At 39.4% G+C, this 284,835-nt stretch overlaps 5 protein-coding genes across 9 annotated transcripts; 1 reads left to right on the top strand and 4 right to left on the bottom strand.

Moving 5' to 3' along the window:
* Positions 1 to 3,720: 3,720 nt before the first annotated feature.
* chd2 (chromodomain helicase DNA binding protein 2) lies at positions 3,721 to 31,700 on the top strand. Of its 2 annotated transcripts, XM_085461762.1 has the most exons (42): positions 3,721 to 3,960; positions 5,387 to 5,453; positions 5,603 to 5,663; positions 7,740 to 7,798; positions 9,004 to 10,872; positions 14,399 to 14,633; positions 15,349 to 15,435; positions 16,652 to 16,713; positions 17,152 to 17,268; positions 17,629 to 17,802; positions 18,401 to 18,540; positions 18,632 to 18,857; positions 18,949 to 19,049; positions 19,279 to 19,320; positions 19,410 to 19,588; positions 20,674 to 20,798; positions 20,887 to 21,103; positions 21,188 to 21,277; positions 21,358 to 21,548; positions 21,653 to 21,841; positions 21,960 to 22,122; positions 22,267 to 22,419; positions 23,070 to 23,141; positions 23,483 to 23,632; positions 23,730 to 23,878; positions 23,964 to 24,060; positions 24,148 to 24,240; positions 24,356 to 24,529; positions 25,652 to 25,821; positions 25,937 to 25,978; positions 26,098 to 26,237; positions 26,331 to 26,469; positions 26,575 to 26,725; positions 26,998 to 27,120; positions 27,222 to 27,344; positions 27,481 to 27,621; positions 27,743 to 27,859; positions 27,963 to 28,141; positions 28,257 to 28,356; positions 28,436 to 28,625; positions 28,731 to 28,977; positions 29,843 to 31,700. In XM_085461762.1, the coding sequence occupies exons 5-42, from the start codon at positions 10,811 to 10,813 to the stop codon at positions 30,126 to 30,128; spliced, it is 5,436 nt and encodes a 1,811-aa protein (XP_085317888.1). In that variant the 5' UTR covers positions 3,721 to 3,960; positions 5,387 to 5,453; positions 5,603 to 5,663; positions 7,740 to 7,798; positions 9,004 to 10,810; the 3' UTR covers positions 30,129 to 31,700. The 2 variants fall into 2 exon arrangements, with proteins under 2 accessions (XP_085317888.1, XP_085317889.1); XM_085461763.1 differs by lacking the exon at positions 17,152 to 17,268 and having other exon boundaries at positions 3,722 to 3,960.
* Positions 31,701 to 33,828: 2,128 nt separating this feature from the next.
* LOC146704542 (uncharacterized) lies at positions 33,829 to 36,911 on the bottom strand. The gene is made up of 2 exons (XM_085461761.1): positions 34,387 to 36,911; positions 33,829 to 34,092 (listed from the first exon to the last, which is right to left on the bottom strand). Exon 1 carries the CDS (start codon positions 36,877 to 36,879, stop codon positions 34,744 to 34,746), a length of 2,136 nt encoding a protein of 711 aa, XP_085317887.1. The 5' UTR covers positions 36,880 to 36,911; the 3' UTR covers positions 33,829 to 34,092; positions 34,387 to 34,743.
* A 62-nt stretch (positions 36,912 to 36,973) lies between these two features.
* Positions 36,974 to 41,360, bottom strand: LOC146704541 (uncharacterized). Its single transcript, XM_085465285.1, has 3 exons — positions 40,967 to 41,360; positions 37,151 to 40,672; positions 36,974 to 37,022 (listed from the first exon to the last, which is right to left on the bottom strand). The coding sequence occupies exons 2-3, from the start codon at positions 40,471 to 40,473 to the stop codon at positions 36,974 to 36,976; spliced, it is 3,372 nt and encodes a 1,123-aa protein (XP_085321411.1). The 5' UTR covers positions 40,474 to 40,672; positions 40,967 to 41,360.
* Positions 41,361 to 43,108: 1,748 nt separating this feature from the next.
* rgma (repulsive guidance molecule BMP co-receptor a) lies at positions 43,109 to 55,439 on the bottom strand. The gene is made up of 4 exons (XM_085461760.1): positions 54,819 to 55,439; positions 51,060 to 51,175; positions 49,119 to 49,636; positions 43,109 to 46,077 (listed from the first exon to the last, which is right to left on the bottom strand). Exons 1-4 carry the CDS (start codon positions 54,830 to 54,832, stop codon positions 45,385 to 45,387), a joined length of 1,341 nt encoding a protein of 446 aa, XP_085317886.1. The 5' UTR covers positions 54,833 to 55,439; the 3' UTR covers positions 43,109 to 45,384.
* Positions 55,440 to 156,489: 101,050 nt separating this feature from the next.
* lysmd4 (LysM, putative peptidoglycan-binding, domain containing 4) lies at positions 156,490 to 281,784 on the bottom strand. 4 transcript variants are annotated; one of them, XM_085461756.1, is made up of 6 exons: positions 281,671 to 281,784; positions 280,262 to 280,327; positions 246,970 to 247,024; positions 230,527 to 230,655; positions 158,664 to 158,938; positions 156,490 to 158,573 (listed from the first exon to the last, which is right to left on the bottom strand). In XM_085461756.1, exons 1-6 carry the CDS (start codon positions 281,680 to 281,682, stop codon positions 158,091 to 158,093), a joined length of 1,020 nt encoding a protein of 339 aa, XP_085317882.1. In that variant the 5' UTR covers positions 281,683 to 281,784; the 3' UTR covers positions 156,490 to 158,090. The 4 variants fall into 4 exon arrangements, with proteins under 4 accessions (XP_085317882.1, XP_085317883.1, XP_085317884.1 ...); XM_085461757.1 differs by lacking the exons at positions 230,527 to 230,655; positions 246,970 to 247,024; positions 280,262 to 280,327; positions 281,671 to 281,784 and adding an exon at positions 160,400 to 160,459; XM_085461758.1 differs by lacking the exons at positions 230,527 to 230,655; positions 246,970 to 247,024; positions 280,262 to 280,327; positions 281,671 to 281,784 and adding an exon at positions 160,381 to 160,436.
* Positions 281,785 to 284,835: the final 3,051 nt, after the last annotated feature.

Raw genomic sequence — 284,835 nt, 5'->3', positions numbered from 1 at the left:
GGTATTTTACAGTGTTTTCATTTATTTATATGTGATTTTAGAACAACATATGAATTTCTGTTCATGTGCACACGTTTATGGCTCCATGAAATGTGGTTTTCATTGTTACCAGACCACCTGCACACAAACAGTTAAATAGGGTGGGGTAAACATTTATGTCCAAGTTTAAGCAAAAACACATACCATAATTTCTTCACAGTGAAATTTTCCTGATAGCTGTAATCAAAATTCAACATTATGTAAGTAGTATAAAAATTAATCTAAGAATAAATGCAATCTCAACTTGTCTGCAGGTATGTAGTCAACGTAAAGTCCTGGACAATTTTACTTTATCATTACTCTCTGACACGGTTCATAGGTGGAAGAGTATCCTGACTTCTTCAAGCACATTTAAAGGTCGATTGGTAGTTCCCAAATTTCCGACTGTACTGAAGGCAGCCCTTTTCCCTTCTAACGGTGGGCCGTAGCATACGCAATTTTACAAGGGCAGCAGACACCGGGTTCACGACCGCAAATTCCTGGGAATCTTGACCAGAAAATACCTAGAAGTCAGTGGGTCAGTGATAACCACTGACAACCACATCAGTAAGGATTAAAAAATGACTAAATCAGTGTCTTTGGGTCTGTCTTAAAATAGATGCAAATAATGATCCCCCTCCCCAAAAAATAAAAATAAATAAATAAAAAATTACGTCTTTAACCAGAATTATTGTAAGAAAAACAAAAAAACGAAGAAGCGATATTTACAAGTTATTTTTACAAGGGTTGCCTGTAACTGAGAGTAAGGAAGGAACTTAAAACTACAGTAGATGTAGACATCAGACCACAGACAAACCTGTGGGGACTCCCTGTGTATGAAAACAAAGACAAAAGCTAGTCTCATTTTGTGTGTGTGTGTGGTGTGTTTAATTATTTCTGTACTTTTGTACATTTCCCTTACTAGAACTCTTTAATCTGAACAAGGTCCACCAGATGGCAGCACCAAATAATAATAGAGCAAGCATTTTCTCCTCAGATGAGGTTTCAACATGCAGCACACTCTGTTTAGCGAAAACCTCGAGAATCAGAGGCATTTTGAAGCAAACAATCCATTTAGTGGTTGACTCTTTTTTCATATTTAAAGACGTATTTTATGACGTAAGATCTAACACGGATTTGTACGCAAATTACAATAATGTCAGAGGAGCTTAAGTGAACCACAAATACCAGACAGACACACAAAACAACCATTATAAACTGTCCAAAGGCTGGATGTATATTATATATAATCATTTTTGCTCAGATGTATTTGCTTTTTGTGGTTTTCCCCATGTGGGGCAAGAGTTTGTTTCAAAAGGGAGGATACAAATTTTTAGCTGACAAGGATATTGTCACATCCTGAGAACAGGGCTTGAACTTTGCACAGAAAAACAGCTCAGGTTATGACTGAGGCGATCATGTCATGCATTTCCTTAAACTAGATTGAAACACATCAATACTCTATAGGATCTATATTACCTGTGCTATGAAATATGCTCATTATAATCCATGGTATTTATTTTGAATCTTATTTCTCTTTACCTTCAAAGATGGTTTAAGCATTAATTTCCTTGTTTGACTGTCACATTTTGTGTGTATTCACATCTTTCGAAGTGAAAAATCAAACATAAGAACCTGTTCTTATGTTTGATTGTTGGGTCAGTCTTTGCTAGAACCAACATCCACACCTTTCTACAACAGTGCTGCATTTACAGGTTTCAATTCTGAGAACATGTGTTCCAAGATAAATGTTAACACTTTACACTTTACCTTTTTCATCTCCAAAGCTACCATTATAAGCCTAGTTTCCCCAAAACTACAAATGTTTTTAAAGAATTGTTAAGAACGGATGAAGAAAAGAAGTTGCAAGTCATACACATAAAAAACACCACAAATAACAGTATAAAAAAGGTAGGTCGGACACTCTATATATCATTTATCCATACATTTACTCACATATATAAACGGTAGTCCTTCATATGCTAACACATGTGTTTAAAGTATTCTAATCACACTATTTTCTATAGAAATGCGATTCTAGTGATTAATTTATAATTTCCTACCATTTTCCTACCAAACTACGCATAAATAGATCCTCCATTATCTTTGATTTACGGGTCATTTTGTCAATAAAATGTACTACATGTATCATACTTTTCTATATTTAAATTAAGGGGAGTGAGTTTTCCACTTGTTTACTGGCTCTATAGTTTAGTGTTGTTCATACATTTGCCCAGTAAGTGAAAGAGCCTCAGTATGGCCCCAGGAGGAGACACAAATCTCTTGTGAAGTTGTGTGTACAGGTTTTAAAACCCTCTTCTACACTCTATTTTCTTACCAAAATGCATTTATTAATTTCATTAAAACTGGAATCTATACATAAATATAAAATCTTACATGACTGTAACTACACCACATTAAGGACATTACAAAAAGCAACATTAAAATAAACACATTTAAGAACCAAATAGGAGTGGCACTTGTACAATTGGGGCACAGAGGCGAACCCTGTCAGTCTCTCAGAGCACAATATTTAGATTTCAGCATTCAGGAAGGACCATCCATCCAACCAGTCATTTAAAATAAGGCCATGGTCACTTCACTTGAGGCGTCTGAATTTGTAATACCTCAGCAGGGCACTCCTGTTGCTAGGCTGATGATCTTTTTATAGAAATTTTCCACTGGAAAGAGCATGCGCTGCTGTGTGGAGCATCTCATTGGCCCACGATGGGGGTGGAGTGCGTGCATACCAGAGTCTTCAACAAATAGTGTCCAACAAAGGCTGCATTCACTGAACAAGCCAAGCTTGCCATGTTTGGCTGTTCTCAATAGATTTCTCAATGCATCCATTACATTATTAGTTTGAGTTTTCCTTTCTATTTCCTTTTGTTTATTTGCAGTTAAGGTTAATAATGGGCTGAAATCAGTTGATTTTTGCCAGGTTGTCACAAGCAGTGTGGACCTCTGTTGTCTATTTCACACCTGTGCTTATATCCGGCTACATCCTCATGTATGTCTTAACCCTGAAGTAGATTTGGTCTTTCCAGTCCATTCAATTCATCTTTTTTTTTTTTTGAGGGGGGGATTATGCAGTTAAATATTTGAATTTTCTGTTCAAAACTAACAAATAAAAAGTTAATTTCATAGCACATCTAGCATGGCATCATCTTAGGCTAAGAAAGACTGTGTGCAAGGCCTCAATGAAGCTGAGTTCACATGGTAGCAAAAAAACATGTATTATAACTTAATAAAGTGTTATTAAGGTCCCCGGCAAGCCTTTAAGGCCATAAAAAGGAAGGGGGTCAAAGAAGGTCAGCATTATGGTAAAGAAAACCCCCCAACAACAACAAACTATTTCACATTTGATTTGTGAGAAAAGAAAAGAAAAAAGGGTCGCCTGAAAGCACACACTAGATTCAAGTGTTGGTATACCCTCAATAAGCTAACTGTAGCTTCGTGGCCAATATTCATAACAATATTCGTACAAAGTTTTCTCACTTGGACTTCTAGCTAGCGTCCTAATGTAGCTCTATCTGACAAATATACAGCTACACTTGGCCAACATAATGTTTTGTTAACTTCTTTCATTTACGACAATGTTTTAAATATGCTGTTTTTAACGTGGCATGAGCTCAGCCGAAGAAAGAAAAAAAAAGGAGGACATTTATGTTCAGTATGATGCTAGCGCTAGCTAGATGGGGCTGTAGAGGAAGTGGAGCTTGGCTTACGTTGAGAGCAAAAGTGGGCAGAGCCGCTGAAGGATATCAGCTCAGGCAGAGGCAGAGAGGAGGACACACGCAGCAGAGGAGCAAAGCGTCGACGACGGAGTGGAGGAAGGGCTCAGCGATGCGGCTGAAAGACCCACCAAAACGGCGAAAATCGCGCAAAAATGCGGCACTGACCGAGGCAGATGACGGGGGATAGACACGGCCCGTGAAATTGGTAAGAACTTAAGAGTAATCATACATTAATAGCTGAAAAATACGAGCCAGGCGTGTAAAGCAATATGGTGGAAAGAACGACAGATAGGCGCAGTGTTGGTAAAAATGGCTATGGTGTGCTGTTAGCGAAGAAAAAAAGAAAAGGGTCTGCAGAGTTTAAATTGCATGCATTTGTTTTTTAGTTTGTGGATTTTGTATGTTTGTAAGGGCAGTTTTGAGTTAGCTTAGTTTAGATTTTTGAAAGTGTATTTGTTCGCGACCTGTTTGGAGTTATTTCAACCTACGCATTTAAAATTTGCTTTGTCCTTGAAAGGGCAAATGCCCTTGTCTGAATTTGTTCGACAAAACCAGCAAAAATAAGCAAAAGTTTCGTTTTAAAAATGTTGTATCGGGAGCTGATTGATATTAACGCAACAACCTCAAGTACATTTTTGCTTATTTTCACAGTATTCGGTTTTTGAGGTTTTTCATCGAGTTTTAGATGAAAAAAATATTTAAAAATCGATGATTTCTTACATTTTATTAACACAGACCGCTCAGATATAGTTTGTAGCAAGATGTAACAAAGTATTATATACTCATTGCTTATTAATTAAAAATACTTTACATAAATTGTGATAAGTTGCTAAAATGTCCAAAATATGACTATTAACTAAAATCCTTTTATTTTAGACACCATACATAAACAGTACATAACTTGATTGTGAAAATGTAGGTTCTGTACATTATAAAAGCCAAGATATACTTAGAAATACAAAATAGGGTGTTGGCTTTTAACCCTTTGAGGTACTGAAGGGAGAAGTCATTTAAATATTCTCATAAATTTTCTTCTTCAAGTCACTTTACATCTGTAAATCATGTAAAGAAAAAGTTATGCTAGAAAGCTTCACCAAAAGTATGTGAATTTAAGGAAATTCTAAATTCTGTAATAAAATTAAATAAAGACATAAAATCATGTTAATATTTCAGTCTCATGGATGAGGTTGTTGATTTCTAAACATATAAAGGGAAATGCAACACATAATAAAAGCAGATGATATTTAGTCTTTTATGGCATAATACATCTAACTTTGACTATATCGTTAAATCCAACGGATTAGTACCACCCTACACATAACAAAATGTCCTCCTTAAGGTATTCTCTAGTGGATGTTACTGTTTAAGACAAATTTAGTCGTGTTTTGAGTCAACAAAGCACGCAAAGATAAAACAGTTTTACTAAGTAACAACTAAATATGTAAATACTTATTTAGGGTTTTTGTAATATGGTAATATGTTAATGAGGTCTTGGATAATCCTAAAATATTGCTTTAAAAAGGTATTAAAACAGATGGCTTGCTTATGACTGGCTTGTATGCCTATGTAAGTTCTGATTTTTTTTAATTGCGACTACTAGAATAATCAAAATAATGTTTTGTTTTTTGCAGGGATTCGGTGTGATGTTTCCCAAATGACGTCAAAGAAGAGCGGAGATTGCTTTGCCTTATCTAAATGGTATGTTTTATATTTGTACCAACCAGGGTATTTTGCGTAGTCTTACCATTCGTTAGTCTTTACTGTTGCATACCTGCAGCCAGTAGGGCGTGCTGTTGTCACAGTTCCTTTCTGAAAAAAGTTTTTTTTTGTTTTTTGTTATTTCAAAGGGTTGACATTTAGCCAACGTGAATGGAAGAATTTGAGTGATCCGTACTGCAAGTAGACACTGTAAGTATCATTTTAAGGCAGTTTGAGTGTCTTTAGAAGAATTCTTATAAGCAGTTTGAGCTTTGAACTCTTAAAAAAAGTGCTGAATTATTTAAAAAAAAATAAATCACAATAACAATTAAAAAACAATAACCTTACTAATTTGATTTAAAAAAAAGCAACGTTGTAAAGTCCACATTTATGTTTTTTGCTTGTACATCAGAATCATTATTAGGAAGTACCGCTACGTCTACGCTTCTGAACAAACACAGTTCTGCCCCCTAGTGTATGATGTAACACATAAATTCCAAATGTATAGAAGTGGGCTCACTTACTATGGATGGCAACGTTACGCGGTTATTTCGAAATAATTTTCCCGCCACTTAGAATAAAGTGTACTGCAGACACGTAAGATCACTTCGCACATTTTTATAGCTTACAGCACATTAATATTTAAATTGCTTAATATTAAACTGCTATTGTGTTGTTTTAAGAGAACATCTCTATTTGCAACACGTTGATGATAATTTTACAATTGACTAGCTAACCTGTGACTAATCTTAAGGATTGTTCTTTTCATAACTCTTGTGTCAGATTTTAAACGATGACACCAATTGTAGTACATGGGCAAGAAATGCGTTTCGTGTGTGATCGTAAATTATACTTGAGACAATGTTTTTGTAACAGATGTGTAAACGACAGGCTGTGGAAACTTTAGCACATCATCATTAACGTTTCTGCTTTTAATGCTTTACCACTTAAGAACTTTTGTTGCATCTCATTTGCAGGTGTACTAAAACTTAAAGTGTTAAAAACTGCAATTCAACTCCTCTGGGGCAGAATTGTTAATCATTTATACCTAAAGTGTCACTGAACCTTTTCTTTTCCTCTGAACTTTAGTGTCTGGAAGCAGTTGACAAATTTTGCAAATGCTCCACATTCAATTACATCTTACATTTTAAAATGTTTGATAAATTGGGAAGCAAAATTCAACTTGAAAGTCACTAACTATAACATAAAAATGGTTATAGTCCCTGGATTATTGGAATGAACGGGTCTCGTAGAAGTACTTGGAGCCAAGAATGTGACCATTTTGAATTTTAGAAAATTTCTTGCACAGATGGGTAACAAGTATAAGTAACTAAGAATTTTCTCAAAATGGAAAAAACAGATTATTTCCCATAAATGTTGCCAAACCAATTAAAGTGGCAACCACAATTTGTTCTCCGCACAGAAATTCAAGTCTTTCGGTGTCCTTTTCAGGTGTGATTTAAAAAAAAAAAAAAAAAAAAGCATTCATTTATTAATCTCGTCTTCTAATCGTAAGAAGTAACTGTAAAAATCCTAAAATAAATCCACAGGTTAGATACACCCACACACAGAACATAAAGGAAACACTCTCCAGTGAGCAATACAAAGTATTTCATTTGATAGAATAAATTTGAAAAGAAAGAACTGCAATAGTTTTAACTTGCGAAGCTACTTGAGTTACACAGCACATAAATGTACCATACACCAACACCTGAGTGTCTCGACAGTGACTTATAAATTGCCAAGTATTTTTTTTTATCTGCATTAGATAAATTATAAGTCTGCAAAACGACTAAGAAGATCCTGCCAGCTCTAATTGTCATTCAGTCCAGTACATCTACCATATAATATGTGCTTGTGTGTGTGTGTGTGTATCATAAATATATATATATATATATATATATATATATATATATATATATATATATATATATGATCTTTTAAAGCACAAAATACTGATTTTACATTAACAACAAAGGTTGAAGTCAGTATGAGTTTAAATATGACCATTTCTCCTCAACCTTTATGTTAAATAACATTATCTTTCAAGTCATTATTGCTATAAAAGTTGGTTTTGTTTTCTCAGAAATGCGTTCCTCACATTCAAATCATTCTCAACTGGAAACAACGAAAATGAGTGTTTGGAAGCCATCTTTGACAGTTAGAATTAGCATTTATAGATTAAAAGGTCCAAGCACTTAAAGCTCATTAAAGCCTGTAAAGCTGGAAATCTTTCTGTGAATATTTTAAATGGGTGTCATTCATTGTTCCTCATCTTTTCTATAGTGGAGACAGAAGACACTGCGGAGAAGATTTCAATTTGTGAAGAAAAAGAAGACAGCTCTGTAAGTTCCTTTTTTTTTTTTTTTTTTTTTTTTTTTTTTTTTTTTTTTGACCTGATTGCGTTTGTCATGTGCTTTTTGATTGGCAAATTTAAGTTTCAACAGAATATTTACATTTAGATCCAGTTCAACTAGGTTTGCTTTAAGTAGAGTTTGTCCATGTTTTATGACTGACGTTCACTTTTAGTTCTAAGAGGCTAGCAAAAAACAGCTGTGAAAATGAATTAACAAAGGGGAAGTTTGGGACGATAAATTTCATTGTAGGATACACACAACAATTTCATGCGGCTACACGCAATTTTTGGGGATGTTGCCTGTATTGCCTCCTGTAGGCATTTAATAAAAAAGCCATATTTACCTATATACTTAATTTTGCCAAATCTTATAGATTTTCATTGTGCTGAAAACCTGATAGAACAAGACCAATACCAAACCACAGTTACTTGTTGCTGAATAGTGGACAACTGAAAATGACCATAGTTTGAACTGTTGCTTTAACAGTTATTGGATGCTAATGTGTTGTTCATCTGTTGCTCATGTAATTGGTTAGTCTGGTAATTGATGAAGTGGATCATATTTTTCATATAGTAATATTTGCTTACAGACCTGTGTTGTGCTGTTTTACTCCTAATTTGTGTGAACATCAAAGCTGTTGCGTGAATAGATTGCATTCGTAACTGATTGATGTGACTTTAGGTGCAACTCTAGACTCATTTTACTCCTGGTGGTCAGTTGAGGAAATGCTTTTCGCAAATTGCTGGAAGACCTATTCAGCCCATATTTCATTGTGCTAATTACTTTAAAACCCACACAATTTTTTTTTTTAAAGCACTACAAAAAAGTACCACAGCCATTAAAGCTTGGGACCAACACAACATTGTCTTGGGTTTCATTGTAAACGTATCAAGAGTTACAAAGTTCAGTTGCGAACCCTATCGAATTTAAATTCGCATTCAGTACATCGCTATGCCATTTTATTACAGTTCACTTACTATTTGTATCCTTTTTAATCAATTCCGTGTTCATAGGAACACTTAACTCTCAAAAAACAAAATACACCTGCACAGTGATCGCTAGCGCAGCTGAAAGCTAGCTACGTATGTTGCTTGACTGGCATAATTGTAATCTAGTTTAGGATACCTGGTTTTAACTGCTGGACATTGCACTGTGGGCTTACAATTCTTCCTTCTTTTTTTTATCCTATCAAGACCCCATTCAACTGGATATTGCTGAAGTGGAGACTACGTTGTTTAACGTGAAGATGGCAAGTTATTTGGCGGTTAGCCAAATTTTGACAAGATGAAACCTTTTTCTGATTGGACTTTGACATTTGGATTTTTATTTTTTTTTATTTTTTACCTACAACATGGACTCTGGAACACCTTTGCTGGCTATGTAGTGGACTCGTTGAAAAGTTAACATTTGATTTTGGAAAGTCAGCCTTTTGTACATTTGATATTCAAATGTTGTTTTAAATAAAGTATGTGACCTCGTATATTTTTTCCTGGCTTTGTTTCATTAGCAGAGAAATATCAAGGGCACATTTGCAGAAAAAATTTGACAACGTTGAAGTACCTAAAGTCGGAAGTTCGTTTTTGTATTTGTGAATACATACAAAATATCACATTACTTTTCATTGGCTTTGTGTCAATAATTATCAAGGTATGGCCATAGAAATTGAGCTTCAGACTCGAGTTGGAATTTATCAAGTTGATTTATAAGATAAAAGAGAAAGGAGTGATTAAAATTCCCCTTTTTCCATTTAATTAGCCCCACTGGTGAAGCTTAACTAACCCTAAAACACCTGAAAATACACTTCACTTGAAAGCTTTCTGGTCAGAGCCCAAATGGTTTCCAAAGGCTCTCTAAAATGGCTACTGGTCGTCCTTCTTCCTGCCTGCGCAGGAAGTGATGTAATTGGTGCAAAATATATACTTTTACAGCCTCTCAGTATTGTTACCTTTTATCAAAGGGCAAGAAAGGTTTCACTTTGAGGCTTGTGTCCTGGGGCAGAAAATGTATGTAAGTTCATATAAACGAATTTTAAAAACATAATAAAAGGGGAGGGACTTAAACATCACCTGAGTGTGGGGTAAATGGAAATAACGTCAATCAAAGGCGAAGCTTTCAGAGCAGGGAAGGAGCTCTAGATGGCGGCTGAGCCTTGGGAAGGGTGCCATGGGCTTTCGTTAGATCGTTTCTTTTGCCTGTTTTTCGTCCGAGACTGCTCGATTTTTGATGAAATTTTGAGGGCAACGATCGTGCGCTCGTGTTTTTAACGAAAATCTACGCGATTTGTGCCGTTTTAGTGCTGTTTTTTCGAGCCGTAGGAGCCGTCTGCTCCGGCGAAGTGCTCGTCGTTGTTTTCCATACTGGTCTCTGGCAGCCATGGCGCGCCTCCATTTTTAGTGTGCTGCTGCCTCTCCTCTGTCGCTCTCTCAGTAGATGAAGAATGCAAGGGGCCTACGAGCTTTATAGAAACAAGGCTGTTTTTGTAATTTATTAAGTAATTATCTTTACATCTTTATTTTTATTCGAGTCGGAGGCATATTTAAAGTGTTATAGGGCGAACGAGATTCTAATAGTTCATTTATGGACTAGCACCTTTCTCCACGTTGAATTGACATGTTTACACTGTGTCAAGCTTAATTTACTGTTTTTCTTCATGTTTAAATATTATTTTCCTACCGCTTCGTCTGATGACGCAGTTAGAATTAACGGCATGCGGCTCGATCTGTGAACTATATTGAAAGACATTCAAAGGCATTAACTTATTGTGAGAGCACCTGTCGTTTTTGTGAGGTCTATTTAACCCAGCGATGTAAATAATGATCCTTACTTTCTTCGATTTGTTGCTTTTTTTTCCCTGCTCGTGTCGCACCGCCGAGGCTTTAGCTGCCACCTGAGCAAAAGCAATCTTGTGGGACTTGTATGATAGTTCATGCTTCCTCTTAACTTTTTGGCAGTAAATACCAGGACAAAAGCAACATCCATTCAGATTTTCAGGATACAACAATGATGAAGAGTAAAAGTAAAAAACAAGAGGATGAAGGATCGACTCAAAGCAATGCATCAAGGTATGAGCCTTATACTTTTTACCTTTTTTTCGTTTCTGCTTTGATTGTTTACGTTGTCAAGCATGGTTGATCACCTGTGTTAGATATGCGACGTGGTTTTGAAGACGTGCACTAGTGTCTTGAATGACCTTGCTATTGTTTAATAGCCACACCCTGATTTTTTTTTTTTCCCCCCTTACCATTTCTTACACTCAATACTGAGGTTTCAGGCCTGTGTTATGGATCTTTGCCCACAAGATGCATGTGTTAGACCACTGGGAAAGCCTTTCCTCCTGTATTATTCTGCAAAAAAACTTGTCACAGATGTCTTAATGTCCGTTCGCTATAATGTTATATGACCTTGTCTTGGAGTTAGTACTGCATTGCACCATTTTTTTTTTTTTTTAACTAACGTTGTTGATTTTGGGGTTTTGATTTATTTCTGAAATGGTGCACTGATTTGTCATTGGACACTAATATATACAGTGTTACAACTATTTTATATGTAACATACTTTACCAGACAGTTTCTGGACCTTGCAAGTGCCCACAACTCTCACTTTATGTCAGTCTCTACTTATTTTTATTTTATTCTGTATTTACATTTTTGGCCAAATATTTTAAAGTTTTACCACATCTACCTTTTAATACTGGATTATTTCTGTTTATTAAAAAGCCATTAAAGCTCAGTGGTTGTAAACAGTTTTTGTGTTGTTTTTTGTGTTTTGTTTTGTTTACAGCTGCTAAAAGTAAAAAAAGAGGTTATGTCAGTGTTCACATCCTTACATTATGTTACAGAATTTTAACATGTTTTTAAGGTGTTATTTTTACTTTCCTGCAAGAGCATTTTCAATTTGAAACTTTTTTCTCTTATCCTCATGTCCACTACATTTAAATGATTATGGGGCTCATTTTATTTTGGGTATATGGATGTAAATGTATTTTTTGAACATGTATATTTTGAATGTTTGAAGCTAAACAGTGGTAATTTTTACTTAAATCTAGCTTTTATTTGTATTTCCTGCTAGGTTGATTGTAAAGGCCTCTGGCCTGGAGTCTGAATACTTTAACACAGTGGCATTTTCTTGCCCTATTGTCCACTTTTATTATTGTGTTTTGTTGATGTCTGCAAGGCCCTGTGGTCCTCAGGTACACCAAATCTTCGTATCAAAATCAGTGGAAACATCTGTTGATCAATAAAGATGTCATCAAATAATCTTGCATGGTTTGAGGATAATGCTGGGGTGACTAGCTGCTCTTTTTCTTCAGGATCTGTTTGTTCTCAGTGCATAAATGCTGTTTTCTAACAGTATAAGAATAACTGCCATGTTGTCAAAGCAAATACTGCGACCTGACCTCAATAGACTGTTTAAAAAAAAAAAGACACATCAGTTTGCAAGCACCCTCACAGCATTACACTGGCTGTACACTGCAGTTAGGTTACATCACACTTGTAGTCTCTGTGTGTGATCCTGTGGCAGCCATTTTAGTATTTTCCTCTAGTGTGACTGAAACGTGTCCTCTGCAGGGTTGACAGCCTGACTTTGTTAGACAGAGAGCTGAGCACTATGAGCATTCAAACAAAGCAACCAAAATAACAACATGAGGGAAATCTATCCGGTTTGTGTAATTAAATGACATGAAAGTAGTATTTACATACTCTCCTGAGTCACAAAATGGCCCTTGCTTTGTGTACCCAGCTTGCTCACTTACCAGTATTAAAACTCAGCTCAGAACTACACAGAGGAGGAACAGGAAGACCTCAGATGCTAGGGAGACTGCTTGGAGGGCTGTGATAGGCTAGGTGGCCACCTAGCAACACGCCAGCCAGTAATAATTCGAGGACGTCTCTATGACCCGCCCACTCCTGACCTCACTTAAAGCGGAAGAAGCCATCTACTTCCGAGTTTGGTCTTTGAAGGAGCGCAACATGTGTATGCTGTAATAGCGTACTTTCAACCATTTTAATTTATTTTTGCCTTTAGCATAATTCCCATCGTCTAAAAAAGGGCACGAGATGGTTATTATAAGCACTTTCTCCATTTTCAAAATAAAAGTAATGATGCTCATTAGACGTAATGACACCAAATGTTTTTAATGAAAACATTTATGGGACACGATGCCGTTTTCATGGTTTAAAATGTGATCCATTGTAAAAGGCAGTGATTGCTTGAGATTTATGCCCAGCCATGCTGGGCTCTGGTGACGCCTTGTGTCCAAAAAGATAACTGCACACAGAAATCTATCCACTGATAACCCCTGTTTACTGAAACTTCCGGCCAAAACCTATATGTTTACGCACAAGGCTAGTTCATTTGCATCAAAGTTGAAAGCGTCAGAAAAAATATTAATCTGATGAGATGTTTAAAATTCTTATTGCTTTATGCATTAGTTTTATCTCCTTTTGGCTAACGAAATGTCTCTTCTTTTTTATTTTTATTTCATTGAATCCTTATACGTCTTCAGGCCTCTATAAAACTTTCATACAACATAGAAGAACGTAGCTTTATTAAACTGCTCACAGCCCAAGCTTCCCTTAAAACGTTTTAAACTGAAGAAATGTGCACTTGTGGTCAGAGCTTATAGTTTAGGATTTTTTGTAAACCATTTAAATGACTTTCCACAGTAATTTTGCTTGTTTCAGTTTAGCTTTGATTTGTTTCAGTTTTAGTTTCTCTTTTATTGTATGAAGGACCCATGCCACAGGAAAAAACAAGTAAGTGCATTACAATAAAAACTGACAACTTTCTGGAAGCAGTTGACTTTAAGTCTTGTAGACTTCCAAAGTATCAAAGCCTCATCAGCAATATCATGATAACATATTCTTACCAGATTAACTAGTAGTGGTAGTATTTTTGTTAGTTTCCCAACTATATTGACCTTCCTTGTGACCATTCATGTGGTTTTAAGGGATTGAGTTAAAAGATTAGGAGTGAGTGATCAATAAACACTGAACAGTGACCATTCTTACAGATGGCTGTGGTGCTTCTGTAAATTCTTTGGTTGTTTTTAATCTTTTCTACGGATGAAATTCACCTATTTATTGCATTTTCTAATTATATATTTCTTGTGGTAATTCATAGCTTTGCATTATGCCACAAGCATTTAGAGGATGGCAGAGTGGAAAAGACTGATCCTGCTAAATGTGTTTGACCCAGTTTTAATGTATTTTAGTTGTGAAACCAGGTCTGTTCACTGCAGGCCTGTTTAAAATGCCTGTAAGAGGATTTATGAGCCTTGGAGAGAAAGAGGTTATTATAAGATGGTTAGCTGAGTAAGGAACATGGAGCATGATGTAATGAGGCTTCTGCTTCCTCTCGGCCAAGTCACGAATTACTGATGCCATCCAGCTTTTGCAGTTTCGCTGTGCCCTTCATGTGGGGGTGTGCTCTGAAATTTAAGACTTTCTTTTTTATTTACATAAATATTTATTCTTTTTATTGCTGCCACCGACAACTCCTGTTACTGCCATGATGCTGCACATAGCTCTTTGAGCAATAGCCCATCATTGACGGCAAAGTCAAATGAACATATTCTTTTTCCTGTAGCATTTCGGCTTCAGAGGAATCCAACCGCTCTGCGTCGGAGTCGGGAAGTCAGTCAGAGAGCGAACATGGCAGTGAAAGGAGGAGATCGCACAACTCCGAGTCAAACAGCTCCTCAGAGTCAGAGAGTCACTCAGAGTCAGAGAGCGAATCTGCAGAGTCCAAGTCACAGCAAACCGCAGCAGAGGTCAAAGACAAGCCAGTTAGAAAGAAGGAGCGCCTGGCTGATGTGAAGAAGGTAAAGGCCATCGGAGACGTTCTGTGTTCAACCAGATTGTACTTCCTGCCCTCTCGCAGTGGTGATGGAAATGACTTAATTCATGAGCGTGGTAATCTGATCATGAAGGTGTGACATGCAGCAAACTTGGGCTTTAGCTCTTTGCAGTAAAAGCTTTTCTTTATCCAGACTGTCCTTCTATCTGTGTCAGGCTCTTGCTGTGTCCTAGGTCATCGTGATTATGCAATGTTCTCACATTACTCTCCCACAGACGTGATGCAGACACTCAGCCATAAAGATTATTTGAATTTTAGGTGGAGCTGGATAAAGGCTATTCTTTAATGATATAAATCCTTGATAAAGGCCATAAAAGGTTACAGTAACAATAAAGAGTCAACAGAACAATTGATGTTCTGAAAAATTCCAGTTAATGTTTAACTCGTGAGCGAAGATTTGCTGCTTTTCTTTTCTCAGCTAATCGTAAACTGAATATATGTGTACACTCGTCGTTCGTCTGACAGAACTATGCATTTTGACGTGTCACAGTGGCTTGTGGATGGTTTGCAGCAATGACGAAATGAGCTGAGGCAAAAATCGACACACTCATCGTTACTTTCAGCCCTGTAGTGCAAGCTTACAACAGCAGAGTAGAAAAGACGACATGTTACATTTACAAAAAGAAATACAGAAAACCCCGTGGCTTTTTTTTATAGCATCTGATTGTTTTCTTTCGAAGATGTGGGAAGAACATCCAGATGTGTACGGTGTCCGGCGGTCCAATCGGAGCAGGCAGGAGCCAGCTCGATTAAACATTGGAGCTGGGGTAAGCAGATGTGAATGAGCAGTACTGGTTTGCAGTTATCTGCATTGACATCAGCTGCTATAAACAAGCCATGCACGCCATCTAGTGGATGTTTTGTAGTGTTGGTCTGTTTGACACTTATTCTCTCTGCCAAGGTGGTTATTTTTGGTAGCATTTGCGTGCGTGTTTGCCTGTAGCTTTAAAGATTGCAATGAATTCTGATAAAATTTTATAGAGGTACAAAAGTGGCGTCATGTTAGCGGTACATACAGATTTGCCTTACAGCCACCAAGATCTTTAAGGTCAATTTAACCCTTTATTACCCAAGTTGCATGCAGGCCTAATGAAGTTATGTGGTCATTTTGGCTCATCTTTCAGGCAGCATTTGAATTACCTCTCTAGCCCAGAATGATTGAAAACTTACGGTAATCTGAAGAATGCTTGATAAGATCCATGGTTGAGTTGGGTCTTTTGGGTATTGTTGCCCAGCTGGGCAGGCGGACACCCAAGTTTGTGAATGCGACAACTCGAGAACAAGACAATGTTGGATTTTAAAATTCAAAATACAACAGGACGACCTGCTAAAAATCTTGGACGAGTTTGAATTTTAGTGACCTTGAACTTGAGGACAAAGTTGAAAATCTTGTGAATTTCATAACTCAAGAACGAAGAAAAATTCATACCACACACCTATCAGCTAGTAGGCTGATGGGTAGCACTAGCACAGCAGTGTGTGAATGCCTTGTGTTAGCGTGACACACCTGAATATCCCTGTAAAACTCGTCTTTCTGAAACCGTCCGTTCCCAATTTTCTCTCATTCCAATCAAAATGATTATGTCATATAGGCATATAGGATATGTTTTATGGGGATTGTAAATGTCATGTTGCTGTGGACCTTTGACCTCTTCTTTAAGGTCAAATAAGGTGAAACTTGCATAAAATGTCTTATCTTTAAAACGACGCTTAAAATTCTGCTGCCTTTGTTTGTATTGGCAACGTTTATGAAGTGATTCTGATAAATGAGGATTCTAAATATCACATTTCAAATTTTCATTTGACCTGTGATTTCACGTTTACATTTCACATCTGCTTTTCTTTCAAGTTGACCCCAGAATGCTTTATTTCTTCAAAGAAAGTATTGTTAAGGGAGGGAGAGAATAAGCTGCCTTGGTGGAGGGTTTGCGCTGTCGGGTGCTTCTTGTTATTGAAATGTTTTTCTGCTGGCTGTTCTTGCAGGGCAGCAGTGAGTCTGAGAGCGAAAGCCCCAAAAGGAAAACCTCCCGGGCTAAGAAAAAGGAGTAAGTATAGAGACTGTCAATACCTTATTGAGGACTATAATCTCACCATTATTTCATTTATTTATAATTTGTCAGTACAGCACAATATTGTTTTCAATATTTTTGAATTTTCATGACACGTGCACTGAACTCAACCCATGTTTTTAGAGTTCATGTCAGTTTGTGTCATTCTGCTGCCAGCCTGTGTTCATATTGTGAACCTTATCATTTAAAGCTTATTTTAAAATGGGTATCTGTTTGTCTCAGAATGGGCTCAGTTAGCTTTAGCCAGCCAGCCAGGTGCTGTTCGACATTAAAATCCAATTAGTGGCTTAACCCTGGTTTTAAAAAATTGGGCTGTGATGAACACCCTACGGCCATTATTTTTTCAATTAAAATCGGTAAAATGGCAAAGTCATGGGCGTGGAGGGTGAACTTGTGGCATTTCTTTGTTATAAGAAATATCTGGAAAGATGATGACTCAAATGATGAAGAGGAGGAGGAGGATGCTTCCGACAGTACAGACAGTGAGCAGGAAGAGAAAAAAGTTAGATCCAGACGACTTCCTGCTAGAAGGTAAGAGTGAAGTGAAGCCTGGCCATCAGACAGCTACCCACTGGGCATCTCTAAATCATTTCATATTGTGTGAGCGAGCTGATTGGTTTGACTTTTCTTTGGTTTGAGTAAAAACGTTTTAACACTCCAGCCTGATGAAACTGTGACATGTCCGAACATCTCATTTGTTTTTGCTCAAATTTGCTACAGCTGTGCTCTGTGTGAAATGCTATTGGCTGCTTCAAGCTTTTAGAATCACCTATGAAACAATCAGAAACCAAAAAAAAGTGTGACATGAACGAGCCAGGAATTTTGGTTTAGCGTGTCTAAGTGGATTTTGTCTTTCTTTCTTTTGTTTTTGTGTTTAACTCTGTTTTACAGGCCTCAGGGCAAATCGTCAACAGCCAAAAAGCAGCTCTCTCAGAAGGCGAAGAAGTCCCGGAAACAGGAGTCGTCGGCAGAAGAGGACGACGACAATGACGACGACGACGACGACGATGAGGAAGACACTCCAAAGAGGCAGACGCGACGAAGGGGTGCCACAAAAGTCAAAAGGTGAATTGCTGAACCTAAAGTTAAGGATATTTTCTTAAAAGTAATTTAGAGTTTTCACTATGACCAGTGTTATTAACCCTTTATGAGTGTCCGCACTCATTTCAATGGCAGTAAAATTTTAGCCAAATGAGATGGAGAAATGTATTTTTATTTTGCATATAAAGCCAGATGAGTTACACTTACATATCAGGAATTCAACATATCCCAGAATGCCTTTGCCTTTCATTAATGGGTTTGTAGAAATCAACAAAAAGTGCACACAACAAAATAAAATTATAATCCAGACGCAGGTGCTTTGTCAGCTGTTCATAGCACTTCCAAGAATGGAATATGTGTCGTCAGTCTTGCTGTATGAGCTATGAAGGAAGTGATATTATTTCCTGGGATTTTTTTCCCTCTTTCCTGTAAGTCCTACCGCAGCTATATATATGCATTTTATTTTTATTGATGTATAGCAAGTTTAAATGCTCCAAAACTGGCACTACAGCGTGCAAAAATGTAAAGATAAGTGCTGGTGTTAAAACGGGTTGAAGTCCAGTAACATTTTTACCTCGCATGCACCACCTAATCTTCATCACATCTTTCTGTTGTGCTCTAGTTATAAAGAGGACCAACATGACTTTGAAACGGACTCTGATGACCTGATCGAAATGACAGGTGACGCGTGTGAGGAGCAGCAGGACGACGACAGCGAAACCATCGAGAAAGTAATGGATGCCAGGACTGGCAAAAAAGGAGGTGATACTTTTTCACTCGTCTCATTATTTTTAAACCTATATTCACTCAAATGCTTTCTGTGGAGTCTAAAGGTCAGCGTTGTCTCTTGTAGCCACTGGGGCTTGCACTACTGTGTATGCCGTGGAGGAAAATGGGGACCCGTGCGAAGGCTTTGACCCCGAGAAGGATGAAGGGGAGTCTCATTACCTGATTAAGTGGAAGGGCTGGTCCTACATCCACAACACGTGGGAGAGCATGGACTCTCTGACACAGCAGAAAGTCAAGGGGATGAAGAAACTGGAGAACTTTAAGAAGAAAAATGATGAACTGAACTCATGGTGAAAATCCCGACCCTCGCATTTACACAGAATTTCTTTTCAAGTGTGCACCACCCCTGAAATTCACCATCAATTTTGTCCGTGTTTGTAGGTTGAGGAAGGCGTCCCCTGAGGACATTGAATTTCACAACTGCCAGCAAGAGCTCACCTCTGACTTGAACAAGCAGTTTCAGTTTGTGGAGCGTATCATCGGTAAGAAATCATTATGTTCTCGCTTTTGCAGAAAACACCGTTTCGATGTAAGTTGTGGGCAAACTATATTTTTGCGGCGACTGTGGCTCAGGAGGTAGTTAGGGGTTTAATCCCTGGCTGCTCCAGTCTTGGTGGTGCTTGTATGAAAGTGTTTGTGCATGGGTGGATGTATAAATATAAGAATAAGAACTAATTCATTTACCATTAAAATTATTTTTGTTATTAACAGCAACAAAAACAGGAAAGACACCGGGATCCTCTGACTTCCCCTGTAAGTTGCTAAACTTCTTCCCCACCATCTCTGCAACAAGAACAGTTTTAACAATCACCTTTCTAACATTTTTCTCATTCAATGAACAGCTCATAGTCATAAGACTCCATCCTCCAATGAACCAGAGTTCCTGTGCAAGTGGATGGGTCTGCCCTATTCCGAGTGCAGCTGGGAAGATGGAGCTTTGGTTAGAAAGAAGTTTCAGCACTGCATAGACAGCTTCATGAACCGAAACTCCAGCAAAACAGTTCCCTCTAAAGACTGCAAGGTAAGGCTGCAAGGAGTCCTATCAAAGCACAGTTTAATCCGACCCCATGCATTAGGGCGAAACAGTTCAAGGAAAGCATAGGATACTCACACTCATGTGACAAGCGACCAATAGATTTTCAAGCCACATTTGTGACTCCAAAACAGCTGTTCCTGTAACCACAATTAAAACCTTTTGGGAAGCAGCTAGCAGGAATCCTTCCTCAAGCACCTGATCAACAAACTCTGATGTGAAGGAAAGCGAACCTTGTTGTTGTTCAATCCACTCCTGTTTGTTTTACACAACAAAAGTCTGCACTAGGCCTCTAGAAGTTTTATTAAAACATGCAGATGATCTGTCAACATAGTCTGATACACGTTTAACTTATACAGAAAGCTGTATAAGTTAACTGTAAGTTAACGGCAGCCGTCCTATTTTACATGGATTCGATACCTGCAGCAAACAGGGGTGAGTCTAAAGGGGGAATGGGGTGTACTACATCTGATTAATTATAAGGCTTTCATAATATTTTCAGACTAAAAGTTAAATAATATAAAATATTGTATTAATTAAACTGTGTTAATATTTGAAAATATAAAAATAAAAGCTTTTTTTGTAAGCCAATAGAAATGTACTTGGGCTACTTTTTTATACACATCTGATTTTATTGACTTTGACCTTTTGATTGTACTTTAGATTATTTATATATTTTTGCATAAAAAATGTAGAAAAGAATGTTTTCTTTAAAAAATGCAATTTAATATTGCATCTCAATACAATTGAAAAAGGATTAATTTGTTTTATTTATTTATTTTTTGACAGATGTTTGCATTAAAACATTGCAATTTCTGAAATGGAAACCAATGAGAAAAGTATTTCCCATCCAATTAATCAATGGAATAATCAATAGATTACTCGATTACTAAAATAATCAATAGCTGCATACCAAGTGTGCACAGTAGAACGTGGATCCTACTGAGTGCTATGAGTAATTGTTTGTAAAAGCCCAGTAACTACAGGTCTGTCTCTTTGTTTTGTCTCTTTTTAGTTTTACGTGAGCATGTTTTGCTCCTCATAAATGAAGGAGTGTGTTTCTATCATTTCAGGTATTAAAGCAAAGACCAAGATTTGTTGCTCTGAAGAAGCAGCCGTCATATATTGGGGACTCCAACCTTGAACTGAGAGATTATCAGCTGGATGGGTTAAACTGGCTCGCTCACTCCTGGTGCAGGTAAATAAATATAACCAAGGCCGCCCCCTTCCCCTCCAAATAGGATTTTACAAAGCCTGCATAACTATCTTTTTGTCCCCCTCCGTAGGTGCAATAGCGTTATCCTCGCTGATGAGATGGGGCTGGGAAAAACCATCCAGACAATCTCCTTCCTGTCTTACCTGTTTCACCAGCATCAGCTCTATGGGCCCTTTTTACTGGTGGTGCCTCTGTCCACGCTCACTTCCTGGCAGCGGGAGTTCGACACCTGGGCCCCTGACATGAATGTGGTGGTCTACCTTGGCGACGTCATGAGCAGGAAAATAGTAGGTCGAATTCGAATACTTCTGTCCTCCTGCTGGCTCGACAAATAGTTGCATACTTTGAACTGGTGCTTCTGTGTTGTGCAGATCCGTGATTATGAGTGGGTGAACCATCAAACCAAAAGAATCCGTTTCAATGCACTACTAACCACTTATGAGATTCTACTTAAAGACAAGGTAGGCTTCTTCTTTTTTCTTTTTTTAAATGAATGTTTATACTTTGAGATAACTGACGGCATCTTAAAATTTGACTCTAGGGGGTGCTCGGAAACATCAACTGGGCGTTCCTGGGCGTTGATGAAGCTCACAGGCTGAAGAATGATGACTCCCTGCTCTACAAAACATTAATGGAGTTCAGGTCTAATCACAGGCTCCTCATTACCGGCACGCCGCTACAGAACTCGCTCAAAGAGCTCTGGTCACTCTTACACTTCCTCATGCCTGACAAGTACGTCCCGATTCACACTTGTGAGCATTCTACTGAACAAAAGCGGGGTAAATGGCATCCTGTGTGACACGAGTGGCATTTCCTATATCTGCTGTGCATCGTAGGTTTGACTCCTGGGAGGATTTTGAGGATGAGCATGGGAAGGGAAGGGAAAACGGCTATCAGAGTCTTCACAAAGTCCTTGAGCCTTTCCTGCTCCGGCGTGTCAAAAAAGATGTGGAAAAATCTCTCCCGGCCAAGGTGGAGCAAATCCTCCGTGTTGAAATGTCCGCACAGCAGAAACAATTTTACAAGTATGACTCTATTTCTTCCTTCTGTAACATTTATTGCTTCTGTCTTTCTTATAAATGCCATTTGTAGCGGCTGCATTTCTCTTCTTCATTAACTTGATTTGTTCCTGAATATTTCCAGGTGGATTTTAACAAGGAATTACAAAGCTCTTGCCAAAGGCACCAGAGGCAGCTCCAGCGGCTTCCTGAACATCGTAATGGAGCTTAAAAAGTGCTGCAACCATAGTTTCCTCATAAAACAGCCCGAGGATGGAGACGCTGAAACGCAACAGGAACACCTGCAGGTATATCTCAGTGTGAACCCGATTTAGCTCCGAGCGTCACCCCAGGATAGCTCTGCTAAAAGAGACTAGCTGCAGTTTAACACAGGAAGAAAACACGGCTCTTCCCGCTCACTGATATTTTGCTTTGACTTTTGTGCCTTCTAGGCTCTGGTGAGGGGCAGTGGGAAGCTGGTACTGTTGGACAAGCTGCTGACCAGGCTCAGAGAAAGAGGCAACAGGGTCCTAATCTTCTCCCAGATGGTCAGGATGTTGGACATTCTGGCTGAATACCTGTCTAAGAAACGATATCCGTTTCAGGTAAGATTTGAAAAAAAAAAAAATAGAAGGCTAATGTTAGATTTCACTAAGGATTGATTGGTGTGGTTATTCAGGCTGTGGTGTTCAGTTTTGTGATTTCTCCAGGGTTAGGAGGGCAGTGATGCACCTCCTGTGATGTGCAATTTCTTGTTTGATAAGTTGTTAGAGATCAGGAGGACCTGACGGAATATAAATAAGTATTTTCATAACCTTCACCATACATTTGGTGCTGTCGCCTTGCCTCCTGTTCATGATAACAACGCCACCATCAGTGGGAACATCAGTGAATAGAGGCCTCAGGCTTTGACTGTTGCTTTTATTGGTGTTTACAGCGAAAGCGCCTTTGGGGATGGCTGCACTGGGCAGATTAGACTCGGCATCAGATGTCAGTGTTGTTGCACGCATACTTCTCCCGGCCTTAGAGTTCATGTGTTTATTTATATCAACAAGTTATTTTCTACCGAAGACCAGACGGACTCCTGCAAGTCACTCGACTCGGGTTGTTTTTGCTTACAGTCTTAGTCTTAGGCTGCTGTGGTCAGTTTAAACATATAGATCAGTGCAATGCGTGGCATGTAAGGACGAGTAATGCAGTGGTTGGCGGGAAAATCTTCAAAGGGTAAATTTCTCTTTGCTTGTCTCCTCTTCAGCGGCTCGACGGCTCCATAAAGGGAGAAATCCGAAAACAAGCACTTGACCACTTTAACGCAGAAGGCTCAGAGGTATGTAAATAAAAGAGTTTCAGTTTTTATTCTAATCTTTTAACAACGTAGAATACACTTACAGCAATTTCTTTATTATTGGCTCAACTGCTGACCAAATCGATGACCAAATGTTTGGGGCATAAGGCACGTGGGCTCTAATGCCCTTAAGAGTCCTGGCCAGCTGGACCATTTCCTGCATGTCCTCACGTTTCCTGGGCTGCTCTTTATTGCACACACAGAATATGGCAAATTTGGTGAAGGGTATAGTTTATAAATTATACAGTAAGGCCCAAATAGCGCCATTAGTTAGTTTCCAGTTGCTCACATAATCGTTTCTGTTGTTTTTCTTTGTTTTGTAGGACTTCTGCTTCCTTTTATCCACCAGAGCTGGAGGTTTAGGTATTAACTTGGCCTCGGCAGACACCGTCGTCATCTTTGACTCTGACTGGAACCCTCAGAACGACCTGCAGGCGCAGGCGAGGGCTCACAGGATTGGTCAAAAGAAACAGGTAATCTTAACGCTCAGGTTCACGTCTGTAATCGTAGGTGTGCTTTGTAACTAGTGAGATTGTTGTATAAAAATGTATCTGCGCTCTTCCCTCGTAGGTGAATATATACAGACTTGTCACGAAGGGAACAGTGGAGGAGGACATTATCGAGAGGGCGAAGAAGAAGATGGTTTTGGACCATCTTGTCATTCAGAGAATGGACACGACTGGTCGAACTGTTCTGGACAGCAACTCAGGAAACACAAAGTAAGACTTTGAGAGTTTAGCAGTGAAGGTTTTAGGGGATGTGGACGTTCTTTGTGTGATTAACACTTTTAATTTGTTTTAACAGTTCAAACCCGTTCAATAAAGAAGAACTGACCGCTATTCTCAAGTTTGGTGCAGAAGATCTTTTCAAAGAGGCTGAAGGCGAGGAGTCTGAACCACAGGTATCAAAATGGGTGAATAAGCTCGTGTGTGCTTAAAATAGTTTTCACATATTTGGGAGTTAAAACAGACGATCTTTGTTTCTATAGGAAATGGACATTGATGAGATTTTGAGGTTGGCCGAAACCAGAGAAAGTGATCAAGGCTCAAGTGCTACAGATGAACTTCTGTCGCAGTTTAAGGTATCTGCAAGCTGTTACGGCATCCTCAAAGACCAACCCAATTTAATTAATTTTTTTATAAAATACTGATCAAAATTGTCTCTTTTCTTTCTCTCGCATCGATGTGTCAATGCAGGTGGCCAATTTCTCCAGTATGGAAGAGAGCACTCCAGAGTTTGAGGAGAAGCCCATTCCAGAATGGGATGACATAATTCCCGAGGAGCAACGTCGCAAAATTGAAGAGGAGGCGAAGCAGCGGGAGATGGAGGACATCTTCATGCTGCCTCGAAGCAGAAGCTCTAATAAGCGGGTAGGAAAGGTTATTTGTGAAAGCAGCACTGGTCTCTGTTTCATATTGCATACATATACAAGAAAGAGATGAATGACAGCATCTACCTAACAAGCTTAAGCCTTGAAAGCTTGCAAGACTATGAAATTGTTAACTTCCACAAGACAATTGAATCTCCCACACTGCATGGCCAAATGGAAGAGCCCTCTCATTACTCATCCAGCCTCCATGAGGGCCTATGAATAGTGAACATACAAAGTTAATCAGTTTGGTCTTATTAAAAGTTCAGCTGGAGTTTATTGAAGCAAGATGCCCCTCTCCTGGGTGTTGATGTGAGGTGGAGGTTAAGCTTTCAGGCTTTGCATAGTGCTTTTCCCACTGAGTACCTCCCAGCTGATGCAGTGTAGCATTGATCGAAAAGAAAAGCTGGAATTGATGTAATGTTCATTTGAGTGACTATAAGAGAGACAGGTGTGAAAATGCAAGGGGCATGGGGTATTGAAGGTGGATGAGTTTAAATACCTGGGGTCAGCCATCCAAAGCAGCAGACAGTGCTCGAGTGAGTTGAAGAAAATTGTTGAAGTTGAAGATTCCAGGCAGGGTGGAGATGAGTGATAGAAGGAAACCAGCAAGGCTATAAAGTGTGGTTTAGAGATGGTGGCACTGACAAAAAGCTGGAGAGGCAAAGAGTTCATTGTCCAGGACAGGATTAGGAACGAGTACATGAGAGGAAGCTGGAGCTGCCAAGCAGGAGTAACACAGGAAGACCTCAGAAAAGATTCAAGGATGTAGTGAAGGAGAACATGAAGGGGGTTGGTGTGACAGAAGAAGATGTTAGGGATAGGGTGAGATGGAGGCAGGTGATCTCCTGTGGTGATCCTTAAAGGGAGCAGCTGAAAGAGTAATAATGATGACAGTTTTCGATTGTCTGGTTTTAGACTTTGCGTTGGCTTTATGTCGACATTTTCTTTGCATTATGTTTTGCATTTCCATTATTTTTCCTGCATCACCCTTAATTGTATGAACCCATAGCCTCGTGACTGAGTATATATTATGGATTATGTCACTATTACACATAAGAGTTACAGAAAACTGGGGGGGAAAAAAGGCAGCTGCTCAATATGTGGCTCTTTTGGCTTTCAGGCTCAGGCCAATGACAGTGACAGTGATGTGGGCTCCAAACTGAAGCACCGTTCATCAGGCTCTGAAAGTGAGACCGATGACAGCGATGATGACAAGAAGCCAAAGAAGCGAGGAAGGCCAAGAGCTCGCAAAAACAACGTGGAGGGTTTCACTGACGCGGAGATTCGCAGGTAAAACTTGTCCCGTGTGTTGTTTTTTCTTATTGTTCTTAAAGTGACATTCGGTTTTCTTTGAAAGCATCTTTTCGTCAGCACAATAAAAACGTATTCATAATCTCATCATCAGGTTCATCAAGGCATACAAGAAGTTTGGATGTCCACTTGAAAGGTAAGCCTATTGTCACAGATGTTAAGGTAGCAGTGAGCAGAATTTTTTTTTTAAATTTATTTATTTATGTTTAAATTCTGCATATTTATTTATTTATTTATTTATTTTTGTGTGTCCAGGTTGGAAGCCATTGCCCGAGACTCTGAACTGGTGGACAAATCCATCGCAGACCTGAAGAGGCTCGGTGAACTGATTCATTCTAGCTGCGTGACTGCAGTGCAGGAGCACGAGGAGCACCTTAAAGAGAACCCAGTCGAAGGTATGTCGCTTTTAGTCATTTAGCTAATAAAGAAACCGGTTTTTGAGTGGCAAAAATGAGGAAGCAGCATCATTATTATTATTATTATTCCAGCTAAAGGTCCTGGGAAGCGACGAGGAATTAATATCAAGATCTCAGGAGTGCAAGTCAATGCAAAGTCCATCATTCAGCACGAGGAAGAGTTCGAGCCGCTGCACAAAGTTGTGCCCTCCAACCCAGCTGAGAGAAATAAGTAAGATATCACTGTAGAAATAAGAAGGAACACAGTGTCTTGTATCATGTTGAAGATTTGATGTTCTGTTGTGGATTAAAACTACCAACACTTTGCTTCTGCCAGGTTTAAGCTGACGTGCAGGGTGAAAGTGGCTCACTTTGATGTAGACTGGGATCTGCAGGATGACATTCAGCTCTTGCTCGGCATCTACGAGCACGGCTTTGGCAACTGGGATCTGATCAAGACTGATTCTGACCTTAAACTCGCCGATAAGGCAAGCGTTACATGCTTACTTTTACTGCTAAGCTGAAAAGTAGAGCTTCAGTGTAGAAGACAGCAAAAATTACACAAGCACACGATGTAAAATAGTTTTATTATAAGCATTTAAAGAAAAATGGCTTGATGGAGCTATTGTAAAAGCTTTCGAAAAAGCTGTTTTAAGTTCTTTCCAGTTTTATTTCTGTCTTCATATTCACTGCACTCCTTATGAATATATAAAATTGACAGATTAATTAAAGAGTCTAACAATAAAATCTGTCTGTACAGATTCTTCCAGATGATCCAAGCAAGAAGCCTCAGGCCAAGCAGCTGCAGGCGAGGGCAGAGTATCTTCTCAAGCTGCTTAAAAAAGAACAAGACAGCACAGATCAGGCTAAAACCGGGGAGGAGGTGTGCTACTATTAATCACTGAGTATCTCATTAAATTGGATTTGCATGTACACAAAGGGACTTTCGGTACCTCAGCCTCACTCGTTGTCTTTTCCTTCAAGGTCAAAGTGAAGAAGAGGAAGCCCCGGGTGAAGAAGGAGAACAAGATTCTTAAAGACGAGCAGGGAAACGACATCTCTTCCCCTCGCCTGTCAGACAACCCGTCAGAAGAGGGCGAGGTCAAGGTCGGTCAGACTGAATTCTACTTCTTTATGGATGTTAGAGGCTGCGTGTGGACGCAGGCCTGCCTGCAGTACATGTAATGGTAGTAAAAGTAAATAAATAATGACTAATGACCTGCTGTTATATGTTTTTAATCAGGAGGATGGAACAGAAAAGTCCACTGTGAAGAAGAGACAGAAGAAAAAGGACAACAAAGAGAACAAAGAAAAACAGGGAACTCCCAAAAAGGAAAAGGATGGGGACAAAGAAAAGAAGGGTGCCAAGCCCAGAAAAGAAAAGGTATTTCAGAGACGCTGATAACCTGAATTTAAGTGCCTTCCTCACATTTACACAGGCTAAATCGGACAGGATTTGTGCTTTAACGTGCAGCTGAAGAACGTTTTGATGTCTGCTCTTTCAGGCTAAAGGAGCCAAAGGGAAGAAGACTCAAGGTCCAGTTCATATTACAGCTGGATCTGAACCAATTCCCATTGAAGAAAAGGAGGACGATGAACTTGACCAGGAGACTTTCAGTATTGTGAGTTTCTTCTTAGCTCTTGTGAACAAATCACATTTCTGCATTTATTTTTTGAATGCCCGAGAACAAAGCATTGCATTAATCATTGTCTGTGTGTTTGTAGTGTAAGGAACGCATGAGGCCTGTGAAAAAGGCCCTAAAGCAACTCGACAAACCAGATGAGGGTCTAAGCGACCAGGAGCAGCTCCAGCACACACGCACATGCCTACTGAAGATTGGAGACCGCATCACAGAGTGCCTTAAAGCTTACAGTGATCCCGAACACGTCAAAATATGGCGAAGGTGAGAAATTAAAATGGGAATTTTCTGTGTGTAACTGAACATGACGATTGTCTCTTGAATTCTGCTGATCGTTTATTTATTTATTTATGTTATTTTTTGGGGGGGGGTTGGACAGAAATCTCTGGATTTTCGTGTCCAAGTTTACAGAGTTTGGTGCAAGGAAGCTACACAAGCTTTACAAAATGGCACAGAAGAAGCGATCGCATGAGGAAGAGGTGAGCAGCTGTTTGGGGTTAAACCTGACCTGTTATACTGTGGCTAAGCAGCGCTGAAATTATCCTGTGACATTTGCAGAAGGAGCAGAAGAAGAAGGAGGACGTTTCAGGGAGAGTAAAGTCATTCAGGCCAGAGCCGTCTGGTTCCAGTCGAGACTCCACGGGGACTCAGCCGTCCTCCAGATCTGCATCGCACTCCACTCAGCCAGGACCCCACGGACACCACAGAGAACCGTACAACGCTAACAAGCGGCACTTTAGCAACGATGGTACGTGTGTTTGATGATTATTCAAAGGGAGAAAAATCAGACATCGGTCAGTTAATGTCAGCTTGCTTGCGTTTTTTTTTTTCTTTTTTCTTTTTTTTTTTACAGATCGAGGAGACTGGCAAAGGGACCGTAAATACAGCTACCCAGGTAACAGCAACTCATCGTGGCAGGGAGATCGGCATCATCCCTATGACCCTCATCGCTATAAGGACCACTACGGTGATCGACGGCCGCACGGAGACCCCTACCGCAGCTCGGGCGGTTACCGCAACAACTCCTCTCCTCGAAAAAGACCATACGAGCAGTACAGCAACGACCGGGACCACAGGGGTCACCGACCCTACTATGACAGGTGAGTTTACGTGAATATGGTGACCTTCAGAGGCTAGTAGATTAGCCAGAAACTATACTCAAGTAAAAATGTTTTCACTTTGTTGAAAGGGCGACCGTGGCTCAGGGGGTTGGGAATCGCATCTGTAACCGGAAGGTCGCCGGTTTGATCCCTGGGCTCTCTGTCCTGGTCGTTGTGTCCTCGGGCAAGACACTTTACCCTACTTGCCTACTGGTGTTGGCCAGAGGGGCCGATGGCGCGATATGGCAGCCTCGCTTCTGTCAGTCTGCCCCAGGGCAGCTGTGGCTACAACTGTAGCTTGCCTCCACCAGTGTGTGAATGTGAGAGTGAATGAATAGTGGCATTGTAAAGCGCTTTGGGTGCCTTGAAAAGCGCTATATAAATCCAATCCATTATTATTATTATTATTATTACTTCAGGTTTTGAATACAAAAATGAGGTGGCACCAAATATTCCTCTATTCAGGAAAAACCAGAATAATTAACAAACAACAGGAGGAAATGGGAAAAGCGTCAGGCTCGATGGTAACACCAACATCTGTGAAGGGATGTCTAGTATCAGGTGACTTATTTAGGCTCATTAGGAGATAATGGGGTAACATTTTAGAGAGAGCTCTCTGTTTAATGCAGGCGTGTTCACTGTGCGTAATAAGCTCTTTTCTCACCTAAGTTACAGAGATGTTAGCTCCATTATTATTACTGGAACGAATTTATTTTTAGTGATAAATAAATTCGATTAATACTATACTAAATCACAACACAGTTGCCTCAAGGTGCTTAATATTTTAAGGTAAAGACCCTACAATACTACACTGTAAGGAGAACCATTGTTTCTTTAATTTAACGACCTTTCAACTATATTTCAGGCATCCAGACCCCAAAAGAAGACGTCCTGATGATTTCCGCCCTAACTACCACCAGGGAAGAGACGGTCCTCTTCAGGATTTCAGGAGGATGCCGGACCACAGGCCTGCAGGTCCTTCAGGGCCAGATCATTACAACAGGCCATTCCACCCTGAAAAACCTCCTCCACTTCTAGACCCTCGTTCCCCGCAGGCTCAGAAGTCGCCACAGGACTCCCGCTCTCCACTGGAGAGGCCCGGAGAGCTGAATGCCATGGCAGATCCGAACTGGAACAACAGGAAAACTTAAGTCTGCCCAGAGCAGGCTGAAAAAACTCATTTAAGCGTTTAGTCCAGGGTCAAAGCCACATGCTGCTGCTGATGGACAAGTCTGGACTGGCCAAAACATAAGCTCACAGTTGAAAAGGGAATCAACACGTACCCTCTTTACCAGCAAAACCAAACTATTTTTTGCTCTTCCCCGCCCCCGACAGTGACTGTGGCTCTGAATTTGTGCCGTGAAGGAAGAACTTTGTTTTCTGTCGTAAAGATGGAAAAACAAAGAACCTAAAACATGCAACTTTATTTAAACGAACTCATCAGTTAATCACGGAAAGACTGAGTGGCGCGCTCATGGATGCTTAGTCCCATGGACTATTATTATATAAAGAAAATTTAGGATACAAGAACTAAATCTCCATGATCTCCATCCTAAAAGTGCCTGAAGGTGTTTTGGCCTTTTTGAATGGTAAATGTATGGGATAATTCCCAAAGGAACCATGACATGAACTTTTATTTTTGCGTTTAGCTTTAAGTGCAAATGATGTCATAAGAAGGTTTCCGTACGATAGAATGTGTACCGTGTTCTCACCTGCACCTTCAAAATGTTTTGTGTCGAACATGTAGCCGAACAGAACCATGGGGGTTTCAACATGCAGGTTAAAATGAGATCTGTTGACACTTAAATGACGAAACAAGCCAAGTTGTTTCTTCTACAAGCGCAGCGATGGTTTTTAACAAAGTCACACTTCTCACGTGTTTAAAAAGGAAAAAAAAAATCATTGTGTAGTAGTATAAATCATTGAAATCCTCCTGCTCTGTTGACTTTAACCACTTTACTGTTAGTAGGTCCGATGAATCGAAAGCTTTGGAAGCAGTATTTATTGCAACAACTTGTACGAAAGTTTATAACACTACGACTTCAATCGATCCCTGATTATCAGTATTACGATGGTTAAATACTCAGTTATTTCTGGGGTGGGGGGGAATTAAGCGACATAAGCTTCTTCTTCTTTTTTCTCCTCTCTGTACTTAATCGTTTGGCAATATTTTTGTTCTTGAATTATAATTAGGAAGTTGCTGTTGAAATTTCTTTGTGTTTATTGTCTTTAGTCACTTTTCCTGTGCCAAATCTGACCCTGTCCACCCCCATTTTTCTTTTTTTTTTCCCTACCTTTTTCTTTGCTTCTCCGTTTGTGCCTTATTTACGTCTGTATTATCAAACTGTATATCAGCTCACGAACAATACGGAGGGCTCACGCAGGCACATTTTTAAGTACAAAATTGTAATTCTTTGCAAACTGGTGAAGGGACCCACTCTGGTAATTTGTGTGCTTTTTCCAAAAGAGTTAATGATTTGAGAAATATTTAAACAAGAATATAAAGGAAAATCAAGCGTCTTCTGTCCAGGGGTACTTAACCGATTTGTTACAGTGAGCAGCCAGCCCATGTTTTCTTCCACATCAAGCAAGCTACAGTTCCTGTATCATATGTTCTTTAAGAAAGTCTAAATAATTTATATTTGTGACAAAAAAACCACTCTTAGTGAGAAATGTGTTGTACATATGTTTGGACATATGTAATAAACTTTGTTACACAATGACTTTCATCTCTGCTGTCTTCATAAAACTATGCCTGATGAAACTGATCTATTAGAACTGCTTCATCTTTTGCTCTACAAACATGAGAAGTGCTCAAAATGCTCTGAAGTTTCTCTGCTCAAAGTGTAAAAGCACTGCAGGAGAGGCAGGAGCTAAAATGCTAATCATGCTTTCAGAGGTGTGAGAGGAATACAAAGTTTGTCCTAATACCTGACCTCGTCTCCAACATGACACGGTGGCTTCAGCATCAGTTCAACTAAATGTTCACAGGAACCACATCTACAGTGCAGCCGGACGCTTGTTACAAAGTACTTTTGGCAGCAATTGCAGCCTCAAATCTTTCTGAGTATGATGCTATAAGTTTGGCATTTTTGAGCAGTTTCTCCCATTTTTATTTGCGGAACCTATCGAGCTCCATCAGGTTGGATGGGGAGCGTCGATGTACAGCCATTTTCTGATAACCAGAGATCTGGTCTCTGTGTGATTATGGTTGTCATCCTGTTGGAAGATGAACCTTTGCCCCAGTCTAAGGATCGAGAGCGCTCTGGGGCAGGTTAACTTTAAGTACATTGCAGCATTCATCTGTCCTGCTGCTGAAAAACAGCATGATGCTGCCGCCACCATGCCTTACTGTAGGAATGATTTTGGCCAGGTGATTATTGGTGCCTGGTTTCCTGCATGAAATGTTTGGCATTCAGGCCAAAGAGTTCAATCTTTGTTTCACCACTCCTTTTGCATTTTGTTTCTCATGGTCTGAGAGTCTTTCAGGTGCCTTTCGGCAAACTCCAGGCGGGCCCTCGTGTGCGTTTTATTGAGGAGCGGTCACTGCATTTGGTCACTACCAAACCATGTAATTAGGCATACCTCACCCTTTTCCAGCAGATAGTTTTTAGGCCTGACACTTCTTCTTTCGACCTCCATTTATCCAGTTTCCTCAAACTTTTAAGGACACACTGCACACTATGCCAAGATGTGCCAAATTTATGGGTAATCGCTCTTACAGAATCACCTTCTTGATGCAATAATGCTTTTTTATGCCTGCCAAACTGTGTTATTATTGACATTTGTCATAGATTCAGCTAAAGAAATGGGAATAAATGTTTTTGCAACAGGCTGCTCATAACAAGCAGCTACATTCATTAACCTGCTCCAGACCCCAGATCCTATAGTGCCCATGTGTACTGCATCTGTAGTACTTTCTTCTTCTTTATTAATAACAAACATGTCTGCATTCATGGCCAACCCCAAATTAATTCATAAATTCATAAATAATTAATAAATTATTCACCCTGCTCACTCCCCCCCACCCCCAACAACAGCATCCAATACATACTCAACACAAGGCTCCAGCCTGTCTCTCTCAACCACCCAGGTTAGGAGGGAACTGAGGAGGATTAATGGCAAGAAGGCAGCGGGTCCAGGTGGCATCAGCTCGAGGGTCGTCAGGTCCTGCGCGGACCAACTGTGTGGGGTGATGGAGCACCTCTTCAACCTGAGCCTGAGGTTGGGAAGAGTCCCACAGCTCTGGAAAACCTCCTGTGTTGTACCAGTGCCAAAGACTTCACGCCCCAAGGACCTCAACAGCTACAGGCCGGTGGCTCTGACATCCCACCTGATGAAGACCCTGGAGCGGTTGGTCCTGGCTCAGCTTCGGCGCCTAATAAGCTCATCACTGGACCCACTTCAGTTTGCCTACCAGCCTAGCATTGGAGCGGATGATGCCGTCATTCACCTCCTACATCGTTCCCTCGCTCACCTGGAGACCGCTGGAAGCACTGTGAGAATCATGTTCTTTGATTTCTCCAGTGCCTTCAACACCATTCTTCCCTCGGTTCTAAAGGACAAGCTGGTGAACTCTGGAGTGGACCATCACCTCACTACCTGGATCCTGGACTACCTCACCGACCGACCACAGTATGTGAGGACTCAGGGCTGTGTGTCGGACAGGGTCGTCTGCAGTACGGGGGCCCCACAGGGAACGGTTCTGGCTCCGTTCCTCTTCACCATCTACACTGCAGACTTCTCCCACAATTCCACCCAGTGCTTCCTGCAGAAGTTCTCTGATGACTCTGCAATAGTCGGCCTCATCACTGATGGGGACGACAAGGAGTACAGAGGTCTGACCCAAGACTTTGTGGACTGGTGCCAGCTGAACTACCTCCAGATCAACGCCAGTAAAACCAAGGAACTGGTGGTAGACTTCCGCAGGCACAAGCATTCTCCACTGCAACCACTGAACATCCAAGGTATGGACATTGAGTCTTCTGCCCTCAGCTGAATGTCTCTATCCAGCTTATGCAGTGAGCTAAACATAAAATGGCTTCAGTAAACACTCAGGAGACCGCGTGCCATTCTTCGGAGCTTTACTGATCCTTATTTTCCTTTTTTGTAAAACTGTAATAACAGAAACAGAATACAGTGTATTCACTCTCCATACAAATACACAAAGATTACATTAAATATTGTTGACTTATGTAAACAGTCACTACACAATCAAGAGATACAGAGATGGTAAGAGATACAGCTAACACCACATGCTGGTATGCTTCATGTTAGCAGGCTAAACAAAGGGCTAACAGCTAGCTTGTGCTAGTAATGTAACAAACTCGCTAAACACACAAGAAGCTCATTACTTTGCTGAACAAGGTACTAATAAGTGGGAACAATAAACCGTTTTGCCACACTTACAGATTATGCCTTTTCAAGGGCGTCAGATGCAGGAATTTACAGAGACACAGCCAAATGGACCTTCCCTGTCGAGCGCTGGGAGAAAACCACTGCTTGCGCTCTAACATGGTGCTACCCTGTCAACCCACTAGATGGCAGGCTTTGCCCAGACAAGATCAGGAATAAACATATTTTCTGACATGTTGCAACAGTTAATTACAGAACGAATGATTATGACCCGCCATATAACAAACTTATAAAAAACATGCCTTAGAAATAACAGGAGGGACAGAATACTCCCCGCCTGACGTCTGCAGGACGTCACACCAACTAAAGCTGAATCCCACTATTACAAAGGATATTAAGAGTCTTTCAGACTTAGCTCTTAGGTACCAACAAGACGACTTCACTGATGGGTCTCAGGTACACTCTACATTCGCCACTGCGGATGATCTTGACTTCAATCTTCCTTACTCTGCCATCTTGACTGGGGAAGGTCTTTGTGACTAGCCCTAGTGGCCAGTCAATCCTGTTTTCTTGTCCCTCTTTGAGCAGGACCACATCTCCAATTTGTAGATTGGGCTTTGATGCCCTCCACTTGCGACGACCCTGTAGTCCGCTGAGGTACTCTCTCCTCCATCGTCCCCAGAAGATGTTGGCTAGGTACTGTACACGTCTCCATTGCGCTCTAAACAGGTCCTGATCGTGGAACTGACCTGGTGGTACTGGGGGCGCACCAACCTTTTGTGTGAGTAGCATGGCAGGAGTGAGAATCTCAGGATGCTCTGAGTCAGCAGAAACTGTGGTAAGTGGCCTTGAGTTGACTATTGCAGTGACCTCCGACATGAATGTCACTAACACCTCATGTGTGAGCTTTGCATTTCCGTGCTGCAGCAGCATTACGTCAAGGATCCGCCGACTGACGCCAATCATGCGCTCCCAAGATCCAGCCATGTGCGATGCATGTGGAGGGTTAAATTGCCACTCACAGCTTCTGTCTCCAAGATACTTGTTGATTTTGTCGTTATGACAACCCTTCTTGTCGATTTGGAGTTCTCTGCAAGCACTCACAAAGTTTGTGCCGCAGTCGGATCTGAGTAGTTTAACAGCACCTCGCATGGCAACGAAACGGCGCAGAGCATTAATGAAAGATGAAGTGTCCATTGCTTCTATCACTTCGATATGTATGGCACGAGTGCTCATACACGTAAAGATCACTGCCCATCTCTTGGCCTCTGCTTGACCTCCTCGTGTCTTTCTGACTGTAACAGGCCACGGACCAAAAACATCTAGGCCCACACACGTGAAAGGAGGGTCTGTACACATTCTGTCTTCTGGTAGATCTGACATGATCTGCTCTTGTTGCTTGCCCCTTAATCTGCGGCATATGACACAGTTGAAGATGACACTACTGACGGCTCTTTTCCCACCCACAATCCAAAAACCTGCAGCTCTGATTGCACCTTCGGTGAAGTGTCTGCCCTGATGACATACTTGTGCGTGAAAGTGTCTGATTATGAGCTGGGTTATGTGGTGTTTACTGGGAATGAGCATGGGGTGTGTCTCATCTGTTGACAGTTGAGCTCTTGCGAGCCGGCCACCGACCCTAAGGACTGCATCAGCGTCTATGTAAGGACTCAGCTTGCTAAGTGGACTTTGTGTGCGAATGGACTCACTCTGCTCCATGCGCTTGATGTCATCCGCATACACCTCTTTTTGAACTGCACGAATGATAGTAACCTTGGCCTGCTGGAGCTGTTCTTCTGTAGCATAGTTGTTGCACTTGTGCCATCCACGACATGTGCTCTCTGTTTCACCTTTAAACGACTCGGCAATGTGCAGCAGTCTGGCAATAGTTTTTAGCAGACGACTCCAATTTGAGAATCTCTCGAACCTTGTGGTCCCGAGCTCTTTTTTTGACAGAAAGGTGGCACAGGATACGATATCTGGGCGCAGCTCAGTGTCGTTTTCAGGGCAAACAAGGTCAAAAGGTTCTTTCTGTATTTGTCGTTGGCCTGAATCTGTAAGGAAGGCAGGTCCGCTAAGCCATGTAGAGTGAGACAGATGCTCAGCGGGCAGTGCTCGTGTGGCATGGTCAGCTGGGTTTAGCTGTGTGGGTACGTAATGCCATTGGTGGGTCTGGGTAGAACGCCTAATGCGCTCCACACGGTTATGCACATACACATAAAAGCGTCTTTTTTCATTGAAAATATATCCAAGGACCACCTTCGAGTCGGTGTAGAAGTTCACCTCATCGATAGTAGTGTGAAGCTCCTGCTGGACCATTTCCGCCACTTCTACAGCCAGCACAGCAGCACAAAGTTCCAGTCTTGGAATTGTGATGTCTGGTTTTGGAGCCAGCCTGGCCTTTCCAAGAAGAAACCCAACTTCACTGAGCCCATTGCCTGCTGTGAGTTTCAGGTAAGCGACGGCTCCAACAGCTTTTGTGGATGCATCACAAAAAACATGCATTTCTTTTCTCTGAGATTCAGATAGTGAGATGGATGTATACATGCGGGAGATCTTGAGCTGTTGTAAGTGCTTTAGGGAATCTTTCCATTGCTGCCACTTGCCCTGTTTCTCCCTCGGCAGCGGTGCATCCCATTCGCTAATGTCCATAGAGATCTCTCTCAGAATGGAGCGGCCTTCGATGCTGACTGGCACAGCGAAGCCGAGTGGGTCATACAAACTGTTGATGACTGACAATACACCACGTTTGGTGAAAGGCCTGTCATTGATTTCAACTTGAAATGACAATTGGTCTGTCGACAGGTCCCAGCCTAACCCAAGGCTGCGTTGCATGAGTGGGGCGTGTTGTCCACGTTGGAGTTCCTGCGGGCCTGTGGCTAGATCTTCACTTGGGAAGGCACTGACGACTACAGGGCTGTTGGATGAGATCTTGTGAAGGCGGATGTTAGACTGAGCCAGCATCCTTTGTGTTCTGTGAAGGACGTCAATCGCCTGGGTCTCAGAGGGAAATGACTTTAGCCCATCATCTACATAAAAATGGCGCTCAATAAATTCCCTTACATCACTGCCATATTCTTTCTCTCCTTCCACAGCAGTCTTCTTGAGTCCATAGATGGCAACTGAGGGGGACGGGCAATTCCCAAAAACATGGACTGTCATGTGAAACTCGTCCACTTCTCCATCGAGGTCGTGATCGCGGAACCACAGGAAACGCAGATAATTACGATGGTCCTCTCTGACCGTGAAGTTGTGAAACATCTGCTCCACGTCAGCCATCACAGCATGTGGGTCACCTCGGAATCTGAGAAGCACGCCCACAAGGCTGTTATTGAGATCTGGGCCTTTACACAGTACTTGATTCAGAGACACATTTTCGAACTGGGCGCTTGAATCGAAGACTATTCTGATTTTTGCTGGCTTTTGGGGGTGGTAAACACCAAAGTGTGGGAGATACCAGCATTCTTGGTGGGGTTTGAGAGGGGGTGCCCTTTCTGCATGACCTTTGTCGAAGATCCTTTTCATAAACTCCACATAATGATCTTTCATCTCCGTCTTTCTCTTTAATGTCTTCCGTAGGGACATGAGGCGGTTGAGAGCCTGCTCTCTGTTGTTGGGTAAGCGACGTCGGGGATGACGAAAGGGCAGGGGGGCGACCCAGTTATTTGCATCATCTTTAGCAAACTCTTTGTGCATAATGTTCAGAAACGTCTTATCTTCTGCAGAGAGTGCCATTTTGTCATCATCAGTAGTTTGTTGAAAGATGTGTTTGCCCAGTTCATCTTTGACCTGTGTGCTCTCAAAAAGGGGGCATTCTTCTGTGATCTTCACTTTTGTGTAGATTCTGTTGCCACAGGGAGAGAGAAAACTGGGGCGGCCATTATCCAGTATGTTAGTCTTGTAGGAGTTCAATGTGGGTCTGTGAGCTCCCGAGAGGCAAACATCCCCAACAATTACCCATCCAAGATCAAGCTTTTGGGCATAAGGTGCTTCATTGGGCCCATTTGCCTGGCGTCGAACCTTGTGAGCCTGAATTACATCACGGCCTAAGAGGAGGAGAATATCTGCCTCTGGATCAAGAGGGGGTATTTGTGCAGCTATGTGAGCTAGGTGATGATGAGCAGCTGCAGCTTCTGGGGTGGGTATCTCACTCCTGTTGTCAGGAATCTGATTACACTCTGTCAGTGTTGGTAGTGGTATGGACACTTTTCCGTCCACACCCTCAATGACAAAGCCGTGAGCTCTACGGCCTGTTTTGTTCGTTGTGCCAGAGCATGTTTTCATTGTGTATGGAAAGGCTTCACCATGTACATTAAACATGTCAAAAAAGGGAGAACGAGCCAGTGACACATTACTTTGGTCGTCTAAAATTGCGTACATTTTCGTTTTCATTTGAGGGGCTGTGCTGTGATATACTTTCACCATGCAAATTTTAGAACAAGACCGTCCTTGTTGTCCCTGTCCACATACCTCAGTGCAGTTAGATGTAGTCACTGTGGAGCTCGGGATGTCTGGCTCCCCGCCGTGTGCCTCTGGTGTAGAATCAAAGCTCCCACTTCTCCAAGGGGGTGGCCCGGCATGCATGGCGGAGATGTGGGTATCGCTTTTGCACTCCAGACAACGAATATCAGCTTTACAGTCTTTGGCCCTGTGTTCTGTTGATGAGAGACACTTGTAACAGATCGAAAGCCCTTTGAGCAGACTTTTCCGCTCATCCAGTGTTTTCATCCTAAACCCTCTACATTTTGCAAGTGAATGGGGCTTCATGTGTACTGGACACCGTTTGTCGGGATCAAGAGAGTGAGTGTTAGATTTGTTGCTGGGTGTGCCAACCTGTGTTTTGTTTGCTGTTAGCGGGGCTCTAAAATGTGATTGTCTCACCAGCGGCCTTTCTATCCTCATGTGCCCAGTGCTGTAATTTTGTAGGATAAAGCTGGGGTCAGTTTTCATTTCAGCATTGCTATTTACGAACTGGACAAAGTAGGAGAAAGGCGGATAGTGCACTCTGTGTTCTTTCTTATACTTGGACCCCTGTTTGATCCATGACTCTTGCAGGGTATGTGGGAGTTTTTCCACAATTGGGTTTATGCCTCTTGGAGTGTCAAGAAAGCTGAGGCCTGGCAGATATCCTTCGTTTTTTGCTGCTTCAAGTTCCAGGAGGAGATCTGCAAGTTCCTGTAGAAGGTGATTGTCTCTCGGAGTAACTCTGGGAAAGCTCTCTAGGCGTTTGAACAGAGAAGCTTCAATAACTTCTGATGAGCCATAAATCCTGTCTAGCCTTTGCCATAAACGCTGAAGACCTGTTTCTGGATTGTTAACATGGACAGCCCTGATTCTCAGAGCATGCTGGAGAGACTCCCCACTAAGCCACTTAGTGAGCAGATCGAGTTCTTCACTGCACTTTAGGTTTAAATCTTCAGTGGCATTGTGAAACGTAGATCTCCATGCTAGATAAGTCTCTGGCTTGTTATCAAACACTGTCAGTCCTGCTGTCAGTAGGTCACGACGCGAGAGGAGGGCAGCGAGGTCTGATACATCTGCTTGTCGTTGTGGTTTGGCTGCTCCAACATAGTTGGACCAATGGGGAGGTGGAAGTTTGGGCTGCCAAACAGGTGGAGAACTGGGGGGGTACCCACGCGCAGCTGCTGCTGATATGTCCGGCCCTGTAGTGTGGGTGTTGTCTAAGTCACATTTTTGCTCTCTACTGTGTTTTGACTCACCTTCCATATTAGTGTTATTGTGGAAGTGGGTATCTACATACTCTTGAGTGCGGCTGACAGCCGCAGCTATTGTGGCAGGAATGTCTGGTGGCTTCACAGACTCTGCTTGGTCCAGAACTGCAGCCTCTAGGACCCTTGCAGCTGCAAGTGCTGCTTCTGCTTCTCCCTCCTGCTTCAGAGCATTTAGCGCTGCCTCCATCCGGGCCTTTTCGACCTCCATGTCTATTTGGCATTTGGCATATTCTGCTCTTGCTCGAGCAGCTTCGGCTTCAGCTCGTGCTCGTGCTGCAGCAAGGCTTGCTGCTGAGCTGTTTGACCGGCGTGAAGCTGCTGAGCTGTTTGACCGGCGTGAAGCTGCTGATCTGCATTCCGACCTGACTTCCAGCTGTGAAAGCTGCGAGGTGTCCCCGTGGTTGGACATGATTGCTGTCGCTGGAGTGTCTCAGGATCCTGGCAGTGCACTTGATGCGTGGACAATCTTTTTACTCTTCTGCCCTCAGCTGAATGTCTCTATCCAGCTTATGCAGTGAGCTAAACATAAAATGGCTTCAGTAAACACTCAGGAGACCGCGTGCCATTCTTCGGAGCTTTACTGATCCTTATTTTCCTTTTTTGTAAAACTGTAATAACAGAAACAGAATACAGTGTATTCACGCTCCATACAAATACACAAAGATTACATTAAATATTGTTGACTTATGTAAACAGTCACTACACAATCAAGAGATACAGAGATGGTAAGAGATACAGCTAACACCACATGCTGGTATGCTTCATGTTAGCAGGCTAAACAAAGGGCTAACAGCTAGCTTGTGCTAGTAATGTAACAAACTCGCTAAACACACAAGAAGCTCATTACTTTGCTGAACAAGGTACTAATAAGTGGGAACAATAAACCGTTTTGCCACACTTACAGATTATGCCTTTTCAAGGGCGTCAGATGCAGGAATTTACAGAGACACAGCCAAATGGACCTTCCCTGTCGAGCGCTGGGAGAAAACCACTGCTTGCGCTCTAACATGGTGCTACCCTGTCAACCCACTAGATGGCAGGCTTTGCCCAGACAAGATCAGGAATAAACATATTTTCTGACATGTTGCAACAGTTAATTACAGAACGAATGATTATGACCCGCCATATAACAAACTTATAAAAAACATGCCTTAGAAATAACAGGAGGGACAGAATATTGAGGCTGTGGACAGCTACAGGTACCTTGGTGTTCATCTGAACAACAGACTGGACTGGACTCATAACTCAGACGCCCTCTACAGGAAAGGGCAGAGCAGGCTGTACCTGCTGCGGAGACTCAGGTCGTTTGGAGTGGAGGGCCCACTCCTGAAGAAATTCTATGACTCTGTTGTGGCTTCTGCTATCTTTTATGGCTTGGTCTGCTGGGGCGGCAGCATTTCTGCTGGGGACAGGAAGAGACTGAACAGGGTGATCCGAAGGGCCAGCTCTGTTCTAGGATGCCCTCTGGACCCAGTGGAGGTGGTGAGTGACAGGAGAACGGGGGCTAAGCTGTCATCCCTGATGGACAACATCTCCCACCCCATGCAGCAGACTGTGACAGCACTGAGCAGCTCCTTCAGTGGGAGACTGCGGCACCCACGGTGTGGGACGGAGAGATTTCGCAGGTCTTTCCTCCCCACTGCTGTCAGACTCCATAATAAAGACTTTAACTGATCAAGCACACACATCCACACATATGCAATAACACTAAGTGCAATAATCCTTTCTGTCATCGTTGTATTTTTACTCAGTTGTATATAGTATTTGTATTTGTATTCTATTTTTATCTTATTGTATATTTATTTTATTTTATTCTACTGTATATAGTATTTTATTTTATTCTATTCTGTACAGTTGTGTACTGTATTTATTCTTATTGTATTCTAATTTTTGCCTCATAACTTTTGCACTGTCCACTTCCTGCTGTGACAAAACAAATTTCCCACGTGTGGGACTAATAAAGGTTATCTTATCTTAATACGCCAATGATGGCCTGTAGTAGGAAAATGCAGCACGGACTAACAGAGTTTCTCCTCAGTTTCATGTTTTCTGTTGAAGTCATTAGAGGAGAATAAACTTCAACATACATAAACCACCATTCTCACATTACACACACACACTAATAAATCTTTGCTCTGTGTATATTTCTTCCTACCTGGCCTTCAAAGACACCACTCCACATAATATTCTAACATGGAAACCTTCCTCCTGCACGATTGAATTATCCGATGTTTAAATGAGGGCATCACGGCTACAACCGATTGCGGTTCTCCTTCCAGTGAGGTGAAGCAGTTTCATGCTCTGCGTTTCGTTTCCTGCAGATAAATGTGAACGGACTAATAAGACAGGAAGGCTGGATCAGGGTTCTTCAGTGCAACAGCAAACAGTAAACCTGAGTGTTATTTTAGATTCATTTGGCTCTTCCAAACAGGATAATAAAATTTCGGCATCACATTGATGTCCATACCTACTCAAATTCTGCCTGGAGCTTTCTGGTGACCACCGCAAGGACAAGATGATCTTTTGCAGAAAGAGGAGTTTGCTGTTCCTCCCTCCTCTGGGTCAGAAAGACATGTTTTATGGACATTTTGACCTCACATTTTATTTAATTTGCAGCAGACTGATTCTGGCCTTGAGACTTCTGTATGAAGTTTGGACGTTCCTCCTACTCGTTCCTCCTACTCTGTCTGCATAGGATGTTCAGTAAATTGTCAATTCTAGATTATTTATTATGCTTTTCTCTATAAATTGTCGATACACCTGAAACTTCACTTTTACATTTAACTGTGTTTACATTTTAACTATATAAAGCTCATAAATCCCATTTTTAATATCAATTTTTAACTCCAAAGTCAAAACTTAAAACTTCTTTAAAAACAAACAAACAAAAACAACAAAAAAAACAAAACAACATTTTAACATTTGCTCATATCTACAGCAGGGGGCAGTCAAGCACTGCAAAGTGTAGGCAGAAAACCCACACGGGGTGGTTTTCAAAAAATGCTTTCAAACTCACACCACACAGGACAAAAGGAGAGCTGATAAACGAGACATCTTCCTTTTATTTAATAAATAATTTACATTACAAACAGCTGGCATGTGGGATCACATTTACAACACAGTTTGATCTTTCTGGCATTTCCCCCCATTCAGCTTTTTTTGTATTTTTTAAACCCTTACAAGTCAAACAAAAGAGCTAAATGTCAAAGAAAACATAAAGTGCTTTAAACTCAAAAACATGAACGCCCCAAAAAAATACTTTGCAACAATCTCTTCTGTGGGTAAGGTGGGCAGTCTTGTTTGATACTAAACAACTAACGTTTATCACTGCTACACAGACCGATGTGTACGCTGTACTCAGTAAAGACTAATCTGTTCTATGGCGTTCATGTTTTTGCAAAAAGACAAAAGAAAAATCCCTTTTCAAATTAAAGAAAAACAAAAGTTCACATTCACTGAAACATCTTGTGTACAAAAAACTGGAGTGATAAATTCAAAACACAACAGGTAATATACAAATTTAAACTCAACAATACACAAAAACCATGTACAGTCTCACATTACACATGTAGAACCATTTACTGTGAAACACACAAACACAAATTACATCTATCAACACAAGATTCAACATTACAATCATCAGTTTTTTGTATGCGTTTTTTTTTTTTCCTTTTTTGTTGCCGTCAAACTGCACTGATACATATTCCAAATAGCAGTAGTAAGGCCTGCCAAATACTTCAGTGTAAAAAAGGATAAATGACCATTAAACTGCCCCAGCGGTAACGGGACCTACGGGGGAGGACTTGCACACTAACAGATACTGCAGCTGAGAGCCAAAGTTCAGCTGGAAACCTCGAAGCTTTATTGTGAAACAAGAAAAAGCAAAAAGTGAGACTGCAGTAACAGAAACCAATGCTGCCTTTACAGTACGTGTTACTGTAATTCACCCACAAACACGAGTTATATACACAGGAGTCGCAAACTGTTTTTAAAGGACTGAAAGATGAAAATTCAGCTGTTTGGAAAAATGTTGGCACAAGGGCTTGTTCTTTGGCAATGATTTAAGCCATGAAATCACGTCTACAGACATATGCTTATCGTTTACTCACTAAGCCACAGTCAGCTCAGCACGCTGGTAGTCTATAAAAATGCTCAACTGACTAGAGGTGATGTCTTTACAGCGAGTACTAACGGCATCTACACCACCGACGCTTAAACGGAGATTCAAATTCACAAAATGCTCTCGAGGAGGTGTCGGGCTTTGATTGGCTGCTCGACCTTCTGTAAACGCTTTAAGTGCCCTTAAACAAGTTTGCACTTCTAAACCTTCTTCGCTACATTCACATAACCGACCTAAAAGTACAAACGCTGTCTGATCCACACGTCAGCGTGTTGTGTGACGGCTCAAAAGGAGGGGAAAAGGTTGCATGACAGTGAAAAATGACGTGCAGATGACTATTTTTGAGTTCCCTTTTTGGAATTTGCTACTTGGCTGATAAAGAGTCCACTAGATGAACTCGAGCGCTTCATCTTTTTCTATTTCTGAAATTTTAGGTGCAACACAAAGACATGGGAATGGAGTTCTCCCGCTGGAGGTTTGTTGTCTGGAAACTGCTGCACGCACAAACACAAAATTAACCACAGATGCTGAATTCGGCACACATATTGTACTAACGCACACACACAACCTAACATATGACCCATTAATCTCCACAGCAGACAACTGGAGACGCTGCTCTGACATCCTTTTGGCTGAGTGTTTCTTCCAAAAGGCTCCGGCTTTTCCAAAGCTGGAAACTAATCAAACATAGAGCTGCTTCTGGCCTAAGGTTAACAAAAGCCCCTGTCAGGTCCTCTCGTTTTGCCACATGAGCCATAGAGCTTCACTGGCTTGGCACCAATGAAGGGGGGGGGGGTCAGAGGAGGGAGGAACAGCAAACTCCTCTTTCTGCAAAAGATCATCTTGTCCAGCTTCCCATAGGTATGCAGGCCCCATTGAGAATGTGGGATTTAATCCCAGGTGGATATCCTGAGCTCAGCAGTAGCTGGGCTCTCTCACCGCTGCCCTCTTCAAAGACCAATCCAATGAAGCAGCTGAATACGTGTGATGATAGGTGGGAGAACGCTGAGCTCGTCCTGTCATTAAGCTGACGTCAAGACACGACAATAGCACTAAAATGAGACTTGGGTCGGGGATGACCTACTTGCAAGCTACCTGTCAAGTCACAGAACCAGAGCAGAGAGGAGCCGATGTAGGACGCAGCGATGGTGCTCTAATGCTCCTTGACAGACACACCATGAGGACACTGTTGTAAAGACGCTATAGACAGACTGTCCACAATAACACAGCGAGGAGGTTGACGAGGAAGACTGAAAGTACATTTCTGCCCTTCTGTTCTGCACTATTCATTTCGGCAGCCTTTTCAAAGATGTGGTATCTTTTGCTATTTGAATGGAGCATTTTAACATCCTCAAAAGCGTAGTAGGCTGCCATGGTGAAGTTTATGTCTCCGGACGAGAGGAGGTCGAACACGCAAGAATGGAAATAGAGATCCTCCACTGGAAGCCGCTCTTTGCACTTGGTCTTTGCAGACTGGTAGGTAAAGCCGTTGGCACCGGTGCTGCTCCTGGTCCTGCTGACGCTTTGGGCCTCCGCCGCTCGAGCTCTGAAGTTCCTAAAGTCGATGCGCTGGTTGGCAGGACAACCGTGAAGACACAGGTACAAGTCCTGGTTGTCACCTTCCTCCACTGAGTTCACAACTTCTTCCGGCATCCGCACGGCAAAGGTTAGGTAGCGGCCTACCTGCCGGACTACGATGGTTGTTCCGATGTATCTCGCCTGAATCTCCACATGCTGCCCGGCAACCTTCTCCACCACACGCAGAGTGTTCGCTCCGTTGCGGTCGCCGCCGTTCTTTGAGCCGTCTGCAAACGCAGCCGGCAGCTCGTCTGTCTCTGCGTGGTACATCTTCTGGTCCACACATTCCTGGAAGTTCTTAAAGATGATCGTCAGCTGCAGAATGGATAAAGAAATTGCATCAATATTCAACATTCATTTTACGGTCAACTTTTACGATTCTCAGGAAGTTATCAGTGACCATTTCCCTACCTACTCACATACTAAATCCTAGTAAACTGCAGTAAATGTAAACATCGGAATGAAAATGGGAAGTGCTTATACTTTTGCATTAAGAACAAGTTTGTGCAATCTACCACAACGCCCCACTTAAGAGTCACATTTCAGGGCTGGCTCAACATGAGGGAGGCCAAGGCAAACGCCTTCAAAAAACACAAGTCTCGGCCATGTAAAAATCAGGCCTCAGTTTGCAGACACAAAGACGATCCATTCATAGTACTGAAAAACCTGCCTGTGAACCCCCAGAACTATGCTCCATGGAGTGGCGTCGGGCCAGGACACAGCGATATACTCTGCAGCTAATTAAGTGAGACTGGCCAGGACTCTGTAAGCTTGGTTTCATCAGGACACCAATGAGCCTTTGTGTGAACATGGACGGCCTAGGAACTGGGATGTCTGCTCGTTTGAGACAGGGGACACAGGGTGGGGGTCCACAGTATACTCTTTAAGCTTGACAATTTATCTGCTGCACCAGCTCTCTCTCTCTCCCTCTTTCAATTTCCTTTATCCGAGCCACAATAACTTCTGCTTTTTCCCAGTTTCCTTCTTAAATGTTTAATAAAAGCAAACAAAAGAAAAAGGCCTGCCTTATCTACTGGTATGAAGATGGAAATAACCAGACAGTTTTATTTGCTGTAGCGAGAGCTATGTACCAACACGGAGCTCTGCTAATGCAGATCTTTAACCAGAAGGGCCTTGTTTGCACAGGTGGCATTGGCTGCTGCTTTGTTTTCCCTTTGTCCAGAATCATGATCTTTAAAAAGCCGTCTCATTTGCTTCCAAGAATAGCAGTACAAAAATGCAATTACTTTAAAAGCTAAAACCCCCCACAAATGCTTAATAGAGTATGATTAGAAACCTTGATTACAGAAAATTATAGTTTCTAAAAATGTGATTAGGGACAAAGTCCTCTTATACCTCAGTCTGAGTACTTCAGCTATGATCCTCAGCAAACGACTCAGGTCCTCAACCAAATGGTGCTGGAGCATTGCCAAGTCTAGGCCAACTCCTATGTTATGGCCTCCAGTTTGACCATTTTAGGGGCGGCTATCCAAACTAACCAATTCACTATTCAACAAAATATCAATAATGACTTGTGCACTGCTGATAAATCTGAAAGAAAATATCTCATAATGTGGACAAAATAATCTGCAGTTCTGTGCTCACTGTGTGCTACAATAAGAAACCCAAACATCAGACTGAGCTCAACAGAGAATGAAGCTTCACATGCGACAAAGCACAGCTGTTTTAATACTAACATATGATTCATAAAGCTTATCAAGATCTATGAGATGAAGAAGCCCAGCCCAACAAATCTCAAAGATCTTGATAAGCTTTATCAAAGATCTTGATTTTAAGTATCAAAAGATTTTGATAAAGCTCATGGAGCCCTTTGAGATTTGCTGGATCGAGCTTCCTCATATCCTAATTTAGAACTCATCCAAATAAGCAGGATCCACAGTGTGACAGGAACACAGGCCCACAGCACCTTTCAGAACACATGGCATTTGCTATTACACCTGTATATGGCAATCTTATGTGCAATAATGTGTAGAGGGGGAAAAAAATAAAGATAAATAAATAAATAACCCATCTCTTCAAAAAGGACCTGCAGGTCTTCCTGTAATGCTGATCTAATGCACGTGTATGTAACATGTTCCCCAAGCAGATAAGAAAGCAGGGCAGTAAGAACATCTACACACCTGCGGTCTCTGCAGCTGCCCATGTATATGTCAACAAAAAGAAATCATCCCAGCTCTTCACACAGACACATATGTGCAGCTGGTTAATTTGTACTAACATTTATGAAACCCTACAAGCAATATTGCAAGGATCAACAAATTATTATCTTAAAACACCTTTTCAAGTCACCTACAGAGAATGCTACAAAACCCAGTTTTGCTTGACAGTCCAAATCCTTACATACCATATATTTATACAGAACCAGGCAATGCTTCCCATTTTAAAAGCTGTACCCAGCACATTTTTGCTACTTAATTGAGTCAATGATAATAGAAATTGTTGATTGCGCTCCCCCCCCTTTAATTACGGAGGTAACACAACACAGACAAGAGTCCTTTTCTTAACTGCGCATCAACCAAAAATTGTTCACCAAATTTTGAACAACTTCTTAGGAATGTGTAAATGGCCCTTTAATTGTTAACAGTGGCCCTAGCTGACTGACTGTTGGCTCATCCCAGCGATGCAACACACATAGCATCCTTTGAACTTCTTCAAAACACACTTTCAGCAGCACAGCATTTAGTCTGCACAGGGTCTTTTATTTTGAAAAGTGACTGGATGATTGTATACCATTCCTGTGTCAGACATCTTGCCCTCCTGTTCTCCTCTGTGTAGCTTTTAGTGTATTTTTAGTAACACAGAACAGAATCCCTTCTAGAATACTTAGTACAGCACATTTTGTGGAAAAATAAACATTAGCTTGATTAAGGATGATCAGTTCGGCATTAAGCCTCGATAACAATCCACTGCAGTTAGCTGTAGTGCATCCAGTGCAGTCTCTGTGGGGTACTCTGCACTGTCACAAAAAACTGGCACATGGACCCTCTTGGATAATGGAATTTACATCACTCAGATGCAAGCGGACTGACTGGATTCAGAAAGAAAAAACTAGCGCCACTGATGAATAATGCAATCATTGTTTGTCAGTGGTGCTAGTTTCAGTCATTATGCAAATGTGCTGTTTATAAGGTTGGGGAAACCTGCAGTCAGCTGAGACTGAAGAAGTCACTTGGATGAGTGACGAAATGTTTCTGCCACTGAAAACGCTACGTCCAGAACAAATTCAACTTTTTGGGATTTTCTTACCTGGATGAGCATGCATCAAGACATATATTCAAAGCCTTAGCCAATCAGCTAGTGCTGCAGTCATACACAGGAACAACAGAGGGTCTCACCTTGCTTGTGGCGGTGGCGAAAGAGCCTGGTACTACGGGAGTGTTGGTCACCTGGACGGACAAGTATTTGTTATGGATGAGCGGCCAGGCTCCTTCCACCTTACATGTCTGGAAGTCGTCGCCAAAGGTTCGGAGGTGTGGGTCTCCAAAAAAGCCACAGTGGGTATAGTTAGGTGGCGCCGTGTTGCGTGGAAGACTGCGCTCATAGTGGCACACTTCCGGGCCATCGGAGCGTTCTTGGCTGTCAGTCATAACCGGCGGGGGTGCTGGAGGAAGCGGCGTCCGGGTACGTGGATGGGAAGTCGGTCCTTCCTTGGAGCAGTTGTGCTGGCTCATTAGGTCCTCTATGCCATGCTGTGCAGAGTGATATGTCAAGTCACCCCTGCAGGTACGTGCAGTCCGACGTACACAGCTGTTGTACGCCCGCAGAGCCGTGCAAAACTCCTCCTCCGGTCCAGAGTTTGAGGTGGAGGCCCAAAATTCAGAGTTGCACTTGAGGATCTTGCACTGCAGGCTCACTGTCAGGGAGGAACAACATCCAGTTGGAGCAAAAGTAATAAAGTCATCTAGAAACATGACACTTTAAAGCACACTCTCTATCCAAAAGGCTACTGTTGTTCCTCCTTAAGTTAACCATTTTCTTTGTGCATACTATACTGTAAATGATAAAAAAAAAAACAATCTATAGAATTAATAACAATTACAATAACATTAGATGTAATTTTCATCCAATATATACATTTTATATGATGTAGCCACAAACAAAAGCGAAGCCTGGAAAGAAGGTAGCTTCGCTTCACTTCCCTTTCACATCCAGTTGTTTCCATTTCTCTTTCTTCATATGCACAGGTAAAAACTCGATTAGGGATACTAATCTACACGATAACCGATTAATAACACTACTCCTCTGGGGTCTCCAGCTTTGTTGCAATATCCGGCGAACTTTTGCACCAATGCTACTTTAACATTTCCCAGGATGAATCATTGCAACACCATGTTTGAATACTATCACCTTCGATTAATAAAGCATTTATTTATTTGAACTGGCTGTGAGAGGTTTCCGGGGGGTGGACTACCAGCACTTTGAAGTCAAACTTTAAACAACTCAAAGCGTCCACACCACCCATCCACTTATCAAGATGGCAATAAACTAATCTTGATCTCAGCTATCAGCGTATTATCACTTTGTTGTGTAACGACATGTGATCAAAGAAGAAAACCGATTAGGCTTTGCGCTAAGTGAGCTGAAAAAGTGACTGACTGCAGTCACACAAATATATAGTTAATAAGATACATTATTTGGCTTCTACGGTGCAGTTCTCGGCTTGAAAAAACACTTTGAAGGAGCCAAAACCCCGAGACCCGTCCCATCCCCCAACAAAACACTTTTGGAGAGCCGCATGCAGCTCCGGGAAGACCTTTCAGTGGTTTTTGTCTCAAAACTAATACCTGGCAAAATGTTATTTTTAAATGTCAAGATTTCTAACAATAAATAAATATGAAAAATTAATATTTTCAAATTAAAAACAATTATAAACGTACAAAGTAAACGCTTCGCTGCAATTCTCTAGATTTTAGTCACTTTTTGTATAGAGTTTGGTGGATTTTTAACTAAACGATAAGGACTATTATAAGCTTTCATACTAGTTTTCGGATTCCCGCTAACACGTCACTTTTTTTTGAAAAATAAAAACAAGTGGTTCAATAATAACAATGATACAAAATACAATATTTCGGCAAATTAAAAGTATATAAATCAGGCAACTTTGGACGCCAAGGTGGAGAAAAATCAATGCTAATAACTTCTGGAGTTTGCTAGCACTGTGATTAACAGTTACGTGAAGTCATATAAACCGTGTGTGTTGGCGTAAAACGCGCTTGTTGGGTCTAAAAGGAAAAAGGAAGAAAACGAAAACGGACAAAAAAAAAAAAAATTCTTACCAGAGGGGAAGAGTGAGAAAAGCACGGCGAGGACTCTGCACACTTCAAGCGCCGAGGGTCTCCCTCTTTCCCCCATAACCATCCATCCAGCTCGGGCTCGCACTGTACTCCTCTCCCTGGTCGCATTAAGGACAAAAAACAGTGGAAGACAGTTAGCTCAACTCGCCAAGCCTTCGCTAAGAAAACACTAGAAAGTCCATGAAAACGGTCTGAAGCTGGGGGTCCCGTCTTCTCATCACCGCCTGGTAAGAGGCTGTTTTGTTCCTCTCGTCGGTAGAAGTTAGGCAGCTAGCTGAAACAGCTCCAAGCAGGCAGGCAGCCGAGCTATCCTTCCTTTTAGGGAGTGCCGAGGAGGCGAAGCCTCTGCGGGCCATCGGACAAGCTGAACCAATCACGGCTGCCCGTTTCGCCCTTAAACCCCCACCTTTCTGCGAGACTCAAATTACACCTCAGTGTGCAGACTTGTTAGACGACGACCGACTTTTCATGACCCACAAAGTGGTAGTCCACACCGCCATATAAAAGAAAGATCTGATTTGTTATAAGATCACAACAACAACCGCACCGTTTAAAGGCTTGAAATGAAAACTGTGTCATGCCTCCACAGAGCGTGTGTGGGCAGATTAACAAGAGGAAAACCACCAACAATACGAACAATCATCAGTTTTTTTTCTTCATATCACTTCTCGAAAAACTATACATCATTTGCATCACCTTAAAATGCTTGCTACAACCCTTCCACCCAACATAGCCCACTGTGGGCAATGTGCAAAGGTATTATTGAACAAGATGTTCTCATTACCACAAATACCCAGGATTGAGTGAAAAGTTGGGTCAAAATGATAAAGCATACATGTAATTGTGGGTTCATCTCACTGATTTGCTTCCTAATTTCTCCATTGTGGTTTTTAATCTAGGGAAAAATCCCCATCACAGATTCCCAGACCCTGAGTTGATCCAAAGATAATTGGGTTCCTGGTACACATAACAAGGAAAACCATTAAACTGATCGTGTTTAACATAGTGGAACGAGTGAATGTTTGGAGATTATCTTAGCTTGAGGATCAATATCTGTATACTGACAAAAAGTTGAATCATTTAATAGCGTACTTTACTAAAATGTTACCTAACTCCATGTATTCAGCCATACAATTCAGCCATAAGCCATAATTTTAAAAACAATTACTAGGAGGGTGAAAAACAAATTGCACAGTATTTGTTATTGCAAATGTTATCTTCTTACAACCGTGTTTCAAGGCATTAACTTCAAAATAAGCATTTAACCATCCGCTATGTGTAATGTGCCTGTAATTATATGATGTAAACTCATCCTCAGGTTGTTAAATGACTTAAAAAAAAGAGAGAGAGCGAAACAGTGTGGAAACACCGCAGTTCTTTGATATCACAGCGGCCATAGTTTACCCAGCACAAGTCATTTAAAGCACCCGGGCATGAGGTACTCAAACTTACAGTGAGCCCCACCTGATTGTAAGAATTTTGATGGCGTTTTACTACTTAATTACTTCACTGAAATGAGAACAAGCAGCCCCTCGTTGCAGTGAGCATTTCCTCCATGTTGGTTCGGTGGATTTAAAAGCATTTCTCCAAATGACAAGAAGTGCAGGTGTTGATCTGCTCCTCTTTTTGATTAGCTTTGAATTGTGCTGATGACACATTAGTGGAGCATTTCATTTACACCAAAATATGTACCATCTTGCTCAGGTTGTGGCTGGCTGTACAGTATTTTTCCACAGAGCGCTGATTGTCTTTGTGGTTGCTGTCCCTCTTGCGGGTGATGGATATGTTCATGTACAAAGAGGTCCGAGCCTACACATGTTTTCAACAAGGGTGGCCCCCGTGCAGAGTTACTTCCAAACCTAATATACCGAGCATTCACATCTGAAAGGAAGGAATGAGCGCAGCTGAAAGGTATAAGCTGCTCGGTGAAATGTTTTGATGAATTGTGGAATATTTTTGGATTGTAGCGTGGCTGCAGCAGAGGAATGAAGCTGTTCAGCAGCACTCTGAAGGGTTTGATGCAGCTTGTCTTAATCAGATGTCGGTCAGCTGCTGGGCAGAAGCAGCCCAGTGATCAATCTGCAAAATGCACCAGATCTGAAAAACAGATGCTGCACATACATCACCTGTTGCAGACTAACCTACAACATCCATATCAACCATCTACTCTCATTATGTGAAGATGTTTTTGCACTATTTGAACAACAAAACAAATAGAGGAAATTATTGTTGTTGTCAGTGCTTTAGCCAACTAGTCATTTTTATGATCCGTTTATGGAGAACAAGCATGAATGATAGTTATCTGTTGTTATCCAGCTTCATTAAGGGATTCAGTTATTACTATTAAAAGTGAATGAGAAACCAGTTATGTCACAGAGGGTTCGTAAATATCAATAAAAAGTCACAGCTCTATTTCTTTGTCCAAAACGACCCCATGTATTCCTTATTCTGAATCACTAATTGTTTCTGCTAGAATACCAGAATAATAAATTACAGTATTAGTATCAGCTAATTTGATTGCTTCCAGTTTGATTAGTTAAATTATTTATCAAAGAGGCTCTTAAATCTCTCACTGAAATTGAACCTCTTTGGGGTCTGGTGTATTTCCTGGGTGGGGAAATAGGAAGAAACTTCTGACATTTTATTGATTAATCGATAAATCACTAATAAAATAGTCAATCAAAATGAGGTTAGGACATGTCTTTTCTAGTCACCACCTCTCCGAGTCAACACACTGATCATCGAATTGCTTAGCTTAGTTATGTTTTTATCTACAGCTCAAATTTTTTGCTTTTTAACCACCACCATGTTCCGTCATATAAATGAGGACATATTTATCCGGGAGACCCTGTCGTCCACATGCTGTAACAGGTAGCGGTGACACAATATAACAATAAAACATCTCCATAAATCCAGCATAATGGCTTTATGATGTGCTGCTTAAATCTCTGATATCACCTGTCAAACCAGGTTGCTGGGGGAATTACAGCAGACAGTTTTTTTTAAATCCTCCCTGTGTAATCTAAATAACAAGCTGCTCCATCTCTTTTGTGTGCAGCGTTAAACTGGTTGCACAGGCCAACATATCTCTGTCCATTTATCTTTATCTCCACAGCCACAGGGACTGATCCTCTTTTCCAACAGATGGCGCTTGTTATGAGCTCTGATATGAAACCTCAAATCATGACACAGACGCACATGGCGTTACGAGGACAACCAAACCTGTCATTAAATTTGAGCTTTGTGGACAGCTCGGTTATTGGTCTAATTACAGGTAGCTGTCACGCAGTTGGGATTTAAAAGGTGAAAAATCTGCATCCGACAGGCGCATTTGTCCTGTAGCACCGTTAAGATCATCATTGGCTGCATGTTGGATTAAAGTGGCCTCAAGGGTATTTTTAGTCGGGAGTAACTGCTAAATCCAGACAAAATAACATATAAAATTGTGATTAATAGTTTTACTCCCAGTTGTCCAATAATTTAGAAGTAATGAGGCGTGTAGATGCATTTTTTTTTTTTTTTTTTTGGTGGGGGGTCTGGTGCATTTCAAAATTCAGTTTTCTCCTAGTTTTTTCTTGTGTGACACTGGAAAAAGGATCAGGTTATTAAATCTGCTGAAATCCAAACACTCCGGGCAGGATGATAGGAAGACAAGACACATTACAGGGCTGAGCAGCACACAACTGATCACATTCCTGCCTAATATGAGAAATAAGGAGTAAAATTTAGTCTCGAACCAACCTTGGCGACTGCATGGGATCTCCGCGACTCTGGAGTCCTGGAGGACAGCAGCGAACAGGAGCGAGAGGGAAGCAGACTCCTTAAAAAAAAATCTCCCCCTGAAAACTACACAGCCAGTGTGTCACAGTAATCCGAAATCAAACGCACCCAGCGGCTTTCTGCGCGTAAAATCCGCCACTCTGCACATCATGTCCGCCGCACAGCTTCTCCAAGTCCGCGTTGCAAGGAAATCAAAGTGTTTCCCCCCTCTCTCTTCTCTCTTTTAGTTGTTTTCTTTTAAATTTAAACAACCACTTCTGGCACCCGGTGGCGGACTCGGAGCTCTTCAGCCATCGCTTAACTCATTTGACTATCAGCCGATCGGAACGGGGACGTAATGATAGATTAAGTCCGGTAATTGGCCTCATCCGCGTGCCGAATTCAAATTGTTAGTTATGGGTCGACGTCGTGTAGGAGAAAAAACGAAAGAAAGAAAAAAAGCCCTGAAGGTAAAACTGCTGCTGCGTACAGCTCGATCCGCTGTGTGGATGTTGTGAAATGGCTAGTTAGAAAGTGTGAGAGAGACAATGATCGGCTCTGCATGACGCCGCATGGGAGCCCCAAATATCAGACCCCCCCCTCCCCTCTCTCTCTCTTTTTTTAAACTAGATGCTTTGCAGCGAAAAGAGGTCTGCACTGAAAACCAGGCAGAAACGCACTTTTGAACACTTTTTATCTTATAAAAAAACCGAACCCATGCGTAGTGACAACTCTGCTTTCACTTAAACCAAATGGCTTTTTTTTTTAAACCAGGCAGTGAGGATATCTGCATTGCTTTCACCTCTGTTTTTACATACTCTTATTTCTGCAGTATTTGGATCAAGTTTAATTAGTCTCATTGATTGGCAGCAAACAGCCCTTGCCAGATAACCTTTATCAGTCTCTTATCTTTGCAAATCACCAATTTGAAAAAGACAAATCCATAATAATCAGGATTTAATGGAGGATCAAGTGGACAAACACTTTGCAGCTGGGAAGAGGGGTTGGGGTGGGGTATGCTCAAAGGGCTTCAAGGAACCTGCACCTGTGTTTTAGGATCAGGCTGCATGCAGGAAAATACCACCACAACCCCCCACCCGCTCCTCTCTCCTCAAGCGTTTCAAACCTCCAGCATAACTGTTTCTCTCTGCTCCAGTTTCCCTCGGACTAGCAGCGTCTGAGCGAAGCAGCAGAGTGGCCGGGAGAAAGCCAGCAGAAATGCAGAGCTGACACAAGCCTTTCCTAATGAGCTTCTGATTGCACCTTCTATTGACACTGATGCTGCTTGCACTGAGCCGCTGGCCAGAACTGTCACATTACATCATCCCTCGATGCATCCAGCAAGAAACTGACCCCTGTAAATCCTCTCATTTTACTATCACAACCCAGACCTGCCCACTCCAGATGGCCACTGAGAGGCAGCACATTTTACATTGATGTAGCAGAAGAACATGAAAGAGTGACACCCCGGTGTGAAAAGAATGGCTTTAGAGGTGCCGGATGCCGGCCTCATCTTAAACGCAGCTGGTGTACACGCTGCCTTGCTGAGGTATTACGGCCAGTTAACACAACGGCTTTACATGTCACTGGATTATTATAATGCTTCAATTGTGTGTGTGTGTGTGTGTGTGTGTGTGCGCACGCCTCTGTGTGCATGTGTGTGACAATCAGCTACGTTACTATTATAGGAACAAAAGCATTGGGTGATGCCTATATGCTCAGGGCGCTGTGTGATTTCCTTTAATTGTCTGTGATTTAGTCTGTTATAAAATGTGTTAAGCAGAAACTATATGGTAGAAACCAAGGAGAGACGAAGATGCCTGTGAGACTAATGTAAAAAAAAAAAAAAGATAACAAGGTCCTGGCAGAAACATTTATTCTTCACACTTTGTAATGGAGAGATTACATACTTGTATACTAGAAGAAGACTGACTGATTCATTTTTGCTCAATCTTTCCTGGAGACCGCAGTTTTAAGAAAAAGGTTTCTGCAGCACGATTAATCATAAACCACACAGACGATGTGGACAAATGCAGATGAGTAATTCTTGCTTCACTATCAGGTGATTTCCTCAGATCATCACATGCTAGGCTTCCTCATCGCCAGATCAAAAGTTCAACTGTGAGATTCTCGGGACAGAACAGTTGCACGGTCTGTGATTTTGGGTCATAAATTCCTCAGAGAAAAAATGGTTTCTGTACATCTTTAGGTGATGTTTCAGTCTTTTGACACAAACTACATTCATCCACACCCGGCCGGTTGCGCGTTGGGCGTGGATGAACTGTGTAAGAAACCCGATCTATTGCAGTATTTCTGAGTCAGACAGGGATTAGTAAACATCATATGCTCGAAGTGACCTTCCGGACGCCTTCTGCACTCCTGCAGCATAACAATTAGGCCATCATAGCGTTGCTGGGCTTTTCTTTTCAGAGGTGTCAGACTTAGAATCAAGACTGGGCATCACTTTCTCGTGTCGATTTAATCAACAAATCGACACGAGAAAGTAATTTCTTATCCACAAACGCAAAGAATTAGCTTGCTGCTATTCTTTGTCTTGTGATGCTAAACTGAACAGCTTTGATTCTAATGGATTCTAATGGCATCACAACAAACTTTGTGCTCTGCATTTTTGCCATTTGCTGACAATATTAATTCAAATAGTTAATCTATTCTTTGGGCTTTGCTAGACTACTCTGCAATAATAATAACAGCAGCAGCTGAGTATTAAAAAAAGAACGACGAAACCTGAAAAAGATTAAAAATACATTTCGGACTTTGATGAAGCGTCTCTGTATATATTTGTGCAATTTTTGTGCTGGACTGATCAGGGAAATATTTCTGCTTTGTTTACCTGAAACAACATTTCTAATGGATATTATTGTCTATACAATATATTAGAGACAGTTTTATTCCACAGACTCAGTTGTAGGTATAATATCTATGTAAGGAAGCTATAGTAAATTGAATATGCCACTATGGGCTGACCTCATGTGAACGTGGAGTATTTTTAGTGTTTAAATTCAACTTGTATCGCAGCCAGAGGTTTCATACACAATTACAGCAGAAGGGTGTTAACCTGTGAGAGTCCCTTTAGCATTCATTGATAAAACAAACTGTCTAAGATCTATGTTTCATGTGCACGATTGGCATTTAAAAAGAGGGGGTGGTGTGCACAGCAGGACTGTCTTTGGTAATAAGGTGTGGGCATGAATTCAGAAAACTCTATTAAGGGTTGATATGGGAGGCTCAGATAATTTGTGGAATTACTGCCACAGTCTGAAACAATGCGGATGCAGGAGGCTTGCAAATTGGCCTGTTCATTCACACAGACGGAGGGACTTGACCCTCGTTGCAGATTCTCTCTCTCGTACTGAGCAGAGATGGACTGCAATCCAACAAGAATTATGCACACTGTTTAATTCCAGACATGGACCGAACTAGACAGAGTGTGTACAGGCCGCTAGACAAATAATTAGCTCTGCTGCTCAACAGAGCCGATCAGGCCAAATTTCAGGGAGAAACATTTGTGAATGGATAACTGTTTTTGACTGTGGATGATGAATCACTGTTCAGCACCTGACAGGGTTTAAAAAACAAACAAACAAACAATTAAAAAAAAACCCAAACACTCATACATACACACTGGTGAGCAGCTATGACTCCATTTGCATGCACGATCTCATAAATGTATGCAAGGAAAGCTTATCTCAATAAAACAGCTGCCTTTTTAATTTCCTGCTTTAAAAATTCTGCACAAAAAATGAACGACAAGCTATATATTCGGTTTATGAATATAAAATTAGATAGGGCTCAACGGCGCTCTGTGGAAATGATGAAAATGTGTGCATTATTCTTATATTTGTCTCCACAGCCATTAGAAAAACTGATGCTTTTTTCAGAATCAGAATCAGAATCAGAATACTTTATTGATCCCTGGGGGAAATTATTTTTTGTTACAGTGCTCCATTTTAAACCAACATTAAGACAAGACAGACAATACACTAACTAACTAACTGTTTTTGGTATTGTACACAGACCGGCGGTGCAAAGTTTTTACCCTTGGAATAAAAATGATAAATTGCTGTCACTGTCACATAAATTTCTCTTTTTCATATTTCTGGAGAGCTTTGTAGTCTTCCACAGAAGTCACACCCAGCTGTAATTCACAAGTCATTTTACATCATGGGCCACATACAGCCCACTTTAATCTTATGTGGCCCCGACCAGCGACACTGAAGTCATCCAGTGGGCCGGATTGGAGTCTTTGCTGGGCAGGTTCTGGTCCCCGGGGCTTATGTTTGACATTCCTGGTTTATACACTTGATATTTTTCTCCCATAAACTCCAGTTGTTCATCCTTGACCTGCGTAAATGCTGAATGACGATAAGACTGAGAGAGGAATGCAGACTTTATCATAACAACCTGACCCACACCGTTAATCCTAAGTAAAAGCTGCAAACACTGTCTGGGGATTCGGTTTTTAGAAAACAAGCAGTTCCTCGCTGCTCTTTTATGTCTTGGCTTCTTCTGCCTGGTTGTTGAACTTTGCTACATGTCCTGCAGCGTTGTCATGTATGCACAGCTGCGGGGGTTTCATGCCGCTCTCGCTTTTGTCCCATCTTGTCACAATAGCTGCAGCAAAAAAAACAAAACGATGCATGCAGAAGTAAAAAAGTGTCAGCCTCAAATTACTTAGCAGCCTTCATATTTTGATGATAATGAGACTTGCATGGGGAATTGTTTTGTGTTTTGACAGCTTTTTATTGCTGCCACAAGCAAGCACCTTAGAGTCAATCAAAACTGAACCTCCAGTAAGTTGGTAAAATATATATCTAACCAGTCAAGCTGTAAATTTTCAGCATTTTTGCACAGTTGGCTTGAAGGTTTTTCTAGATCACCTCCAGCCCCAGCTGCTTCTTAGCGCTCTCTGACTTCATTACTCTGACCACACACGTTGACTTTAAAGTTCCTCCAGCCAAGCTAGCTGCACCTACAAATCCCACCATGTGCACAACATTTCAATACTCCACTTCTCTCTTTTCTTTTTTTTACTATTTCAATCAAATACGGCCAACATTATATGTAGAAAATTTTTCTGAGATGTAAAGTAAATTAGACTTTTCTGCATAAACGGGCTCTCCTGTCTACGTTTCAAACCATTACGGCGGGTCAGCTATTCCATAAACCTTTGGTTTAGTCATTCCTAGTGCATCATTTTATCCTGAACCAGTGTAAAAATTAACAATTCTATGCCCAGAAAAAAAGAACATTACAATGCTGAAATATTTATAGTCTCTTTAAAATTGTTGAAGAGAGGAATTCTGAAAGAACAAATTAATTTGAACCTCATTAAGATGTATGCTATCTCCTCAGCTGGTGCTAGTCCCCATTAGAAACATTTTAAAAAGCCTCTTCTTCACTTAGCACCCAAGTTCATGGCCCCGTGCAGCCTTGTCCACTCTATCTTTGTAAAGTGAAGTGTAAAGGGCTGTGGTTCATTAATGAGATGTCGAAAAGTCAGCGCTTTGGGTTTATGTTAATTGAAGAGCCCATGGACATCTAATTACAGGGGAAAAAAGGGACTAAGAGATAAATATCAGGCTTCTAAGATGTTGCCCCCCCCGCCTCCCTCAGCCTGGAGCTAAATAATGCTGTTATTGATTGCATATATGTAAAATGATACCCTAATTATCTATCTTGGCTGCTGCAGTTGAATTGGATTAGACCTTAAAAAGGAAGGGGGGAAAAGAGGTGGTGCTGAGCAAGCTATAAAAGTTTGATTTGTTATGTAGATACCTGCGCTTGAGGATCGTGGTGCAATGAGGTTAATTAAGAGTAAATTTAAGGGGGTGCAGAGAGAAAGAGCGGACCCCCTCCGAGTCCTGAGATGAAGAGGAAGAAATATATCTGGTGTTGGGTCAGGTGCTTAGAATGATGATGTGCTCTTGATGTTTTACTGACAGCTCCTCGTGGAAGCACCTTACACACCGTAGTTATACCGAAAAGCTGCGAAACAAGAGGAGACTCAGACCCTCTTCTTAGAAAAGAAAGAAAGAAAGAAGATCCTAAAACCAGTGCCAAAAGAACATCCGTGAGTCATAGTTCCCTCAGGCCACGTTGACGTTTATCTTCAATGCCTCAACATGCAGACTGGTCCTCTTACCAGTAACTTTAATTAAAGCTCAGGTAGGAGTCACCACATATTTAACCTCATCCTAATATATCTCTTTGATTTAAAAAGAGACAATAACACTGTCACACACCTCCCTTTGTGCCAGTTTACTTAAACCGTGTAAAAAGAAAAAGAAAAAAGAAAGCCAAGATTTCTCTGTGACAGAGTCGATATTGATGTAATTCTTCCTGTCTGTAAAACAACAGAAACTATTTGTATATGATTTACAGCCTCTCCATTTCACGTTGCACTTACAGCATGTTTGAGTTTTGTGTGGGGAGAGGAGCGAAAGTGAATGGTAAGTTCTCATGACTAATCTCTGAGTCTGTTCCAGTCCATATGCCTCCACTTGCCCCTGTATTGTCTACATTTCCTCTCATTTGTGCCAATCAAAGCAAACCCAGGGAAGAATCCTACCTTGGGCTGTTGATATTTCAATCACAAGACAAATGATATTAGGAAAAATAGGTTACCTTTTATGCGCAGCTATCATGTGACCCAACAGACACGTACGGTAACTGTCAGGGCACGTAAATCACCTACACTTTTGGCTGCAATCTAAGAACATGCAAGAATTTCCATTAAAACGACTTCACTTTAAATCAATTGTTCAGTAGGCTGCTATACTGTATGTGATGTATGAATATGTACAACAATCTAACAAAGTGAGATGCTCTAAAATAGCAAGTACAAAAAGCGTAGCCATATATAGGCTTTAAAGGATCAAGTGTGCACATTTCAAAGTGACCAAGTGAATAAAATATCCCTGAGGCTGCAGTCAGTGGGTCTTTGCCAGTGGGAGAGCCCAAGGCTGCTGGTTGCTGCTGCCTCTTGTTAGTTAGCTGCAAGCACCCAGACATCCACTTAGCACATGGCTTTTATGTCCAGCACCTTGAAAGAAGCTGAAGCTGCCGCTTTGGTAAAGGTGTGAGGAGCCAGATAGAGTCTAAAAAAAAAACCTCTTTGTACATGTGGGCTGCACATTCAAAGGCGAGAAAGCTATTTTAGCTTAAAAAAAAAAAAAAAAAGCTGTGATGAAATATCTTAGCCCTAATCAGTCACTAAGAAGACTGGAAAAATACTGCATTAAAAATATCTAAAAAAACAACAACTGAACTACTGCCAGCAAACTGCCTGAGCTCGGTGAGGAGATCTGTGTTCCTGAGTAAGTGTCAGATTAGATAACATTCCTGCAAGGTAGGAAGATACAGGGTCTTGCAGTTTCCTCTGCATATCAAACCACACCTGGATGAGGCCAGTCCAAGCATTACTGGTTTCCACAGCCTCGGGGCTCCTTTCACACTGACAACACTGGGGCGAAAAACACCAGTTTCCTCATATATTTTAATGAGACCACTGCATTGGCACGATGGGGGTTCATGACGAAGAAGCCCCGGGGCAACAAAAGCACACGGCTGCACAGCTAAAAAAGATTGTTCTGACTCAGCCTTGTTTGTGGAGAAATGCAGCATCATCGCGCAATGTCTGGAAGCCAAACTGTGACGCTAAATGGCACGAAGTGTGCTCAGTGTAGCATTTCGGTCGAGGTTAAGCGATTGCTGGTGTGCAATGTCTTGGCATTTCATAAACCTTTAATCTCGGTTTATTAATTTAGATTTCAGAGTCTGCTTGTAGCCCGCAGCAGCGCGCTAACACCATTTCAGAGTTGTGTTGCCAGTCGTTACAGAGAAAGCGAGCATTCAACCTCATCTGTCACCCGACTGAGAGAAACGTTTGCCACACATGTCGTCTGCAGCCCACTCAGTTCATCCGAGGACTAAATCTTAACATTGCATTAACACAACTACTCAGACTTGGAATAGCATCCAAGTCTGAATAGCTGGAGTCAGACTTTTTTATTATTTTAAAAAGATCAATTCTAACATTCGTGCACTGTTTCGCCTATTAAATCAAAATGTTTTTGGTCCAACTAACCTTCAACACAGTTATATATGTTCACACCCATACACCAGGCAGAATTCAATCACTCAACTTTAACAGCTAGTATTCCCTAATTGGATGATTAATTTCTCTCTGGTGAACGGGTGCTGGATGCTTACGTGTGTGGAGGTTATAATTAAATTATTTTCCCTTGTGCTCACCTGTCATTCACTCAGGTGTGCAGAGTTTTTAAACCAGCCATTTGTTTTAATTATTACAGTTTTGAACATGAAACTGTTATGTTAATGTTATGTTCCATCTTCTTTTAATTAATAGGTACCAAAAGCTTTAAACAATTCATTCTCATAATATCAGACAATATATCAGACCACAGTGCCTCATTTGGTGTCTACATGCTGACATCATTTACTGAGAAATTTGAACCCCCATTAATTTTAGGAAAGCTACACATGGACGCTGATAAAATACCAAGTATTCACAGATCACAAAACAAATATTCAATCTATGGTCCCTCAAGCAGTGAAAATAAATTTTATATATGTTGAACAATTTCACAGACTGGTTCTTAAATCTGTACAGTAAGCAACGCCCTCTGTTCTTGGGCAATTATCTCGCTTATAACAAGCCAAGTGTTGAGGCTTTGTGGATTCTTGATATATGAGCAAGAAGATGTGGTCAGTACACCTCTAACCATCTTAATGTTCTCAAACAGACTTCAGAAACTGACTCATGCGAAGTGCAAGTGGCAATGCAAAGCAGTTTTCACACGTGTAATGATTCGCATTCAATCAGATGAGCACATTTGGGTGTGGGAGCTTTCTGAGCATAGAGCATGCAGGAGGCAGGCCCAAGCGACAGCCTCCAGGGCTGGTAAATGAAGCCAAGGAGAAACTGCAGTTCCTCAAGTGGCCACTTAGTAAGACTGTCTTCAAAAGCAGTTGAACCCCCACAAACGTCTATGTTAAAATGTTTTTAGAGCATTAAAAACCACATTTACAGCCTGCTACAAAACCCGTTTTGGCCTCTATTGATACTGCTCTGTTCATAGTCATTCGAATGCTTGAGTAAAGGGCACGGCTGTCTTAACACTGACATCTGGCAACTGTTGGTGACTTCTTGGGCATTTTAATGGAAATACCTGATGAATAATATATAATACTCACTTATGGTGAGTGAAATTCTAAAGTTTCTAAATAGTTACTGTTACTTTGAACGAATTCAGAGCTGCTGTGCATCTGTGAAAGCAGCTTAACACAAGTGCAATGCCATGCATGCTTTTGTGGAGAGACCCACTCTTTCATTTATTAGTTAATTTCTGTCTCCCATGTCTCTCAGTTGATCTGATTTTGAACCCGTCCGTTAGATCCTATGTCCCATGACCTCCTGAACAGCAGCAATTGGAGCTGGTTTAGAGGGGTGAAGGGTGTAAGGGTCAAACAGTTTAACCTCAGGTACATTGAATGTGGTGCACAGAGTGGCTATAAGCCTGTTGAATGTAAAAAGTAATTTCTAAGACTCCTTGGGAAGTGCTAAAACTGCTACAACAGACTAAAAAGCTAGTACAGTTTGCTGCTTCATTTGCACTGAAAAATACAGGGAAACAATGTTTTTCCTGAAGTAAAATGACCTCTTTGTCTCAGTACAGAGGACGCATAGTGTTTTGGGTAACTTTTCCAGATGGCTGACATATGTGCATTTGCTTTCCAGCTGCTATCACTCTCTTCCTTTTTTTTTTTTTTGCAGTAAGGTGATCTGTGCTTATGATCCCAGCTGTATCTTTGCAGCAAATTCCACAGTATCAGCAGTCAAACACAGCTCTCGTCTGAAACGCTAAAACACACCACAGGAGGAAATACAACAGAGTGTGGTGCAGAAAGATGCGAATGCATGTGAACGTAACGCACTTTTAGGCGTGTTTGTGAAACTGGAAATAAATTGAGAACTCTTTGTCAGGTGGTTCCTACAGCCTAGGGAGGGGGAAAAAAAACTTTAGCTCACTCTGCCATTTTAGATAAGAAACTCAATTTCTGTCAGATCCCACAGCCAAGAATTCTACTCTGCAAAATCTGGAGATACACTACTGCCTGTACTTGTCTTCCAATGCAGTTCAGCAGTATTGATTGACTTTATTGACTGTTTCCCAAGTAGCTTTAAAACAGCCATAGTGAGAGCGAGGAATAAGAGCACCACCTTTTATCCTTTTGTCAAGCGTTTCTAAAAATTTTCACCTTTGACCTAAACACATTAAAATACCCAAGGGCATACTTGCATTGTAACACCCCCCTCAAACTTTTCTTTGTCTTGCACCTGTCTCTTTGGAATCTGTCCTTCTTATGCATGTGCACTGTGAATTTTTTTCCATTCATTTACCAACGCCTAGTTTTTGCACCTGAGACTCTTCTGTCACAATGCAGCAGCCTGACAAAGCTCTGAAAGCCCAGTTTCATACAGGCAACTGTCAGCCAGTATGGTTTTTACACAATGGAAGGTAGGGGAAAAAAAGTATTCTAAGCCATCCGATTGGAACGGCACAGGAAAACAGCTCAAATAAAACCAGGCAGGGAAGACGAAGATACAGGGAGGTGTATGAAAAGGGAGCAGGAGCATCTGGAGCTGAGCATATCCAGGCTGCCTAGCGATCTACAACGCTGCTGACATCCACACAGCTGGATTCCTGCTTTTATGAACACAAGCGAAAGCGAAGCAAATGCATCAAGTTTATTTGGTGTACACATAAAAAAATCGTCCATTATATACACAGCTATGCATGCAGTGACAGCATCGGTCTTTATTCTTGATTAATTAGTACTTTCGTCTTTTTCTTCTTAAGCTTCCTTTGCAAACACACATCAGAGGTTGATATACGATCAAGCGGAGAATAAGGCATCTTCCATAAAACTGTGAGAACAATTGGGGACAGTTTATTTGGTGAACAAATAAAAGCTCTGGGAAAACAAAGAGTCTGACTAAAACGCCATTCATTTCCAAAAGATGACTGGATTGTGGATGAAAGCGGCTTACTCTAACGATTTAACCCATTCCCTACAGTATGTTTCTAACCACCTTGCTTCGGGGGGCCATTAATCCTTCCCTGCTGCTTTTAGTCCAGCGCTCTGAACCTCTGGGTTGTGACATAAGTGTGCAACGCTAATTGGACTTGATGGCTCGCGCTGTTCTTTGGTCAGAAACCAGTTAGAAACAACTGGACGCCTTTTATGCTGTGGTGTGAGCACAGTGATAAAACTCTTAAGTTGTCAGGCTAGTTAAATTATTTCCCAACTCTCTGGATTATCTGTTCAGCCGTTTTTGCATTTTTTTAATGCCGTGCTCTTTGGATAGATTTTACTCTTTAAAACTCTGACACCACTGGGTCCTGCTGATACTTTCACTGCATGTGGGACAGCCCTGTGTCATATCCTCAGGAATTTACCAGTGGCTTTAACTGTGAGGGTATGTGAGAAAACGGAAGCAGCAATTTCAGCGTGTCTCTCTGTGGCTGCAGCGTATCTGCTCTCCTAATCCTTGACACAAAGCTGGGATGTGCAGCACCTTTGTGTGTGTAAGAAATGCAGGCTTAAGAAACAGGCCTCGGCATGCAGGGCTCCTCGCACAGCCGCAACACTGTGGAAACTTAGCTGACATCAAGAACAACTACAATGATACAGAGGAAAATTGTTGGCAGGGATGAGAACACGCCTACAAGAAAAATAAATGTCTCTTTTCCACTGTTAGTGTTTGTTTTGTAGATGCTCGGTAATTTTTTCCTGCAATATTTCACAGGTGTCTGCTCACTTGAATTGAAACTTAACATGTCCGTCAGTTCAGGAAGAATATTTGGTTTGGGGTTAAAAAAAAAAAGGAATAATATTAATACTATGCTTATTACTGCATGGGAGAATGTTTTTAAGTAAACTATATCGAGCTTGAAGAAAATGGTGAAGATAGGTTATTGAATCTACTGCTACATTTTTCTGAAATTTGTAAGTTGAGATTAAGTTTTGACATTAAAATGCATCCTACCTTGCTAATAGGAAACAATATGAAACCATTACCAATAAACCTCTTTCAATCAGCAGCTTTCTTAGAAAAAGTGACAGCATTATCAGCCATATGACATTTGTTCTATAGAAGACCTTTTTAATAAATATATGAACGTTTAAATTGTATTTTACAGCAATAGTTCCCATTCTAGGATTAACAAGCTGACTGAGATGATGGGACTGAATTTTTGTTCATGTATGGAATGTACGTCCCCATAATGTGCCTGCAGATATACTAGGTCCCTACAGCTCGAGTAATAACTAGCTATAAAAATGTGTACACGTTTTTTTTGGGACTAATTTTTATTTCTAATCTAGCTTTTTTTAAGATACTCATCTGAAACGTGAGGTGGAATCTGAATATCAATATTTAGGTAAGGGGTCACAAGTAAAAATAGTTGGTAACCACTGTTTTAATCATTTAAAATGTGTTAGTTTTACAAAAGATAGATTTTTTTAATTGGAAATCTTAATCCAAATGTAACTAAACTGGCAACTAAAACCTTTGTCTATATTTTGGTCTGAAAAGTGTCATTGAACACCTACAATCTGTACCCTACTGTACCCAGCCTTTTTTTTTTTAAGCCATTACAAAAGGCAGTGTCTGGTTGGGGTCTCTTGTCTTAAAGTTTTTCCAAAAAAATTTGGCCAAAAAGTCAAAATTGCAGATCCAAAGTAGCAGAACTTTATTTCATCAATTGGGAGATTTCGGCAGTGCCCCAAAAATTTAGTTGAACTTACATGTTTAAGCATAAACAAGTAGATGTAAATAAATGATTTAGGAAACTTCAAGCCTTTGTTGGATACATTGTTTTTTGCTGTTGTTGCTTCTGTAGCTCTGAAAGACAACGCAGTGTATCGAGGGACGAGTGGTTCTATTCTTGCAGGCAGCAAGAACTTTCCTGAAAAAAAAATTCCTTGCATGTCTTTGTGCTCGTATGTGTGTCAGTCAGCCGTGTTGCTGCACCTGGGGGTATCTGCTTTTACTTCCTGAGGTATTTAGAGCAGCTCCCACTGAGACCCAAAAACTTACAGAGAACATCATGTTGCAGAAAAATGTTGGCGTTCTCCATGGCTGCTCCACAAAGACTGTTTTTGACTCTAATATGTACATCTAGAACATCTCTTCTGACCAAGAATTCAGATTAACCCCTTTCGATCAGTGATCGGTGAGATTTAAAATGATATTAAGAACCAAATTTTAGGGTTTAGACTTAGACCTAAATGTATTAACTGGGAAAATATGTTCCATTTTTGTGGAATTCATAAATTTCTATTTTAGGTCATTCAGACCTCCTTTTTTTTTTTTACTGTCCTAACCTTGGGATGGGCTATTGTAGGGCGTAACACATTTAAATGCTGCTATTTTCATTAACACTGCCATGTTTCTCTGGTGCTCCCAAAGGCAGACTCATTTTGGCAGCCATGTGTTGGATCAGGCCACCTGTCATCTTATTTCTGCACATGGCCTCCACTGTCAAACACTCACTGACATTCCTCTCCGTGCCCCACACAGCACCTGTGATTGGCTTGCCTCTTGCCATCACAGCTGCCAGGCTCAAACTCACTGTTAATTAAAGTGACAGACCTCCCAAAAAGCTGTTTGTTCCAAGAGCTCTGTTTTCTAGCCAAACGTATTACAGCCGAAATGTTAAGTGTCAGGGCTGTAATTACTGAAAACATGTAATATTGATAATATTGCACAGATCATTTGGTTTTATCTTAAACTGCAGCACTGAAGTTAACACTTGGTTTTAGAGCTGAAAACAGTGAAAAGCAATTTTACAATTTTGTGATTTATTGAAGCATCAGCATCCACCTTAACATTACTCTATGTCACATTACTGGCTTCACCATTCTGTTAGTTATTCACACATGGAACAGAGGCCAAGGCAGCATGATACATGTGGTTTTTGCCATACATGCAAAAAAATTTGTAGCAACAACAGCACTGCCTTCGCCCCTCCCACCTAGGCTCACACAGGTTTGTGCTGGGATCAATGAAAATCCACAAGTGCAGTTAAATTTTACATCAGCCTATCCAGTTATAGTTACAGTAGTAACTGACATTCCTCTCTGTTCCCCACGCAGCGCTCTTGCCTCTATAATTACAGTAGTGACGATACCCTTAGTAGTATACACTTTGAACTTCACATTTTAGTAGTTGAAATTGGGATTTTTCAGTTTTTAGATGATCAAAAAACAAGAAAATAAAATCCACATCTTTTTTTTTTCATAAACACAAAATCTAAACACTAACTTTTACTCGTTGACCAATTACAAGATATTTAAAGACATCATCATCAGATTTTGTTCCCCTGTAGATAAATAACACAACAAGTATATTGGACCTATTAAATTAGGAGAATGCTTTTTTTAAATGATGCAAGTCTTTTTAAATCCTTCCCCAAGTCAACCAACGCTATTATCATTTACAGCTGAATTTAATACCATTGCTTATCTTGAAACAATGACATTTGTGAAGTTCTGGGATATATTAGACACTAGTGAACAGCCAGTTCTCAGAGAACACATTGGGCGAGAGAAAAATTGGCAGGTTTAAAGACCTGAGCTACTTTAAAAAGGCCAGACTCAATCTGGCTACAGGACTGGCAACACTTAAATGGTCCAAGGGGGACAAAGCATGATCTGGCAATAGGGTGAACAAGTCTGATCCACACAGGCTTCCAATTGCAACTTGCAAGGACTTCCTGCTAATGTCTTGGAGTCCCTGCCTTGGCGTGATGGAGCGTTTTGGCGGCTTATGAAGGACCAGCAGCCTATTAGGCAGAGGTGGTCTTCCAGTTTTGGCTCATCACCGTGCATCACATTACTCCAAAAAGCTGAAACTCCAGTTGTACAGACACAAATCAGTTACAACAGACTGAATGAAACACAAATGTACAACATGCCCACGCAAATGGATTTTTTTCAACCTCATCTCCGGGGATGTTTGTTCCCAGAAAGTCGTAATATTTGTCCAAGGAGACAACAGACGTTGCAACACATTGATCCGATCCATCCAGGGACTGGAAAAAAAACGACTTAGTTTCAAACTCATTTGTGACTCGAGATAATTTCAAAGTGGTCATGCAACAAATTTGTCAAAATGTTTCTTAAACAAAAGAATAAAATATTCAATTTCCGAGAATAAAAAACAGCTGCCTTAATCTTTTTCAACAGGAGATACATTAATATGAAAAGGCTATGCGTGATTATGTGACAGGCTTACTGAAAGCCTCTCTGCCATCACCAAATAAGTGCATGCAGTGTGAGTATCAGTCTTTAATTTTGGGTGCACAACAAAAACGAGCAAAAGTTACAAGGAAGAAAAGCAGACCAAAGAATCTGGCAGCCACCGAGCCAGTGAGCTTCCTGCTGTTCTCTCTGTCTGTGCATTAGTCCACATTATGGATGATTTTTACAACAATGTTATTGGATTCGCCTCATTATGCAGCAATGGCAATGCCTCTGCAAATACCATCCTTTGATCCATTTCGTCGTGCTAATTCCTCACTGGAAATACGACAAGGGCGTCAGCAAATATTACCCCCCCCTGTCCTTCTTATGAGGAGGAAAATAGACTCAACAAGAAGCAAATGGCAGTATGTTTATTTGTATGAGAATTTCTTTAAAGCTGCAGAAAAGATTAATATGATGAAATATGTTATCCATCATATCAATGGAAACAAAACAAAAAAATCAGAATGCAATGAATGATTAAGTATCAAATTAACCCAAATACCCCTGAATGTGATGCATTATTCATGACCTTTACAGTTTAACCGGTCCATGTGGAAGCCAATCTGATGTTGTGTTTAAAGGCATTTCTGCGTTTTTCTACTCTGTATGTGTTCCTTTTTCTGCGATTCAGCTCTGACAGTGACCGACTTTGATGTTTTGTACAGAGAGTGAATAGGCACAGAGTTCAATGAACCAACTGGGTATCTCTGTGTGACTGACTTTTCTTTTCATTTGTGAACACCAGTAGCTAAGCAGAGCCTTAGCCACGGATGAAGCATCCGATCTGTGGCCTCAAACATTGTCCAGCCCCTAACATATTTACTAACTAGGGCTGTTACAATTATTAGTTATCCCTATATGACAAAACAGAAGCAACAGACAAGGGGAAAGCTTCTAAATGAGGGAATCTTTGCTGCAGTGATACTCAATCAAATTAGCCAGTAATGAGGCTTTATTTTCCCTGAATGGCAGCAGTGTTTTTGTTCGGCTGACAGAGGACGGAGGCTATTGCTGAAGGAGTTCCTGAAAAAACGTCCGGTTTTTGAAATGCCCCCATTCAAGCCAAAGGAAAGGATTTTTTCCCAAGCCCAATGTTCTCACACTTGTGCTTGCATCTTAAATAAGCCTCCTATGGATCCCTAAGTTCACAGAAGAGCAGCAGGGGGAGGGGAGCTGGGGGTCGATGGAACTAGGAGGGACATCGAGGGGGAGAAAGGCGGAATGTGTGTGTGCAAAAAAGAGTGGTTTATTAAGATGCTGATTTCTTATTCACTAGTCCTCTGTGCGGACAGAAACCCAAAGGAATGCACGTTGAAAGCGACAATTCTCTTTCAGGGGCCATGATGCAAGCTTCGTATATGAGCTGAAAAAGAGTTTTCCCGGTGGGAAAATAGTGACCCCCCGAACCCAGTGAAAAGATAGCTGCTGTGCAGGGGTCTCTGAAAACCAAGGTGCATTGTGGAACAAGCCTGCTGCTGCTTCTCACCTGCACAGAAAGAGAGTGAAAGCCCTCTGTAGGTGTTTACACCAAGCCCTCCTCTGCCTTCCCAGCGGAGCAAAGGAATAACAACGCAAGTCCTGGCTGAAAGTGCAGAAATGTTGCTAGATCTTAATCAAGCCTTTCACGAGAGGCATGGATGACACATCTTTCTGCATCCCTCCTTATTTCACAGATATGCTCACTTTGATCTCTCTACTGGTCTGTGGTAGATTATGTTAAAGACATTGTGAAGCATGAAGATCGTCACAACAGAGAGCTGTCACACCTGATAAGCATCATAAAACACCAGCCAAATCCAAGAGGGTAGACGGAGTAAACAGGCTGAGGGAACCAAACGCGTAGACTAATGTTTTTAAATGTGTTCCTAACAGCTCAGTGGTTGCGGAAAAGTTAAACGCTGGTGTAACCTAAAAATAAAATGTCAAATAAATAAAGTATGAACTTCCACGCTTATATTTTTTGACTGGTGGAGCTGAAGGAATACTGTAAAATTCAGATGCATAAATAAGAACCACTTGCACTTAGTCTAAATTCTGGAAGAGCTGCTTGGACGTGCATTTGTTTTCATATATTCCCCGTCTTGAAGCCAACATTATGCACAACTTGTGCCCCATTTGGAGGAATTAGAGATTATCGACCATTCCAGTTGACAGGAGTGTGAAACAGATGTTGAGCTGGAGACAGATATCCTCAGTGGAGTGTCTCCAAGAATGCCAACTGAACTGACAGACTGCACCGATGGACACATGACATTTTGGTTTAGCATGTGTGTAACAAAGAAAATATAGACCGCATGTTTGACACATGAAAAAAACAAAAGCACCTACACAACAGAGCTGTGATTGCTATAATGACAGCATACTGGCAGCTCCACACATAACTAGTTTCCTGGGTGATATTAGTATTTGTGGAGAGCTGTGCATGTCAGTCACATTAGAGATGCTCTTTATATAGAACCTCAGAAGAACGTCAGTTCAATGGGTCTATAGTGTGGGCAATGCTTTGTAGAGAGCCAAAGGTCAGGGCTTTTCTTCCGACCCGACCCCTCCCTTCTTCTTCCAAACTGTGTGGTGTTGCTGGGGCCATATGTTTCACTTGCAATAAGAACATTTTTATGTGTTAAATACTATTAACACACATATTCTACATGTGCTTTCCAGTGATGCTTTGCATGAATTTGCATTTCAGAAAAGTTAATCAGTATAATAAAAATAATTAAAAAACAACAGACAGGAAAAGCAGTGTTTTTAATGCACCGTGTTCATCAACGCTGAGCGAGTATCCACACTAATAATTTGCAGCTACACAGACATCAACGAGTAGCACAAAGTATTCATTCATCATTTAACGCTCAATATGACTCCTTTGATGGTTTGGGTTAATAAGTAATGACTAATATTAAAATTGGTAGGAATATGGTTAGCTTGTGGCAGCACCTCTTTGTTGTTGGTTCTTCACACTGTTCAAAGTAATGCTTGCATAAGAGGCATAGTCATTATATGAGCTGATGACGTGCAGTTCCTCTTTTGGCCACTTGAGGCTGGCCAAAAAAAAAAAAGTAGGTTAATTTATCTTTACATAAACACACACACACACACACACACACACACACACACACACACACACACACACACACACACACACACACACACACACACACACACACACACACGACCTTGTGGGGACATCTCATTGACATAATGCATTCCCTAGCTGCTTACCCTAACCATCAAAAATGAATGCCTAGCCCTGACCCTTACCCTAAACCTAACCATAACCTAATTGTAACCCTGACACTAAAACCACATTTTGAGTCTCAAAAATGCCCTCAAACTCATTGGGGCTGCGATTTTGGTCCCCACAAGGGCTGTCGGTTCCCACAGTACAGTAAACCCCACAAAGATGTTAATACCTGTCCACTCTCTCTCTACCACACACACACACACACACACACACACACACACACACACACACACACACACACACACCCACCCGCAAGCTACATGGAAACCTGTTCAGTTTTATTAGAGAAACACAATCTAAACCTGTAAACCTAATTGTGATAAAAAAAAGAAATGTAAGGAACACAGCATTATCTGTAAAACTGATAATATTGATTTATTTAGTCAAAAACTTAAGATTCCAGCTGTGATATACATTATTCAACATGTATGTGAGAAGGATTTTAAATTGGATTCTGGATTTAATAGGAAGCCAAGCTAGTTTAATCAGTTCTCAGCTATATTATCGCTATTGTGTGTATATTGTATTACTGTATGTGAATGATTTCCCATGACACGCCCTAGGACACTTATTACCTAGTTTAGTTGTGACAAAAGGTGCTTTACATTATTTCAAGTTAAATATTAAAGTTTAGCAAGTGAAATGCTATATTTGTTAGCTGCAATGTTGATATGAAGTTAAAATAATATTACTATCAGCAGGTTCACAGTAGGATATTCATTCTGACTAGAAAAGAAAAACAATATAAATCATATCAATGACAAAATCAGTCTTAAACATTGCTTGAGATTTCAAAATGTAGAAGCATGTAGCAAGAATTCATACATCCATGGGTGGAGTATTTTAGTTCATGCTGAAACAGTGCAAGTTTGTTATATCAACTGAACTCTTTGGGTGGTCTTACACTATAAGCTACTGCTGCAGGAGAGCTGAGAGATACTTTTGTTCTACCTTCATTTACCTTGAACAGCTGATATCTTCTCATGACTGTTGGCAGTTATTGCGTTTGTTCTTGTCTTGATTTATTAGAGGCCAATCTGAATCTGACTTTACAGAAATATTTGTGACTGAATATAGGCTTGTGCCGCAAATGTGTGAGCTGTGCATCTGCTTAAAAAAGCTCTTGGTTCAGTAAATGCAGCTTAAATAAAGGCAAGCTGGCATTGATTTAAGTGCAACAAATCTTGTCTCACTGTCGTATAACGGCATATTTAGAGATGATTTATAATTGACTAATAAAAATGAAAGGGCTGAAAAGCCGTGTTTTTAACATTTATAAATTCTCAGCTGAAATAGTGATCTAACAGTAAAACAGCGCTTGATTTAAGCATGTTGGATGTCTGTTTGGAAAGAAAAAGTTGTGTTATTTATGGACAAACTACTAATCAATTTAAAGACAACTGCACAGAATTACAGTGTTTCGAGTCCCATGCCAGAGAGTTGCTAATTATTTCAGTGCACATGGCAGTGCTTGGCAACTGGCTCCTCAAAGCAAAGAGCAGAGAAAAATCCCTCTGGATGGGCTCAGACCTCTAACTGGGTTCTTGATGACACCCGTCTCTAATACAGAGCGCTTTTCAAAATACAAACAGAGACAAGAGGGAAGGTTTATTACTTTAGAGACTAAGGAAAAGTAAAGGTGGCTTCCTTCTGGAGGGACCACAGTGGGATTAGTATGAAGCTGGAAGACTGCATCTATTCCCTGCAGAGAGACGTGGTTGACATTCAGACTGAAAACAAAGCTCATTGTTGAGCCATCCCAGTGCTGCTGGCGTTATTGTTTTCTCTGGCAATCTGCTTTATTCTCAAAACCTAGATCAAGATGATAATTGAACCAATATGTCTATGTTGGGAAATTAGAGAATAAATAAAAAACAGATATTGGCAATGTACCTTCAGTTCTTGGATCTTTGTTGCTTGGAGATGATTTTTATACTTTTTCAGATGAGTAAAGTCATCTCAAGAGATTTTTTTTAAGCACTCATGATGGAGTCTAATAGAAGACAGGCGAGCTGTAAGAGTGTAAGAATTAATAACTCACAAACCAAAAAATAATAAGTGGTACTGTAGCCTCATTATTCAGTAAATTATTCATGAAGCAGTTTTTTATCAAACTCAGAGTTTTTAAATAGCTGCTAACATCATGAAATATATCTTGTTTGAAACTGAATGCTAGCTTTTAGAAAAACACAGGAACCAATTATCCGGTCGTTAAGTGACGACGTGACGAATCCTACTTCCGGGCCTAAAGTAGTCTGCTTTTAATATGGCTTTTGTGTTGTTAACATGTTTAATGTTTTGTATTTTCTTCTATTTAATCTCAAAAAGCTCCTAAAACAGTCATTGATCACTGTGGACCTCCCTCGGCTTTTATTACCGCTAATCATTTATTTAAGCTCAGTTTTTAAAACCTTAGGATGTAACTACAGCCCAGCCCATGCAGCAGTATATGAATGACTAACCTCGTATAGTGGATGAATTATCTCAGTTGTTCTCCTGGCTGAAGTTTGGTCCTTTTACAGCATTCTGCCATGTGATTACATTTGTTCCTGACCACCAAGAACACTCACGTTAACTTTTATTGAGTGGAAAAAAGTTAGCTTGTTTATATTATGCTAACATAGCTGTGTCGCTAGCGGTCACGTAGCACATCATTATATACCAGCTAGCCAAACTTCAGTAACCCTACAAATGTCACTGCTGTTTAGTTTTCTGTCTTCATTTATGTTGGAAGTGATAGCAGAGCTGTACGTTTTAATTTGTTTCCAAAACCAGGACATGCTATATTGTATTTAGATAGAAGCTAGTGAGCTGCTAACTTCTAACTCCGTTAAATGTCATAAATTCCGTTTTCGTGGATGCCTGGATGTTAAACTCAATTGTTACACCTGGTAGAGCAGAACGCTGATCATTTTATTAAAGATGAAAGACTTTAGACAGTTTTTCAACTCTCAGTAATGCCATAGTGATTTGATATATGGACCTGCAGCGGAGTTTAGGCCCAGACATGGCTAGTGACGTCAGACTTAACGACCGGATAGTGAAGATGCATTTGTATAATTGACAGTTTTTGCATGTTTACATTGCTCGGTCTGTGCAATCGAGTGACTCACTGCTATCTCTAATTGGAAGCCTTCAAATTTTCTGAAAAAACAGAGGTTCTTATATTCGGCTCTGACAGCTTCTCTGAGTCTTTACACTGGCTCATCTGGCAGGAACCTTGGTCCTATTTTTGGGAAGCGTTTGATCAATGAATCTCACATTCATAAGATCACCCAGTCTTATTTCTTTCATCTAAGAAATATATATATATAAAAAATCAAACCTATACTGTTCCTCAAAAATCTAAAACTTTTAGTAGACACATTAATTTTCTCCTGTGCTGATTATAGCAACTCTCGTAACATGCATTCAGTTCAGGTGGTCCAGAAAAGAGGGGCTAGGCTCAGCTAGCCGATGCTTATACATCACCCTTATTCTTGTTTCCCTTCACAGCTCATGAAAGCCTTTTATTTTATAGGCTTGTTATTCTTTAATCTTCCTCTCACTATTTTTGTCTAAAGTTCATATCTAATGTATTTATGGAAGTAAGTTTATGTGACCAACTATCAGGATCAGAATACTTTATTGATCCCTGGGGGAAATTATTTCTTTTTATAAGACGGTATGTTTGAATTTTTATCGCTTATTTTTTTAAAATAAGAGCACTTTCTACAAAAGTGGTCGTATTATGAAAGGTCTTTATTATTATTTTGTTATTGTTATAACTAGCAAACATCTAGCCCGTAGGCAGTTTTTGCAGGCCTGCAGTGCTTGTTTTATACTTGTGAATGAAAACACAGACATGTACATTACCTTATGTTCATTAAATAACTGTTTACACCATAAGATGGCAAAGAAACAGCTGTTCATAAACACCAGTTTCATCTAGATTGATTGATACAAGAGGGTGGCGTCAGTTATTACAGAAATGCTTTTATGCAGTGAGTCCACTTATGAAACCACATGAAATAATAACAGTGGAGAAAGAGGAAAATGTTTTGTTGCTAAAAACAATGTGTTTATATAAATTATTAAAAAAAAACAAACCTTTAAAATTCAAGATGAAATGACAAGTTAACACCATAGAAGCAAAACATATTTCCAAACAAAACAACAAGTGTCTCAGGTTGAAGAACTTTTTTAATCTGCTGCTGTGTCTGTGCTGTTTCAGCTCTCACGGGTGCAGACAATTGCTGCAATGGTTGCTAAATGGTTTGTTGAGGCACACTAAAATGCCAGAGAGACAACAACAGATGGTCTGATATCGTACCTGTCAGCAGACATGTGGGACGCTCTGGAGCTGCTGAGCGCGCTCAGACCTCCCATGTTTTTTTGGAGTGGTCATCAACTCATTAGCAAACGAGTGTTTGCACCGATTTTACAAAGTGACACATGTGACACTGATAAATGGTGAAAAGGATTTCAGACATTATGATTAAAATAAGTAGATCAGAACAGAAATGAATCCTTTTTAGCATTTATTTTAATACTATATGACATATTGTTTAATATTTCTCGTCTGATTTGAGAAGATTTATTCAAACCACACCTAAAGGGTGCTGATTAGCTGTTTATAGCTGGAGATTCTTGTTTTTCTTTAAAAAGATTTGAGAGACACCCCCCCCCCCCCAAAAGACTATGGCCCGGGATGATTTATTGTCTGTGCTGTAAAGTCATCAAGCTGATTTTAGTATTTCTCATGTGAAGTCATCAAAGCGTGAAAACTTGTTGAGCTTTTGGACAAAAGGATCCCTCTCAAATCAAAAAAATTAGTCAGCTATTCATCACACTGACATGTTGTGTTTGTGGCTGGTTTAACTGGCTGGGTGGGATTGCAAAGAGATTTTTGTTTTGTTTTTTAAGCTCAAATGTGCAATAAAACCAAAAATAGATACTCTTGTTTTATGGGCCTCTGATTGTTGCATAGCTGACGTTATTCTGATGAGACATGGGTAGTCCTGACACATTTTTTTTAAACTGCCCGCCCTCTCAGTTTGTGTCAGTGTCACAAGTTGATGGATGCAACAAAGGCAGGCATGAGAAGGCAGACCAGAGGCGCAGGCCTCAGGTGTGAACAGGTGTGTGGGTTCACTGCCATGCGGGAATGGGAGCGGTTCCAGGTGCACAGCTGCAGGGTGTGGCTTTCACACACACACACACACACACACACACACACACACACACATATATATATGTATACATACATGTACAGCCAGCATGTGTTGAAATAGTGAGTCTCTGGGAAAGAGTGAGAGGCGGGCTGGGTGGGGTTTCTGTGTAAACTTGATCTTGCTTTAACTTTGAACAAGGAAGTCTGAGACAGAAGAGAGAGTTAATTTATTGAGCTGAGGGTTAGAGGGCAAAAGAAAGGAAATCGAAAATCAAAGGTTCTTGAATTTTTCACCCGTGTGGGCGCTGCTGTGTGTTCCTGTGTGTGTTTCTAGGTGTGTAGGTGTGAGTGATCTTTGTATATTTAAGAGACAGTAGGGCCAAAAGCAAACAGAATGACAAAGAACGATGTTTGGGAGGCTGCTTGTCTGGCGGTTAAATGCATAGTAGTCTGGTTTCCCGGGAAACCATTGTTCTTATCAATCCGTGATTAAACAACTTTGGTAATTTGCAATCATGCTGTAACACATCCTGGTGAATGTCTGTTGAAAGAATCGAGCTTCTCTAAACCCTGGACAGCATCAATCTCAGCCTCAGGACAGATTAGGGTTGAGACAGGCTCTCTGTCTGCGGGGTACTTCATATCTGGGTCTTCTCTATCAAAGGTCAGAGCATACAAGTGAGGAGGCGTTGTGTGGCTGTTGGAAAAACGGGTCACTGGCTTCTGTGGATGGACTCACTTGTCCACAAGCCCACACCTGCTGTCAGGGGACATGCAGGCTGTGTGTGTGTGTGGACAGTGATGAAAGGAAGTGATGCACACAAGATTGCATGTGTGGATTTGGAGCTTGACATTCTGCAGCTTTAAATCCCAATTTTTCTTGTACAACGTGATCCCACAGTCCCAATCGACTGCTAGACAGTGTGCCAGATGAGCAGTCTGACCTTTGCTGTCCTTGGAAGAGATGATGCTGTGTAATGTATTCTGCAGTTGATTCCTTTTTTCGTCGTATGAATTTTAACGTTTTTTCCCCCTTCTTCCCTCTACCTTCCCTCTACAGACGCACCGATTCTTTCGCTCTATATCTTTGCACTGCTGGATATTATTCTTCCTATTACCTCTCAGAACTCCAATCACCACATGTCCTGTGGAGAAACAAAGCTGCGAGACACAGTCAGAAATGGAAACAGCAAAGAGAATGTCAATTTCCTCCAATCGGCTCAGAGGGCAGTTTTTTTCCTGCGGGGGAAGATTAGGTTGATGTCAAACCTGAGGTCCAATGAGTTTAAATGTGCTGAAGCCAGCTTGGGTGAATCTGAAAATGCACTGAATTCCCTACAAAGAAGCTCTAAAATATCAGTGTCAACCTATTTCAGTTCACCTACAATCCCGCGTTATAGGTATATTTGGAGTGTGCAGCTGCTAGTGATATTTCTTTTGGTATCAAGTCAGCCGAGAGTGACTCTGAGGATGCCAAGAGTATCCATCAGAATCCATTAGTCGTCTGTTACTAATTACCAGTGACTCCGGGGTTGATTAAAAGAAATCACCAAGCAGCAGCACACACCATTATGCTAATGAAAACTCATTTAAAGAGGCAGAGTGGGGGCGCCGCCAAGTATCTGGACGACTTTCCTGTGCAGCCGGGCTGGCTGGAGTAAATGGCTTCTTGGACAGCGTGTCATTGCAGGACTGGAAGAGAAGCGAGCCTTGTGATAATGGCAGTGATGAGGAGCAGGATGATGATGATGATTATGACAGAATTTTAATAAAGTGTCTTTCAGCACTTTTTAAAATTCTGTTGCTCATTTGCATGTTTCCTATTTGTTTGCCTGTACTTGCCCTGTGGCTCCGAATACCAAATATCTTCTTGGCAAGAAGATAAGACACGTTTGGTGTGTTTTCATCATAATTGATTTCCTCATTAATTAGAAACCCCTTCAGGGGAGAGAGAGCGGGATGCCGAAGCAAGCTCCTAATCGCCAAACGCTGATTGCTTTGGTGACAGTGAAGTTCAATAGGAAGATTACAGAAGTTACAGACACATGTTCATTATGAGACATTATTGATCTTTCATTGCACAAGTGATTCGAAGGTCAATTGTCTACTTCATGATATAATTACACACACACAGACAATTAAAAATGACCAAAGAGAGATATAATTAATTACAATATCTGATTTTTATTATATCTCATAAACAACTCCAACAACTTTGTTAACAGAAGCAGGAGAAAGAAGAAGTCTTAAATTTAGCTACTCACCTCAGATACGCCAAATAAACATAATAAGTAAATGTAACCAAGGCATTGGTGGAAGAAGCAGTAGGACCTACTACCCAATCATCCCACTGCCCACACAGCCCAAATTATTCTTATTTAAGTTACTGTGACCTGGTGCAATCTCTCTGTTCATCGTTTATCTCAAATGGCTGTTTGAGATGGCCCCGTGCTCCCTTTAAGCCCGGGTTAGATTTGCTCTCACTGACATCATATGGAGCGAAAAGTATAAAAAACAAAACCCGAACAGAGCGCTTAGAGCACTGTGATGTTTCTTCCTCCATAAAGTAAGCTTTAGGCATATTCAATGTGCAACAATATTGTAAAACTCCAATTACATAATACTGAGATACTGTATAAGCATGTAAATAAAACAGAGCTCACGAAACTCACATTTTATGCAGTTAAAACATATAATGTTTAAACTAAGAAAATTTAACATTTTAAGAGTGAAAATGAGAACTTTTTGAGTTTGACGGCAGCACTGTATAATACAAAGTGCACTCCCTTTAAATAAATAGTTTCACATTTGCTTTTTACTAAGAATTAAATGAAAGAATTACAGGTCTGTTTGCTCATTACAAGGACAAAATCAAGAGATGTTTGACTGTGTCTGTTCAAAGTGGCAGATGCAAATCTCACACATGTTATCAATGTATTTGTTATTTATTCAGGTATAGTGTAATAAGTGTTTCTAATGGCTAAATACTACAAAATACAGTGGGGCAAAAAAGTATTTAGTCAGCCACCGATTGTGCAAGTTCCCCCACTTAAAATGATGACAGAGGTCAGTAATTTGCACCAGAGGTACACTTCAACTGTGAGAGACAGAATGTGAAAAAAAAATCCATGAATCCACATGGTAGGATTTGTAAAGAATTTATTCGTAAATTAGGGTGGAAAATAAGTATTTGGTCACCTCAAACAAGGAAAATCTCTGGCTCTCACAGACCTGTAACGTCTTCTGTAAGAAGCTTTTCTGTCCCCCACTCGTTACCTGTATGAATGGCACCTGTTTGAACTCATCATCTGTATAAAAGACACCTGTCCACAGCCTCAAACAGTCAGACTCCAAACTCCGCCATGGCCAAGACCAAAGAGCTTTCGAAGGACACCAGGAAAAGTATTGTAGACCTGCACCAGACTGGGAAGAGTGAATCTACAATAGGCAAGCAGCTTGGTGTGAAAAAATCAACTGTGGGAGCAATCATCAGAAAATGGAAGACATACAAGACCACTGATAATCTCCCTCGATCTGGGGCTCCACGCAAGATCTCATCCCGTGGGGTCAAAATGATCATGAGAACGGTGAGCAAAGATCCCAGAACCACACGGGGGGACCTGGTGAATGACCTGCAGAGAGCTGGGACCAAAGTAACAAAGGTCACCATCAGTAACACACTACAACGGCAGGGAATCAAATCCCGCAGTGCCAGACGTGTTCCGCTGCTGAAGCCAGTGCATGTCCAGGCCCGTCTGAAGTTTGCCAGAGAGCACATGGATGATACAGCAGAGGATTGGGAGAATGTCATGTGGTCAGATGAAACCAAAGTAGAACTTTTTGGTATAAACTCAACTCGTCGTGTTTGGAGGAAGAAGAATACTGAGTTGCATCCCAAGAACACCATACCTACTGTGAAGCATGGGGGTGGAAACATCATGCTATGGGGCTGTTTTTCTGCCAAGGGGACAGGACGACTGATCCGTGTTAAGGACAGAATGAATGGGGCCATGTATCGTGAGATTTTGAGCCAAAACCTCCTTCCATCAGTGAGAACTTTGAAGATGAAACGAGGCTGGGTCTTCCAACATGACAATGATCCAAAACACACCGCCCGGGCAACAAAGGAGTGGCTCCGTAAGAAGCATTTGAAAGTCCTGGAGTGGCCTAGCCAGTCTCCAGACCTCAACCCCATAGAAAATCTGTGGCGGGAGTTGAAAGTCCGTGTTGCTCGGCGACAGCCCCAAAACATCACTGCTCTCGAGAAGATCTGCATGGAGGAATGGGCCAAAATACCAGCTACTGTGTGTGCAAACCTGGTAAAGACCTATAGTAAACGTTTGACCTCTGTTATTGCCAACAAAGGTTATGTTACAAAGTATTGAGTTGTATTTTTGTTATTGACCAAATACTTATTTTCCACCCTGATTTACGAATCAATTCTTTACAAATCCTACCATGTGGATTCATGGATTTTTTTTTTCACATTCTGTCTCTCACAGTTGAAGTGTACCTCTGGTGCAAATTACTGACCTCTGTCATCATTTTAGGTGGGGGAACTTGCACAATCGGTGGCTGACTAAATACTTTTTTGCCCCACTGTATTTCCCTGAGATGTACTGAAATATAAACTACAGATGACCAAGTGCCTCAAATTTAATTACATGGAGGAAAATTGTAAATTAATTAGCTTCATCCACTTTATGAAGTCGTGAAACTTTTATTTTTCATGTTGTCATCCAATACATAACCTGGAATTATTTCTGACATCTAGCAAGAAACCCCGAGGATTTTATAGTAACTGCCCTAATCCCCTGCTTCCTTTATTTGATGAAAAATGCCCCGGGGCTTTCAAAGGGTTTCATCCTCATGAAGTTCAACTCCAGATCCCCCATCCAGCCCCTGAGCACCTGTTAAAGGCCAACTACTTCATGGCATCCAATAAACAGCTCCAACTCTTGATCCTCTCTCACAGTGTAGGGGCCACTTTTCATCCCTCACATCTGTGATTCCCCGAGCATTACCCAAAAATCCCCTTGGCAGTTCAGTGATCTTTCTCAGCTGTTAGCGTGCCCTCGGACCGGGGTAGCCTTGCTGTGTGCTCCAGCTGCAAGCTTTGCTGTGATCGTGGGGCCCAACTGAAGGGCACTATTGTCCATTCAAGGGGTTCACTGTGTGAAAGGTCAGCTGAGGCAGAGCCTGTGCTGCCTGGCAGGAAATGAAGGTGGAGTGGCAATTTGGGTGATAGTGTGAGGCTGGCCTGAATAAATAAAGCAGTTCAAACAAGGACAGATTAAGCTGAGTCCCCACCTTTTTTAAAAGTTTGTGTTAAACTAAAAGACAAAAATCTGTATATACGAGCAGCTGCTTTTTAAAAGAAGCCATGCAGGGACAGGTTGAGATACACCGTGTGACCGGGAGAGCAGAGCGCGTCACAGATGTGGAGATAAATCTTCATTTCTTACCCCGTTAAGCAATTGAGTCATCTTCAGAGGCAGCTCTGCTTCAAGCCAAAGGCACCTTTCAGAATTCAGAGAAAGTGCAGAACAAATTGGAGAACAAATAGTCACACTGGGTCATTCACATAAGCCTCAGGAGGTGGGCTGGCTACAAGCAACAATGAATACTACGCTGACACTTTTTAAAGTGGAATTTATCATAAATCTTTTATTAGCTAATGTCTCCAACCCAAAGCATCCAAACGGACAAAGCTTTTATCAAAGACAAGCAGACTGCAGATATGAGAGCGATTTCACTGAGAACAGAAGACACCTTTGATGTTTGTTTGGCACCGCTGAAAAAAGTTAAGGGTGCAGTGTTGTAATGTTTGAACCTTTATACATATAATCCTACTCAGACTCAGCATCTTATTTAGCGAGGGACCTGTAGCAAAGTAAAATCACAAAAATTAGCAAACATTGTCTCATTTTTATACAAACGTATTAAAAACAAGAACAAGTTCCCAGTGATGATTTTATAAGATCATTTCTCAATTAAGAGAGCTGCAAAGAAAAGGAGAACAAATTCTTTCCGAGCTCTATACGAACTGATGACTGACTGTAATGAAATCCTGAGACCTCAGACTATTACAGGAAGCCAGAGATTCCCAACTTTTTTTGCCCAGAGCATTTTCATAGCTCTATCAGATGGGCTCAAATGTCTCTAAACACACACACAAAAACCATTGGCTGAATATGCCAATCTTGAGTAAGTTGTCGCACTTTATTATCACGTTAACTTCAGTGTCTGCATTTTTGCTCACTTGCTAATTATTTTACAGCTACTGTTATTCTCCATACTTGTTTATAAAGTGTTAAAGTTGCCTGAAGTGAAAAACTGAGACGTTTTAACTAGACAGCTGACAGTTATTGTTGTGTACAATTAGCACTGACATTTATTGTCATGATTTACACTTACATCAGCTGATGATTATTATTAACTAGTAAAATTACCTAGTTAGTTTTTAAATGTCATAAAATAGCAACAACAACAACAAAAAAAAAGGAAAAAGAAAGCTATTCAGTGCAAAAGAAAGAAAAACATCAAATTTTGGTCTTTGTTTTCATAAACAGGGTTCAGGTTTTACTCTAAATGCTACATTCAGTGGCTCTCTTAGTCACCTTATTCACAAGATTTGAATTTGAATTTGAAATTTGAGATTCCAGAAACTTGTTGTCAAATGTGTAAACCACTACACTTACAGACCCTCTCCTCTTTGTTTTTTTTGTTGTTGTTGTTTTACTCTAAATACTAAATAATATATTAACGATTAAGGGCAGCACGGTGGTTAGCACTGTTGCCTCACAGCAAGAAGTTCCTGAGTCCAATTCCATCATCAGGCCTGGGTCTTTGTGTGTGGAGTTTGCATGTTCTCCCCATGTGTGTGGGTTCTCCCCAGGTCCTCCAGCTTCCTCCCACTGTCCAAAGACGTGCACTTAGTGAGGGACAGGTTAATTGGAAATCCTAAATTGCCCAAAGGTGTGAATGTGGGAGTGAATGTGATCACGATTGGTTGTCTGTGTATATTTGTTAGTCCTGCGTCAGACTGGCGGCCTGTTCAGGGTGTACTCTGCCTCTCACCCTTAGGGTGAGAGGCAGCTGGGATATGCTCCAGCACCCCCGTGACCCTGAAAAAGGATAAGGGGAAGCGAATGGATGGATATTAAAGATCATTATCAAATGCCTATGTCATCTAATTTCAGAGCTTATTATAATTTAAACCCAAATATCTGTGCATGGACTCAAATTCTTTCTTCTAATCTATCTTTCTTGATAACGCCTGCTGATGTTTTCTAGAATTTAATACATTATTAAACAGTTTTCAGGAGCTTTTGCCAAAACTTAGATTTGCTTTTTAATGTACATGCAACCAGTAGGGGACACAGGAAGCAGCAAGTACCTACTTTACTACCTGTCTACCTATAGGCACTGATACAAAAGGTCTGGAACAAAGCCAGTATAAACTCTAAAGATGCATTGGAGTTTCACGAAGTAAGGCAGAATGAAGGATTTGCACTTCAGGAGTGAGAGACCTGTATTGCTGCATGTAATATAGCCAATTATTTCTGTGCTAGCAAAATTACATAAAGGAGAGAAAAAACACTGAGGAGGCTTAAGGGAATTTTTCAAAGCCCTTGTGAAGCCTAACGAGAGTCGGAAATGAAGAAAAGAGAAAAGAAGCAATTGTTTTTCAGACAGTGCACCACTGCTAAGTCTGTTTTCTTGTGGTTCCAAACAAGGTCACATATTTTCAGCTGAAGATAATGAGCGATCGGTGGTTGTGTTTTCTAATAAAAGGAAATCCAGACCTCATCCACAGAGCTGCGACATCAGCTGCACCATCTACTTGTTTTCTGTCCGCCGAGCAGTGAAGGGAAGAGAGCAGCAATTAGAGTAGGATTCAGACAATAACAGAGTGCAGTAATCACTCTGCGTGCTCAGAGGTGTATGGGAGGGGGGGGAGGGGATGACACGACACACGGTGTTGAGGGATTATGGACCAAAAGGGTGTCTGAGTAGCAGAATGGCTGACCTTTCTCTACACTGAACTGGATAGTGGTAATCAGGGGCAATTATGAAGGCCTGTTGGCTGCAAATCACCTAATCCTGTTGTGGTAGTGGGAGCCAAACATAATTACGCCACTCTGGTACGCTGACTCTGTGGCTAGTGGAACTAAGTCCAGAGATTCAAACCACCAACTTTAGCTCAGTCCATAGCAGACAGGAGGTTCTCATTAGGTCAGAAAAGAGATAGCCACCTGTTTCCTGCAGCAACTGCCTTTTTTACGCCCCTGACAGAAATCCAATCAGCGTGGGCTTTGCTGGGGCATCAAATATGACAAAATCAGATTAGGGCGAGGGTGGGAGTTTTTAATTTATGTATATTTACATGTAAATTATATTCCCGTCTTATCATGTACTGCATGGACAGTATAGTTCTTCGAGCCTGGTGGACCGTTACAGTGTGTAAAGTTCATCTTTCTGCCTGTACACCACCCTGTACACCATGATTTGACTAATGGCCCCAGGAGATATCCCAGTTGACAGCAGAACTTAGATTCTGGAAATATTTCTGAGCTATAGTGGCACATCTTGATTGAATTTTCAAACAATAGTCATTCTCTTCTCATCCAGTCTTCTCAAATTCTTTTTTCACATGATGATTATAATTAACCATGTAAAGTGGCTGCCTGTGCTAATTAGCATTGTGCATAATGTGAGCACATGTATGTGCTACAACAAGGGTTCTTCAGCTTGATCCAACTCAGATCCTAAGTGTGGTTATTTTGTACACGGACGCTAAGTGATACTTCATACTGAAATAATATGCTTCTCCAGCAGCTTCTTCTGTCGTGTCCTTTGAATAAAATTGTCGTACCAGAACCCTAACTCGTAGCACTTTCATCAAGAGCGCAAATTTGGTGAACTTCAGCATGCTAATTTGTGCCGTTCACAAGTAGGAAAACCTTCTGACAACAATGACCTTTAAAAGATTAGAAAACTCTTGGTGTAAAACTTGGAAAACTCGCTATGCTGCACCATTCAGTGTTGGAGTATTTACTGCTCTGAAGCAGAGAGATTATTTTCAGATGAAAAATGCTTTTAATAGCTAAGCCTGGTGATGTATTATTGTTAGTCAAAACAAATTTTACACAACAATAAAACCAAGACCAAACACATCTTTTAAATAAATATAGCCTGTCTAGTCGAAAACGTGTATTCCTCTGTGCTGCAGAGCTCCATTGTTGTCCAAAATCCTTAAAAACACTTGAGTGAGCCACGTGGTTGCTCTGACATGCTTTTGTTTTAGCATCACCACACTGTATTTTGTATAAAATCATCCTAGATTCTGGGATTGCAACAAATATCACTGTTTGAGTAGCCTTTGGCAGAAACTAAAGAGATGGATTCATGAGCTATTTTTAAAGGTTTTCATACTGGAGGATTATGGTAGGGCTTCAGACCGAGTGCCATATAAAAGCAATGAAAGAAAGTTTTATTACATGGACTCATATGTTGTCTTTTTATGAGATTTATTATTTGTTGCATTGTTAGTTTGATGACTGGGAAGCAGCAGGTTGGCCATGTTCAGTGGGAGAGCACACTGCTTCAAAAATGGTAACAAATCAAAATCTTTCACATGCTACAGTCACACTTGAGAAAACAAATGTTGAAGACTTTGGCTTGACCAAAGTCATTAGGACCATGTGCACTGAACTTACAGCCTTGTTGCCTTTAAAATGATTGCATTAAAGGTCTGCGAGCACTTCCGGTCAGTTGCTGTCTTCAAAGAGACTTTGGTGCATCGACACGGTGATAAAAGTTGGCAGTTATAGGACAATTAACTGTGATGGATCATTGAAAATTGCTTGTTACCATACATACACAGATATTCACATTAAATGGTAAATGGACTGGTTCTTATATAGAGCTTTTCTTGATGCAACATGCCTCATTCATCTATCCACAAGCACCTTTTCTACACCTTTATCTAGCATTTACATTGGAGTTCATTATCTTGTCCAAGAATACTCGGGTATGCAGACTGGAGACCGGAGCAGCTGAGGATCAAATCACCAAGCTTCTAATTAGCAGATGACCTGCTCTACCTCGCCAGCTTCAGCAGTAACTGCTGACATTTGAAACTAACGTAAATGTAGGAATTCCTGCAAACTGACACAGGTTCTCAGGTACCTTGCTTTTATGTAGGAATACGACCAGAATACAAACAGTTGAGTCAAATCCCACATTGCAGTAACACATCGCAGCCGCGTTGTGCTCATTAGTGCAGACTGACTCAGATTGATTGCAATGCTTTGGTGATCTGTCTGTGCTTATAATTAGATGCAAATTACATTCCAACTTTTGCCAGTCTGTCTGAGAGTGATTGCAATCAGTCCAAGTCGACCAATGGGCGACTTGGTTGCCACAATTACTAGCGATCACTCAATGTGCATAAATTCAGCACCATCATCAGCCAACCTTCAGGTTTTCATAGTTGCAAGGAGGTTGCTACCTTATTTATTTTCCATTAAGCTGCAGAGAAATTAGTGACTCTGCAGTCTGTGCTGCAGTCGGTCATCAATACAATGTGTGAATCAGGCTGCAGAGTGAGCTCCATTACCTCCCACCAACCCAACTTCAACAGAGGCCTAATCCATGCAACAAATCCCTGCTACGAACTCTGACAATCAGCATTGCCTGAAGTTTTTATGTCCTTGCCGCCTTTGTCTACGAACTTTCCTCAAGTTTCTTTTTTTTTTTAGACACAAAAGAAAGAAACACCCAACTCCAGTTTTACAGCAGATTTCTTTCTATGTGATTGAGTTTTAATATGTTTCTATCAATTTTAACGACAGCAGGTTTGTAGGTAATGCTCAAAATATTCAACTTGGAATCAGTTCCACAAAGAAACTTCATGACTGATTGAATGTTTAGAGAAATATATGAATTTTCTGTTTTTCCCTCAAGGGCAATTGAAAGTCTCAGCTTGGATCAACGTCACTTTAGAGTTTTGCCAGCAGCAACAGTGGACCTTTGTCAGATTAGATTTGAACCAATTCCAGCATCACACTTAACACCGTTTATTTAATGGATCTTTGACGTAACAACATAATTTATTTGACACAGCATTGATTTTACTTCACGGCATAATCACCTGATGGATTTCTTTGGCTTTCAACCTGGAATAATAACCTGAACTATTGTGAAACACCACAGCTGAAGCGAACAGCGGTAATCACTATTCAGTGTCTCTGATATAATGTAGATTTACCATGGCAAAAAATATAGAAATATTTGTTTTTTTTAATGAATTCTCTTTCCCACCCCGTGTAGCAACAAGACCGTTTTTAATATTTTAGTAAAATAATTTTTTTAAATTGTAGTGTGTCAGAAGCATAATTGAAAGATATCTGAAGAATTGAAAAACTATTTTTCCATGTTTATCAGGTGAATTTAGTTGTCACATGTGAGAGAATCTAACTGAGCTGAGGTGTCAGGGAGTGACACAATAATTCTTGTCTGTCAGTTAAAATAATGTTGGCATATTAAATGTCAGTCAAACTGTGGTGATTTATACCCAGCATTCAACGCCCACTTATAGAATAGAAGTACCAACTCACAATTCATTCACCTGTCTTATAGCCCTACTCTAAAATGAAACAGAAATGGCAATCAGTCATTTCATAGCAGGGTAAAAGCCTCTGGGGACAGTCAGGCCCAGTGTCTGAGAAGTGGAACAGGTTGGGGAGTAAAGCACATAAAGAAACCAACAGCAGGGAATTGAGTTTTAGTAGATAGTGGTGCAATCAGACAGATTTATTTGTAAGATGTAAGCACAGCCAGGTCTTCTGGAATCTGCAATCGATTTTTAGGGCTTAAGGAGGATTTTAAATTAGGTAGTCTTTAACTGTGGTTACATTATTTTTTTTCTGTTAGGATAAAAGACAACATTTCTCTCAAACACATAAATAATTGTTAAGTGTACATAGAAAACTGCAATATTTACCCACAGAGGGGCTACAGTAAGCAAAACGGTGTCCTGGCTGTAAAACGTCTTACATACATTTTTGCTTTGTAAGCCGTCATATCAATCCTTTCTTAAACCCTAAACCTGCAGGGAGTACTGAAGAATTATATCTTATCCTTTGATGAATGCAGGTAAATAACCCCAATCACATGTCTAGACTCTTAGAAAAGTGGAAACTAACTTTGCGTTTAAATCCAACTAAATCGTAGCCAGCAAACATTTTGACATTAACTTCCATCTTGATCTTTTCTTGACATCTCATCAGGGTTGAAAAATTGTTGAGAAATAAAGGTTGAACCAAATTTTGAGGATAAAACCTCAACATCAGCTTGTGTACTTCCGGAGCAGAAGCCAGGGGGGCTATTTCTTGTTATTTAAAAAACACACAAAGACATTTAACATGCATATCTCACTTTTTAAGAACGTTTCTGACACACCCTCACATCGGCCCATATATGGTTCTGTTTTTTATGTTGTACTTCAACCAGAGAGACAACATCAGGGTTTCAGCCATGTTTGGTGGGTAACCACTTCACTTCTCTGTCCAAGAAAGAATGGACATAACTTGGGCTCAGTAAATCTATGTTTATTGACTTTTCAGCTCCTTGAAATAAGCATAAACAAGCTATAAATGGGAAAGTTGCAAAATATAGTCCTCAAACAGCTTCTTGGACCTCAGTCACACAGACCTAGAGACCGGTTGTCAACTGCTGGCAACAATGCTAGGAGAAGGTTTGTCTTACCTCACAGTTTGCAAACAGGGTTCTGCAACAGAAACCTTGTGATTGCTCTGGTCACTCTTAATTGAGAATATTAAGGCAAACAGTGCAAAGAATATACAAATTTCATATGAATCTAATTAAGCAGATGTTTATACGTAAAACAATCAATGTGGGGCTCATTTATAAATACCTGACTGAAATCATAAAACTCTTTCAGTTTCAAAATCTGTTTAAAAAATATCGAACTCATAATTTGGATTTTAATTAGGGACTAAAAATAATCTTTTTACGTTTGCATTTCTCCACTCTCTTTCCTTTCTGTATCTGATGCTTACTGACTGCTATTTATTATTTTGTTTAATGTTTTAAACAATATTAACTAAAAATATGGTTTTGTGCAATAGATGTGTCTGATATAGTTTTTGAGCAATCTTTTTAAATAATCTCTCTTAAAAATACTTGAAATTACATGTTTTCTTTACCGCTGACTTAACAAAAGCCAGACATCAGTTAGCCTAGATTGGACATTATTGCTGCACATGAAGGCTGTTTACAAATCAATTTTGGACGCTGTGTAAAATGTAAATAATTGTTAGATTATTTAAACTCTGAAAATAGAATGAGGAAAACACAAAAGGTTTAAACTGAGAAATTTGATTTTTAAGAAAACCATTTAATTTAATGTCAGCACAGTATAACAAAAAATGTAACTTAATTAACTTGTAGATGATTTTCATTTTTCATCAACAGATTCAGAGCGTCTAGACTGTCCTGTAATAATAAGTTTATGCTTGCTTGCATTTTGGTTTTTCAATTTCAATTGTAGATGGTGAAAAAAACACACTGTTTTATCATTTCATTGGTTATCTTTTTTCCTAGTTACTTTAGTCTAGTATGAATGGCTATGGGGCAGGTCTTCATCAGTAGGAAAATCTTCACGGGTCGATTCTCAACCCCGGGCCTTGTCTTTGACACCCCTGCATCTCCTGAATGTCAAACAGAACTACTCTGTTCTTCCACTCACAGGCTCAGAAATTGAGTCCACAAATGAAAATTTAAAACTTATGTAAACAATATCTAGAAGCCGCATTCTCTGAATATGAAGGCGTTTAATATGGACTGGGATATAGTGGAAAACTCTCCCGTGGTCTGACCAGTCAAATTGCAGGAGAGAAACCAAAGCCAGCATCTGTGATGAGGTGCATTACCATATATGGCATGAGTAACTTGTACATCATTGAAGGTTCCATTTATCCTGGCTCATGTATATAGAAAGAGGTTTTGGAGCAGCATGTCATCCAGTAGCATATGTTGCTTGTTGATGATGAATTTTTCAGCAAGACAATGCCAAACCACATTCTACCCATATTAAATCAGCAGTGCAGGTGCTACACTGGGCTATAGTTCAGGTCTGTCACCGAGTGAACACCTTTTTCTCATGAAGCAAAGAATAAAAGAAAATGACAGCATTTGTTCTCCTTATTTCCCAGATGCTTAGACTCAAAGAGACGTGAAAATGTGACAGCACTTCGTTGAAACATGTTTCTGGCATCAAATTCAAAATGAGCAGGCTGTTTCGAAAAACAATAACATTTCTCAGTTTCAACCACAAGTTGTCCTTGTGTTTTGTTAAAAAAAAAATCCAACAAAGGGCTTAAATCATTTGTAAATTATCGCTTTATCCTGTTGTTTACATTTTACACAACCCTAACCCAACTTTTTGGGAACCAGGGGTATAATTTACGAAGAGTGACATCATCACATAGGTCTAGTATTTCAAACAGTGCACTTGCAAGTTGATTTCTACAATACAAAAGGTTTTGTTTGATCTAGTTAAAGCACAGTTACCACTGCTATCGCCTTTTCCCCACAACTCTTTAAAACTGATCTCGGTACCTGTTTAAAATATATAGTGCGCGTAGTTAGGCAGCAATTTTCCACATCACATCACACAGATCATGTATAAATGTGGTTCAACATATATCTCTAAACTAGGCTTAAAGTGAACATAGAGAAACAGAAAACTGCACCAGATCCAAATACAAATAAGGTACCAAGAAAAAACACCTGTTTTGATTTGATTTGATGACTTTAAATGGCCAGTGTTTCCAGATTGCTGTGAAACTCAACATGTAAGAAATTTAAATAAACATAATCATCCCCACATTTGTTCAGAAACAGCTCCACAGCCATAAATATGAGCATGTTTATTTCTACCTAATCAAAACTGCAGATTAGAGTAACAGCCCTGAAAATGAGTCAGCCAACACTGATGTTTCTCAGCTGCTCTACTCTACTGTAGTTGATGCAATAGAAACAAAACAAAATGCTACATGTCTTCTAATCAAGCTCTGTAGCATGAAGAGAATAGAAAAATATGTGCTTGGTCCCAACCTGGAGATCTCTGACGCGGAGCGAGGACAACAAATCTGTGAAGGTATGGATTAATTTCCTGGAAAATAGACAGGAAGGAAAAGAAAGCGGAAGGTTAAACCTAGCTCCAAGAAGAACTAAAGCAAAAAGACAAGCTTTTCAAAGGGGTCAGAAAAAATAAGGCTCATGAATCTCACTTTGGTTCTTAAAAATAAAAGGAGCTGCAGAAGAGTGAAGAATAATGAACGAGCACGAAGAAGCGAGCCCCACAGAGGAGAGCAGTGTGATGGAAAGGTGAAGAGGCAGGAAAGTTGAGGAAGAAGACGGGAAGAGAAGCAGCTGACCAAAACAATCTCCTTATTTCCAGCAACAACAAACCCCGGGGTATGCTGTCTCAACTTATTGATTAACTTTCCAGCTTGTTTCACACTGCTTCTCTGTGTAATAGACTCTAAAATATGTCTGTCTCTCTCCAGGACAGTTTGCATCTAACCTAAATGAGGAGGACTGTTGTTCAAATTTAGATGATGAGCAAATGATTAAGATGTAAACCTAAGGGGGTAGGGCTGAATAAGTATATACTTCTGCCTAGTCCTTTAAAAACAACGTCACGGAATGATATTATGAAATTTGGTGAATGTATATGTTTGAAATAAAAATGAACTGAACTGAAAAGTATTGAATATAAAAAAGGTTAAAGGAAACAAGAGGAGACAAAGAGAGAAAGCGGTGGAGAAACAGAAGGAGCAAAGAGTGTGTTGAAAATGAAGAGAAGAAAAATAGAAAGGAAAGATGAGGAGAAAACAGAGGAAACAGAAAAGTAATAAAACATAATAATAATAATAATAATAATAGGTTAAAAAAAGGTTAAACCCAATCTTTCTTGCTCCCTCTTTCCATATCCCTTACCCAATTCTGTTTCTCCTTCCTCTCTCCTTAACCAATCAAATTTATCCCAGCTGTGACCTCCTACCCCCATAACACTCTTAACCAACCCCCTTTAGCTTTGCTGCAACCTTCTGCCCACTTTTTCTGCCCATATAATGTAAATACATTAGAAACAGTCAGCTATAGTTCTGTTAAAATCTGTCTTTTTGAAGTGCAGATTACACAACATTGCTCTTTGCAGTGTTTACATATGTCAACTTTCTAAGATTTACCAAATCAGAGTTAATATTAAGGTGATAGTGTTCCTTCTAGGCATCTATATTTCAGGTGTGTCCATTACTCATGATGCTATTTTAATGACTCTCAGCACTGACATTGGCTGAGTTTTCCTTGACAACAGCAGAGAGTGAAAATAGTATTTTTATTACCCTTTAATAATGGATTGTGCAGATGAACCCTCCACCACCACTCAGGGCTGTACCCTTTAGCTAAAACTGAGGATGAGTTCATCATTTAATGCAAAACATGTAAAATATTTTAAAATTTAGTTGCGCTTTGGTGTAGAAGAATTTTACTAGGCTGCATGCAAAGTGTGTGGAATAGCAAAGCAAGAGTTTGTTGACTAAATGTCTCTAAAATACCACAAGTGTTCACAGGTCTGGTCTCCCAATATTTTGACATATGTTACACTCAAAAAACTAATCTAAATCGTATCTAATTAACACTGGATTGGCTGTTTCAGTTACCCTTGCTGCTCTGTCCATGAACACACTGGAGAAGACAGCGGGTGTGAACCTCAGTCAGTGCATTTATGGATGATACCACAGTTACAACAACTTTACCAAGACGCAGGTCTGAAAGAGGTCATCAGCGGGGCAAGGGATGAGCTTAAGAGCCGTCAAGTCGATATCTGTGGTGTTAAGGAAAGAGAGGATTCAGGTAAGCTTAAGTATCTATCTCTATCATCCTGTCTATCATCTATATATCTTTGTTTTTTGACATCTCAAACTTTACTGGAGTCCCAAATCTCCAGCTGCTGTTATTCCTTGGTGTTACGGTACAGCACCTTTATATTTTTTATTTCTAAGGATGACTGTTCTTTTGCAGGTTTTCAGGTGCGTCTGTGAAGTGCACAACTTGCTCTCATCTTGTTATCTTTATCACACCTACAGTGTTTAACAAATTAATTAGACCACCTGTCATAAAAACAAGAACTTAATTAAAAATAAAAGATTATATATCTATTTTTAGGCAAATAACAAAATGAATTTACATTTTTGTAGCCAAATTTGAGTCGGCACATTTATCTGAGAAATCCATCAAAACTAACAATCAATCACTAAAGCTAATTTTTCTGTTCTAGAGTGCAAATTATTTTCAGGCACTGGATAATAATAATAATAATAATAATAATAATAATAATAATAATAATAATAATAATAATAATAATAATAATTTTTGGGGGAATAAAATAATATTTCTATTAAGGAGCTCACACATATTGGTGAATTAAGCATTATAGAAACATGATTAAAAATAGAAATTCAAATAAGAAATAAAATAAAAAACGATGTGGCATAAATTAAACACTGGGGTGTGATTGTTAAGCACTGCATTTAATGTAATTTAGGATTTTCTTTTTGAATAAAAAAAGATTTTACAAAAAACAAACAACCATCAAAAACATTATTATGCTCAAAAAGTCCAAGTTTTCATTCCCTGCAAAAAAATCCACAAAAATGTTTGCTGAGAATTTCCGTCGAGTTTATCGAAACCCGTCTAGAGTTCCAGACAACACGGCTCACGGTGTGACACAACAAAGAGTTAAACCTTTCGTTCTGATTTCAGCATCTCCTGTGTCCGGCAAAGGTCTTTGAGGGGGTAAAATAATGAGGGATGAAGATGCAACGGATGCATCTAGCATTACACAGAAGTGCTCCCCTGAGTGAGCAGGGCAAGAGGAGAGGGAGCGTGAGATGTACAAGTACAGGCAGAGGGCAAACTGGATCTGAGCTCAGACTGATGACTGCAGAGAAAACCTGATGAGGCATCCAGAAGCATTCATTCATCAGAGAGTTACAGATACATCAAAGAGTCCTGAGGTCAGATTTTATTAGACTCTAATATATAGCTAAAGCAGGTACGTGACATACAGAGAATAACCTTTTCTGGGCAAACGACAAAGAATCTGTTGTTGCTTTTGCATTAGTGTGTTTAGAGGAACGTCACTTACAATGCAACATTGTTACCAATTAATACCGAGTATTCACAGAGTGCATTTTGCATTTGACTTCCTACACACAAAGTGCAGTAATATCATCACACCTCAGGGAAATCAGAGGCTTTTTGTTCTCACTGTCTCTGTAAGAGGATTTCGAATAAACTCCTCTGAAAGGGAAAGTGGAGTTATCAGATGACTGCAGTGATTCTCCTGCGAGAGTTTGCAGCCAACTGACTGCTAATGAGTTTTCTGCAGAAACAATTAGATATCAGCCATGCAAGACATAAGAAACCAGGCATCATGCCACACTGATTCAGCCCAACAATTCATTCTTACATTTCATCTAAATGTCATTGTTTTGTTTTATGTTGCTGGATAATGGGGATTTTTATTACGCACTTTATTTTGTTGTATCCACGACAAAAAAGCACATAAAGGTGTTCACATATTGGCAGAAATTTACAAGATCATACCTCTATAGTTGTCAGTTTGATGCTGAAATATGTCTGGAATATTTTGGAATGAAAATTGAAGCCAAGTATGCTTTTTTAAATGCTAAAACCCACTTCTTTTCTTTTTTTTTTGTTCCTCTTTGTTTGTCCGTGTCACTCCTCTGATGTGCTTTTGAAGCTGCCATCAGTCAGAAATTTAGATTCTCTATTTTGCTTTCCGTCCCGTTTTTATCAGTGGCGCTAAGTTGCTAAAAGGCTCATAGGAATATTCGTTCGGCCTCAGAAGCTTGTTTCTAAAAGAGATGGCACGCTCATCAGAGCAGCAGCATTCATGAGGCTCGCTCATAACCTGGCAGCATTTGTGCCACTGCGAAGTTTCAGCTGGCTGCTGGTTGTCTCTTCCCGACAACATTCGTACAAGAGAAACAAAACTGCAGATGGAAGATAAAATATAGATAGCGCCCCGCTGAAGCACGCATGAATGTCAGGTATTCCTCTTTATTGTAGTAGTACAAAGGGAGCTATCTGAGAGAAGACTTTGTCACTGAGCCCAATCGATATTCTTTGACATTTGTAGTAAGGTGCAGGGCAGCAGGGGTGAGGCTGGAGCAGAGTGTGCACAAAGGATGGGCTTTAGAGAGGTCTGACAGGCCCCAGTATGACCATTAGCTCTGTGAGAGACCCTGCAGAGCTTGAAGAGTGGGAGGTTGGCGAGGCGCTGCGGGCTTTTTATTTAAGAGACGCGACAGGAGACCCATATGAATAACTCAGCCAGAGAACTGAGGATAATGGTGGGTTTCAATCCTCAATGCAGTGTTCAATGGGCATAAACACAACAAGGCTTAGCGATGCTTTTAAATGGAAGGCAAATAACCATTTTTTCCACCCATGAAGATCCACTGTCGACTCTTAAAAATGTGTACTTTGTGCTGTGATGTAATCACTCAGCCTAATGAATTCATGCTTCGTTTAGACTCAAACTACATCAGTCACGGGAAACAATCTCTGTCAAGTCTTCAATGGAGCCTATACAGTAAATGCCACACTGATAGTGAAACAAAGCACACTAGATGAATGGAGCTATAGGAGCCTTTATAGTCTTGCTGTAACATTTGTTTAATATAATGAGGTTTTCTCTTTGTTTCTGCTAGAATAGGACCAGCTCTTGTGCATGGGCAGGTTCATATTCATTAAGAAACAGTGAATCAGTAATGAGTCCAGGAGCAACAGATGAGACTGCTGTTTGCTGCTTTTAAAGTCACCTAATTAGACGGCACGAGTAAACAACAGGAATTAAACTCCGTTTATAGAAAGGTGTCCGTCACGCAGTTTGAAAATTTGAAGCGTCTGAGCGGTCACTTTCATCAGATTTTCTATCATGATGCAATGGCGCGATATATGCGAAAGTCTTTGTTCTCTGTGACTGCAACTCAAAAAAATGAAATTTTCTCTCGGTACCTGCTGTGTCTAATTCAAGAGACGCAACAGCAAAAATGACTCATGGATGAGAATATTATTTTTATCTGAGCGGTGCCTCGCTGCTGTTCCCGTGCGTCACACATCTTTTCTTTGTGAGGGCAGAGCTGTGCAGACTCTGCCCTTTAACAGGTGCTGTGAAATAATGAGGGATTTGAGTCAAGCAGATCGATATTTCCAACTTTTTCGTGCTTTTATGCTGTCAAGGTCTGCACTGCAAACCGCTGCTGTATTAACATGTTGCAGTGATGCTGCTGTCAGTTTATTCCTCCTGCTGTGAATTTGACCACAGGCCAGCCGCAGGGCAGCAACACCTGGGATGACTGTATTTCCATTTAATGCAGTCCGTACCCGTTTCTCCTTTCAACCTGCTATTAAACTCTGCTTTGTCTTCTTGCTATTATGTTTCCCACTCTTTACACCGTGCAAAAACAACAAGAAAGGATTAAATCTAAACAGAAATGTTGGATCGCTTTGCACAAGTTATTTGTTTTCAAATGAATCCAGTTCCTTGTGTGCAAGACTGTTGAGGCTACAATATTTCTCTCTCGCCAGTGAAACCCAGGAGATAATCAATATGACATGCCAAACAATAGAACACAATGATTTGAGTTTAATACCCTTGGCTCGAGAATCACTAATGTTCCTGTTGCAGAAAATCGATCTCCTCCACACCGGAGCAGCTCTAAATGAAACACGCGGAGCGATGAAGAGTGAAAGAACATCAAACACATAGAGTGCTAAACATAGCGAATGACGTCACCATGTAGCTGTTATATGTACTGTGTGAGCTGATGTATTGTGGGAGTCTGAAATTAGTACAGTGGCTTTGGTCAGTTTTATTTATATATTGCCAAATCACAACAACTGTCAACAGGAGAATTGGTTGAGGGTTATGGGAAATATAGGTGCACCCTCTCCCATTTGCATCTTACAGATTTCACATTCTCTTATCTTTGTTGTATTGAGTGTTTACTGTCAAACTGAGAAAATGTGATCATGAATACAATCTATATCTACAAAATAAACATTAGCTTCCAAACAGGTGCCTGCTAGCATTGTCACTATAGGAGCATTATCATTTCCTACAGTTTAGTTTAGTTCTACTATTTTTTTGTCTCAACAGTTCACAGCAAGAGTCATCTCAAGACACTTTATAGTCTAAAAGGGACTGAAATAGTTGAGCGTTGGTTCCATGCTGAACACAGATTTACAGGCAATCATCTAGATATTAGAGCTGCTTAATGTCACAAGGGGATGATGTCACAAATGTGTGGGCTACTTGAGCTGCTTGTGTTGTTGTTGGTCCTTGTTGGTACAAAGACCTAAAATGAAACCAAGAGTTACAAACAATGAAAATTCACACTTCTCTCTCTACACGGCGAACTACATGAGAACTGCACATAAAGTATGTCTTCATATGTTGCAAACCCATAATCCTTCAGTCATGCAGAGTTAACCTCGTGAAAGTATGTATTTTACCCCAAACTATGACTTTTTCCCAAACTTGGACTGTGGGAAGGAAGAAGCCCCTTTTAACAGGAAGAGACATATGGCAGAAACCAGCTCGGGTAGGGGCAGCCTTAAAGGGGGGAACACAGAGAGACCACTGATTTTTGCACAGCTTCTCGATGTGTGATGATTCTTATCTCAGCCACACAGCCCTAGTAACCAGTCAGTAAGCCCCAGTAACCACTCACTGCTAGGAAAAAAGATGTATTCTTCAACCAATGGATGATTGTTTGCTGTCGCTAGGTATAGTGGCAAATGGTATATGGTGTTGCACCAAAGCCTCCTTGCTTTGGTCACCCATAGTTTGCAAGGAAGATGCTGAGCTGTCAGCAAACACCAGCTACTTACTCGCTAAGTCCGGGGTGGGCAACTCCAGGCCTCGAGGGCCGGTGTCCTGCAGGTTTTAGATCTCACCCTGGGTCCACACACCTAAATCACATGATTAGTTCGTTACCAGGCCTCTGGAGAACTACAAGACATGTTGAGGAGGTAATTTAGCCCTTTAAATCAGCTGTGTTGGAAGGCCTGGAGTTGCCCACCCCTGCGCTAAGTGGTAGTGAAAAAGATTACAGTGCCCTCATAAAACATTCACCTTCAAAGTAAAACTTTGAAATATGTACAGCTTCTACTTTTAATGTGAACGTTCTGTTTTTCTGGTTTGTGTTGCACTTTTTGGGGCAATTGTGGTTCAAGAGTTGGGAGTTCACCTTGTAATAGGAAGGTTGCCGGTTCGAGCCCCGGCTTGGACAGTCTCGGTCGTTGTGTCCTTGGGCAAGACACTTCACCCACTGCCTACTGGTGGTGGTCAGAGGGCCCGGTGACGCCAGTGTCCGGTAGCCTCGCCTCTGTCAGTGCGCCCCAGGGTGGCTGTGGCTACAATGTAGCTGCCATCACCAGTGTGTGAATGTGTGCGTGAATGGGTGGATGACTGGATATGTAAAGCGCTTTGGGGTCCTTAGGGACTAGTAAAGCGCTATACAAATACAGGCCATTTACTTTTCCAAGTTACCGCAGTACTGCTCCATGGTTAGTTAGTTAGGAAGTGTTGCCAGGCAGATTGGGAGACATGCTTGTAAAAATGCAATCGCAGTGAGGTTTTTGGAGCAGCATTCTCTTTGCTACCGATTTCCCTCAGCAACAGTATGATTGGGACTTTATGTCAGCAACCAGTCTTTGGGCCTCTGTGACTGAGCCCTAAGATTTATCTGTTTACTCGTGCTATTGTTTTAATGTGAAATTTAAGAGTCCACTGAGAGGCATGGGTGGTAAAATAGGTTGATACTTACATGTTATTGTCTTCTCCGTTGCCTGTACTTCTTTATGTGTGAAGCTGGGGCTTTCCTTTCCTCCCGCTCCACCCGATTGTTGACATTTCAACAGTTTTTCCCAGCTTTCTGTGCTACCATTGCTAAGGCTCCATCACCTGACTGATTTGTATTAAAATGCTTCCAGAGACATGTACTGTACTTTACTGACAGTCAAGTGATGCGTTCGAGTTACTCTGTGTCTGGTTTGGAGCTGCATTTCTTATTCTCTCAGATGACTACATACAGTATTTCACAGCACAGCACTGGCAGCACAGAGAGCTGGGGTAAACTTGTGAAATAACATAGAGAGGTTTGCTCAAAGAGTTAAGGCTAACGTGTAATTAATTAACCATGTCCCAGAGGCAGAAAACGACAGCCACATTTTAAGGTTTCTATTACAGGGTGTTGAGTTGCAGGCCTCAGGGGGGAGCTGCCACATCTCAGGAATCTCTCCCCATCAAATCAGATACATGATAAATATTCAATGACACATGGGCTTATGGGTAACAACGGGCTCTGTTTTCCTGAACTTGATGGAAGAAGGGCTGGACGGAGCAATGTAATACAGATCCTCAAACCAAAGCGCGAGTCTGCATCAACACCCCCCCGGGATTCACCCTCTGATCTCCAAAACCGTAGACGCCAGTGTCAGTAAATGATCCCTGCAGCACTCTCCTCTCCTTACAGGTATAAAGCACTGCAGGATCAACCCTAATTCACACAGTGTGTGTATGTGTCGTGGAGGGAGGGAGTGTGATGTTATGAAAGCGTTTTACTTTTTAAAATGGTATCATCATCTGGTATAACTAGTCTTTGTTGGTGCCTATGAATAAAGGGTTAATTCTCACTGTGTTTCCCTCAGCAACACTACGTGACAGCATGATCAATAGAGCAGATTACTGCACACTGTCAGCTATCACCTTTCCCTCAGTGCCGGGCAAATGAGCTCAACACAGCGGCAGCGGAGAATGCAAGCAGGTTGCGAGAGTGTCTGTTTTATTAATGACTGTTTGGGTAAAGAAGTTGCACTGTAAAGCTTTTCTTAGGCTTTATAAAAACAAAATATCCAGTTGAGTAAAAAGACCTAAAACCTTTTTTCTTTTTTGTGGCACTTTGGCATAATTAGAAAAGCAACACTGAAGCTGAGTAACTGTAAATTATTGTTTTGCATCAGCATATTGAACAAAGAGAAATGTTAATGAGGCAGAGGAGAGGCAAACTGTGCTCTCAGCCGGTGACCTTAATTAAGTCATCAGACAGAGCTACTTGACCAGCGGTCAGGATGCTCACTCACTCCTCATCCTGAAGCTCAAATGGGACACAAAGCCAGCCTTTACAAATGAGAATCACAAGGGTCTGTGTCTACACTGAGAATGCGATTCAGAAATGTGTCTTATCTGTAATATATTATTTGCAACAACAATGAAACAGCTATAGTTAAAGCAGCTATGATAAAAACGGTCATAAAAAGATGATTCAAAGAGGTTTTTACCAAAGGGGTCGCCTTTACGGAAAACCTACTTTGCATTTGATTGCATTTGGCAGACTTCGTTTTGCATTTCAGCTCATTGTTTAACTGCTCGTCTCTAAGGCTTCTGTTTACCTCACAGCCACAGCTTTCACAGGACAGTATGTAAGTGATCTTAACAGAAAAAACAGGTGAGTGTTTTCTGTTAAAAAGCGCACAGATACTGTTATTGTAATGATGATCTGGTGGGATATTTAGTAACTAAAGAGCTACTTATCTTTTTTCTAGAGTTGGAAGACAAAGTAACTCAGCTAACATGATTCTGGGTGTTTGTTCTTACTTCCTTGTTGGTTTCACGCCCAGTTTGTTTATTACAATACTCATAATGTCCACCAAAGAGTTAGCTATTTGGCAGGGTGGTTTAACAGGTCAAATGCAAATCTCATCCATTACATATAGTTAACTACAGATTCGCTGCATGACACACCAAAAATGAATGTACAGGAGCTTGTCTTCTCATGTTTCACAGGGGAATATACACCAATCAGGCATAACATTAGTACCACTTGCCTAATACTATGATAGCCCACTTTTTGTTCCCGAAACAGCCCTGAGGCATGGACACTAGACCCCTGAAGGTGTGCTGTGGTATTTGTCACCAAGATGCTAGCTACAGATCCCGTAAAATGCAAGGTGGGACCTCCATGGATTGGACTTGTTTTTTCAGATCCAAAAGATGCGTGATTGGACTGAGATGTGAGGAATTTAAATGCTAAGTCAACATCTCAGACTTATTGTTGTGCTTCTCAAACCATTCCTGGACCATTTTTGCTTTGTGGCAGGGAATACCATCCTGCTGAAAGAGGCCAGAGGCATCAGGCAATACCATTTCCATGAAAGGCTACAAAGTTGCTGGTACATGTCAAAGTAACATCCACATGAATTGGATGGATGCTGAGATTTCCCAGCAGAACATTGCCCAAAGCATCACATTGCCTCCATCCATGCCTTGGGCAAACCAGGTTAGCCTTGGTTTGCTTAAGTCATCCATTCCATTCTTGCCATAGTCCAACCTGATGCCAGGTTTCCCCCCGGCAAGCGGCACAGTTACAAGAGCTGCAGTTTTGGAATAGAGCAAGCCGTCAAGCCCAGCCCTTGTCAAACTCGCACACATCCTTACAATTTATCATTTTTCATGCTTCCAATACATCAACTCTTGGGTCAAAGTGTTCACTTCCTCCCTAAAATACCCCACTCACTAACAGGTGTTATTCACTTCAGCTACCAGTGGTCACGATGTTATGCACTATTGGTGTATATGCACTATCTGTCTGCTTTGAATGGGGTGAACAAACATGGTTTACATGCCAGCAACTATCCAGCGCACACTGTTGTACCAGCATTTCATCCAAATAGTGTCCAAAACCAGCACCTGTGTGCACTAGTTCCCCTGTTAATATATTAAGAAGCATGCCATTTCAACCACTTTGTGTCTCTTTGTATCATTCATGTTTTTTTCTTTCTTTAAACACCTACTTGTGCATCTTTGGTTGTTTTACTTCCTGTCTTTGTCCTTTCCCCCCTTTATCATTCTCTGCACCGCCCTCATCAGCATTGTATTCAACTCATTTAGTTCTCCGTGTATTTACAGACCTTCCCTTCACCTTCCTGCTGGTCTGTGTACCCTGTCTTTTCTGGCTGGACAGTTCCCTGCGTTTCAGTGTTTTTTGATAACATTTGTGTAAATACCATATCATATCAGCTTCAAGCATGTCAGTGTTGTGTATACAGCTTGTTTCCTTTGCTCCCCAGAGTTCCTTTTAATGTACTGATTAAAGGTGTTTGTGCATAATGTGTGTCTCATTAGAGGCGAAAGAGTTTCATCGCATTTCCAGTATTTCTTATGCAGTAACAGGTTCAAGATTAGTGAAAGGCCATCCATCTGTCCATCTGGATGGGGACAGAATCGTTCTCAAGCCTTCCAGGAGATACAATCGCTCCAGCGAAAGAGAAAGACTTCTAGTGAATGACTGTGTTTTCAATACATAAAAAGGTAAACATTAATAAGATTTGTGAGACTGCTGAAAAACTGGGCTCCGGGATGAAAGAGTCTGACTCACCACATGCACATCCCCCAATCAAGGCACAAAACCCACACTGCCCACCTTGTTAGATCGAGGGTGCTGGATGGAGGCATTAATGTAAATCATACAGATTTATTCAATGTAGATGTGATTCCCTTGGATACAGAATAATATTATTCAACAGAGACAAGTCCGTCAGGCAGCGTTGGTGCACTGTTTGCCATGAAAAGGTGATTTCTATCAGTGCTGCCGCACAGCCTCAAGCACAGGTATTTCCGTCTTTGTGTTGTTTTATTCCTAACAGTAAAATTGACATTCACCAACAGCAGAGGTGCATTACATGCAAACTGGATTTAGCTTCCAATCTTCCCCAGACTGATTGCTGATCCACTTGAGAAGAGATATGATGGAAGGATTTGTAATGAAACAATTCTGCAGAGTTTTGAAAGGAAATTAGAGTCATATCATTGGCTGTTCGGTGCTATGGTGCAAGGCTCAAATCTCAGGTAATCAGATGATTCAGTGGTTCAGACGCTAAAACTTAGTGGACACACTGATGCATGCTCCTTCAGAGTCCTGGTAGCCACACAACATGTCTTAATCCTTTTTAAGTAGATCACTTACATGCTGTATAATACCAAGTCAATAGGGATACATGTAATCTCATTGCCTCTGAAAAAAATTATTGCCCTAAAGATACTTTAAGTGGTATTAATTTCACTCTATTGATGGGGACCAGAGAAGGCGATGAGGCTGATATTGAATCTCTGGTGAAGCATTCAACAGAAGGAAACCGATTACATGAATACTTCATGGGCTTTGTGTGCATACTTCCACACATCCATAATATGATTGTCCTGCTAGATTTTTTTTTTCTCGCTAGAGTGCAACTGTCAGACATATGACATTCGGTATATTTTAAATACACCGAGGCTAACTGTGCTCACACTGAGGCGGACAAATGTAGGGCCATCACCATGGCGATCAGTGACTGTCTATGAAGCCTGGTGGCGGATGATCAGTCTGAATGAGTATTAGTAACTGAACTCTAGAAATTAATCAACAAGTGGAAGGGATTTGAATTAATTACACACCAATTAGTCGCTCTTTACATTCAGCCAGTCAGAGAGCAAAGTGCGAACCGTCAATCATCTAACCTCACATCATTAAACCTGAAAATGAACTAACTCACTTTCAGGGTAGCTTGTCGGCTTAGCTGTGACCCAATTAATACCACAGGGCAGAGCCTTGGAGAGTTGTGTTGCCGTGCTTCTCCAGGATAATGAGCTCAACCTATGAACAGGTATCGGCTGCCGAGTAAGTTTGACTTTATAAAACAATTAAAAGATTAAATATCGGCATCGACAGCAGAGACGTTTATATGTTTGCAAAGTAATAATAGTTAAAACAATCCGACCCTGCAGCTGAAACTGAGCATGATTGCATTCGATTTGCCTATTAATAAATGCACAGCATGTTTGTATGACATGGAGGCTCATTTTGCATGTATATGTTTAAATAAATATCTAAAATGGTATAAAGTTTGCAAGTGGGGCTTGAGAAGGGATTGACATGATGTTATTAAAATGTAGGAACAGGAACCCTGTCACGCTCACCTCAGTGAGATTACGTTATCATTTCTGGGGAAGCATGAACGCTATGATGAAGTGTAAATGTGCTCGGTGCCTTCAGAGATTGGACGACCTGTCTTTCCAATTACATCCAGTGAAGCATCAAATGGATGTCAGCATGCGATAAAATTATCCTTCTGTGGGTGTGAATATATGAACTTAAGCATCAGCAGTGTTTTTCATCAACACTATTTTCCGTGCCTGCATAAACAACAAGGCTGATTTTTTTTTTAAGTTGCCTGAAGTACACTCCGAAACGTGCTTCACTTTTAAGAGATTGTGCCACAGTCAGAACATAGAGGTGACTATTACATGCTGCTCTGGTCCAGCAAGCAGGCAGAGCTCAGCGGTCATTCAAGAGGAAAAAACAACCAGATATATGGTATATCTGAGAATTTATGGCTCCTGCCATTTGAAATTTACTGCATATACAAGACAAAATCCAAAAACACGGTAATGGAAAACAAATTGTTTTCCTGCTACTTTGAAACAGACATAACCTTTCTGCCTGGGAACATACAGCCCTACAGTTCTATGTTCTGTTGTAATAGACTGGCAGGAAAAAATGGGAGGAAAATAGATTTAGTGAATCAAAGTGTAATTAATATTAAAGAAAAATGTATACAGCTTACGAAACCGTGACTTTTCCTCTCCGACTTTCCCAGGAAACCTTAATGAAACAGAGGCTTTATTATTCTGCTGATGTCCTTTGCAGACTAGCACTTCTCAGTTTACTCTTCATAAAGCACTTTAAAATGTAAATGACTTGTTAACACACTTCTTCCTACTGGGAGAGTCTAATGATGCGAAACAAAACACTGGCTTATTATTCTATACGGCAGCAGGAGCGAAATCTCTGATGTATTCACGGGATGACTGTTTGAAATCCTTTTCTTCCTGTTTGTGCGGAGCTGAGTCACAACATCCAGAATCCTGATCTGGAAAGGAGGTTGGATAGTATTAACTATAAGATGGAAGATTGTTTGTTATCGCAGAAAACTAGTCTATTTAATAAAGCATTAAATGAACAAAACACTGATGACATTTTTTTTCTTCCAGAAAAAAAGAGTGTGACATCATGGTACAAACAGAGCAGATTGAACAAATCATTATCATTTATAGCTTTACAGTTTAATATTTACTGTAAATCAGATATGTGTCTTATTATTATTATTTTTTTGTTTGTTTTGGCACATGGGGGAACTGGTGTAGAAGTGCAGCATGGGAAAATGACTCACTTAGAAATGACTCGGCTCTGAGGTTTAGGTTTTGAGGAGGAATTAGCTAACTATATTCAGCACTATGAATGCAAATGAATATAAATATATAACGTAAGCAGATGTTACATAATAAATCATGGCTCACATTTAGTATAAAGCTAAAGTTGGAATTTGTGCCGCTAAAGAACAAAATCAGATGATGATTCTTACCAAAGTCCTGTTTTTGTTATATTTGCTCTTCTTCAGCACTTTTAAGGTCATTTCTTATCACAGCTTTGTAGATGACATTTAGTTATATATCTCTTTTAAGCTCCAAGATGTTTTTTTGTTATAGATCTTGCATAGGTGCTTGGACTCTATTAAAACTTTAATGGAGAGAAAACAGAAGTCCTTGTTCTTGTTTCTGTGAGATTTATGCCTGAGGCAATGGAAACTCAAGGTCTCCTTGCCATTTCTGCTTAATATTTCTATCCAGAACTTCACTCTGGATGTTCTTGTTCACCTCTGGTTCATTCTTATTTTTATGACTTAAATTTTTGCCAAGTTGAGAACACACGTGTCACGTTCTGAACTGGATTTTGTTATTCATGCTTTTATTTCATCATGTTTGCATTACTCTAATTCAGTGTTCATTTTTGTTAATAAAGCTGCCTTGGAGCGTCTGCATGTTGTCCAGAATGCTGATGTGAGGCATTCTGAACACTAATTTCACCAGCTCCCCATTAACTTCAGAGTTTACTTTAATACTCTGGTTTTGGATTTTAGAACCCTGCATAGAGACGCATCTTCATACACCAGTGAACTTCTACATCCCTGATCACATGACCTCGGGGACCAGCTGGAGACGGTCCCAGAGGTCATGTGATAAGGGTCAGCTAGCTGTACAGCACACCAGGTTCAGAACTAATAAAGTCTTTTGCAACAGTGATCTCCAGAGTTTGGAACTCTCTCCGTCTGAGCCTGACTGTGACAAAGTGGCTAGGACAGAATTCATTTGCCATTTGTCACTTGCATATATTGTTATTTTGTGTTCTGTTATCTTACAGTCAGCCATAATGCTTTAATTTAGAAATTGCTGGTGTAACTTCTCTTAACACACAATATCCTGGGTTTTGTTTGTGGTAGCAGTAGTTACATTCTTTACATCCATGCATGTGTTTTAAAGCAAATACTACTAACCATCAGATCATCTGAATTTTCTTCTGTTTACAGGCACATGTCTGGTAAATTATGTTTCTTTATGTTGCTTTGGTTATACTTACCATTGTGTCCATGTTGTGTATTCAGGTTCTATATGGGAGACAGGTGTATGGGAAGGGCCGCCCACTACTTCCTGTTTATATAGGGTCATGAGGTCAATGATTGCATCACTGGGTGTAACCAAATGGAGGGTTTTTCATTTTGTATAGTATTGTTTGTTTTCTTTAAAGTAGCCTTTTGAGTTATATTGTATGCAGTGTTTTACTTTACAAACCATTTAGTTGAGTAAATGAATTTGTCAGTTTCTTGCATGACTTTATTCCTGTTCTTTGTTTAGAATTGTATTATTTGGTTTGACCTATTTTGTTTCAATGGTAGGGACTAACGAGGTCAGGTGTGGGCAAAGTCTTGTATAAAGCCAGTGGGATTTTTGCATGCCGGATGGATTGTTTTATGGTAAAAGGGAGATGCCAGCAATAAAGTATGCTTAAAAGAACTTCAATCATCTGCTAATGCTATTTACTTATCACCTTCCTTGCTGCTTAAGTTATGCTACATCACACTGACTCGTCTTTTTTTTAAAACGGATTTTAAAATTCGCCCTTGGGTAACTTTTTATATTTATATTTTTGAGCAGTTTGTTTTGAAGCACTTGTTTATTATATTTATTTAGAAAGGTGCTATATAAATTTTACTTACTACTACTACTATTTTACTTACCTAAATCAGCAGTTATAATGAAATGCACCTTGTCAGGTACCATTTTTTTAAAAGTAATAACTGAATCAACTTGTTTATGTTACAGAATATCTGATTAAATGATATGTAAATGCTTGCCCGCTTTTTCTCCTGAGAGTAATACTTCTGGAACAGTCTTTGCTTTTGCAAAATTATCCAATAAATTACAATTCAAAATCCTTTCTATCTTTTGTAAGCACCAAACTAGCAAAGAGCACAGTTGCCCAATACAACATAGTCACTGCAAACTCTACAGCTATTAATTAAATTAATCCAATTAAATGATATATGAATTATTTACATGATATTATTATATAATTTGTTGTGAAAAACATTGATCTGTAATAAATCCACTATAATTAAAAACCACATTAATAATAGAACATACATTAAGAACTTCAATTGCCAGTTAATTAGTTTACTGTCACTTGCTGATCAGTCTTTACATTTGTAAATAATCTTTCATTTTCCCCTTTTGATGGCTTTTTAAATCTATCTCCATTGCTGAGAAAGAACATATGTGACAGGCTGACCTATTTTCCCCCCAGGAAAATACAGCAACTGCACCTTTAGCTAGCAGACAAACACAGTGCAAAATTACACACATGCAGTATGTGTGTTTGCTAACATTAGTTGAGATGCTTTAAAAATTGTGTACAAGTGCCACAAATGCAACTTTATTAGCATCTGTAGCATGAAGGCACAATGAAAGGGTGCAGCCAGGAGCCATGCAAGCTACTTGCCTTGCAGTCTGCATCACTTCAGGCTACAGCCTATGAAAAATTCTCTCGCTTGATAATATTTTGTATTAAACTGCCTATCAGATTTAATTAACTGAGTCACTGAAGGTGCTGCGATGCCATTCTGGCCAACTTTATCTCTGCTTGCACTATGCAATGACAGATAACGGAGTCAGTATGTTGTTGTATTGCATTCACTCACACAACCATGTTCTTGGGCAAGGAAGCACATGTTAAATGTCAGCATTCAACAGCCATCTCTGCAACATCTCTGGAGGCTTAAAAATGCTAAAAGGTGTCCAAAAAACATTTTCATCCACAGTAAACACTTCAAAGCACCACGGCTTCTTTGATGGAACAATCCAGAGTATCATCCCATCACAGCACTGAACAACCTCTAATTTATATTATAGATACAAAGATACAAGTACACTCACAGTTGTGTTCAGAGGCTGGTCATGAGTGTCATGGTAATTTAAGGCTTTTAATGATTTCTTTGAACTGTTCTTTTTCCAGAGCCAAATGATTGTCAAGCATATTTCTCCAAGGTCTTTAAATAACATGAACTGCGTGCACAAGTTTGAACTTATTCTGAATTTTTTCTAATCCTTCAATGTGATAACAATGAGATATGTCTGCCACTACATAGCTTATGAACTTAAAGAGTGACACAGCAACACAATTGGCTTGTACCTGTAAGTGTTTCCCCAGTTAGGCTCTTATAAAGCAGACGATTGGCTCTTTGGTGAGGGGGCAGGACAACCTCTGTCTTTGGATTTTCAGATTTCCTGCATGGATTTACACTGTTTGACTGCCATAACTCTTTCTAATAATGTGTTTGCTGCTATAGCATCTGAACTAAACTCAGTCTTACTGATCTTAAAAGCTCTAGCTGATGGTTGAAAATTTTTTTAATATTTCCACTTGAATTTGCTCACACAGTCATACTTGTAGTATATTTATTTAGTATACTTATGCTATTCCTGTAGTGTCACAATTGAAATTATTTGTTTAATACCTTAATATTCTGTGAACAAAACATCCTGCCCTGTTTTCTTCATTTTTTGTTCTCCATCTCCATCTGTGCATCAGTGTCAACTATTCACACTTCTTGTAAACAAAGACAACACGTATTAAGTTTATACTAAATCTGAACTGTGTCCACACAGTTAAATTCTATATCAAGTCACGTTTTTAAAAGCAGAGACGCAGAAAAGGATCCTCAGCTCTGGGTAACCACTGGGGATATTCAGAGTCTGTTCAGAGGTAGAAAACATGCCATCTGAAATGCAAGGCGGGATCATCAGCTTCGGTCCTTATCTCTGTCTAGATGGAGGTATTTATCTCCGAGGGGATGCCTGCTTTGATACGCCTTTGCAATAAATCTGTCTCCAGTCTCAAAGAGACAATGCACTCTCTGTGAAACATATTATACCAGCATGATGGCTTAAAATCTTCTTATGGGCTTTAGTTGACTCACTGACTCAGAGTCTAATTGATTCTCTAACCTATGCGTGATAAAGTAATCGAGATTTTTAACGGCTGACTATCTTGTATTGCCTTCCCTCTTTGTTGCGTTAAGCTATTATACTGAATGATATTTTAGCAATGTCAGGATTGCAGAAGAAGCTCTATTGCAAATCAATCATATCTACTCTCTCCAAAGAGACTCGCTCTACAGAGAACAATGGGAAGAGGTACGAGTTCCAGGTTTGGCACACACTGTGATAAAAAGCAGGTTTTTAAGAAACACACTGGCTTTAGGTTAGCTAATTGCTTTTCAAATTGACCCATTTATCTTAATCTGAAAGGCTTCGAGATAAGACTGTATTACTTAGCAGTACTGAAAATGCTTTGTTATGGGTGGATAATGAATGGATGTCATAAAAACAAAAGAATAAAGGTATGAGATTAAAGCATGGAGGGAAACAGTTTAACCTACAAGTGTTGAAACGCTCAATGTAGTTATTATCCATGGGCAAATAAAATAACCTGTTGTGGGTACTGTTCTTTAAATTCACCTTTAAATGTTATATTTACTTGTATTCTGGGAAATTTAAAAATGAAGGAGCATAGTGTTCTTCATGGTTTAGGTTTTAATGATGCATCGGTCACAGCGTGAGTGGTCCCCAGATGACCCAACACACCATGTGGTTGCTTAGTTAGAACTAGAGCTGGGCGATATGAGATTTTTTCATATCACGATATGTTTTTTTCATTTCAGGCGATAACGATATCTATCACGATATAAGCCAAATAACTATATTTGTAAGATTTAAATGTGCCGTTGCTCACAAGTAAAATGTGAAATAATCAGCAGCTTGTTTTTATTTAAATATTTATTTCCCATAATAAGTTCAACAGGGTAGATGTACTTAAGGAACATGAGACTTTTTCAGATAAATAAAGGCAAATATTGCAAACTACACAAAAGGCAGCCGCTAAAGCGTTTAAGTTTCAAAATAGAACAAACGAAACAGACTAAATTGTCAATTCCACTTAGAAACAAAATATTAATTCTAAAAATAAATCTTAGTTTGTTTTACAGAAGAACAGACAAAACTGACTAACTTTTGTCAATATCAAATAAACTGAGAACTAAAAGGAAATTCTCAATCTCTCCTTGTTGTATAGCTTAGCTTTTCAAACAGTTTTAACAGTTACTTTAGTCTGACAAAAGCCGAATGACGAATTAGCGCTTCCAGTCAGAGACTGAGGCTACGTCCACACGTACACGGGTATTTTTGAAAACGGAGATTTTCCGTTTTCGTTTTAAAAAATAATCCCGTCCACACATAAAGGCAGAAATGAAGAAAAACGCTGCTATGAACATGCCAAAGCAGCAGGTGGCGCTAGATTCCTAACCGTGCAGAAATGTTGGCCAATCAGAAGTCTAGAAGCCTCGGTGGGAAAAAGTAAACAAAGCTGGGGCATAGAAGCAGAACCGAGTCGTATGTGTGGAGGGACAGTAACTGTGTGTATATGTAAGCATTTAAACACTGCAGAGAGTAGAATTAACAGTATTGTAGAAATTCATTTCATCGAAACAATAACGTGGCGCACAGTGTGACGCATGCACCAGTTTATTGTATTTCCAGACTTGCTTTCGGCACAATTTACAGTTACGCTACTCTGTTTTTTGTCAGACTTGAAATAGCCGAAATACCTTCACACTACGGAACTTCTATGGCTCTTCCGTTCGACAATCTCTCCGGCATTGGAACCATCATCTGTTTTCTCTTCGGTCACGCTCGGTTGATTTTTCTAGTCGGCACACTCATTTCCTCCATTACCCGCTGGCTCCATTACCCGCTGGCTGCTTCCCAAACAAACACACGTGCGGCTTGGCACTTGTTCTGTACGTAACAAGTCACGCGACGTGACGCTGCGGCTGTGATTGGTTCGGCTCTGCGCTACTTAGTTTGGATTGGCTGACCTTTTTTTATTTTTTATTTTTTATTTTAAGAGGACAAGAGCGGCGAGGTCTATCGCGATAGCTTAATTTCTCTATCGAGTAAAAGTTATATCGCGATACATATCGTTATCGTTCTATCGCCCAGCTCTAGTTAGAACCCCCCATTTTAGTGCACTTGTACCCTTTTAGGTCATGCAGGTTTATTATTTAGGCATATTTTACAAACGCGCAACCTTTTTCTAAATGTAACTGGGTTCTTTAGGGGATTTAAGTGTGTGAGAATAAAGTCAAAAAAAGAACAAGGACAAGAACTGTGGCCTTCTGATTGACAGTCTTGCTAACAAAACAAATTCTTCTCACCTAAGAATCACATGAAACCGCTTTGAAGTCTGCACTGGGAAACTAAATAGTGTTGCAGAAAACTTAAGAGATTTATGTTCTTTCTCTGAACTACAGAACAGCTTATATACACACCAACTTTTTTTTTTAATTTGCAGAGTTTGGATTGGAGTTTTGGAGCAGTTTGAAAGCAAAATTTCCCTCCAACTGATTAACAGCACCTACTAGCTTCTGTGCTAAGCCAGGCATTAAAAAATAAGCTTAAATCTGCATTAAAGCTTTGTTTATGGTAACTGAATTGGTTAGTATATCTTAGTATATGGTTAAAATGGTGGTCTAGACCGACCTACTCGTATGCCCGAGACCTTTCGTGCACGCTGCTATTCGGGAGGGCTACAATGGTGAGTATAACCAAGGTGTAACTCCTGATTAGACATTTTCCCAAAAGAGTATTGACATTCTAATTTAACATGTGCTCACAGAACATGTCAAACACAATGAAGAAACAGTCAACTTCTGCTCCAAGCACCTGCCCTCCTGAGGTTTTTGCGTGAGTCACACAGTTGCATCTTGTTTCAGGGGTGAATAATGTCCAGCTCAAAGGACAAGCCAAAAATACATCATTTGTCCCCACCACCTCATATAAATGAAGCATTTTAAAGAAAACCCACACAATTGTAGGCATAGTGGGAGCAATAAAACACCCGGCTTTGAAGCAGGACTCTGGAGTTCCAATTATTTCTGGGATCAAGTTTTACTTTTGTTTTGTTATTTACTTTGTGTTTCACTTGCAGTTTTGTTGGGTTCAAGCTGTTTCTTCTGGTTTAAAATACACGCATTTACAAAATTACACAACTCTGTTTTGTTTGTTGCCAGGGCGCCGAGTTTGGGCCCATGTAGAAAGAGATAACAACCGCACACCTTTTACACATATTTATTCACAGATCCTTAAAGGCCAGTTAGAAATGTATCTATAAGTCATAATAAGAACCTTCACAAATGACCTATAGCGTCATTTTCTTGGGGAGGACAGTCTCATTGTAACACATTCAGCACAACAGTAATGAGTAATGCACTACACCTTAGATACAGGGCAGGTTTTCAGAGGGCGGATTTGTTTTTCTCTAAAGCTTGACATGGACCATGCCAATTGTGAAGACAGTCTCATTAAAGACTGCCTCCCTTTGTGTGACAGCAGCCATTTGTTTAAGAGCCTATCTTCTCTCCAGCCAACCCACATGTGATAAGTCAAAACATAGAAGCGCTAGCAGAGACACCTGACAAATGGCAGTGTACACCTGCCTCAGATCATTGCTCCGTCTCTCTGGAAGAATAACGTCCGAGAGGATTCAATTTCCTGTAATGAATCTCAGTTAGGATATTAAAAAAATTGCAAGATGTTAATATGCTGTGCACATATGTGGGCTGACAAGAAGTCAGTCTTAAAAAGGAAGAAAGAATATAATATTTGCAGCCACATATGTAGGTCAGATTAAGTGATTCGGAAAAATTAATTTACCACAATATCTCAACGGCCTTGTCTAAAACCGTTTAATCTGTAGGTCAGCATTTTGTCTTTGAACAAGTATTTTTATATTAATTTAAAATCCAGGAAAACTGAATATTATATCTACAGAAAAATATTGTATCGGTGCTCGGATCATTGCTCAGGGCGAGCTACTCAGCTGCATCGTGTGAGTGACAGAGAATGACAATGTTTCCCATAAAACAACCTGGGGCAAACTATTGCTCAGCAACCTCCAACTCATTAAATATCTAATAATAGTGTAAGTCTTTCAACAACAAATACCATGTGGTGGCAACACTAGAAAAGAATGCAGCTGCACTTTAAGAGACAATTCTTGCGTGACGATACGTCAGGAAATTATCACACTATGAATATTTTTCAGCTTTTAGTCTTAAAATAATAAACAAAACCAAAATCATGAGAAAAAACCTATTAATTTCCATCCCCTGCACATCATTATTACTGTTGTTATTGAGACATAAAACATGTTATTGGAGCCGTGAAGGGTTAAGCTCCTGTAGCTGTGTGCTGTCTGTATTTCAGTTCCATTATAGCAGTGTCCCTCTGGCTGTATCGAGTGTCTGGTCCTCAGGATGTGGTGCAACAATTAATCCTCAGATTGATTCACTTCCTATTGAATTGCCCCCAAACTCAAGCTGTAACTCAACCTGTCCTTGTTAATCTAAGACACTGCTTTACTCAATCAACCTACAAAAAGAGGTGAGACATATAGCAACTGTTTGATCATCAATTTAAGCTCGAATGAAACTGTACTTGTGCTGACTTAAATGCAATGCAATAATAGTGGACAAGCACAAAGTAAATACAATGAATGAACAGCTGAATTGAAAGGGAAGTACATACAGGAGTAACTGATCAAATTATATGGCATCTCTATGTAATGCAAAAATGTCATTATAAGGCTTCAAAAATCTCATTTTGGTGTGTGATGGCTGCACTTACAGCCACACAGTGGTAATATCGGTGTAGAGGCTGACACACACACTGCATTCACATTTGTCTTTCTTTAAATATAAGGTTTAATTTACGGGATTATGATTTACGGGATTTTTGTGTGTTTTACCCGTTTTTGTGGGCTGACCAGCCACTATTTAAGTTTCCCCTTTGTCTCGTTAAGTTAGGTCAGTTTGTTTGAGTTATCAGTATGATTTGTCAACTTCGAGTTCTGTTATTTTGACCTCTTTTATGGAACCAAGATTTTGATTCTTTTTGCATAATGTAACCAATTATGTTTTTTGGTTAAATAAAAAGTTGCCTAAGTTCCTTCACTGCTCAGTCCATCACATGGTGCCTTCTTCAGAACAGTACGAATCTCATGAGGTTTCTTTGCCAGCTCTGGATTCAGATTCAGTGTGAACTTTTAGTTTTTATAGGTAGGAAATATATTTTTCAGACTGACATTCTAATAACTGACAGAATCTTTCTGTAGTCTACAATCAGGTAATGGTTAATGTAGCATAGGCTAAATACTCTCGCACAAACTGTAAATACCAACTTGTCTTAAATTCTCTAAATATTTAATACTTTTCTTCTCTCTTTTTTCTCTTTTATTGTTATGATTACAGCTATTCTGTTATTTTCTTCTTAATATAACTGCACACTTTCTATATGCTCATGTAAAGTTAGGTGCACGAGCCAAAAGAACTTGATTATGGGTAAAATTGGCTACACTGTTTATCTGTACATGACAATAAAACTTGAAAGTAGGCTTCAGTCACACAAGCCTAGAGACTAGTTGGCAACCACTGGTGAGTGGTTGCTAGAGGTGATTGTGGTCACAAGGAGGAGGCTGCACAAAAAACCTCAGTTGCAGTTCCTTTGGTTACAAACAGATCACGCAGGCTGCTGATAACTTACAGTGGTTTGCAAATACTCTATTAATATGTTGAGCAGCAGTGAAATTTGAAAAAGTCGCATAAACAAGAAATAAACATGGTTTGTCTTCAAATTAAAAGTTATGACTGACAGTTGAAAATGACATGTTCACAAAAGCACAAATTTAACTTTGAATGAGCTTCCTTTTTCAGGTTGTGTCATACTTTTCAGTTTCATTGCACAGCAAGCAGTTGAGAAGGGTTTGCAGGCAAATTGGTGTCTTCATTGCAAACTATGGCTGACTGGCAAGATGGTTTTTGGTGCAGCACCTTGTTTGTGATCAGTTTCACCTGGCAATTGTCCTCAAATGTTAACCAATGGGTCAGGGTGTTGGCAACCAGTTTCTAGGACTGCATGTGGCATGAAGACTGGAAACAGAAAAAAAACACCCTGCATATCTGTACTAAAATCTATAAAAAGCTTTGGCTCCATCATCAGGGTCATTGCTCCCATAAAAGAAAAGAAAAAATATATATATATATATATATATATATATATATATATATACAGTGGGGCAAAAAAGTATTTAGTCAGCCACCGATTGTGCAAGTTCCCCCACTTAAAATGATGACAGAGGTCAGTAATTTGCACCAGAGGTACACTTCAACTGTGAGAGACAGAATGTGAAAAAAAAAATCCATGAATACACATGGTAGGATTTGTAAAGAATTTATTCGTAAATCAGGGTGGAAAATAAGTATTTGGTCAATAACAAAAATACAACTCAATACTTTGTAACATAACCTTTGTTGGCAATAACAGAGGTCAAACGTTTACTATAGGTCTTTACCAGGTTTGCACACACAGTAGCTGGTATTTTGGCCCATTCCTCCATGCAGATCTTCTCGAGAGCAGTGATGTTTTGGGGCTGTCGCCGAGCAACACGGACTTTCAACTCCCGCCACAGATTTTCTATGGGGTTGAGGTCTGGAGACTGGCTAGGCCACTCCAGGACTTTCAGATGCTTCTTACGGAGCCACTCCTTTGTTGCCCGGGCGGTGTGTTTTGGATCATTGTCATGTTGGAAGACCCAGCCTCGTTTCATCTTCAAAGTTCTCACTGATGGAAGGAGGTTTTGGCTCAAAATCTCACGATACATGGCCCCATTCATTCTGTCCTTACCACGGATCAGTCGTCCTGTCCCCTTGGCAGAAAAACAGCCCCATAGCATGATGTTTCCACCCCCATGCTTCACAGTAGGTATGGTGTTCTTGGGATGCAACTCAGTATTCTTCTTCCTCCAAACACGACGAGTTGAGTTTATACCAAAAAGTTCTACTTTGGTTTCATCTGACCACATGACATTCTCCCAATCCTCTGCTGTATCATCCATGTGCTCTCTGGCAAACTTCAGACGGGCCTGGACATGCACTGGCTTCAGCAGCGGAACACGTCTGGCACTGCGGGATTTGATTCCCTGCCGTTGTAGTGTGTTACTGATGGTGACCTTTGTTACTTTGGTCCCAGCTCTCTGCAGGTCATTCACCAGGTCCCCCCGTGTGGTTCTGGGATCTTTGCTCACCGTTCTCATGATCATTTTGACCCCACGGGATGAGATCTTGCGTGGAGCCCCAGATCGAGGGAGATTATCAGTGGTCTTGTATGTCTTCCATTTTCTGATGATTGCTCCCACAGTTGATTTTTTCACACCAAGCTGCTTGCCTATTGTAGATTCACTCTTCCCAGTCTGGTGCAGGTCTACAATACTTTTCCTGGTGTCCTTCGAAAGCTCTTTGGTCTTGGCCATGGCGGAGTTTGGAGTCTGACTGTTTGAGGCTGTGGACAGGTGTCTTTTATACAGATGAGTTCAACCAGGTGCCATTCATACAAGTAACGAGTGGGGGACAGAAAAGCTTCTTACAGAAGACGTTACAGGTCTGTGAGAGCCAGAGATTTTCCTTGTTTGAGGTGACCAAATACTTATTTTCCACCCTGATTTACGAATAAATTCTTTACAAATCCTACCATGTGGATTCATGGATTTTTTTTTCACATTCTGTCTCTCACAGTTGAAGTGTACCTCTGGTGCAAATTACTGACCTCTGTCATCATTTTAGGTGGGGGAACTTGCACAATCGGTGGCTGACTAAATACTTTTTTGCCCCACTGTATGTATATATATATATATATATATATATATATATATATATATATATATATATATATATATATATATTACACATCACTATATTATAATAATAATAATAATAATAATGGATTGGATTTATATAGCGCTTTTCAAGGCACCCAAAGCGCTTTACAATACCACTATTCATTCACTCTCACATTCATACACTGGTGGAGGCAAGCTACAGTTGTAGCCACAGCTGCCCTGGGGCAGACTGACAGAAGCGAGGCTGCCATATCGCGCCATCGGCCCCTCTGGCCAACACCAGTAGGCAAGTAGGGTAAAGTGTCTTGCCCAAGGACACAACGACCAGGACAGAGAGCCCAGGGATCGAACCGGCAACCTTCCGGTTAGAGATGCGATTCCCAACCCCCTGAGCCACGGTCGCCCTTTTTTATTACATAACTAATTTACTCCCAGGTGAAAATAACTAATTATACTACTTGTTAAATTACTTATGCATTCCTCACGTCTGATTGGTATCACATGATTACCAGTTAAAAAGATAAATCATACATACAATCATACATAACCAAACTCTGGCACAAGCAAACTTGGTGAAAAATCATTCCAAACATGATATGATTGTAAAATCACTGGCCACAGTGATTCTATGACACTCTGGGCTCATCGCTAGCTTTGTGTTAGCATGCTGTCACTGTAGGTACTAGCTAACAGTTGCTGTTATTATAGTAGCTTTAGATAACCTTGTTGATTCTGACCCAAGAGTAGGTTGCACTTTACCTTATTCCTGATCTTTCTTGCTATAAAAATAAACGTTAAGTTTATATCTCCACAGCTCACACCGCTTTACTGTTGAGTTGGCTTTCTTTTTTCAAGAAGACATCTTAGTTTTTCCTCTATATATGTAATACACCCCCCCCCCCCCCCATCTATGTAATACAACATACACCCCCCCCCCCCCCCCCCTCCACAAAACAAGCACAACAACAAACAAACAATATAAAGCATAGTGTGATTGCGTAATACATTTCTTTGGAACAAATGACACCAAACACTGCAGTCACTAATCATTAATCAAGACATTTAGTGACTGCTGAGAACACTGATTTTCATCATTAGATGTTTAACAGCGAGAACAAAGTGCATTTCGGTACTCAGCGGCAACAAAATGAAGAGATGACAATATTTAAGGTGAAAGGAGGAACCCTATTTCCTTTCTTCGCGAAGCCTAAATATTGATATTAAGATGTACTGAAGCTGCAGAATTTAAAATGTGCTGCAGTCCTAGATCGCCTCAGATCATATTTCCACCGATAAAGTGTTAGCGCAGCATTTTTTTGGGGTGAGATTTCATATCACTTCTGGGAGATAATATATTTATATTAAAAGGCTCTCAGTGCAATCAATCTTTCCATAGGGACATGAAAAAGGAGCTTAATACGTTTTATCAGGAGTACCTTTTTAGAGCATATAGTAGTCCTGTTCATTATGATTATAGTGCTGCAGTATAGGGCTCAAGGGGCCGCTTTGAAATTGTGAGAACAAATATTCCACAACTGGGAAATTTGTGTGGGGTTCAGTTGGCCAGACAGTTTAAACCACTGAGTTCTGGGGACAGTATGCTGTGAACATCATTGTGCAACATGAGACGGTAACAATACTAATCCGCTTCAAAGGCAATGTGCTTGTCACAAGTCCTTTAAAAGCTCCCTTCCCTAGTCAGAAACTGCCAGAGGGAAACCACTAGGCTGCACTTTGATCTTGCCAGGTCTATCACTTTTGATAAGAGCCTCTGAAGCAAATTAGGAAAACATTGTCATTCAAGAAGCAAGCCTGGCTGCACGGCATGTTAATTAATGTAAACTGCTGGAAGCTCAAACGGCACTGCAAGGGGTTGAAATTCTCTACTTTCTGTTGGTTCTTCATTGGTTTGGCAAAGATTTAATCCTTTGAACACATGCGTTAGCTGTTTCTGACAGTGCTTTAAGATAACGCAGATCTGAAATATCTGAACTTTGTAACACTCTACATGACAAGAGTGTCAGAGAAATGTAGTCGAGATTAGTTGAAACCTGGTGGAGCAGAATGCTGATATGGGTAATGTGTATATTATAGATCAGCTGCAGAATTTATGTCCTGTGCATCAGTGCAGAGAAATATTTGATTTATTGTAATGTTTACGTTCCACATTGGTTCCTTAGTGTGTAAAACTAATTCACCCATTTGACATGTTATCAGCCCATTGAGTGGACGTTATCAGCTGTAACCACCTCCATGCAACTGCACTGGCAGATGATGGCCTCATTCACCTGCCTGTGATATCGCCTCGCCTTAGTTGTTGAACCTGGTGCCATTTAAAAACAATTCAAAACAGCAACAAAAGTCCAAGTCATTGGAGTTTTACATATCTTAATTCACTGAAAATCCAATTTCTGTGCCATTAGCGAACACAAAAACTAAGTTTTAAATCCCAGTATGTCACATTTGAGGACACTTCAATGTGTCATTTTAACACATTTTAAGGTTTCAAACTACAGTCATGTTAAAAAAAGAACATTTTAATTCTATGCAGTACTGTTGAAACCTGAGTACATCCTCCTGCATCCACAGGAATTAGGAGGCTAAGTAGCAGCTAGGTGCTGCTAACCAAATGCACTTGATTAGCTAAGAATCAGCAAGTGTGAGTGCCTCTATGTTGGTAGTTTGCTGTTCTGGAGCACTGAGGTGCGTGTTTACACAATGCCAAGGAAGAATTTGATACCCAGAAATCTGGCAAGGTTTATGAGACTTTTTCCAAATAATTTAAAATCTATCATTCTACAGTGAGAGAGATTATTCACAAGTGGAAACCTATTAAGACAGTTGCCATTCTTCCCAGGAGTTGACGTCCCACCAAATTCACCCCAAAGTCAGACCATGCAATGCTCAGAGAAACTGCAAAACTTTGGAGAATCTACAGGCTTCAGTTAGCATATACAATTCGAAAAAGACTGTACAGGTATAGGTTGTGTTGTTATGTCAGCAGAAATACGTCATACAAACTGTCAAACATGGTAGTCGAGGCCACAAGACCTGGGCACCTTGTGGTCACTGAGTTGACCATTAACTCCAAGTATTCTAGAGTTAGATGTGAGGCAACGTCCAACAACTAAAGCTTGGCAAGCCTCAAGATGACTGAATGACCCAGTCAGACTCTAAACGTCAGCCTGTGCATATAGGAATGACTGCACACCTCAATGAACCGAAGAAACACTGCAAGCCTGAAATTCCTCCACAATGATGGATTTTATACAGAAAGTCATATAGATTATGAAAATGTTAAAGAAAAACTGTAGAGTAAGATTAGCTCAAACAGATAAATGAATTACAAGAACAAATCATAATTTGTATTCATGAGACACACACTCACTATCTCTACTTTTAAGATTAGGCTTAAAACTTTCCTTTTTGCTAAAGCATAGAGTTAGGGCTGGATCAGGTGACCCTGAACCCTCCCTTAGTTATGCTGCAATAGGAGTAGGCTGCTAGGGGATTCCCATGATGCATTGAGTTTTTCCTTTCCAGTCACCTTTCTCACTCACTTTGTTAAACCTCTCTGCATTGAATCACACTTGTTATTAATCTCCATCTCTCTTCCACAGCATGTCTTTTATTCTGTCTCCGTTCTTTCACCCCAGCCGGTCGCGGTAGATGGCCGCCCCTCCCTGAGCCTGGTTCTGCTGGAGGTTTCTTCCTGTTAAAAGGGAGTTTTTCCTTCCCACTGTTGCCAAAGTGCTTGTTCACAGGTGGTCATATGATTGTTGTTTTTATTCTCTGTATGTATTATTGTAGGGTCTACCTTACAATATAAAGCACCTTGAGGCAACTGTTGCTGTGATTTGGTGCTATATAAATAAAATTGAATTGAATTAATTCTTTGTTGCTTTTATTCAATAAATAAATCAACAGTTCTTCAATTAGCTTCTTGAAATAATTAGACATAAAATTTTGAAACAGAGAGCTTCTTGTGTTTTCATTCACAGCAGACACATGCAGCCGTATGCATATGTGAAGCTGGATTAGCAGATAATCCTCAGCAGAGAGAGCGTCTGTGCTCTTAAAATGCCACCTGTGCTCGGCTCTTCCTGTTAGTGGAGAGAGCTAAGCTTGTATTGATTCCTCCAGGAGACAAGATGAGAAAATATTTCTCAGAGCTCTTTGATGTGTGAAACCATTTATAGCTTTTCTTTAACTTCAAACCTCTTTAGGTCGTCTGCCATTCACAGTCAGCTTCTGACATTACTGAACGTTATAGTGTCTCTCTCTCTCTCAGATCGTAGCCCAAAGACGGCTATTACCAGGCTTCTCTTTACTCCCCATCCTCTGTGAGGTGGTGCATTTGTAAAGAAATAGATAGGGTGGTATGGACTGTGGATATAGAGTCTGTAAGTGATTCATGGACTGCACTGGCCAGAAGGCTTTGGGAATACTAAATAAAACATGTCATTATATATAAATAATGTCTTCGCTTCTCGTCTCAGTTTGAGAGAAAAACAAAACTGACATTCGAGTGACATTCCCCAACCACAATGTAACCTGAAAATAAACAGGAGAAGAAGAGAAAACATTTACAGCTCATTCTCCTCTTGATAATGAGAGCCCGCTGAGTCAATCAGCAGAAAACTAACATGCCAGGGGGCGCCTCTTGTGGAGGCACCCCGCGTCTACTGAGCCCGAAAATCTAAATACTCTGAAGGCGTTGACTTATTTAAATGAGATGGATGTTCCTCCCATGCTACACAGAACTCCTCAGACATTTGCAGGATTATTTGAGACTCTTGGATGGGGCGTTTTTCGTTTTCTTTTTTTCTCACATGCATTTCTGGGCACAATTTGGAGTAATTTCCTGCAACTGTTTGTATAGTGAAGCGCTTTAGGCTGTGTTTTTAGAGAGTTTTGTTGTAAAAGCTCTACAGTATATCAATCTTACTGAGGGGAAGCTGGTTACTATTACCGCCACAGCTCTAACTTTGAAATAGTTGAATGATGACATCATACGTCACTTTATGGCCATTTTGCGTCTCTTCTCGGTTGAACCGTGCCTCTTTGTGATCATTTTGCGTGTATTTGTGGTCACCTTGTCACTTTATGGCTGCTTTACATCGCTACGTGTGGTAACTTTGTAAGTCTTTGTAGATGTTTTGCTCTTTTTGAAGCCATTTTAAATGTCTTTGTTTGCTTAGTTTCCAGATGTAGCTGCGTACCATTTACTTTTTCCTGTAAACCGTATTTAATTGGAACTATGCGATCATTGAGGATGCATTTCGCTTTTTCTTTCTTTGAATTGATGCCTTGCCACAAACACCCATAAATGGCCGTGAAGATATCTAACCCTCCGAGCTCACTCTGCGTTATTGGAACTCATACTTGTTTTATTTTACACTTCTGAGGCGGCGCAAAGGTCACATAAGAGTGATGAGACTATGGCAAGAGACAACCAACTGTGAACATGAGAAGCATCAGTCTCTGATCAATAATGAGCTTATGACAGTGATGGAGTGTAGGAATTGCAGAGAAATTGGAGAAACAATTTGTTCAGAGATTGGGATACAAAGCTCCACCTTGTTTCAAGGTCGCTATTGCAGCTTAATGGGAAATGTTTGCTGTATGATTTTGTTCAAAGATGCTCCAAAAATCCCTGATACTTTAATAAGAGAAAAGAAATAAGCTTTACCATCTTCCGAATGAGTATAGAGTAGCTGTAAACTATCCTTTCACACGTAAAAAATTGTCTTGATATGTCACCAAATCACACTCTGCTGTACTCATTATTGTCAAGCAAATCTAAAAATGTTTTGTTTTCAAATCTGCTTGGATTCGGCCCAAAGCGATTCATGCACAGTTGGTGAATTGTGGTGCAGTGTCTCAGCACATGGTTCACAGTAATGCTCGCGTTCACCCTTTGATTATGAAATTTACATGACGTGGAATCAAAGGGTATCCTCTGAAAATGAAACGTTAACATTGGTGCAGGTATAGTTTTTAACCTTATGTGCTACCTGGGTAACTGAAGTGACATGTCTGTATCTTACTACTTTGAGCTCCAAATGTTGAACCCAGTGAAGAGAGGAGATTAGCATTGTGCATGTTGCCAGAGGTTAAAGCGAGATTTGGCAGGTGGGGGAACCTAAATATCTGCTTTAGTGGTGCTGCAGAGGGGGAAAGAAAATCACTCAAATCGCTCAAAATAACTCTCAGATTGATTTGTGAGCATTATACAATTATACAATCTGCTATCCAACCTCTGTCCATATCATAAAAGCTCATAACATTTAATATGTCAGCAAAGACATTTTCAATTTAAATTAAACAGAGAGCTTTAGGGACACATCGTGTACATATATTCATGTTTAATATGGACATTTCTTATGCAGGCTTTTAATTTTCTATCTATCTATCTATCTATCTATCTATCTATCTATCTATCTATCTATCTATCTATCTATCTATCTATCTATCTATCTATCTATCTATCTATCTATCTATCTATCTATCTATCTATCTATCTATCTATCCTGTACCTAAAGCTACTGACACCATCTTGTCTGCCAGATGCAAACCACAGATGGAGAATGTTTGACTTCAAAGTAAAAGCAGCACCTTTTGAAACGTATTGGTTTCTGGAGTAAGGCAAAAACTTTTACTTTGAAGTCAAATTATTATTTTTTTTTTCCTGTTGGTCCATTTGGTCGATCTTTGTTTTTATTATTTATTATATTTTATTTTCAGATGTTACAGACGGGACAGACATGAGTGAGGGATAGGAAAGGGAGAAAGAAAGAGGAAGGAAAGGAAAAACAGAAGGGGAGAGGGACAGTGAGAAAGGGGGGGAGAAAAAAAATAAAAATCTCCTGGATCACCTGTTGAGAGAAGAATAGAAAACAAGCAAAAAAAACAAAGCAACATACTAAACACAACACCATCGCATTAATCTAGCTAAGTGTAAACAGCAGTAAATACTAAATATTCAATGTTGTTGTGCAGCACGCAGGACAGATGTGCTTCGAAGTAGCAGCCAAGAAAGGTGTAATTTGGGTCTACGAGCAGTGAACACCCGTGTGCATACCTGTGTGGATCAGCGCGCTTGTATTCCAAAGGTTTCTCCATGTAACGATCTGCTAGGGAGTGTGGGGGGGCCACAGCTCCGTCCTCCGGGGTGTGAAGCGGGTATGGAGGAGATCAAAACTCCAGACATCCAGAGGCCCCCAGAACACAAGAGACCATGGAAGACCAACAGAGGGGCAGCTGCGCCACTGTTCCAGTAAGAGCTGAGGAGAGTCCCAGATGAGGGCTCACTCAGCAGCCGCGGAGCAGAAGCCAGGGGGAGTTGCAGTGACGCGCCCATGAGCTCCGCCGGCCCCCAGCTGTGCCTGAGTGACCGAGCCCCAGGCCGAGAGGCCGAGGGCACCCCACCTCCGAAGGGGCCCAAGCGAGCCCCAGGCTCTAGGCCCCGATAAGTGGCAAATTTTCACTGATTCTGTTTTTCAAAGCACCTTTTCAGTGCAAGTTTCACTACAGCTGAGAGACTACAGTTTTTTTTTATTGGTTTGGCGCAGTTTTCACAAGCAATTGGTACATTTTCAAAACTCTTAGTACTTATATCACAACAGATCATCAAAAGTGCACCTTTTTCAAACATTTCAGCATATTTCCAATTGTGTTAGTACAATACACATAATGACAAAATATCCTTTTCACTACACAAAATAAGTGTTTCATCTAAATAAATGTTTCGTTCACAGTTACTGCCTTTCATAATGTTATCTCTATAAAATTTTTGATTTGCATCTCTTATTATTCAGTTTAATACATTATTTTATCATTTAATTCAACTGATCTTAATGTTTAATCAATGAATCATTCATTATGTCCTTGGATTTTCAACTTGACTGATTGTTGTCTGGTCATTTGTAAGTTACACATTGCTGCAAGAGCTTTCAATCTAGAAATACTAATTGCTAATTGTTTCCCCCTGATGATCACAATTAGTTACCATATAAGTAGAACTGTGTTTGAGACTTTGCACTGTTCAAATATGGAGCAGGATAGACTCGTAGGGAGAGGAAACCTTCATCGAAGAGGTGGTGGTGCTCCTCGACAGAGAGGTGGTCTTCAGAGAAATGTAGGCAGAAGACAACGCACCATCATCTCTAATGAAGTTTGTGTGTAATTTTTTTTATGTCTGAACATAAGTGTAATATTTGCTGTGTAAAGTTTCACAGGTCAGTTACACTCATTCATCACCAAGGACAATTTGAAACGCTTACCTTGTATTATTTGCTCCTGAATGAAATGATTGGTAAAAGTACTAAGTTGGGAAAAAAGCTCTTACTGTTTTGTTTGGGTGATTAAAGCAAATGTTCTCAAAATATATCCCAATGATCATGTGTTCTGCTCTGCAACAATGATTAAGTGGAATGAAAATATGTACAAATACAATGAAATCATGACATCAGATTTGAAAGAATGACTAGTGGTGTTACAAATGTGATCAAATGTGAGTTTTGTACTGAGAGATTTGAAAATGCACACTTTAGTTATGAAAATAGTACCAAACCAATTAAAAAAAAAACTTTAAATGTATGCAGACAAGTTGGTATCTTCCATACAAACTACAACCGCAGTAATCTCCTTGTGACCATAACCATAAGCCTTTAGGTGCAGCATCTACTTTCCGAGTGATTTCACCTCAGGAATACACATTTTTCCCCTAACAACAGGAGGTTGCCAGGGGACTGTCCTGTGTGACTGAGGCCTAAATCTAACAAATGAGTAAACAGTTCCACAATGGGCCACACCCCAATTTAGTGGGGCCTCTGGCAGCCATTGTGCCCTTTTTATCTCCATGTGACTCTCAACAGCAATGGCAACTTCTGTCTATATAGTCAGTTTGTTAAATTAACTTAAACAGATGCTTGATGGTCTCATTTGGCACTTCCTGGGTCCAACCTACACAGAAGATAAGGACAGTGTGGAGGAGAGTAACGAAACAAGTGTATCAAATCTCACAACTAGCATGTTTTAATCAGGTTACGGAAAATGTTACAAACACTGCATTCTGTTTAGAAGGGACCTCCTGTGACAAATGCATAAAGTAGATTAGCAAGAAGACTCTACCAGCCTGTGTTGACTCTTTCTTTGGCTGCTTTTATTCATAGCACAAGTTTTATATTTAAGTGAACCTTTGGCTTAAAGCTGAATCACAATGTTATTGCGATATTAAGACGAAGAGCCTGAAATGTGTTGAATGCCAAAGTCAGTAAATTTACATTTGACTTGTTCAAAAAATGTGTTTCCCAAGTTTTGTGAATGTGTTATGCAGAAAGACATGTACTGCATAACTAAAATATACACAGTCATGTTGTCAGTGCAGTACTGAACAATTTGTTTTGTTATGTTGTGCAGATTGCTTTAAATACACTGGTATGAGAATTTTAACAGGTTAAATATAAGTAAAGCTGAGCTATTTCTGCCTGAAACCAGTTAAAGTAGTTGGATGGTCATAGCATTTGGGCAAGCCTCTGCCTACACTGCTATGGAAGCACAGAAAACATTGATTTGGAGTCAGCAGGTTTGAAAATACCACAGCCAACAATACAAAGCAGAAAATCAATACCTAAGCATAGTCAGTTTCACTGCCAATTGCAGTTTCTTAAGTGGACTAAACCTGGAATTACAGTAATGAAAACATGATTGATTTCTCACTTGCTACTCGGGGATACAAGCAGCAACGCACGCTGCTTTAAGAGATGAGACGTGCTACTTGACCAACTTCACAATGGAAAACCACATTTGTGCTTAAGGCAAAGTGTGGATGTAATCTCGCTGCAAGCCTGAGAGCAATAGAAAATATTAATCACACGCAGGAGGCAAAGGGGGCGTTCGGTTAAAACACACACACATTACGCATTGCAGAAAGGGAGGGAAAGAGAAAGAAAGAGCATTTTATTGCCTGTCTTCATTCCCCTGGTACAATGACAGGCTTCACATAAAAGACATGATTTTTCTGTGGAAGAAAAGGCAAGTGAAGTACAGCCTGTGACAAAGAAAGATAGCAAGTTCCCAGAATATTTTTTGTGCAAAAAGAGGCACAGTCATGATAAGTGTCTGGTACTTTTTTTGGTCTTTTTCATTTTCAGTTCGGGTTAACTGTGAGATATATGATCATTTTCAGTCCAATCAAGCACTTATAAGTAGTAACTTAAGCACTCTCGGGGAGAAGATTGCATTAGACAGTCCAAAGGCAGGGTGGAGGTGATAAGTGCTTCTGCCATCTCTGCACAGCTTGGTGGGTGATCTATTGCAACGCGGGATCCCATCTAGAGCTGTGCTGTAGTTTGTGGGTGATACTAAAGGGCGTCAACCACACTCCAGTGAGCCATTAATTCACATTGCAATCCAAGGCCTCTGCCACACACAGAGAGCCCCTTTGCTTTCCCAAACATACGTACATATTCCAGCACACAGCCGCATTTTGGCACCCAGCTGAACCCAAGTGGGAAAGTTAGAGTGGGGGGGAAAAAAAAGAAAGAGAAAAAAAATTGGACAAACTTGAAAACAGCCTCTGTCAGAGTTTTAAATAATGCACAGTGCGAGTCAGCGTAGACAGTCTAGTCTGAAAGGAGTCATAAATACCACACAGATGTCAAACCTTCACTGTCTGCCACATCTGAGCTGCAGACAGCAGTACTTGGTCTGCTGACAGCGTTACAACCCACACATAACGCGCAACTTTTGCAGTTTCAAGCCATCATGTTACTTCTTGTAAATAATTATCTATCTTTATTGGTTAAATGAATTTACACACAGCTGTCTCAATATAACGAAAGCTTTTGAGGAATGGATATTACTTATTTTCTTTCCAAAAGTCTGGATTGAGCCCTCTTCTATATTTGAACAGCATAAAGATACAGGCAGCAGTTGGACTAGCATAGCTGGTAAACCAACTGGGTCATGCTAATCTGGGTCATAGCCTAACAAAATCCACCAAGCAGCACATTATTTAACATGTTTTTTGTTTATTCCATACAAATACACAAGCATAAAACTGTGAATTCGTAGCTTTGACTGGGCCTTTTATGCAAATCATATCAGTTATAGCTGATCACTATCACTGATCTGCCACTTCATATTTAATATTTAAGATGTGAGGGTATAATTATAATACTTTCTAGAAGAAAGTACTTGGCCAACACTTCTAGGCAGGTAATCCAACGAGAGAGCTCTAACTGTAAGGTGAACAATGATAGAGAGCAGCGTTTGGTGTGATGTATTACAACGCAAACGTTACATTACAGCTAAATTTATGTTGCTAGTTGCGTTATAAACACCTTTTCAGTGATCTGCACAAGGGATGGATAGAAAGACAAACAAACGCATCAAATGTGTCTCTTTTTCCCTGCACATCTGTGCTGCAATCTGCCGATTTCAGTTTGTGTGCAGGGAGGAGGAAATAATCTACAGATTTTTAGGAGTGAGATATGGTCATTACTTTCATTTTTATTGCACAAAAGGGCAAGAGCACGATGGTAAAGGGCAAGCCACACGAAGCCTAATTACATGTCAGTGCACCAGTGCAAATGTGGTACAAATTTCTTTTTCTGGGGATTAATTAAGTAATCATTGCTGTCAGTTTTATTTATTTTTTTATTTGTAAGTGATGCATTGCTTTTTTTGATACCCCAACACTGATAAGGACATAAAAATTACAGCTATCAAATCACCGGTCCAGTCTAATTAAAGAATAAAAAAAGAGTTGGCAGAATTGCCCCCAAATTTAATGTACACATATGAGTTATTCAAGACCACCTTGAGCTGAAGAAGACTTTTATGTTCATCAGAAGTCATTTATATTTATATATGGTGATAGGACTTCATCCATGGCCCTCCTTGCCCTTCTGCCCCTTCTGGAGAGTCACATGTGGATAAAAAAGCAGCAAGACCCACTGTCACTAAGCTCGACTGTGCTGTGTATAAACTATTTCACAAAATTTCAGCTTCAGAGAGCCAACACAATCAGCACTGTATGAATACCATGCTAATTCATGTTACAGAGAAGCAAGATAATCTATACTGTAGGTACACTTCTGAACATTTCTACTACAGTAACAGCCATATTTGTTACCACTGGCCAGCACTATTAGCTAATAGTTTTATCCAAGTTGGCTATTATAAACAAGGTGATTGGCTGTTTGAGGAGAGGGCTGGACACCAGAATTCTCAAATACATTTCTCTCCTGGATTTTAAGAGTGTCATATTTCTTCCTTACAAGGTCTCTTTTCAATCTTAGCTTCACAAATAAACTCATTTAAAATGTGGTGACTTCCTTGTGAATAAGAGAACAGAAAAAAAACAGCTATTTAACACTTTTCCATTTTTATTTTCTTTCAACAATCCCCCCCCCCAATCTGTGAAGAGCTGTACGATTTTGCACTGCACTGAATAATCAGGTGGACATCTGCTGGAACAAAGTCGTCTGAATATTGACATTGCCACCATCAGAAAGTCCCTCTCCTTAGTATAGCCTGTTTCCTTGGAAACGTGCCCTGCTCTCTCTGTCAGTCTCCTCTGTTCTAACCTCTTCAAGTCCTGTGAGATGCTGCTGATGCTGCAACACACAATAGTCTACTCTGTTTTTGGGCGATGTCTTCCTTTTTACTTATCTTGATTCACTGGGTTTTGCAAAAATGGAATATATCCCCATGCCCTTTGACGGCTCTAACGACTTAATACTCTCCTCGACTATTAGCTGTGATCCGTGGGTGGAGGGTTTGTCACACAGGAATGAATAAAATATATTCGTGACCTCCAAGGAGAGCGGAAAGGACTGTTTAAGCCTTTTATGATGAGACAGTTGAAAACATTATTACAGTACGAAAAGAATATTTTATCATTAGCAGTGTAGTTTTAAAAGGAAACATTTAGAGCATCGCAGACCTGTATCCGCACAACTCCTCCTCCTCTTCTCTCTGTCTTTTTTCCCCTTGAGATCTCAGTTCATAAAACAGTTTGATCAACAAAATCTCCTCTGCTGCTGCTGCCATAAACACAAATATTGTTCTGCAGATGCATCTTTCAGCCCCCGTGGGAGCTGCATGCATCTCAAACTGAGGTTGTGGCAGACGGGACTGAGGATGAATTTTGGTGAGGGGGGTTAGTTATGAAAATAGTACCAAACCAATTTAAAAAAAACTGTAAATGTATGCAGACAAGTTGGTATCTTCCACACAAACTAACAGCCTAACAGCTGCATCATGTTGGATAAACTCTCTGGCTTTGACACTTTACTATTAGCTCTGGTTGTAATGAATACATCTGACTTTTTATGAAAAATGGATACATCCACCATGACTTAAAAAATTTATTTGGAAAGTACCATTTCTGATATAGTAGTCCTTGCCACAACCTCGAAGTTTGACATATACAGACAAGAGCTAAGGCTCACACACTAGGTAAGTGTGTGAGCTTGGTTTATAAGGTAGTCGTTCCATCTCAAATCATGAAATGTTTCTGCTTGGCCACCTGTGATATTCTTGAAAATGTTATGGTTTCAAATTTTGATACACACAATGATTGCTGTAAATTTTAGTTTCATATATGAAATACTTTTAAAGACACTTTTCTTTAAAAAAAAAAAAAATTGCCCGTCCACCCACCTCCAGCTTGTTTTTTCTGTACACTTGTTTGAACGTGAGTATGAATAACTAAATATTAAAGCCTGAAATTTTCACTGATCTTTTTCACCATAAAATTGAATCCGGGTCAGTTTGGTGCAAATATACCCCGAAACAATTTCTCTGTGTGGGCTTGTTAGAATGGAAAAAGTTAAAATAAAATTAACGTAAATGAATAAATTGAAAAAGTCCTGTGAAGTCTCTTTCTTGAGCACACACTAGCACGGCTTGTGATAGCTTCTGTATTTCACAACACTGCAAAACAAAACATGCAGAATGCTCAATCACATACATGAAGAAAATGATATTTTTATTCAATGCTCATGCTGGCCGGCTAACCCACCCTAACCCTTGTGTTAGGGTGGGTTAGCCACATGAGTGCCACAGGCAAGCACAGATTAGGATCATAGTGCCATCTATATTTTATTGCATTTGGATTAGACTAATATCTACTAGTATTTTTGTTTAGTATAGTGGTTCAACTAAAGCTAGCCAGAACCTTTTTGGTGTATCTTTCCCAAACTCCAGGTCCTTTTATTTTAAGAAAGGCCAGTAAAATATTTCAGGCTTTTATCTTTAATGCTTTTTGAGATATTCATGTTTGAACATTGCCTCAGATTTCAAAGTTTAATAAAACTTGCTGGAAGTGGGTCGATGGAACATTTTTCAAAGAACTGTATCTAGAAGAGTATTTGATATATGAAGCTAAAATTTCACAGCAAACTTTGGACTAGAAAGTTTTCAGGAAAATCAGAGGTGGTCGAGCTGAAGGCCCACAGTCATACTGAATGACCCGAGGTGGATCAGTAATTCAGTATGACATTAAATGCTAAAAAATGGGAAAACTAAACTTAGAAGTCAAGCAGCTGAGCCCTAAGAGCACCTTTGAGTTCAACCAAATGACAACGAAAGGCACCAGGCTGTAAATTTATTTATTTTTGCAACAGTTGCATCTTTCAACACGGGAAACCACGGGCATGGACTCACTTTTATATCAAACCTCAAGTGAGCATTCAGATGGGGTGTGGGTGAGATTGTTGGAAATGGCTGACTGAATTGGAGCTTCATGCTTCCTGATTGTCCTTCAGCAATATTTGTCAGGACATTCATTTTATTAAGCATACGAGCAAAATACATAATTTTCCTAGAAATATATAATCTGTGCAGACTCGTGTTTTTTTTCTCAAATAAACTGAGTGAACCATCATATCAAAAAGAGCAAAGTCTCCTTGGTAAGAAGGTTACATACATTTTAAGCTCAACAGAAAAGCTCTGACAGCTCCAGATTAATGTCGTCCCCAAACTAACCGTCGGCTGACAGAAATAAGCAGGCTGAATCTATCCTGACCTCAGGAGTGCATATAATTTACAAACAAGCATAATCATACACACAGTGACAGCCAGGCTCACAGAAACACACACACATCATTAGAGACCCATTATCAACAAACACAAACAGATACATGGGGGAAGATTAAGAGACATGTACTGGACTATAAAAGATAGCATGTGATTGCACAAATTCCTCGACAAAGTGAAAAATAGTAGTCTCCATTCTGAGAGCTACTTTGATGTAGTTTTCATTTTCAGTCACAGAGGCAAAATTAAATAAACAGAAAATCTAACATTAACCATCCACCAGTGGAACCATCGAATTAAAGTAATGTTTTCAACCAAGTTGAAACTAGTACTAAATGAACTGGAAACTTCAGTTCCACAAGTGGCCACTTGAGGCTGGCTCAAAGAAAAGAGTCAACACCATTGTATAAAGGATGGACATAGCTACTGCGACATTAGTGATTACAGGCTGCTATTGGAAGACTCTTTAAAACTACAGCTATCGCTATCTGGTGGCCTGAAGACTACATCCATGTTTTATGTTACCCAGGCAACTGGGTTTCTTTAGGTTTGTGAATACATTTCACCTCTCATCCAAAATGCTTGTTCAGTTCTAAAACCCAGTGGTGTTTTTTCAGTATTCAGCTGTTTAAAATAGAAAATAGAACTGCCTGTTCATTTTCTTCAGCATGTACACTGTTTTAAGTTTATGTTTTGCAAGTAAATTAACACCCTGTTTAATATCACATTGAATTAATTCATTTTCACTGCTATGATGATGACACCCAGCTCTGTCCATGAAGCCAGATAACACACACCAATTAATTAAACTGCAGGAACGTCTTAAAGACATAAAGACCTGGATGGACAGACACTATCTCTACTTTTAAGATTAGGCTTAAAACTTTTCTTTTTGCTAAAGCATATAGTTAGGACTGGACCAGGTGACCCTGAATCCTCCCTTAGTTATGCTGCAATAGACATAGGCTGCCGGGGATTCCCATGATGCATTGAGTTTTTCCTTTCCAGTCACCTTTCTCACTCACTATGTATTAACAGACCTCTCTGCATTGAATCATATCTGTTATTAATCTCTGTCTCTCTTCCACAGCATGTCTTTATCCTGTCTTCGTTCTCTCACCCCAACTGGTGGCTGCAGATGGCCCCGCCCCTTCCTGAGCCTGGTTCTGCCGGATGTTTCTTCCTGTTAAAAGGGAGTTTTTCCTTCCCCCTGTCACCAAAGTGCTTGCTCATAGGGGGTCATATGATTGTTGGGTTTTTCTCTGTATCTACTGTACAAATATAAAGCACCTTGAGGCGGCTGCTGTTGTGATTTGGCGCTACATAAATAAAATTTAATTGAATTACCGATTCATCTTGCTAACCAAACTAGCTTGCCATCGCTTGTGTAATCGCTTCCCAAGTCAACCATCTCAAACAAATATAGTATTTAAAAGAAAAAAGTTTAAACTGTGTATGATGCCAGTTTTTATTATAACCAGTATAAAGCTGAATGTATCTTGGAAATAGGAACAATTGTTTGAAATCAAACTTTTTTTCAGCATTCCCAAACTGATCTTATGGGCTAGAATATCCTTGATCCAAGGTACCAAATAAATAAATTAATAAATCGTGATTGAAGTCTACAACTGAGATCTTGTACCAGATGCATGTTGAATGTAGTCAGATGCATATGAAGAATGAAAAATACAGAGAGTGAGAGGGAGATAGAGTGTTATTGATTTGACAGTCATGAATCATGTCATTTGTTGCGATCGAGTCTTGTCAATAACCAACTGAAATCCGCTGCTGAGTACTAAATGCGATTTGCCCTGAGCATGTTGATCCTCTTCTGGTAAGACACTTGGGAAAACATGAATAAATAATAACAAAAATAAGGGATTTTTAAAACCGTGCCTGATCCAGTACTGACGAGCTAACCTTTATTACACTTACCACCAGGAATGTTTTAAAAAACAAAACAAAAAAACCCTTAACAACGTAAGGTCTGATATAATTTTAGATACCTGAATTCCTTAAAAAACAGTGTCTATATAAAATATCATAACTATACAATATAATAAACCCCCCCCCCCCAAAAAAAAAACAAGATTTCAACTCAGTAAGAAACAAGACGTCTCAAAGACACTGAATGAATACGTGCTTATTATTGTTGCAGCACTTCATCACTGTTAGCTGAGTACATGTTAATGAATAAAAATGTCCTACTAAACCTTGCATTCATTATGTGTGATGAATATGGATATATTCGGCGAGCATGCTCTATTACCAGATTCATGCATTAAGAGCCTCTTCCATCCCGGAGATCTGCACTGTCAAGTGATTTCCTGCTATATATGAGCTGAAACCCTCTGTTTATTCCAGTGTCTAAATCCAGTGAATAACTTGTTTTCTTTACACTGTTGTCCACCTGCACATACATGGAACCAGATAGTTTGGTGTTAGTCATGAAGTGATATTCCCAGCAGACCTAACCCGATTAGAAAACATATGAAGGAGTGGTAGTATCAAAAACTCCCACATGAACAGCACATGAATGGCTATAGCATCTCTGATGCTCTAAAAACAAATAGCATATAAAATAAATGTGCTCATTATTTTAACTTTGAATAATTTTCAAAGCATTACTTGACTTTCTTGAGGTAGAACAGACTCTCTTTAATCCAGGCAAGAGCTTATTTGATGCAGGCAGAGATAGGAGCCCAGTCAAAACTAAATCAGCCAATAAACCATAAAGCTGAAACGCTGCAAATCTGATGTTATCCCTGTGCAACCAGTTGAGCATGAACTTGGCTTTGTGATTCAAATTGGTATTTTCTACATGCTTAAGCTAAACAGATGGAAGATAAAGGCAGGAGCATGTGGCTGTAAAATCCCCAGAAGTATACAAACGCATGTAGGACAATTTCCTGTTTTTACATTTTAAACTATCCATGTTTATGTCATTTATTTCTGAATTCTTATTAATTTTAGAATATTTTACCACAGGAATCAGGGAAATTCCCCAAATTAAATATGCACTTGTTTTTTAAGGCTATGCAACGAAATACCAACCTTTCTCCTGCTTTTAGTGTCCAATGAAGCAGTTTATCTGTCAATTAACACTTGCTGATAATTAAATATGGTAGGAGCAGATCCCCTGATACCATTAAAAAGTGGCAGTGAACATAAATACTGAAATCACAGAGGACTGGGTTTCAAGTGGAACAGATCCTTTCTGCGATAAGTTTTTCTTTCTTTTTGTTCTTCTGCTATGTGTATATTTTTTAGCTGATGTTTAAATCAAAATGAAAATATCTTCCAACCTAGCTAATAGAAAATTCACAGGTTTCAACTGAGCTATTGTTGCTGCGACAGGCTGGTGACCTGTCCAGGGTCCTGCCTGTCACCCTTTGACACCTGGGATAGTGACGCCTATTTAGAATTAAAATGAATATGTATGAACTATTTTTGCCATTTTAAGATATCTTCTCTTATCAAAACACTGTCTGCATTAATACATGTAAAGCCAGGATAAAAAAAGCACATGTGATAGACATAACAGGTAATGGATTCTAATAGGTGCAAGAAAATCACGACAAACTGAAATATAGAAAAGAGATGCAGCCCTCTGCCTGTGTTATTTATTTATTATTTTTGATAAAGTCAGTTCAGTAAAGAGACTCGAGTTTTTGTTTTATAGATATGTCTTAAATATGTGGACCATACAGAATCATTTTGTAATGAGAAACAGTTGTATACAAGCAGCTTCTTAAAGCAGTGTTGTCATAACATAAACCAGATGTACTGTGGGCTGCATGTCTTGACAAAGAAACACCTCTTTGGCACACAACGTACAGCTCAGTTTGAAGCCGAGTGAGTTCAAATAAGAGTAATAATAACTACTCTTTAAAACGGCACAAAACAGGACAGAAAGCGACGGGACAGTGCATCAGTTTAATAAGTCATTACATGCTAGATAAAGCAAAAACACTGAGTGATACAAGTGGCTTCACTCTGTGTGTAACCTATGCAGAGTGCATCTGGATTGCAAGAGAATTACTTACACCCTGTTGTGGTCCTTCCTCTGGCTGTTTGGGTTTGGATATGTCCCAGACAAAAGCCTGTCCAAATAAGATCAATGTGTTCATGCTTCTCGCCTCTGAATAGGCACTCTCCCACAACTCTAGAAGCCTGACATGAAGAATAAATGAGAGTTCAACCTTATGCTAGAGAGCAAGAATCTTGTTTGCATCAAATAATAGATCCACAGTATCAGGGGAAATAATTCAGATGGACTGGTGCATAACTCCTTTGCATGTTGGCACAAGTTGAAAATTTAGCACGGCGTCAACTATAAAACTCTTACATATATAATGGATTATTCTGGTTTCTTGTGCATCTGTGCCAAAGTGACATATTCGGGCCATCAGTACAGTACAGAGCCTTGCCTGACACCTTTACAGCACAGTTAAGGTGGTGTGCCTAATTGTGTAACAGCTAATTGCAGCATGGTGAAAGCTGTGTAAAAAAGGAACCAGGATAATGATCCATTACAACAGAGGAAGATCATCGGGACTTCTAGCACCTAGCGGGCCTACTCAGTGCTGTGGTTGTAAACATATAATAGCTTAATGGCAGGACAATTTGGAAGCAGCTGGAGGCGAAGCAGCCTAGGCAGCTGTTTTGTTTCAGAGCAGCAGAGAGGAGGGGGGGGCGCATTGCAACCCAAAAAACCACATTACCATACAGCTCTGCACGAGCAAACACATGCATACGCATGCACACGGACACACATTAATGCACCACATGTCATTAAAGTAGCATAAATACACTTTTGAAGATAAAAAAACCCACAAAAAAACAAAGAGGCAGTCAAGAATGTCAAACTGTTTGATCCTCTGGCCCCATACGGAGGAGATGGGCTTCAATACAAGGACAGACGCACATGTTTAATACATAGTCAAAACAAGAAAACACCATCGAGTTTTGCAACAAGACCATCACATTGTTTGGCTTTTGGGTTCTTGCCTGTTGGAACCACTGTCTCACTCATCGCTGATAATGAAAACGCATGACAGATGAGGTATTACAGCAAATATTAAATCCAAATGCAATGCCACAGTGCCCGTAGATGAGACATGACTAGTTTCTAATATTTAAGCTGGTCACAGCAAACAGCATTTGCATGCACCAGGACCTAGATTTTGTTTCTAGTGGCCTTACAGTAGGAGCTACAACGCCCTCTACTGGCACCAGGTCCTGGTCTTTTTAGGTCTGTGGTTCCTGAAAACATAACCCCGGTCCACAAGAAAAACCTTCAGTCACATTCTCTTGCCCACAAGCTTAGAAGCTATAATTTCGTGGCTTGGGCAAAGTGATTTAGTCGGAGAAGATGACTGAGGTTTTGTGCTCTGGCTGATGTCAGTTCCTTAGCATGAATATGTCGTGTTTGTTGTTGGTTTTTTGAAACAATGGGCATTAAAAATATCATTTGGTAATCCGTGTGTTAAACAAAAACAGAAAGTGTTTGCTTTGCCCTTTATCCTTTTTTTTTTTTTTCATGAGGCTGGTTTCAAATGATCTGCAAAGAACTACTGCAGCATGAGATGTAAGCTGTCTCCCTGCGATCTACATGATCCACACTTTGTTACAGAGTGCGATTATAAACAATAACGCTGACTGTTATGCAGAGCTGTTTTCAAGTGCCGAGCCACTCCATTCACTCTCAGCTCAAGCACATATTGTGCACACCGCTGCATTCTTGTGCCACCTGCACAAACAGACAGCCATGTACACAAAGCCGCACATGAGCATGCACACATAATCATAACACTTTTTTTTTTTTTTTTTTTTTAAATATTGTGCCTCTAGAGTGGCTCAAAACGAGAGAATGCTATGACTGGGGAAAAAAATTCTCTAACTTTTCTCTGGTCTTTACAAATATAAACACTGGTACACTTCTAAATCCTGCAAATCTAAATTACTTCTCGATTTAAAATAAGAGACAATGATAAAGAAACTGGATCATCAAAAACTGTATCCCAGGCTCTGATGCTTCAAACCCAACAAGAAGAGACGCCTTCATTACAACAACAACCTCATTCTAATGTCAAAATCCTACAGAAACACTTGACAGGGCATTATTTACACTCGTCCGCTTCAATAGATAAATGGTGGGCGCGTCTTCACAATAGCACGGCACATACAGTGACCAAGTAGCAGAGGGCTAGGAAGGCTTACAGCTGCACCACTTCACCTACTGAAGTAAGTGTACACAAACACTTTCTTCCTTTAGAGCTTTACTTCTATTTTGCAAGTGATTATGAAAAATATGGTAACGGTTGACCCGTGAATGTGACAAATAGGAAGCAGGCTCTCCATACAGCTGTGAACAATTACAAACAGTGGATGGAATGTTTCTCCACTGCTGCTCTCAGGAATGTGCATCACGGCCCTTTGTCCTGTGAACAAATTGGGGGAACAGACAGTTCAAGCCAGTATAATCTATGCATTGGGGTTCTAAAGCGCTCACAGTTTACATTATTTGAACTTAAACTGATCCTGACACCTGTGAAAATGACAGTGTCACGTTGCATTTTTCCAGTATGCACAATTTAGATTTGACTGCAAGTAAAATGTATTACTCTTACTAAAGTTTGAGGCATCTTCATATCAAAAGGCATAAGATTTTAGAGCTTTTTCTTAGAGAATGTACACAGTGTGTACTACATGCAACATAAAGTCACATTTCGCTAAAATGCATGGATGTGGAGCGGGTGAACGCAGTGACTTAAGTTAAACTGTCAGTTTAAGTATAATGTCTGAGTGCAGCTGAAGTATCAATCAAATTAAAAGTGCTGAAAATTCAGCTGAAGTTGAGGCACTCAAAGCAGCTCAGATGTCAGACATGTTGAAGAGACTGAGGCGGTTTGAGTACATAAAATAAGAGGTGATTGTTAGTTAAAGTGTCGACTGAACCGGAAGCGCTGGAGCGAGGCTGGAAGTTGTGTGACTTAGACATTTTCCTTGTTGCTCATAGGAGAATACCTGAGACGTGAGAAAAGGTCTTGAAGTGTCAGTCAGAGTAAGCAGCTGAAAGCTGCTGGAACGTCAAGTGAAAAGAAAGAAATGGATGAATGCAGATGAAATGTCCGTTGATGTGTGAATGGTAAAGGAACTTTTAGCTTAACAGAAGCCTCGGCGGTGTTTTCGGTGAGATGTCAGCGTGTCTTTTATTGAAGGAAAATCAAAGTGTCACGACAGAAAAGGTACAACAATAGATGCGTGCTATATGCTCATTATACACTTTCTTAGTTACACTTTGCTAGTGCCAGGTTGGAAGATTTGCCTTCAAGAAGGTGCTGAAAACATTCCTCAGAGATTCTGGTCCATGTTGAAATCACAGCGTCACACAGTTGAACATCCATAATGAGAATTTCCTGTTTGACAGCATCTCAGAGGTGCTCTATTGGATTCAGATCTAGTGACTGTGGAGTGCAATGAACCCTACCATCAGCTAGGTTGTAGTGTTTAAACAATGTTCAGTTGGTACTAAGGAGCCCAAAGTGTTCCAATAAAATATTCCCCACATCATTTCCCCACCAGCAGCCTGATCTGTTGATCCAAGGCAGGATGGATCCATGCTTTCATGTTGTTTATGCAAAATTCTGACCCTACCATCTGAATGTTGCTGAATCCATTGTCTGTTCTAATTGTAGTATCAATTTCTTGTTCTCAGCTGACAGGAGAGCCACCCAGTGTGGTCTTCTGCTGCCATAGCCCACATACTGTAAGGTTAGATGTGGATGTTGCGCACCTTCGTTTTAATGAGCAATCATTTGAGTTTCTGAGCAGTCTCGGCATTCTCCTCTGATTTCTGGCATCAACAAGGCGTTGTTGCCAAGAGAAATACCCGTCACTGGACATTTTATCCTTTATGGACCATCCCTTGAAAACAACCTAGACACTGGTCGGGCAGAAAACTCTCTCTAGATCAGCAGTTCATCTAGCACCAACAATCATGCCGCATTCAAAGTCACTTAAATCACCTTTGTTTCCTATTCTGATGCTCAATGTGCAGTTCAGAAGGTCGCCTTGACCATGAACATATGCCTAAATGCAATAAGTTGCTGCCATGCAATTAGCTAAATAGAAATGTCAGTTTTTTCAGTGTGTTACAATGACATTACTGAAGAAAAAGAAGAAAAAGAAGAAGGAATAAAAACTACAGAGCAGAGATACTATGCGAATGCACCCAGTTATGGAGGAAACTGTCCATTTTACATGAAAAAAACCTTCTGAATCTCCTCAAACTTTAATATGATTTATTATTTTTTACATATTTTGACATTCCATGTCTGAGCTTCTCTGTTTAATAAGTGTAACACAAGGGGGAGAGGGGAAAAGAAGTACACATCAATATTTAGAAAACCAAAAACGTATTATAATGAGAGGGAACAAAGTCTTCGGTACTGGCAGCCCCCTTTTTAAAAAGCAAGCATCAAAATTCAAATTCTAAAAATGGTCTCTCTTTAAAAAACAACAGCAGTGTGGAGTTTAACCCTCTGTAGGTTTGCAGCGAGCTTTAGCCGTGCAAATTGGGACAAATCCTTTTTGAAAATCTCCATTCCAACTTGACAAGTTTAAACAAAGCAATTTCAGGCACAACTGCACCTGCAGTATTGACGCGCCTTGTCAGGGAGGTGTCTAGCAGGAAGACAATAATTTGTCTACTAACACGACAGAAATGAGCTCAGACTCTGGACGCTGTAGGCCGGGGGGAGATGAAGTGACACCTCGTAATAGAATGGATTTATAGAGGACATCTCACATTAGGCAGAGGCCTTTGGATACACATTTATACGCTCACAATGTACAGCTTTGGGAACAGCTCAGTAATGACTTTTTTATTGAAGGTTTTACAGAGATTCTACATTTTTAAATGGATTGCATGTTAGACTGTAAATCACAGCAATGATAAAACTATTGTGATAATTCCTGCTTTTTAAAAAAAAAGCAACAATGAATTAGTCTCCTAATTGTTTTTATTTTTATTTTTGTCTATACAATAGAAACGCATTTCTACACAATGAAAGAACTTATCGGTCTGGTTGTATTGCTCACTCATGCCTGTTTTCCACAGACAATGTTGCTTCTTCTGGTCTCTCAATGGGACTTTGTTGACACTAGCAAAAATATAGGATTTTCACAGCTTTGTCCTTCAAAGACAAAACAAAGACAGAATGTGTTTTTCCCTTCAAATTTAGGCATTTGTCTGCTTGAAAAGGAGCATATTGGATCAGCTTTCTCTTTGCACTTCCTCCAGTCGGCCTGAAGGCTGAGGTTGCTAGGCAATGGTGGCTATCTCTACGGTGACGTGATCCCCCTTGGGCTTGATTCTCACTCATCACCTGCACAGACAGATACAGGGCACACCGACCCACACACACACACACACACACACACACACACACACACACACACACACACACACACACACACACACACACAGTGAGGGATCACTGCTATCCGGAGTTCTTTCTCTCACTCTGCTCTTATCTCTGGGAAGCTGTTGTCACTCACTCATTGCCGTGCTGAGAGGAGCTTCAATGATTGCACCTGATGAGGCTTAGAGAACACCTTGGAAAACCTCTCAGGTGTCAAGCAGAACCAGATGGTGACAATGAAGAGAGCCCGGGAGCATTTTGGCAGCTCAGCACCTCCTCTGTCCACTGCTCAAATAAGTTGTGAACAGAAAGGTGTGTTTATTCTCCAAGCCTGGATAAAGGTAGGGATTTATTTTGATTCTGAAAATTGAAGACAAATTCGCCTTGAAATGCTTGGAGCTCCTGAAACGACCCATCCGCATCGCTGAGATCATTTTCGCTTTTGTACTTTATTTGTTATCTGTGCGTATGCAGACACAAAGAGTCTGACTGATGACAGTTTGGCAGGTTTCTGTGTCAGTCTTTCAGATTTGATGAGCACACTGAATTACGATGGTATAGAAAAGCTGAAAAGTTCGATTCCAGCTGGAGACAGAAATCTCTTTTTGTGGTTGTGACAGGAGAGATACATAAATGACGAAATAACTAAATAACTGATCTTCTAAATTATTTTGTGTCTTAATTGGTATTTTTATTTGTACAGTTACATGCATCAAACTATGTGTTTTAACAGGGGTATTGATAACGGAAGACCAGTTTCTTACTGGAAATGATGATGGCAACATTTTACTACTGTTGTTACAAAAGCCGGGGCTACTCGTCTAATCTCATATGCAAAATGTTTTCAAAGTGAATAAAAAATTTTACATGCATAAACTCTTATAAATGTCAATAGCCAAAAAGCTTGTTAAAATGACACATCCTTTGATCTACTGGTTGAAAATGTTTTGGTAGTCCCTCCCCGTACACTTCGCCAAAATGCCAACTACTGAGTGCACTTCATGCAGCCATGCTCGAACTGTGAACCAGGGAAATGGCTAAAGGGGAATGCCATTGCATGTCTACGAGCAGAGCAGGTCTGTCAACAGTTAAATCTGTTAAAACTCACTGACTTTGCCACCCACTTAAAAGAAAAAATGACCTTAATGTGAACACACTCAAACATGTTCAAAAGCGTGTCAACAAAGAAAGTAAGCAGTTGGTCTTTGTGCGTCTGCCGCCACGAGTATTTGTGCGTGCATCCAGTGGTTCAGGGAACAATGTTGCTGTCTTTAGAGCAAAGCAGCCCGCGCATTTAAATAATAAGAATAATAATGAAGACATACAAACAAACAACACAAAGCATCCACTTTGTTTCCACAAATTGACCACAGAAAGCAAACAGCAGCTCAATAGAACTAAAATGAAACAGAAGTTAAGCCATGGTTCACCACAACATTATCCCCACTCCACAAAAAAAATGTCCAGTGAAACACTCTCAGCTGATTACTGGAACTGACACATGGTCTGCTATTACAGCACTTAGAGTTTACTAGTCTGACTAACTGAGTGACAGAACAGCACACATATACATGATTTACACAGTGATTGTCACACTACATGAAGCTTAAAGTTGGAAGCACACCTCATCACTGATCTGACTTTATTTTTCAAGCTTGGACCAAAAGCCTGAACTTTACATGAGGTTACAGTGTGCTGGGAGGCTTCAGTGTGAACGCTCTGACACACAAACAGCCTGTGTACAGCGTACATGCAGGCATAGAAAGGAATCATGTTTTCCATTCCCCCACTCTTCCTTCTGCAGCTGTATCCATGGGAGCACAAATCAGGTCAGGAAAACATATCAGCTCAGGGAAAATCATATCAAGTCCAGAGTGTGTGTGTGTGTGTGTGTGTGTGTGTGTGTGTGTGTGTGTGTGTGTGTGTGTGTGTGTGTGTGTGTGTCTAAAGCAGGGGTGGGCAACTCCAGGCCTCGAGGGCCGGTGTCCCTGCAGGTTTTAGATGTGTCCTTGATCCAACACAGCTGATTTAAATGGCTAAATTAGCTCCTCAACATGTCCTGGAGTTCTCCAGAGGCCTGGTAACGAACGAATCATTTGATTCAGGTGTGTTGACCCAAGGTGAGATTTAAAACCTGCAGGACACCGGCCCTCGAGGCCTGGAATTGCCCACCCCTGGTCTAAAGCATCAGAGCGACGACTATAGAGTGTGTCGAATAACTTCCTCAGTTCATAGCTGATCAGTTTCATATTAAAGAGTCAGTTTTCCCCATCTGTTAGCCCTAAATAAAATAAAATCTTGACTCCTATATTGATGGATTCATATGCATGTTTGTATGTATATCAGCTTTTCCTCTGAGCAGTATTGATTAAAACATCCAGACTGCTGTCATGTAAGTTGTGAGGCTTTAGAGATATCAGATGTAAATGGCCTGCATTTGTATAGCGCTTTTCTAGTCCCTAAGGACCCCAAAGCGCTTTACACTACATTCAGTCATTCACCCATTCACACACACATTCACACATTGGCGATGGCAAGCTACACTGTAGCCACAGCTGCCCTGGGGCGAACTGACAGATGCGAGGCTGCCGGACACTGGCGCCACCGGGCCCTCTGACCACCACCAGTAGGCAAACATGGGGTTAGTGTCTTGGGGTTAGATGTAGAGAAATCTGCCTTCACTTCACTGTCATATAACATATATAACTAACTAACTATATATATATATATATATATATATACATCTACAGGAAAAGCACAGTGGTTTGCACCTAGCAATGGTGGGTTCAAATCTACTGGCCAGCTGGGAGTCTGGAGTTTGTATGTTGCTTGTGTGAGTTTTCTTCAGTTACTCAAGCTTCCTCCCACAGTCCATAGAAACGCATGAAGTGAGGTTAATTGGTGTTTCAAAATCACCCACAGGTGTGAATGTGACCGTGATTGGCTGTCTGCTGCTCTGTGTTGGCCCTGTGATAGATTGAAGACCTGTCCTGGGTGTATCCCGCCTCTTGCTCTATGACAGCTGATGGGCTCCATCCCCCTGTGGCCCTGAATCGAATAAGTGGATGGAAGGATGGCATATATAAAGTGCACTCCCCTTGTGACACTCAATGTGGCAGCATGTTAAATTTAATAAATGAAAAACTCAGCAGCAATGTTTCTTTCGAGCAATCATATCCTATTTATGAGCGCAGTATAAGTTTTGCTCCCCAAACAAAGGCTATTTCTGTTCATTATTGGCTTTTTTGATTTTCCAGAACTCTAAAATCATGTGGAAAGTGTAAAGAAATATGTAAAATGTTTTTGCAACTTTGTGCATCTGCTTTTTATTAACTTTAATTTGCCCCCAAAAGTGTGTGCATGCTTGAATCTACTTGAATATTTAGCAGCATCTCCAGTATTAAGACAGACCACAGCAAGTCTGAGGCTCGCTGCAGCTCTGTGATCTTTTTCTGTACACAAGTGCAGGCCTGGGATTTATCACAGAGCTGAGAGATGCAGGCAAAAGAGAGTGCTTACATTTCTCAAGGGGCATATTCCACTAATCCTGATTGCTATCTTCGTACTACTAAAGCAAGAGCATCTATGCCTACAGTTGAAAAGAGCTGATTAGCTCTGCTTCAAGGGCATTTGCTGATGCACAAGTATCTCTGTGATAGGCTTCATTGGGACTGAGGAAAATTGAGGAAAGTGCTTTATGAGATATGGTGCTTTTGCAGCATTGATTACAAAAAAAAAGGACTTTAAAATCCTACAACAACTTGATCCAGAAACCTTTCACAAGCTGAACATAAGTGACCTTCTTATGAATATTTTTGTAGCTTAGTCAGATAATTCATTCCAATTCTCCTGGCTCACTGATTAGAGTTTCCAGCTTTGAGACTGGCAATTATTTGGCCTAAAGATTTTTCTTTAAAGGGGATGGGACGTATTTTTAGCAATGCTGTCGGCTTATCCCCAGGGTAATTGCAACCAGCTGGTCAGCAAAAAAAAAAAAAAGAAAAAAAATCCAAAATTAAATAAAAAAAAATTGAATGGTTGTCAGTGAAATGTTTGTGGTCCTCAAAGGATAAATCCTGACATCAAACAGCCTCTGACTCAACATTATAGTACCCCAAGTAAACAGTTTACGAAACATATTGCCTTTGTTGTTGACAAAGTACTCTCCGTTTCCTTTTGGTGGGTTGTAGTGTCTGGTGCAGGATTTTACCACCTTATGGCTTAAAAAGTACATTAAAAAATTAATAATCTTCTTTGTACGTTGAACTTACTTTTACTTACACTGCCAGCATACTACTGTGTTCATGTCTATTTCTAACTGAGCTGTTAGCTAAAGCACAATGAACAATCCTGCTGCATTTTTCTCCATTTCAAGTATGAGAGCAGCTAATACCTTGATCAGTGCAGGTAAGTACGTTTCTATTGATAGCACTTTACTTGAAGGAGATCTGCCTACAAGAAAGTCTTTGTTTAGATGTGATCAGCTATAATTAGATTAGCAATTGGACTGCACATCCCTTGCTGGAGTTTTTTCCTGTTATTACACAAGTCTTAATTTTCCATCTCTCATGCAGTAGAACATAAAAAAATTGCAGCCATAACCCTGAATTTATGCGCCGCCTGTAATCTGTTGAAAGATCTGCTTGTGTCTGGAGAACTAATGAGTAATCAAGCTGACTGTGCACACAAACACATGGATCAGTTTTAATTTTCCAAGCCTGCATATTTGTATCTATAAAACGTCAAAATATAAATAGCCGATCAAGGTTGCTTGCAGTCATCAGCCTTGTTTTGAACTGAAAAGGTCCTTCCACAGCCAGCTTTTGTCTGTCTCCCCAATGGCAAATTATATTCAAGGTTACAATTCAGTCTCGAGTTATAAAGGGTCCGTCTCCGTCTCTATCTGGCCTTGGATCGGGGACTGCCTGCCAAAGGGAAAGGTCTGACAAGTATTCCCGCTTGTATGGCAGCTTTGTGAGTTCTGTGATGAAAGATAGATGCTTGTTCCCTGTGCCCATCCTCACTGTTGTTCAATTGCACTGTCTTCCTTTCTTTAGCTTCGTTTGACCTTAACATTCAGAAATGCTCTGCTTGACAGTCAAGGATAAGATGTAGCCTAGAAGTGTAATGTCAAACGCTGTTGTAACAAATAATAGAATAATTAGCACATAACTGTTATCAATATTTATATTAAATAGGTACATTTGTTAGCACTTATCTTGGGCGTTATTCTATGAGGAAATGATAGAAATGACTTGCAAACACCAACCTTTGCGTGGACATGTGAGAAACAGCACATGTGAGCACGGTTTTCGCAAGCAAATAACTTTTCCTTTGAAAGACACCTCCAGGAACATCTGCATGGGAACACATGTGAAAGGCAGGAAATTCGGCATCTGTCAGCGTGACGTGCAATGTGTTTTTCAAGCACTTCAGAGGGATGAGCAGACTTTTGAGCCCTGGAATCTCCGAGTCCTGAGAGAATTTATGGAGTCCAGAAGCAAGTGGTTTTCATTACCCATGTCATCTTCCACATAAATTGCTGTATTGGGCTCACAGCTGGGGTGCTTTTTGTCTCCTGGCATAATTATTGTTATTGTGTGTTTTCACAATATGTCCACGAGATTGTTCCAGTTGTTGTTAACAATACACTCGGTGTGATGTGACTTGAATGAGAAGGACAGAGGAGGATTTTCATATCATTAACACTCACTACAGTCTACATACTTGCATTATCCTCCCTTTTATTTCACAAAAATCCCCAAAGTCCTTGAATGGAATAAAACCACAAAGACTACTAACAACAGGAATCCCCTACCAGTGTGCGGGGGCATTCCTGTTCCAGTTTAAAAACCATGCACTTTTAACAGTATTCATCTGGCAGAGAGGAGCTGCGAATTATCCGCCAGGAATTGTGGTCTAAATTGTGCACAAATTGTGACTGGAAAAATGAACTAACTGCACCTGGTCTGACACAGCTGTTTTACACACATCTCTGCAGCTAAGATCAAGAGGCTGGATTTTGCATTAAGGCCTTGAAAATGTCTTAAAGGCATAAAAAAAGAACAGTGTAATTGTCTCTTTAGTCAGTAGATTGAAAGCCAGTGAGTCTTAGGTGTTTCATTTGGTATGCAGAAGGCAGAATGGAATAAAAGATGGAAATATATTCTCCATCCACATAAAATGAAAATCTTTCCATATCTTCATTCAAAATACAGACTTTCCCTGTTGTAGTTCCCCATCAACACAATGCATTTACCAAACGTGCCAAACTAAATGCACTCCAGGGAATCCTTAGCACACTGTGTTGTTAAAGACAACATCACATGAGATGTGTTTTAAGGCCTGACCCACAAAGAATGAAGATCTAACCTCATTCCTTCTGTTTGCTTTTGCCTCAAATGCATCGATTTTGCCACAGTAGACTATTTTGAAGAAAAGGAAAACTCTAATTGCATGGATGCAGTGATATAGTGTCTGAGGAGCAGAACCCAAAATGTTCCAAACCTGTGTGTCCTTGTGTTTGCTTCACATGTCATTCCAACCTGCTTTGCCCTGCAGTGTTTTTATTTTTGCTGTCAGTGCGTGTTGTGCTTTGTGTCTTTATTCAAATTATTATTTTTTTGTGTGTGTTTGCAAAACCTTTTTAGAACAGAGTTTCAAAGATGGTTTAAAATAAAGCTGTAAGAAAAAAGTGGATATCTCTGCGCATTGTTTACTAGTGTCACTGAAGGTGTGTATGAAGGCGCCCACCTAATTTCTGGTTTCACAGCTTCTACCAAACTCTGTTTCCCCTGTATTTACTAAAAGCTTCTGGAGCTGAGGCTGTAATTAGAGGACATGGGTTCAGAGGGGGGTTGCAGATAAGAGTTAAATTTTATCAGGTGTAATGTGCTATCAGAGCTCATTTTGAACCTCCTGTTTATTGCCTTGTTGTGCTTCTTTAGGCCTAGCAGGTGTTCGCTTGACTTGGATACAGTGATTTAGAACAGCGTGCCCAACCAATTATCCTCCCTTCATCCATGCCTGTCTCAGTGGATTCTTTCTACCTGCCAGCATGTTCCTTTGTCCTTTGCAGATAACAAGGACACAAAGAAGTGAACATTTGATCTGATGATGTAGATGACCCCAGTGACACCAAATAAAAAAGGATTTTAAAAAATAGTTCAAAGATATTTGCAAAAACATCTGTTGGTCTGTAAAAATCAAATTCTCAAACCGCAATGACCATGAAATATAATGATCATCAGTAAAACAAAACATCTTTCCATAACAAGAAACATTAAATTTTTACCAATTGAATGATAAAATGGATTAAATGTGAAAAATAAGCTCCACAGGTAAATTAATAACTTACCACAAGAGTAGCAAAAGAGTGCGATGATGAGGAAGTGGATGAAAAATAATTTAGAGGTCGAGTCGTCATGGCTCTGCAGCTCCCCCACAGCTCAACAAGGGAGAAAACTCCTTAGAGCACAGGATTCTCAGGAGGATGTCTAAAAATACTGTTTGAGGTATTTGTATCATCGCACTACTACAGTTGGTATGATGCTTCCTGGGATGCGTTACTCAATACATTTATTTAGACAATAAAAAAAAAATTGAGAGAATGTATGTTTTTTGTAAGTTTCTAATTCCTATTATGTGTTCATGCTATTTTATATAGGTTAGTGTAGTTCTATTTTGAGCATTGCAACAATAGATAATATATAGCAAAAAAAAAACCCCAAAACAAAATACAAAGGACGAGCGGAAACAAGCAGAATGTGCAATTTAGAAAAAGGCAAAAACCAGGACATTTAAAGCTGTCTTTATGACAGGCTTTTGTACATAGAGGTATATGGAATCTATAAATATTACCAACCTGCCCAAGGACTTAGTGTACCTGTGAAGCAAAATACAATTACTAAGAATTTACTAAGAAATCAGTTCTTTTTCACAATATCCAGAAACTAGCAGAAGCTAATATGTTACCAGATTTTATTTATTTCTTTATTTTTTACTTACTTACTTTAATTGAAGTTAAATTAATTTAAATTTTGTGTATCACTGGTTGCTTTTTAAAACTTAAAGAATCGTGTAGATACAGTACTTTAGTTCTGAACCCAATGGTAACAGAACAGCACACATATGTTAGTGGAAAGCCTCACACACCCATTAATGCGCTGGGAGCATTTTGGATTTCAATATCTTGTTAATTTTTTGCATTGCATGCTAACCACAGGTACACACTATATTTTTCTTTTCTTTTGATATTGGCTTACTTGATACTGTGTTTTTCTTTAACATTAAAGCCATGTTTTTTGCTGTTGCATTGAATCCCAATAGATCTGTATGGGCATTCCAAATTAGGTAACAGCATTTCTAAAAATAATATAACAAGTGTGTTGTTGAATTCAAGATTTTTAAACATAAAGAATGCGAGGTGGAGCCCCCTGTAAACACTGAGGTGCATTATATGACATGCAAACAAAGAATTGCTTTAAGCAATAGTAAACAGTAGTACAGTATATTGATACTGCTATGGTATTGTGCAGTATGTATACCTCAGGCGCTGACAACATGTGAAAAGTGGAGTAGGGAAAGCTCACTAGTGTGAACAATCAAAGTGCGGACACCAGATACAGCACTGGAGCTTCGAGACTATTCTAGGTGTCACAAAGACTCAACAGACAACTTTAATGAAAGACTATGTAACTTTGCCCTCTTCATATAATCCATCTGTGTAGTCTGACTACAACAATCTGTCAAGCGAAGACCTTTCAAGCACTGGGTGGAATTTAAAACAGGTGCTACACAATTGGTTCCTCCACTGCAACAGAGAAAGAAAAACAGCCACGCCTGCAAGAACATAACTGACAGAACATCACATTCTCCATCCAGCTGTGTTGTCAGTCCAGGGATAACATACAGCATGCACGAAATATACTATGCATTTCCATTGTTTTTTAAAAAAAGCTGTATTCTTGGAAAAGCACATTTTGTCTCTCTTTTTTTTTCTTGGTGAATTAGTTATGATAGTCTTGATGTAAGACAAAAGATATGCGGGTTAAAACACATTTCATTCTGAGCTTATTCTCTGACACCTTGTGTGTTCTTCAAGTGGCGCTAGAACATCTGGAGCAGATTTAAACTCTGAAATTCTGGCTAGAGATTCAAAGTGGCGACTTTTTTATTGAATCCACTCCAAAGTCTGCGAGGCTGAAACGTCTTCTGGCAGGACCTTTCAAATCCATACTCATGTTGCTTTGTCATGTGACCTCTTTCGCAGTGCTTTTTGACTCCTGTGTCAAACTGATAGTGCCTTTTCATGTGGGTACACAAAGGGGTGAAAAGTAATCTCTTTCAGTTGAATGGATTGTCTTGTCAAAAGATGTCTTGATTAATTTAAAAAGATGTCAAATAAAGTGTTAAATATATGCATATGCAATAATCTACTTCGTGTACAGTGTTTACTCACTTTTCATGGTTTCTCTGTGACTTGTGAGTACTGCCTCCCTTCCATCAATCCAGGCCTAACCATAGCACATACCGGCTACAACTAAAACCTAGGCTACTGCTGTGTAACAAAACACACATTCACATGCCACAGACAGCAAATTGCTTCTCTCATTCCCCACCACGCCCTGCCTTCATTCTCAGCCACCTGCAAAACAAACTGCGCTGGAAATTTCACTACAAATTACCCTGTGTCTGCCAAATCCCCCTGGGAGCGTAGGAAATCAAAACCCGGGATCTCCCTGCCCTGTAGAAACAGACTGTAGCCCCACACGGGCGCACAAAATATCTCGACTGAATTTTGTTTAAAATAAGAATCACTATGTGCGTGTGTGCTTTTTAAAGATATTCATTTACTCTACTATTCTTACATTTGCGCTGTGGATTTCAGGTTTTCAGTTTCTACCTTTGAGTATTTCGTAAGATGATCCTAGAAATCACGGCAAGAAACATGTAGTCTCACAAATAAAGCTGAAACTCATTTTTTTAAAAAAAAGTTTGGCGTTAAAAGAAAAGGTGACCATGTAAAAGTCACCAATTTAACTTCTGACAACGCCAATGCTGTGAACATGCCCCCTACTTCTGTTGCATTTCAAGTCACATTACATTTTGAAACCAGGCCTCCGTTACTGCTAAGAAAGAGTGAAAACTGAGACCTGCTTCGCTTCATGGGAAAATCAAAGGAAGGCACATACCTTAGCAGTGAATAATGATCAACAGCATAAACCCAACAGTATGTACTGTTAGTGCCACAGTGCCTCCTGGTGACGTCTCCGCATAACTCCAAACAGACAGGAATGTCGGAGAGAGAGTGAGTCCGTGCCCGATGTGCCAGAGAGATGAGTGCTGAAAGCTCCTTGGAAAAAGGATTAGGACTGTTTATGTTGGCCAAGTGGCCTGCTGCCAGCTGCTCAAGTGTGCAAACTTCTTAAAGCTGCAGAGCTTCGGGTTGGCCATGAATCTTCTCACTCTATTTACCCTCCTCTCTGAATGTTTGGATGATTGTGCTTTGTTCAGGAGGGGGGGGGAAACCCTCCATTTCAACCCCCACCTCTAAGAAAGCCCTGCTGCTTGATTCCAAACCAGCTTTTCTGGGACACCACCTCCACAGCACACCCACGCACAAAGTCTTTGCTTTACTCCTGGTATGTCTGTGTAGGTTCTCAATAATCCAGGTTATGGTAAACTTAAGTGCTTGAAAAAAAGAAGGCAACTAGACTTTAGGTTTGTGAGGAAGGTAGAAGGTCTTCACAAACCTGAAGTCCACTCGCTTTAACGTTTTCTCCTGGTATGTTTTTCTGTTTTTTCCCCCTTAAATATCCAAGCAAAAAACAACAAAAAACTACTTAATAAACTAGTGATATCAAAAAGATGTATCAGCAGTAGGATAAGACTGAGCCTGGAGGTGGCAGGATGCCAGAGCTCTGTGGCCTGGAGCTAGATCAGAGCAGGGTTCATGAGCTGTCGTTATGAGATGGGGGTGGGGGGGTCTCAGGTCAGGGAATAATAAAAGGCAGCCTCAGCAGCAACACAGCTCAACCCCAACTTCTGTTATTGAGCTTTGGAAATCACGACGATTCTTCCCATCGCATGTAGGCTTCAGGGTTACCATTAACAGTAGAGTATTTAAACATGCGTATCCAGTTACTTTAACAGATATAATCTTACATTTAAACAAAACCCTGTAGATTATTAAGCTTTTAAATTGCTACAGCACTTGGATGCAAATTCTCCCAGCTCCAATGAGCATCCATGGGGCAAGCATCACATTTCTCATATATTTTAGCTATGCTGATCTAACTGCATGCTGTTATTTCTGTATGCAGTGAGAAAACATAACACTCTGGAGCTTTGAAATTCAGCTGGCTGTGTTATAGAGCTCAGTTAAATTTAATTTCTGCTTGCCAGTTTGATCTATTTTTGCAATCTTTGTTGATTTATAAATAAATCGCTTTGACTTTGATGCCCATTAAAGTCACACAGCAGCAGTTGTTCACAGACCAAAAGTGTCACATTTCTAGTGGATACAAAGAGTAACCGAGTCCACACTGAACAAACTCTTAGCAGGCTCAGCTTCACTATAATGTACTGTATGTAGCCAATGTGAGGTATTTATCCTGCCAACCTGGTTTGTGATAAAGACATTTGCCAAAAGCTGAAAATCCATTATATACACAATTTCAAAATTTAAAAACATACCAAACAGCTGACCGATCTTTCATAGATCCTTGAGGTGATAAGAGCAGCACCTTAAATTTATATTAGAGATATTTTGTTATATTTTTTTAAACTTAGACCAGCTGTGACCAATGACTGTACAGTCACTGGCTGTGATCACATAATATCCTCTGGGATTAATCAAGTATTCTGATTCTTGCCAATGCTGCCATCTTTTGATATGCAGTGGTACTGCAAAAAAAATAATACATTTTTAATTTAAATACATCAAAACACATTTTTATGGGAAAGGTCTGTTATCATTTTGTTTTCTGTCTCTATGTACAGCTGTGTGTGTGTGTATATCTTATTATACAAAGACAAGTGCATTAAAAGAATTAAAAACCACCACCACATAAGAGCATACTTTATAGACAATCACACTTAAAACTTTGTATTCAAACACTGGAACATGCAAAATACAGAGTCTTGCACCACTGTCAGTTTTCCATTGAATTAAAAAAAAATGCACCAACAAATATATTCAACATGTTTGTTGAGTTCATTAAATTAAAATATCCAGCCACTAAAATGTGCATAAGCCATGCAAATTCATCAGCCTTCCCTGGTGGACGTCTGCAAAGACAATAAAAACTTGACATTAAGGCACTTAATCAGGCAGAGAACTCAGGCACTCTTTAAAAATAATGAACGTTTAAAAATTAATTATCTTTAAAGTTCACAAGAGTTCACAAGAAGTACCAACATAAGCTATATTGCACTCCATTATTACTGTAAACAAATTCACATATTTGGCACTGTGTACTAAAAAGTCATGAGGTACATTCACAGATACAAAGTTAGACGAGAACAAACACACATGATGCTAAACCCAATGTGTAATAACATAGCTTACCCTTGTTTAAAATAAATGTTATACTCTGATATGATACTAATATGATAAAATCTTGACGCTGACAGTCTTGGACTCTACATTATTACCATGTCGTCATCCGTTGGTTTGCAGGCTACTATCCAAAACACCGATTTGGCACATTAGAACACCAATATGAGAATGGCCAAACTGATAATCCAAAGCATATTTGGATGAAGCTACTCAGATAATGCTGAGCTCAGGCTCAGCAGATCACTTACAAAAGTAAAGAAGAGGTGTAAAGTAAAAGTAAGAGACGAGAGAAAATCTCTTCGACCATGTTGAGTGTTGTTTCAGAGTCACGTTCCCTGTTGGCAGCTCACATATGGAACGCCACAAGAATGTCTCTCTCAAAAAAACTAAACAAGGACACTACCTGTTAACTAAATCATACTTTTTTCATTATTGTTTTACACTTGCAATTAGTGATAGACCATAAACTCTTGGGAAAAGTGTCCATACGCTGAGGTAATAAATCATGTGAGCAGTAATTTTCTCATAATCTTTTTACCATTATGATTTTCTTTCATGACTAGAGAAGTCGCCCCATAGCAGGACATTAGGAAAAAAATACAAGTTCAAGGCACTTGAGCATTAATTTCACATGTCAGAGCTGAAACCATTCATCCATTCATACAGTGGTGTAAAGGCAGACTGTGATAAACATTTTTCTCCCAGAGAAATACTCTGTGTGGTTGCTATTGATGTTCAGGCTGTAGAGTGATTATTTTCACAATGCACATGCAATAATGCTCCAAATTAAGTGAAGCACCTGAGGATCTGGGACATCAGCTGACTGTTTTTCAGTAAAAGTGATTTTCCATGAAAGTGTATTTTACAAAAAATTTACAAATTGTTGGTGTCCTAAAATGTGACAATAATTAGAACAGTATTCAGACATTTCACTTGAAGGTAGAGGCTCCACTGAGTTAAAATCTTGAAAGATTTTGCATCATTGTGATCGTGGGCTACTACCAAGCCCAAGAAGAGAATAGTATTAATTACGTTTCAGGTTTTCCAAAGATCAAAGCCTTCCGATCCTGATTCGTGAAGATCCTTATGCCTTACTGTACTGAGGCTTATCCTTGAGGCATAACTGATGTGTTTTTTGGCTGTAGAGCACCTTTTGTTTTATAAATTATGTAAAATAATGGAAGGACGATGCCTATCAGGAGCATGGCAACTACAGCGTTCCACCAGTTGATTCCCCAGTCAGCACCATAACTGGTCCGACGCTGTCCTTTCAACCCAAAATGCTGTTGTTTTTGCGAGTTATCCAGAAATTCCTCATCTCGATCAGTTGTGGTTTGAATTAGTTTGTTTATATCATTATCCACCTCCATGAGAAAATCTGTGGCCTCTTGTATATGAGGCTGGGCTCTGGCTTTGTTCTGAGGCTCCACTGGTGTTTGAGAAGCATTGGGCATTTCTTCTTGAGGATCACTCGGATTTGAGAAAGTTTCAGTTAAGAAGCTGTGTTGCTGAACTGGTATTTTGATGAATTTCAGTGCAAATAGATCTTGTTCCTGCATTAGGTTGTTCACCCGTTTTATATCGGCTACCTGTTGAAAAAGTGACAAACGTACATCAATATAAGCACATGAAGAAAAATAATTTAACAAAAATGTCTGCAGCTATGAAAAAGCTTTTACCTTGCAGCCATATTGCAGTGCAAGCTTGCTGAGATTATCATCGGCTAACACTTCCCGCACCAGCAGCGGGACATTTTTCAGTCTGTCCTCCTGGTCCTGGAAATCCCGTGGTCTCAACTCCATGACACCGAGTTCCTCATCGTCTGAAGATGCAGCACATTCATTTGTTTTCCTCCTGAACATATAGACCTGGCCATCTGCACTGGCGTGAACATCCACCGGGGCCTGGAAAGCCCGCGGACCATTCTCCCCCCGCCACATAATTAAACACCAACCTGTAAATGTAAGCACATAGCAAATATTTACACATGCACAGTCATACTTGCACAGTAGATAAAGTTACATGGAACATATGTTCTATGTTTAAGTAAGTTCTGTACAAATTTATGTTTTGTCATTCATAATTAAAGGTGCAATGTAGACACAGTTGGGTTATGTTAGTGTTATAAACGGCCCAAAATCTTCACTCCACTAAAATGATCAATGTGCTTTTCTACCATGTTTTACAATAACATTGGATGGTAATCAAAAGAGAATTAACAAGGTTGGCTAGTTTCTATTTAAAGATGATTAACCATGTTCTGACTGGAGGTGTTCTAAAAAACGAACAAACAAAAAAATATATATATACAGTTTTGCTATCTACAAGGCAATCATACAGCAGGAAGAAGTCAACGAAATTGAACCAAGCTTCAGCCAAGACAGTATCTGAGATGATCCACCCACAACACAAGGTTAGTCTACAGTATTCAGTTGTGTGTTAATATGTACTGATACTGAGCTTAATCTCCACATTGAAATCTTAAGCCAGCCGAGAGTGACTTAGCAAGTCCATGGGCTATAGTTGCATCATGAGGTTTTAAAAATTAACAGACGTACTGAATGTGAATAGTGCTAATAAAAAGGCAGAGTGGCTGACAATCACCACTGGTTATTTGGGGTAAGTGGGGGCTTGTTTCTACTAAATAAAACAAGACACAAAGCACTGCAGCCTGCCTGTTCTTAAAAAGACAGCAGCCTCAATAAATACAGTATACTCCTGAACCTGAAGCATAAATGATACCTCATTACTTAACAAGCAAAACCCATCCACCAGGCTCTAGTTATTATGGCATAAGAGAGGTGGGCAATCTTCCCAGTGGGTCATATGAGAAACTGAGACTGTGGAGTGCTGCACCAAAAAGCTTATAAAAAGATAGAATTATCACTGGGTAGATGCTTGATGATCCAGTTCCCGAGAAACACTAAAACTATGGCATGCTCTTTTGTTTTCATTTACAAGCTGAAAATGTTAAGTTTGTTTTCCTTTTCAGTGTCTTTATTTTAGATTAGGAGAAATTCTATTACATTAAACGCAACATTTATTTAATCTACCAACTTTTCGACATCATAACTTGGGCAATTTAAATACACTTTGTGATGGAAATTGTAACCCCCACCAGGGCAAAAACTCTTACCATATACAGTACTAACAGAACATGTTTCCTAAGAACGGAGCTTACTGTGCGCACTTGAATGCAGCAGTAACTTGAGCTAAAAGGAGCTAATGCTAGCAGGTTAGCTTAAGGAGTTCGATTTCGGTTCACAAACTATCGTCATCGCGACAAAAACCAAGCAAGCGACTCGGTTTACTTCTATTATAAGTACAACAGGGTCATTCGTTGGAGAATAAAGACCAAAGGAAAACACTTTTACTGACTTCAAACGCCCAGAGTACCTTGTTTCTTTCCAATTACCTTATCCAAAATGCATGGGTCACTAATTCCCAGACCAGTCTGGTTGGCTTTTCTTCTTCGTTGCACTCTAAAACGTGTTGGTATTATACGAGCATGCAATAGCGCCACCCGCGATGTTTCAGGCTAAACACATCGGTTACAATCGGTTAAAGATGATAGACCAAAGTTTTATAAAGAGTTATTAAAGTTTTTTTTAATTGGGTTTTAAAATTTGTTGTCAGTTCAATTAAATTTTATTTAATTTTCAGTCTTTTTGCTTGTTACTCTAAAGTTCGTAGTGGTCACGCAAACACAGGAGGAGGATCTCAGAGTATGACGAGTGGTGAGGAGGATATGCAGCAGATTAGAGTGATATACAGGAATGAGATTATAGAGATACTAAGAAGCAGAATCTTAACATTAATCCAATATTCTACAGAAAGCCAGTGAAGCTGTTTAAGTACTGGAGGAATATACTCTATAGAAAGTCTTCTGGTAATAACACAAACAGCTTCTGAATAGGAGTCAACTATAATGTATTTTCACAGTTGTAGTTTTTGTTTGTAGTTTTGTTGCTTTAATCTTATCAGGGTAGTGGTTTAAATACCTGAGTTCAACTATGCAAAGCAATGGACAGTGCACAAGAGAGACAAAGAACAGAGTGCAAACGAAGTTGAGTGGGTGGAGCTGAGTGCAAGAGTGAAAGATAGTAGTGAACCTGGTCTAGAGACAGTGGCACTAAAAATGCTGAAGGTGTAGGTAGCAGAGTTGAAGATAAAGGAATTTTCATGAGTGTATCATGAGTGTTATGAAACCCAATAACCAGTTGTGCCACCCTTAGCAGCAACAAGTACAATCAAATGTTTGTGATAAACATTAACATGTTTTTCACATCACTTTTGCCCCACTCTTCTTTGTAGAATTATTTTAATTCAACCACACTGGAGGGTTTTCTAGCATAAACCAGAGCATCTCAATCAGATTTAAGTCTGGGCAGATCACCCCAAAACCTTCATTTTGTCTTTTTTTGAGCCATTCAGATGTGAACTTGCTGAGGTGTTGTCCTGCTGCATAACCTGAATTTGAGATTCAGAACACAAAGTGATGGTTGGTCTTTCTCCAAGACTTTTTGGCATAAAGCAGAATTCATAGTTCATCAATTACACAAGTTGTCAAGGTCCCAAAGCAGCAGAGCAGCCCCAGACCATCACACTACCACCACCATGTTTGACTGTATGATGTTCCTTAATGAAACACTGTCTTAGTTTTATTCGAGATATAACAGCACTCAAACTTCCAAAAAGTTTCACTTTTTTCTCATCAGTCTGGAGAATATTTTCACAAGCGTCTTGGGGATCATGAAGATGTTGTTTGGCAAATGTAACATGAAGCTCTGCATTCTTTTTGGTTTGGTTTCCGGGTTCTTTTGTGACCTCCTGGATGAGTCATTGATGTGTTCTTTGAGTAATTTTGGTATGCTGGCCACTCCTTCCCAGGAGTGGCAAGTCTCCATTTGTGAATAATCGTACACTAGAGTCACAATGCCTTAGAAATGGCTTTGAATTTGTTTGATGATATGTAATATTTAAGTATGACAAATATGCAAAGTAATTTAAAAAATCAGGAAGGGGATTAAATATTTTTTCACTGCACTGTATAAATTCTGATTCCAATTGCTGTACTATTTTTGATCCTAAATCTGTACCTGTGCAACAATAACATCGGAGTGAATGCAAACTAGTACAAATGGCAAATGTCAAGGTGGATTCATTAGTAAAGAGACATGCTGTGAAGTGTTTTTACTTATAATGTTGCTTCAGTCCATAAAACAACTCACAAATATTGTATTTGTTGTGTTTCTATACCTATTTTGGGGTGTAAACAAAATCAACATGAACTTAAAAGCTGAAGAATCTGTTTTACAGTTAGGGGACTGCTGCTGAATATTAAGATAGCAGAATTAATGACCAAAAGTATTAATTACAAAATGCAAGAAAGCAAGATGCAAGACAAGAAACTGTTCATAAACATAAAATGAGGTATAATGTATATAAAAAAAGACAGCCCTTTAGTATTTTCTGCTTAAAATGATCATTTTCTATGATTCTGACATCTGTTGGTGGAAAATAATCATTACAGCTCATCCAAGTCGCTGAGACTCAAGTTATTTGCCTGCTGTAATTTTGCTGGTGAAAAAAATGGGATGGTGAGCACAGTATCAAGCAGCACACAGTCTTGAGCTGAGAGTCTGTCATAACCTTAATATTAGTCCCTCTGTCCTAAGGCAAAGGACCGGAGTTTATAAAAAAAAAAAACACACTCACCGTAGTGGTGGTATCTCATTTTACCACTAGATGGGGCTATTGGTCTTTCAGAACTTGCCATTTAAGTTCGTCTGTTAGGCGATACCAAGTGTTTTCTGGCATTATTTGAATCCTTTCCTGTTATTAGTTAGTCACTGATGTCTTCTGATGTCTCAACTTCTCATAGCTGAGAAGCTCCTCCCGTCTTCTCAAAGACATAGACTGAGTAAAAACATGGAAATAACTGATTAATAAAATGTCTTTAAAAATGTATTTAATCTAGCTATATCCAGCTGAAATCAATTTCAAAATAATACAGCTCATTCTGGTGCATCTGTGGTTAATATAACTATTTGTCAGACATAGAAAATAATAATTAACATTATTATGGAAGCCTGCTTTTGTCACACAATATGCTTTAATCACTATTTGGTAAAAAACAAAACAAAACAAAACAAACAAACAAACAAACAAACAAACAAACAAACAAACAAACAAACAAACAAACAAACAAAAACCCAGCATCTTACTGTAATCACATTACATTTTTCAGTAGTGCAGTAATGTAATGTGTTATTAACAACAACCCCAAACATGCTTTTTTCTTTCTGCACACTTGTTTTACAATCAACTGATTTCAGTTTGTGCGCAGGAGGAGAAAAATGGTGAAATTGTCTTTAAGGAGTGGAAATCAGGAAATTACTTTTATGTTTATTGCACAAAAGGACAAGAGTGTGATTGAAGTGAAAACTACATCCAGGACAGAAACAGCCCGCTACAATCAGCATGCTAACACAAAGATAGTGAAACGAAACGGCACTAAGCATAAGTCCAAAACTGTACTGTTTGTATGAAATATATTTGAGACCTGAAATGCCATTATCTGGTTTACTCTCATTAGTCTTGTGAATCAGACAAACACTTTGTAGGTTACAGCACATTGGCATGGGTCAGCTCAAGAGCTGCTGGTACATAGAAGATACATGCTAAGCTAACTATTAACTGACCATTGGCACCAGTTTTCACAGTTCTTGTCCAAAGCCCTATAATGTCACTTAAGTAGCAAACTTGAATGATGATCAAACTCATTCTCCATGTTGAAAGACTGAAACATAACTTAAAAGGTATTAATTTAACACACGGGGGACTTTAACCAAAAAGAGTTAGCTTAAGCAATATAAAAACAACACATTAAAAACATGCACTACTTGAAGAGGGGCGATCGTGGCTCAAGAGTTGGGAGTTCGCCTTGTAATCGGAAGGTTGCCGGTTTGAGCCCCGGCTTGGACAGTCTCTGTCGTTGTGTCCTTGGGCAAGACACTTCACCCATTGCCTACTGGTGGTGGTCAGAGGGCCCGGTGGCGCCAGTGTCCGGCAGCCTCGCCTCTGTCAGTGCGCCCCAGGGTGGCTGTGGCTACAATGTAGCTTGCCATCACCAGTGTGTGAATGTGTGTGTGAATGGGTGGATGACTGGATATGTAAAGCGCTTTGGGGTCCTTAGGGACTAGTAAAGCGCTATACAAATACAGGCCATTTACCATTTGAAGATTTCCCAGACAAATAGATTTGTATTTATTATCCCTGTCTTTTATTTGCCATTTTAGGTCCATATGGAGTCAGCTGATATTATTTGTGATATTTTTATTTTCGCTAGATTTTTGTTGACTCTGTTACATTATAGAGTTGTTGCAGATTTGCCACACACCCATGATGTGAATCTCTCATTTCTCCCATTCCACCACATCCCAAAGGTGCTTTGCAGGATTGAGATCTGGTGACTGTGGAGGTCATTTGAGAACAATGAAGTCATTCTTATGTTCAAGAAATCAGTTTGAGAAGATTTGAACTTTGTGACACCGTGTATTATCCTACTGGAAGCAGCCATCAGAAGATGGGTACACTGTGGTCATAGAGGGATGAACATGGTAAGCAACAATACTCAAGTAGGCTGTAGCATTTAAATGAAATTCAAATGATACTAATGAAGGTCCCAAATTGTGCCAAGAGAATATCCCCCACAACATTACACTACAACCAGCAACCTGAATCATTCATGCAATGGTGGATGGATCCATGCGTTCATGTTTTCAGCCTCCCTGGTACAAACAACCATTTCACATTCAATGTCACTTCAATCAACCCTTCATGTGATTGTCTGATTAGATTTTGCATTAATGAACAGTTAAACAGGTGCACGTATAACCTATAACATATATATAGCCTATAACATGTGATCAAAGGAGCTCTCACTTGATCACAGTAAGCTTTCACTTGCAAGTGAAAGAAACCGTCTTTAAGTTGCGAAATCAGAAAAAAAAACATCTGAGAAATTGCTACATTAGTGGCAAAATATACAGTTTTGTACATCCTGAGAAAGAAAGAAAGCACTGGTGAACTCACCAACACAAAAAAAGACCCGGACATCCCAAAAGACAACAGTGGTGGATGATCCCAGAATCATTTCCATGGTGAAGTGAAACCCCTTCACAACAGCCAACCAAGTTAACAACACTCTCCAGCAGGAAGGCATATCGATATCCAAGTCTACCATAAAGAGACAACTGCATGGAAGTAGATACGAGGGTTCACTGCAAGGTGCAAGCTACTTATAAGCCTTAGAAATAGAAGGGTTTGATTGGAGTTTTCTAAAGAATAACATCTAAAAAAATCAGTTCTGGAAAAACATTCTTTGGACAGATTAAACCACAACCAACCTCTACCAGAATGATCACAAGAAAAAAGTATGGAGAAGATGTGAAACAGTACATGATCCAAAGCCTCCTACATCATGTGATGGCTTGGGTGTGCATAGCTGCCAGTGGCACTGAGACACAAGTGTTTATTGATGATGTGATACAGGACAGAAGCAGCTGAATTAATTCTGAGGTGTTTAGAGTTAATTACATTGTTTCATAATGGTTCATAATACAGATGGACAATGACCCAAACATACTGTCAAAGTAACCCAGTTGTTTCTTAAAGAAAGAAAGAAGTGCAATATTCTTGAATGGTCAGTCACCTGATCTTAACCCAACTGAGCATGCATTTCACTTTTTGAAGACTAAACTTAAGACAGAAAGGCTCACAAACAAACAGCAACTAAAAGCCGCTGCAGTAAAGGCCTGGCAGAGCATTAAAAAGGAGGAAACCCAGCATCTGGTGATGTCCATGAGTTCAAGATTACCCAATTTTTATCCAATCTTTTTGTTCAGTCCACTGAATTAAAGCTGAAAGTCTGCACTTCAATGGCATCTGAGGCTTTTCATTTAAAATTAATTGTGGTGATTTACAGAATCAAAGTTAGAAAAAAGCTCTCTATGTCCAAATATTAGTGGACCTAAGTGTATATGACAAAGATTTGGTGCTGTAGTAAAACAAAGAAATCTTTAACTACTCATCCACTGACACATTTTACAGTTGACCCAGCAACAGACTGTGTTTAAAATGCATGCATTAACTTGGACAGGAAGTTGAATTCAGGTAGCAAAAAATGATCGGATATGTGACTAAGAGTCACATATCTGAGAAAATAAGCACACTTAACTGTGATTGATTGTCCGCGAATAGAAGCAATCTGTAATTTCTAAACTGACCTCTGCAGCAAAGTGTAGTGCTTATTTGAGTGTTCTTTGGAATAGCTAGTCTCTACTTTGTTTTTATTGTATGCTTTCATATGAATCCCTTCAGAGTAGCATTCAGTAACACATCTGTTCAGTCAATTGGGTGTGTCTATTGCACAGAGATGTGTCAGTGTCAGCTCCTTTCCCAGACATCTAGTAACAAAATTGTGACTTTTGAAGTAATTTTTAACAAACTTCCCACTTGCTTTACCATATTTTCTGCACTATAAGGTGCACTTAAAATCGACAGTGCTCCTTATAATCCAAAAAATACGGTACATTTAGATAAACAATTTTCAGTGCAGTGGTACTTTCAGGTCACTGGAACGTGTCAGGCATATCTGCCATAACGTGTGTCCTTCACATTGGAAATCAAACTACAGTAATCAATTTTAAGTTACACTGCAAGTTGTTCATTGACATTAAAGAAGCATTTGATATTTGACAAGTGCTACAGAGTGCACAGTTAAGTGAGTAAAGTAGCACTGCGTCGCTAACTAACTACTGTATATAGCTTACCGTTAACTATGGCTATTGGGTGGCTGTCCAAACTCTTAATTCTTCCCAAGCCACACGGGTGAATTATCAGTTTTAAATACTTCTTACAGATGAAGACATGACCCATGTTCTGCCATACCACAATAGCAGACCTGCTATTGCTATTGTAGTGTTGCTTTCCACTTGTGCATACTCATTCAGCCCGAAACCACAAATGACCTCCAGCTGACTCCTTTAACAAGACACCAAAGTAACCTCAAATGCCAGTCTGATTTTGTAGTGACAATATAAACCTGTCTCTTAATTAAAGAAAATCATTCTGCAGTAATTGATATCATGTTCTCTGATTAACTTGTTTTTGTTGTATGTTCAGCCAGCACAACCTCTGCATTATTGAAGTGAAGCTTACTGTTGACTTCATTGTCTCATAAAGTCACCTTTCACTTAAAGAAGCTGAAAGAAAGTAAAGTTAACGTTGCCTTAGAGGGAATCATCATATCATTTACATTGCATTCAGACTCAAGGTGTAACACTGAATGGTGATCAACAGAGCGGCATGATTTGCAGTATTTCAGGGCCACTGAACAGCTTGTCCAGATGACAGAGAGATAGGGAGAGATAGATAGAGAGAAGAAACGCAAAACAAGTGAAAGAGAGGTGGGAGAGGGACAGAGATAAAACCACGTTGCCCACAGAATACCAGAAGGGGTTTGCCTTAAATGATTCAGAATGAGGATTAAATATTCATTGAGGTGAAAGATTCATGTACGCCACATCTGTATGTTTCACTATCCTGTGTTCAAAGTTTCAATTTTTATTGTGTGATTAATTTGTGATACCTTCACATATACTTCTAAAGCCAAAGGTTTGAACCTTTACTCACAAAACCACACAAAAACAAAGATATGATCACATATGATGTTGCAGTATTTATATGCCCAACACTGGTTTCATTCACTTTTCTTTGACCCACATCTGCCAACTTTTTCTTTCTTTTCTTTTTTTGGTAACATTGTTCCTAAACTTTTGTTCACTTACACCCAAATTATCTTTATAGAAACGATCAGAAAGTTGTTCGGGTAAAATAAAACTAGTTCAGTGTATGCGCACATTTAGTTTGCAATCAACAAGGGCAACAGTAGTTCTGTTCATTTTTATTGAAGTGTTGACACAAGTCCGATTATACCTGATTGCTGTATACTGTGAAAGACACTTGATTATTTGTCTTGCAAAAAATAGAGCGTGAGAGTTTTGGCTTCATCTGCTGGATGGATGTTGAGATGAACCACAGGTAACTGCAGCTTTGTCTTAGGAATCCGTGGGGGCTCTGCAGTAGTCGGCGTGGGGAAACCAAACTGAATCGTTATGACTCGGGGTCATGGCAGCAGTTCAGATGTTTATTGATTAAACGTCAGCTGCCCAGGTGAACGTGATTCACAACACTGAGGGGCGTAATTCAACAATCCATCACCAGTAGAGGAACATTCAAACCAAAACATCATCGCTGCGTGCTTAGATCTCATGCTACTGCAAGAGTGGTGGTGTGCTGTAATAGTTAGGAGAGGCTGCACATAAGTTCTCAGAGTCCTGGAACGACTAAATGTTGAGTTGTCAAGGGAGGTACAGCTGTTATGAAAATTGATGTTATCTATGCTTTGAGAGAACACAATAATGCTGGGTTATTTGTATATGGGGACTACTAAGACTGTGGACTGAGTAAGGTTTATTTCATGATGGGTTCAAATAATTTTTTGATTCAGCTTAGTAGTATTTAGTAATTATTCTTCAACCGGAGAGAGGGAGTATATAATCAGGTTTTATCTGTCTGTTTGTTATTGGGTCTAGTGTCTACAGTTTTTAAGATATAATTTAAAATTTTTGCCTGATGGTCGATACCAATAACAGCTCGAGCTGATTTAATTTTGATGAAAATCAGGTCAAGGTCACACCAAATGTGGAAATCATTTAAAACTTTAAAATTTCTTCAAACTTTACAAGAATATACTAGGTCTTGGTAGACATAAATACCTAGGTTGGCTAAGCATTTGACATTGATTGTTAGAACCCAAAGTAAACAATGACCTTGAATTTCTTTTTTCATAAAACCATATCGAGTATAATGTATCATATTGAAGGCATGGAAAGAGCTTTACAGAGCTTTTTATTTTCCAATGTAGCGCCCTACGGCACCACATCAAAGTTTTTGCACAGTCCTTGGGTGCTGTTGTTAAAGCCTTTGCAATTATCTTTGGAGTATGTAACTCAACTATCAAGTGAAAATTACCTTTTTTAAGGTTCTTACATGGAAGCTTTGATGTATTTTCTGCATTTTAATATATTTTTAATCTGAATATGTTTAATATTACTATTAAACTCTTAATATTCACTAATCAGCTTTGCAATTTATTGTTAAATTAACCCGTTATTTACCAGTAACTGATTAAATGTTTGTATAACCCACAGTGTACCAGAGTTGGGGCATTTGGTATGTGTTCAATTTAAGAAGAACAAAATCATTCACATAGATAACAGAAATAATTATATTTTAGCATTAAAATTTGAATTTGAATTAAAGAGATTGTGAATACTGGTGAATTAACTTAAAAAATGATTTTGGTAGTACTGTGTGTATATACATTTGATTATTCTCTAAAAACCAGGATGGGGGTCATTCATAATAAGTAAATAAATATTAATACCATCTGCATAATGAGAAAGACAGAACAAGCATCCTTGCATATTATAATATAATGTCAGTGCTGATGTGCTCTCTGGGTACTATTCAAGTCAACAAAGGCCTTCATCCAGGGGACTGGGGAGTGGTTTGCTCAGAGGTGCAGTGGAACTGTGTGTGGGGTATATTAATTTGGATTCTGGACCCTAAGGGTGACCCCTCACATGAGACATAGCTCTGGCAGTCCTGGTCTTCATGCAGGCCATGAGCGTACAGTGACACATAACCTTGCCCTGTCACCACCCTCACCACTGTGTCAGATATCATTACTGTGATTGACGTTGAGCTAACACTCCAGTCCTATGAGATTTGAGGCTCTGTATAACCTCGCCCTAGTTGCGTACCAGGGCTAGGACATTTGGGGCATTGTACTGGATCATGATGCCATCTGTGTTTCTAGCTTGTACTTCAGTTTAACAAGGTCACAAGCTTTGGTAACCTTGTGTTAATGCGCGGTCTTTTCAGCCAAAATGTTTTTGGAAAGTAGTAGATTTCTAAAGAATAGTGAACAGCTGGTGTTATACACCAGTATCACATTAACACTATAACTTGAATGAATGTGTATGCATAGTCTTATTTACTGTAATCTATAGATCACTAGTGACAGCAAACTATAAATGACACACAGTGTAATTAAATGCTTTAAATGGGACTGGACAAGTGTGCAATTCATTAAAAGGTGCGGGACAAGATATTAACATTGCATTTTAAATTATGGCTTCCTCCTGCAATGCGATTATTAGCATTCTGGTGCAAATATAAGTTTTCTACTGAAACATGCAACTGTTGTAAACAAATATGCAAAATAACTTGATTTACCAGAGAGGGTAAAGTGAAGGTATGTAGACACAGTCAAGATGACTTACTGAAGCCAAGCATCTGAAAGTAGAAAGGTGATTTAAGGGACTTTGAATGTGACATGGTTCTCGGTGGCATACCAACTGGTCGAAGTATTTCAGAAACTGATGATCTACTGGGATTTTCTTGCACAGCCATCTCTAGGGTTTATATCAGCTTTAAGCTGATAGGAAGGCATGAGAACTCAAAAAGTCACTGGCAGATGGGCTACAGCAGCAGCAGACAACACCAGATGTCACTCATGTGAGGCTACAATTCACACAGGCTCACTAAAATCAGGCAATAGAAGATTGGAAAAAGATTTCCTGGTCTGATGAGTCTTGATTTCTGTTACAGCATTTGAATGGTACAGAATTTGGTGCAAACATGAATGCATCCTGACTGGTGCCAACGGTTCAGTCTGCTGATGGTGTGGGGAATATTTTCTCCACACACTTTGAGCTCCTTAAAATCAGTTGTTTCTGTACTTAAGTAGAATTTTCAGGTATCTGTACTTTATGTGAGTAGTTATTTTTCTGACTGCTTTTTACTTTTACTCCCTTCTTTTTTAAAACAAGCATCTGTACTTTCTACTCCTCACATTTTCAAAACAGGCTTGTTACTTTTGCCCTAACGCATTTGGGTGGAGTTGTTATTTCGTCACCGCCAGCCTTCAAACACCAAGCCGATTTGAGCTTAAACAGAAACGCGTGAATGGCAGTCCTGTTCGTGTATTGATCACCAGAAGATGTCGCTTATAAAGAGATGATGCGTGCCAAAGTCAGGGGTTAAAAGGGTTGTTTTTGCTAGAACACTGGAACCACTGCGGGTGTCCGTAAGTTGCGGGTACTTCAGCACCTAGCTAGTGCTACAAAAGCGGAGTGGGGAGCATAAAGGGAGTGACTTTTTTTTTTTAAGTGTCAGGTCATTTCAAATGCAGCGTTTCTATTAGCTTAACAAACATCAGCATCTTTCTTGGTCTTCAGACAATAATTCTGATGGCAAAAGGACCAAACGGGACAGGCGAAAAAAACAAACAAAAAAACCCCAAACAAACATCAGCAAACACACAAGCTGTTTGTGTTCAGTTTCTTGCACTGTGTTGCTAGCCAAAGGTCCAGCTGCTGTATTTCAAAAGGAGAGAAAAGAAAGAGCTAACTTCACTCAGAGATGGAGAAAGATAAGAAAGCCAGGACAGGACAGGACAGGAGAGCAAGAAGAGAGGTTAGATTTAAAGGTAAAGACTGTTTAGTTAAAGCTTAGATCAAGTCCTCATGTTTTTAAGTTAGATATTGGGTCTGTACATGTGACATTATGTTTTTTCATATTGTGAAACATGCTACAAATCAAACTGAGGTAGTAATGAAAATCCTGCATGAAATGCATGAACATCCTCTGCAGGTTAGTGCAGGATAAACAGTTTGCTCTATTGTGATGGATTTAAAGTACTGAACAGTGTGTGACTGGTGGGCGGTGGCTATGGTTTCATGGTCAGAGTAAGGTTACATCAAGTGCAACACAGATTCATATGAATTTTGGCTGATGATGCTTAGATTAATTCACTGAATTCCACCCTTATATCAACTTTATACCATCTAGAAAAAAGACAGCACAAACAGTGTACTGTCAGTGTAGAGGATGGAAATCAGGCAGTACAACTCATGAAACATCTGCTGACATCTGGTTGAATTCAGTTGTCTACATCCACAAAGAGCAGCAGGTCAGCTGATCACACCCTGTACACTAAGAAAATCTACTACAGCTCTCAGTAAATATTATTAATAATAATGGATTGGATTTATATAGCGCTTTTCAAGGCACCCAAAGCGCTTTACAATACCACTATTCATTCACTCTCACACACTACTGGAGGCAAGCTACAGTTGTAGCCACAGGTGCCCTGGGGCAGACTGACAGAAGCGAGGCTGCCATATCACGCCATTGGCTCCTCTGGCCAACACCAGTAGGCACGTAGGGTAAAGTGTCTTGCCCAGGGACACAACGACCAGGACAGAGAGCCCGGGGATCGAACCGGTGACCTTCCGGTTACAGATGCGCTTCCCAACCCCTTGAGCCACGGTCGCCCTATTGTATTGTTATGATTCTTTTTGCCACACTGAGCCATTACAACTAATTTTAGGGTTCCCCCACCTGCTGAGTCCACTTTAAGCCCCGACTGTACTCATTTTCCTGTTTAAAGGCAAAGTCACCTATACTAATATTATTTTATCATTATGTTAATAAAGTACATGGTTCAGTTAGCATTGCAAAAAAATAGAAGTATCCTCCAAAGAGCTACTTTTTACTTGAGTACATTTCAGAGCCTGTACTTTTTTACTTTTTATTGAGAAAAGAAGTTGAATCAGTACTTCAACTTTTAATAAAGTATTTTTTAATAGTAGTATTTGTATTTCTACTTAAGTACAGAATGTCTGTACTTTTGCTAACTCTGGTATCAGTTGAGCATTGTTTAAATGCCACAGCCTGGTATTTTTGCTGACCATGTCCATCCTTTATGACCCCGGTGTACCCATCTTCAGATGGCTTTCTTCTAGCTGCATAATGCAAAAAGGTCAAATCACCTCAAACTTAAACATACCTTATTGAATCTATGCTATAAAGAATTAAGGCAGTTCTGAAAGCAAAAGAAGATCCAGCACAGTACTAGCAAGGTGTATATAATTTGTTCAGTGAGTGCATTTTTCCAAATGTAGTGACTTCTGTCTTATATTACCCTAATGAACCGAATGCCAAGTTAGCTAATGAGTAGTTGTCAGAAAAATTGGTTTGATTCACAGTTATGTTTTGTTTGTTATAGTACAAGAGGGGATGCTCTGGAATTCCATGCACTGAGAACAAATGTAGAAGATGAAGTGACTTGTAAATTGTCAGATTGTTTTTACATGTGCAACGCTGGCAGTCAGTGACCGCTAGATGAACCACGGTAAAAAGCAAAAGAAGCAACACGTTGGAGGGATGCTGTAGTACAAATTGCATTTTTGTAATCTCTGCAAGCCAAACAATCACTGACTGCAGTACCACAACTAATATAGCTTAAGATAAAGACAAATTCTTACTGATATATTAAAACAATACCTGACTAAAAATAAACACAAATTGATTTTCAGGGAAAGAAAATCACAATGAATATAATATTACTACACAGTGTTTTAAGTATCTGCCTGTATTACAAACAAAACATACTTTCACTTGTCTTCCATTTGAAGGTATTTTATACAATACAATACAGAGCAGCACTGTATTAACCTTTTGTGGATAATGCCATGACCTACTGATGAAACACATCCTTGTTCTATTTTTTGTGGGCATCCACGGGGAAAGAAAACAATTAGAGCAAAAAAGGAAATGGTCAACATCAGGAAAAGGTATTTTTGTTTCCAACCCTGCCATCCCTTTTCCTCTTTTTCAAGAAGACAATAAAAGAGGACAGGCAAAACTGAGAGTCAAATTGAAGGTTAATTGGAGCCAGGGAAATGTCAACCAATGTTACCGATCACCCACAAGGGATATGCAGCCCTTGGTAAAAAAGATGCCGGAATATCTGCACAGTATATTAGCTTCCTTTCTATAATGGCCTCCTGAAGAGAGTGATGATGACATCTTTTCAGCACTCTGTTCACCCCTGAAGCATTCGCGTTCACACGAAAAGCAAAGAGAGAGAGAGAGAGAGTGTGTTTGTGTGTTAGAGATTGCATGTATACAGGTATGCATTTTATGTTTTCTGTCAAAATCAGTATTGTTATTAATGATGCAAACGTCATGGGAACCAGCAGGTGTTGGCAACACATCACTGACACCTCTGTTGTCTGGACCTATTCATCCTCAAAACTGATGGATAGTCATTGTCTCCTTTTGGGTTTGCTAGTATATAAAATATATTTGTGAAAATCAAATTAACTTAATTGAAGATCTTCTTGGAAAGCTTTTTGTTAGGGAACGATTCATTTAATATTTGGATATATTAATTTATAATAATATATAAAAATATTTTAAGCTTAATCTATGTCAGAATGCCACAACGCTCAACAGGAGAAGTTAACCTGAAGAGAATTGTCCCATAAAGTTGTTACATGCAGTTAATATATTAGTAATGGGATTGGCATATCATGATGTAATATTTTATAAATATCATTTATTTTTGTTAATATTTTGTTAATTTATCAACTAAAAAAGCATGTTTATTGCAACCTCACTTAAAGTCTTTTTAGCAGCCGAGGTATCCGTGCTATCACTAAAATTAAGTGATGCTGTCAAAGTCTAGAGCTTTTTTTGTACCTTTGACAAAGGGCAACTTAGCCTTGATCTTCCTCATAGAACTATAAAGACTAATGATAAAAGGATTACTCTTGGTATAAGAAAAGGTGCTGTAGTCCAATGTTAATTGCTGAGTTCCCTTGCTAAGTTGATCTTGTCTTGAGGCTGCCAGTCAGTGAACTGGTCAATTAATCTTTCCCCTCTCTCATAATGAGGTGGGGGATTTCAGATGGCTGGTCCTTCACACAAAGACAGACAATGTGCCCAAAGGATCTTCTGTCCCTGCACCAAGTGACCTGACAATTAAAAAATGTACCTCCCTTCTTCCCCTACCCCACCAGGTGGCAAATTGGTCTGACCCAACATCATATCAAAAGGACAAACCATGACTTCAAATCAACTTCAGAGGCACAAAAGGGGCAAGAGGGCAGTATCCTCCATGAAATAAGATTGTTGTATTAAGGCTTATGGCCCCGTATCATTCTGCCTTCCCCATTTTGAGGTAAATGAAAAGAGACTTGTTGGATCCTCCCTGGTGTGCTTCACAAAGGTTTACCCTCTCAGAGGCAAAAATATGTTGTAGTTTGACATTAATTTGATGATGCAGATGTGACAGTGGAATAAGCTGAATGCTAAGGGTTAAATGTTCTCGACCTTGAATTGTATCAGTCTTTAAATCTATTTATGTCATGGTTTGTCTGGCTGGACTCAAACACAGGACTCAAACAAAGGACTCAGGAATGAGAGTTCAGTGAGTATGTTTACAATGTTGGTGCAGATAGTGCTATATACCAAGGCTTTTTGAAGCGCTGAGTTCAAAAGACCAGTCTATCAAAATCTAATGGAAGGATGGTCCCCAAAACACAATCTCCTAACAAAGACTCACTTGGCACGCTGCTGGGCCATCCGTGGTTAGACAACACTCAGGCAATGACTAAAGGTCAGGTCCCAGCTTAAGTCGGAAACAGCTGATTGCCAAATGATTCACTGGTGCTTGATTGATGCAGATGCGCCCAAGAGAGGGCGGAGATCCTAGGAGGATCCCACCCTTGTAAGGTAGATAAACACACCCACACACAGAGCAGTAAGAACAAAAACAGAGAGAGAGGAAGAGAACAAAGTGGAGATAGAAGAATGGTAGAGACACGAGGACCATGACAGGTAAGTTAGAAAGAGGATAATAGAACAGTAAAAGACAAAGGCTAAAAAAATTAGACATTTGACTTTCACATAGTTGCTATCTGTGCTCTCGTTATGTATTTTATCTATGCTGAAAGAGAAACAGCACTCATTTCACTTATTTATCAAGGTACATATCAACAAGGTTTTGATATGTCTCCATCTTTAGTTAATGAATTGTCACATCAACCTTTTTACAGTTCTGCAACTTGAATTCTGTCAGAGTGTCCTTGAATGGATGTTCATAAAAACATGCCGTAAATCAACTTGTAAATGAACTCTCACTCATTTATAAAACTTTCTTGACATACACAATCTAACACAAAGAGTTCTTCTGACACACTGCAGCTGCGAGAGGAATCCATGCTTTTCAATGGTAGTCCTTTAGGAAGATGTCTGAACAATAGGTATGCACAGAAAGTCACAGATGTGCACCTTTTCCCATAAATAAGCTGGGAAGGAAAAATATGCAGCAAGAATGAAAACATGAAGTGGAGCTGAGGCACAATTTGATATAAAAAAGCATTTATTTGTTGATTTCCAACACACCCTCCCATATTAGTAGTATGCACACTTTACCATTTACAGTCTTCATTTTTCTGAATTTGCAAAGTTGCTAGATTTTTATTAAGAAAGGTATAATAAGTTTTTTGATCAGCAAAAAAGAATGCCTTTATTTTCAATACTGTGCAGGCAGTCAGTTTTGCTTTGTTAAGCTGTGAAGAGAAACGTTTCACACTTTAGTGAGCAACAATCGCTTGGTTACAGCTCAGTGGCTAAACATTGAGGTTGCTGATTACTTTGTAATCTTCACTGTTGTAAGTTCACTGTTGACTGTCATTTGCTACAATCCTCAGTGATCCATGACTTTACCAGGTTCTGCCATGCAGAATGGTGTACACACCAGGAATTAGTCCACTCAGTGATTCAGCCTGGTGGTTTGACCCCTGACATTTTGACTTTGTCTTCTAGACTTTGGACACTGCACAATTTGACAGTATGACCTGCTTAGACGTCTCAGTCCATAAACACAAGGTAAAACTAACTTTGAGTTTACAGGCTTGCTTGACTTTTAAGCTCATAAATGTAAACTGGAACATAATAAAATCAGAGTGAATTAGTAAACTAAACCTGCTAAAGACTGTGGCAAGTGACAGGCTTTTGTAGCTTAAGTTTAAATGAATAAAAAATGACAAATGGTCATTTGGCCAGTGACATGCGGCGAGTGCTACGCTGTGCGCTCTTGCTGAATGAAGCTAGGACAGCCAGTGATATTTCTTCATTAGTGACAGTTTTCTTGCATCCACATTTTGGCAAATCCAACACGAACCAGTTTCACGAAACTTAGCAAGCAGTTTGCTAACTGTAGCATGGGAGATGGGTGGTCTCGTAGGGTCTCTTGCATTGAAATCTGCTGCAATGACCCAGTTACTGCGTTCACCAGATATCAACACAATTTTGATCCGCTCCTCACGTGTTAACCTCTTTGACATGTAAATGGCTGTGAACAAAGAGAAACTTGTAAATAACTCATGAAAGAATAAAGTTACATTGAAACCAAGCACACCATTGTTTTTCTTGTGACATTACCAATAAGTTTGATGTGTCACATGGCCAGTGTTGGGAAGGTTACTTTTAAAATGTATTCCATTACAGAATACAGAATACATGCCCTAAAATGTATTCTGTAACGTATTCCGTTACATTACTCAATGAGAGTAATGTATTCTGAATACTTTGGATTACTTAACATATTATCATGCATTTTACAACTATCTGAATGTACTATTGCTGTGTGATTTATTACTGTTACTGAAGGTCCGCGGCTCCGAACCGTAGTAAAGGGACCTCTGACTAATACGGGTTCCATGTCGGGCTCGTAGCCAAAAAATAGCTTTACTTTGTTGTGTGGGTCAACTCTGCTTGCGAGAGACAGAGCGAGGCGTTGAAAGGCTGCTCCAACGGAAATTTTTGTTTCGGAGGAAAACACGAACACAGTGTACAGTCGAGTTTTAATAGCTTACTTACAACTGGGCTTGTCAGGCACTCTTCTTGGCTGCAGTGGTTATTATTATATTTACATGCTTCCAGCTTGTAAATATAAGCTGGAAGCATTCTGTACAGTACAGAATCGCTGCATCGATCGCTAGCAGTGTGACTCTGAAGTGCAGTACTGTATGTCCACGATGTCCACGAAACATTTTGCACCGTCAAAAAATAAAATTGGCTACTTGATTTCACCTATCGCTGGTTATTTTTAGAACATAACACCCGCGATAAAAGAGGGACAGCTGAGAAATATAACATTTGAATCCCTTTTCTCTTTTGCTCTGAGGTGCAGGGAAAAAATATCGACAAGTCAATGAACATCATTTACAGATATATTGGGTAAATGCCCAAAACATCTATAGAAATGTAAATCGCCGCTTGATTCATTCATTTGCTTAACTTGTTTTGGACTGTAAACAGGGCGCAAATAGGACGCCGGAAACAAAGCTCCCCACAGGAGTTTCCGCACCGGAAGTAGCATATGCTAACGTGCACATAGTCAATTAGCTTAGCACAACAACAACAACAAAAAGGTGCTCTCTCACCCAGGAAACATGCAGAGCCAGAGCGTCACCCTGTAACCATGGCAACCGCAACGCTGCTGCCTGGAACTACAGAACGTAGCTGTCAAACAAAACCGAAACAGTCCTGACCCGCCACAATACGAAACAGGAAAGTACCGCCGTGTAATCCATTTATTTCAACAAAGTAACTGTATTCTAAATACCACCTTTTTAAACGGTACCTGTAACGGAATACAGTTACTCATATTTTGTATTTTAAATACGTAACGGTGGTACATGTATTCCGTTACTCCCCAACACTGCACATGGCCCTCTTCCTATTGAAAAAACAAAAGTTGTATCCAAGATGGCCGACTTCTAAATGGCCACCATGGTCACCACCCATCTTGAGGAGTTTGCCCCCTCACATATACTAATGTGCTACAAACAGGACTTTAATATCACCAACCATTCCCATGTTATTACGGTGTATCCATATAAATGGCCCACCCTGTGTAGTGGTTCTCCAGTATTAGGAGTGTAACACTCATTTTGAGCAGTCAGTGTGAAACATTAATATTTACCTAAACCTACCTTTTCTTTTAAAACTTACCAAGTCTCACCATAAGTGTCTCTTTAGGAACATTGATCCATTAATAGCAGGACATATTACTGGTCTTATGAAACCAGTTTGAAACTAGAAACAATGTTGAACTCAAGAAAATCAACTGTTTGTGATCTGGAAACTTCAGCTGGATGTTTAGTGCTTTGATTGGGTCTTTCCATAGTTTTCATGTAACGTCAGAGCTACAGACATGCCCACCTGGAAGGCAAAAACTGTACTGTCGACCTTTGTCCTGCAGCCACCCTTTGAACATCTTCGAGTATAACTTAGCCAAAATGCCAGATAGCTGCTGTGATATCAGATGCACCAATCAGCGTTTATTTACAGCTGCCAGAAGAGCATAGGGTATGGCACCAATATGTCAACACTCCTCTTCAAACCCTGGCTTAGAGGCCAAATCACACCCATCCCTGCTTCTCCACCATGATCGATGCTGCCGGGGCAGAATATGGATCACAAGTCCCCCAAATTTATGATTTCTCTCCATATCTTTGTTTTTCCTGCATGGACAGGTGATCCAAGTAGCCTTGGATTGAGACAAGTTAAAAAACAACAACACTTTTGTCCTGCAGAACTAATGACTCTCCACTGTTTGCGTTCATTTTGGAGCACTGTTTTGCACGCCAGGGCAGCGATTGGGTCATGTGACTGAAAACTATGGATAGATAGACCATTAAATTGATCAGATATGTCAGTCAATATTATTTCATTGTAGCTAAATCAGCATGAATCCATGTAATAACAAGGTGCATTGAAAAAAAACATCTAATGTCAAAGTGCTTTAATTCCAATAAAAAATGTTCAAAAAGGGGATCGGCGAGGTTCACATGGTTGCCAGCAGGTAGCAAAACAATTACAGTGGCTGCAGTGACTCCTGACATGCTAGCAAAAGGAAAACTTTGTCTATCGTATGGACATATCCTGTGCATCCAGAAGGGGACACATTGAGCACTTGTCAACACTGGAAGTTTGAATGTTGTAAGTTTTGAATGTCAAAGTTTATATTCAGCCATGTATTTTAAAATTTACTATAAGGTCCTACTTTAAAAAATAAAGCTTTTTGAAATCAGATGATTCTTTTTGATGCATCCTGTATAATAACATAAAATGCATGTGCATAAATGCCAAGACAAATGTGAGATACTCAAGAAGCATTGACTGCTTTACAATGTTTGCCCACCAGACAACGAAGAGTTTGTATTCTTATAACATAGTTATAGAAAAAAGACATCCACACAAGGTCCAGTTGTAACATCGTGACATACAAAGTTTTGTTTAAGAGCACTGATGGTTGGCAGAGTCTGTTTCTTAACCAGTAGGTGGTAGTCATATTACATCAGTGATGCATAATCATTTAAAGTCTTTAAATATGCATTTAGGAGGGAATCAGTGCTTAATGCTATTGCTTATTGCCTCTGTTGTTGATGTCAGCAGCTCCATATACAGTTGGTGAAAGTAACATCCCTATCCTGCTTATTAGCACTATTTGGTACTTTACACTACCATGTAGTACTACTGGTACTGTGTGTGTTTGCTGCGTGTTTCTATAACTCGTGATTATGTATAATTTAAATATGACATTTAATGGGAATCCTGCACATATTTTTTCTGTGAATGGTGTGTAGCCTCTGACATTTATCACTAAACAAATATGTCTAAACATAAGCTTGACCTTACTCATATTCAATTTATGGTGACTGAATTGTTCAAATAATAAAACCCCTGTGAGGGATGATTTAATAGTGAGAGTACCCTAGGTATGGGTCAAGATCAGAGTCAAGTTTTTTTGGCTGTGTCTTGAGCAGTACAGACTCCACCGAGAGTAATTATTTGTGGAGGGTTTAGGGCCCTGGGGGTGATCGTGTGGGCGGGAGGGGCAGAGGGTGCGCTGAAACGGAAAGCACGCCAGTCCCACTCATGGTTGATGCTCAGTGAATCTGAAAGGTCATGTCATGTTTTCTGGCAATTGACTCGATTGGTTTGGATTCTGCAGCATAAGGCCGGGATACTGGAGTGGTGTGTCTGTGTGTTTACTTGCGTGCATGTGTGTTTCTACACATTTGCTGGGAAATGTGGCCCAGGGTTATTTTTTGCATTGACCTTATTACCCTGCACAGTGACGAGCTTGCCACATAACTTGCTCCATCTGACTCTTTAACACACTAATCTGCATGCAGACACGTTGATTGCTTACTGCTAATATCCCTAAACATTTTTGATTTTCTATAATTTTCTATAATTATACAATAAACTATGAAAAATGTATAATCATGGGAATTGCAACCAAACTGCAATTCACTGGTTTTAATTTTATATATTTAGCACATATGGATACAGCCGTAGAATATGTGTGTGTTATTATACCTTTGGAATTTGAGTGTGAACTCTTCCCCAAGTTAGTTAATGTGAAGCCAATGTTGGCACATTTAATTAATGTTGATTGCAATCATCAAACACAGACAGCTTACAAGGAGAGCTAGCCAGACATATTGTATGTACTCTGCAGCAGTCTTTAAGGATTAAGCCACTGATATGGCTCCTGCCTTGCAGCCATTCTCTCAACTAATTTACCAGAACAATGTAATCTTAACCTCTCCCCTTTATTCATCATCTGGGAGGCTCAACTCATGATATAAATAAAGAAACACTATGAGCACGAGAAAGATTCCCGTATATGGTACAAAGTTGAGCAGCTTCATTAAAACCTTTGCATCACAAGTTGTTATAACAAATGTAGCATTTAGCAAGTGCTTAATGTGCATGTTTTGGCTCTTACTTATGGATACAAGCATGCAAGTGGTTTATATGTCTTATTATAATATGTCTTAGTTAGGGAAAAAATATATAATGATGAAACCACCACATGGAATGAGTTTGTCCCCTAGGCGTTAGCACGCTACATGCAGTTTTACCAGCAAATCCGCAGCTAGTCTTCACTCTGCCATGCCTACGCGGTTGACTCCTGCACTCCAGCGGATCGGTGGCAGAGGTCCAGAATCACTTAGATCATTTTACCCGGGGCACAAAGGGGGCAGAGAGGAGCCACTGACCCTGCACTCGTCAGGCAGGGCTTTACGCCTCACTGACTTCCCTAGTGTGACATTTCTCCTGTATTTGCCCCCTCCCAACGCCTCCCTATGTAACCACCACTGCAGTGCAGAAAAAGATCATTGTCTGTAGAGATATCAATCAAATGAACAGCATCTGGGGTCAATCTGCTGTCAGTGCTCCCTCTTTGCAGTCCCAGCTTTCATGTAAAGTGACAATAATGACAGAATGTCAGAAAAGTTACCAATTGCACTCTGTTAACACAAGATGACACTTTGGAGCTCACTGTTCTTAAACACAGATATTGTACCTGCTTCTCTCTCTCATTCACACTAACACGCTCTTCACTTCTCTACTACGCCCTCCAAGAACAAATATACCTCCTGCCAAGGGTCATACAGCAGCCATGACATTATTAAAGGATCAATTGTGCCTTGAAACGCTGCCTCTTCTCCATAGGATTTGTAGTAGAACAGATGAGCCTTATGCAGAGTGGCTTTAACATCTATTTAAAGTGTGTTAGAGACAATAATCTAATGAGACATTAACATTTTGTTGTGCTGGGTTTAGAAAGCTGACACTGAATAAGCCGTCATCTTATAGCGCTAGCATCAAACACCTTTAAGTTTACTGCTGATATCTTCATATCATTATTTAATAAAGAATTCCAATGTTCAAGCTTTTAACATAAATGCTGGTAGTAATAGTTAAGATGTTCTGTGCTACATCTTTTTATCTTTTTCTATATCTTAGACTATAGTAAAAAATATTATTAAGATGCTCGTCTGTCCATCATATCATTTACTCATGTGATGAACGAAAGCAGCAGTAAAGCAAAAAGCTGGGATATATTCTCCCTGCCCATAAGCTGCTGTCAGGGGAGTTGTGAAGAAGGATAGTAAGGTAAAAGCGAGGACATGCTGTGCTGGGTTCAACACGTGTCTGCAAAAGCCTGGAGGTTCCACAACAATCTGTTCCAGTTGGTTCACTCTTGTGCTATGACCTCAATTTTTGACTGCTGTTGGAGCTTCCTTGCACTCTGGTTTGACACAACAACTGCACAGGCAGCTCTACACCCGCCCATCCAAGCAGAGGGGGACATAGTGGAAGAGCTGTTGAAATATCAAACAATGCAGCTGAGCGAAGAACGTTGAAATAATATCCCCACATCCTGGGCTGCACAAGCATCTCTTGCTTGGCAGTCCTGTGAAATGACACTTTCAATTGGGGTCAATTGAACCCCTGCCTCTGGATTTCATGCAACTTCCCTGCCTAGGGGTAATCAAAAGCCATAGATATAATTAGAGTAACTGCCGTTCAAGCAGTGTAACTGGAAATTTGAGTAACACTAGGGGTCACTGACAGTCCATGCAAAACTGTAGTAAAGACTTAAAGACCCTTCCCAATACAACTCACAGGTGTCTTCACAAGATAGATTAAGTAGTTTCTGACAAAAAGTGGCTGTTAAAACAGTTAGATGACAGTTAGCATTTTAATTGTGATCCTAAATACTTTTTTTTTTACTGCAAAACTTTTCCTGCAGTTGTCAGTTGTTATGCAACCAATAAAGCTTATCAGCTTAGTATATTTCTTCTTGGTTACTGGTTATATTTTGTGATTGTAGGTTCTCTGTACTCTTCATTACTCCTGACACTCTCTCTCCGTGGCAAAACATCTTAGCAACAGTGACACGGTGGTCTAGTAATTATCTAATTGTTTGAGCTATGTCTTTTTTTGATTTATGGTCTTGTATCATTGGGTGACCTGATTTATAATGAGGTTCCCCCACTTGTGAAAATATGAACTTGAATTATGTGGCACCGGTCCAATTATTTCTTTGTTTGGCTCAGGTTCCCGTCGACATTGACAGCATGCATCACAAATAGCCACCATTGAAGCTTTCACCTAATAACAATAATATGATCCATCATTTTAGATTGGCCTCCCACCATGTTCCATCCTTTATCTATCATTGTGTAGATGCACCCATGTCCCTAAAGATTGTAATAAGGCATTGTGCTATAATGGATTATTGGTAGTTGATCATATTGGAGTTTTTGCCACGGTGCTTATCAATTTCATATCTGGCACGCACACAGTATATGGTTGTCATCGCTGGAGCGCTATGCCTGAAAAACTACAAGAGCATCGGCAGCAAAACAGCACTGCGCCTTCCATTAATCCAGTAGGACTCCCATTATCAGGTTCAGGCCACAGAGTCAAAAAACTGGGCATTAAGTGGAGCAAGTTGCTTGGCACAAGGACAAAGTTGACAGAAAACATAAGGCCCCCACACACTGTCTGGACAGCAGGAGTCCGTGAGCACATGGGTTGAAGAATAGACCCAGCCACAAGCACATCCACTATACAGATGAGCTGCCCCCTGCAAATTAGCACCGAGCAGAGACTGCTGCTAGTGTCTGATGAAAAGATGCACGGCTGCCACTGTTTGTACCGCTAAGGCATTCATCAAATTAATTACTGGTGGATCCAAGCACCTCTCTGATACCTCTTTATTTTGAGTCCGGTAAATGGGGACTCAGACTTGCGCTGACAGAGAGGCCTAATACACCCAGTCCTTCGCTGCACATAATTAATTGAAATCTTTGCTAGTTTGACAAATTGGAATGATGAATCTATCTTCTATGAATAGGTTATGAAAAAAATGCATAATCAGTCAAAAACATACTGTAGAAGCCACATCTTGCTCTCTCTGTCTCACTCACTCACTCTCTCTTTTGCTCTCTGCAGCGTTGTGTGATCCATTAGGCGGAGAAAGCATGTGGCTTGTTGGGAAGAGTTCCTTCCTTTCAGCACCTCGATTGATAACTTTGGCTTCTTGCTTTAATAGAGCGGTCAAGGTGGAGCGTTCCTTTGTGTAGTTCAATAGAATCGGGGAGAGCATAAATCAAACTGCACTATCCTTTGCCACAGGAAACAGATGTACCACAGTCTCTAATATCCTAAATAATACAAAAGAATCCTCAGTAGTTTTTCTCATCAGTAGAGATAAAACTAATCATCAAAAATTCTGCGATAAACCAGTTTTTTTGGACAATGCCTGAAACAACTGTTTCTCACGTTACATTAAAAAAAACAAACTGTTAATGAGCCAATTCAACTGAGCTTTATTGCAGTGTTTCAGTTCAGTGTTTGCTTATCCTATTAACAGTGTTTTAGTTCTGAAAAGAATCACAATACTGTCCACAACTTCCCAACACCAAGTTACAGGCAGAAAAAGTTAGTAACAAGCTTGCAAGCTGGTGTTGCATTTAACAGCTAAACGACGTAGTATTTGTTTATATTTATTTATAGTTATATAATCATTAAAATCAGAAGCTAAAAGAATAAATATTAAACCTTTTTGCAAAAAACGGACAGAAACATGACGCAAAGTAAATAACAGTGTTGCATCGTGTCTGCTATATGTGTAGACACATTAACACAATAATTGAAGTGCAAGTTAAAAATCAAATAGATTCAGAGTTTTACAACTGCTCCTTCACAAACTGTTAATTATTGTAGATTTTTCTAAACGACTGCTTTTAAACATCATGTCAAGTCATGGCAAAAGACTTCATATGGTTCATTACAGTGAGAAACTGTAGACAAAAGGAAAACAAAACTTCCTGTTAACATAAAGAAATGTTGGATATAACCAGACTTATGGTGGGCGGCAGGCAGTCTCGGCCAGTCGGGTGATAGAGAAGCTCAGAGAGAAAACATGAGCACTGAAATCAATAAACATACTTCGGTCGGGACACTACCAGTGAAAGGTTAGAGAAAGACTGTGGTTATGGCAGATAGGCCAAGCTCAAGAAGTTAAGTTGGAGTTTAGCTAAAATACTCAAGCATGTATTCAGCTTAAGACTTAACTCTACCTTACCTCTCTTTTTTTCTCTTGCAGCATTGGGGAAAGCAGCTAGCTGTAACTTGTGTAGCCCATGTGCTTCCTTTTGCTCATTAGTGCTGATACTCAGTATGCCAATCTTAGTTATACAACATACAGTACAAAAACCGTTTAACATAACAATACAGTCTTGTGTTTATCTCACTATTGTTTTGGCTAATGCTAGTTAGGGTGGTACATAGGATGACAGAAAAATGAATGAAGTTAACTGTATGGTCAACAATTTTTGGACATCACAGAGAAGGGAGCAACAACTAAGAAGTGCAAGAACATGACATAGTAATTAATTTGTAAAAAACAACATACACTGTTATTTATACTTTAGGATTATCCTTGTTGTGATACATTACAGTTTTATTTTCTTATTTCAATAAAGACAGCTGTTTAGTAAGAATAACGTTTTTTTTTTTTAATTTTAATCAAATCTGTATACTGAAATGCCAAAAAAAGTTATTTGTGTTTTCTTTTTTATCATAGCATTCTGCTCTGGTCATTTCAAGGTTATGATAATGGAGTTTGCAGGGAGGACAATGCATGCGAAATGTTAAAAAAGAAGAAAATAAAATGTATGCACAGCACTAGTATGTGAACACATGGTGTGCTTGTGTTCATGTACGTGTGCGAAGATTGAAAATACACTGAATGTGAAGGTTGCAGCTGTGAAGGACATATCTTGTCTATGGTAAGTAGTCATCCTTAATAGGTTTGGTTTGGATGTGAAATATTGGTGTGCCAAGTAGGTATGTGACATTAGTGTTGTCTCCAGGGAAAATTGCAGACTGATCTCAGTTCAGCGAGTACTGAGACAGGATAGGGGGCTAAATAAAGGCTCAGATAGATGAAACTGTACCTAAACCTTACAACCTCAAGGCAATCAGTTTCACCCACCTTCTATCATGTCCATGTTCATCATATCATGCTCAGGATTGTTGGTAGAAAATAATCCTTTTGTATGAGCAAGCATGCTTCCGTGTAGGAAGCATTGGTAGCATTATTCTGTTTTACTGTTGATTTTAATATGAAAAAAGGATATACTGTGCTTATTTGGGGCTCGTTAACCTGCACAGGGTAGAAAGATCTGCTTGGTGTGTAGTTTTTTATAGATATTTCAAAAACTATAGTACATACCGAATGTGGAGGGGTTTCTTTCCCTCTCCAAATCATGCAGCCAATTATTAGTCATGATTGTTAAAAAAAAAGACTACAGGAAGCTGAGGGTTTTTCTTGTTTCAGAAAGTCTTGGTGCTGTGAATGATGTGGTCCTTTGATTGAAATCCTTGCCATGGAGCGTGACATGAGCATTTCCTCTTCGTTCTCCTATTATCAGCAAAGCCTATGGTGCACAACCTAATCCCTCTTCATCAAAGCAGTGTGGGCAGCAGTCAGTGAGATGTGACCATCAATTAATCACCCACTATCCCCCTGACCAAGCTCAGTCCCTGCACAGATGTGAGGCCTCATTGGCTTTAAACACTCTCACTGGGAGATCTCCTGCAGACGAAAGACTGCCACAAACTGGCTTTGTCAAAGGGCTTCTGTGGACAGTGAAGCTGTCCCCACTCTGAGAGTCAGGCTGCTCTGAGGTCAGTGTGAGTGAGTACTATCAGATTAACCTCTGAACTAAGCCTTAACTACTTCCTTTTTATAGTCCTTCTTTAGTATCTTAACTCTATTTTTAATTGAAAGGAATGCTCGATTTTTTCCCCCTTTTGTTGTCAGCATCCCTTCTCTGCGAGTTAAGACCATCGAGTGAGCTCCTTTACTCAGTTTCACTGCGAGTTATACTGTTCTGTAGCTAAGCTGCTTTCTGGGTAGCTCATTGTCTTATTGGAAATCTTCTGAATATTGGATAAACCAATTTTCTCAAGGCCCTTATCCCCCCCCCAGCTGGCCAATTCCCAACGCACAAGGCAGATAAAACACCAGCTTGCACGCATACCTTTCATTAAAACACAGGTAAATGTCATTACAAAGTGCATTTTCATTCAGCCATGTTCTATGTATTTGAAACTCCAAATGTGCTATCCTCTTTGCCACCTTGCCATATAACGTTCCATATAATTTTTAAGCATCGCTACACCAGTAGCTTAAAGCACTGCAGAACAGAAGGGTTGCAGAGTTCATAAATGAGTAAGAATCTCCAAATGAGTTTGGTGACCTCTTAAACTCCATGAAATTAATATAAGCAGACATCCTGCACGCTGCAGGCTACTGCAGAGCTGGAGAAGATCACTTAAGCTCTCTGAGTTCCATGAAACTTTTATAAGTTGACTTTCAAGACACATTGTAGCTACTTATTGGTGACGACAGGGAGAAATATGGAAGCAAACAAACCTTTACTACATTCTCTTAACCCCTCACACAAGAACAGGGGAAATACTGGCATCAAAACATGTAACATGATCTGCTCGTGTTACACAGAAAGCTCATCTGAAAGATTTATGATTAAATCTGCGCACGAATGAGAGCTGACCACGTCTGTGATTTCTTTAAAAGCCTAACTACCATAGTCAACCTTGATCACTGTCTGTGTATGTCTTTGTATTAAACTGTTGTTGTTACTTGATGATAAAAAGCATAAACTTTTTAATCAGTATAAAGATCATAAGTCTTTTGAATTGGTCTGGACATGCTCGTTGTACAAATGCTTCAAAATCAATATGACCAGCCACATGGTGTAAGTGGTATGTCAACAGAGCAGCTTCAGTCCTGCAGTTCTTTGGGCTGACTGCCCAGTATAAAATCAGCATAGTGGGCCAGAAAAAGGGTTGTTAGCTGGAAGAAAACTGACATGGAGTGTAAAAATATGCTTCGGGGTGAAGTGACGCATGTAGTAAAAACAGTGCAGCCTGTTAGTCACTCTTTTCCCTGACTGAATAGATCTGAATACAGAGGGCTTTCATGCTGTCATTAAGGTGCTCATAGCAAAGTTGTCATTGGGCAGCTATCTTTGGCTAACAAAACCAGGTTCCTAAATGGATGGGGAAGGAGCTATAATTATATCTTATTATTCAACATGTAAAATCATCTGTAATGTTTTATTTACATGACAATGTTCAAAAGGTTTGGTCATTTTATGCCCCCAAATGATATTTATAAAGGTGGGGGGAGGGGTGGTGGGTGGGGGTTGGGTGGGGTGTTGTGATGGTGTGGTGTGAAACATTTTTAGTGGAATACTCCCACAGATTCAGGATTCTTTAAGTGCCTCATTATGTTAGAACATCTTCATTAAGAATGTATCACAATGTGGTTTTTCTTTGTCTTTCTATATTTGATTTTCTCTCCCACAGGTTCACTGAATAAGCTATAAAAGTGTTATTTAATTGTCTCAGGATTTGGTAGAGACCGAAATCAGAGCTAAAAGAAAAGGAGCTTCTGAACTTACACTCATTAGATGAACACAAACACACCCAAAACTATGCTAACAGTGCACCATTTCTACTTGTTCCAACAAATTCATACCAAACATGCTGCAAAAATACATGTTAAGCTTATTCGTATTAGTAGTGGTTCCATTGTGTTGTGGTTAACACATTTGCCTAACCTCTAGGATTGTGTGAGAAAGGACATTTGTAAAACTCTGCTAAAACAAAGATGTGGTATATATGAACAGGGTGTATCACATACAAAGGGATGAAAGAGGCAAAAGAGAATTTATAGATATTTTAGAGTGTTTTAACTAGAACAGGTTTGAACAGAGTTTTACAAAAGCTATGTTTTACTTTCTTTGAGTGCATTTTAGAGCCTGTACTTTATTACTTTTACTTTGATAAAGAAGTTAAATTAGTACTTCAGCTTTTAGTGCAGTATTTGATAGCACAAATATCTGTACATCTACTTAAGTAAAGCATGTCTGTACTTTTGCTACCTCTGCTTATAACACAGGACCTGCTTAAACTTGCTTATAACAACAGCTAAAGCTGTTAGTGAGAATTCTTAATTTCCTGGTGTAACAACAGACGTGAACAATCCCATAGTTTTGTACAAATGCTTAACAAGGTTTGAACCAGTGAGTGTGGCACTAAAAAGTCACATTTAAAGACACTCAACTTAATACTTAGAATGGCATATTTTGACAAAATTGAACTGTTTTACTTTTTGTCCCAATCCATGACTTTCTGTTTATTTCAAAGTATTTTAAAACACCAGCTTTTAAGAAACATCTCCTCCACAACTGTACTACAAGGAAATGTTAAAGTGGGACATTTAACCAACCTATGAAGGCTTTTTCATGCCTCTCTCTATATCATTATTATTATTATTTTAATATTTTTTATTTAACCTGAAAACACACAGGAACTTCTAATTATTTTGTTATCCTGGGAGGGTGTATGTGACCTAATTTTATGCTAAATATCTGTAGCCTCCTCCACCATTATTAATCCTAATGCTATTCTTGTGCAAGGTACTGTATTAAATCTCCAGTGTCCCAGAGTGTGACTCTGTAAGCAGTTGCTGGGATACTAATCTGAACACGCCTCTGGAAGTTAAGAGTGAGAATTGGCTGTTTAAATATGATCAAACACAGAGATGCTGAGGGTATTTGCTGGAGGTTATCTCCTGTTTCCAGGTTAAGCAGTGTGTTTTTGAAGAAAATGGGCCAGCAAGATAAATGGGCCACTGAAATGTATTTAATGAGGAAGAAACCGACTTCTCCCATAAGGATGAGCCCATGCTTAATGAGTTTTACCTCCAACCCTAAGTGTAGATTTACAGAAATGATCTGGCCAAGTAAGAACCGGCATGTGAGATGTTTCTGGTATTCGAGCATATGAGAAGGAATTTAAGAATGCAGGAAATTCTGGTATGAATGTTCGAAACACAATAGCTGTGCATTAAAAGTCTATGGTAGAAGTTCTTAACATGTTTTGGTACTAATTATTCATACCTGTTTGACCCCTGATTGGCCCTAAGATTCATCATATCTCACTAATCATCCACCTGTAATCCTCAACAGGCCACATACTCAAACCCAATGGAGGCTCGGACCACTGGCAACACCAGGCATTCCAAAGAAGGCTTAATTGTTGCGTTATTTGTATGTTTTTATATACTACTACATACATGATGTGTGCTGTTATTGTGGTAAATGTTTCCTATTACTTCATACAGGGTTTTAGGTATCGTACATGTTAGATATCAGGTAATATTTTCACATCACTATCATTTCTAAAGATCTTGGAGAAACTACCAGGTTCTCTACATGTAGGATCCCTCCTGCCTGCCTATCTTTTGCTTCGTGTAATCCCAGACAGTGAATGTGGAGAAGATTTATGCCAGACTAAATTAATTCCTGATGGTACTCTATGATGAATAAGAATATAAACACATAATCTGCCTAAATATATGCAGAGTACTAGTCTTTGCTGTGGCACTGTGTTGTTAAAGTTTCCTGTAAATGATGGAGAAAGATTGCATTGCTATAACTACAGAGGTGTTCTTTAAGGTGAATTGACTGTGTTTTGAGTAAGACTACACTGTACCCTGTGTTTTACAGCACTTCTTGTTATCTCCAAAGTGACAGAGGATAAGAGATTATTTCCAGAGGTAACTAAGAGGTGACTAAATCAGATGTGCACTGGCCCAGAAGCAAGACTGTCACACTCTGACAGTTTCCACGTGACTAAACCGTGCTAGTAGTGCCAGGCTTTTAATACAATGTCTCCAATGCAGAAATAATAATAAAAAAAAGAAAATGATGGCATTATAGGAACAATGTTCATGTAATGTATATCAGTGTGGAATGCTGCCAGCTCAGATTTATGCAGCCTGAGCTATATTCCAAAAATAACATAGTCCTTCACATTGCCAGTATAATAAAAGATAACATAGCTAAAATCACTGTGTTCTGGAAATGGCCTCATAACTGCCGCGCTAATGCACAGTTAGACCTTAACATCGAACGGGTTTTGCAGCTGAGGCATTAACGCGTGCACATAAAGCTGTTGAGTACATGGAAGCTAAATTGCCTTGCCTTCAGTTCTCACCTGGAGGACATTTGGCACACTTGTCTTGAGCATACTGTGTTTTATTTTTACCTCTAGTGTTCGTCATGAACAGGGGGATGACCGTTATTGAAGTTCCTGTCTTTATCTCCGTTGAAAACACACAGGCCAGGCAAACAGTGAAAACTGGAGGAGTCTCTATCATATAATTCTGGAACATTAAACACATTTAAAACTTCATACACTGGATTTTACCATGGTTGTGTACATGTAGCTACTAAGTTGTGCTACAGTGACAGACTTCTCTCTTTTTTAAAATATTTATTGTGATATTTATACTCCGGCATCAGCCATAAACATATTAAATGCTGTTAAATTATATTTATTCTAAAAGCCCCAATGGCCATGGTGCATCCAGTTATCTTGCCAAGTAAATAGTGAATCGGAATCAACTACCTCAACCCTGCTCCTTTAAATGCACAGTTAGTTTTACAGGCAAGATCTTCAGGTGCAAGAAAATCAAAGAAATGGCATAACTTGTAAAAGTTGATGGAGGCTTAGAATCATGTTTGTTGCAACTGAAAAACTCCCACTTAAATCCCAGAGATGAATATTTTTATTTTAGGCATCACTTTATGAGTAGTTACACAGGGCTAAGTGCAAACACAGGCATCACAGCTAAACAGAATATACTCTCTAAATGATTTGCAAGCAATATGATTTACATATATAGCCTAGCCTGTCTTATATAAGATCGTATTTAATTGACTAGCAACCTAAAACACAAGCAATTCCTTTACAGGTGACATGTGCAGTCTATACTATATTTTCCTTATAGATGTGACCTGGCATTTCTTGTCTTTCCACCATTATATGTAGATAATTTTTAACAGAAGAAATATAAACAAAATCATTTCAAATTAGTTTCTTTTTTCTATTTTTCCCCAAACTTGACTTTGTTTGCTCTGCCGAGCTCTGTATTAGAGTGATGTAGTGCATAGTATGATGAGATTATTAGCCATGAGTGAAAAGGCGAGGTCAGAACCAGGACACTTTAATAATCTCAGTTACATGCACCATCAGCATGGAAAATGTGTGGGTTAGAAGCTCACCTACTGTGTGTGTTTGCAAGTCTCTCTCTGTGTGTGTGCACTTGTCTGTTTGAGAGAGAAAGAGTGAGAGAAGGAGAGTGGGAGAGAAAACGAGAGAATGAGGGAGAGAATGAGGGAGAGAGAGAGAGAGAGAGAGAGAGATACTGTTGGATGCTGCAATCTCCCCTGTGGGCTAATAGATTCGAGATGACATGCTCTCCGCTTCCATGCTGAATGTTCACTGAACTTTCTGGCAAAGGAGGCTGCCACTAAAGAGGGTTCAACCAGAGGTTAATATAAACAAACAGCAGAAAATGGAGAGCTAGGGATTATTAAATACAGGGATGACTGACAAATGCTTCATTGCCATTAGCCCCTGGCCTCTATATGTGCCCCTTGGCAAAAATACAGTGTTATCTTATTGTTGTCTTGATGACCTTTTGAATGAAGTCTTCACTTTGCAGGTCAATTAATCCTCATTCCTGTTTGTTTTCTGCCAAAAACATTCAGTAAATATTGTTAATAGTAGCTTGGAAATAACAATGTTCTCTCTAAGTTTAACTGTGCCTCTTGTTCTTTTCTTAAAGTTCAGCACAGCGAGGGTTGATATCTGATGAAGGGGCTAATAACTGTAATTTCTTACAAAGCCAGTGTGACTTGCCTGATTACACAGTCTTGCAAAATCTCTTATAATGTCTTTTTTCCCCTTATTTGCCTCCTTATATAATCTTATGTTCATGGTGCTTAAATTGTATACTGCCCTCCAGTGGGCATTTTAATGCATTGCTCATACTGCAGCTTCAGATAATCTTCGGTATCGTTAGGAACTTCACAGTTTGTGTAACTGAATGAGAAATTTCCATTTGCAGCCATTGCTACTGTTTGACCCTTTTGCAAAGGGACACAAAGCTCACAAAGACAACCTGGTTGTGTGCGCGTCGATTTAGTTCAGCTTTCCAAAATAGTTTTTCTAGTAAGTCATTAAGTTTTTATTTATAGCACCTAAAAAAATGAATATGTATATCCCAAAAAACAGAGAAAGTATTGTTGCTATTATCAAAGTTTCCATGTGCCATCCTTTTATTTTGATGTTGCAAAACAGGAGCAGCTTGTAAATAAGGGGTTAAATGTAGGATATGAGTTGTGCCTGCTGGGATACTGAAATTTATCACTGCCAGCAATAATGTGCAAATTTTGTGCTGTTAGCTGTGCATTGTTATAAGTGATTGTCATCTAATTAAATTGTGGTTCCTCACTAGAGATGCTTTTAATGGTGAGATAAGCGCAGGGAACCCACTGAAGCATTCCCGAGATCAATAAAGATGTTACAGTCTGGAGTATGAATTGTCTTAGGGTTACATAGGCCAGTTGAATTAATTAGTACTGTAGTTTAATATCTCAAACTTTCTGAGCAAGCAGCTTGGTTGAGGGACGTGTCCAGCCTCTGTGTTTCTGAGCTTCATTAACCTGCAGTTGTTGCTGTTTTTGTATGTATGTCTTTAGAAAACTACTCTTGGCTGCTTATTCTTTGTCTTGTTTTATTTGTAAGCCTTTCTTCTTCTTTTTTTCATTTGACCTTATTCAGGAATTTATTTTGGATCAGTTTCTTCTCCCTTGTTACAGCTTTATAATCTGTCCACCAAGCATTCCTGGAAAACAAAAGCTTTCCTGTCACTGCAGGGGATCTCAGCAATAGACTGATGTTTGCCCGTGGATTCAATCAGCGAGGTCTGGGCAGTTAAAATTGAATTCCTATTTTGACTTTTCTTGTCTCAAAGGATGTTTTAGGGGCAAAATAAAAGTACTCAATACAGAAGATTTTTTTCTAGCAGCTTTTCCTTGTATGGAAGGATGCAGGGGAGGAAACAGAGGGTTGGTGGTGTCAGTCCAAGCATACTATAGCAATGTCCTGATGAAGACGTGACTGTGACTGTGTGAGCCCTGCGGTTCCTTACAGACTGTGCCTTGTGTCAGTAGAATGAGCCAGGGGCTCAACTCAGGGGCTCAGCTAAGGCCACCTAACTTGGAGTCAAATCAGAAGCGCTCAGTTGGCACCTCATGCCTGACTGGCCCATGACCCCGAGGGCCGGGACCCATGTCTGGGTCATGTACAGTCCTGTGACCCACTTACCAAGTGATGGGAGCGTGACAGTTATTTTCCTATGAAGCAGTGTCAACTTTACATTCACATAATAGATCTGTTGTTGTTGTTGTTTTTTAACTTGTAGTCCCATCAGATCAGAGTTGTTTTATAAGTTGTCCACATATTTTCTTGTGTGCTGTGGATGGATCCCAAATGAATTCTCATTCTGAGGGAAGTTATGATTGTATTAAAAACATCTTTTACCTCCAGTGAAAATCCAGTTTGTGTTCAGTTTTCCCTACGTGGTGCACATGTGATCCTGTCCTCACATTCACCAAAAAATATCTAGTCTTTGCTGCCAGTGTGTCTTCTCCTGAAACTAAGACGACACTTTCAGGACTTCAGTTTTCTTTCAGTAAGAACTGAAATGTAAGGGCATGTTTTTGTTTTTCTGAAATATGAAAAAGTCGTCCACTTTAATAAGTACAATAAACCATTACTGACTTCTTCTTCATTATTTTAAGCTCTCTGTCCTCATTAAACACATCCTTACTAATATGTTCAGTTTAGCTTTGTGAACACATAAAACATTAATGAGCAGATTATAATAGCATGGATTATTCACTCGTAGAACAAGCACTTCATAAAATGTTGTCACAATACTCTCTGTATTTGGATTTCTATTTTGTACTTATGCCTGAAAAGCCACTACTGGATTTGATATGGACCTAATTTTATACTGGAATTGTGATCTGAGCCATATTTATCGGGTCTGACATCTGATATCTCTTGGGTATAGAGAAGCACACAGCAAGCTGCAAAGTGGTTGAGAGCCACTTGGAGCACATCACCTGCTTCCCTTGCTGTCACCATCTTCCATGCAGCTGTGAGGCACCATGGGGGCTGGTCACTGCTCTGTGAGCCAACCCTAATGCACACCATCCCCCTGTTTGCCCTCTTAATAGCCTGTGCACTTCTGAGCCACTCTTTTGCTCACCTATAGCGCTCAAATGCAAGAACTTGTCTCCTTAGATCCTTTTTTGTCTCTTTTTTTTTTTTAGCATAATGCAATAATATTCTAGTATTATTTAATAATACTATACTGTAAATTATCCAAGTATTTTTTGGCTTATACTTTTAGCTCTTAGTGATAGAATTAGAGTTTAGTTATAGTGTAAATGTGCCTACTAATAGATGTCATGCCATGGTAACTCTTAAAAATGAGGTGCTACCGAGGAGTAATGTTGCTTATGGAACTGTAAAGAACTGTTGAACCTCTTTAGCTTAATTTGAAAGGACAGAATGAAACTGTGGTCCCTCCTCGTGCGATGGGGTCTATTAGCTCACCGACATGTTTCACAGTATGTCATTTGAGTCCGTTACAGTGGCAAACTGCTTCGTTACCCCTTGTGCCTTGTTGTTGCAGCCTGACCAATTACTTTTGAACTAAGAGGACGTGACATTTGTAGGTTTTGCACTCTGAAATGACTGCACATGTTAAAAGATGCATCATGCCTTTTCCCTTGCAAATAATTTATAGCATCCACCTCCCCCAGGGTTTTACTCTTTGAACTTAAAGGTACATGCTTAAAATACAGCTGTTACAGCTGTGCTTTTTTGTCACATTTGGAGTCTCTTACAACAAAGTGACAAATCGTATTCTTAAATTTTAATTTAAAGCAATGCTTTTTATGGCTGAATTTAAACGGATATTCATCCGGGTGATTAAACAATTTTTAAAAGCGACAGATTTCCCCTGAAACATTCTGCACACACTGTTACAACTACAGGTTGTGTCAATGAAGAGTAAATACCACAGGGCAATGCAAATACCTCTTCTGATCTGTCAACAGCCTGCATGTTTTCATCTTGTTTTTATATGGCTAACTGGTAATGGGTGATATGATGTATGACATGTCATGTTGGTGTTATTAGATACACCGAAAGACTCGGGTTTAGACATATTTTATGCTTATTCAGCCATTTGAATTGTTGCCTTTCATATCCAAATTTGCTGTGATAGATTGGAGAATATGCAAAGACTGCAAGCTTGTCTGTGAATGCTGATCAAAGATTTCCCCCCCTTTTTGATAAAGATTACAGATAAATATGGACAAATACATACAAAGGCATTCAGTACATATTGCTCATCTGTTGCTAATGTGCACTAATCCCTTCCAAAGTAAATTACAGTGCAGTGTTGTGTATAGATGACCTTACTTTCTTCTACCACCCTGACCACAAACTCATGGACCATTAAAGTGAGTCTTCCAGTGTAGCTGCCGGCTGTCATGATATAGCAGATTAAACACAAAGGAAAAAGTCAGGGTGGGAGGCTGGTTGTAAACCCAGTCCTATTCCCTAATTCCCTTGCTGAATACACGTGTTACCTCTACGGCAATTTGTCAAACACTGCACTGCATGCTTGATGAATCAAGTGCCCCCTGGTGGTGATGTAATGGACCAAAAAAACAGATCTTGGTTGTTCAAATTGGATGTACAAGCAGCCAAGGGCACTCTGCGTTTGAGCATTAATTTGTGCAGGAAGAAACAACTTGTAGGTCATTTATACAACCTTCAGATAACGTTTTATACTCATTTCTTTATGTTGCTGCCAGGTGGAGGGGCGACAGATATATATATATATATATATTAATATGGAAAAACACAAGAATTTAGTGAGGCACAAAGCATGGGTATTCAGCTTTTTAGTTTTATTTTCCTTCTCAGCACAATTTAGCCTTTCCGCTCTCGTGCCTCCAAATTGTTGGGAAGTCTTAACCGGATGAGTAACTCACCCCACAAACCACCACATGCACAAACAAACAACATGAAAGACATAAACAAATAAACAAGGGACATCAGTGAGTGTTCAACCAGATGGTTTTTAGCCTTTGTGTTTTTGCGGGGAGGTCAACGAATGAAAGAGAGCCAGAGCGGGGCATTTAATCCCATCAGGAGAACTGCATTCCCATAATGAGAAATTAATAACATGAGCATGCTTCAGATTAAACAGAGCAGTTAGGACCATTAGATCATTTTCATTGCTGGCATTAGGGCAGTGGATCAGTTTTTTTACCCGTATAATCCCACAAAGTAGGTCAATGTCTATTGAGTATTAGTGTGGTGGCTGTGATCCTGTTGTTTCAGCTCCAGGACATGGAATTAACACCAGAGACAGCTAAAGTGGATAGGGCAGAGGTTGCTGGAAGGGTACATACCTCTGGACATGGATGTAAACTGTGGATAGCACTTTTAAACCTCTAACAGGTCTTGACACTGTGCTCCTGCTTATTCTCAGGGTTTGAGCAGTGTTTGCGCCCCCCAGCATCCACTAAGCAACTTACATCTGTACCTTTCATTCCTGCTGACCCTTTCTTTCCTACTGCATTCTGCTAAGCTCCAAACTACCTTTGACAAAGCTAACTACTCAGCCTTTCATCTTCATTATCAAATGCTATATTTAGATTATAAAAAAGAAAAAAAATATATCAACTATGTACTTTTTGCAGAACGAGCAATATTAAAAATGGCATCAATCGAAAAACAGCTGTGTCCTCATCCACAGCTGCCCAGCGAATAATAATCAGTGAGCAAGCAGAAGGCCCTTTTAAGATCAGTGTCCTTAATAACCACACCCAAGACCTCACACCCAATGAGATGATGAGGGGAGGTCACAGATCACGTCAGATTAGTGCAGCTTGTTTTGCTTTGGCGGTTGAAGCCCCCATGCCTCACATGCGCAAACACACACACACACACACACACACACACACACACACACACACACACACACACACACACACACACACACACACGTACACAGACTCTACCAGCTTGTCACTGCTGCCCTCTTAATGTGAAAGCAAGTATATTTTGACAGATAACAAATGAGTGGCAGGAGAACACAGTACAATTCCCATCATGTACTCTCGTGATGAATGTTAGATATGACAGTCAGACCACGGAAAGAAATATTTTTAAGAAGCTTTCCGGGAAGGAAAAAAAATAAAAATTGAAAATACCATATTGAAAGAGTGGGGTATCACATTTGTGGCTGATGTGCTACAGCTCAGTTGCCACCATGCTCACCCACACTCCAGTTATATACATTTTATATATATATATATATATATATATGTGTATATATATATATATATATATACATATATATATATACATATATATATATATATATGTGTATATATGTGTATATATGTATATATATATATGTATATGTGTATATGTATATATGTATATATGTATATGTATATATATATGTATATATATATGTATATATATATATATATATATATATATATATATGTATATACACATATATATATATATATATATATATATATATATATATATATATATATATATGTATGATGTGACTTATTTTAAATAATTCCCCAAATACAGTGAATGTCAAGATATTCATTGCAAATATTACTTAAAAAAATCTTTTTAAAAAAAGCATCTTTTACATTATACAGCAGAGTTGATGTCACCACATAAAAATATGCCTCACTGTGGGTCAGTTTTCAAAGATTTATAAAACAACGGCCTAACCCTGACAATGGATGGCACCCCTTTTTTGGGGGGGAGTGGGGGCAATAAGGCTGTTTGGGCTACTCTGTCCAGTGATGGTGCTTCTGAAGCAATCTATGACGCCATTGAAAGTGACAGCAGCTGCTCTGTCTGTCCTTGTGTACGATGTCAGTAATTCCCTCTGCCACTTCTTAAAGAGCCAGATCACTTTTACCTCTTTTGACCCCCTTGCCCTTACAGTGCACCCCGGTAATGGCTTTTAGCGGCAACGTGATCGCCTGATTTTGTGAGCGTTTCTCAGAATCATTATGATGAAGCGCTTGGCAGCATAGTAAATACAGTAGGTTCTGGCCCATTATATCTGTTGACGAATTCACACAGATAATGCCATGACCTGAAGTGTCCCACTGCCGTGAATGCACTCGAAGTTAGCTGAGTTGAATCCCAAGTGAACCGTGCTGTGCTGTTAGTGTGACCTAAATAGGGCAGTTTGGCACATTTACCTCAGTTGCCCTACACCAAGACTGGAGACAAAGAGAAGTGGGAGAGAGTGCAGAGGAGATGGAGACAGGAGGAAGAGAACACGTGAGAGAGGGATAGTGGACTCAACAGAGTGTGAGAGCATGCACATGCATACAGTCAGGAAATTGCTGTGGGGAGGTTATTCGAGGACACGTGAGACAGTATGGCTTTAAAAAATTCACCGCAAACACGACATCAGTGACTGCTTTGTGGCTCTGCGTCAAAACTCAAAATGCTTTTAATAACTGTTTACTTCTGTGATTTTCACATAGTCACCTCTTCACGCTCCCCAAACCGGGTCATTCACAATCAAACGTGTAACTTTAAGAACTGTTTTCTTCAAAGAGGCACACTTGTATCTTGTGAGAATCGTGAGACTATGTGATATGATAGAGCAAACAGAAGCGTGGATATTTTTTACACATATCTGTACTTGTATGCTAGTCAGCTGGAATAATCAGTGTCTTCAAACTTAAATGCTCTTAGCCTCAAAAGACAATGTGCCAAAAACAAATAGGAGTAAAAGTAAAAATGGGCAAATGTCTGAAACATTGCTTCCACAATAGGTAGTTATGTCTTGATTCTGGATAACACATTAATAAAAGTTAGAATAGTGTTGATGACAACTTCTAGGTGTAATGTTTTTATATGTAAGTAGCTTTTTTTTCTGCCTTTAACGTCCCTTTAAATATGCTGGTGTGGTTTAAATATTAGAGGAAGCTGGGCCTGAAGGGCCAGCAGTGATTTTCTCTTTTTTGGCATTCAGCCTTTATTGAACCAACAACAAGAGTTCAAATAATCTCCTTGTTTGCAAATTTAGGAATAGATTCTGACAAACGCACAGACAGATCCAGTCTTTAGGTTAAGCAGGTTTGTGCTGATTTGGGATTTGCGCGTGAGTTAATTGCTCTGCTGTTTAAGCTCTGGGCTAGGTCAGTGACCTTAGCAGCAGATAATCTTACTCTGTCCTCTTTGAGAAGTTCAGCAGGTGAGTGCAGTACCTAACCCCAAGCTGACCTGCTCGCTAAGACAGGATAAAAATAATCACATTTAAATCTACGCATGATGTCGCAAGAGGACGTAAATAATTAGATATTTGTGCAGTTGCGCCCTACAGGTGTCGTTTTAAACCGCTTTGTAAAATCATATTACATCTATACTGTGTACCAGAACCTCTGTGTATGAACTAGAGGAAAGACTTGCGAGTTCTACAAAAGGTGAAGAGAGCACACAAGGACACATCATACATCACTAGGTTCATCCTGTAGAGGGCAGTGAAGACACATGGCATGGTGGAAATCTGTTGTCTGTCCTGTCCTCTCAAAGCTGCACGTGTAATGTTCTGCAAGCATGGCATCTGTCACAGAAACACAACACATATATACGGTACTGACATGTAATAAATGAAAGCTTTATAGAAGCACTGATCTGCAGCGTAAAGCTGACAGTGAGATCCTGCTATGTGGCTGGAAAAAATCTCTACACCAGGTAAAAGTGGTAACTTTGTATTAGTAGCAGTGAAGTAAAAAAACAGCTTTTCAATTTAGTTAAAGTGTAAAAAACAATTTTTATGCTGTATTTACCTTTCATATGAAGCAGACGTACTTCTCAGTGGTCACAGGAAACAAAGTTGTAATCCAGCCTTTAAAGGGGATTTAAACATTTTAAACAGTATTGTCAAATCTAAACAACAAATCTTCTGTGATACTTGGCCCTGTATGTTTGGTTAGTCTTGCATTAAACCATCTCTTCCTGGTAAAAAAAGAAAAGAAAAGAAAAGAAAAGAAAAAAAAGCCAAAGCTCTCCATGTGTTTCAGTCTACTGGTTTCTAAAAACGTAATCAATGGTGTCTGTTCTTAGACAGGCTTTAATTTATATCATTCAGTTAGAGACTGCTTGGACAGTTGCTGGTTACGTCTTTGCTAAAATATTTCAGGCATTGAAAGACGCATTTGTTGAAGTGAAACGTGTTAAGCGGTCTTTGTGTAAGAGAAAGCTAACTTTCTCTTTCCCTTTAACATCATTTCTAATATCAGAGTTGGGGCTGTTCTGTTTTTGTATTGTTACGGCAGTGCAACTATTATGTTAATTTATAGCATTTATGAGTGTTTCCCATTGTACCCCAGTTGCTATGCTGAAACCTTGGGCTTTTCAAAGTTTTTGCAAAGGGACATAATTGGCTAAGGACTGAGCTTTTGGATTCCTATTGTTTGGCCTCAAAACACTTGTGTTGCTGTATGTCGCACAAGCATTTGGGGTGAGTTGGTTTAATTTTCATTCTTTTTCTGTTTTTCTGAAAGGCAAAGCTATTTTAGGAAGAAGTCTCAGCTGTCGTTAGTACTGTATGTGGTCTCTGTGTTCTGATTATTTTATTTATTCCCCACATATGCATTTTGGACAATGTCAATCATTCCGGTCATCTAAGCAGAAGACACATAAACAATATCTTTGTTTAACGTCAGTATAAATCATAAAAGAAAAATACTGTTATTGTAATCTCAGCATTAGTCTACAAAAATTTGCCATCTGTATTTTCAAAGCTGCTTTCAAACCATAATGCACATAATTCAAACTCACACCATCTGCACATATAAAGACAAACAATTCTACCAGTCTTCGTTTCCGTGCACAGTGCGCGGTCAGTTTTGTCAGATGATTATAACATTGCACTCTGAGACAGAATGCCCTGGGATGAAATCCTCCTTTGGTGTTTTAGACTACCAGAGTGCAGATTCTCATCCAACATAATGTAGAGGATTAGGCGAGTCATGCCTGTGATGGCACATTAGCGGCACATGGTCCAAATTGGTTCCTGACCTGGCTGTGTGTTTGTGTGTGTTTTAAGAGGTAAGCGAGGCAAAGAGATAAAGTAAAAACACACTGACGAAAACAGCGTTTCAGTATTTCAAGGCAATGTTTAGATCACATGCCCTTCATTTGTCGTATAATATATTTTACTCTTGTGTCTTTGCTAGCTTTATCATGCTTTTGAATCTTTGATTGATTTCTTTTGACATTTTTTTAAACCACAGAGGAATCTCCTTTTATCCCTCCCCTCTCTCTTAACCTGGATATCAGTGGTCTGAAAAAGGATGTAGTGTGTCACATTATAAGCAGCTGCGAGTAAAAGATAGGAGACAAGCCTGGGTCATCATGGCAATCTTCCAAACAGCTTTTAAACAGTGTTTCACAATTGATAAACAACCGTGCCTGTAATTAATATTGTACATTCATGGTAAAAGGCATTCTACATAATTACTCCACTGTCACCACCAGAAATATGCACATTCAGTGTTATTATAAAGCACACCAGTATATCATATTAAGTCATAAATAATGGCAGTAGAATTAATTAATTTTATAAAGCACCCCTCCCCCTTGTGTGGTACTTTACATTTAACAATGTCAGCATTTATTGACGCACTCTTTAAACAATGACATTTTACATAGCTTTTAAAGAGAGCTATTTTGCGAGGCGCTGATGGCGTCGCTAAAGATTTTCTTAAAGAAAGATGAGACGCTAGTTTTAAATTGTCCATATTTCTCAAAGCATTTCTTCCAACAAATGTTGCCAGGCACTAGATATGCTACGAACAGCTGAGAGAGCTACTTGAGAAGTGTAATCTGTTCCTCATTACACATTACTCAGTCTACTAACTGCTCATCAGTAAATGTTACATTTTTCATGACTTTGCTTTTGTCTCTGAGCTCCATCAGAAAGGCAGGCTGTCCAGATCAACGTACATTAGATTGTACCTCTGTTTAATATTAGCAAACCAGCCAACTTTCATATTTTTCCTCTTCTGCTATAGGGTAACTGCCTAACAAGTAGCTAACATGTCCAAGACCAGTCAAAAAATTTTTTAAACACAGTTGCAAATCACTTGCATGGAAAAAAATGCTTCAACTGTCTTTGAATTTATGATGTCAGAAAATGTTCTCTGTCTTTCTCCTTAATATCATGTAGTTTAATTGTAAAGTTAAGCGCTCCCATCACGTATAAATACGCTTGACTTTGAAAACAATTTCACCATTAATGAATCATCTTTCCTCTGTTTGTATTTATTGTCGTGATTGTCAGTATTCAAGTGTGTATGACTTGTGAAGCTCACCGATATGAGATACTCCAAGGAAACGGTAACACCTTACATTACCATGGTGACTCCACCGTTCTGTTGTGAGCATTGTGTAAACACTGACATGTTTTCCATTTTTTAAAGCGATCTTCAATTTAGGCTACAACTGAAAGAACTTACAGTTTATTATATGCATTCAGTTACTGCTAGCAAGCTGAAAAACATTTTTCATTCTTTTGGTCCTATTTAGATGTTTTTGCACTCCAAAAAAGTAAACAAAATAAATAAAATGAAAGACCTTGGCTTGGAAGTCACAGGGATTTGTCTAAAGCTATATTCATTTAAAAAAAGCAGACTAAAAAATATACAGTATATGTGACTTTTGACAGTGTGTTTTGTTGTAACCCCTTAGCTGCTTTATAAAAGACATCTAAACCAGAATGGGCAATTCACACTGCCTTTAGTTTATATTGTGTTTAAAACATCTAAACAATGCAATGCAAAAACATGTTCTCATGTATTTGATCTAAAAGCACAACATGTCAATGAACTCATGTTTCTCTGGGGTTAAGCTTGGATACATTATGAGAAGTCCAGATAAATAGAGAAGAATGTATGACAACACGTTTTGTTGTTTCTATGCTTTTGCAGGCTTTCCTTCTTCTACTTCTTCTTTTTTTTAATAAATACGAGATGTTGTCTTTGATGGCTGCTCAACAAAGAGAGAGCTGTCTTCAGCTGTAACCTCTCTGCACCAGAATCTGGAACATGACACATGTCAGGCTGTGATAAATGGTGCAGAGTCTCAGTAATTTCACCAGGAATGCCCTTGAGATGCCCAAAACCCCAATCGCAAATGCTATTGTTGAATTAAACCATAAAAAGAAATCCCTCCCTGTTGACATGATAGGAACCATGTTGAAAATGAGGGATATTTTCTTTTACTCTTCGGGATTTACCTTTAGTATTTTGGCCTATGTACATCATAGTGCAATATTATAGTGCAACTATTGCAATATATTTTTATTCATGAAACTCATTTAGACTTTTGCTGTTGAGAAAAATAAATACTTTTTGAAATGATTTCATAGCACAGAAAATCACAGAACTATAAAAATGTCTCATTAAAGTATTCAATAAAGATCTAAAGATCACCAAAGAAACGGCAATTTAATGAATAATTTTCAAAAATCAAATCACTTGTTCTGCCAGCTAAGTTGCATCTTTTTCAAGTGTAAGTCACATGCATTATGTCAAGCTTCACAAGGTTGAATTTGACATAACAGGAAGAGATGTGCCTTAGCTTTGAGCAGTACGGGCACAGAAAATCACCTTAATTGAATCTCTGTAGTTGTGAAGATCGGACACTCTGGCGTGCCATTGCTAAACCTCAGAATTGCCATTAAATGATGTGTCTCTTACATCTTACATGAAGCTGATCATTTATAAACTATCCTAAAACGCATCATATTATGGTGACCTACCTGAATATGTTGTTGTTGTAATAGGTGCCGTATCTTTATGCTGAAAGTCTTATTCTTACATTCTGAGAGTTTTGTGAGACAGTTTGTTTACTTAAATGAGGCGATAATACGGTGACATCAAAGGCATTGCATCATATGTATATTCCTGTGTAAGTTTATGAGATAAGCTGATATAATATTCTACTGACAGTGAAGTAATTGTCTTTATTTATGCTTTTCACTGTGTTTTTGACACCATCAGAATGATCAAACAGACCACACTGTTGTGGTATATTTCACTTGAACAATTCAGTCATTTTTGGAAGACTCATACACAACATAAAGTACATTAGGAAGGTTACTGAAATACAGCAAATGATCTCTGGTATAACAAAATTACACATCTCTGTGTGGACAACAAATTAGAGCTCAATTTGAAGAACCTTTCCTTTAAGCAATGACTATAATGGCTACACACTATTAAGCATTACTTACTATTAATGTACAAGGAGAATAGGCTGTGACAGATAGTTCCCAGATCCAATTCCCATGGAGGCTTATCTATAAACGTAACAGATGAAGGAAAAAAGCAGACTTAGTCCTTCCTCAGTCTCGCTAAGCATTCTTGCGTGTGGTGAATTGCCCAGCGATTAATCCAAAACTATGGCTAAACTACCCTATGTGATATCCTTTCCATCCTATGACAAATAGAACTGTGGAATCTTAATTAGGAGGGAATATGCTGCAGATGTATTAGAGTAGCGATGGGAAAACAGATGAGGCCATCACACCACACAGCAGGGAGCTGAGGAATCTGGTCCCCCATCGCTGTGTCCTATTCATAATGCCACGAGTGTGCCACATGCCTCTGCTGTCATCTGCACAGTGCCACTGGGGCCCCCGAGGGCTGGGAAGGACCTCACTATCCACCACTTGGGTTAAGCCTGTCAAGCTTCACCATTAACCCTAAAAATCTGTTTTATATTATTTGAAAAATCAATAATCTTTACAAAATGGAGAATTACAGCTTGGCTCTTAACAGTTTCTTCTTCAAAGATAAGATTTAGTTTAGCAAATGTTTTTACAGTTCAGTTAACTGCATCTTTAAAGTAAATAGGTTTGAACTATATGTAATAAGTCACGCAACCATATCTGCATGGTCTCAGCACTTGCACTGTTTCTATTCTTCATCGTCTTCCTTTTTTTTTTTAACAATTTTTTATTTATTTATTTCTATGTTGGTCACTGAGGTTCCATTTTGAAAAATAGCCATAGTTTGACTATGTCTATTCAGCTGGGTGCTTTCAATTTTATACCTGCAAAGTTTCAATCTAGGCCCTCCCTGCGTCCTTTAACATTTGGTGCCCGCACTAGCACCCTCCCCCACCTTTTTCTCCCCTTTCCAGGATTACTGGTAGACTCTGCACTTGTGCTGTTATTTTCAACCTTGGTGGACAGGGGGTTCGGTATGTATTCTGGAAATACTTCAAAGAAAAGCAAAAAGGCAGCAATTTTCTGCTTGAATATCCCTCTGACTAAATCCATTGATCATCCTTGGGGTTCCTAAGAGAGAGGGAGTGAGATGGAGAGGCATGTTTTATCCTCTAATAACTCCTACCTTCACCCCTTCCTGCCTCACTGTTGTTGTGTTGTTGTTGGTCACACTTCTGCTCTGTTCCTTGGAGAGCTGCTGAGATTGAAGTTATTTTATGCTTCGGCTCCCCGGGCCCCAATTTGAAAACTCTTGTGTGTCAGTTTTCACACACTCCTGTCATATGGCAAGAAGCACTGCAGAGTTTTGCCTTTAACTTTTTTTTCTATGAAGGCATCTCGTTGGGCATTTTGCTTTTTCCAACATATAGGTCACATAAAGAAGACTGCATTGTTTGCAAGTACGCAGTCTTAATTTGAAGGTGAAAGAGGGAATCCTTTCAGTTTATATTTGATTATACATCTGCTCATTAAACCGCAATGTGAAGTAGGGCCCTTCTAGTCAGATAAAAATGGTTAGTATTTTATCATGCTTATGATATTTTAAGTATATAATTTCAGTACATATATACATATTTCGATATATGGTTGTCATCCACTACTCCGCATTGTCTCTGAATATTTAAATAAAATATTGAAAGAGCCTTGTGTTCAAAACTTCAGCATATCAGTGATCAGTAAAACTTTCATGGTCAAAAAACAAGAAAACAAACAAAAGTAAAATATACTGCCTACACCACAAGCTAGCTGTGAGCCCATTTTGGTTTGGCTCTAATATTTGGTCCATATTATGGAATGATCCACATTTCTCTATTCAAATATTATGTAGACCTTTCTTTTCTTAAATACAGTCATTAGTTTTTTTGTACATGTAAATAGTTTGTTTTGCATTTGAGGTCTGTTGGTCAAGGTGATTGAGGATGTTTGGGTCAAAAGTGAGCTCCGTCTAATTGTGCTAGACGGACCGAGGCATCTTTCAGGCAACGCTCTTTGCCCGCCAACGTCCTGCATCTCCGGCAGACTCAATAAACTGCAGCTAATTTGAAGGTGATGACAGACAAACCAGCCGCAATTTATTGCGGTTTGAAGACAACCTATTCGCTTCTCGTCTGTGGTTGTGAAGTTCTAGTGTTGTGGCAATGCCTTCACTCACCCCCTATGCATTTGACATCTGTAGCAGAATGTTGAAACAAACCAGACAAATTGAACGAATACAGAAAGAAAACAACTGTGAAAATTTTTTTCTTTTTTTCAGGAGCATTTGCAGGTTTAAGCATGTAAGTGCAAGTGTACTACCATAACCTGACACAACACAATGCAGAGCTGTTTCTCCGGACCATTGGTGATGTTTTGGTTGACGTTTCAGATTTCTCCACAACATGTTAGTACCAGAATTTAGAATTGTAGACAAAGGAATTTGGAAAAATGCACCAAAACACGAACCGAGTAATATTATTTATGACATGGTGTAAACTTTGTTTTCTAATGCTTGATTGCTAAAGCCCATGCCTTGACACTTGTGATGTACTCTGCCAAGAACATTAAGTATCTGAAAGTGATAAAGCTTCAATTTGCTAGACCATTAGACTAATTACTGCAATAATTAAGTAACTACTTGATTAGAACTAATGGGTACCTAATTATCCAGGAAGAAAGGATCAGGTGGTAATTTATAGAGTCAAGCTGATGTCTTCTGACTTAGCAATGCCGATTACCAAACATAAGGGACTGAATCTGGTGAGGAAAAAAAGGGAAAGGAAAAAAAAGAATTGCCTGTGTTTACCTAGCCCCTGTAGCTAAGGCAAACAGTTTGTTAGAATCACATCACATGAACGGATTGTTGATGATTGTTAATGAAACAAGATACACATCAATACATTATACAGGATGATTAGCCTGCATGTATTTTCTAATTAATCCCTGAGCAGAGGTCAATCCCAATAGTATTGATACTGATTACAGAGCTAAGGAAGTATTATGCTGAACCTGACATAACTTATTTGGATGGATGGATGGCTAGCTAAACATTTATTTTCTCTTCTACATAAGCTTTGTTTTGTATATGTGTGGATAGGGCAAAGACCATACACACCAAGAAAATGAATGGTTTGAACAAGATTTTAATCACATTTCACAATGAGCATCTCTCACAGACACAGAGAAAGATGAATAGAGACAAATCTAAAATTTATAGAATTCTACAATTTGCATAAAGTGTATTATCTAAACATATAAGTGAAAGGTAAGGGTGTTGAAATGGTCATTAAAAATTTAGTATATTGAATGTAGGATATGGACATTATCAATCCATCAATCTGCTAGTTACTCAGTGTATAATTGTTATAAGATGGGCAACAGTCAAGCCTAGTCTACATATAATATGCATGACTGTGAATGGAGGTAAAAGTGAAAGCTGACACTTTTTGATGTACAGTTCTTTTTTATATTAATGTTTGAATAATATGTGCCTGGAGGGTGGGCTATAAATTAAAACACAGAATTGAGGTATAAATTTTTATGAGTCATCCTCATCTATTTCCATTATGTATTTAAAAATGAAAGAATCACTGTTATTTGGATTTAGCTGACAAGCCTACACTCCAGACAGATTGGAGGTTAGAGGTGCATTCAGGAATCCTTAGTTTATTTAAGACGATGTTTCAGAGAATGCATCGAATTAAACGTAAAATGTCATTCAATTGGAGAATTTTTTCTCTGCTAATTTGGCTTTTTATATTTTTGATTATTTTTGTAACTGGAATATTTGTGGTTTGAACTCTGGTTGAAGAAAACAACTCACATTCTACATGGAAGTTATGATGGATGCTTATTTTCATTTTTTAGATTGTATAGATTGAACAAGTAATTGAAGAAATAACTGAATAACTGGCATTAGTTAATTTAACCCCACATTTCTTTCTCTTGCCACACTTTATTTGTCCACACGCCACAGCAATTTTTTTTCTATTTTTTTTGCCTTTTGTTTGGATTCATGCCGATGTCCTGTCCTTCCGATCTGTCTGTTGTGAAAGGCTCTCTTTTAAAAATGCTCTCATCACAGCTGTGGGAATTGTCCAGGGAGTGTGCGATTACAAATGAAAGGACAGTGAAGGGGAAGGTGTGGGGTTTCCAGTTGACTGTGAGGGCCCCAATGAGGGTTTCTAACAAGATGAACAGTGAGGCCAGAGTTACAATGCCTTGGTTCTCTGCTTCTGCATATTCCTCTGAGAAGATATCTTTTACGAATCTCAAAGAAGGATAAAAATAACATGCACTATGTGTGGTTTTGTCATGCTACGGTATTTTGAAGGTAGGTCCATGCAACTAGAAACTATGGCGTCAATTAATCAAGTGTTTTTTTATAGTCTGTGTGCTGAAGAAGACATGAAAGCTGACTGTTTAAATCATAGAAATGCCCAGGACACGTGCATAAATATCTCTCTCTCTCTCTCACTCTCTCTCTCTCTCTCTATATATATATATATATATATATATATATATACATATATATATATATATATATATATATATATATATATAGGTTAAGCTACTGAAACAGTCTTCTTGGATCTCTAATTCACCGCACATGAGAGATGCTTGAAGAAGAACCCAATTGGTAAATTTGCCTAATTATTTTCTTAGAAAAAACAAAAAATCATGAGGGCTGACCACAGCGACCTCCCTGAACAGGGTCCAGTAACCATCACAGTGGCAGATATCCAAGAAAGGGTCTCCAGTATGAAGAGTTGGACAGCACCAGGGCCCGACATGGTTCACGCCTACTGGCTGAAGAAGCTGACTGCACTCCACGAGCGTCTGGCAGCACAAATGAACCAGCTGCTAGTTAACGAGAGACACCCGGAATGGCTAACTGAAGGCCGGACGGTCCTGATCCCCAAGGACCCCAAGAAGGGACCGGTCCCCTCCAACTACCGACCAATAACCTGCCTCAGTACTACATGGAAGCTCCTGTCAGGCATCATATCGGCTAAGATGAACAGGCACATGGGTCAATACATGAGCGGGACACAGAAAGGAATTGGCAAGAATACCAGAGGCGCAAAACACCAGCTACTGGTAGACAGAACAATCAGCCGAGACTGCAAGACCAGACTGACCAACCTGTGCACTGCCTGGATTGATTACAAGAAGGCCTATGACTCAATGCCCCACAGCTGGATACTGGAATGCCTAGAATTGTACAAGATCAATGGGACCCTAAGAGCCTTCATCAGGAACTCAATGGGGATGTGGCGTACAACACTAGAGGCCAACTCCAAGCCCATAGCACAAGTCACCATCAAGTGCGGGATCTACCAAGGAGATGCTCTGTCCCCACTGCTGTTCTGCATAGGCCTGAACCCCCTCAGTGAGATCATTAACAAGACTGGCTACGGATACCGACTACAGAACGGAGCAGTTGTCAGCCACCTCCTGTACATGGATGACATCAAGCTGTATGCCAAGAGTGAACGAGACATCGATTCACTGATCCACACTACCAGGCTATACAGCAATGACATTGGAATGTCGTTCGGACTGGAGAAGTGTAGTCGGATGGTAACAAAGAGAGGGAAGGTAGTCAGAACTGAGGGGATTGAACTACCAGAAGGCAACATTGCAGACATAGAGGACAGTTACAAGTACTTGGGGATCCCACAGGCGAATGGGAACCATGAAGAGGCCGCTAGAAAAGCTGCAACCACCAAGTACCTGCAGAGGGTCAGGCAAGTCCTGAGGAGTCAGCTGAATGGTAAGAACAAGATCTGGGCCATCAACACGTACGCCCTGCCCGTGATCAGGTACCCTGCTGGGGTAATAGGCTGGCCAAAGGAGGAGATAGAAGCCACTGACATAAAGACAAGAAAGCTCCTTACCATGCATGGAGGGTTTCACCCCAAATCCAGCACCCTGAGGCTGTACGCTAAGCGGAAGGAAGGGGGCCGGGGACTGGTGAGTGTCAGCACCACAGTCCAGGATGAGACAACGAACATCCAAGAATACATTAGGAAGATGGCCCCAACTGACCGAGTGCTCAGTGAATACCTCAGGCAGCAGAAACCCAAGAAAGAGGAGGGAGACGAGGAACCATCATGGAAGGACAGGCCCCTGCACGGTATGTACCACCGGCAGATAGAGGAGGTGGCTGATATCCAGAAATCCTACCAGTGGCTGGACAAAGCTGGACTCAAAGACAGCACAGAGGCACTAATCATGGCAGCACAAGAACAAGCTCTGAGCACAAGATCCATAGAGGCTGGGGTCTATCACACCAGGCAAGACCCCAGGTGCAGGCTGTGTAAAGATGCCCCAGAGACAATCCAGCACATAACAGCAGGGTGCAAGATGCTAGCAGGCAAGGCATACATGGAACGCCATAACCAAGTGGCCGGCATAGTGTACAGGAACATCTGTGCCGAGTATAACCTGGAAGTCCCGAGGTCAAAATGGGAGATGCCCCCAAGGGTGGTGGAGAATGACCGAGCTAAGATCCTGTGGGACTTCCAGATACAGACGGACAAAATGGTGGTGGCTAACCAACCGGACATAGTGGTGGTAGACAAACAGAAGAAGATGGCCGTAGTGATCGATGTAGCGGTTCCGAATGACAGCAATATCAGGAAGAAGGAACACGAGAAGCTGGAGAAATACCAAGGGCTCAGAGAAGAGCTCGAGAGGATGTGGAGGGTGAAGGTAACGGTGGTCCCCGTGGTAATCGGAGCACTAGGTGCGGTGACTCCCAAGCTAGGCGAGTGGCTCCAGCAGATCCCAGGAACAACATCGGAGATCTCTGTCCAGAAGAGCGCAGTCCTGGGAACAGCTAAGATACTGCGCAGGACCCTCAAGCTCCCAGGCCTCTGGTAGAGGACCCGAGCTTGAAGGATAAACCGCCCGCAGGGGCGTGCTGGGTGTTTTTTTTTTTATATATATATATATAGATAGATAGATAGATAGATAGATAGATAGATGAGGTACAACAATACACAAAATTCACGGTTTGGTTCGATATTTTTTCGAATGTTCATGCCTTTTTAATTTGTCATTTATTAAAATTATAAATATATATTTTAACTCAAAAGTACAGTTTTAAATTTAATGTTGCTGAAACAACAAAATAATTTAAAAAGATCAATCTATCTGCTCGAGGAATCACTCATCTTTGGAAAAGAGAGTTTATTACAGAGAAATGGCTCTTTCCAAAATAAAAGCTATACTATACGCTTCTTCTGGGCTATATTCTCAGCAGCATATTAAACATATCAGGTCCCCATAAGGAGAATCATGGGGTAACTGCTGTCTAAATGACTCAGGTAAAGTTTGCAGCATGCGTGCTTGTTGTTTTTGTCTGCTCCTACTTGTCTTTGCACTAGGATGATGTCAGCGTAAATGTGTTGTCATATTCGTTGTGTTCCCACTAGTGCTGTCAGCGTTAATCCCGTTAAAATGACATTAACGCCATAACGCGGCAAATCTCTGCCCTGTGCGTGGGGCTGGACGGCGTCAACACGTTAACAAGCTAACTGCGCTAACGCACTAGTTCCCACCAATTGAGCATTGAGGTCACATCCTACATACTGTCTTACTTTTGTCCGTGACGCGCTTACCATCAGGGTCATGCTTCACATGAAAACCAAAGTAGATTCCAAAGGCCAGATCTGAATGAGGGTGGGGGAGGTTCAATTTCGGGTAGCGTTGAGGCAGTTGCCATGTTGCGACGAGCTTAGCTTCTGTCTTGCTAGCTTGCGCTGCACTCAGTAGATCTGCACTCAACAGTGCAGCCTAGGCGGAGTAGTCAAATGCAGATTCACTGAGCGCTCAACACAGACAGCATCGTCAGAAGAAAAGTTGATAAAATAAATAAAAAAATTTGTATTGTTCGATACATATGCGTACCGAATCGAAAGTACTGTATCGAACGGTTCAATATCAATACAAGTATTGTTACACCCCTAATAGATAGATATCTATATCTATATACATATATATAGATGTATAGATATATATAGATATATATACACACACTTGAGATCTACTCAAGTGTCCAACATGCTTAAACTTTATTTACATTTACAGACCAGATATCCCAGTGCTGCAAGGTAAACTGCAGTTGTGTTTGATGTTATTGCACCAGACTATTTGTAATAAAATAAGGGCTTATAACATAGTCACTATCCACACCTCACTCTGTTCTCCAATATGGCGCTGAATTGATATGCAGTTTAATAATGTGCTAGGAGCTGATGTGATGTAAATGAAAGTAATTAGGGAAATGTCAAACACAATTAATAAAACAGGTTTAAGTTGTGAAAACACTTGTCAGTGGAATGAATGAAGATTTCGCCTCTTGTCTCCCAGTTACTGCCCTCCCTTTTTGCTGCTGTTCAATTAGGTCACAGATTGCTCCTAAGTTACTGCTCCCCTCTCACTTTCCCTTTTACCCTCTATCTCTTGTTCTCACAACCTTTCCAATTCTATGCATGAAGACCTGCGAAAAAGGAGGGGGAGCCACCATCCTGCGGAAGGGAAATAAATTTGCCTGTCCATCCACCGCCTGGATGAAATTAATTGCAGACTCCTCATGCTGTCTGGGTACAACTGGGGCATTAACATAAGCAATTTGCGTCCAACTTCTTCTGCCGGCTGTTTAATAGAGCATCGGACCTGGCCGATAAGGCTTAAGGTCCCTGACGCATTAGCATTTTCATAATATCAAAATATTATAGCACCATGATTTGCTAAAGCCCATTCATTATTGATAAGAACAAAAGGTTTTATAAATTACAAAAGGGGATCATGACCCATAATTACGGCAAGCAAATTAGGGTGTGCAGTAAAGTCAGTTACATTTTGAAGAAAAATAATGATGCCAGAGACCTTTCTCCTTCCCTCAGGATTGAAAAAAATAATAGATTCCTTCACAGACTCACATGAGGTTGTGGAGCATGTTCACAGGTTCACGAGGGACAATGTCTGCACAAGAAAGAGTGCAAGTGTCTGTGGCCCAGACTCCATAATGCATGTGTAAAATAGCTCTTAGGCAGCTTAATGCTATTGTAATGAACATTCTCAGACAGGATAGTCATGAAAGTAAAGATAATTCACAACATTTTCACTAAATAATGCTGAAATATGACAGGATCGTTCAACACTCAGAAATTGCAATATCGATGTGTTTCAGTACTCAAGTTTGGCCGGCAGTGCTTGTGAAGAATTTTAACTCTGTTAGTCAGGGTTGAACATTTAATTTACTTGAGATATTTTCTGGAAACATCTGGACTGGGCTTGGTGTAGGGCTGTAGTCAACCAGACAACTTGACAACTTGGAGTGTGTCACGATTTGGTCAGAGCAAATTAACCAACCAGTTGGCTCGTAAGTTACAGCATATTATACATTAATTTGTCACTAGAATTTTTAAATGAATTTGTGATCATAGAGTTATATGTTGTATAACTATATGTTGTTGTGAGTTTTTTTTAATTATTATTGCAATGATGATTATTTTAGTGCTAATAATATTACTGATGTTAACATCTTCAGAAATTGCAGATTATTTTTTTTGGTATAGTGATTATAACACTCCTGAGAGTGATCTTGTATATAATATTGTTAGTAATAGTAGAAAAAAAAACATGTCCTACAGGTGGTTTTTGTTCTGCAACGCATGGACTTTTAAGCAATTCAGTTTTTCAATGTTAGTGTTATCTGAGATTCATTAGAAGTGAGCTAACTAACTAATAAAAATATTTTTAGCACAGTTTATCATAATCAGGGTGTCGCTCCTTCTATCCTGCAAACCAGCATGGTGATATTGCTCATTACTAGTGAATTCTCATAAAAGCTGTGGACAGTTTGCTTTACTCCATGTTTATGGAGCAGTTTTATGGCATTGCTGTGTGTTTACTTCACACATTAAAAGCAGCTGTTGCACAGAGGATTAACTCACCCTTTAGAAAAACTTGCCATTAAACCATATTCATTACTTACAAAAACATTTTGACCAGTTTAGTACTTTAAGATTAAAGTACTAAATGCGCAACATTTTCAAACATGACTCTGAGAAAAAAAATTCACTGAAACTTGCTCATAGAAAACACATCTCCAAGCACAGCCGTTGCTGTCTTGTGTCACATGACCTGAAGCCTGTATATTGATTCACTAAACAGCCCCTTTTTTACTGTGTTCAAAAATCATTTCTCTGCTGTAAAACATGACCCTTCAAAACATTATCAAGGTACTGACAAGTCACTGCAATGTTTTGATCTTGAGACTGTTTAGGGTTTATTATTCTGTTTCAAGTTTTGAACCAAGCCAAGCTGCCATGATGTGAATCATGACCATGAAATGATTTGATCGGGATCAAAAAGACAAAAGAAAAGAAAGAAAAGTGAAGCCCATAACAAATTGCAAATCTTAGAGTCAATAGTGAATGAATTCCCACCTTCTTGAATTTAATCCTTTAACCTATTATAGTGTTTATGTAATTAATAATAATGTTATGTATTAATAGTTTTCTATACTTTTTGTATATTTTGTATACGTTTTTGTATATTTATTAACGTTTTTTTTGTATATTATTTTGTAGATTTTGTTTAAGCAACCTCCACCAATCAGAGGCTTTAATATTTCAGCGCAGGACTGAAGGAAGAATAGTTATTTTCTGAGATTTTGGGAAGGTAATTATCAAACAGACTTGTTGCTTCTACATGAGTCCATATCATAATTTTACAGTATCGTAGGTTGTAGTAAGTCTGCTTTGATTGGTTACAACATTACGACTGATAATTACTAAATCTATAGAGAATGAATGGGATTTACTTCCAGAATCTCAAGGCTGAGATCCACACAGCAGGCATCATGAAAGCTACAAGTCACTTGCGTTTTTGTTGTCTTTTCTACTGCTTCTTGTGTCTCTTTTGTTTAGTTTGATGTATTTTAAAGGCCCTTCCCCGATCTGCAAAAAAGCTTTTGGCTATAAATGCTTGGGTATGTGGAAATGGTTCATACATATTGTCCCTATTCAAATGAACTAAATAAATAAGTAAATGTAGGTAGCATGAAGCAACGTTCAGTGGCCTGTGTATCTACAGTATGTGTGTAGAGCTCACACAATAGGTGTACAGTCTTACATGAATTAGAATGAGCACAGGCGTTTAGTTTGCTATGGGTAGCTTCACTAACATTAGTTCACATTAGCTGATGCTAGCATCAGCCTGCACTGAGTTTTGCCCAAGCACTGCAGATTCCAAATATGGCTTTCTAAATGCAGTTTTCAATAATGAATGAGGTGTCCAGCATGCTTCAGTTTAAACTGCTGAGCTGTTTCCACGCTGCAAAGTTGAAAGTTCACTTTACTCAAATCAGCTTCTATTTTTGGACGTTTTCTTCACAAAGAAGCGCGTCAGTACCACAAGGTACATGAAGCCAACATTATACTGAGCAAGGGTGGAGCATAGTCACAAAATGTAGGTGGTAAATGTATGCTGAGTTCATTTTAAATGTTCTAGATTAGATCGGAGTGTTTTCTTCGTAAGCACTACTTTCCTTAAAGCTACAGTTAAATTTCCTGACTTATTTCATAAAATGTCTTGTTGGAATGTTGCATGTGTTGATATTTAGAGATGTTTACTCAGTGATCACGTCAACAAATCTAGGAGAAGGAAGAGAAATACAAATATGAACTCAAGGTGTCTGCCACATTTATCTTTAGGTGTTAGTGTGTAGCTAGGTGCTCAGTCTAGTTATATTTTAAAACAGCCTGTGGAAATTATTCTGTGTTATCTTATTCAGGCTTGTAAAGTGAACTCAAAGTTTGATTGTGCCCTACTGGGCCTGTCTAATCACTGCCACACTGCGTCCCACAGTGCTCCAAGCTCGTTATCATTCATTAACCTCTAGCTATGATGTCTCTCTGTCTTCCCCTTTCAGTCACACAGCATTTTCAAATCATACATATATTTTGCTGAAACAACAGTGACCACGTAGGAAGAATATATTGTGAGTCCAGGCCTTTGTTAAAGGTGACTTATTCACCACTCTCACGTCTTGTCCCCGTCTCAATTTCTCTCCATCTAATCTCCCTCCGTCTATAACAATAAGAATTAATTAGCCTGCTTATTTTTCTCTGGTTGTAGAGAGGCTCCCCATCTGGATGGGAGACAGCCCTTGTGCCTGATTAATGGTGTGGAGAGACAGTTGCCAATTTTGAAGCCTTGGTGTCTGGCCCGGGTCAGAACTTCCAGAAGGCAGCCTAATGTTAGACCAGAAAAAAAAGAAAGAAAGAAAAAAAACCACCTCAGAGATTATTGTACTCTTTTTTTTTTTTTAGAGTTGGAGCTGCTTAAGTTAGTTTCAATACTTGTGCTTAATGGCAACTGATGTAGCAGAATAAGGACATAAAACCTTTAAAGAAAAATAAACCTAGTAGTTTATACAAATTTTTATTTTGCATTGTTTTTTGGTTAAAATTCACTTTATGTTGTTTTTATTGCTGTTTTTATTCATGACCTTAAAATGTAAAATCTGTGTTTCCAGTGTCTATATTTATATAGTCTGTGGCTGTGTTCTTTCCTCCATTTATATTTACATAACTAGTTTGGCCATTTCCCCAATGACGACTTACTTCTATTAGTACTCTTTGAAAGCTCTACTTGTGCTTTTGGCCAGCTAGATTTCTGGACCAGGAAAAAGAAGGTCAAAGCTCTATTGCCACTGGAGCCTTGACACATTTGCCTCAAATGTGTCAAAGAGAAGATGACATTTACAGCCTGGTGAAGTGACTGCCTCCCTGCCCATCAGGCACCCCTGAAGTAATAAATGTTTACCTTTCGGAAGGAGGTTCAGGATTCTTTTTGTTAGATTTTTTAAGGATTTTTGGCACACTTGGGTCCTATTTTTTCACTTTCCATCTCATTTAAAACTTCACTGTTGTTTACACAGAACTGAAATGGTTGTTTTTTATGTGGATTTAAAAATCTGTTCATTTGGTTTAACTAATGCTGAGCGTTAGCCTTAAGATGACTAAATCCGTCGTTGTCTTCTTAGCATGATGTGCACTGATTATTGAACAGTTAGTCAGTGACCGTATTACATTCTATTACTGTTGTACATATTGTGGAAAAGCAATAAAGTTTGATTATGGTTTAAAAAAATATCCTATAATATACCTTCTAGTGACCTTCTATTTGCTTAATATCCAACTCTGCAAATGTAATGTTGCAATGTATGGTACATATATGTAATCCATATAATACTGTAATAACTGCAGATCCTCAGTAACCAATAATACGTAAAAATAATGCATGACTATGTTGAGGCATATGTGGCTCAGCTCAGAGGTTAATTTACGAAACAACCACATCCCAGTGAAATCACACAGATCCAACTTTTACCATCTCACCATGTTTATTAGTGTTATCACTCTTGTGATCACTCTTGTGATCACACCTGACTTTGCACTTTGAAACCATTCTTATGGAAGCCCTTAGAAATCAGGAATGTGTAACAAACACGTTGAGTATGCTTAGTTTGACCTATGCTGACAAGAAATGTACTTTATAAGTATTTGTATCCTTAACTGAACAGCAGACAATATGCAATACATGCTTGAACTACAGATGACTTGAGCTAGTACTGAATCGATGGCAAGCAGCAAAAATGTGAAAACCAGATGAAGAGAAAAGCGATGTCTAGGCCTTGAGGGCCATGATGCGTAACATCACACCAGACTCTTATCTCTGGACACATCTTTTCCCTAAGAGGATTCTACACTCCAGCAACCAGCAGGATTCAAAGGTATATCAGGTGCATGACCTTAGGGTTAGTGAAATCTACAACCAAGCAGAAGCAGCTTAAAAAGGCAAACACTGAACTACACATCACGTGGCCTCATAACATCTTCGTATACACATTAGGAATATACCTATTGTGAAATCATGGCTGATACCAGTAATAATTAAGGTTTGGCTGACAGTTGATTTAGATATTGATTTATTTTCTGTGTGTGTGATGGGCAGTGGGGGTATTGTTATTTATTCAGGGGTACCAAGGAAACTGTTTTAGTCTTTTAGCCATTCATCACACTATCACTGAATAAGCACAAACTCAATCATAAAAATATATAAAAATGGGCCACATGAGGATTACAAAATTAATGTTACACAACAGACAAACACTGGCCACTGCCGCTGGTGAATGTCATCTTATTAGCTGATAGGTAAACCGGTGCATCCCTACCACACGTGTGCACATGCACCACACTCAGCTTACTAGGCTTTCCATCTTATTTTCACTCATACAGTAACCTACAGCAGCGGTTCTCAACCCCCGGGCCTCAGACCGGTACCGGTCCGTGAGTCGTTTGGTACCGGGCCGCAAGAGTTGAGGCTCAGGTGTGAAATGTATGGTTTTCAGGGTTTTTATCGGTTTTCAGCGTTATTTTGTTATCGTTTTTATCGTTAACTCGGTTTTCCTGGGTCTTATCACGTGTGTTATGAATAAATCTTCTTTTTTTCGGTACCGGTACTAGTTTTATTTTGTTGTATTTATCCGCGACACATTAAAGGCCGGTCCGTGAAAATATTGTCGGGCATAAACCGGTCCGTGGCGCAAAAAAGGTTGGGGACCGCTGCCCTACAGTACAATCTCATCAACTCAAGGTTTGCCTTTATCTGGTAGAGGTATAGATCTACACCTTTCTGTGTGTTATGTAAGCTTGACATATTTGAAGTTTTTCTTTTTTTCCTATGCTTTACCTTCTAATACTCCTTCACGAGTTTAAATTGAATTTGATTCAATGCTCATTGACTTTGCATTATGCTAAGCATAATTCATATTGTGCTGTAACTTTGAAAAAATATAGATTGATCATTATTCAGTTTTCCCCTCATTAACCTTTGGTTCATTGCTTAATGTGTCATAGGTCAAAGGCCATTGTAATCTCTCTCAATGGAGACACTGTTCTTGATCAATAGGCTTCTTGCTCAGCAGCTCACATTGTTTTATTTTCCTGCTTGTGTTCCAGGGTAAGGTGTGAAAGGATCATTCCAAGTCTCAAAGGAGAGACTTCTTTCAATATCCTCAAAGTAGCGGATCCCACCCACTCAATTGTTCTCTACATAATCATATAAAAAGATTCAGGAAGAGTTGTTTTTTATTGTTGTTGTGTTTTTCCTCTGCTGAACAATGCCCTTCCGCCACAGGGTCCCATAACAGGCCACCAGTCTATGCTCAGCTCACCTCCACCCCTCATCCCACCCTTGCTATCTCGTTTTCCTCATCTGGCCCGGGCCCACTTCCACATCTACATCCCATTGTCCGAGTGAAGGCAGCACGCGCAGGGCTTTGGCCAGTCCAAACATACGCATCTCTCTCTCTGGATGACTGCCAGCAATCTTTAAAAACATAAACGTTGTTTCTTTCCAAATCAATTTAGTAGTTGTGTTTTAATACTGGAACAAAGATTACAGTCACTTTGCCTGTCAGTAAGGCTCCGTCTATTCTTTTTGCGAGGCTTTTTATAAATGTGTCGCGGTGTGTGTCTGGATTCATGCATGCACGTGTGTCGGAAAACCCAAATCCCAATCATTCATGTATTCCCCCAAGGTGGGCCAGAAAGTGTGTGTCTGTGTATGTGTTTGTCACTGTCCCCTGTCAGGAAAGAAGGTTGGAGCGTGTTCTCCGGACAAACCCCCTTTGGCTGAGGAAGTGCTCCTCTATATTGGCCTCTTTGTGGCTCGCTAATCGAGCTTTCCTGTCAGCAGGCAGCAGAGTCCCAGTGCAGGGTGCACTACGTGATACAGACCCACTCCGGTGCTCCAAGGGAAGTTCTGGGATCAGCAGATAACAGCACAGCTCCCTCATCTAACACGCAGAACAGTGTTACCTCTCTGTCTGTCTCTCTGTCCTTGCATGAATAAGGACAACACCAATTTTAACCATTAAAAAGATCCATTATTCCTAGCTGCTAGCTGGCAGTCTTCTCTGGAAACCCCACAATTCCCTTTTAAGCCTTTTATAGAACAATGTATAATAACAGTACTTTCCAAATTGGGGATTAAATAAAAAACGACATCAAAGGTAACGTGTCTTAAATATCATGTCTGATATAAGTTAGCAGTGTAACATGTTGTGTTACAAAGCTCTCTTAAACATTTATGCTACACTGCTTTCCCCATGTGTCTGGTTTGCTGAGTTTGTAATTAAAATAGACTATTATCCCTCACCCACCTGAATCTTGCTCCACAGTGGGCCATTGTGGAAACTAGCCCTCTTATCAAACGTAAAAGCATTCCAGTGCTATCTGAGAAGACTGGCCACAAAGCACCCATGTTCTGGTATTCACAATCAGCTATAAAATAATTGACTGTGGAAGTCACTTTTGTTTAAATTTTTGTGTTAGTCAAGCATTTACGTAGGAGGTTTCAAGGACACTTTAGAACATAGCAAATACCTTCAGAGGGACACCATGAAATTCTGATTTTAATTTGTTATCAGCAGTCTTTTTTATATTCCCCAATATAAGTTAGCTCAGAGGATTGATACAAGTGATACTGTATTTCTGTGAATATAAACAAACATGCAGAGAGATGACATCCTGTTTTGTTTTATCTCTCTGCTAAGCAAGTCCCTAATAACAATGTGAAGCATTTGAATCTTAAACTCAATTAGCCAAGCATTTTTAGTCAACTCCCTAATTCTAGTAAAGAGAAAATAGGTGTTACCAAATCCTGTATGTAACAATTATCAACTTTTAATGGATGGATGGAATAATTTATTTACAACAACAACAACAAGAAACCATGTTAATCCCATTAAAACCATATATAACATATATAAATATAACCCTCATATTATATAACAAACTATCTTTACTTAAGGAATTCTACATTCGTATGCACACAATATGCCTTTTTTATAATTACTCATTAATTATTAAGTAGCAAATATAATTCCTTGATGCTAACTTTGTTTTCCTTTTAATCAAAAGCCAAATGATATTATTCTCAAGTTTTGTTCAGGTTTTTATGGCTTTAGTATTTAACACATAACTCTAAAGTATAAAATCTGGTTCCCTGTATTTCTAAACAATCACAGGAAATGCACTTCTGATACCGGTGAATAATAATGACTTTCACTGGTGACATTTTCCAGTGGCATATGGCAGTAAGCTCATGGGAGAGCACAGCTTTTTGATGCGTACTCTGAGTCGGAACGACCAAAGGACAATTCTGGGCATGTGTTGCCTTCTGTCTTGCCTTGTGAAATGATAATGTGGCCTCAAAAAGATTCTGAAGCCGATGAGTTTTCAGGAAGATATACATGGAAAAAATAGAGGATGTGATTATTGTACATGTGTGTAAGTGGTAGTCTATATATAGTATATTTGTATCCTTGTGTTAGATGTGTGTTGTTTTACTGGTTTCTTGAGTGGCCACTTGAGATTGAATCCAAAGGCAAGTCAGTCATCATAGACTTCCATGTTAAAATGCCCAGCTAAACAGCATTAATAAGTATGATAGTAGGCTTACTGTATGGTGAGGAAAAAAACTGTAACTGAACAACCGACTCTTATTTTTAAGCACACTAGTTCAGTTTTGCCGAGATTTAAAGTTACGGCTGCTTTGACTAACAGATGTGCCAACACACAGTTATGTTTGTGTGGATCTTGCCTTATTAAAGTCTGTGGATGCAGCTTGCAAACTGAAATGCATCAGACACATTTTCTCTTCTCACTACTTTATGTTTTAGATAAAGGGCTGTGTCTAGAGCATGCAGAGAGCAGGAAATGGGGACACCCACTTGCTCAATAATGTCCTCTCTATTCTCACGCAAGCGCAAGTGGACGTCACATAGGCTCGATTGGAGAGAGCTGGCAGGTTAAAGAAGGTGTAATGTCTGATTCAGACTGATAAGGATATTTCTATTCTTAAATACTAAGAATGGAAACAGTTATAAAGAAAAATCACAGCTTTAGCACATGTGTGGAAACACCTTATGTTACCAAGCAAATACTTGTTTCTTGAGAGTTCTTTTGGATTAATCTAGTGCAATTAACATTTCATTAGACCATTAACATAAATGTTCAAGGCTACTTTGTTTCTGATGTTTCTTCTTGTTGGTAGTCACGTGGAATTTAATAGGTTGTATCGCAACTGTGTTGCTGAAAACAATTGCCTATTTCAGCTGGAAACAACGCTCAAGAGTGCAGTGATAGCGACACCAAAACACTAAAGTATGTGTGTGTTTAATAAGGTGCTGGAAACAATCCTGAGAGATTTCGTTCCATATTGACATGAATGTTCATCTGATAATAAAGACCCTGCCAAATATCTCCGCCATTACCCCATCATGAGCTTTTATCTTGTTTGCATCAATTGTCATATCCGACTATCATATCAGGAATCAAGTATCATCAGACCAAGCAACATTTGCATAAATTTTCTTTTACACATTGTACCCACATTGAAGATTCCTGTTCCTAGATGTCAGGAGCAGCATCCGGTGTGGACTTCTGCTGCTGTAGTCCATCTGACTCAAGGTTCATTCAGAGATGCTCTTTTGCATATCTTGGTTATAACGAGTGGTTATTTGATTTCCTTTTGTCTTTCTATCGAATTGAAGCAGTCTGTTAATTTTCCTCTGACTTCTGACATCAGCAAAGCCTTTACCATATTTTTCAGACCATAAGGCGTACCTACTTATAAGGCGCACTGTCGATGAACGGGTCTGTTTTCATACATAAGGCGCATTAAGCGAAACAAGCATTAGCATTTTTCCTCCAGCTTCACTGTTTATGTTATGCTAACATAGATGTGTCGCTACGATCACGTAGCACATCATTATATACCAGCAAGCCAAACTTCAGTAACCCTACAAACGTCACTGCTGTTTAGTTTTCTGTCTTCATTGTGTTCCTGTAACAAAAGTAATAGCAGAGCTGTACGTTTTAATTTTTTCAGAAAATGGTATATCATGTTTAGGTGGAAATTAGCGAGCTAACTTCCTGCTAACTTCTAACTCTGTTAAATGTAATAAATTCAGTTTTCATGGATGCCTGGATGTTAAACTTAATTGTTACACCTGGTAAAGCAGCAACACTCATCATTTTATGAAACATGAAAGAATTTAGACAGTTTTTAACTCTCTGTGATGCCACAGTGTTCGTTTGACTTTGGGACCTGAAGCGGACAGAGTTTTGGACCCAGACCACTCTGCGAGGCTCCTGACTCATAGCCGTAATGCGGTGCAGCTTCATAGCTTACCAAAGTCGTACTAAAACATTTTTGACAGATTTCTGAGAGCCGTGTACCACATAAAATTGGTTCGAGGTCAGTAAGCACAACCAGAATTCATACATAAGGCCCACCGGATTATAAGCCGCACTGTCATTTGAGAAAATTAAAAGATTTTAAGGGCGCCCTATAGTGCGGAAAATATGGTATATACAAATTTATTCTTATATATTTATACAGATTTCTTTCTAATGTTGAAGATGTTGGGATTTCTTGATGTGATGCTTTATTGTTACAGTGTCAAAGGATTCCCATCAGCAATTAATTTTCAAGGCACAAAACTAAGGGCATGATAAGAGTGCGAGTGGTCATTAAGGTCAATCTAAAAATAGCAGCAGAAGATGACCTTGAAGGGGAGACTGGTGAGATTTAAATCACATGGTGTTTTTGATCTTTTCATGGAAGCCCTGTAACATTTTGTTTAGTTTTATAGTTCATCTTGAATCATGTAGCTTCAGCTCTCAGGGACTGTACAGTAAGACTGTGTTTGGCTGTGACCCTCATGACTCTGTAACTTAGGTGTGAAATTGTCATACACACAGTTGAGCAAATAAGTATCACATTTTGGCACGCATAAAAGCTCTGCTAAATTTGTGTGTAAAAAGACACACAAACATTTTCATTCTGCAGTTTCCATAAACATAATCAAACTGAAAAGGGTAAAGCCAGAAATTAATTATCCATCCAAGGCAAATGTAGTGGAAAATATAATTTATGGAACAATTATGAAAATGGTGCACTTAAGTGAAAATGCCACAATGAATTAATTAATATTTCATTGGATTACTCTTTTAATTCTTAGCCCTGGTGAGTGTGATGGAATGTACAAGGCTATTGAGTGGAGTGGTATTTTAGGCTTTAGTTAGCCTAAAAAGGGGTTTGCACGGCTTTCAATCAGATTGCACTTTTGAAAGCTTGGTGTTATTATGGTCCAAAGGGTAAATGTTCTGCTGCCGATTAAAACACTTACAAGAGGAGACCTTGACTCTTGTTGCTGAGATATATTATACGATAAAGCATATTATCATATTCTGGACATTTTATAGCAGAATTAACTCTAAAATTAGGTATCAAATAAAAGTGTGTCTTTAAAGTGTCAATATATGCATATTGGCCTAATATGTAGGTAATTGTGTGCATGTGTGTCACCTCAAATGGTTCCTTTTTTCAATAATCTTCTTCACACAGAGACTCCTTTTGCAAAGAAGGGACTTGCCCTTCTTCCTGTCACCCGTCCACTGGGAACACTTCTCTATGTGCAGTCTCATTGGCATGCTAAAGAGCCCTGATATTTTTGTCTTACATTTAAAGAGGGAATTACGCTGAGCCATTGAGGGCTTATGTCCAGGGCATTTTAACTTTTTTCGTGGTTCTTGGAAGTCGTCCAAGTAGATTGAAAAGATGGGAAGGTTAAAGAATGGATAGAGAGGTTATTGACAGTGCTGAGGTTATTACTTTGAGGGACAAGCGGAAACAGTGTGTTGACTGTTAGCCAAAGACCAGCTTTGCTGTATTGCATGGGGGGCATAAGCGCCCGAGTGAGCTTTTTTCAGATGTTTCTTTTAGAAAGCCATTACAATGAAACCAAGTCTAAAGCAGCAATTTGTAAGTCAAGAGCCTGGCAAAGTGGGTAGTCTGGGAGAAAAAGGGAGTCGAAAGTGCATGGAGTGTAAAGTGAGAGCCTGGAGTCTGTTCAGGGCAAGTGGATCTCTGGCCTGCATTGCATGGCTTGTTGTTGTACAAAGCATCAATACTGTGTTGAAGCTCTTTTTGTAGCTTTAAGTAAAGATATCACTTATTGTGATATAACAATTAATACACTGGTAAAATATAAAATTTTGCAAGTTTTCAAATGAAAGGCAAGTGAATTTTTTTTATTTAATTTGAAAATCTGTTGCTTTAAAAATGTTTATTAAGTCCACAAAACTTGGAAGTGTGTGAATGCATGTTCCAAAAAAAGACTAAGTGGTAAAAGTATGTAAATGAAAGATTTGTTCTGATTTGGTCGAAGTTTAAAAATTTCAAAGCTGAGAAAACAGTAACTTATGCTTTTATGAAAACAGACCTCTAAGCAAATCACTCCGTGTAAGTTTTAAATGGCAATGGTCTGCCTTGCAAACTATAGCCCTTTTTCTAAACTCTACATTTTGTTAAAAATTCTGCTTTGCTTGTCTAATTTGACGATTTAAACAATGCTAAATATTAATAGTTTTGTATTGTCAATGGCAGACCCAAATTGTGGCTCTTCTTAGCTTTGGGCAAATCACTAAAATGACAAATGGGCATGTGATAAATCCTCCTCTTTGCATTTTCTGGAAAGTTAGCTCACCAGCACATTAGTTCTGCCGCACACCCTCCTGAAAATTTACCCCTTAAATCTGACACTTCACCATCTAAAGAGCCTAAAGCCACCTCTGCTAACACTGAGGTATTAGAATACCCCAAACCCCAATCTCCCTTACCAAGAAACCCAACAATGGCTGTGGAACAAACAAACAAAAAACAAAAACAATACTGGTTATCACAAAATGCTTAGCCAGTGTTTGATTTGTGCTTTGTGGGTTATTATAGAAACATGGCAGCAAAGTGTGTTGAAGTCTGTGCAAGAAGATCTGCTTTCAGTGGATGTAAGTTTATGAGCCAGGTACCATTCCTGTACTTCATTCAAATTGAGCTCGCACTATTTCCTTTTTAATTCAACTTTAAAAATAAATGCATACATGAAACCATGAAAATAAAATATGGTGTTCTCTGTATAAACTAATATGAAATATTAGCATTAGCTATTAGCTATTTTACATGAGACTAGTGCTGAAGAAACTGCATTGTTTTGACTGGGTCGGAGTGCTCTATGGTGAGGCAAGCTCTAATGGGATCTTAGAATTACCCTTCAGAGTAAGGCTGTAACTGGACCGGATTTAATCTCAATTTTACTGTCCAGACTCAGGCTTTCCAGCTCTTTGGGCTATTTAGCTGCATTAGACTCCACACCCTTTGGCATCTCCCCATAGGTAGCAGAACAATATGTGGAGGTATGTGAAGTGTTTTATTTAGTTGGGATGTTTAATGTATGGCTGTTTCCTTCCCATGCACCATGCACCTTCATCATGCTTTTTTTTGGTATTTTTTATTGTTAAATGCTTTTGTTTACCACTGCCACTTCCTGACCACTGATCAGTGATAATATTAGTTTGTAGCCAGGACGTTGGGAATGTCACATTCAAATAGAAATACACTGATCGTTCAAATGCTAAACCCCTCTTGGCATTAGCATCATGTCCCATGTTGTCCCACACAAACATACTCTTTGTCCCACAGTTAGTTTGTTGACATCTGGTCATCCAATGCATAGTCACCCCCAAGAGAAACCCTATTCAGAAAGCACGGGATGAAACTAACATATATAATTAACGTATGTAATGTCAATGATGGCAACCGTGGCTGCTACCATTGCATTCCTGTTTCATGTGAAAAATCATTATTTCTAACCTTCATAGTGTCATGACTACATTCACTGCAATGCATTTGATGTACACCACTTCTTATCAAAAGCCCTGGTGACCCTAAACGTTTGATTGATCGTGTACATGTATATATTACGTATATAGTGTGAACAGAAATAAATGAAAATAATTATATTTCTGTTACACATGGTTCTCCTGAATCTATTGTAAGATGTGCTGCATGGAGTATAGACTTTAGTAATATTTTTTCTTATTTGTAAAAGAAATGTAGTTGTGTAAATTTATAGAATCTCTGATCCTTCACCGCAACTACTGTGAGTGAAAATGCCGGCATACACTAAGCTTTCTGGGAAATTACAGAGTGACATGTTAACTGTTGCCTCTTAGGCAGGCATTTCTGATAGAGTCCCTGAAGTATCAAAACGATTATGAGAGCCATGGGCTGCCACTGGAAACAAACTCACTGACACGCTGATAAAATCCTTGCCCCGTGTTTATATGCCATTTTGCAAAGAAATCAGAAAAGGTAATCATGTATGGAAGCTGAGGTTAAGAAGCAATGTAACAGTCTATTAAGTTTAATATAGATATGTAGAATAAGCATATGTAGGGAGACATTAGCATAAATCTTGGTTACACACGAATGGTGCTGTGCACTCTATTCTCCCTGCAGTCGGGTCTAATGACAAATACTGTGAATGAGCCATGCCAGCCAGCTGACTGCTCACTTGAGCTCTCAATTAGCTCCCCAGTCTTATATACCAGTCTATTCGGAGTTACAGCAGTAATCAGAGTTTTTTTAAATGATGGTAACTCTTATTTAAACAACACTGATAACAAATAACTTTTTAATACTACTTTAAATAATCTCAAGTACTCCTGTTAAAAATAGTTTCCCAATTTCCCCCTATAACCAAAATATTTTGGTTTCAGTTTAAAACCTTTCATTTATATTTTAAAGTGTTGTTGGACACTGTTATTCAATGACTAATAAGTCATCATGGTACATGTCAGCGTCTTGTTCAAGGATGCACCGTATTTCTCTCAAATTACAAAGTGGCAAAATTGTAATTGTCTTTATCACCAAACTAAATGATGTTGCTTGGCAAAAAACTAGCTTTTGTAATGGATGGCGCTCATTTCACTGGGTGATGCATACCAAGCATAGAAAATGTTAAAAAAAAAATACAAACATTTAGCTTAGTAAAATAATGCTCATGTGCACACACAAGCACGTGGGCTGAATAGAAGTTTCCCATAATGCATGTTTTTTGGGTGATGTTGGTGGGGGGGGGGGAGCTAGCTATTTTCTTTCATGAGAAACTCCATAGTGACTATTTTCATCATTTTAATTCTGCCCCAAAACATACCAGTGTTTTTTTCTCTTGTTTTGGCACAATTACTATAAATCATCTTTTTTCTGTGTCAACATTAACAACCAATGGCAAACTGCTCTAACTGTTATTGTAAAATTGATGTATCACACAATAGAAAGCACATATTCAACCATGGTGGTGCTTAGTGTAGCGCCCTCAGGGGCTAATTGGATTGGTGTTTAGCAAGACCTGCAGATGAAGCAAGGATTACCTTCATGCATAAAACTGTCTTTGTTTTTCTCTGTTGTCTTGTCTCTCCCTTCCCTCCTTGGCTGCTTTTCCCACCGCCTCCCACATCTGCGCGGGCCATCGAAGGAGTCATGTAAGCATACCTTTGTCCCTGCATGGGAGGAAGAAGAAATGATCTGGTATTAAATTTCAATAACACGTTTTCCCAGGTCCTCCAGAGTACAAGCAATCAAGGGTTAAATTGGATCTGTAACGTATGCTCGGTGACCCACAAATCGCTTACCCATCAAACAGACTCATTACGAGCCGGCAAGCAGATGAGTGTTTGTGAGCCTTGCCTCTGAGCGGTGGGGATTGTGTGTATTACCGCTAACACGGCTGAAGTATTTAAATTTTGATTTTTTCGTAATGGGTTTTGACATGTTTCATTTCCTCTGGGGGAAGCACTCAAGACCTCCGAAAGTAAATGTTGCTAAAAAGTCATCAAGGCAGAATATTAAAATGCCATCAAATAAGAATTTCACTAATGCGATGGGGCTTGGGCTTCAGGTACGCAGGGCTGGGGTCAGAGGGGCTTGGTTCTGGGAGAAACACTATTTGTTCCCCTTGGCTGCTTTCTTTCCCTCTTAAATAAATTATTAAACTACTTCACCCCCCCTCTCCCTGCCTCCCTCTCCCTCTCAGGCCATCCACCTCTTGTGCCTCATAGCTTAGCCCTTGCTTTTGAATTGAAAGGCCAGCAAGAGGAGGAACTGTTAGAGTACCAAAATAGAACACCTTTGGTTAAAATGAGATTAGCTGAATATATTTACATTTTCACAGGGCCCGGCATTCAGTCATTGTTGCTCTAATGTCATGCATTAAAAAACAGCAATAATACAGATTGGTGGTATTAGACAACATTGTGTTGTGCATGTTATACTTTTGGAATTGGAGATCTATGGCCATGAGTCTCTGTATAACTAGCTCTCTGTTTTGACTGTTATTGCCAAGGTTTAATCCATTGCATCACTGGTGGTTTTTGTATTCCATGGGTACTCCTTTTGAGGCCATTACCAAGCTGACAACCCACCAGCTGTCACTAATTGCACACTAATGGGGTTTGGTGGTCTGATGGTTTGTCTGTGAGGGGCGTTCCAGTTCGACACCGGAGGTCCTTGTGACTTGCCAAATCAAAGGGGACATCTAAAAAAGCATGTCATGTTATTCTGTTATATTACCTCTAACTGCACCTCTACAATAACGACTAATTTACAGGGCAATAAACTTGGAGACAAAGATTTCTTGTGTGTATAATTAATCATGGATTATTTCATATTCACCTGACATCACCTTGTATTGTTTAAAAAAATGGGAAAGATTGCTTTGTTGGAGGCAACGGCCATTATCATGCATGATATTTTCTGTTCCTTGTCATTGAAATCTTTGCAGGAGACAAGAAGGGCTCGTCTCTACCCTCTGTGTCAGCCAGCTCGCTAATAGATGTGAGAAGGTCATCTGGCATTAGTGGCAGAAGTACGTTAGCATTTGTGCTGAGCGTCTCTTGCCAGACTGTGTGCATGTTTGAAGGCGCTTGGACAAGCAGGCCCTTTCATGGTGATGAATGGCTTTTTTCAAGCGTTCTGCTCCCTAGTTATGAGAAGGGTGACCTGGTCATTGGACGACTTTATGAAGCTATAAAAAATGTATGTCAGTCTGCAGTCTCTAATGCCATCCCTAAACGGGGGAAGGGGGTGCAGGGGTAGCTGGAATGGTAAAAAGGCCATTTACCGTCACTCTAAATAGCTCTCTGGCTGCCCTTCTCCACTTATCTGACAATGTCCTTGTCGTCAAGACAATTTTTTATTCTCTTTTTTATTTTTCCCCATTTTTTATAGGTTACATTTGAATCAGGCCGAGACAAGCCAGCACCCCCCCAAGATTTTACAGTTCAATAAGTCAACCAAGTTGTAATTAACGTAATCTCAGGTAATGTTGTATGTTGTATTGTAAAGTGTGTTCCTCAACCTACAACTTGTGCACGTTTTTAAAGTTGATCCTGTTGTCATTAAACAATATATTATTTATCTGTTTTGTGTAAAGCTTCACAAGGGGTCCCAAGAGTGTATAACACAGCTTAAGCAGTAATTCACACTAGTCTTGGTAGTTTGGGTAGCGATACAAGAGGTACAATTTTTTTTCCCCCAATCCACATGTGACATGGCTGGATCCCATTAATCACAAATGTCTCCTGTTTTAATAAATATGCAAATTCATATTAGTCAAATGGTGTTACAGCTTTTGTGTCATTAATAAATAATGAGCTGCTTTGTTGAATAGCTAAGGTGTTTATACACAAATTCTTTACAGTGACGAGCGCCAAGCAACTGTGTCAGTTTTACATTAAAGGTTTATGCTGTGCATGTGTGAGGACATTTTAAGTTTTATGAAGGCTAAGCACTAAGCTTAACCTTGTTCATTGACACAGCATAATCAAAAGCATTTATACTGTATTTAACATTTAGTCAAAAGTAACCATTACGTAACTTTTGGTGCATAATATACATTTTCTACACCCCACAAATAAAAATAAATCCAGACAGTACAGCTGATCTTATGTATACTGTGCAGCGAATGCATAGTGTTGATGCCCCTGGTGGGAGTAAGGCGCTCACATTGTGTCTCAGTTTGTTGTCAAAGTATTATATCTTGTGTCTCTTACATAGCACTTCTTTCCAATACAATTAAATTACTCATAAACAAACTGTTTATTTGAAAGAAATGCAGCTAAGCCTAGAAAGCAAAGTATTAAGTGGACCCTCTGGTATCCAAATTATAACAGAATCCAGGAAGATTAAAAATAAAGGAATGTTTCCATTATCAGACTAGAGAGGCTAAAGTGAGATGTGGGGGGCTGAACTGCCTGACTCTGTCTCTTGGTGAGCAATCAATCATGGGCCGCTCTGCAGTCTCTTTGATCTGAAAACAGCTGTAATCTGTGGTCATTGTTGCTGGAGTAGATTGTTTGCCAAACTATTACCATAACTGTCAGCCCAAATCAGAGAAATAATCTCATGGTTCTGGACAGATGTGGTTCCTCTGCATTATTGATATGGTCATCTGAGAGAGAGGTGGAATTATAAAACATAGTTCTATTTACAAAGGGAGATTGGCTTGGTCCTTGAGAGTGAGTGAGTGGGACAGGCACCTCTGGAAAGTGAGATATAGCCAAGTTCAGGAGCGAAAAAACAAATTTCCCAGCTCTTTTAGGGTCAGCTCACCCCATGGGTCTACTTCCTCTCTAAAAATGAGTCACCGGAATACACAATGGACTGATTTCTGAGAAGTGCTTACGCCCATACACCTGTGTAAAGACATTAAAATATGTATGTATGTATTTTTTGTTACACTTTACTTTCTGATAGTGTTTCATAACCCTTGTGACAAGTCCGGGCAGGCATTTACTCAAGCATTCATTGTTTAGCATAAGTGTTTCCCTCCATGTGTTTTGTGTATGCAGCCATTTTTGTCTCACTAAATGCAATTCAGGAGTGTAACAAAGAGGGAAAAAAAGACAGCGTTTGGCACGGCATTGAATGTTTCCATTAGAGCACACGGTTGTGCCTCGTGAAGAGGTTGTGAACCTGAGCAACCAATCCATGTTTATTTAGCAGCCCTGCCAACTCAGTGGGGCTGGCTAAGTTTCAGTAAGTTAATGTGGCCAATGACAAAAATCCCACTTCTTTAAGTTACAGAGCCTTAAAGAGGCTAAACAGAAGGATGAGTGAGGTTGTTCACACAAATGCCTTAAGGTGGATGGGCATCTAATACACGCCAACTTACAGAGAGAAAGTAAAACATCTCTGAAATCAGGAACAATGCTTTTTATTGTAAATGTGGTATATGGTGTTGTAATGGTATAGGAATATGTAACTTTATGTACTGAATGGTAAAAAGAAGAAAAAATAAAGTCGGACAATGATATGCTTGCACTAACATGGGTGGTATTATGATTTTTTTCTACTGAAGCCAAATTACAAAATCATCTTTGCCACTTGCCAGACTTTCCTTTGTGGAAACATGTGGCCCTTGTTGGCAAAGGGCAAAATTTGGCAGGATCCCGAGAAAACGATTACAAGTACTGGCATATGGAAGAACAAATAGTTCCTCATTCAGTGCATCAGGTCTGTGCCATCTTCATGGACTAAAAAAGAGACATGATGGATGTCTAGCGGTGCACATTGGGCTGAGGCCAGGTAATGTTGATGTGCGGCAAGAGTACAATATGACCCTTCTCTGTAGTAAAAGCTAACAAAACCTGCTTACTGCCTACGTACGGTTTCCGCAAATATTAATAGATAAGCAAATGTCTTAATTCAGGCTTATATAAATATAATTTTTTTTTTTAATGACTAAATCGAACAGTGTAGGGGAGACCGGGGATAGTTGTAACATTTTTGACATTTCTGTCTGTAAATTGGAGCTCTTTTAAGGTAGTGGATTCAAAATGTAATGCAAAGTATTTACATGTCTCTGCTATTAAATAGTGCAGCTATTTTCTCTGCAGCACAATTACCCATTGCATGGTATGGCCTCAAACACAAAGAGTGAAATGTTACAATTAACCCCATAGTCTGGGTTAGTTGTAACATATCCTGGTGTGAAATGTAACACAATGAAATAAGGGTACTAACAAAACATTAACATGTAATCTTTGTTTATTCAACACATGAATGCACTTACATCCATTTATGTAGCTGTGTGTGTGTGTGACAGAATGCAGAAATCTAACTTTTGAACATATACCAACCCCCCAAAAAAGACATTTTCTGCAACTGAATATTTCATTAATTTTGGTTGGTCTTCCTTGAGTTTGGTCCCATTGGCTCAGTGGGCATTATAACCTACAACTCTTGCACCAATTTTGAACATAACAATGAAGCTGAAAAAATGTAGTTGTTCACCAGCATCGCAATTCCATTACTTTTTATCATGGCTTACCTTGGTGTGGTTTGCAAAGTGCTTCAGAAAGATGAGGAAATCTGTTTCTTGCACCCATCCTGATTTATTTCCACTACCAGTACTTCCTACTGGTCCATCTCTGACACAGTGGTCTGCATAATGTATGTGTGGGAACACAAACAGTGGAGGAATTGTGTTGCCAATGGCATTAACCGCATATACAAATGCGACCAGTGAACCTCTCTCTGCTGATGTCGTTGCCCCAACTTGTTTAATATAAGTTAAAGTAATAGTGTGGTAAGTTGTAACATCTGCATTATTGTTACAACTGACCCAGACTCCTATAGCCATGAACTAGCTAACATTACAGCCAACGCCTAAAACATTAGCACTAAAGACCTACACAGAATATATCCCCATAGACATACAAATAACACAATTTAAGTTTGATGAGTTTAACTGCAAAGCAAATAATGCTATTAGAAATTGAAATAAAGTAGAAAAACTTACTTTTTGGCACACAAATTACTTTTTTTCGTGTTAAATTGTCTGTGTTTGACAAAATGTGCTGATTTTTCACATGTGATAGCAGAACTGAGTTGGGCATGCACAGGATGAGTCACATCATTTGAAACTTAGCCCTGATTGGAGAAATTGGAAGTGTTACAACTGACCCACGTTACAACTATCCCCGGTCTCCCCTACTTTAGAAGTGCCACGCATAGATCAGCTTCTAAAAGCAGCCTACGGTAATCATTTGCACATATCACTATTGAAGCTTCTTGTTCCTTTTGTTGATACAGTCAAAGTCTATATGTAATATCAAATCATGACTCGTTGCATCTGTTTCAGAAAAATAATATTTCAAACTTATTTTATAGTATGCTATTATTGCAATCTCAAAATATCCTGTTTAGTATACAGAAAGATAAAACACAGATAATCTTGAGACCTAATGCCATTAAGAATGACGATGCTTTTTTTCACTATCCATACTTCTCTGTGGATCTACAGAAAAATTACTCGGGGTCAGTTACTATTTTACAAAACTGATTACTTAAAAAAAAATTCAATAACTCGTGCTATCAAGCCTTAATACTACTGTGTAAAAGCAATACGATACAATCAGAAACAGTTTCAGTCGTGAACTCAGTGTCGATGCTGGACTACCTTAGAAGAACTAGGATTATATACAAGAACTGCTTTTTTTCATGGTAAACCTTTAAACATTTTTATTACTGTACATTCGATTGGCAACTGCTGTTGTAGACTACGCTAATACCACACTGTGCAGTAAATTCAGCTTCTATTTAAATAGGGACTTCTGTCTATTTCATATTCAGACCTAAATAGTTCATATCTCACCATGGAGGTACAAGGAGGTATTTCTGTAGTCTATTGATACTAGATAGTGGAAAAGGGGTGGGATTAAATAAGCTTATGCTTCTTCCTGCTCCTTTTTGAACATGGACGTTATTTGGAGTTGTGGTTGCTCGTTTTCCTTTTGTTTGCTTTGTTCATTTGTCTCTTTTAATTCTATTTTTTTTTTTATACTTTTTCAACATGTTCAAAATAAAGATTCAATCAATCAATCAATGCCTTTTCTAAAAATCGGTCTTCAGAGTGGACTCATCCTCATCACGCTTGTTGATCTTACTTATTTCTTCATCGCTGCAAAAATATAATCACCAGTCAGTGACAGAGGTACTGTGACCTCCTTCGATCCATAAATTACACCTGTTAGTTAACTCCCCCGTCATTTGTGAGTATACTCGGGCTTAAAGGTTAACAAAAGAGAAACAGGCCAAGCTCCGCTGCTGCTACAACCGATCAATGTCAAGTAAATAACCTTTTCTACCTTATTTCCTGACTCGTATTGATCTGTCTCTCCTTTCCCCGTCTCTTTTCTGCACTCTGTTCCTTCACATGCCACCTCAGACTCGCCTTCATGTCTTTTACACCCTTTCATATTTTAAGACTTTAATATGTTTTTACACTGAAAAGCTTTGTCATCAGCTTTGTCTTCTTCCAAATATGCCTTTGTGTTCATGGAAGACACAAAGAAGATTTAGACAGCTTTTGTTCTGTGGAATTGTTTTAACGTCTTGGTAGGCAGTGTTTTAAAAGAGTAGCCTCCCTAATTAATGAAATTATTTTCTATTTATTTAATTATTTTATAGTAGAATAGTTTGTAAAATTTTAAATAAATAAAAACATGCATAATTTATGCAAATTGATATTTTTATACACAGTGTGTCAACATATACATGTTTTGACATGTGATTTTTGACTGGGGCCTTTATAACCATAAAAATAGCCACATAGTTGTAATTTGGTTATAAGGCATATTTTATTTCATCAAAGTGATAGTGCCATAAAGCTTGTCAGTAGATGCTTTTCAAACTGACAAAAAGCTACTATCAAGGAATAGTTAAAAAAAAATAAAGAAGACATTGGTGATTGCAGCTTTTCAAATGTAAAGATTTGTTGCTTTGACAGTAAATGATCAACTTTTGGATTTTTTTTAATCGAATATTATTGAACCAGTGCCATTATTGGGATCCATTGTTTTTTGGGCAAACAGCAGCTGACTCAGGAGTAGTGTGTGGTTTAAGGATTAGCAAGATGATGATGAGTCTAAAACCGCTCTAGGAGCCTGCAGTGTTCATTACACCTTGCAAAACACAAGTGTGCGACTGAACAGCGTACTGACAATTTTGCTGTTCTTAGCACTAAGCTTGGTTAAAGAGAAAAGGTCATCGGGTCATTAAAGTGAAATGGGTTAGTCCTCGTGGGAGCATATATTAGCTTCGAAAGGTCTTCCTCCAACCATTTTCATGTTTTTACAGCGCACCAAAAATCTGTGTTACAATAATCCTCTTGAAACCACGAACATAAAGGACATTTCTGTGAGATTTTACCTTTAATTTTTGATGCTGGTAAAGAATTTTTATGTAGTATTCATTAGACTGAGATATTCTAACGACATGTTGACATGTGTTTCAGCAGCCACTGGCAATTAAATAATTATGTAGTTAAACAATTGTCCAATTCAATGGCTTTTCACTGTATTTGCAGTATATCACAAAGAACGTCAATGTTTCCAATATTTACAGTGAAAAAAAAAAGTTGCAATGTGACAGTTGTCATGTAAAAATGTGATTGGACAAACATAAACCTTTAAAATGATATAGCTTTAAAGATGAAGTTACCAAATTATCTTTTCAAAAAAAATTAATTACATATTTTTACCTTGTATTGGTAAAATTTGGTAAAGCTATAGGCCTAAAGAGGAGAGAACTTGCTCATGACTGGATTGTTTTGGAGACGGCCTTTTTTCTTTATCAATACACCCTAAACTGTATCTCTGAACATAGGCACTATAGGTTAATGCATTGTGCTACAAGAACTCTCGTAGCGATTTGAGAACTCAAACTCAGTGGGTGATTTTGGTGTTCTGATCACTCACTCCAGTAAAGCTGTGTAGACAATTCCATTGTCCATCATATCTCTTAGGAATAAGCTTATAATATGGATTCAGTTTTTAAATATCCAGTAACTAAATATTTGTCAGCTATGATACATGACAAAAAAAGCTTACGTAGTTACTCAGAAGACTAAGCACAAAGGACCAAAAATAAAGAGCACCTGCTAGTGTCACACAAGGAACAGCACATTACTGGTGTTGAGTTGTTTAAAATGACTTTAGTGATGCTATATGATCCTCGTGACATAATATATCACAAAGACCACCAGTGTTGCCATTCTGTACAGTGAAACACAAGCTGCCTCTGTTATTCTGCAATGTTCAAAACATATCAGTGACTCCAGTGTTTAAAAGTGTCTAGGCAGGAACTTTTTGAATGCTTCCTAAAAGTTTCTTGAATAGGAAAATCACCTTTATGTGTGCTTTTTAAACTATTCTCAAACTGTTAACAAACAAAAACTAAATAAGCCGTTTTTAGTAGGTAATCTCCATCCTGTTGTTTCACAGAAATGTTAGTCTCCTGTACAAAGGTCAGAAAACACTTCTGAAACAAAGGTTGGAAAGTGTTTAATTTAAACAAACTGTATTCTTCTTATTAGCAAAGATCACTGTGAGGAATTCCAATATTTGCATATTGTGATGATTGGTACATCATAGATGTTTACATCTTTAATATAGCAACTTACTTAATAATTGATGCTGTTTAACGTCATACAAGAATATGTTATGTTGGTTTCATTTTCCTATACAAGTTTCAAAAACGCACCTCAGATGATGGCATTCATAAGAATACTTCAACACAACAACAATGGTTTTAGAAAATCTGACCTCATTGTAGAACTCCATTTATTGATACTCACTTTGCAGCATTTTATATACTTGGCGAAGTATTTGTTGTTCACCAGTTTCAGCTGAAGAAGCTTTCTGCTAAGTGAAACCAGGCCCTCGGGTTTAAAAAAAAAAAAGATTGAAAAAGAAAAAGAAGTTCTCTGTGGTCCAAGGTCAGTGACCTGCTCTGTAGCTGTCTCTATTCCACCTCAGGGCACCTGCTAATGTCAGCCCTCTTTTAGATTCCCCAAATCGTGGCTTGCCACTGGTTATTTTCAGCCGCGATAAGTGATCCCAGTGACCCCAGAGGTCTGACACATTGCTTTTTTTTAGCTAGGAGTCAAATGCCATAGCATTGCCTCCGGATCAAAGCCTTCAAAGTCAAACTCTACTTAGGCATCCATTGAAATAAGAGCTCCAAGCCCAGTTAAGTGTGCAAAGCCAGACCAAGCTCATGGCTTGACTTTCACTCACGCTACAGCCAAGTGGGGGGCAATAATATGTAGATGTGCAAGCACATACACTGTATTTTTTTTCCTGCCATTTTTTTAACCTCTCAGTTTTTTTGCACTGGCTACAGATTGGTGGAAAATTAAAGAAAAAACCTGAACCCATGACCCCACTGTGAGAGGTCTGGTGGTTCTGGTTCACTGTTGGGTGCATTTTCACTTATTGTTTGGCTCCAATTGTTTCTTTAGAGGGAAGGGTCACTGTAAATCAATTTGAAATTACTTTGAGTGATCACCTTTATCCTGTGACAAAACATTTATGTCCTGATGCAAGTGGTCTTTGAACCCATCAGCGAGCCTGCTGACTTTTCTGCGGCCAGGAGGTATCTGGCCCAAGATTTTGCAGCTGTCGCCAGTCATTGTTTACAAATGCAGATACATTTAAAAGCAAAAATCCTGTTATTACAGATACATGACATTCCCATTCCCCTTTTGATTTCTAGAGAGACAGACAAACACAACTGATCAAAAGCCCTTGAAGCAAAGCGACTACAAACAACAACTAGAACGCTTCCAGCACCTAAAATCTGGCCCACGGCCTACAAATTCTGCTTAAAGAGAATGAAATCAAGGATCGGCTTATAAAGTTTACGTGAGGTTGAAAATATTCACATCCATGCTGCGTGGGGACCATTAAATGATGTGATGATGACATTCCGCTATGGTGGTCACAATTACCAGATCTCAACCTAATTTAAAACCTATGGTGGATTTTGCGCCATAGTTTTCCTACAGCACTCTCTACCACTAACATAGCATGAAATGACACACCATCTTTTGGAAGAATGATGTTCTGCAATAAATTTAAAATAAAAAAGAGAAATAAAGAAATAGAGCTAAGGTGCTTCAGCAACGTACTTTTTTGACTTTTTTTTGTTTGTCCTTTCTGTTATATTTTTTTATGCTCGAACTGTTTACACCAAGTCGGTTAGTTTCTAGCTTGATGTTCTGTTTTTAAAATTGTGATACTGCCAAAAAGGTTTTTCTTTCATACTTAAATATGACAGTTGTTTATAAATTACGAAAGCAGGCAGGGATAGATATTGTAAGCTATTCTGTTCCTTCCATTCTCTCATCTTATACCAGTCATGTCCACTTCCTTTTCCTGTTCCCGACATTACTGCACAACCCTTCCACAACCTGACAGGAAGCGGAGTCTGGCCTCTCAACAGATAATGTGACGCACACGTGTGCTAGCGGAAGACGTGGCCATGAGCCACAAAGGTCCACTCTGGGTCCTGGATTATGATAACACCAGGAAGCGCAGAAAGGAAGAGGTGTCTGCAGGAAGTTGGGAGGCCTGTGAAGGCCTTAGAGAGAATTATGGTTATCTTTCTGAGATGCCTGGGTGTCAGCTTGACTCGAACATGATGATCATGGAAAACGGGTGACACATTGTTTTTAATGGTGCAATTTTGAGTGGAAGGGTGTGGATGTGGGGGTGGTGGTCCAGTGCCGGTCGGTGTCTTGGCCTTTGCTTCTTTTTACATTTTTTTTTATTCTAAAGCATGACCCTCTTTTATTAATCACAGACATAAAATGGACAAAGCAGAGACAACAGAAAGTGAGCCACTTGTAGTGCAGTAATACCGAAGAAAATTCTGTCCTTAAAAGCATATTCTCAGTGGAGGAAGCTCAAAATAAATGTTAGGGTTGGAAAGTCCAGATGGTCTTTAAGAGCGTATTCCCCCGCCATAAGCACTCTTGATTTATGAGATTCTCTAATGGTATCTCTGTTCTGATCTGGCTTTCTTTCACCCTGCTCTCCTCTGAAGCTTTAAACTCATCAGGTTCTCTCAGCCCTGTCGTTAATCCTGAAGTACAAAGGAAGGTATGGCTGTAGAAAATTAGGGATTTTTCCTCCTGCTTTTTTTTTCTGTACTCAAACTCCTGCTGTCTGATGAATGATAAACTGATGAGCTGACTTAATCCAGGAGAACTGCCCCCTGCTGCTTTACTTTACATTCCCCAAACATATGTAGTCCTGGAGGAAATTTGCCATGAAATTGAGAGGCGGATGTGAAGAATTCCTCACATGGCTATGAGCATGTATACTTGACCACCACCACCCCCACCACCCCTCCCCAGGCCAGCAAGTGACATTTGTACTTTTTGTTATCGAGTGAAAGTGTGCTGGCAACTCAAACATTAATTAAGGTTTGTTATTGTTTCAAAGCCCTCACATCATTCTTATAAGGTTAGAAAAAGGGGTTTGTTTTGCTTAGACACTCAAAGATGCCTTCAAGCACAAGAAATGAAAGTGCTTTTCTTGCCTAAACCTACCCACACACTCTCCTGTTGTGCAGGATAACTCCACCAACCTCTTGGTTCTGCCACAAAAACTTAAGTATGCTATAACAATATAACAAGCAATACAAAAAATCATTCCAATCGTCGCAAGATATCCCAGACAGCAATTTCAGTTCCCCTAAAATGTATTTAGTAATAGATTAATCCTATAAATATGCATTTTGTTCAATACAAGGTTGTGTTGTCACTGCCTGGATACATTAACGTTCATACATAATACATTGTGTATAATAAACTACATCTGAGCAGAGAGCAGGCCCTGCACATTTCAGAATTCATTCTGATGCTTCAATCAGCAGTCACATCATCAATAAACACTAGTGACCTGGTTCCACTGGGAGCCATAGAGGCCCATGCCATAACATTACCTCCAGTGTTCATGATCATGACCTGTTTCTCTCCTTTTCCATATACATTCCTCCTCCTATCATTCTGGTACAAGTGAATCTTGATTTCTTCTGTCCGAAGATTTTTTTTAACAGAGTTGTGCTGGCTCTTTTGGATATTTTTGGCAAAGTTTCTGGCAAAGTCTAATTTGGGCTTCCTGTTCTTGAATGTAACCAGTGTTTTGGGTCTTCTTGTAAACACTTGAGTGTAGACTTTGGCAATGATGTGCCCATCTCCTTGAGAGTTTTGTTGACGTGGTTAGATGCTGCAAAGTTGTTTTTCTAAACCATGGAAAGAATTCTGTCATCATGCACTTTAGTTGTTTCCTGTGGTCTTTTAACTTTGCTGAGCTGGCCAATGGATTCATTCTTTCCAAACATGTGCCTGACTGCTGATATTCATAAAGCTTTTGCTATCTAGTTGTATTTTGGTTTTTCAGTCTAATCATGACATTCCTCAGTTGTATCTACACCTCTTTGGTCGTCATGTTTAAAATGACAATGATAAGCTGTTAAATATAAATGGAAAACTTTGAAATGAACTTCAGATTTTATGTCCATGTATTATGAAATCACAACAGAAGAAGCCTTACGTGGTCATGAAATTGGTTGCCAGCTAATTGTCCAATTAATTTTAAGCCTCTGAAAATGGGGGACTATCTATACCACTGTAATTCATAAGCAGTTGTTTTTTTGTTGGTAAAACCCACTGAATGAAGGCTGAAAGTCTGCTGTTTGTCCACATATTGATTGTTTGATGCAAAGTTGACTGTGGTGGTGTACACAGGCAAAACTACAGAAACTACAACAAATTATGGGCCTAACTGTATAAATAGGAGAGCCAAAATAATAGGAATGGATTTGCTATTCAGTATACTGATCTCTGTGTACAGCTTTCTAGTATCTGATCTCTGGGCGCTGATATTTTTTGGAAATAAATTCACTCTTATCTTCAGGCTCGTGTGTTCACAGTACAGAAGCCCTCTAAAGTGTGGCATCACTTAGCATTTCAGTCTTCCTGTGGTCTCAGCACCAGCATAGAACTTTAGCCCCTGGCGGTACAGATGACAGTTTATTATGATCTCTCTGACAGGGTTTGCACCCTTGGGGGCTAGGAGCTCATACCCTCATGAACAACCACACTCCGGCACTGCCTACCACTCATGCATGCTTTCCTCCCTCATATTTAGCTCACTCTTCATGTAATTCTCAAAGAAAAGAGATACTGTTCCCATTTGGTCCTCTGTCTCCCCCTTGATGCAATCTTTTTAGTCCAAAAAAAGAAAAAGAAAAAAGAAATACTTTTACAGATAAAGTAAATGGTGTATAATGTTTCTTAGAGCTTGTGGGGTCTTGCTTAGTCAGTACTGTTTATTTAGCAAAGTAATGTGTCAAAGATAAAAAAAAAAAAAAAAAAAGTAAGACACACTAAAGCTTATTAAGCTTTTCTGCCATTTTTTTGTTGAAAAATAATTTTTGTTTGTTCATTAACACATATTCCTCTGTGTGTTTGGTCAGTGCCCTCTGCACAGCTGTTCAAAATCAACTGAAGAATTCCAGAGTGTTTGTAGATCATCAGTTAACACATTGACTTAACCTAGAGAGGTCATGGTGTTGTAGGGTCAGCAGAATATTATTGCCCTGTAATTATGTAGATTGTCCACTGCCTTTGTCTGTCTTTTCTTTTCTTCTTCTTCTTCTTCTTCTTCTTTTTTTTTTTTTTTTTTTTTACAATAACAGACCTTTGAAACCACCATGATCCTACTGCGGTTCAAATCTTTCCTAATTTGAAACAATGTAAGATACACACCTTTAACTACAGAAGCAAAAAGAAGCACTCCAGTCCAATAGGCCATTCGATTCACTGGGACATGAAAATAGAGCTAATACTACAGGAGGAATACATTTATTTAATCCCAGCACCATTAACTTTTACAACCCTTTTCGAGTAACAGATAAGGGGCATGAATGAGCATGAGTGCAGTTTGGTTTGATGGTTTTCTAAAACAGTCAGTTCACTTTTGTACAGTGAAAAACCAACTAACAATTCAAAATGTCACTGATGGACATACAGTGCTTAGCACCTATTGTAAGGTTTATGCAACAGTTGCCCTAAATTAACAGTATTGGTAGCTACGAAAATCATTTTTTATGTTTCTCTAATAGTTTATCCACGAGTATGTGCAAGTTCTTTAACTGCAAAAATATTTTTAATGCTAACATTTTTGTTATGCGTGAATTTTCAAAATTACTGTTTTACAAAAAAACAGAAAACGATGGTCAAGCACATTTTAGTCATTATACTTGAAATAGGGTCTAACAATGTGAATTCAGTTCAGTGAAAACAGCCATTTTTAAGTTTTTTACAGTTTCTAAAACATTAGTGTTGTTTGAGTTTCCCCCTCACTCCAACTGGTAATGATAGATGGCTACCCCTCCCCGAGCCTGGTTCTGCCAGAGGTTTCTTCCTGTTAAAAGGGAGTTTTTCCTTCCCACTGTCGCCAAAACACTTGTTCATAGGTGGTCATATAATTGTTGGGGTTTTCTCTGTTTTCTCTGTCTTATTGCATGGTCTTTACTTTAAAATACAAAGCATCTTGATACAAATGTTGTTGGGATTTGGCACTATAAAAAAAATGCAGTTGGTTGGTTTAGAAAATTGGTTAAGCACTGTATATCTAGATTTTAACATTTGTTTTATATTGTCTGTTATCTGGTGTAGGGGTTTACCCAATTGCCTAACATATGAAGCCCTTGGTTCAAGACAGAGTGGAGACACAGATCCCTTGATGATTGCATCAGGAAGGGCATTCAGAGTAAAATAAGTCAAATCAAACATGGGGAGCCACCCTCTGTGGCGACACCTTAAGAATAAGAAACCAGCTGAAAGAAGGTATCCTGTCAAACATTCTAGTTACAATATTTTTAAATGAAAAATTGTTGATGGTAGCTTATTTTGGTCGATCTAAATGATATTTGGTTTGTAAATGTAACAGTCCTTTTATTTAGTAAGTGGTTTATTTTTGCTGTTCTTTATTGACGTCTCCAAAGGTCACAGCTATGACATACCAATCCAACTATGTGATAATGAGCTTATAAATTTGGGAAATCTCCAGAAGTAAAAGTTAAAACAAAACAAACAAAAAAAACAGTACGTCTGCTTGAGGCTTAAGTAAAATCATTCTGTAGCTATTATAATTGTTGAACACTAAATATATCGTCTGGCTCTCAAGATTGGGGGAAAAAAACAACAACTTCTAAGGTAGTGACCTTACACCTTTTTGGTGAATTCACCACAACACTGGCAGTCGTCATTGTGTTTGTTGTTTTTGTCTAAAAACGTGTTTGCCAGTTAGACATGGCCGTGAGTTCTTGGCTTTTAATTCGATGCTCTGGTCAGCTCACTGTGGTTAATATGTCAGCAATGGGGTACAAAGTATTCACAAAATAGTACACCTCACTACTTAGTAAGCCATTAGATTTAAAAGGTGCCCAAATACTTGCCATTTTGAAGATGACTACAAGGTAAGTCCAATATCTTTGCCCAGCACATTTTTCAGGTTGAGACGATTCCAGTTTCTTTTTTTCTTCCTTTTTTGTTTTCCTTTTCATGTCAATATATCTCATAGTTTTTTACGTTAGCACAAAAACAATATAGGAGGCATCATTACTTGTAGAACTTTGCAATGGTCAAATGTTAGATAGCCTGAATAAAAAGAAAACCTGCCAGATCAGGATTCAGGGTGGCTGATCTCGGCAACCATCTACTAATACCGCTGACATAAGACTTTAATACTTATGCCATAAAATTGTTACGTCTCCCATGTTCAGAATTTCAGAATGTACTCTTATTACCCATAATTTTTTAAACTGCAGTTTATTGCATTATAGATGGGATTATTCCAATACACTATGTCTCTAGCACAGTCTGCAGCACTAATGCTCTGCATGACTGAAGTTCACATCAGTCTTTACTGACCGTGGTGTCACATTGTGTTACTCACAAAAAGATTTTACTCCACTGCACGTGCCAAGAAGAGAGAGTGCTGGATTCTTTTTCTGAAAGAAAACAAAAGAAGACATATTTTTGTTTCTGTGTGATCATGTGATTTGTGTGATTTTCATCATTAAAATGAAATAAATAAATAAGAGAGCATCTCCTCAGTGTGTCACCTAGCATGACAATGGACTCACTGTAGGTCAAGTACTGTGTGAAGTGTTTCTAAAGCTCGCCCATGTAGGGAGAGTCTCATCAGAAGAAATGAAAAAACAAAACAAAACACACAGCACCTATTAGTCTACACCACAGGTGCCGTGTACAACACAAGGAACCCATAAAGATCCTAAATTGCACTTTTATTTAGCGAACAGATTCTAGTGGTCTGTCACCTTTTGCTCATCCATCTCTCTAATATCCTTTGGGGTTTTGTTCACCTTTCATACTTTGCTGTCATTGTCTTGATGTTTTTGTCAGCTTGAGCCTGGAGGGCATCAGAGCAGCAGGTTTGTCCTGAGCCTCGAGCTTTTCATTACAACGGTATCTGGCTTACTATTTCAGCCGGGGAGACACAGAGACTAGCATGGAGGCAGAAATGGTTGTAAAAGTCAGTACTGGTAACCTTGTCCGCCCATGGTCATGGGTCATTTGGCAAGTGCACGTTGGAATTTGCCTCAGTAGGAAACCCCTTTCCAAGGCTAGTAGAGTGAATGAGAGGAGCTGGGCAGGGAGAGACACAGAGGTGAAACAGAGAGACAAAGCATACTGTCAAAACAAAGGAAACTGTCTGAAGGGTTTGTATGTTTTTGATGGTATATCCCCATGCTGGCAGAACTTCACCAGTTATGACATCTATACTGACACTGTTGGCTTGTGCCTAGAAAATAAATCAAAAACCACCTAAAATATGAAGCTGAAACCATAACTGATCAATGATGCACCGTTCAAGCAACAAATGTCAAATACGAGGATTTCTATTCATTATTTGACTTATGTGATGATAAACTGATCTTTTTTTTGGTAAGACAAAAACAAGTAGTATGAAGATGTGCATGGTAGCTTTGGGTTATAAATCTTAATTTGCATTTTTTGTACTACCTCACTAAGTATTATCAGTTACAGCTCTTTACTGTATTATAGTCTTGCTTATTCTGATGTTCACATACACTTTATGCAATCTACGAAATAGAAAAGAGAGCAGGAGTAACTAAGATCAGCCTGTAATAGCAATCTTACTCTCTGATCCCGTAACATCTCCATCAATTCAGCTAAAATGTATAAAACTTATTGTAGACAAGATACAATAACGTTATGTAAGATCCTCAGCTCGTGCTGGAACTTGGAGACAGACAATAGCTTTTTGTATTTACTCTCATTTCCTTCCCTAATTGAGTCACAGAGTAAAGTGAAGCAACACAAAGGATTTTTTGTTAGAAACACCTATCCAAACACATTGTGCAAGGGCATGCTGGAGCAATTAATAACTCTCTGAGGCCAGCTAGTCGTGGACTCCAAGTGTAGTCAGTTTGAGCCAGGAGGTCACTCCAGCCTGAAACGCCTAATACATTTTTTGATTAATGTGGAATGTAATTACAAACATATTTTTGTTATTTTACCTCTCAAAAGAAAGTTAAATCAATCACACTCATGTCTGGAAACAGTCAAATATGAAATCGTTTGTGCAATCATACGCGTCTCATTTCAAAAATTAGACGTAAATACATACGAAATCAGCTATGCTTTATAGCCAGAAATAAGCAGAGTATTAGAGGCTTATATTATGTTACATTAACCTTGTCACCAGAAAATATAATGTTCCAAACTCCCCAGTGTCAACAACTAATGCAACTGAAAGAATCCCACTCAGTTATTCAGTCCCATATGAGCATACTTAAAGACATCTCCTCTGACACGTTCATGAGAAACGGCAGTTCTGTTGGCAGGTAGCTTGATTAACTGCTGCAGTCCTGAATGTGTTATGAAATGATATAGTTTCCCTTTCTACAGAGTTGATCTGTTGGTTCTGTAGGTGTTAGTTATTTCCCTATGTTTTCTACAGCTTCTACCCATTAACACGTAACACTTAGGAGATCGCCCAGTAAATGATCGACTCACATGACAGTTATGGGTCTCTGGCTGCAGATGACGGGGTGCTTTAAAGGCGCAGTAAATTATTTTGAAAGTAAAAGCAAAGCCGGGCGGGTGCAGGGAGTAAGCATGCCATTAACATTCTCTCTATTAGGATATACACACCACACATTTCATTTAGCTGACATTTGTGTAGGCTTCTACAATTAAGGTAATATGAGGCTTTGCACCACACATTGCAACCCATGCTTGCAGGAGCTATTTGAGGGCTTGAAAACAAGGTTTAAAATGGTTAATTGGAGCAGTGAGGGTTTTATTGAGGAGCTGTCTTTTGTTGCATGCTTTCCCAACCCTTTGACCCACAGGCATACACCTGGTATTGGGTCAAGTTACAGCCAGGCTCCAAGGCTCACAGGTCAAGACCTAGTGCGTCACAGACCTCTAATCCCTTGCATGGCAACATATTTGACTGAAAGGCTAGAACTGCATACTCCCAGACTTAATTCTTGAAAAAGTACAGCTCTCTCTAGTTTGCTCTTTTGCCCCTTTTCCTGTCTTTTCCTTCGCTCTTCCTACAAAGTGATGATTTAACACTTAAAGGATGTTAAAGAGGTTTTGTGGAGCCTCAACCTGCTGTGATTTATGAGCTTACTGAATTATGAAAAGTACTTTTTGTCTTTACATGAGTTTGTGTATGTGTGGGATGTACAGTATATGTGTGTGTAGTTGTGTGGGAAGCAGAGGGAGAGAGAGGAGAGCAAGTTTATCCGTGTTGCTTTTTTTCCCCACTTTCTGAAGTTCTGACAGAGAGATAAATTTTAATTCAAGGTTCAACACTCAAGGATTAGAAAGAAGCTTACGGGACAATATAGTGAAACTTTGACTGTGATAGCAAATATTTTAATTGAGCAGGTTATGTTGACTTACTTGAACAATTCCTTTTTTTTGCTTTTGTATTCAGTGAAGTCGTTGAATGCACTGCAATATTTTCTGGCTGCCAGGAAGAGGTGAAAGAAAGGCTACAGAGCTGGCGCATTATGTGAAAATGCACTCCTACAAAGTTTGTATTTTGACCCGAGGGTGCATACTAATTACACCACAGATTATTCTCTCAGGCAGTGCAGTGATAAGCACACCAGGGGGAGCAGTTATACTGTTATTTTGAACCAGAATCCAAGAAAAGAGACGCTTGGAGTTCCCATCTTAGATCCTTTCACAAGCAACAGAATAGATATTTCTTGCATGATTACATAAATAAGCACATTTCTACTGGAGACCTGTTTCACAGTCTGCCCAATTGCCCTGCCTCAAGTGGCCCCCGCTGCTCCTGGTTCAAAGGATTTCAGAGCATAATCCTGCCTGACTCCTGAACAACATGCTCGTTCATACACTCTCCCAGCTTGCACTGTTTTGAAACGGTGCTCCGTATTTATGACTGCAATCAAAAATGATGGCAATATACTCGTGGGATGTACACAACACAAAGAAGTTCACTCGCCTCTTCTTTATGTGGGTTCATTCTGCTTTCTAGGTATAAAATAATTAGTAAGCTGCCACACATAACACCCTCTTTCTATTCTATTATTATAATTCATTGTTGACTGCTTGTAAGTATTTCCATTCCACTTTTTAGCGGTCGTTGCTAGCGGCTGTACGTCCCTGTGCTGTTTATTGCAGTCAGATTACTCAGCACTTCTGCGCTGCCTGTCAGAAAAAGAAAGAAGCATAATGAGTTAAGCAACTGTGTGTTCACCTCCCCGCATCAGCAGTCTTTAACGGTTTCAGTAACACAAGTCGGTGTGTATGGTTGATGTGTGTGTGACAAGAACAACCACCTCAATGACAACAGCAATAACAAGACAAAGCACAACAAAACATTTCACACACTGGTAATATGTCGTGACAGGCAGTCATGTCAGTGGTTAAATATACAAAATCTCACTATATGTTCTTACACATGCAGTAATTTACTATATATTAATTTTTATGACATTTGCGTTACCAATACGATATAATTTCCTTTTTTTCTACTAGTTTGTTATTAGTACAGCAATTTCACCTCTGGTCAAATTTTTAAAAAAGTACCCACAAGCACTTTCAGTTTCCTCTATATTTACTGTGACACACTACACAGCTCGTTGTGTCATTTTGCTGCCAAAAATACAAATTCCACTTGTTAGGCACTCGGTAAGTTGTGTAAGTCTGAGTTGCAGAACATGGTCAGCATGAACACCTTCAAGCACCTATGCACACTGCATGGAGCAGCGTGTTTATGGTGAAGCCACAAAATATAACATCCAAAGTCAAATAACAGTTCGGACAATTTCACCAATAATGCAGACAACATTGTTTGTTTTGCATTACAACATTCTTATATTGTATTCTACAACTCTTCACATAGAATTGTAGCCATATTTTTACTCTATTTACACTTTTTAAAAAAGAAAGAAAGACCTATTTGTTCAAACCCCCACTGTTTGTGTCACTGTGTGTGTGTGTGTGTGTTTATGCGAGTGCATGTGTGGCTTTTGGGGGCCAAGTCCTCTCTCTTCTTTTTTCAGGATCAGGTAAATGGCTCTATTACCACACTTCTTTAAGTTGGTTATTGCTCCATATAACTGACATACAGCACTGCCTCCATTTTTGTCCCAGACAGTTATGGGTCTGTGGTGATCATGTGAGGAATTTCTCTGGTGCCCTTGGTTTAATAGGATGTGTGTCTTACATCTCTGATAAATACACCCATTTGTGGAAAGTAGCCGGGAACGTTAGCAGCCTATACCATTTTATCCTGGTCCTTTTAACGTGCAATATAACAACTACACAGAGATCTCTGTACAAGTGTTTTAGGACATGACAACAGAACTACCATTTGTACCTCTGGCAGATGCTTTATCTGACTCGGTTATCAGGGAGAAGATAGCATTTTAACTTGTGAGGCAGAAATGCTGAGAGGCCGTAACAAGGCAGAGACACGCTGAACTTTTTCAAAAGCGATTGCTGAACTCTGACTTTCAGATTCCTTCTCCTCACCCCTGACTTCCTGTCTTAACACAGCGGAGGACGCCGCTGAAAGTCTCATTGCCATTCCTCTGCTCTTGGCCTTTCTCTTCCTGCGGGAATTACCCCGAGTTGTGTTGCAGCGAAGCAACTGTTTATTAAGTTTCCACTCTGTTAATTTTCCACTTTGTTGTGCTTCTCTAAACCTCAGACACTCAGGCGAGCCATGTCAGTTTCCTCCCCAGACTCGGCGACATGAAATACGTTATGGGTATTAAGAGGTTTTTACAGTTGAAAGTTGTTTGCTGTAGTGCTGCATATGTTAATGTGATTATGAATTCACAGTTTTAGAAGAGCCTTGTACCTGACCTGCTGGTTTCTGAAGTGCAAATTAAGTTTATGGCTTGAGTTTCAGCTTTCGTTGTCTGTGTATATTTTTTGCTGTTTCACCTGCTGGACCTGCTTTTGATTACACAAAAAACAGTTTCCTTATACTTAAGGTTTGCTTACCTTATTAGTACGATAGAAATAGCAGGCAGTTTTCCCTATTTGTATGCAAAGTATTTTATGGAAAAAAAAAAAAAAAATAAAAAAAAAAAATAAAAATAAAAAAAAAAATATATATATATATATATATATATATATATATATATATATATATATATATATATTAAATATAGACATGGCCATGAGACCAGTTTTACAGACAGACAGAGATCAGTCTAATCAGTGTCATTTATATGAACATCAACTAAATGATATGGCATATAATATTTTAAAATGAGCAACTTACAACTTACTCCAGCTGACCATTTTGTGTCTGCAGAGTGTTAGTGTTCCTACTGTATGCAAGTATCACCTATCAATTAAAGTCTAGTTATACAGTTTGACACACTAACTCCTTTTAACTTTAAGGTAAATTTAAATTGCCATGTTCAAAGGATAATATATATTTTTTAATGTGAATAGAATTAGATTTTTCACATTAATAACTGCAAATATATTTAAAAAAATAAATGAAAAAGCAAACATAAATTAGGATATTCAATTAATGCTTCTGTTTAGTACCAAAAGAAGAAAATTATAGTGATTATGTGAAAAAGAGGAGTATGAACCATAATTTTTGTGGATGTGCTAATGTGCTTGTTTCTTTTTTTTTCCTTTTATATGTATTGTTGCTGCACATGCAGGTCCACACATGCCGGAAAAAAAACCCCCCTCTGATTTAAAAATGCCTGTGAACATTTCTAAGGATGGAGGTGGGGCACAGAGCCATTTACACTTCTAATTTAAGGGTTCTTTATTCCCAAATGTTAAATACTAATGATTAGCCCCCATTTTGAGCTCAACCCCCACTGGAGGCCTGTTCAGGATCTCCACTGAGGCATTTGTGTGTGTCTACCCTGCTCCTTTCTTCTACTTTTAGCCACACAGGCTCAACTTCACAGGACAGTCGACAGCCCGTGGACAGCAGATGAAAAACTAAGGCAGCATATCCTGCGCCTGTTAAGTCCTCAACTAATTAGCAAAAATGGTGTCCTTTCTTTTCTTTTTAAGCATTTAGTCTCGGGGGGTGGTAGAGAGAGAATAAGACAGAGAGGAGGAGACGGAGAAAGGGGGGAGATAGGGAGTGCGGGAGAAAAGAGAGATGGAGAAATGCTGAGAGCGAGGCTGGAGCGAGGGAGTGACTGAGAAGGAGGAGAGGCATCTGAGCTCTCAGCTGGGCTGTTTTGAAAACACACTGTTGAAAGCCTCTCGGTTAATTCATGGCTTTTGTTTTTAGACCTTTTGTGTTTGCCAGTTTGACCATATAACATCATACATCTGGTCTATAGATTTTTGGGGGCTTTCTCGCTCAGGGACCCATAGTGTCCCCCTGGGCTCAAATTCGAGTGGTCGTGTAACATAAAAGCATCTCAAGTGTGGGCTGAGGGAGAGACACAGAGAGCCAGAAATGGGGATAGATGGCAGGGATGCATGCTGAACGTCAAGGGATAAGAGTAGAAAATGGTTTTACTCTCCTCCTCTTTGGTTTGTTGTTGTCTTAGAGTACCAGGTGAGATATTTCATGTGGCTGTTTGAAAAAGCAACTGACCATTTACAGACATTTCTTTCTGTATTTTGAAGATGTAGTGTTCTAAATTTAAACTTTAGCATGGATTTCAAAAGTCGGGACAAAAGCATCCTATGTCCTATGTTAAATCAAAAATTATTACTCATTAGTGTAATAATAGCCAAATAATGCTAACCAGATTCTGTGCCACAGCCAAATGTATATATAGAATAACCAATGCATAGTCCCCTGCAAGCATTATTACTAAATAAATCACATTACTTAAATTATGTATGTATATTTTTTACTCCACATTGTAAGTTTTGATAATTGCATTTGCATTACAGCTTTGTTTTTTTTTCCATATGGTGTTTCTTTTAAAGTGAATTATTGTGAAACACGAATTCACTGATAAACTTGCAAACAGAAGAATATAGTTTCTAAAGTAAAAAAAAAAAAAAATTGTTCTTAATAACGCTTTTTTAGGGATTTGTCTCTACATCTTTGACGTTCCGATAAAGCCAGATTTTTCTTTAGTTGCCTGAAGCCATCATAACATATTAGAGAAAAAAATTTGAATGATATTTTAGTACTGATGATTTTCTTCAGAACTTGGCATATAGGAGAATCTTCTCAGGCTGACAGGATGAGTTGTTTTAAAGGTAAACTATGAACTAATTACTAACCCATGCAACAGTGACACTGGTGGGATGACTGACAGTGTATAGTCATCCCAACATATGATTTTTGGTCATCTGAAAAAGGCAAAACTGCAGCAGTGATTACTTGTGTCTGCACATCTTTGCATTTTCAGAATGATTACAAACAATCATGTGTTTAAACAGCTGTTTAAAATGTTGATAACTGGCAGTGATAGCTGAAGTGAATAGCGGTGATAAGCTCACTGCAATTAGTGTTCTGCTGGGAAACCTTGGGTCTTGGCCTTGGTGTAAATGTTACTTTTTAATGTAGTAGCCACCTAAACAATGTTGCAACAGCCCTCCCTAACAATGGTGACCTCCACTAGCAGAACACTGTCCCCTGCCAAACTGCAAAAACTGTTTAGGACCCAGCCTGCAAAAACACCAGATTTCAATCTGATTGGTAGAATGCACCTGAGCAAGCCCAATGTATGAAGACATCACAGGATCCAACATAATCAGTGCTCACATTTTATTTAGCAGAGACAGACGCTATTAAATTAGTTCATAATGACACTATAATAAGATTAAGGCTATCAATTTTGGTATCCACTCTATGCTCGTTGTCAGAGTTCATGTTGTAAAATATGTTGTAAAATGGTCTCAGTTACAATTAAAAAGGAGTATAACACAGGAAAGATTTCAAGTGGGGAGAATAATTTCTTCAGTCAAATCGACCTCTTGTACATCAAAGTGTTAATAGAAAAAGAGGTTTAGATTTTCATTGGGACTTAACTTCACACTGGGACATCCAATAGATCAGCGGTCCCCAACCTTTTTTGCGCCACGGACCGGTTTATATCCTACAATATTTTCACGGAGCGACCTTTAAGGTGTCGCAGGTAAATACAAAAAAATAAAACCAGTACCGGTACCAAAAAAAGAAGAATTATTCATAACAGAGTTAACAGAGTTAACAGAGTTAACTGAGTTAACGATAAAAATGATTAAAAAAAATAATGCTAAAAACCAATAAAAACCCTGAAAACCATAAATTTCACACCCGAGCCTCAACTCTCCCAGCCCGGTACCAAACGACTCACGGTCCCTGGCCCGGGGGTTGGGGGCCGCTGTAGTAGATGACATCAAAGCAAACTACGGCCATACCTAGAAATAGGGTCGATCAGCTCTTAGTGTTAATTTCCTAAATTTAGCTTAAAGCATTCAGTACAAATTCCTCAAATCACTGTGTATGATTTCTAAATGTAGAAATTAGACATTTTTACTGACTTATGAGCTTTCTGATTATGTTCTCAGGATTTTACAGAACCTTACCATAAACACACATGATTAATGCCTTTGATTGGTCAGCACAGCATGCTGCTGGAGCCCTACTGCTTTGGCTTCTCCACTGTGCTGATCACTGATGTCGAAACACATTAACTTCAGGATAGAAGACTATAACATATTTCATATATGCAGAGTACAGGTGAGAGTTATTCCCATTTTTACTGCTATCACTGCATGGCTCAGATGATTTCTGAGTGCGATGTGTACTAAATATAAAGGTATGTATTAGTATTTAATACAAGTGACAAAAGGATACTGACTGACATGAGAATATTCTCTGCTAAGTCAAACGAAGTTTGATATACCGTAACCTTGGGAAAAATTACTATGGCTGAGAAGTTGACACATGACATGAGCGTGGCATATGATAGGACATTATACAATAATACATTACATAACCATAATACATTACACTGGTTAATGACATATTAATAATAATCTAATTAATAATGAAAAATAACATATATATTATCTCATCTTATTTTGAACTTTCCAAGGATTATGCTACATTGTTCAATAGTAATGGAGCTAAATATGAGCGCACAGTATGGCTTGTATGATTTCTGAAGTTTCTAAATAGATGTGTTTTCTTATATATAATATCAGTTTGGAGTAACTCAAAGTAAGCTGTATTTTTTCACGTATTGGACCTCATATTGCCCAGAGCCAAGTATCTAAGGGTCAAGGGACTACACCCAATAAATCAATATGAGATATAATAAGCGGAAAAAAATGAAAAATGGTGACTGTATTTACATGATACATGGACTGCATAGACATGCACAGGAGCAATACGAGCGTGTGCACGTCTGTTCACATGAGGATGTACATATATATGAAGATACAAAAAGATCACTACCCCCACCCCAACAATGGGAGGAAAAGAAAGAAGAAATCCCAAACATATACTTGGGTTATAAATTAGGAGCTGTCAGTATTACAATGTATATTAATAGTCACACCTCTTTTTAATGAGTTTGGCATTGGCAGCTGAGAGGAAATACAAGTCATCATAGCACAGCTCATGCGCACCCCGATGAAAGAACCTATAATAAATCTTGTGAGAGCAGGGCTCACCATAAATATGTATCGCATAAGGCATCTGTTTTACATTCTGCATATAAATCAGCCGGAGTACTGAATAGCAATGAATCAGACACTCGACGGTTGATTTGATAACAAATCGACTCTGAACTTGGGAGGGGAGAATTTAAAGCCTTCGACAAAAGTGGGGAGTGGTGGGGTCAGTCAAGACCTGTGAGGCTCTGACATGAGTCTCTTCAAGCAGATAATGCTACAGTTTTCCCCCTGGGTCAGGTGTGGGACTAATCTTCCTTGAGTTATCCTTTTGTACACTGTACTCTTTGACATGTCACAGATGATGCCAGTACCTGCGTCTGACGTGGCCGCAGCATGAGTCTAAGGAACAGCTACTGTACAAAGGATGTGAGGAGTGCACGATGATGATAGCTGCAGATTTGGATCTGAACACAATATATTCACTTGAAATTAAAATAGCACGAGAGAAAAAGTCACTTACTCGATGGCTCTGGACATACTATGCCTCTGATTCACTCCTTGTGCCTAAACTGACCAATTGTCATTCCTCATAAGTCATGTGTCGACCTAATCCTCTAAAAATAACCCAATCAGAGGCACCGAAGGGTGGGCCTTAACTTCGCACATTTCCATATAGTCTTTTCAAAGTAAAAGCCTAGAGACCCAGACCTTATGACCTTACAGATGGTTATGATGACAGTGTGGTGTATTCAACTCGTTACCTTTACTTCAGAAAACAGCACAGTGCATCAGTGGTTAGTGCTGTTGACTCACAGTGAAAGGATCAATGTGGGATGCATCTACGTGTAGTTTGCATGTTCTCCCTGTATCTGTGCAGATGTTTTGTGAGAGCTCCAAATTCCCCTGTGTACTAGGTTAATGCTGGCTACGTCATCTGGGGACACTACAGCAAATGAAAATCTCAATCTCAAGAGTTTCATTTCCTGGTTAAATAACTATTGAAAACCAAGCGCACTGTATCTGCTGTCACTCTTCTGCTTTCCAATATGCACATAAACAGTGTTTGCAGATAATGTTACAGTTATTGCAGCTTTAAGGAGGATGTTACAACCTTTATGAGCTTCTAAACATGACAAGATCAATAAAATGCTATGGCTTTTGATGCCTGAGGGGTTATCAGTTTGACTCTAGTGTTGACACAGATAGGACGAGGTCACTGAAAAATCAAGAAGGCACGAAAAGTAAGGCCTTTTCTTCCTTTTCTTGTTTATTTCTTTGTCTTTACTTTTAGTTCTTGCATGAGATATAGTTGCTCGTCAAATATAAACAGCTAGATACAAAATAGAAATACGGTATGTTTGAATTTTTGAGAATAGGAAAAAACCCAGATTAATTATGTGATGGTAACTCTACTACAATTTTACCTCAAACCTGCAGAACTGTGAAATATCTGTATTAGGCAACTGTCAGCTTTTTTTTAAATGACTTCTTTGACTCAGGTGAGATTTTGGCCTATCTCTACACAATGCAATATATGTCTTAAGTGCACAAAAAACAAACAAACACACACATTTTACTTGGACAGTATATGTACACAGGGGCATTAGGTTGGGTGAGGCTGTAAAATATGCTTAACAATGTGGCTGGCTGATTCAGAAAAAGAAGACATAACCATCAACTGAGCCAAATGGGAGCTCTCTCCACAAACATACAAATTATCTTGTGATAGCAGCTGGGGTCTAACATCTGCCTGGGAAATCAAATATCCAGGGAGCAGATGTTCGTACAACCAATGGTGTTATTTTCTGTGCTTTCAATTGCCCTTGGCTGTAGGGGCAGTGCTTAAATAAAGGTGTGTCACTTGCCTAACTTGGCCCAAAAACTACCCTGGACATTCCCGCAGTTTAAAAAAAAAACAGAAAGAAAGAAAGAAAAAAAAGACTGTATGTATAAAAGTTAATCATTTAGGAACTTTTGTGTAGAAAATGCATTTAAAGACACTATGTTTGGACAGCTGATATATCATCACATCAACAAGTCAGACCTCCCAGAGGCCTGCGGATGCAGCATCTCCAAAGACAGGATGCCAGAAGGAACGTTAAAGGCAAAAGAATCAGAAGCCAAGGGAAGCTATCTGGAGAGCGTACACCTCAGCATGTTCTTTTCCCCAGTTGTTCAGAACAAGCAGATGGTCTTCAGTGAAATTCAACAGTCTTCTCTTGCTCCAGGGGTATGAAGACAATTGGGAGTGAGTTTCTCCTGATAAGAAATAAGACAAATTTACTATATGCTATGCTGACATTTTGAAGGCTGCAGACCAATTTAAGTTTAGCATTTTAACTTTTTCTGAATTCGCTATATTGGTGATGTTCTATGCAATAATTACTGAGGAGGTATTTGTTTAACAAAACATATATTAGGGTTTCATATTGTTTGTCATCTACTCATTTCAGCATTAAATATTGAGCTGAAGTGTGGTGCTCAGAGAGAGAGAGAGAGAGCTTTGTGTAGCTTATTAGCTTTTAAGCTCATTACTGTTCTATATTGCCACCTCAGATATAATGTCCCCCAGCCCCCAATCAAGTACACAAGCAGTAAGCAGACCACAATCAGGTAAACCCACTTTGTGCTACATGTTAAAAATCAAGCAACAGAAAGATAACTTAGAACTGGTTGTAAATAAAAGAGCAATAAAAATAATAATGCTGCTGCATTATACTATTAATGAACAATACAAAGGTATAGTTGAGAAAACATGGATGTTGCCATCCTGACATTACCCTTTCGTCCATGAAATAAATTTTTTATACACTGAAGATCTAAATGTTGACTACATCACTTGGCCGACGTCGGTCATCGTGAATGACTGAAGTCGTTGGAGATAATTATCTGCCCTGTTCGCAGATTTGTAAGGCGGCACTAAGCTAAGCAGATAATAAATCCAATGGAAAATTTTGTTAACTAGTTGGTTTTAGCAGTAATAGTGATATTATTTCTTCTGTGCAGTCTTACTTGTGTTTTGTCATCAGTGGAGTGCTCCCTATCTAGTATTAAGGCTATTAAGGCTATTCCGTGTTTGCTAACTTTTCAGACTGTGAAGCAATGTCCAATTCTTAAACCTTTATTTTGTAATTTTAGCTGTAAAAGTAGAAATTAATTTTCATCTTTAAGGACTTGAGGAACTGAGGAGTTGTAGTAATGTAAAGAACACATGTTAAAATCTAGGCAGAACTTTTATGTTTTATGTTCTAATTTTTATGTCGGCATTCAGACAGCAGTACCTTATAAATGCTTTGATCTACCATGATACGCCAAATATAATGATAAAACCCATCTTCCCATCTTTAAGAAACCCAAGCAATAACTGAGTTGTGATCATTTAAATAGGGTTTGTAAAATGGGCCCACCACCAGGCTGATGGGGAAACAAGGGTAATGCAGTCTGTGGCAGAATTGTGTCAGGGTTGTTTTTTTCTTCAATTTTTCTTCAATTTTAGTTTTTCTAATCTTTACAAAAATTGGCATAAAAGATCTTCAGACCAAATCTTATAAACATTATGAGGATTTTTTACTTTTAAAGCATTTGCTCATTATAATACTTAAGCAAAACTGTAAGCAGTGAGGCCATCCAGCAGGAAGTCACATCATGTCTCATTAATTCTTTGATCTCTCAAAAGTTGGTGGTCCTACTCGGGATTCTATTTTAAGGAAACACCGAATATTCAGCGTGGGGATACAAGTGAGATCATATGTTTTCAGCAGACACCAAACTTGGCCAGACACCAGACTTTGTACCCCTTTCTGAAGTTTTCCCTACAAGAAAACGTTCTTTGATCAATGGGAGACAAGCCCATAAGCAAAAAGCACATTTCTCCTAGTATTGCTTATAGCCACCCTTTTAAGATCATCAAATCAAGTTGCCATGGCGACAGCCCTGCTGAACCGTTGTCCACCTCATCCCTCCTTGCAGCTCTATATGAGATGATCTGGCACCAAACGAATATCTCTCATTCAAAAAACAGGGCAGAAGAAAGCATTAGATATGAGTTCTGTTCTGTCCAGAGATGACAAACAAAAAAGATTGAGGAAGAGACTGGCTCTGAAGTTTTTTTTTTCTTGCAGCTTGATTCACACCTGCACACCCTCCGTGGCAGCATGTTCTGCAAGGGTCGTCTGTTGCACGGCGGGAGTATTTGGGGATGATTAATTGCTCTGTCTTGTCAATGGTGTGCTCAAAACAGCGGGATCCTCTGCATATGTAAATACAAGCAGTCTCAGCACAGCAATCTAGAGCAGGATTAACACAGGTATGCTTCAAAACGCAGACCTACTCACCAATCTTTTCTGCTGTCTCTGCTATCCAACATTGGTTGAAAGAACAAAACAGCCATTTTTCTTCTCCTGATCCAATAGAATACACAATGGCATAGCAAAATTGTTAAAAAAAACAAGTTGAAAGATGCAACGAATTTGTATTAATTTTGTTAAGAAACACGAGTGTTGTAATGGTTTATGTTACGAGTTAATAACACAGAATAATAGTACTTTATAATGTATTTAATTAAATAGAAGTAGAGAAACAGACATTTATAATAAAAATAATTTCAAAAAAGATCTGATCACTTTTACCACCACATTAGCTAATGTAGCTTTATGTCTAATACAGCTCTCATCAGATGACTTCATATACTTCTTCCCTTGCACCAGTTTTCAGTTTAAAATCCAACAATTAAAGTACATTATGAGTTAAAAAAAATAGCTGGGTGATCAATGGATAATTGAACAGGCCTAAGATTAGTTTAGTTTCCTTAGTGAGCCAATACAGTAGCCTTTATTTACACTGGGTAAAAACATTAACTTTACTGCCGCTTTACAACACTAAAAGTGAGACTTTTTGAGGAATATTTTGCTGTTTCACTGCTCAGTATCTAGTGAAAAGTAGTCCTGTATTGCTAAAGATACTAAAATAGAGAAATCACCTCAAAATAAGCTATTCATAAAAGGTTTCCTGGCATCTTTGATAATTAAGTGTCTAACAAGGTCTTAGACGTCTAGCAACACCACCGTTTTTATTTTTTTCACGATATGTTTCATCCTTTAATGTCATTGGCTATTACATGTGAACTCACTGGCTCATGGCAGGTAAGGAATTTATTGGCGCTCCATTATTACGGGATGGCAGAGAAAGAAGTGCAAATCGCTACGGTTTTCTGAAGATGTTATGACCTCCTCTTAGATTATGTCTTCTGACAGGTTTGTCATCCCTGTGCACTGATGTGCTCTATAGAGTGCTCTGATATCATTAGCTTCATTGCTCCTAATGTGTCCGAACCCCTCAGCAGGAGGACAGGTCATATATTGTGGCCAAAAGCCAAAAGCAAGATAGCAAGATTGCTGAATGAATGCATTCTTACTGGGTAAAATCAGCCTGATCAGAGGGAGACATAATATGAACGTAAAACCTTTTTGTTGCCAGTTTACCTGGTTATCCATCATTTTAGATGATAAAATTATTAGCACACACACACACACATATATATATATATATATATATATATATATATATATATATATATATATATATAGGGCTGGGCGATATATCGAGTTTTTTTAAAATATCGATATATTTTCATACGAGATATAAGATGTGACAATATCGTTTATATCGATATAGCCTATGTTATGTTATAATTATACTTGTGGGGCCGCAGGTTTGCCTCTCTTTCGTCCACTTTTGTCTCTACGCAACGTTACTCGGCCTCGCCTCTCCTTCACTGAACACAACTCCCCCTCCCCCATAGCTTCACCTGCAGGCAATGACAAGATGAAAGCGGAAAATCTCCGTTAGCGAGTTACCGCGGATCGTCCCGTGCGTGGGGCTGGACGGCGTCAACGTGTTAGCGAGCTAACCACGCTAACGAGCTAACCGCGCTAACGACATGCAGCCCGGAGGAGCTGCACGGCCTAAAATCCTTTCATTTTCTCAAAACTCGACAGTGCGCCTTATGTATGAATTCTGGTTGTGCTTACTGACCGCGAACCGATTTTATGTGGTACACAGCGCTCATCAATCTGTCCAAAAATGTTTTAATATGACTTTGCTAAGCTACGGAGCTGCACTGCTTGATGGATTGTCGGAGGATTACGGCTACCGGGGAGGAGCCTCGCGGAGTGATACGTACTGTGCTTCAACGTAATATTACCGTACTGTGTGTGTATAAGGACCACAAATGGCACCTGTTCAGAGACGTGGTGCAGCTGTGAAATCTGTCTTTTTGTTATTATGCTCAGCGTCTATTAGTTTACATTTTGACTGCACAATTGTGAGCTTTTTGTTATGCACAAAAACAACATTGTTTTCTTTTATTTATGGACCATGATTATTTAATAAATGCTGATAATTTATTTTTAAGTAATTTCTTCATGTACATCTACGCTGTATGTAAATAAAAGTGCCCGTGTGACATCTGGGACACAGTGTGACTAAGAACTCTCTTTTTGTTCTTAACTTATGGCTTTTTAAAAAAAAAAATCGAGATATATATCTTATATCGCCATCCAGCTAAAAAATATCGAGATATGAATTTTGGGTCATATCGCCCAGCCCTATATATATATATCATTCAATTGTATTGGAGATACAAAGTAATACACTTTTATTGTAGGCTATGCAGTAGCAGAGGGGTAAGCTCATAGCTGCCTGAAAGGATTAACAACAGTCCTGCTAAAGCAAAGTGTCTTTTTTGCAGAGGCCACTGAGGTCAGGAAGCAACAATAACAGGAGTGGTGGGACGTGAAGGACACCCCTGACTTCTAGATTATGAGTCTTTGGAGCATGGACAAGTTGTTCTATACAGCACATACTGCAACATACAGCTATGCAAGAGTGAAAATACGCTAAATATGCTGTGAGGAAATATGTAGAACTGGGAATTTCCCTTGCAGTTGACAGTTATTAAATTTGATATTGTTAATGACAGCAGATGTTGCCTGCAAGAGACCTCCCACTCCCTTATCAAGCCAAGTCTAAGAATGGGTTCTATCTACCTGACTGCCTCTTTTTATCTCTCTTTTATTAATCTTACTACTTAAAAGGCCACATCGCTAATTTTTAATCCAAATCCTGTTTCCACAGAACATGTGTCTCTGCTGCTGGATGGCACATTCATATCATCTGGCCTGTATTAGCCTCAGTCATTTAAAATTAGTTATTTGAAAGTCATTAGTCATTTTTTTCTTTTATAGCTCAGAGTGTGTGAAAGCTAATATGTAGAGGTTCTAAACAATGCCTAATATGGTCATTGAATTCTTTCTGCTAAAAGCAGCCTTTCTAACTGTTGCCCCAGGTTGCATTGGGACATGCAACTACCAAAACGGAAAAGTTGTGATTATACTCAAAACTTTGGTTTTCCAGGTCAGCTGACGAACACTTTTTTTTTTAAACAGAGGACGTTGAAACCAACAGTGCTGGACGCTTGTAGCTATCAGACCAATGGTTTCAATGTTAAGGACAGCGACTGCAACAGTATAGGCTTAGTTATATTTCTGAATGGGTGTGTTTGTCAACCTGCATTCTCATAATTTTATTTTATTATTTCTTAATGCTGCTGATCATAATGGAAGAAACAAGGTTTTATGAGTATTTACTCAACATTGTTGATGATATCATCTCGCACTCTAGGGGCTGTCTGTTTGGTTGATGGAAACACTGTAATCCACTGAAGCAGGGGGGAAAGGGGGAAAAAACAACAGCTGAAGTCTGGTGTGGGGATTTACACCAATCGAGGAAATTCCTATTTTTCTGCAACCAACAAGCGTTGCGGGCCAAAGAAAGGTTGTATATTTTTGTTAGGATGGAGAGGGGAGTGAATATTGCTGAAAGAGCGTCGCTCGCATTCAGATACAGACAAAAGGTGGAAATGAAATAACTTCCTTTCTTGACAAAAACACAGCAGCTCTTGACAGAATAATAGCAGCTGAGTAGATGGAGAAGGTCTGGTACTATAAGCTTTAAAACACAGGAAACTGTTGTGCAGCCTGCCTGCTTATTAAAAGTGAACAGACACACTCCTTAAAACAAAATCACAGTTTTTGCAAGCAGTTCTAATCACTAATGACATCTTACAATCTCACATTTGCTGCTAAGTATTCTGCTGATCATGACATATGACATATTTACTTCTCCAAACAATTTCAAAGTGAATCAATAAATGAATTGAATGAAAGCTTTTTCTGTTTTTCTAAAATGTGAAAGTCAAGAGCAGAAAGTCTTTCAGTTTGGAGTCTCAAAGTTTAACAATTCATATTTTCAAATTAGAGATAAATACAAAGATCTTTTGGTAATGGCTTTTATTTGGTAAATCTGGTACATTTTTTTCTCAAAGATCTGTATGACATGCAAAAGCAAAGAATTCCACATTCCTTAGCTATTGAGTGACTTGAGTAAACTCAGCTCAATAATAAATAACGTGCGTTCTTTACTTTTCCGATAGCTATTTAACAGATTCACCTTACACTATATATATGGTTGGGGGCTTAAAGAGGGCCTATCAGGCTCATTATTAGGTACATATTTTGATTCTTTGACCTAACTATAGCAAATGTACATGATTCAAAGTTTACAGTAATCTCTCATTTATCTGAAATATCTTCTATTTAAGTGAGCTGTCAACTGATTTTAGATTCTTTTTTGTGTGAATAATTTGTAAATCTACAAGTGATATTGTTATCATATTACTGGAAACTCATGCTTGATTGGTGATTCTGCTAGTGTATAAATGAAGCTCCATTGACTACGATGCACTGCTGTTCAAAAGTTTAGAGCCATCTCTCATGTGTTTAAATTGTCCTAAAAATGAGAAATGGTTGCAATGATTTACTGAAACATGTAAACATGAATGGAAATACAATATACAGTCCTGAACAAAAGTTTAAGACGACTTGAAAAATGGCAAAAAAAATCATGTCTTTCATGTTTGGATCTTAAGAAGGTTCTAAGTAGAGCTTCAACATGCAAAAAAAAGAAATGGGAGTGAGACAAAACATTGTTTGAGCATGCAATTTATTGAAAACAACTCTTAAACTGAATCAAGCTCTTTTACAGCTGATCAAAAGTTTAGAACCGCACCTCCAACCCCCCAAAAAGAGAAATCAAAGTTCCAAACATGATCTCAGTAATGAGTAGCTCTACCGTTATTGCTGATCACTTCAAAAATTTGTTGCGGCATGCTTGATGCAAGCGTTTCCATGAGGTGAGTAGGAACATTACTCCAAGTGATGAAGACAGCAGCAGGAAGGGCATCTACTGTTTGTAACTGTTGTCCATTTTTGTAAATCCATCCCCAAAGGTTCACAGGGAACATGCAGGATGGTCCAGCAGAGTGATGTTATTGTCCTGGATTAAGTCCCTTGGCCTGCAAGCATTGTGTATTGTAGCGTTGTCCTGTTGAAAAACCCAGTCATTACCACACAGACGAGGGCCCTCAGTTATGAGGGATTCTCTCTGAAACATCTGGACATAGCCAGCAGCTATTTGATGCCCCTGCACCTCCTGAAGCTCCATTGTTCCACTGAAGGAAAAAGCACCCCAGACCATTATGGCACCCCCTCCACTGTACCACGTAGAAAACATCTTAGGTGGGATCTGCTTGTCATGCCACTAATGTTGGAAACCATCAGGACCATCAAAGTTAAAATTTTTCTCATCAGAGAATAAAACTTTCTTCCACCATTCAATGTCCCATTTTTGGTGCTCTCTTGAAGAGTCCAAATGGTCAGTTCTGTGGAGTTCAAGGAGACGTAGCCTTTGAAGACGTTTTTTCTTTTTGAAGCTTCAGTCTTCAGCCTTCAGTCTCTGATGCTGTACGATGGTTATGGGGCTGCAGTCGGCACCAGTAACATCCCTAATTGGGGTCGAGGATCATCCAGTGTCTTGACGGACAGCCAATTGGATCCTCCGGCTCAGTGCTGGTGACATTTTTTTGGGTCCTTCCACTTAACTATTTTGTTCCATAACCCTCAGGATCATTTAAGAAATTCCAAATGACTGTGATAGTGCGTCCCACCTCAGCAGCATTAGCACCCTGCGAGAAACCCTGCTTATGCAGTTCAACAATGCGACCACGTTCAAAAACAGAAAGTTTTATTTGCCTTTTCCATCAGAATGTCATGACAATATGACTACCTGACAGGAAATGACAATGAATCCACATTTTTGCACAGATTTGACCTTTTAAAGGCATGTCGTCTTAAATGTTTGATCAGCTGTAAAACAGCCTGTTTTAGTTTAAGCCTTGTTTTCAATAAATGTTTTGTCTCACTCCCATTTCTTCTTGTTGCAGGTTGAAGCTCTACTTGGAACCTTGTTAAGATCCAACCATGCAAAATATGATTTTTTTTTGCCATTTTTAAAGTGGTCTTAAACCTTTGATAGGGACTTTATAAGGTGAAAAAATAGAGTTTGCACTATTCTAATGAGCTTGAAAGTCAATGTTTGGTATGACTAGCTTATTCTTCAGCAGAGTGTGAACTTTTAGGTAAGCTTAGTTTCAACAGGGCCTAGAAATAGCTTTCCAGGCTTCTCGAAATACATTCAAAGCTCTTCTTTGGATGTTGGCTGCCTTTTATTTTATTCCCTCTCAAGATGATGCCACACTGCATCAATAATGTTGAGGTCTGGATTTTAGGAAGACCAATCCATCACTGATAATGTTTTACTGTATATTTTTCTATCCAGATATGTCTGGATAATGATTAACCAGGAGCACTTTAAAAGTATAAAGAAGGAGGCTTGACACTTGACTTACACAGTACTATACCTTACTTTTGCTGATACTAATATATGTGATAGCTCAAAAACAACTACAGCTGATTTAATTGAAATGAATTATTGTTTTTAAGCTAACAACATGAATACAATCTGGTGGACAGATGATCAATTTGGGAAGAGTAAATAAATAAACCTGGAATAAACAGGGTTACTGCAAATATTTGATTAGGCTTATTTAATTATTAATTCATTTGTTAAAATGTCCTAGAAAAATTGGACTATTCTCTTTAAATCTACATCTACACACCAGTGACTACTGATTTTTAATATTTCAAGTTGACACTTCTGTTGCTTGAGTAGGAAGCATCTTATGACTCTTTCATAGACAGTAGTTTGTAGGTCATTCATGATGAAAATTTAAGACCCCATTCTGGGTTGCTGGACCTCTTGACTATTTAAAAGCTATGTCCAATCAAGCAAATGATTCCTCTCGTGCAATATGGTAATGAGAGGGTGCATGTGTGTTTGTGTGTGTGTTTTAACATGCATGTCTTCGGGAGGGACTGGGGTGTTAATATATTATATTAGTGTAGTAAAAGCTAATTACCATATGTTTGGGAGTCCCATAAGCTGATGTACTTGATGTTTATAACTTGGATTAATAAAATGTCTCCACTCAATTACTTGAGACTCTGCTCTCTTAGCAGATAAACACTTGGCCTGCTAACCTGCTTTCTATCTGAAAAAATATGCCACTAGTATCTCTTTAAGGTGTAAAGAATGCATAACTTTTAAACAAAACTAAGACTTTGGATAAATATTCACCGAATCTTACATGTGGCATTTAAGGGTTTGTTTTATATTTTATGGTACATGTAATTAGTGTAAGGAAATGTCCTCATTGCATAACAGCAAGAAGTATTTCCTTACTTTTTAATAAGGAGTTTGCATGTTCTCTGCTTTTGATTGTGGTTCCTTGAATTAGTTTCCTTTACTTAGGAAACTAACTGATTTCAAACCATTGCCAGATTTGGCTATATGCAACAGTTTAATTCAATTCAGTAGCGTTGAGGTACTTCGGACTGTAAGGTGAAGTCTTTATAGTAGTGATATAGAAAACCCCAACAATCAAACAACCCACTACGAGCAAGCACTTAGTAACAGTAGGAAAAACTCTCTTTTCAAAGGAAGAAACCTCCGGCAGAACCAGGCTCCAGGAGGCAGAGCCATGTGCCATGACTGGTTGGGGGTTGAGAGGAAAGAGAAAAGAAGGAAAAGAAGAGAAAACAGCATTGGGAGAAACACAGACTTATTTAATAAATGCTGCAGCAATCTATAAACGACGTGCGAGTACTCAGAGCAGTCTGAGCATATAGTAGCAGAATGAAGCTGTGGTTGATTGTCTCCTGGTGTAGCCTTAACAATAAGTTTTATTAGATAATAATAAATTAGTGGGCTAGTTTTTAGCATTACCCTGACACTGAATATTTCAAATTTTAGAGATATTGTGCACATAAACAAAAAAAGCAGTCTTACATGTTTGCTCAATACACATTGAAGGATATATCAAAACGACTCAGATTGTTCACAGTGTTACTGAAGGACAAAGAAAGGCAATGAGAATAATTAGGTTGAAAGTGAAAGGAACTGAAAACAATGGGGGCCAAATATAATAACCCCACTTTTGACTGAATTAAGAGGAAATAATTATGAGACATCCAGGCCTTTGTTTTCATGATATGCCTGTAGTTTAACTTCATAGATATGTGTTTTCTAATATCATTGGCTAAGAGAAGCATGTGTAATGCAAAAAGTATTGGTCCTACTGCAGAACCTGTGAAACGGTCGTGTGTGTGTGAAGAACAGTCTGCATTTACATGAACTAATTGGAATATATCAGTTAGATACAACTCAAACCACTAAAGCACAGCTCCTTTAATACCAACAGTGTGTTATAATCTTTGTAGTAATGTATGGTGATAAACAGTAGGGGTGCAACGATACACAAAATTCACGGTTCAGTTCGGTTCGATACTTTGGTGTCACGGTTCGATATTTTTTCGATACAAAAAAATGTTCATGCCTTTTTAATTTGTCATTTATTAAAATTATAAATATATATTTTAACTCAAAAGTACAGTTTTTAAATTTAACCCTAACCCTTGTGCGTGTTTTTTATTTTGACAGCGAATGCGCACCTGCGGACCACTTATGTGCAGCCCTGGTTATTTAGCTCGTCATATTGCAGCCACAGAAATGATTTTGTCCATGAAACCATAAAGCTGCACTTTCTTTTTGCCTTATAGTCTGATTTGTCATAACTTCTCCGTTTTGTGGTAAGCTTTTCTTTGGCTGTCACTTCTTCACCCTGACCTGTCTTATTTGTCTTATTATTATATATACTGCTGCTTTTACACGTGCACTCACATAAGCTCAGCGATTCTCTGCGCGATCAACCTCTCACATGTTTAAGCTTGCTGCGGGAGATTTCACTTGTCATGTTTGCATATAAGCTAACGATTAATAAGACGATGTCAGAGGAATTGGTGCACAAATTATCATCACTCACAGATCAGTGCTGTCGCTCTCTATACACAGTTCGCACGATTGCAAAGTGAAAGCAAAAAAACAAGCGCAAATTCAAACGCGATTTCAATATGTCACATATTGACAGTGGCTCACCGATGCCAATGACATAATTACCCAGCTACATTTCTGAAAGAATGCAAAAGCATTGACATATATTTTTCCTTCCTACAATAGCCCAACGGGCAGGGAAGAGATAGATTTTGGTAGCCCGACTGAAAAAATCGCTAGCTCCGGGACGTCGGGCTAGCGATATTGCAAGCCCTGTATCTGATTGAGGAATCATGCATCTTTGGAAAAGAGAGTTTATTACAGAGAAATTTCTCTTTCCAAAATAAAAGCTATACTATCCGCTTCTTCTGGGCTATATTCTCAGCAGCATAAGGAGAATCATGTGCTAACAGCTGTCTAAATGACTCGGCTAAAGTTAGTAGCATGCTTGTTGTTTTTGTCTTTGCACTAGGATGATGTCGGCGTAAATGTGCAGTCATATTCGTTGTGTTCCCACTAGTGCTTTCAGGTTAATCTCGTTGAAATGACCTTAACACCACAACACGGCAAATCTCCGTTAACGAGCTACCGCCGATCGCCCCGTGCATGGGGCTAGACGGCCAACACGTTAACGAGCTAACTGCGCTAACACACTAGTTCCCACCCATGTAATTGAGCATTGCATGGCACATCCAACATACTGTTTTACTTTAGTCCATGACTCGCTTACCTTCAGGGTCATACGTCACATGAAAACCAAAATAATTCCAAACGCCAGATCTGAATGAGGGTGGGGGAGGTGCCCTGCGCTCTTCCTTCTGACTATGCTGTCTGTGTGGAGCGCTCAGTGGATCTGCGCTCGACAGTGCAGCCTAGGCGGAGTAGTCGAACGCAGATTCACTGAGCGCTCCACACAGACAGCATCGTCAGAAGGAAAGTTGATAAAATAAATTACAAATGTTGTATTGTTCGATACATATGCGTACCGAACCGAAAGCACTGTATCGAACGGTTCAATATCGATACGAATATCGTTGCACCCCTAATAAACAGTGTTGAATGTTACACTGAGTACTAACAGCACAGGCACAGAGATGAGTCCACTGTCAGAGGCCATAAGAAGGTAATTCATAGACTGTTTCAATGCTATCATAAATTCTGGAAACCTGATTGAAATTCTTTAGATAGACCACTTCCAAACGACAACCCAGCAGTTTGTCAACTCCTTTTAAAAAAATTTGAGAATGGCTCACAATTGGTCTATTATTAGCTAAGACATTTTTTTTAAGCATTGGTTCAATTACACCCACCTTGAAAGCCTGTGGTACTTATCCTGCTAATAGTGATAAACTGATTGTGTTTAAAATTGTAGTATTAATTAGTGGTTAGACTTCTAATAGTCTTGTAGGAAAGGGGTCTAACTAGCATGCTGATGAAGAAATATTTATAGGAAGGAATTGTTGAATCTAGTTTTGAAATAAGAATTGGAGATAAAGAGTCTAAAGAAATATCAGCAGTTATTAAAAAATCTGTACTTGACACATTTCCAGAAAGGCTGTGAACAATTTATTAGTAAAGAAATTCATGCAGTCACTACTACAGATCACATTGTAATCTGACTCTTTGTCACCTTGGTTACAGGGCTGAAAAGAAAACTTGGGGTTGTCCCTGGTTTCCTCTATCAATTGTGAATAGCCAGAAGGCCCAGCTAATTTACATTTATTGGCTGATTTGTGTTTGTTGGCGTCGTTAATAACAGTGTTACAGTAATTCCTAGAAAAAAAAGTGGGTGTAAAAGCAAAGTACAAGCATATGGCACAACTTTGCATACTTCCAGTGTGTATCAGGCAGAGGAAAAAGCAAGAAGAGGTCAAAGCTGCAGCAACACTTGAAGTATAGAGAACAAGTTTATTGTTAAACCAATGTGTTTCAGCTTGTGGCCTTCATCAGAGTCTAAACGTTGGTGTGCCTTAGATGTTTTTTTCCATAAGTTTCTCGAGCATGCTTGCGTGCCTTAAGGTCATCCCATCAAAAAGTTAGCGTACCTTTTTTTCTTCTCCAAAAGTTTTCTGAGTATGCTGAGTATGCACCCAGGAGGGTGAGAACGGCTGATAAGGGACAAATTCATCATGCTGAAAGAAATTTATTTAGAAAAAAACGTCAAAGTGTATTCAACAGTGTATTTCTTTGTTTTTATTTTAGTCTAAACTATAGTAAAGTTATGTATAAACACTACTTTTTCACTTGGCATAGCAGATAATGATAATCGCCACTGATGTGGATACTTGACCTGTACAGGTTATCATGTCTGTATACCTGGTTTCCCTCTTCCCCTGAATCAATTGTCTTTTAATCTCTTGCTGTAGGTTACAATTGTGAGAAAATTTAGCTACAGCAGAGGTAGTCCTTTAATGGCTTGACCTTGAGTGGCTTTTTCTCATGCAGACAAAAGGGTGGTAAGGAAATCGAAGAGGAGTGCATGCTGAGAACTCTCTGGTACAGTGCCTTGTAAAAAGCAACACTTCCACTGTTTTTCATTTGTGGGATTTATAGAATAATGTCTGGAAAGCTATCAAATTGTGTGTTTGTTATGTTTGTTTTTCTACAGCAATTTAATAATGCAGCATTAATACCAATAAACAGTAAACTGTAAGTGATGCATCTTTATAGTCATGCACATCTTATAGGATCAGTTAAGTACATCCCAAGTCATTATCCTACTCCATCCTACATATATATATATATATATATATATATATATATATATATATATATATATATATATATATATATATATGGTATGTGCAAAAGTCTGATTTATTGGAGCAGCAGTTTATTGGAACGTGGAAAAACAGTATATAAGGCTATTCTTTGGATGTTGGCTGCCTTTTATTCTGTTCTCTGTCAAATGATCTGGGTCTGGGCTTTGGAGAGACCAATCCATGATTGGGAGGGGATTCTGCTGTGTGTTGAGGGGCCAGATGTATCTGTTTTAGGTCTTTGTTTGGATACTGTTTTTCATCTGTAGTTTCTTAGGCCCACCACTTCTTCTTTTGTGCATCACTTGTCCAGTTTCCTCAATTTGTTTAAGGACAGAGTGCACATCATGCCGAGATATACGAAAAAGGTGATTCCCAAATTTTTCACAGATTCGTTTAAAAAATTGGAACAAATGATGTGTTTTTGCAACTGCCATCTAGCAGCAAAGTGCCTAAATATACCATTTAAAATTGGTTCTGCTAAGGTCATCATTGAGTTAGACTTTGTTTTAATGACTCTTAGGTCAATTTAGGTGGCTTAACAAAAAAAAGAGAAAAGAAAAAAAGTCAAAACAAAAATGATGAAAAACCTCCAGAAAGTCTGGAGAATTATTGTTCAAGGTCACTTTAAAAATTACAAGAAACAAAACATAAAGAAATCAGCGGTAACTTAAGACTTTTGTACTGTACTATATCTGCTATCTCCCTTGATTTATTTACACAGAGGGATAACAAGTGAAAAAAGAGAGACTATTATTGTTCCAGTCTGCTACATCAGGGATTTCAGGACTAGATGCAGTAAAAGCCACTAGTGGTAATCTATCATTTGCAGAAAGCTCCTTTTGGACATGTTGGCTGCTGGTTGATTTTACGGACAACATTTACTGTAGACAACCAAACAATGGTTGCAAATTGCACATCGACACAATGACACTGACCTGGGCTAACTGATTTATTGTGGCGCAAAATTACTGAGTTCGTAGCTAGTTAAAAGGAACACTCCACTCAGTATCAGACCTCTAGCGTCAAAGTTGAAAATGTAAGCAAACATTTACAGACAATACTGTTGGCGTTACCTGTCAAGACTTGAACGGCTCTACATCACCTGTACATAACCATTTTCCTCAGAATTGGTCTGTGTACTCTAACATTAAATCAACAGTGATTAAACACTGTGGTATGTGATGTCACGATGCCATAGATAAAGTTTGGGTTCGTTTGTGCACTTGGGATTGACAGTCTCATCTCTATTTCAATTATCCTGTTGTCTTGGTGTCGCATAGATTGTACCAGCATGAGCCTCATTCACATACAATTATAAATAATTTAGCCTACCCTTGAGCATCAATTAGCATAAAGACACAGCTAAGCTGAACTGCTAAAATGGTATTAAGTCATAATAAGCTTGGTTCCTTTTAACTTAAAAAAATCTAGATGTCTTTTATGTGTGTAGAAAAAGATAATAGGAAAATAGGCTAGAGACATTAGCTAATTAGCTGGTTGTAGCTGATGTGTAAAACACATCTTAAAATGCTGCTTATTTTCTCCTATAACATTAAACCAATAGTTTAGGTGAAGCTAAATACTTTTCTTAGGTGAATTGGCGATGGCACTGTTCACAATGCAAAATACATGTTGAAGCTGGCCTAATGGGGAACTGCCACAGAGATAAAGGTTTAGTTTTCTTTAATTGCTGTGCTTGTCAGATTCAACGGTGCACAAAGTAATATTGTTTTGTGTTTCTTAGCCTCGAATGTGATGGAAAAAAAGCCCACTTTAGTCATAGAATAATGAAGCAATAAAGGCTAGATTCATAAATTCAAATACTTTCAAAACTCCCTGTCTCAGATGAGATAATGAGACAGGGGTGGTTGCTACACTTAAAAATATAAAAGGAATACATGACATGGTCAAAAAGTCATTGACATTGACATAAGCAGTAGTAATTAACCTGAATGTGAAACTGCAAAATGTTATCAACGCTAATTTAACATGTTATTTTTGTTCTGTGGAAGGACTGATGTTCTGTACTCTAAATTATTCCTCAAAGGCACATAATTAGCTCTCATGGAGACTTTTGACTCAGTGAGCTCCCTGCCTTAACCGATTGACATCATGGTCACATAGCTGATCTTTTACCTTCATTTAATATATCTGGGCTGTCTATTTCTTTTGACTTGAGGGCGAATCAGGAGTAGCGGTGTAGTCTTCTTACCTTGATATAAATCAAACAGACATTATCTCTTTTCTCTTTTTTTCATTTTAAACACATATCTAATTTTATGAAATCTTTTTGATGTTTGTGAGCAACAAATTATGCTTTGGTTGATGAATTTTACCCTTAGGGAAGATGTTTTTTACCATTTAGATACTATTTACAGCAATGCCATTAGTTACTTATTGTGAACAACATATCATTTATTGCTAACGTCTCCGGGACTTTAAGGAGACATTAACATGTTAGAATACATTTTTACCACTCAGGCCATAGAGTCTGAAGTTAATCTGAACTACCTTTGTCAAATTACTATAAGAATCCCTAATCGAGATGTTAAAAAACATATTTTTTTCATAACTAAAGAGTTTGGAGTTAAGATAAATTTCAGTTGTTATGAGACTTGAATGAGTGTTTAGCATCTGGATTTACCCTTCCCCACTCATCTCTATTTTTTGTCTGCTCTCACTGAGACAAATCCCCATACCTAGCCCAGTGCTTTTATTAAATTCGCCTCAATAAAAAAGCTCAGACAGGATTTATTAGGTACTCAGCATGGACGTTTAGTATTTCCCTCCGTTATTAACTGAAAATCAATAGAAAGCAAAGAAAATGGAAGTCATACAAGTGTTGTCGCCTTTATATTATGTCGGCTGTCGGGTTAGATTCATGACGGAGCTCCAGCGTCTGCAAGGTGGATTTTCTGCTTACATTGCAAGACCTAAAGTGGAAGTTATTCATTATAGTAAGCCAGCGGTCAGATACATTTCCAGGCCCTTTCACACATCTGTCTTGGTAAGAGTCGTATAGAGTGAGAAAGGATGCTGATATACCCGGATAGAGATGTCAGATGCAACACACAGCTTGCTGGATTTATGGTTATTTTCTTGTGAAGACCTTTTTTAACACCATCATAGGGCCTGTACCCTTGGAATGTAAACTGGAATAGCATTACGCTTAACCTTGTTCCCACTCCAATACATATCTTTCATTATATTATCTTGCAATTCATTTTCTTAACTTCTGCAGTTGTCTGTTGCACCTTGCAAAAAGGTGCTACCTACGGCGACAGCAGCGCTTTTGCCATACGCCATTCAATTACGAGGTTTAACAAATGAGCCTCTGCTGGTATGTTTGAATTCTTTGACAACATCAAAATGGCATAAAAGAAATCATGCATACACAAGCACCTTGCTGTCTCATATCTTGAGGAATGCCTTAATAGGTTTACTGAAGAATATTTCGCACTGGCAAAGGTTTCAGCTACTATACACATTCAAGTTCAAAAGAGTAAAGGTGGCATATGCTTAATATGCTATAAAATAACAGTCATTCACTAAGCCTCCATGCTGTGGTTGAACTGCAAAGCAATTCCATCATGAGGAAAAGTGGCTTTGTCCACATATTAGTCTTTTCTTTCACAAAAGGCCAGAAAAATGTGGGAATAAAGAGCTTATCCACCTCACTAATTTAATTACTCTTAGGACCTCCATGACAGTAATGTAAATATTCCATCTTGAGGACCCAAGATACACAGAGTAATTACTTAAGGCTTTCCTTCACATCTCTCAAGACTTTTTTTTATTACCCAAAAGCTTTTTAACATTAGCACTCTCTTCCTGACAAATTAAATGAAATTTCATTACTCTAGCCATCCTAATGGCATGAAACTATCAGCTGTTGTATGCCTGGTCTCTCTTCCCTGGCTGCCCCACCAGATTAATCAAATAGTCAGCTTCAGAGTCAAACCGAGGGGAGCATCGATCCACAAGTCTGTGTTTGTCTACGGCTCATTCGTGTTGCTGATCTGAACCTTGAGTGAAAGCCTTGCATATTGATCTCCATATGTTAAACATGTACAGTCTATCACAAAGCCATTATTCAGAGCAGAGGCAAATGGCTCTTTCTGCAAATAATAGACTACATACAAGCTGCATGTTTGAGATTGATCAAAATATAATTAATGGTGTTAATATAAATTTAATGTGTTTGAATTCTTATTTAAATATCAACTGTATACAATTAGCAAAATGAGCCTATTGTTATATGTATTTATTTATTTTCATGTTTAACTGTTTATTTAGCATATACCTCTTAATTCAAAATCTGCTTCATGTGGTACTATATAATATCGAGGCGCATACATCCATCACCTATTATAGACCTTATATTTAACACCTTCGGTTTTGTAAGGGTTAAACTGCTTGGCCTTTGATCTCTCAGGGGTAAGGTCTTGGCAAAGTGCCCCTCCACCACCTGAAGCCCTTAAGGGACTTTCAATCCAATTGCTGGCTAAGAGTGGATGCAGATCTCAAGGTTACACCTGAGTGTTCAAGGGCAGGTCCAAGTGTAATCGGCACTTAGATCATAGATTAATCTTATTTGCTATCTATTAGGCTTGATTCTTGCTTCCTTCTCTCCCCACCCAAAGCCAGGATTACTGTGATAGTTTAAGATAATGGATTCTTATGGAAGACGAGGTCAAGAACCATTCTTGTTTCAGAACCTGCAGATAATATGATTAATCTAAAAGCCTCTTTCAAAAGAGGTCCCACCTTCAAAGGCCTAATTGGCAAAGAGGTATAGAATAATTCTCAGATGTTGGCTCTTAGGTGTTTTATTAATTACAATTTTATTCTCTCACCAAATGTAGGTGATAGGAAATAAAATTTGTATCTACTTCAGCCTCTAATTTACAAAAAGAAACAGATCAATTGTGTTTTTCATCAGCCAAATCAGCAGGGCTTTACCGATGGCTTTTATTAAATATAATGTTGGTAATCTCATTCTCCTGTGGTCAACCTTTTGGATCTTAAGTATGTATTTGATTGATATATAATACATTACATTGACGTTGATGACACTGTTTTGTATGGGATAACTGACATTTCCTTAATACAAATAAGCCAGACATTTTAGTGAGATGAACACTGATTACTACTTTTAAGCCATTTACAAAATGCTCTATTAACATTTAAAAGCAAATGAAAATGTAGCATCTTTGTCCATGCATTACACAAAAGGTTATGTAGAGAAATATATTGATTTCACTAAGTACAATCTCATTTTGATTCAAAATCTCCCCTGTTTTTATTTCTGTGCTAGCCACTAGCCAAAAAGATAACAGATAAACTGATAAAATATATCCAAATGTGGCAGCCTCCCCGATAACCTCTGAAGACACGCTGGTTATCTTGTTCAGTCATCAGCAACTGAATATTTATCACAAAGAACAGACTTGTGTTCCCACCTGCATGTTTACCAGTTTATACACAAGTTAGAGGTCTTTTTCTCAACAAATATCAGCTGTTATTTGGACCCTGTTTGTATAGCAAAGATCCTATAAGCAAGAAAGATATTCAGTTTACGAGCCAAATGTATTCTGCACTGACGGCGACCCTTTCTTACTTATGTCACAACTCATACCACACCTTCAACTACAGATTGAAGTATCCAGTTCTCCATAAGAGTCTATATAACTGTGAAATAGTTTCTGGGAAACGGTGAATGTTTACCTCTAATTATTCGCAATTCGGTCAGATCTTTTAAAACACTTTTTTAGTATTCAGTTAGAGATTAAAGATCTAAATAATCGGAAAAGACTTTCAGATGAAGCTAAAACAGAGCTGAAGATGGTAACTTGCCACTCAACATTTAGTGCAGAAAAGGAGGAAATCACTTACATTTCAAAATACTGTCTGGTTGTTTGTTCTTATGAATCAGAGATACAAACTTTTAATTTCCTTTATTACCTGATACTGTTGCACTGCTGCGCTCATTAAAACTCATCTGTCAACTTGCTTTCTAACAAACAAACAGCTGTGTATTTTGTTCATAATTTCTCATTACTAGCATTGTCATTAGAATAAGAACATCTCTAAATGACTGGCACTGCAATTAATAATTTATTTAATCATTATAATTGTTTGTGATTTGCAAGAATTAAAAACAGTATGCCCTGTTATTTCAATTGTGATCCATCACTATTTGAAAAAAAAGACATTTAAGTGAAAATACTGAGCTGCTGCATTGTTTATGTGCAATGGGTTCCATATGCTATAGTTTGCGGTTTCTCTGCTTATTGATAAATTTACAAAGTAATGAAAGCACAAACGTTTAACACAAAAAAATACACATCTGGGTTTACAGAGCAATTTCTCCTTCTATTGAGGCTCAAGACATTAAAGTGCTAATGTTGCCCACATAGAAGGTAATCTACATGCATAGTACAAAACTATCAGAGGCAAAGGAGGCTGCTGCTCCTCTATTTTTGAGAGCGAAGAGGGAGGTCAAAATAGACACATATAACAAAACGATGAAATTAAATTATTACCAGGTTACAGCATTATTTTTGGAAAGACTCCATTGCTTACAATGTAAATTTAAATGCCTCAATAGCCATATCTGAAGGCAGGAGGGGATAGGGCAGCCTGGGTTAATGTGGGAAGCAGGGCAGCCAGAACCTGCTTAAGGGTACTTATTTTATTCTGATGCACTTTTTTTTTAACTGTAATCTGTTGCTGGCCAAGACAAGTAAAGTGAAGGTGCTCCAAAGTAATCACTCAACAAACACAATACAGTAATTGTATTGATTTGGTCCAACGGCTCTTAATTTCTGTTCCACAGTATTGTGGCAAAGTAGTAGCCTATTAATATGTGCAAAGTACTTTCAAACACATCACTAAAAGTTGTTTTCAGCAGAACCTAAAATAAATCCTGGGTGATTATGTTTCCAGTATTTTAGCCAATGCAACATTTAAACTGGGGTTGCAGAAAAAATTCGGACATTATATGTAAAAATAAAATTTAAGTCATTCAGCAATCCTTACCTTTAAAAAATAGTATCTTCTCCTGTCTTGGACCTCTTTCTTCATCTGTGATATTGTTTTATCTCCCTGTGAAACAGAGCAGCTACCTGTTTAGTAGGGGTGCAATGATACACGGTTCGGTTCGGTTCGATACTTTGGTGTCACGGTTCGATATTTTTTCGATACAAAAAAATGTTCATGCATTTTTAATTTGTCATTTATTAAAATTATAAATATATATTTTAACTCAAAAGTACAGTTTTTAAATTTAACCCTAACCCTTGTGCGTGTTTTTTATTTTGACAGCGAATGCGCACCTGCGGACCACTTATGTGCACCCCTGGTTATTTAGCTCGTCATATTGCAGCCACAGAAATGATTTTGTCCATGAAACCATAAAGCTGCACTTTCTTTTTGCCTTATAGTCTGATTTGTCATAACTTCTCCGTTTTGTGGTAAGCTTTTCTTTGGCTGTCACTTCTTCACCCTGACCTGTCTTATTTGGCTCAGCAGAACTGAAATGCTTTTACACACTCACTCACATAAGCTCAGCGATTCTCTGCGCGATCAACCTCTCACATGTTTAAGCTGCGGGAGATTTCACTTGTCATGTTTGCATAGTAAGCTAACGATTAATAAGACGATGTCAGAGGAATTGGTGCACAAATTATCATCACTCACAGATCAGTGCTGTTGCTCTCTATACACAGTTCGCACGATTGCAAAGTGAAAGCAAAAAAACAAGCGCAAATTCAAACGCGACTTCAATATGTCACATATTGACAGTGGCTCACCGATGCCAATGACATAATTACCCAGCTACATTTCTGAAAGAATGCAAAAGCATTGACATATATTTTTCCTACAATAGCCCGACGGGCAGGGAAGAGATAGATTTTGGTAGCCCGACTGAAAAAATCGCTAGCTCCAGGACGTCGGGCTAGCGATATTGCGAGCCCTGTATCTGATTGAGGAATCACTCATCTTTGGAAAAGAGAGTTTATTACAGAGAAATGTCTCTTTCCAAAATAAAAGCTATACTATCCGCTTCTTCTGGGCTATATTCTCAGCAGCATAAGGAGAATCATGTGCTAACAGCTGTCTAAATGACTCGGCTAAAGTTAGTAGCATGCTTGCTTTTTTTTGTCTGCTTCCACTTGTCTTTGCACTAGGATGATGTCGGCGTAAATGTGCAGTCATATTCGTCGTGTTCCCACTAGTGCTTTCAGGTTAATCTCGTTGAAATGACCTTAACACCACAACACGGCAAATCTCCGTTAACGAGCTAGCGCCGATCGCTCCGTGCATGGGGCTAGACGGCCAACACCTTAACGCGCTAACTGCGCTAGCACACTAGTTCACACCAATGTAATTGAGCATTGCATGGCACATCCAACATACTGTTTTACTTTAGTCCATGACTCGCTTACCTTCAGGGTCATACGTCACATGAAAACCAAAATAATTCCAAACGCCAGATCTGAATGAGGGTGGGGGAGGTGCCCTGCGCTCTTCCTTCTGACTATGCTGTCTGTGTGGAGCGCTCAGTGGATCTGCGCTCGACAGTGCAGCCTAGGCGGAGTAGTCGAACACAGATTCACTGAGCGCTCAACACAGACAGCATCGTCAGAAGGAAAATTGATAAAAATAAATTACAAATGTTGTATTGTTCGATACATATGCGTACCGAACCGAAAGCACTGTATCAACGGTTCAATATCGATACGAATATCGTTGCACCCCTACTGTTTAGCTAGGGAACACATTTTCTGATAAGCTGCACAGAAACAGTTGGTGATATTTGTTTGGTCTATTAAAAAGGTGCATTTGAAATTACCTACCACTTCAAAAAAGCAAAACAAACTTAATCTCTTCCTGCTTTTTCGTCTTCTGCTAACTTAGCTAGATGCTAAAGTCTCGTGACTGTAACTTTATGTCAGTCTGCACCTTGAAGGCCGGAGAGTGACTGAGCAAGTACTTCATGCCATCACCGAAGGGAATTCCAGGCCTCAGCACGTGAAAAGTTAACTCATTTGACAGAAAGATTAATTAACCTGCCCATCATATTTAATTGCTCATTAAATGAAGATGTTGGAACACTGATCTGGATTGTTCATTCCACTTCAACCCCTGTTTATCATAAAGGCTAACCTCTCTAAACATTAAAACCTAGCAACAGGCAAATTATTAATTAATTAATGCTGTTACTTTTGTGTTGTGGGACATAAGGGAGGGTGTCACTCGCACTGGGATCTTTAAAGGGCAAGTTTATCCAAATGATCATAGCCAACATTGGCTTCCACTATTCTACAAATCCTTTTTTATGGGTTATGTTCTTTTAAGTGTATACTGATAATACGTTCATGATTGTCATTTTGATCAAAGTACTTAATGGTGTTTTCTTATTCTTTCTACAGTTGGTCTAATAAGAGATATTGCACTTAATAGCAACTACTTTCAGAAAATTTACAAGACAGCACTTGTCCCTTGGAAACATAATTTAATACACCATTTACACCTGTCATCATTTAATAAAAACAAAACAGTTTATTTGTTTTTTATTTCTGCAGAATTGTTCACCATTTTCTCAACAGACCAGATTTTTTTTTTTCCTCCTCAGACGCTCTCGTTGACTGTAATTTTCCTCCATATAAGGTTTATATTTTGTGGAGCATAATCATTGCATCAAAATGAAGTAGAATATGCTAATGACTCTAATTGGACTACTAATAGAGACTGTTTCCCCAGCTTTAAGCTTTTGGGGGGTCTGTGTAATCAGTGTAGACAGTCGTTAAGGGAATGGAGAGGCAACTAGCAATGTCAGGAGAGGGCCCAGGCGGTTCCGGCTGACACTACCCCAATCTTCCAGGACCCATTAAATGGCAGTTTCAACACATTACCAACCATAACATCCTTGAATATCACTGATTTTATTTGCAGTATCAAACATTTCATTTCACGCACCATTAATGGAAAAGTGCTGAGGTTCTAATGCTGCCAAACATTTAGTAACTACCTGGACTCAGAGAACCAATTAACTCCAGCGACAACATGGCCAATTAAACACACAAATAGGTGAGTCCAGCGCTGGTTACTGGCCTACTAATTTACTTTTGAATAAACCCAAGCAAAAATAGAAAGTCAGTCACCGAATGACCAGTTAAAGTGGAAGGAATAGCATGCAATTTGGAGGGTGAAATGTAAGATAATGTACAGTACCTAAAATTTAATAGATACAGTATGCTAGGGGAAAAAATTGAATTGTACAAATAAACATCGCAGGAATAGAAAGGAGCAGGTTTGAATAAGAAGTAAGATATCTTTAATTCAATTTGGCATGAGTAAATAAACCCCCATTCAAGTGGAACTGGTTTGGAAACAGTGAAAAATAAGATTACAAGTGAGATGATGTGGTGTTTCACTGTAATATAATGATCCAACTCTGAATAACTTGTTAATTTATAAACACATTAGTGTGTTATTTGAATTTATATTGCATTCATCTCATTAGCATTCAATATACATGATCAGGTGTGCATTGTGTGCGTTTCCCTTTCTGTTTCTATCCTACAACCTATAGGTGATATAAGCTGAGGTGTGTTGCTTATGTGTTCATACTAGAGTAACCTTACAACCTCATCTAAACTAGGTAATATTTTTTGTATTGATTTTCCACCTTTCTTGTAGTGATGCTTTCATTGGAAGCCAAAACGTGTCAATACACACCTGACAAACTGATATCACAGAGGAAGGCAAAGAAAGGATAAGTTGTGGATGTTATTTATGTGAGACATGTTATATCATAGCTTGATAATAGGGTACCAGAGCCATTTCATCTGTATGGGTTAGTGTAGTGTGAAGACAACCTCAGTTCAAGCTGACTTGATTGCCTATGGGGTTCAGCTGATGAGCAGCATAACAAAATCACTGCTGCGTGTAAATTCTTTGAAATTTTATTTAAAACACAACATAACATACTGGAGTACAATATTCATGGTTTAAGCAATCTTGAATTAAATCACTATTTTTGTTGTTTTTTTACTACAGTATATTAAGTTGCTGACATATCCAGCAGGCACGGAGCTAACTTATTCAGTTTCTAGTAAGTCACGTTATTTTCTCTTTATGTCAGTTTTCAGCTGCATTCACATTGAAATTTAGCATTTCTAAGTAGCTAATGGATGCTAACTATATATTCAACAGTGTAAGTGGCTGCAGACCTTCTTCCTGTCATTGAAGCAAACATTTCAACAGGTTTGCAAGTTTATTGTACACCATTGCAATAACTTTGATCATGCTGTGGTCTCCAACCACTGTTTTCTCCTAGTTTGACTGTAACATAAGCTTCTGCTATTCCATTAAACTCAACATGTACTCTGTTGTTCAGCACTAAAACCAACTAAATCTGAGAGAAGCCATAAACAGCCCTGGAGAGGCCTTGTGTCATTAAGACCTAATCATTATCGCTTGGCTCTTTCTTGGAATGTCAGTGTTATGTAACAAAACAAATAAATAAAAAATCAAGGGAAAAAAAGACTTTGGTATTAATGACTATCATCAAATAGTTCAATGCTAATAAGGGATGTAAGCACATT

This window comes from Copadichromis virginalis, linkage group LG7 (assembly GCF_057382275.1).
Source record: "Copadichromis virginalis isolate Kocher_CV1m ecotype Utaka linkage group LG7, C_Virginalis_male_GT1.1, whole genome shotgun sequence".
Lineage (NCBI taxonomy): Eukaryota > Metazoa > Chordata > Actinopteri > Cichliformes > Cichlidae > Copadichromis > Copadichromis virginalis.
The sequence above is the reverse complement of the archived record's forward strand: the minus strand, read 5'-3'. Positions and strand labels throughout refer to the sequence as shown.

Excerpts from the sequence above, each read along its gene's own strand:
- chd2 (XM_085461762.1), top strand. The coding sequence starts at position 10,811 with ATGATGAAGAGTAAAAGTAAAAAACAAGAGGATGAAGGATCGACTCAA. Across the intron at positions 22,123-22,266 it reads CGCAACAGGAACACCTGCAG|GCTCTGGTGAGGGGCAGTGG; the intron begins GTATATCTCAGT and ends TGTGCCTTCTAG. Across the intron at positions 25,822-25,936 it reads ACTGACGCGGAGATTCGCAG|GTTCATCAAGGCATACAAGA; the intron begins GTAAAACTTGTC and ends TCTCATCATCAG.
- LOC146704542 (XM_085461761.1), bottom strand. The coding sequence starts at position 36,879 with ATGTATACATCCATCTCACTATCTGAATCTCAGAGAAAAGAAATGCAT.
- LOC146704541 (XM_085465285.1), bottom strand. The coding sequence starts at position 40,473 with ATGTCCAACCACGGGGACACCTCGCAGCTTTCACAGCTGGAAGTCAGG. Across the intron at positions 37,023-37,150 it reads CTCATGCAACGCAGCCTTGG|TCAGCATCGAAGGCCGCTCC; the intron begins GTTAGGCTGGGA and ends TCGCTGTGCCAG.
- rgma (XM_085461760.1), bottom strand. Across the intron at positions 49,637-51,059 it reads TTTCTCACTCTTCCCCTCTG|TGAGCCTGCAGTGCAAGATC; the intron begins GTAAGAATTTTT and ends CCTCCCTGACAG. Across the intron at positions 46,078-49,118 it reads TCGCCACCGCCACAAGCAAG|CTGACGATCATCTTTAAGAA; the intron begins GTGAGACCCTCT and ends TCCATTCTGCAG.
- lysmd4 (XM_085461756.1), bottom strand. Across the intron at positions 247,025-280,261 it reads GAAGATACTATTTTTTAAAG|AAAAAGAATCCAGCACTCTC; the intron begins GTAAGGATTGCT and ends GTTTTCTTTCAG. Across the intron at positions 230,656-246,969 it reads CAGTGGAGTAAAATCTTTTT|GGACAAAGGTATGCTTACAT; the intron begins GTGAGTAACACA and ends CCTCCCATGCAG.